Source organism: Acipenser ruthenus, chromosome 4 (genome assembly GCF_902713425.1).
Source record: "Acipenser ruthenus chromosome 4, fAciRut3.2 maternal haplotype, whole genome shotgun sequence".
NCBI classification, from domain to species: domain Eukaryota; kingdom Metazoa; phylum Chordata; class Actinopteri; order Acipenseriformes; family Acipenseridae; genus Acipenser; species Acipenser ruthenus.
Window position 1 is genome coordinate 12,566,500 of NC_081192.1, and position 288,358 is coordinate 12,854,857.

General features: G+C 37.7%; 2 protein-coding genes across 6 annotated transcripts; both read right to left on the reverse strand.

Annotated features, from left to right (window-relative positions):
- Nucleotides 1–46,269: 46,269 nt before the first annotated feature.
- LOC117400301 (syndetin) lies at nucleotides 46,270–217,739 on the reverse strand. 4 transcript variants are annotated; one of them, XM_034000043.3, is made up of 29 exons: nucleotides 217,554–217,734; nucleotides 211,099–211,167; nucleotides 196,263–196,385; nucleotides 195,560–195,631; nucleotides 189,259–189,312; nucleotides 178,256–178,326; nucleotides 177,879–177,996; nucleotides 177,723–177,758; nucleotides 177,089–177,171; nucleotides 167,495–167,537; nucleotides 166,727–166,825; nucleotides 161,534–161,674; nucleotides 142,216–142,348; nucleotides 125,615–125,706; nucleotides 125,041–125,135; nucleotides 124,572–124,670; nucleotides 120,084–120,174; nucleotides 116,787–116,963; nucleotides 106,869–106,987; nucleotides 104,905–105,011; nucleotides 95,844–95,965; nucleotides 93,308–93,379; nucleotides 92,493–92,573; nucleotides 65,507–65,655; nucleotides 60,774–60,870; nucleotides 60,361–60,519; nucleotides 54,905–55,026; nucleotides 49,018–49,207; nucleotides 46,270–46,993 (listed from the first exon to the last, which is right to left on the reverse strand). In XM_034000043.3, exons 1-29 carry the CDS (start codon nucleotides 217,584–217,586, stop codon nucleotides 46,874–46,876), a joined length of 2,967 nt encoding a protein of 988 aa, XP_033855934.2. In that variant the 5' UTR covers nucleotides 217,587–217,734; the 3' UTR covers nucleotides 46,270–46,873. The 4 variants fall into 4 exon arrangements, with proteins under 4 accessions (XP_033855934.2, XP_033855935.2, XP_058877998.1 ...); XM_034000044.3 differs by lacking the exon at nucleotides 93,308–93,379; XM_059022015.1 differs by lacking the exons at nucleotides 46,270–46,993; nucleotides 49,018–49,207; nucleotides 54,905–55,026; ... (3 more) ...; nucleotides 92,493–92,573; nucleotides 93,308–93,379 and adding an exon at nucleotides 93,400–95,691 and having other exon boundaries at nucleotides 217,554–217,737.
- An 8,549-nt stretch (nucleotides 217,740–226,288) lies between these two features.
- LOC117399670 (HEPACAM family member 2-like) lies at nucleotides 226,289–241,543 on the reverse strand. Of its 2 annotated transcripts, none has more exons than XM_034920596.2 (9): nucleotides 241,449–241,543; nucleotides 240,058–240,411; nucleotides 239,160–239,444; nucleotides 236,135–236,428; nucleotides 232,784–232,909; nucleotides 231,592–231,613; nucleotides 231,452–231,486; nucleotides 229,322–229,395; nucleotides 226,289–229,097 (listed from the first exon to the last, which is right to left on the reverse strand). In XM_034920596.2, the coding sequence occupies exons 1-9, from the start codon at nucleotides 241,525–241,527 to the stop codon at nucleotides 228,981–228,983; spliced, it is 1,386 nt and encodes a 461-aa protein (XP_034776487.1). In that variant the 5' UTR covers nucleotides 241,528–241,543; the 3' UTR covers nucleotides 226,289–228,980. The 2 variants fall into 2 exon arrangements, with proteins under 2 accessions (XP_034776487.1, XP_034776486.1); XM_034920595.2 differs by having other exon boundaries at nucleotides 236,129–236,428.
- Nucleotides 241,544–288,358: the final 46,815 nt, after the last annotated feature.

Below are 288,358 nucleotides of genomic sequence, written 5' to 3' on the forward strand. Positions count from 1 at the left end.
ACATTGGTATATCTGGTTAGTTTAGTTGGTTGATTAAAAGTCTTTGGACTTTAAATGTTACCAAAAAGGTTATAGAGTTTAAAAAAAACACACACATACTATTTCTGCCTGCTGTGTTGTAGTGTACGTATTCCTTCAATATTTTTTTAACAAAATGTGTGCATGAATTGTCACACAGAACACTGACTGTAGTTGCAGGAATATCTGCTGATTGGCTAAACGTTGCTGTGTACGAGTTTTCACTTTAGGACCCTGGGTGGTGTTGCAACCAAAGCTAGCTAAATAAAATTAAAAAAAATGTTGTTGCCTGAATTAGGATTTCATTATTATTATTATTATTTAAGATTGCACTTTTGAAATGGTATTGTATCTTAAATAAGAAATCTCAGTTTGTCATAGTGTGCACCCTGTAGTGTGAAGAATCATAGTTGCTTTGAAAGATGCCATATCTATGATAAGATGTGTTGTTTAATTTGCTAGTTGATTTCCCTGGTGGCACTGATTGAAACATAAACTGTTTGTAATTGGTGTAAGCAGGGAAACAAGTGTTAAATATAACCACACACCCATACAGGGCTTGTTGTGGACATTCATATACCAGTGTCCTCCCTTGAGGGAGCTGACAAAAATGAGAACCGATGAACCCATCCAAATGCTTGCTTTGCTCATTGCTAGACTGTGTGAGAGGGGTCAGGAACTGAAAATCACTGATCAAAACTGATTTATGACCAAGATTAGGTAAATAAAAATGTTGAAAAATATATTGTTGGAATATGTGTAAAACATTTGTCATGAGCAGTAAGTAAAGTGTTTCGCTGTAAACTCTGCAGCCTATTCAGAAACACTTTAAGTTGTAACTTTACAGTAATTGCTTTGATTTACTTTAATGTATTTTGCACAGCCGTCACATTGTAAATTATAATATAAGTTACTTAACGACCATACAAAAGTGTGTAGCTGTATCAGCTGGTACAGAGCACGAGGAGCGGCCAGAGTAAATTTGACTGTGGAGAATACAGTATGAGAGAATGTTTGGTAATTATTACGAAGAAAAGAAAGGGCAGCTTTAATAGAATTTGTTTTCATATATTTAAGAAAATTCATGACGTGTATCATCACTTTGCAGTATGACATTTTTAATATACATACCATGCTAAATTCATGTAAAGCATATGCACTTAATTTGTACAGACATGTTTATATACCCTATAATGGTTATTAAATAAAATGAATAAAAAGTAAATATTTTTGTAAGAAATTAAAAAAAGACTTTATGATGCTTATTGCATTATAATAAAGCTGTACATTTAGCTATACTTGTCATCTTAATATAAATTGGAAACTTGTCCTTCCGAAAGGAGACTCCACCCATCAATCTCATACGTTACCAGTTTAACCAGTTAAATAGGTCTCTCTGCCCACAAACCCCTGTCGTTTCTTTGTTTGGTCCTCCTCCCTGCCTCCACCATACAGCGTGCCTTGTCTAGGAGGAAGGTGGCCCCAAGTGCCACTTGTTGTGCCCGCTGGCCGAGTCATTCTCAATCACGGTATTGCATTCATCTTAGCTCGGCCAGCATAGGGGCGGCTATCGAGCTCCAATGGATAAGGCCATGGGCTAAATTATAAATGTGAATGTATTATGTATCTGTCGGCTATCATGTTCATGTCGGGCATAACTGTTTGCCAATTATTCATGTGCCCATCAGGCATATCTTTCACAATCAATAAATTGTTATTTTCTTACTATTAAGTAGATGTCTCCTTTCTGAATGTACTTTTCTTCACCTTACTATGTATGTTTACAAAACATGATTCCTTGTCCTCTAAGGGTTACTTGTTTCATACTTTCACAATAGATGTTTGTCATATTGAAATATGTACTTCTTGTTAATGAACAGTAATAGCTGCTAAAATAGTTGTGAATAATGTTGTCCCTGTAAAATACATGTTAAATGGCTTCTTTATTTTTTGTAGAAACACCACTTACAGTATACTTTGAACACATTTCTTATGAATTAGTGTGATAAAAATCTTCAGAGAAACCATCATTGTCATTTGCCTGTTCGTCAACTAACAGTGGGATTATCAGTCTGTAACCTAGTTTTATTTTTTTAGGGAAGCTAGATGGCTTCATATCCTCCTGAGCTTCTGAGGACACCTGTCATCTTTTCATTAAAAAAAAAAAAACTTGTATAAAATTATTATTATTTTTTTATTTAGCAGACGCCTTTATCCAAGGCGACTTACAGAGACTAGGGTGTGTGAACTATGCATCAGCTGCAGAGTCACTTACAATTACGTCTCACCCGAAAGACAGAGCACAAGGAGGTTAAGTGACTTGCTCAGGGTCACACAATGAGTCAGTGGCTGAGGTGGGATTTGAACCGGGGACCTCCTGGATACAAGCCCTTTTCTTTAACCACTGGACCACACAGCCTCCCATGTAATGTCTAAAACAACCTTGTTCAAAATGGGTGACAAAAAGCCAATTGCAATTGGATAGCTGTCTACAGTATGTGAAAGATGAACAAGGCAAACTTCACCACTCCCCTGACACTCCCACAAGGTGGCATTTATAAGTACTTTATAAACATGTTTATTGATGCTTAATAGCGCTAAAGAAAATGCCCCTGATTTGAACTTCAATGCCTGGAAAATAATCTCTATTGTGATATGTAACACTGGTGGTGTATTACGGGTAGATGGCTAAAAATATCCTTGGAACCAATTAAAAGGTTGATATCTTTCAGTAATATCTTGCAAAACAACTCAATTGCATTTAGTGTTAAAGCTTTAATATATTTTTTCGTGTGCATAAAACTGCCTTGCGGCAATTAATGGTCTCAAGCCAACATGGATTGTTTAGAAAATATCACATTGACATACATGTTCAAGGGTTGCGCATACAAGTAATTTACTGCGATTGTGACATCATATGTATTTCTATATAAAGTAATATTATCACGTTGTAGGACAGCTTGGATTTATTCAGTTATTAAATGTTTATACATATACACCCGAAGGTAAAAGTGAGAAAGTCATGTATGGAAGGATTCATCTCACAGTCTACAGTACATTGTCTGCACACACTCTCAGCCTCATTAGCAACTTGTTTTTGTTTACATGCAGTAGTGAGATTATTTCTTTTACAGAATACCACTGGTATTGTCTGTTTTATTTCACTCCATGGTTACCCCTATGATGCACATGGCCATTCTCCATTTTAAATATCCGTGTTGATCTTATATTGTCTGGATCTAGGTTTCATATATGCAGTATTTATTTATATAAAATAAACTATACAAACATTACATTGAAATGTTGTAAAATGACGGTACAAAAAGGTTTAGACTTGAGCTTTATTTTACTTGATATATAATTTGTGGGTTTTCCTACTGTTATTGTGTTTCTACCCTGGACAATAACAAGGGTGCCACTTCAATTCAAAATACATTACAACATTGTAAATGAAGAGTTTTGTCAGTTTAGTATATGTGCCATAGATGATACTATGTTGGGTATCATCATTGTACCAAGTCTTTCTCAGCTGACCACCTGACTATTTAATTAAATTGTTTCACAGGTTTTACATTCATATTTTAAACAGCTATCAGTTTCCTTTAAGCTGGAATTATTAATTTGCAGTAAAAAAATAAATAAATAAATAAAATAGATATGCCTGTTTTAGAAAAACATACTGAACTGCCTGTTGTCAGAAATATACATTTGTTCATTTATTACTTGTGTCCTTTATATTCTAAAAGACTTATAAATAATGACAATATAAGGAGTTATTGTATATTTCTGGATATTTTACATGTTGTTTGGTTGTATTGTGCACTGTATAGATAATGTTACAGAGAGCCTAGCATAAATATTACACCCTTTTTTTGTGTGTTTTTTTTAGCTTTTTCTGCCATTCTCATTTAAATGTTTGCTATCTGTGTATGTTCATTTATTTCCTATAGTATATGTATTTTGTTTAATTAATACATCACCGACTGGCTTTTGTGCAAAGCTTTTTTCAATACAAAATATATTTCCAGAAGATTATCTTTTGTGTGTTGCACTTTCTTTAGTAGGTGTTGTGTTGTCCCCAAATTTTATCAAGCATGTTTATTTGTGTAAAACCCCTTCAATAGATACCTCATAGAGTATGAAGAAAATTATATAGTTTTATAAAAATGCAATGTGATTAATTTCCTGTTGACAGTGTGCTTTAAAGAACCATACAGATAATTACATTTGGGGTATTTTCTTTGCATTGCTAACTGAACGACAAACACTTTCGAATTTCAATCATTATCAGCCTTATCCTACTTACATACAGTAATGTATTCAGATTTTAATTTAAATGTTAGATGTAATACTTCTGTCAACACACTTGAGAATATTAATTTGTACATGATTTCTAATAATGTAAAGTGAAACTAAATATATACTATAAGCTATGTGGACCTGGAAAAATCAGTTTAAGCTTGGCGAGGTAAATATGATCAAGATTTCCATTACACGAGAGTAGATGTTAAAACTTCATGCTGATTTGAACTCGGCTCTCGCCAAGATAAACACCAACTAAGACGTAGCTTCACAGTAAACTAATGTGATCCATATGTGTCTCCATCCATTTGCGCTTCCTTCCGTCTGCTAAGAAAATAAATATGATGATGTAGATATCCTTCTGTCTGGTGTTGATGGCTGACATGTAATGCTGGCTCCAGGGATCAGCTTATTGCCTCCCTAGCGCATCAGCACACACAACAGCTGCGATGCGGGCTCCGGGGATCAACCCCAGTGCGGTCTCCCCACCGCATCAGCATGACAACCGTCTGGATTGAGCTAAGTAGGGTACATCTCTGGGGTCTTCAAGTGGGCACCATCCTCTGTGTTTCGTCGACTAGCCCACAACACCTCAAGAGGGCTCGACGGTGATTCTGGCGTCCCAGCATCACCCCCCTCGGTCTCTGTATCAGAATAACTTTTCTTTCAGAGATAGACTACACCCCATAAAATTAACATAATGAACACAGCAACAACTGACACAGCACAGATAAAAACTGCACTTTTCCAAATACATCTAAACTTTACATAACTCTTTAATTCTTTCGATTCCTGCTTCAACATCCTTATTCTTGGTCACACTGTAACAACTGGTATTATTTTGGATATCACCAGTAGTCTAAGTCCATACTGTATGTCATATTTGCATCTCTAAATCTATCTAGAAAACCGCTTATCATATTGTATTGGAAATGTATTAGGTCATATTTTAGTACAAGTGGGGAAATGCAGAGCATATATATATATGTGGATTCAGTGGTTCTCAACCCTGGTCCTCAGCGACCCTTGTGTCTTCTCGTTTTCATTCCAACTGAGCTTTCAATTACTTAACTAAACCCTTAATTGAACTACAATTAGCTTAATTAGGCCTTAACTGTTTTCAGCTCTTAGATTTGGAGATTTCAAATTAACTATAAACTTGAAATCAGCAACTTGTTAGGAGCTGAGAACAATTAAAGGAGCCTGTGTGGTCCAATGGTTAAAGAAAAGGGCTTGTAACCAGAAGGTTCCCGGTTTTATTACTGTAGGCAATGAGATATATATCCTTGTGCACCTTGTCACGTTGTCTTACATATCAACTTATCAAATGAAAAGTGATGTATATCCTAACAAATAATTAACACAGAGTGGTTATTGTAAAATATTTTATATTTCCTACCTTGAAATCCAATCATGCCCATAAGTTATTTCCATACACCCCCATGGCACTTTTTTTTTTTTTATTTGTTTATTTAGCAGACGCCTTTATCCAAGGCGACTTACAGAGGCTAGGGTGTGTGAACTATGCATCAGCTGCAGAGTCACTTACAACTACATCTCACCCGAAAGACAGAACACAAGGAGGTTAAGTGACTTGCTCAGAGTCACACAATGAGTCAGTGGCTGAGGTGGGATTGAACCGGGGACCTCCTGGTTACAAGCCCTTTTCTTTAACCACTGGACCACACAGCCCCCTCATTTGGTAAGATACTTACAGTATTTGATGAATATGGAGTATGGTACACGATTAAACCTCAAACCTCGTTTGGCCTCAAACCTAGTAGGTTTAAGGGGCCATCGCCTGGCCCTTTGAACAACACGATAGCCTCCCAGTGGGGTAATTGAAAAAAGGTGCCGATTGGGGGAGATGGAGGGATGTGAATTGAAAAATAAGTTTATTATTAAATTATAATCCAATCCAATTTTATCACATTATCACAGCCCTACCTCATTTATTTCCAACCAAGCACTTGCAGTAGGTTTTAAAGTCAATGTTTGATGTTACAATGAAGCAACAAATAACATTAAAACTGTATCTGGTGTAAAAGTATATAAGACATGGAACCCTCTTGATGTAATTTCACATCCTTACATATTGGAAAGAGAAACTGCCATGTGCTCACACATGTTTTTCTGTCCAGCATTTGATGATATAGAATTACATGAAATAGAAGAGACAAAAAGTAGCAGGTAGGTTCTATTAATAAAAGTAAGTCATGTTTACTTCATATTAATAGAATGTAATTCAACAGATGTCTGAGATGAATAGCAGCATGCTTAAAACTTCAGTTAAGTTGGTTATCAATACCATTACAAATTAATTGAATCTTTCTTCACAAACTTTTACCTGTCACATTTACATCTAATGGTTCACAAAACCCAAACAAACCATTCATTAAACCTGTAGAATCATTTCAGTTGCGACATTGAATATTTTTGTAATTTTCACAGAAAAAAAACAATGATCTAAATACACATTTACATTGAAGTTACAAAATTGGCAACTGTAGATGTTTATGAGAACATGGAGGCAGTAGTGTTATCAGAAGCGACTAAAGCAAAAATAAAATTATGATAATGTAAAAATGTAACTTTAGCACATAATGTTGTATGGTTCATAAATCTAGCATACTTCAAACAGTGCTTTTGCTTGTAAGTAATAAAGTGATAGCTAAAGATGTGCCAGTAAATTGATAATATGTTCAGCCAGGCATAAATGCCATTGTCAAGTTGTCTGAAAACTGCTTTCCCAAGCAAGTCCTTGTTTGAGGCTAATTGTTTTAGGCAGCTTTACAAAAGGCTATTTGTGGCATCTGCGGTTCCTATAAAGAGGAATGTGTCCACTCTTGCACTGGCTCTCTGTCCTTCATACAGTTAATAGCACGCAAAGCAAGATCGGCACAAACACACTAAATTTGTGCAATATACAAAGGAATAAGCTGAAAAAAATAAATGAAAACCGAATTATAGCGACGTCATAAAAAATTATTATTAGCTAGTTTCAGAAGCTTGTGATTGGATTAACAGTAGAAACTTTCCAGGTTTTCAAACCTGACATTTAATAAAACCATTCTGATAGTCAGTTCATGATATCCCTCAGTTTTTATAAATGTCTGAATGGGTCACTGCTCTGAAACGGTTTTCATAAACTAGGAAAACGCACTGTGGTGACCTTTTTCAGTGTGAAACCCCAAGCTTTTTAAACTCATTTTAATAATAATATACAAACCAACTATACTGTGTATACAACTATAACATAAACTGTGTTTTAATAATTTACTGTATTAATTATTTAATTACCCCAGAATGCATACCAAACGGCTTGATAAGTGTTGTGTTGTTAGAACAATGCAACAATCACAAATGCAGCAGGGCACCCAATTTTACTAGTCTGTAAAACTAAAATAAAAAAAACGTGTCAGTCAGTAATACAAGGTGAATGAGCATTTCAATATATACTGTACTCAGAGCCTGTGGAGCGCCACTTAATGTGCAGCAGATCTGATTGAGATCAGTCGATTCAATGGGACGTTACCAAGCAAAAATCATCCCATAGGAATGGGCCAGTAGGTACCTACTAGCCTTCTTACCCCTAAATCTACCCCCTACCGCTAAACCTAATGTCTACAGCTAGCCTAATGTCTAACCCTAAACCTAATTTCAATCCATAAACATAACTGTGTTCCTATTAAAGTAATTTTTACTGTTATTTCAACACCGCCTTTTAGCGCCCTCTAGCGGCTACTACATCCCACGTCCATTAAAGCGCTTGATCCGGACCTACTCTACCTGTTGGGAGGCTAGTAGGTACCTACTGGCCCATTCCTATGCTTGAAAATGTCCCATTCCATCGTCTGATCTCAAACAGATTGGGTGCAATGTGAGGGCAGTAAAAAATAACTTAGTGAAACATTTAACCCATTGCTATTGGAAGTACCTGGTACATAAATATATATATTATGAGACAGCAGGGAGGGGGTTAAAGCCTCCCTGAAAAAAAAAATGTGAAAAGGCACCTTTGTTTGAGTTAATTGTGTTTTGGTTTATTGTTTAATTTAATTGTTTTAACTGTTTTATTGTTGAATTATCCCCTGCACCTGGGCGGTAATTGGGAATTGGGACCAGGTGCAGGGTATTTAAGAGAGGCAGCGAGTCTGCTCTTGGCTGCTGAGTAGAAGGAGGCAGAAGTGAGGTGTTCTGCTTCCGAGCAGTCCTGAGAAGAAAATAGTAAGTGCTGTGTTAAGCCTGTGTGTGTTTGTGTCGTGGTGCCAGGTAAACGGCTTAGCCGTCCTGCGAGTTAGTCAGGGAATAACCTGTTTAGTCAGCGCTCCTAAGGGAGCTAGGTGTTTATTTTGTGTTTTGTTGTGTTTCTTTATTTTTGTGTTTATTAAAATGTAGCGCGTCAGCGCGAGAAAAATCCATTTCTGGAGTCTTGGGTCGTATTTTTAAAGGGGCACGAACCAGTGAGAGGTGTGAGTGTTCACATTACCTTACAATATTTTCTGATACCAAACGGATTTGCAGGCTTCTCTGAGTAGGACAATCAGGCGGTGTTCCCACGACCACACATCGCCTCGATTGTTCTGCCCTGCTTCCTTATAAACCCAGTAACCCCTCCCTACCAATTGGTGCTCGGGCTTCTGGGTTGTGTAGTTTCACCAATGGCGCCGCCATTTCTTAAAGGCGACGCCGTCCTTTCCTCACAATATATATATATATATATATATATATATATATATATATATATATATATATATATATATATATATATATATATAAATTAGTGCTATTTAGTGTTTTCGCTTGGGATCGCTCATCGAGAAGCTCTTACTGATAACATGGGGTCGGTATTTCCAGTTTCATTATGTTACACATTCGATGTAATGTGACACCGTTTTTAACCAAATTTATAGCCTGCTTGAATGCTAGAGCTCTGATACACCCAATAAATTTAAAGCAATCTGTGTGAAGCATTCTTTTCTGTTCAATGAGGATCGATAATGAAAAAAGATATCTTTTGATTAGGAGCTTTATTACTGTCTGGAAATTGGATATTTGCAGGTGCGTACAGCCTTTCGTATTAATGAATTGACAAATGAATTAGTGAATCATTAGATGAATTAACAAATACGTTTATGAATTACTGTACGAATAGACAAATTTATGGACAAATTGCTGGACAAATTGACCAATTCACAAATTGACAAACAAATTCACGAATTGACAAACAAATTGACAAACTAACGGCCAGATAGTTTTGGCACAAATGGCGCTCCATAAGAAGGAGAGCAGGTCGGGAGAGGGGAAGAGGGAATGGGCTCGCCCCAGGTTCGGCTGCCAGCGCGGGGCTGAAGCGTCTCATCTCCAGGAGAAAGCCGCAGCTCCTCTCACAGAAAAAAGTAAATACATTAGGAAAGATGACCACGTAATAGGCCTAATATTTATTTAGTTATAAAATGAATGCTGAATAAGATGTCTGTGTTATAAAGTGCCAGCGCAGCTTTTCTTCAGTTCAGATACTGTATCAAAAGGGAGAGACAGAAACGGAAGTTAGACTGAGGTTGTTTACAGTTTGAACAACACCGGTACTGTATTAATGTAGAAATATTGCATGAATCTCTAGTATAGAGAATTGGGGGAGATGCTGTAGGAGAGTTATATCCGAGGCGCTTTATAACCAAGAGCCTTATAGCGAGGGAGCGCTCGATGCATTTAAAAAAAAAAAAAAAATAGAAACGTAATTAAATTATGTATACATGTAATACGGTCGTCTTTGCTTCACAATAAAAAAATACAAGAAAAATCTATGATGAAAAAATGATTTGTTAAATTAATGCTTAGTTCTATCTTTGCAGTCCGTGACATTTAATTTAATCGACTCAGCACGTTCATTACGCTTGACGTCTCTCAGCTCGACTCGCCTTTCTCTAGTGTAAAAACAACTCCAGCTACCCGAGCCGTAACAGACTGGCTCCACTCGACACCAGCTCGGCTTGGGTGTGCAGGTGGAAAAGGGGTATTATGTTGTCTAGTGTGAACCCACCTTAAGAGACTTCATTTATTATCTTACCATTATGCATCATAGGTTTCAAAAACGATGTAGATACAAACGATCAACATTGTTTTACTATTTTGCTAGAATTACTGAGTTTGCACTATTGTATGGAACACCTCCACAGAAGTGGTGTAGTTTATAATGAAAAGAAAAACAGTCTCCTCAAAACGCAAGGAAATTAATTGCAAAAAACTATGTTATGCAGCAGTTAGGGTTGAACTCATCGCCACAAAAGCAAGGAAATGTGGCGTTAGGGTTTTTAACCCTAACTCGCCATCCCAACCCCCACACTAGCAGCCAAAGGAACCAGACAACACAAGCAACTGCAGACTGCAGTCATCAGGTAAGACATATAACATGCAACTCTTTCCAGATAACACAAGAGACATCCATCATCGTGGTCCACCGGTGCTGTAGCCATGGATATACTTGTACACTTCAACACATACACACCCACTTCAGGCTGCAGAACCGTATTCAAAAAAATAGAACTATATTTGCTGCCCATGCCTGGTATGAAGAGTTGGTTGCCAAGTGCACTTTGAGGGTCGTTAACCGTAGGCCCGACTGGGAGGGACCAGAGGTAATCCAGATTGCTCGCCACTGGATAGGACAGAGGGTCTAGCTCCGTGCCCTGACAAATGGAAAATCTCTTCAATTTGACATTTTTTGCAATGAATATATACTGTATATAGTCATATGTATTTTTCCTTGAAACAAATGTAAGGTTAAGTGGCATAGTCCCCTATTTCCATGTATCCTAATACTAATAAAATATGACAGATAAGTATTTAGCATGCTTAATTGTGTATGTTATAGGAAGAAATAGCATTAATATCAGCATCTTTATTTTCAATTGGTCTTTAGGAAATACTTTTAATTATTTCATTATTGTAAAATATCAACTCTAATTCCACAAGAAGCACACTTGAATTAAATCATTGCTGATGGAAAACCACTTGACAAAATTACACTTCCCATGATTTGCTAATCAGAATGAACATCTTTTAGAAGCTTTTCAGAGTGCATGAACAGTGGTGATTAATTCAGGATAAACAATGTCCAGAGGGTATGCTTTGTGTATTGTGATATTTTTATGGGCGTTCTCTTCAATTAATTCATCGTTTCTACTGAATAATGCATGCAGTACTATTGTAATATGTGATAATCTAGAAAGAATGCATATCAAGGACTTTTCTCTTTCTTTATGATGTTATTTACGGCTGATTAAATTATAATTATTAATTATGGTTGAATAATGTAATGATAAAGTGCGTAGTTTCAATTTCAGATAACTTCAGATCCCAGGGTCTTTAAACCCTATTCTTGTTTCCCACCTATGCTCTCTTTATTTAGTACACTTCTGGGCAGTACCTCCAAGAATGAGATATTGTACAGGATTTTGAATAAAAGTTCAGCTTCTATTCGGGATTTTTGCATTTTGTATTACGTTATAATTCTTTACCGAAAGCAAAGGCAGAGTACTGCATACATGAGATGAACAGGTACACTTAATTCTACTTTTATTCACAATCTTATCTCATTAACTTAACAGTTTATTGTTCAGTTTGATTGTCCTTTCGCTATAACGAACCCCTCGATATAATGAATAAAAGGATTGGACCCCAACTGGTTTGTTATAGCGAAAGTGTACTGTAATGTTTAATTAGTAAAACAAAAATAAAGAAGCAGTTAGCTAATTATAAAAAGCAGTAAAACTGACATAAAAAGCAGTAAAACTGACATAGAATGGGAAACTTGACGTACGCAGGTACGGCATGGTACTGTAAGTGGGTTTTCATTTGACGTACGGGCATACGTCATGGTGTTGAAGTGGTCAATGGCTTCATTGTGGATACATATCTGTTGTGAACTACATAGTGAGGCATGAATTTCCAGACAATGAAAAACCAGATTATAATCTAAATTTGGTCCTCGACCAATTAACTTGTTAACTTTTTAGATGTTGTCAGAGAGAACTCTTCATATCTCGGCCTACTGTACGTCAAAGCATAGGGTACATAAAGTTTAAGTAGCAGCTTTTTTTATTTAACCAGAAACAATTTTGGATCCCTTTGTGGGCTGTTTCAGTTTCTCAGTCTAGCGTTTCAGGTTTCATTCTCTAAGGCAGTGCTAGTACTGTGGAATGTGCAATGAAAGTCGGGGGAGGGTCATGTGACATTTGCATTCAATTGCGTGTCATGTAGCGATTCCAATCTACCTGTGGGCGTTTAGTAGACTGAGATATATTGCGGGAAGCCATTCAGCTTATACAAGTATATATATATATATATATATATATATATATATATATATATATATATATATATATATATATATATATATATATATATATATAGTGTTTTAAATTATTATTTTTTGTTTTATTATTAGTTTTACTAGTTTAGTTGTAGTTTATATAGTTTTTAGCGAAAGCTAAACATGGCAACGTACGTGGTCTTTCTATAATGAGCAACGGGAGTGAAGTTGGTTCAGAGGATTTCGATACCAGCGACAGTGATGCTGACTTATCACTCAGCGATGATGAGAATGTGGAGCCAAGAACAGTACAAACTGTACCAACAAAAGAGCATGCAGCTACTTTACAGGTAAGCCAGCTGCAAACGGGAAGCTAGTTTGAAATGGCAGTGCTGTGACGAAATACTATCAAAACACAACACTGGGTCTAGGCAATGCGGCAGCCAGATCCATCACAAAGCCTGCGCAAAGTAGCTGTGTACACGCATTTGTGACTATCCCTCTGACACAAGGGAAGCAGAGACTGCAACAAAAGTGCAGGGTCTGCTACGAAAATGAAAACAAACGAAAAGACACAAGCAAAATGTTCAGTGGTTGCGAAGGCAACACCGGGTTCTGTTGTGTTGAACATTTCAATAAATGGCACAGAGCAAGTTGGTGTTTGATTTATATTTGATAATTACTGTTTACTGATTATTATTGTTATCACCAGCATTTTTGTTTTCATTGTTAAAAAAAAAGTGTTTTTATCTCTATATTGAATATGGTTATGTAGTACACAGCAGCATAAAGGGTTAATGAAAAACACAGTTTAGGTAATTTATTTGTGTTTTATTCATCATATGTTTTATAGCAATTACAGGTTTGAAAACATTATTATTATTTTCAAAATCTGGTACCTGGGAAGGGGTTTCATTTTTACATCTGGAGTTGAAGTGGTTAACCCTTTGCGGTCCTATGTCAGACCAGGTCCGACATTACAATTTTTCCTTTCCAGTCCGATGTCGGACCCTGTCACGCACAGCTGAGAAGCCGAAAAAAAGTGGCGGATCTGAGCAATACACATAGTCCCTTCACCACAGACATAACACGAACATAAACAAATCTGCTTCCGCATCCAGCACTCAAAGAATATCACAGACATTTGCCAAACTTTTTGAGATGTTATAATAATAAAATAATAATTTGGATCGCATTATTGAGGAGTTTGGTGATAAAACGAGTGATCAGGAGATGATTTATCAGTATGCACAACTATGAAGAGGTATGTGATAAATACAGCGAACAAGGGGTAGGACAGGGCTGGAGATGCAGTATTAAGTGTCCTGTTGATATACAGTGCCTTTAAACCTGTTTTACTTTGAATAAAATTACTTTTAAACAGCGTGTGTAAAATAAAGAGCACATGTGAAAATAAATTGGACCTGTCTCGCCTGACAGGTGCTGAATAAATGGACCGCAAAGGGTTAATATGAGTATGGGAAGTTGAAATGTCACGTTAGTGGACATTAGGGGTGTGCAGAGAACCCATTACTTGTACTTGTAATTGTACTAGCACTCGGAAACCAACACTCATACAAATACTCGTACTCAGATTTTACTCGGATGACATCATCGGAAGTGGGCCGGGCTAAAACAGGAAGCGCCTTTAAATATATCTTTGGCCATTATTTCATCCAGAAAATGATCACACAGTGGTTTAATGTTTAATTAACAAGAATGTTGATCATTTTGAAGTACTAATATTAATTATTTTTTTAAGACATTTTTAAGAAAAAAAAAGTTTTTGTGCAAGTGAATGAATTTGTTGTTTTTTTGTTTTAATGCTTATTCAGTTATTTTGGTTTAATTTAATTACTTACAACAGCAGCCCAACGGCACAGATAGATGCTTGGTCTCTAGACAAAGTAACAATGACTTCCTCAAACAGGGCCAGGACTGTCAGCAGGTCACATGCCAACTCCCACTCACTAGGTTAATTTACTGTTGCTGAGCCCACGCCAAGTGAATCATAGGTTGAACTCAGAAAAAAATTGCCCATACTCGTTACGAATGTCCGTTTGTACTCGTACTCATGCACACCCCTTGTGGGCATGTAAGGTGATTGTTGCATCACTTGTTCAGAAAGGCATAATGCAAGAATATTTGCTCATTATCTTGAATTACCTGAATTAGTCAAACATGAATCACAACGCCCACTCCATCTGATGAAGGAAATAACCAGATGGTTGCAAAACAATGCACACGGATTCAGAATTAAATGTTATTATAGTATTATTTATTAATCAATTAAATAAATCCACACATCCATTACTCATGGGTGGGATTTTCATATTTGCATGAAATTACTAAGAATTCATGACTTTGAATTAATAAGAAAGACTAAGAGATTTAAAACGTAAAAAAAGCTTGTGATAAAGCTTTAAAAAAGCATGTGTTAACATAAGCCTTAAATATATGCATAACACATCATTTTGATGATTTTTGTTTTGTTGTACTGTTGTGATGGGCCAGTTTTTGTTTGTTCTGCAGTTTCAGGTGACTTTGCTTTTCAGACTGGACAGTGATGTCTTACCTCCTTTCAAGCCCTCCCCTTTATTTCCTCATCTTGGGACCTAAAACTTCCCCTGTAATACTTTTGGATGGATTCCTAATAACACCTCTGCTTTATCATATGCAGTAGATATTCCTGGTGCAGTAAAGAATGCATCCAGAAATATTTGTTAATTGATCGATCAATGACAGGTCATCATGATCGCAATCGGCTATTTTCAGTAATATTCTTTGGTTGGATGCTATAGTTGAGAATGAGGGAAGACACACTGAACACATACTGTACAAATACATCCCCTGTGACAAAATGTATTCATTTCTCTCATGTGCGGATAACCACGTTTCCCAATTTTCAACTTCTTACATTGTACCATTTCCCAGCTATGACACTGCAAAGTGGTCAGAAAGACTTCATGGCTACCCTATAGATATAACTGTCTACTTTGAAACTGGCAGTAAAAAAGTTTGATATAAAACTACATCCTGTTGTATGTTTTGAACACTGCCAGTTGAAGGAGCCTATGATAGCAGGGTAATACTAATAGTACTTCACAGTCTAAAGCAGCAGAGTGATGTTTCAAAGAACACCACGGGCAGTCCTGATTCCCGCCCAGATGCCGATTGCAGCCAATTCATTGTTGGTACACAGGTACTGTATTGGAGTCCCCCAATACTGAATATCAGTTAGTTTCACAAGGTAACCTTGGGTACAGAAGTAAAACATTAGTGCTGCTCGAGGACTATCAAACCAGCCATACTGTCTTTTATCTGTCCCATAGTTTAAGTAAAGAATTATGGGGTAAGGTGGGGGTGCCATTTTATAAGCACTTTAACACACTTCAAGGTGTTCGAATATGGTCCTATATCCACAGGCCTCGAGGGAAACAAAATCCCTAAGCATGCAGGTATTGGACTGTATTTAAATACCCTGCCATGTGTTCTAGCTTTCTTATTCAGAATGTTCATAGTGTTAAACACTTACAATTAGAATGACATTCAAAGAGCTAATATGCTCTCTAAGGAAATGTGTAAGTTTAGTTGAAATTAATACGTTTGAACAGGGACATGATTAATAATTAGTCTTTCTCCTTTTTTTACATTTATTTTTTCAGGGGCTTACAAAATATCATAATAAATCACTTACCTTTTAGAGCAAGATATTTATTTTTGAGTCAAGTTCTTTTTTGAAACATCACGACATTTGTTAACTATGCTATGGGGTGCATGGGTTTGCTGCTTAATTAGATAATTTTCATTGTATTCCTTTCTTGCAGAGATTTCCAAGCTGAAATGTCTGTCTGTCATACCTGATGCTTTCCTATTGTTGAGTATCTCTTCCCCCCTGAATCCTGGTGTATTTTCAGCTCGGCTGGTAAAAAATAACTCTATACCCGTTTTTTAATTTAATTTTGAGATTTTTTTTTATGTTCATGTGAGCTCTATGGGGTTCGTGAAGTTGCCCTACCAAAACATAACATGGTGCAATTATGCATGCAGTGACTGAAGGGATACACTGTGTTACTGTCTTAGAGTAGATTGGCTGGTATGTGTCACACACCTGAGGGGGAGAATGTGTGGCAGAGCAGAGGCTCTGCATGTGTGTGTGTGTTTGGTGGCTGGCGGCCATCTTGGCTCAGAAGTGAAGGAACAGCCTGGAGTTAAGATGGCCACCGTTTGCACAGCTACACACTATAATTGGTTTGGGGTAATGTTTTAATTACTTAATTAGTAAAATGTGGAATGCTAATTGTTATTGGGAAAGTGTGGAATGTGGTCAGGTGTTAATTGAGCTATTGATTGCCAGTTAACCTTGGCCACATGCTATAAAAGGACCAAGAAATGTTTGTTCTAGACGCAGGGCTTCTCAAACTCGGTCCTGGGGACCCCCTGTGGTTGCTGGTTTTCATTCCAACCGAGCCACAGGGGGTCCCCAGGACTGAATTTGAGAAGCCCTGCTCTAGAGAGGATGGTTCAGTGAAGGTTTTTAGCTGTGCTTGGGTGCTGTTTTTGTTTATGGAGTGTTTTTGTTTAAACCTTTTGTTTTATTCCTGTGTTTTGCTTGTTTTTTATTTAATAAAAGTGCACAAAGAAGCGCTACACTGCAGTTCAGGGTCTGTGTCTGATATTTCAAATGCGCAGAGCAGCCTTGACCTAGGGGCTACACCACAGCATGGAATATGCAAGTGTACACAGGGAAACAGCCTGGAGAAGCACCTGAAAGACATCAGGGGGTGTGAGTAGTGTTGGAAATGACTCAAGGACTCCAAGGTCAGAATGTCTCGTGTGACAACTTCTCACATCCTACAGACAACTTGCTGAGGTACTCAAAAGAAAGATGACCATGCTTGGAATCGTGAAAAAAAACAAGCCTGAACTTCCAAATTAGATTGTAAAAATGCTGAAATTGATTGTGTACTTTTCAAACTGTGCCTTTACAGAAAGCACTGTAGTTTTTTTTTTCAAACTGTTAAAAAAAAAGCAAGACTGTTATTTTGATACGCATGATGCACAAGGATGCAACAGTGTGTACCATGGGGTGGCAAGGGTGAGTTGACAACCTGGATAACCTGACAGCAACCTACACCTGTCAAAATATGACTGCCCGCTGGCCATAGGTCATCTTCTACAATATAGTTAATGTGTTGGCATGCAATGCGTTTGTTTTTTGGATTGATATCAATGCAATGTGGAATGCTGGCAAGCTGTTTCAACGCAGAATTTTCAAGCAATGACAATAAGACAAACATCGCATTTATTCAACTTCGACAGAAATGTGCTTTATAGCATAATGTTAATGTTTTATCATAAGTATCTACAACACTGTCCTATTTTGTATATATCTCCATCTACATTTATAAAGAAATGTAATTGAAAATGAATGTACCACAGTTATAGTTGTTTTTTTTTTTATACACTTGAAATTCTGCACTATGCTCAAGCTTCATTTATTCTCCAAATATTAAGGATAAACAATGTTGGTTTCTGTGTAATAAAACGGTCATATAACATTATGATGCAACATTTGGTCACAGTGGAGCTATACCTTGTAAAGATAAAGATCTTACACAAATTTAAAACAATTATCTCAAATAAACCAAGCACATAAAAGTGTATTACACAGACTTTTATAGCATACATTTACGAGTAAAAATAATATGCACAGAACAAAACATTAGATAGTTGAACAGAACTAACTTACACTTATTATTCAGTCTGATCTCCCCCCTCTCCTGCTTCACCACAGCAGGACTCAGAGTCACTGGAAGGTAAGGCAGACAGGCATGCTTTGTCCTGCCGCGGAGACTTCAGCCATCGGTCAGGGTGGTTTCCTCTTGTGCCCCATTTTCTTTTTTTTTAATTTAGTCAATTTTTTAAATTATTTTCTCCAAATTTAGAATGTCCAATTATTTTTAGGATCACCGCTAACACCCCTGCGCTGACTCGGGAGGGGCGAAGACGAACACCCGCTGTCCCCCTAAGCGTGTGCCATTAGCCGCCCGCTTCTTTACACACTGCAGGCTCACCATGCAGCCACCTCAGAGCTACAGCGTTGGAGGACAACACAGCTCTGGGCAGCTTACAGGGGCCCGGCCAGACCACAGGGGTCGCTGGTGCGTGGTGAGCCGAGGTCACCCTGGCCGACCTACGCCGCTCCCCCCAATGCGGTGCTCGGCCATTTGTGCGCTGCCCCCTGGGAGCTCCCATCCATGGTCGACAATGGAATAGCCTGGACTCGAACCGGCGACATCCAGGCTATAGGGTGCGCCACTCAGGAGCCCCCTTGCATCCCATTTCCAAACCACACTAGTAACTGTCACCGTATACCTATAGCAAAAGCTTACCTGCACCTTAACCTGCTAATTTCAAAGTAGGCGCTTTGAATGACAGGCACTGTAGCTGGCAAATTAAAGTGCACTGTCGGTGCAGATCTTGATGATTGACAGTCATTTAAACAAATTAGAGAATTCTAGCGCTGCTTCAGTCAACGAGATCTGTCAGAACAAAATGAAATGACTGTGACAGTGAAACTACAATACTAACGGACCACTGAGATGACTGACAGCGACCCCTAGCCATTCAGAACAGAACAGAGACGGGACAAACAGTAAGCATAGAAACTACACAAACTAGAGATGATTTGTAAATTATTATTTTTGGCATGAAAATAAAAAATAGCCAGTGGTTTTACCAATGTTTATTCAGTCGAACTCATATTTTTTGAGAATTCAACGTTTAACAAGCTTTACAGATTAATATCGAAAAGTAGCAAGCCATATAATAAATCTCTTGAAACATAGTGATGATCTATTCAGTGATGTGCTTTTCCATACTGTATTTTCAAAGCCCATATGTCCTTTACCCACCAGTGCTTCTTTCAATGCAGTGGAAAATCAAACTCTCTACTCAACCTACACACTTAATTTGACCCAAACTAGGTCCTGAATTTAGAAACTTTTAGGTCAAAAAATAACATATTCTCAATGATCATATGCTCTTTGTTTGTTGTTAATAATTTAATAACTAATTTTTCATCATACAAAACATTTTTTACTCAGGATATGCTAAGTTCACCAATCAAAATGTAATTTAGGTGCCCAAAAGTTATTTAAAGTTAAAAGCAGTAAAAGTAATGCCCCCAACTCAGTCACATATTAAATCTGGCAGAGGCAGCTCAGATGGGATTTGAAACCCAATGTGTGCTATCTTCCAGTTCTCATCTGAAACCACTGGACTTGAACTGCAGCTAGGCCTCATCAGATCACTAATGGCACTAATTGGGGTCCTTTTTTGGCACTCGTTTAGTGAGATGGAGGGCTGCATGTGCATAGAGACTTCATTACCGGCTGGTTAGTGTGATGGAGCCCCCAGCACAGGCAACCATTTCTTACCAGTTCTGTGGTTATACTTGTTTTCTGTTTCCAGGTGGTGTTGCAATCCCTTGGCCATGTAATCTGGGAAGTGATAATGTCAGCAACATACTTTGAAACATAAGATGTGTGGCTTTCCTTAATCTGTTTTCATAAAGAAGTCAAAATGGTAAAATAGCATTTGCACTTCAATGAATTTACTATGCATGTGTGTTATACATAATTTTATATCTATATCATTTATAAAAAAAAATTCTTAGAGGGAGGCCAACTGTACAGCCCATTTGTTTATCATATGGAGTATATCGTCCATTATTTGACCTGCAGTAGGTCAAATTGCTGTTTACAGCAGCTTTTTTCTCCAAGGACTCTGGTCCAGATTTGGTGTGTAAAGCACATCATGCTGTCAGGAAAGGGCCCTGTGGGTGACTCTTTCAATTCATATTGGTATTGTTCTTAATGTCAGGATGGAATCCCATTGAAAGTCTTTTAATGACCCGAGGACTGAACTCGGCATAATTCCTTTTTAAATGCTATCTGTGTGTATCCAGAATAAGAGACTGGAATCACAAAGTCACAGCCAGTCAAACCTGGAGTGGACCCTTTCCAAATCTCTGAATGCAAATGTGTTTTTATTTTACTTTTCACTTGATTAAATAGTATATATTTACAAATAAATAAATAAATAAATAAATAAATAAATAAATAAATAAATAAAAAGAAACATATACCCTGTGTTTTTTAGCTGAAAATAAATATACAACATAACAAAAAGTCATACTGTTTTGAATATTTTGAATCGGAGATCATTAAGGAAATGTTGTTCAGAGATTTCTGACATGTTTATAAACAGTATCATAAATGTAATTAAGTATGAATGTCCGTGTACTCAGACCACTTTTGTAGAAGGAGAGCTTTTTTAATCATATCGGTCCATTGTGTTTTTTTGTTTGGCAATGTCAACAATAGATTTAACTGTACTGTATTTTTTAGTATTGTTTGTTTCTCTCTTGAACGTTTGTAATGCCTTTTAATTCCTTGCTTTCTTTTGTGGTCATTTTAGCTGCCAGTAGTTATACTATTGTATTTTACTGCAGCAATTACACATGTTCCTGACAACCTGTAGCTCATCTTTGGAATCCAAGATGTATTAATCTGTTCTCAAATCTATTTCCTTCATTATCCCTTCCAGTACATTTGGAATCTTGTTAAAACAGAGTACTGTGTAATCACAGTCAGAGCCGTACCCATCATTGATGGCGCCCTGTGCAAGATATAATTGCAGCGCCCCCCCTGCCACCTCCGGAACTTGCAGTCAGCGAATAAAAAAATAAGTAAATAAAGGGTTCAAAATCTTGTAAATGTCCAATGGAATACACCAATAGAAACGAAACCTAGAGCCTGCAAATGTACTTTTCTTGCCTTCAGTGATGCAAAGTCATTGATGCCATGATCATAGTTCAGAGTGTTGGCCAATGCAAATTCAATGGATATAATGGCTAGATTAGACAAGCGTTCAATTTCAGCTTTCTGAAACTATGTTGGATTGTTAGTGAACTTGAAAATAAATTACCCACCTGCTTGAAACTAACATACTGTTAGTTGGATGGGAAAATCTTTCTTTGCATGTAAAGAATTATATTATGTGAAGATTGGAACTAAGGTTTACATTACCAATAATCAGTATAATAATTACCATTAATAGTAGAAGATGCTGAACTGGAAAATGCTGCCAATCTCTCTGTTGGGTAGGTTCTCTCTGGAAGGTTCCCAGCCCAGAATAAAGAAAAGGAGACTCTCACTCTCTAAACTAGGAGGGCTATCCTTGCCTGTTCTTGAGAAATATTATTTGGCTGCAAGGCTATATTCGGTGCAATATTGGATTTTCAAAAATGTTAATGTCGGATGTGCCCACATGAAACCATTTGACCATCTGACTATTCACTCCTAACTGGTCCCAATTTAAAAAAAACAAAAAAAAACAGCTATTTTGCATACACTAAATGTCTGGTTTAGGATTAGACCATGGTTATTTAAAACTGGAGGATATTCCACCCACAAAATACAAAAAGCTTGGTATGAACACTGCAGGACATCTCTCAAAATGACACACTGTCCTTTGACACAGCACAGTCAGTTATATAGCAAAGGAACTCTTTCAGTTCTTTCAAATAAGACAAATCCTCAAAATAACCACACTATAGTCTACACACTAATAGCATACGTCCAATCGGATAAATATGATTGCTGCATCCTAAGCCGTAAAAAAAAGACCATGAAACTGCGGGGTGCAAATAAAAATGAAAGCATAAATATACTGACAATATTAGCCTTACACTTCTGCCCTTTTTACATACATGTGACAGAAAGACTATGATTCTTGGTGTAACTCTCCTGACCTGTGAGGGCGCTAAGTAACGGGAACAGAGTACCCTGGACTGCTTGGCCTGACACTTCGTTCCTAGGGTTAAAAGGAAGTCGGTCATTTAGAAAAGGGGCGGAGCTTCAGTACATTAACTCATCGACCCGGAAGGGAAATGATGTGGCAGCCGCGGATAGGAGGAGCGGCTGCACTCGTATACCAAGGGGTCATGAGTGACGGTATAAATAGGGGTTGAAGCGACGTAATCTGTTCCTTTGTTTTGGTTTATGGAAAATAACCTGGAAGGACTTGTGTTTTGTGTATCCGTATGTTGAGTGTTTGTTTGTTTTGTCTAATTGTTGCTTGTTTTCATTAGACGGCTGACACGTTCCGGAGCTGTCGCCAGAGGCCAGCACAAACCTGGAACAGCACTGCACTTGTATCACAGATAACTGTATTTGCACCAAGAGCACTAATTCATGCACTAACGGACTTGTGTATGTGTTTTGTGTTTTGTGTGGGTGTATAATAAAAATGGGACTATTATTTCAGGACAAACCCGGGGATTGCAAATTAAGTAATACACACCTCTGTATTACTTAACATCATTTATTGTTTATTGTTTATTTCACCATCAGGATCATAATTGTCTGTCTGTTCATTGATTACCTGCACCTGCACACTATTAACCACTTTGCCACCTTACAATATAGTATCCCAAAGCTCTTACAATAGAGAATCTAAAGACCATACAGACATCACAGATCACAGAAATAAGAAACAAGCAATAAAATGCATACAATTAAAAAAGAAAAAAGATATTAAAATCAGACAAACTAGCAGGTCACAAATAAAAAATGAGCCGAAAAAATGTATGTAATAAAATAAAGAATGGAAGGCTTTATATTATAGTCTAATAAAAACAGGTGTGTTGTGTATTTGTAAACACTGATATGATATTAAACAATTTTCACTTTGTATTATAAGCTTTCACAATTATTTTCAGCAAATCGAGAGATCTTGCTTGGAAAGCAGGAATCGATGAGGAAGGCAGTGCCTGTTGTGTGCTGTTGTTTAGTGTGTCAGTTTTTGAAGGAAAACAAAACAAGGTCAGCTATTGTACTCATTTTTACGTAGTTTATTTCAGAAATGTCATAACTGAATCAATACATGTCATGTGATAACATTCTTTAAAAAAATAAATAAAATGCAATCACCCTTTAAAAACCAGTCAAATTCAGTTCCTGATGCCGCTTGTCAATTTCAGTAGGCTACTGTCTAGCCAGAGAACACACACAGACACAGTACAAAGAAAACATGCGTCGGGAACATTAAACATTAAAAGTATAATTATGGTGAGAAATAAAATAGGCTACTATCAAGACAAATAACAATGAAGATGGAGTGTGAGAAATAACGTTTCACCCGAGTCTAACACGGGTTATAATTCTTTTTTATGGTATGTGGTGGCATTTTTCAAACAATAGTGCAAAACAACTACTTGGCGATACGCTGCAGTCGTGCTGCTCAGACCCACATTTCATATGAACAGAAGATCTTGTTTGCTACGCAGCTTCCGGAAAATCACATGAGCGAAAACGTGGCTGCGCATAGCAGTCAGTTATTCAGATTGACAGCGAAAAGTGTAGCCCGTTATCAGCAAAAAATATGTAGGGTCGGTCGGGTAACCTGAACCACACATATTTTTTTATTTGGCCTTATTGTTCGTCAGCCAATCGACGCTCACCTCAGGGCAACTGCTGACCTGAGGGGAGCGTCGATTGGCTGATGAATAATAAAGCGCTTTCGTCATGTTATTTTTGTTTTGAATCGTTATTGCACAAATTTGTTTTACTTATTATTCATCAGCCAATCGACGCCCCCCCCTTGGTACGGCCCTGATCACAGCTGTCTATGTGTTGAGGAGAATGTGTTCTTAGGCTTACTGGCTACACACGACTTTTTCTTTCCATGTTTTTCACTTTAAAATGTCAATCATTTTCTTTTCACTAAGGCATATGAGAATGCATGCTTTGTCTTTTCTGTACATATTGTAGCGTGCACGGGGGAAGGCAGCAGCAGGGCTGGTAGGTGAAGTAATCACACACAAAGACATAAGCCCGATATACGCTCCTTGCAAAGGAGCCGGCTCTTTTGTACAGCGGTATCGGCGCTATGCTTTAGTGCGAGAGGTCCCGGTTTCGTGTCCGCCCTCCGCCTGTGTGTGGATTGCCTCGCCCTGTGTGATGCGCCTGTCTGCGTTAACCGAGATCGCTACAATATGTTGCTTTTTATGCTACTATTTTTCTTACAAAGTGATCTCCTTTGGATGTGGTCGCATTCCTCAGGGCCATGGATGAGAATTGTTAGCCCTTTAAAGGGATTCTTTATATCATCTACATTTGCTTAATATTTAATTTTATCATTTATAACTATGTGTGTCCTGTATGATTATAGAACTTGAGTTCTTTATAGAATCTCTGCTGAAATAGTTAGTAAGCATGATAAGAAATGAACCAAGCAGAGAATCATACAGAACATACATAATAGGATATTAAACAGGTAGGAAATAAAATATCAGAGAAATCTAGATATAAAGTATCCCTTTAATATACATGTTTGACATAAATTCTGACACGGTTATCTATTGTCACAAACAGAGGATACAAATCTGCCCAGAATAGCTACATTAAGAACCAAACAACAGCATTACAATGCCCTCACTCTACTATGCCACTTCCATCTCCAGAAGCCAGAGGCGTGCCGTGACAAAATGGACTGGGGTAGCAGAATCGTTCCCCCCCTCCTTTTTTTTAAGTGGCAGCTACCTGTAAGCCACAGATACCTTTCATAATTAGAATTCTGAAAATAGAAATACACCCCCTCCCCCAACACAGATACAGAACCATTAAATATCTGTAAATGCATTCATGTAGTCCTTGCAAATGGGAAATGCACATACTAATATAATTAGCTTCTATCAGCAAACTTACAGGACATTCAATATACATGGAAAGAAAGCAAGAAGTGCAGAAAATCAATACAGAAAATAAGTGAATTAGCGTTAAATAAACACTCATTAAAAGTCAACCGTTGGTGAGTCACTATTCAGACTGCGAGCCGATATTAAAGAGGGTACTGCAAGGTAAGGTGCTAAAACAACTACTGCAGTTTTCTGAATATTATGTGCATCCTTTTACACATTTTAGAAGCAAACAGCATACTTGAGTGCAGTCACTTCCCTTTAATGAATATTAACCCATTTTCTTGTAGTTGTCAGCAAAAGCTAGTGTTACATTCAAGCCTTTTTATGTTTGAGAAAAACTCTTTGTCTGTACAGGTTATGCTTAAGGTTGAAGCTGACTTTGCTGAGGCGCTAGCAATCTCCGCCCTCTGAGAATATCTTGGGAGGATATAGCAGCAAGTGAGAGGGAAGTCGTTCTCTTTGGATTTACGATTATGATTACTAAAATACGCAGGCTCCCCGATTACCTGGCTGTCGGTGTTGTATGCAACGTGATTGTTTAAAATAAAAACAGTAACCGTAGCTGACCCTGAAGATCTTTTATGTTGAGCTAGCAAACCCATAACAAAAAGTGTGGCTACAACACTTTTATTGTTGCTTAACCATGAAAAAATAAATGTTGTTCTTCAGGCCTTTAAAGTGGGAAGACACAACTTTCCCTGGTACTGGTACAATCATATGCAGTACCAAGCAGTGCTCCAGATGGGTCTGGGAGTAACTTACCCTCTAATTTTAACACTGAGAGAGAAAAAAGTATTTTCAGGGGGGGAAATGCAACATTACCTGAAGTCAAGAGTAATCTCGATAAATACTGTACAATCTTTAATGATAATGGGGTAGGCCTTAAAAAAGAGCCTTCCATTTTAACCGTAATGTTTTTCGAGGTACCACGCTTACTCTGCAAACAGTGGTGCCGTTTGTCCCGCAGTGTCCCTATGCAAAGTTTGATTCCGTGGCCCCTAATCGAATACCAGTACTACGGTATACCATCACTTTCAAACAAGGCAACAACAACGCAAAAAAAAAAAAACACTCACAAAGACAGTTAGAAATTAACCTTCCACACTTCCACAGCGGCAAAGTCTGCATTTATAGCTGAATAATCCCGTTTTCGGTAAATCTGGTGCACATTGTAGAAACAAAATCATTTTTTATTCATTTCATGCTCAGGTATGAAAGCTTCCGTCCCCTGACATGACAGGCACAGTCAAAAGCAGACGCAAGGCAACACTGAGGTTAGGATACAGGTCCAACAAATTTCCCTTAGATATAGTCGAGCGTAGCAAGAGGTATGGACTATACATTGGCTGGAAACGCATTTATTTTATGGGCTACATGTACCTAAAACGCCATTGTCTGCAAATTAATTACATTACTTATTGTAGCACCCGGAAGGGGCACTCGTTCTTCCTGATCGGGGTGGGATCTGCCAGACAGAATACCAGAAGGAAAATAAACTAGACCACACTATTATGTTGGGCAATGAACATCGTTTTATTAAATACAGGTGGTAACTATACTTAACAAACAGGACATATCTAGAATACACAGTCACAGCACAGGGGTTGCACTGCCCGTTAATTAAAACAATAACGAAATACATAATTACAATTTAAAACTAAAGGGCAGTGCGGCTCAATACCTGCATGGAGGTGGGGCTCACAAAAACAATAATAAAACCAATACACCCCATCTCCAGCATTCCTTAAAACCCCAATGCCTTTTATAATACTAGTTTAAAAACACTTACACGACAGAATGGAGACCAAAAGCACAGGCAGGGAGATGCGCCTTTAAATTCTGCGGCTCTTTCTTTCATATTAGTTTTCCTACCACCCGCCGAATCAGGGTCCACATCACAATAGACAAATCAATCTGTCGAATGGATGAAATCAGGAACATTTATACCAGGTGCTCAACTTCTCCAAGTCATTATTGACATGTTAGTATAATCAGTGCAAATCTACAGAAAGTAATGTGCAAAAATAAACATGCTTTATACAAAGTGATAAAATCAAAAAGACAACATTAAATAAAAACTGAATATACTACAATAATTAATCAAACATGCCTATTGCTTATTTTAAAGTAACGTGAGCAACCCCGTTGCATTCACCCCAGGTGAAAATGGAACATGTCCTCAATTTAAAAAAAACAAACCTACAACCCACTACCTTTCACCAGTCTCCTATTCCCACCTCCCATATGCTGAACACCCCACCTTCCAATTTACTATAAAAAGTTCCCAATTCCTTCCTCATTTAACCCATAAATACAAACATTCAAACCCACTCATACCATTAAAACACACTGCCAGAGGAGCCCAATAAAATAACAATACAACTAAAACACAGGAGGGGTCCTCGGGTGCCTCCAGCTCTCGCAGCGTCTGTCCGGGTCTCTCCCAGTTTCCCCAGCACTCTCGTCTCGGCACCCATCTCTTCCTGCAACCACTCCTGCAATAAAAACACCTCTAAAAAAAATGCAACAAAACTGTGCTTTCTGTCCGCATAAACCAGCAGCCCATATAGCAGAATGCTCACAGCAATGGGGGCATGGTGTTCCCACTCCCTCCCTGGTCTTGCAGCCAGACCCCTCCACTGCTGTCTGGTGGCGAGCTCTCCTTGGGCGGTGTGTTCCTACTGGGAAGGCCACTACTGTGGGTGAGATCCTTAAGATTTCACCACCCCACTTTTACCTCTGCACCAGTGCCCTCCCAGACCCGCACGCCCTCCTTTCCCAACTGAGCTGGCCACTCGGCTGTCTCAGGCCGACTTTGGGTACCAGGGGAATGGCTACCCCTTGAGGTATCTTTGCCTACGGGAGACACGTGTGGTCTACTTTATTTTCCTGCTGGTATTCTGTCTGGCTGATACTAACCCCGATCAGAAAGAACCAGTGCCCCTCCTGGGTGCTACATTATAATTTTAACATTACATTCTTAAACTTGTTAAAACTTCAATATAAAGTCATACAGATAAATAAAATAAGGAAATGCATTAATAAGTTATAAAACAGTTTGTTTAATATTATAGGCACATTTTTTTTAGCAGTGTCTCTGATGATGGTACCAGTTGGATTTGTAGCTGGTAAGTGTATACGCTTAAACCTGTGTAGCGTTGAATTTTTCTTATTCTTACTGTGATTGGCTGCATAGACAATAGGGCTAGCCAGAGATTGGATAATGTTTGTTGGGCTGGTTTTTCTTGTGCACAATTTCCTAGTAACTGAACACATTGTATTCTGGGAGATGTAGTTGTTAATGGAGGTTTTAGGGGAGGTAGGAGTTGAGGCAGACAAGCTGTGCAGCAAAATTGCTATGCATATTTTTACGCTTTCTGTAGCTCTTTATACACACACCTGTATAGTTTACCAAATTAAATGATCGATTGGTTAGAAATTACAGCAAAAAAAAAACATATATAGATAAATAATATATAGTGCAAGGTCATTTTTTAAAGCTTTGCCCCAAAGTTAATTACTGTTCACCGTTCCAAGAATCTCCAGAACAAAGCTGCCTGAAACCCCTCTGCAGAACTTATTTGAAAATGATTGATGTCTTTGTAACAGAGTTCTAGCTGGGTTTAAAATAAATGGTGCTCTGTCTTCAAGTTAATACATGCCAACACGATTATACGTGTAATGTATTCTCAGTAGTCATCTTTGCATTTGTTATGATCTGCTAATTGGCTGAAAAATACCCAGACTATAATAATGAAGCACAAGTACAAGCCTATAAATAAACTAAGCTTGTCAAGTTATTTATTGTGATTAAGAAAAATGAATGTATCCCTCAACAGTTATGTCACATATATGTTCATTCCCCTCCAAATCAGTTTCTTGAATCTCAGCAGTGTTTGAAGCCCAAGTGCAGCATAGCAGGATGAGTACCTGATCAACATCTGTAATAACAACACTGAAAACCTGCCTTCGTTGCAAAATATACACTGTAATACTGCACTTTCCTTTACATTTTACAACCAGCTGCAACTTGTACATACATGCCATTCTTTAAATGTGTAAACGTGTAGTTGTGTCATATTTACCATCATTAACTTCAAAACACCCAAATCAAAATATAAGGCACAACTTAAAATACAAGTAGACAACCCTTTTGGCTATGATCCAATACGTACTGATAGTCCATTGAACTTTTGTGCTACCATAAAATACTATTGGGCTACTGTGGCAAGCTGGCTTGAGCGGTGACGTCAGACCCGGAAGAAACACACACACAGCACTGCTAGTGAATGTGAAATGCACTGCTTGCGTGTTTATTATAAATAAATGGACAAAAGGTTTGAACAAAACAAAACACTTATACACAAAACAAACAATGGACGAACCCCAAACAACGAGTATCGTGCTGGTCCTCCAACACGCGTAACAATTTCTCTCTCTGAGGATTGTGGGAGGGGCCTGCTACAAGCAGGGTTTGTGAGCTGTGCTAGAGCAGTGGTGAGCTGTATCACCATTTATTTATATATTTATTTATTTATTATATATTTATTAAATGTTTTTGCTATCTTAGTACTTTTTAGCCAGTGTGTGTGGGCTCCCACTCTGGTGGGTTGGGGGGACTTACTAGGCGCCATGGATTTAAATTTTTTTCAGAAAAGAATGATTCTGTTGAAGATGTGCTGCTTGCCATGGGCAGGTTGTTGGTTTTGATAAAATAAAATCTGCCTCGCGGATGAACAAGGCCATAGTTGTTTTCCTCAACAGTGAAAATCTGGTAAACAAGATAGTGTTAGAGGGGTTTGTGTTGAAAGATTCTTTGATTACCGTTGTCAACACCTCTAACAAAGGTGATATTATCTAACATTCCACCTTTTATTAGTAATACACTAATCGAAAGAGAACTTTCCCGATATGGGAAAATAATGTCCCCAATAAAGATGATTCAGTTCAGATGTAAAAATCCAGAAATTAAACATGTTATGTCGTTCAGGCGACATGTATTTGTGCTACTTGATGACCCAAACTAAAGTTTAAATGTAGCTTGGCGGTTTAATGTAGAGGGCAGGAACTACATTGTTTTTGCCAGCACAGCTGTTTTTAAATGTTTTTTATGCGGGGAACAGGTGCACCTCAAACATGCTTGCCCCAAGCTACAGGCTGGGACACGTAGTAGTAGTGGTAACAGGGATGCGGCCGGGGTTGCTGGGAGAATGGAGGTGGAGGAGCCGACGAGACTGGAGCTGCTGCCCCAGAGAAAGAGAGCGGAGGTGCCGGGTACCAGCGAGGCTGCAGCCGAACAGGGGGCTGCAGCGCCAGCCGACGTAGACAAAGGTGGGATGTACACCAAAGGCGTTAGGTAAAAATGACTTAAGAAAACTCCTGCTGCTGCCGACCCAGCGGCGGGCGAGAAGGAGTCTGTGTGGGGGCCCCTTACGGTCTCTCATGTGGAGGAGCTCTGCTGCAGTGGAGAGATTTTAAATATAGAAGAGATTGTTCAGGGTAGACTTTTAAAAGTCCAGATAAAACACATTGGTATTTTTATTGATTTTTTAAATATTTATGCACCTAATATTTAAAAAGCTCAGTCAGGTATTGGGGGGGTGTACTATTGAAAACTTCCTCGTGGTGGGGGGGAGATTTTAACTGCACTATTGACTCAAGTAGATAGAAACCACGGGGAACCCCATCCCCAGTCTGCCAGGGAGCTGGCCACTGTTTTAAACACTTTTGACCTGGTAGACATTTGGAGGAATTCTAATCCCACCAGCAAACAATCCACTTGGATTAAGCTGAACCAAAATCATCTGTCTGGGGCACGCCTAGACCGCTTTTTATACTACACAGCAGCACATTAATAAAGTTATTAAAAGCAGTATAGTGCCCAGCAGTATTTCAGATCACCATTTTATTTCTGTTACTGTTTTATTACCAATTAATTCATATTCAAAATCGTATTGCCATTTTAATACCAGTTTACTTAAAGACAAAAACTTTATTGATTATTTTGAAAACAATGGCAAAATGGAAAAAAAAAACAATTACAGTAGCTTAAAACAGTGGTGGGATATAGGAAAAATTCAAATTAAACTCTTCTGTCAACAATGCACGCAAAATGTCAGGTCAGTGGACGCAGTGGTCAGTGAGCTGGAGAGAGAGAGATTGTTGAGTTTGAGAGCCAAGAGAGATGAGGGGGCATATCAGGGCCTGCAGGAGAGGAGGCTGCTCCTGGACAGCCTGCTGGAGAGGAAGGTGAAGGGCTCTCTGCTCAGAGCCCGCTTCACTGAACTTAAAGATATGGACACCCCCACAGGCTTCTTCTTCGGCATGTATAAGAAGACAGCGGAGGGCAAGGCAGTGTGCTGTCTGAGGCTGCAAGGGGGGAGAGAGGTCTCCAGCCCTGCGGAGCTCAGGCAAGTTGCAGTGAACTTTTATACTGATCTCTACAAGAGACGGAGCGGCTTCTCCAGGTTCCCCAGCTTGGACAAGGAGGAGAGCACTGGACAGTCCAATGATCTTCCCAGAGCTCACTACGGCCGTGGCGCAGCTCTCCAAAGGGAAGGCTCCCATACTGGATGTATTGCCTGCAGTATTCTATAAAGGACTCTGGAGCTATGTTGGTGAGGACCTGTATCAGGTCCTGCAGGAATGTGTCCGGGACAGAAAGCTGCCGCTGAGGTGCCGCAAGGCAGTGATAACACTGGTACCCAAGAAAGGAGACCTCTGTAACATTAAGAACTGGTGCCCTGTCTCCTTACTGTGCAAACTGCTTTCTAAGGCTCTCGCTAATTGTTTAAAGACCAGCATTGGATCAGTGGTGCATACAGACCAGTCGTACTGTGTGCCTTAGAGATCAATTTTTGATCATTTGTTTTTATTATGAGACCTTTTTAATGTGTCCACAGTTTTTAAGGTTGATTTTGGCTTGGTTTCACTTGACCAGGAAAAAGCTTTTGACAGAGTTGACCATGAGTATCTGTTTCGTGTTTTAAAAGCTTTTGGTTTTGACCCTGTTTTTATTTATTTTATAAGACTCCTTTATCACAATGTTTTAGTGTTGTGAAGATCAAGAACAGCCTGACTGTCCCCTTCCCTATGCAGAGGGGGATACAGCAGAGCTGTGCTCTCTCAGGGATGCTTTATGCTCTCTCCATAGAACCCCTGTTGCACCAGCTAAGGGAGAATCTGCCTGGATTGGCAGTGCCAGCTGTGCCCAATGCAGTCCCCGTCAAGCTCTCTGCATATGCAGACGATCTCAGTGTATTTGCCACTAGTGACTGAGACATTGCAGTGCTGGAGTCCTGCATTACAATGTATGAGAAGGCTAGTTCAACATGAGTAAACTGGGCAAAAAGTGAAGCTTTTCTTGTTGTGGGTTGGGAAGATACCCCTCCTCCATTACTGGGGTCAAACTTTTAGAAATCTATTTTGGGAATGAGCAGTTCATGCAGCAGAACTGGGAGGGCTGCTGGACAAGGTGAAGGGGAGGCTGCAGAGCTGGCAGTGGCTCCTCTCATGGCTCTCCTTCAGGGGCAGGGTCCTTATCATTAACAATCTAGTCGCTGTCCTGTATCTCCCCCGTGAGGAGGGAGGGCAGAGGCTCATTGATATCCCCAGCAGGATGGCAGCATTTAGACTGCAGGCTGCTGAGCTGGAAAGACCTGGCCTTCTGTTTATTGCAGAGGGCAGGCACGCTGGGTTTCGATAGGTAGTTATTTTTAATATTGCCTGATCGTTTTAATGATGCATGGTTGGAGGGTTTTTATAAGAATATGATCAACGCATGGCCACTTTTAAAAATCATGAGATCGGAAGAATCACAGAGCACACAGTGGGCTTTTGAAGATCTCCTGTTTTTTAACCCCATTTTTAATTGTGAGTTGTTTAGCTCTGATTTCATATCTGCTGTGTTTTATAAAGCTTGTTTTACTAAATTGGGGCATTTAATTGATTTTAATCTTTTTAATTGGAAAGCCAGCAGGATTTTATCCCCTGCACTGAATATTAGGTCAGTGCATTTCCTGGAGAAGGTGCTGAGCGATCTTCAGGCCTCTCTCTGTCTAGTACTCTCCCAGTTCCTCAGCAGGTTTTGGAGGTGCGTGTGGCTCCAGAGCAGGAGCTCCCCGCAGTACTGGTCTCCCCTTCAGTGGCAGTGGCGGAGGAAGAGGAGCAGGCTGGCAAGCTGCTCTCTCTGAGGAAGGTCACTGAGGTAGCTTTCCACACAATAGAGAAGAAGAAACTCTATGAAATCTGTGTGAAAACCAGACAAATAAATTGAAAGTGCTGGTGGACACAAAGTGGAGGGCTCACCTCGGTGTCCCTGACAATGAAGCTCCTGTCTGGAGGGTGCTGTATAAGCTTCCCCTACCCAAGGTCTCCAGAGACCTGCAGTGGAGAGTGCTGCATGGAATTTTTGCCACAAACCGGTACCTGAGCCGAGTGGAGCCGGGGGTCAGTGTCCAGTGCCCCTTCTGTCCCGCGGCGGAGTCCATTTTCCACCTGTTTGTGGATTGGCCTCAGCTGCAGACCTTCTTTCTGTTTTTAGAGAATCTGCTGGCTTCCTTGGGAGTTACTTTTACTAAACATATTTTTGTTTTTTAGTATAAGGTACAGTTTTGCACAGAGGGACAGATGCTCATTGGTTCACTTTGTCCTTGGTCAGGAGAATTTAAAATCCCGAAAAAAATTAATTTTAGCCATTGGTTTGATAAATTCTATCAGTATTTTTAGGGTCCTGATGATCTCCAGGATCAAGGTGGAGTTTGCTTATTTTAAAATGGTGCACGACCTGGACAGCTTTTAGAAACGTGGGTGCATTGGGGAGGGGTTGTCTGCCGTGAGTGAGGAGGGGCAGCTTGCTCTGTTCATATGAGAAACACTCTCTGAAAGACTGAGATCCCATTGAACTGAAACTTTTGAAACTGGACTGATAGACGTTGGATCTGTTATGTTATTTTGCACCAGTGTATTTTTTTTTAAGTGGCTTTATAAGTTTTATATTATATTCTAATTTATAGAATAAAGGGATTTTAAAAGACAAAAAGTCTCTCTCAATTCAATTCAAATTGGTTTTATTGGCATGACAGTAAAAAAGAATTGTGTTGCCAAAGCACATACATGGCATAAACAACTAAAATATATAAAGACCAGTATGGCTGTGTGTTTGTCTTCCACCAGCAGGATTGACAGCTTCTGGTTATCATGGATTTTGTGGAATTCTGGGACTAAATCACCGAATTTGGGGAAGAAAATGTCCCTTATGTTTTTATATTTATCACAGTGTGTTAGGAAGTTAATCACTGTCTCGACCTCTCCTGTCTCACAATGACCACAGAGTCTGTTCTCCCTGGCCAGCCAGGTTTGCCTGTGTCAGCCTTTTTCAATGGACAGGTTGTGTTCACTGAGCCGTTATTTGGTCAGGATCTCCCTCTGCTTTGTGTTTCTGACAGTTACCAGGTATTCTGCCAGGATGTAATTTCTATTTAGGCTCCGACATTTATCTTACTTACTACGTGTTCTTACTAGACTTTACTCATATAAGCAAATATTTACTATAGGTTTTAACTGCTTTTAGTCAAACTCGCTCTTACTTATAATTTACTGTATTCTGATATTTTATAATGCAATATTTTGTACTGTGATATTTTGTAACAATTGTAAATTGCCCTAGTTAAGGGTGTCTGCTAAGAAATAAATAACAACAAATGGGAAAAACAAGTATTACAGTTTATTACAGATTTTGTACCCAACAAAGGCTACATTTGCCCATATTTGCAGCGAGGAGAAAGCACCCCTTTTTAACTTTAGTTTTTTTAAGCTAATTTTTTTAAACAATTCAAAACCTTGTTTGAACAGCTCTGTTTGGTTCTGGAAACCGCATTGCCTTTGGCTGCTACTCCTTGAAATATTTTATTATGAGCTTTAATTATAAGAGTAGTCTGGGTTTTACAATCAGTTTTTCAATACATTTTACTTCCAAATTAAATTATATCACAGACAATAACAATACATTTTTTAATTTAAAAAGGTCACCCCATAAATTAATGTAGTTACTACTCAAACCATTCCCTTTATCATGTGAAAAATAAATCAAAGACACAGCATCGTCATTACGCCTCTGCTACAATATTATTCTATACTGCTATTTTCACGTCGCACTACTAAAGCCTTCTCTCGTTGATCAACCAATGAGCATTGGCACAAAGCCCAATGGGTGGAGATCTGTGATGCATGACAAAATTTAATTTGATCAGAGTGAAAGCTCAGCTGATCGACATGCAATGATTATACTGACATTAATGCTGGCCAATAGCAGCTAACAGAAACAGAAGCATATTATTTCATCATCTATTTTAAAATTAAACATGTATTTTAACTTTTCTGATTTAAAATTACTTGGGAAGAACACAACAATAATAGTTATGGTCAACATACACTGTGATGTATTTCAAACATTTTCTAATGAACTGCTTGTGTGCTTTTATCAAGACAGCACAGTATTAACTACTACCATGTTGCATTGCACTCAGTGCTCTCAGACTGAACAGAAAAGAGCTTTCAAGTGGATATAGAATTGAAGTGGGTGAAACTAAAAACATTCAGTTCTCTTGCCATCAACATTGACACACATTTTGGAGTGCGGCAAAAGGGTAATCCTATCTAGAAAGAAATTGGTTTTCAACAGCAACCTGGAGGTCCACCTTGACCAGCTAAATTCACTCTCACAGCACACAGCCACACCAAGTCTCATTTCAGTGATTGATGAGTCTATTTTATTTGGAGGTGTGCAGTATTGCAGGATACCATGGAAACCACTATTACAACAAGATACCCGAATCATCGTACGTTGGAAATCCAATTGTTTCCACTACAGGCAGGCTTAAAAGTTTTGTCACATATTTTTATAGTGGACCTTATTTGTTTATTTTTTCATTACCCCCTCCTGTATGTTGTAATTGATTGCTATTAATCTGACTCCGATTCTTAATTAAACCATTGATATACCGGTAAATTGTGAAATGAATTTAGCTCATACAGTAACAGGGGGATTTTCAAATCTTTTTACTCCAGAGCAAAATATGCTACTGATTTTCTGAAAGTAATAGTAAAAGTTTAAAGGTGCAAATCTAGCAATAGACAACATAGGTATAGAAAAGAGAAATACATTTTCTTATTTTTCTTCACTTAAACAGTTTTGGAAAATTAGCTGGAGTTTATTTGCAGTTAAAAAAAGTGGAGCCAATTTTGCACTGGAGCAAAAATCTTTGAAAGTTGTCCTGTAAATGTTTCTCTACTTCACAGCATCATTCTGGGTGTGTTCACAGCAGAACAGCAACACGTGCAACTGATTTGCTGTACTACTAATCAGACATATGGAAACTCTCAACAGCAGAGAATTTCTATTTAAAGACAAGTCTAACTTGCTTTCTGTATTCAGCTTGCTTACATTTACAACATGAATAGCTATGAATGGCTATCAAATAGGCTGAATATACAAGTTAAGTTCCATATCCATTGTCCCACCAGTTACAGATATCTCAATCTTTCCATTTCAAATCAAAACAAAATGTATTTATAGACCTGTAATGAATTAGGTATACAATTTGTTTAAAAATAAATTAGCCTCTAGGCGCCCTGTTTAAGAACGTCCAAATGTTAATAACGGAGACATACCATAATAGTTTGGTGGGATCTTGTAGAACTCGGATTCCCTTAGATAATAACCAACATTCACACAACGTGTCAGAAATATAAAACAATAGTTTATTTAAGAATAAAAAGGGGTGCTCAACTAATCTAATATTACAGAAAGGAAAGGCTATTGGTTAGAGATATGCGTTAATATGTACAGTTCATTGATTCCATAGTCAAACAATTACAACAACAATAACATCATTAGCATACTTGGTTAATATACTAATATTAAACATGGCTCATCACACAAAGTGTCTACTTTGCAATAGTATTTCCAATAGCCGTTTCTCGTTGTAATCAATCATGTCAATATGCATGAGAATGAATCCAACTTCCCATTCAGAACGGAATCCAACATTCCAGTACCTAATTTAGCAAATTAGTTTTACTGTGTTAATTTAGTTTAGACGTGATCTACCAAACTAATAATATGTTATCAACCTCAGTTGATTATATATTTAAATTAACTCAGAAATGGGGCAATGATCAAATTCTCAGCATTTACAAGGCAACTCCTTTGAGTTGCACATTTCTTACACACTCTAAAACAGGAAGTTATATTCTATTCCTAGAATAGTTAACTACTAACTTGATAGCATTTACTACAGTTACTTTCTCGAGTCATAAAGTATTTAATATTAGATATGTTGAATACTTATTGATTTTCCATATAAAGAAGTCAATCTGTGTTGATGAACACTGCAGCTCTTTGGATCTGAAGTTCCAATGAAGACGGTACTTTGCTGTACGCATTGTATTGCGTAGGCTCACAATAAACAAATAGTTCTTTTCAAATGGAGATCAGCTTGTTGATCTTCAAGTCTTGCAGCATTATTGTTCTTGTTGGCAGTTTTCCAACTGGAAATAGTTCAGTTGATCAGATGTAACTCAGTTCAGATAATGCGTTGCAGTTGAAAAGTTATGTAGTTCATAGAAGTGTTCTCGTTGCAGTTCTTCTGTACGGCTAGTATATGACCTTAGGTCCAGCTGCTGGCTGTGTTTCTGTTTACTGTTTCAGTCTCTCGTAGGGCAAAGAGCTACGGCTCTCTTCAAAGCTGATTTTAGCCACTCTTCAGAACATTGGTTCTTCCTTGCCTTCTGTGAATTCGAGCACTTACGCACCCATGATTCAGAAACTTTCTTCAGAGCAGTTTAGCTGCCATTTCGTTCCTCCAAACTCCAAGCCACTTCTAGGAGGTGGAGCTCATTTCTTTCTCTTGCCTGAAGCACTGTTCCTTCTGTGGGGCACACTTCTAGTGTGGTGAGCTCATGGGAAGCTCTCTCATGGGGCAAACTCCAGCATGGGCAAACTCAAGCATGGGCAAACTCAAGCATGGGCAAACTCAAGCGTTTCTGAAAGTTGCGTGTCTGTTTTTGTTGTCCTGACTTCCACCCTGTGATTGGTTAGTTTGGTTATTTGGGGCTGTGCCCGAGTCCACTTGGGGAGTTTCTCATTGGTTGTTCCCGTTCACAGACAGTCCATTGTCAATTGGTCCGTGGCTTCGCCCTCTGTCGGCTGTATTTATGAGGGGTACTGCTCTTTGTCCGAGGTGTCAAAGCATACTCAAAACTGACTGGCGTGCCTTCTGCAAGATATTGCTGGTGCCGAAATTATTAATTCAATGAGAGGAAAAGATAACACTTGTCCAGCAGTTAGTTTACTCTTTCAAAAAGCATTCTTTGTCAGCGGGGGAGTTTGGGAGCAGAAATTGAGTGTAGACAGAAAATGGCTTAAGACCGTCAGAGTGGGTCTTGGCAAGCCATCTCAAGGTGCTTAACAAAGAAGAAAAACATTTAAGTACAATAAAACATTAAGTATAATAAAAACAGTAAAACAAATGAATAAAACAAAACAAAAGATCAGGTTGCAGCATTTTGTACAAGCTGCAATTGTGATAGAACATACTTTGGAATTCCGGAGAACAGGGCGTTACAGTGTGACGGCACAACAGTAATCAATCCTAAAAGATATAAAGGAATGCATCTTGCTGTGAAAGAAATGCCTCACCTTGGCAATATTTCTAAGGTGAAAGATACATTGGTTATTTTCTGAATATGTGGCTCGAAAGAGAGGTCAAGGTCAAAAATTACACCCAGATTCCTCATTTCATTTTTCTGAGAGTATGCTAAACTATCCTCTGTAAAAGCAGATAGATCTGTATTTTTTGTTGATTTTTTGATCCCAGACTCATTACCTTTGTTTTATGTAAATGTAACATTAGAAAGTTGTCTGATGTCCATAGCTTAATGTCAGCAGGACAGCTTGTCAGAATATTTATAATTGAGGCGCCACATACAACTTCAGAAAGAAAGGACGTATCTTCCCCAATTTTGTTGCCTATTCGAAAGATATGATTTAAACCAAGACAATACAGTGCCTGACAGTCCCATAAGATGCTCAAGACTACTGCCATGGCAGTTTAGTGTTAAACACGTTATACAATAATTAAAGTAAAATAATTTAAGCATTTATTAAAACACAATAAACATTTCAATTTTATTGGGAAAAAATACTTAAACAACTCGAACTTGCGTCCACAAGATTAGTTATTAAAATGATTCTAAAACCAATTTATCAGTGAAGTTTTACTTATTTGTTATGTTTCAATCTCCTAGTTTTAGTCAATCTAAAAAAACCTGAGATTGTTAAAAAAAGTTAATATTATACCCCCATAAAGGCTAGTTTTTCAATTAACTTTTAGAATAAGGAAATTCGTCATTTTTATTCACTTAAACATTCCATGTTTCATGGTAACAATTCATTTCATGGGAGGGTCATGGCACTTTGTATCCACCAGGTATTGCACTTCTTAACATTTTATAAGAAGAAAATGATATATTGGCTTTCACAGACATTCTTAATTAACAGATAAGAATCAGCTTAGTTTGTTTAGACCAGACTGTAAATCTAAACTAAAACCAATTTAAATCTTTACGACCCTGTTACTAATATCTAGTCCTTTGAAGTAGATCTAGAATGTTAGGAGGGAAGGAAGGAAGGCAAGACAAACTTAATTAATACACCCAGATGTTCGTGGTGCACTGACGCCAATACTCCAGATGGCTTACTGAAAAGTGGCACTGGGCCTGTGTCAGCAAACTCTTACGTCTGCTGCATGGCTTCTGCCTCTGGACCGGGCGGCAGAACCTATTGTAGCCTCCGCCGCGAGCCGGTTCCGAACACCACCTCTGGCAGCAGGCGCAGCCGGCTGTGCCTGTCTTTGAGGCTGCTGGGGCCTGGGGCGGTAGCTTGCTGCTGGTTTGCACACAGAGGGTGGTCACTTGGGAAGCAAGTGCACCAGCTCCTTTGTGGATTCCTGCACGCGATGAGAGTGCTGCAGCATCTCGTCCACCAAAGGTATGCCCTGCTGTAATACGGGCATCCAACAGCGGTGCTTTGCCCCATCAGGCACACACGTGCCTGGGAAAGAAAAAGCTGCCTGTGTGCGGCTACCAGTGCAACCAGGTTTCTACTGTAAACGATCCAGTAGACACGTGCTGCTGAACCGTTTCTTTCCCGTTCCACCAACTGGCACAGACTCAATACGTTTGCAGGCAAGTAATTTTTATTTACAATATTTACATAAAATAAACAGTTTTTGTCATGGTTCTCGCCCTGTACGGGCCACTGACTAATTCACTTCTTCAACCCTCTCTAGCTATATCAGGATAGGGAGATAGCAGAAGAAGTCCAAGGATCCTCCGACTGAAGTGAGTCAGCCCGCGGGTAAGAACAGGGCCAGCTCTCCTCCCTAGAGCTGGCCTGAGTCACCGGTAAGTGTAGGTTGAGCTCCCTCTGCTGGAGTATATCCGCCACACAGGTAACTATCCACCAGACTCCCTCTGCTGGAGTAGTCCTGCAACTCAGGTAAGAACAAGACAGGCTCCCTCTGCCAGAGTAGTCCTGCAACTCAGGTAAGAACAAGACAGGCTCCCTCTGCCGGAGTAGTCCTGCAACTCAGGTAAGAACAAGACAGGCTCCCTCTGCTGGAGTAGTCCTGTAACACAGGTAAGTATTAGACCGGCTCCCTCTGCTGGAGTAGTCCTGTAGCACAGGTAAGAACAAGACAGGCTCCCTCTGCTGGAGTAGTCCTGTAGCACAGGTAAGAACAAGACAGGCTCCCTCTGCTGGAGTAGTCCTGCAACTCAGGTAAGAACAAGACAGGCTCCCTCTGCCAGAGTAGTCCTGCAACTCAGGTAAGAACAAGACAGGCTCCCTCTGCCGGAGTAGTCCTGCAACTCAGGTAAGAACAAGACAGGCTCCCTCTGCTGGAGTAGTCCTGTAACACAGGTAAGTATTAGACCGGCTCCCTCTGCTGGAGTAGTCCTGTAGCACAGGTAAGAACAAGACAGGCTCCCTCTGCTGGAGTAGTCCTGTAGCACAGGTAAGAACAAGACAGGCTCCCTCTGCTGGAGTAGTCCTGCAACTCAGGTAAGAACAAGACAGGCTCCCTCTGCCAGAGTAGTCCTGCAACTCAGGTAAGAACAAGACAGGCTCCCTCTGCCGGAGTAGTCCTGCAACTCAGGTAAGAACAAGACAGGCTCCCTCTGCTGGAGTAGTCCTGTAACACAGGTAAGTATTAGACCGGCTCCCTCTGCTGGAGTAGTCCTGTAGCACAGGTAAGAACAAGACAGGCTCCCTCTGCTGGAGTAGTCCTGTAGCACAGGTAAGAACAAGACAGGCTCCCTCTGCTGGGGTAGTCCTGTAACATAAGTAAGTACAAGGCAAGCTCCCTCTGCTGGAGTAGTTCTAGAACACTGGTAATTACAAGACAAGCTCCCTCTGATGCAGTAATCCTGGGACACAGGTGAGTAGAAGAATGGATCCGTTTTTAATGAAGACTTCCAGGAACACAACAGCGATAACCCCAGACGTCCAGAGAAGTGTACAAGGATAAAACAAGTTATATCCGGGCTGTGGAGAAAGAACTCCTGCAGCCAACTCCCGGTCATCCACAAAAGCAAATTGTGTTTCTTCTAAAAGCCAGTGTCCATTTTTCCTGTATTCATTATATGCAAAGTATCTTGTGTCTGTGTTATGAATAAACAATGTCTTGCACTTCCAGTCTCACAAGCCCGTTCTTTCTGGTTATTATTTACTGTCTCAGCAACACGTAAATAACCCATACCTCTCCGGGTTATAAAGCATATAGCACAACACACTATGGTTGTGGCGGCGCACAACCGCATAGCACAGAATACTGCGGGTCTCTTTTAAATTGCTACGGAGTACACTATCTTCAAGTCGCACCCCGACAACAGAAAATAAAAATAAGCTTTAACAAACAAAAGGCTACCTCAACAAGAGGAAAAACCGCACTTTGAATAACTAAACGCCGACTATATTTTAACACAAACGATAGCTTTACCTTGTGATCTCTTTCTTTTTGGTTGTTTTCCCAACACACTGGAGCTTGCACGCTATTTCCTTTCAGGACAACCGGGCCGTATTCCCCACACTTCTCTCCCCTATGGCTCTGCCCTGTTCCTTTTTAAACCCAGAAACCCCACCCCATTAACTGACACTCGGATTTCTGGGTTGTGTAGTTTCTTCCTTAGCGCCGCCATTTCTTAAAGGCAACGCTATCCTTTCCTCACACTACCTAAAACCTGCCCATGAAGTTTCGACAGATGGAGTAGGCTTTTATTAACTAGGCGCAGCTCATCCAGCTGTGGTGGTGAGGGCCTGTGGCTGTCAGAGAGGGACCTCAGCAAATAGGACTGGTAGGCTAGCAGAATACTATCGAAGTTGCCCAGCCATGCGGCTAACGCACTTGCTGAATAGGCACGCTTGAGGCACACCTCCGAGACCCAGCATGGTTTGTTGGGGCAAACAGAGTCCGTGGACAGCAGCACTAAATAAGGCCACTGTACTAATTGAAGCCTCCACCAGCGGAAATTGGGCCAGGCCCAGCTTCTCCACATCGTGCACCCTATACAGGGTGTCCATAGACCAGGAAACAGCAGGAGCTATAGCCTGATGACACAAGCACGACTGGATCCCAAAAAGAAAATCCGGATGCACTGGGGGGTGGGGGGGCACGGGAGAGGTGGTAGGCTCGTCATCAAAGATGGACTGCCTTGTATCACCTTCTGTAGGCCAGGGCACTTGCAAGACTGCGGCGACCCTCTTGATCAGTGGTAGAAGCTCTGCAGCTAGTGGGCTCTGTGTGAGCAATGTGAACCCCAAGAATACTTTTATAAATATTTGTAAACTCAGAAGCCCTACACAACTACTTTATCCAAATAGTTGTGAATTCTCTCTATCTTTTTCCTAGATTTGCGTTTAACTTTGAAATCGCGGTCAAGGTTTTTTGATTTGATTTTAATACCATTGCAATGCTTTTGGTACAATCTGGGTCCTGGTACTCTCCCGCCTAGACTACTGAAACTCCCTCCTGGCTGGCCTCCCTGCGTCCGCCACCCGTCCGCTCCAGCTCATCCAGAACTCCGCTGCTTGCCTGGTGTTTTCTGCCTCGCTTCTCCCACGCAACTCCACTGGCTCCCGATCACCGCTCGCATCCAGTTCAAGACTCTTGTACTAGCCTACAGATGCCTTGACCAGACTGCACCCAGCTACCTCCAGACCCTCATCTCTCCCTACACCCCCACTCGACCTCTCCGCTCCTCCTGCACTAGAAGACTGGCTCTACCTCCTCTACGCTCCCCTGCCTCCAGAGCCCGCTCCTTCTCCACCCTCGCTCCGCAGTGGTGGAATGACCTTCCTACAGATGTCAGGACTGCCCAGTCCCTGACCACCTTCCGGCGCCTCCTCAAGACTCACCTCTTCAGACAGCACCTGTAAAACTCCTCTTTTCCCTCTGGACACTTATCACTCTTCCTTAAATGCGCTTTACTTGCTCATATTTGCCCCCTATTTTATTGCATTTAAGCCTGTACTTTAGAGTACTGTAATCTGTCAAGTGTTATTTAATCTGTAGTATTTTGTATTTAATTATATCCTGATGTAACTATCACTGACACTGTTATCTGCTTCGTTATTGAATCGTATTTTGTCATACTTGTACTTGCTAGAACCAAAGTCATTGTATTTATCTTGCTCTTAATTGTATTATTACTTGTACTGTGATTCTTGAAATGTATTTTTGTTTACGACTGTAAGTCGCCCTGGGCAAGGGCGTCTGCTAAGAAATAAATAATAATAATAATAACAATGATAGTTGTGGTATTTCATTATATGTTTGGCCTTTATGATTTTATTTCTATACTGATGCAAAACATGAACAAGCATGCCTATACATAGTTTACCATGGCTTGCAGCTACACATGAGCATATTTATACAACTGGCTTTTTTTTTTTTTTTTTTAACAAACTAAGCCGAACAACATTTTGTTGCTCTGTGATATTTTTCCCTGTTGACCAACTTTTTCAGCAGTTATACAATCTGTTATACAATCAGGTAATATTATGTGCTATCTAAAAATAACATTTTTCCACAGTTGCAACTATATGCTATGAAATGTGAACCCCCGACAGAAGATGAATGAATGGATTGTTGTTTCTCTTATTTTCTGAAAGCAGAACACAACCAGTTTCTCAGATACATTGAAGTCAATGTTGCCAATTACACTTGGGAAACAGATGTTTGTTGTATTACTTGCACAAACTCCTGTTACTGAAAACCAATGAAAAATAAAATCAGTAAAATATCATGCAGGTACTCAAGCTGTGTTTGTAACCTTACAGTCCAACAGGATCCAGAATTTCTGTCCGGACTTTTTTTTTCTGTTTTACAATTTCAAAGTAATACCATTCTTATTCTAGTTTTATAATTCTACTCCTGCTTCCGAATATAGAAAGGGATGCTATGTCAACAGGCAATGACATTTATTAAACAAAAGTGCTGATGACAATTCAAAGAGCGTTATCAATACATCTCTTTTGAAGACATTTTGAAAAGTAGATGATTTACGACTGGATTGAGTCATGAACAAGCAATACTAATCATAATTGTTTCATTATGTTTAATAATGAGCTAAACATGTAAAAGGATGGGGTGCGTACTAGTAATAATCTCACACTAATTGGATATGAAACAACGTGTTTCAATTAGATTTTGTATTAAAGCAAAAATAAAAACCATATGCAAAAACTGAAAAATAAATGGTTCAGGGAACAAAATGCTTGTTTACATGGCAGTGAAGTTTAAGACCGCAGAACAGTTAAGATTTATGCTCCATAACATATCATGCATGATTACCAGAGGCATATCAAATGCCATTTCTGGGCAACATTTGAAAGTCCAACATGTTTTATCCAGGAAAACTAAGGAAGTATGTTGCAGCAAAGTATCGATTTTATGAATGTACTAATTTGTTATCTTAAAATTATTAAAATTGCCATTATATTTAAACACATAACTATAGTTTGATACACTGAATGCTTAAGTGGTGCATATTAAACTGCATGCAAAAATATGTGTGGAAAGAGAAATGGTTTACATTGGAATTGTAAAGCAGACAGGCATCCAAGACAGATTCAAGTTTTACTCATAAAGATGTACTTATCATTTAGTAAAAACTAGGTAATTATTTACAAAGTACAATGTGCTTCTATAAAATCACCACTGCTAAATCATTTGAGTTCAAATGTACCAGTAAACCGTGCTTCACATTGTGGAGAATGTATTTCCAAATATTTGTTACAATACAAAAATATACTATGATACATTACAACATAATTTATATATTTTTCCTGTACCTTTACATATCATGTACAGCTATGGCCAAAAGTTTTGCATCACCTACAATTTTAGGATTGAGACATAATTAGGCAGATCCTTTTCCTCTAGCATTAAAACTGAGAAATCTTTAACTCACAGCTGTAAGACTCGACTCGTATTTAGAAATATAAAACATGGATCTACTAGGTCTTCACGGTACAGCATAGCATTTAGTTTTATTATGATGTTTCCTGTGCTCCAATTCTCCATGCAGTCTGCATTTCCTAGTTTTCTGACAGATCTATAAATTATTGGATATGTACAATTTGAAATAATTGTAAATTCTGTCCATTTGAAGATATACAGTATGTATGTATGTATGTATGGATGTATGTATATTCCCTTAAAAGGAATGTATTATTGCGTAGTCCCCTATAACAGATCCAATACCAGCTTATGCTGACAAATGGAAACAGATATGCCCCAAACACTTGATTTCAAGAGTATTTATTGTGTAATCATAATTTTGGTAATTGAATCACTTTTTACAGATTACATTTAACATACAGTATTACATTTGCTCAATTCACTCACTGACAATCTGTTATTCTTTAAGTTGTAATCATAAACAAGTCAAAATAATGATGAGCACCCTATGCATTAATTAGCAAGGACCAAATAATTAGTGGCATACGGTCAAAAAATATGAAGTGTTTGACTCAAGAGAAAATACAACTCCTCTAAACTTGGACTGAGAATACATGTTCCATTTAAGACAAAACTCACCTAATAACATGTTGACCATTTTCTTATCAATACAGGTTAAAAATGCATTGCAATTTTATAAATCTATATTCACCAGACATAGTTTGCGTTCTAGAACACACATAGAGAATAGATTGGACAAAAACAGGGCATGTAAAATGCAACAGGAAAAGCAATTCACCCTAATCAGCTTTTAATACAGTACTCCAAAAAGTTTAACATGCACAATATATTTTGATGTAATTTTTTAATTGACCATTATACATCTGCTTTGCTGTAACCATGCCATCCATGACAGATATGTTCCCACATTAAAGGATATTTAAAAAACTATCTTTTTGGTCTGTCGATGTCATCAATAGCTGCTAACAGTTTCTGTCTCGCCTTCTTGTTTATGTGGGATCCGAGACAAACACTCACCAGATTGGTCAGCTGCTTGGTGGAATATTCCTGGCCAAAAAAAACACATTTGTATTACCCAGACAGAAAGGAACAAACTATCTTCTATTCTATAATGTGTCATTTGAACTGACACATTATTTTTTCTTAACATAAAAAAGCAGTTCATCATCTTGCATCACGCAGATGTCATCGTCGTGTTTCTTTATTTTATTATTTCATGTCACCTGCAAGTTGTTTTTATAACCATCTGTATAAACAGTCTAATAGGCCCTAATTGGTTCTCAATAAAACCATCTGTGAATGTTAAACATTTTAGTAAAATCAATAAATGTTTGTTAAAATCAAATACAGTGCTCACCCGTTATAACACATTTCGTTATAGTGTGGAATCGGTTATAACACGGTAGGGTCGTGGCTCCCATTTGCTCCATAATGCCATTACAGTAGCCCTTTTATACTCGTTATAAGGTGGAACACAAATAGCACGATCTTGTAACTATGCCTCCCACTATGTACATGTAAATGTTTCTAATTTTGTTGCTAAGGAACTGTATACGTATACACAATTTAGTAGCAACAACAAGGCTTCTTTCTTTGGACACTAAAGAATGGATTCTTAAAAAAAAAAAAAAAGAAAAAAAAAGAGCTGTTTTATGATCTGTACAGATTTACCTTCAAAAGGGCAATTTAATCAAACCTACAGACTCATCCCTGGTCTTCCCCAGCTATTTTAATATGTCCCTTTTGAGCTTCTGTGTAACGCAAGGCACGTTACTCTAAGTACACATCTAAATCCATTTTCTGCTGCTCCTCAGTTATTTGCCACTGGGGTCCTGCAAAAAATCGTAAGCCGAAACCAAAGAAGTACCACTGTAGCGAGGTGTAGTGGGCTTCGAATGAGGTCTTTAAAAGTCATATCATTGTTAATTACTTCACCATACCAGGAAAAAGAAACAAACCTTTTTTTTTTTACAATTTGCCCGAGGTTCTCAACAAAACCAATTTATTTGCATGAAAACGGAAAAGGTCATGAATTGCAGTTAAAATTACTATTAAGTATTGAGTATTTAAATATACCTTCTTAAATGCAGATGAAAACAGAAAAAAACATTCCCCTTACAATGGCATATTATTATTTGTGGCTGACTCAATTAAATGACAAGCTGTTTATGGATTAAACTTTTCAAGGGGTACATGTATTTTCCACGAGTTCTGATGCAAGAGAAAAGAACGTTACTTGTTAGCTTCAGTCCCAGCTGGCAACATCAGGTAATGTGGTATAAAATACGAGAACAAATATAGTTTCCCCCAAAGGGGTCCAAAGGAATTTTTCCAGAGAGAAGCCTACCTCCTTCCTGCCTAGAACTACATCTGGAGATGGAATTCTTCCCTGTGGGGAGACTCAAGCTTGGTAGCTCAGCTAATCATAATCACCAACTACTATAACAATGCTACACAATGCAAGGTACAGCTCATTTTCGTTCTAAAAGGCTAAAATGAACATGATTCATCTACTGTTGGTACACGGTCTGTCAAGCACACAGAAAACAGACTGGCAGAATTACTGTACGGTGTCCATAATTATTCCCACAATTTTGAAAAGCATGCTGCACAATGTGTAATTCATATTAATGCAATTCATTACTCTTTACTCTTATTAGCACTGACAGCAGTCCCCTTTTTCTTGTAATGAAACTATTTTGGTTCACTGCTTGTTCTTTATTCTTCAGTCAGTGAGTTACACATGTGGCCTTAAGGTTACTCCTTACTTTTAGGGCCTATCCATTTATTGCAGACAAGGCTGAATTCTAGAGGCCCACAATATTCTAGCATTATATTGGTGTCCATATATTGTTGCAGTTTACTGGATACTAACGTCACTTAAATCCCAGAAAATATGCAAAATACGTTGAAGTGGTAAAACTTAACAAGAGACATATGGCAGGTTTAATTTTTCAAACTATTAGGACAGGGTTGGTACCATCTTTTAATCATTTTTATATTATGATTTGAGCAAGAAGATTTAGAACAAGCATGGACGACAATAGAGTTAGTAGCAAATAATGTGTTACCCTGTGGTTCTTGATGAACTGTTCCATATCGTTCTCAGTCAGATAGTAGGCTTTAATGTAGGTCTCCACAAACTCTTTATCTGGAATGGGCCTGATGTCGGTCAGCTTCTCCAGCTTCATTAAAAACTGCTGAAAGTCCAGTTGCATCAGGGCACGTCCTTCGTTGCTGCATTTCTTGACATTAGCATAGCTGAAGAGGGAAAGAGGACACAGTGAAATGACAGCTATGGAAAGTATAAATATATTCAAAGCACTCCTGAAGAGAAAGTGAATATGTCATTCAAAGCAGATATGTGTTGACTGCCCATCCTCACCATCTTGTAAAAGCAGGTCTGGAATTTTTTAATTAATTAATAATGTTCAACTTGTTCATGAGTGCCTTAGCTTCATTGAAACAGCAGGTTATTAGGATAGTAATGTAGCGTTTGAGTACCTTAGCCTCATTGAAACAGCAGGTTATTAGGAAGCTAATGTAGCGTTTGCACACATCTTAATCCTGCACTGCAGGTGGTTGTTTGAATACCTATATACCTGAAACTACGCTAAATATTTTCTTAATGTGTAAGACACCTTCAAACGCCACATGATCACTATAGGCACACTACTTGCGTCACATAGCCTTTTTGTAACTACTGGTTACAGACCACTTTCAGTTCCACTCACATATAATAATGTATAGGTACATATGTTTCTCACATATTCCATATTTTCTCTAGCTTCTTTTTTCTAAATAAAAAAAACATGTCCAGGAATCCCAGCTACTGACTCACTGTGTGTGACACTGAGCAAGTCACTTAACCCCGTTGTTCTCCGTCCTTCAATGAGACGTAAAACTGAGGTTCTATTGTAAGGGACTCTGTAGCAGCAGTTGTTGAATCTTAGTTCACCCCCTAGTCTCTGTAAGTCGCTTTGGATAAAAGCGCCTGCTAAAGGACTAAATAATAATAATAATAATAATAATAATAATAATAATAATAATTAGTGCAGAGGAAAAAACTCCTTCTCGATGAATTAAATGTATGACATTTACATTTTGAAACTGTGCAAGAACACAGATTTAGCATGTTCCGGTGTACAGAGGCTAATACATCTAGCCATCTTGTCCACATGGTATGATTTTGCTGGGGACAAACATTCAGACCAATGCCAAGATGCTGCTCAGTGTGATTAGGCCACTTTCTGTGTGTACCGTACAATCTGAAGACTGGTACACTAAATAGTCTTTCTGAATAATCACTCTCTGAAGAAAGTACATGCCTGTGGCTAAATATCAAGAGTGGACACATTAGCATTACTTCTAGTTTTCGTTTTCAGTTCAATGTATTTCTGTGTTTTCTTCCCCTGTATAACAAAGCCAGCAGAGCCAGAAATAATTTTGCTCACTGCATGCTTGTACTGTGCTGCCATGCCTCACACGCCGTCAACCTTAATGTGAGCTGATTCTTTCTGCATGGAATATTTTAAAAACAACAAGAACAATAATACATCCTGGGTCCGGCAAAAACGTGAAAGTTAAAGAACACCTGTCTTCATGAATCCCACTGCATAGGTAATTCATGTAAATCACTGCATTAAAAGACCACATTTAGATGGCCCCAATCTGTTTAATACCTGAGACCAAACACCAATGGGGCACATGTCCTGTGCTACTGTATAATAATTCTGAATTGATGAAAGACATGACAGATTCTAAAAACATGTTCCTGTGATTTTCTGCACATAAACCACAAACTGTGTGTATATATATATACACACACACACAAACACCAGATGCAAGAATGGCTCACAGAACCAGTCTGACAAAGCTGCTAATTAAACACTGCAGTAGTAGTAGCAGCAGTGAGATTTCTTTATATTTAAAGTAGAAGACTGGTGGTGTAATTATGAGCAGGAAGCAGCTTGCAGTGGCTCATTTCCATTTTGTACTTTATTTTTCAGTACTCGTTTCAACATTGTTGCATTTGTGGGCTGACAGAAGTCACTGAAAAACACCTAATTTTATTTTATAATCCACAATTATTTTGTTTTATTTTCATCTCTAAATAAGCTTTTCTGATAAGTTTTTAATTCCAAGTAAACTTACAAAGCCTTGGGATGGGGTGTCAGCAGTTTAGTCATGTATTATTGTGTACTAAGATGAAAGGACTGAAACGTCTGCTTTGAAAATTGGAGACAAGGGTGATGTTATTTACTGTTGCCTCCAGTCAAATATCAAAATACACATACTTAGCTGGGCCCTGATCTTTAAGGTGTGACAAAAAAATAAACAAATGAAATAGTATTTGAATTTGAATAGAATTTGACCCAGAGACAGAAAGCTGCAGTTTAAGCGTTGGTGTGCATATTTACTTAAAGAAACAGGGCACGAGGGCCAAAATAAAACAGTCAAACAAAAGACTAAACAGTTGTTGACTGGGCATTTGACTTCATGTCACCGTCACCTCCAAACTCCTCCACAAAACAAAGGATTTTGCTTCCTTTTTATACATGTGACCATTCCTCATTTAGCACCAATTACCTAATTGGGGAATGGTCACACCTGATTGCTGGCAGGGATAGATTTAACCCCATCCCTGCCAACCTTACATTCCCACAAACACACTATATACATTAAGGGCTCTCACCCTGCCATAGCAAGCAATTTGTTTAAAAGACAGAAATGTTTCAATGCGCTTGGTTACTGAAGCAATAAGAAGCATTAGTGCTGCTTTACTTTGCAAACAATAGTCAACTTCACAACATAAGTAACCCTATATATCATCTCAAATATTAAACCCAAAGGTGACCCCATTTTATCATTGGGGGCCACTTAGATTTGCTATGCAAACTGATGCAGATAAAATCATGACTCATTTTGACATCTTTGTTTCTGACAATTCCAAATACATGGTTCTTTTCATGTGATTAATGGCTGACCTGAGCAGGTGGGAATGCAGTCTGGTTAGCATTACTATCTCAGTATGGTTCCAATTTTTTTTTACAAGTTGCACAGCAGTAATACAAAAGCAAGCTGCATTTTTGGAAGCTCATTGCATACATTGCTGCATGTAGATGGTTCATATTGACATCCCTCAATAATTTTAATATGGTAACATAAATCAAAGGTTATGACAACACTTCCCTGATTGCCCTCAGTAGGGATAACCATGGCTTCATATTTCATCTAGGTCAGGGGTTTCCACCCCCCACCCCCCTTTCTTCACACATACCTACATGCTGCACAATACAGTAGTGCCAGACTGTACCTATTTTTTTTAAATGATTAAATACTTTTTGCCTAAAATTACGAGAACTAATACCTTCTCTCCTTATTAAATTGATGTGGATGACTTGCACTGCATGGCATCAGCAAGCTTCACAGTCTGGATTGTAGCTGCTGATTGCTAGCCTCGAGCAGATGTCCAGGTGATCATCTGTTAGAGCGGACCGGAACTTGATGATCTTCATGTTTGAGAACGCTGACTCGCAGAGTTAGGTGGACCCAAAAAATGCTGTTAAATACATGGCACTTTCATCTTCCAATTGCTTGCATTCAGCATCTCTTGAGGCCAGAAACTCCTTCAGTCAACAGATCCTTAAATCTCTGCAGAAATGTTCCTCTGCTCAGCCACCATGTGTAACAAGAAGTCTGTGTGTTCAGCTTCACTTTCTTCCAGTTGAGACCTGAAAAGGCACCTGTGCAGACTTCTGGTCCGAATTGAACACAAAATCTTGAGCGCAATATCCATGACATCTTTTATATTCAGCATTTTACCACACAAAGCCTGTTGATGAATTATGCAGTGATAACTAAGTCCTCATCATTTTTGCAAAGAGCAATGAACCCAATGGGCAGTCATGGCTGGTGCTCCATCCGTGGTTCTGGACACAAGTTTCTAAATGGGCAACTGTATGTTATTGATAAAGTCTTTGAATGCTTGACAAATTTCCTCTCCTCGAGTGTTTCCTTTCAACGGTATGATTTTGAGGACTTCCTCTTTAGTGGTCATGTCTTCAAACGCTATGAGATGTGTCGATCGCATCTGTTGATTCGTCAAATTGAAATGAAAAGATCACACACTCATTCATGTCTTTCTTTAGTTACTCCCTCAAATCCCCATCCATCACTTCTGAACACTGTGTAACAGTATTTCTGGAGAGCTGAATGTCCTTAATAGCTGAAATGATTTCTGGTTTATTTTTTAAATCATCAAACAATGAGTCTGCTGCCTCTAATGATGCTTTTTTTTTACAATCTCTCCATCCTCGAATGGTTTCTTGTGCTTAGCTAGTATGTGACTGACCCAGAATGATGCAATCGTGGCTGCCTTTGATTGGTAGTTCACTTTTAGCTGGAAAGCCATTCTCATACTTCTTATGAACACTTTTGAAATGCCTCTCGACATTTCCTTTCTTAGCAAGAGCTACGCTAGAATGGCAGACCAGACACATGCATTTTGAATTTACAGTAGTGAAAAAATCTTCCTCCCACTCACTGTGAAAGTGATACGCTTTTTGGTTTCTTGCTATTTGGTCCAGCTATTAAGGCCTTCACCGCAACGTTACAGAAAATAAAATCACTGTAAACGTAGGAAAAAATGAAATAAAAAAATTGTTACAGGTCTCCTGCTTAATCGCAACTCGCAAGTATCGTATCAACCAGTAAACTAAAGTTTGTGAAATCCTAGCAACGGCAATGGTGAGAGAAAGATATCAGAACGGTGGTTTGGTCAAATTGTATTTCAGTCAAGCTGTTTTTACCTTATGGCTGCAGACAAATACCTGGAAGCTGCTTAAAATTAGACACTTCTGTGAGCAGGTCAGTTTAAGGAAGCTTCATTTACTGTATTGAAATGAGTTTTGTTTTTCTGATTATTTAGTTGCTGCATTCTGTCTGCATTTTGACTGAATTTAAGTTTAAGGGCCTCACGTATAGAGTATACTAACGGGCTATAATAAACCTGCATACTAAATGACAACTCTGCTTGTTTTTTTTCGGGGGTTGCATCGGACCTGAGTTCTCACTTTAGTTTTTTGCTGACTTAAATCTAGGTGACATTTTAAGTTAGAAGTGTTTCCTCACCAGAATCTATTTTAAAATGCTGCCACACAAATCACTTTGAAGCCAACATGTTGGTTAAATAATTGCAATTTCAAAAACCATGAACTCAGACGTGATTTGCCACTTACAACCGATTACGGCTACAATGGGGGTACCAGGAAAATAATAAATAACAAAGTTTAATACCTTTTAATACATTATTTTATTCTTTCTACAGTGTGTCTAATTGTATAATACATTGGTATGAGTGATGCAGTAACACTGTATTTAACTTATTTATCACAGTTAAAAAACTAAAAACCCTGACGTGTATAATAATGGTATGTCCTGTACCAAAAAACAACTGGACTCGAAAAACAGATGAAAAAGTGGATAAAAAGAGATGATAAAAAACTGATCATAACCGATTTGCATCCCTAGGTTTAATGATTTGTTTTTCTGTTACAATGAGTTTTGGATAAGAAATAACATTTTTTAAATATCGTTTTAAGAAAAACAGTAATTTTAGTAGTTTAGTAATTAATTGATTTTAAATAAAAACCATCAATGTGAGTGACAAGGAACAACTTATGAAAGATCAAATAATTAAACATGTCAAGCTCTTAGCAATACTGTCTCATAATTTAAACAAGGACATATTTAATCAAAACTGCAAGAGGTGACAAATTAATCATGAGCATCACATGGATAATCAACATTTTGAATACACTTACATATACAATGGAATATTCCAAACCCGTTGCTGCTCAAGTACTGAAATACAATACGTTGCACTGTTCTGGTTATTCATTTGGAACAACACATGCAATGGCATTAGAATCACAAATAAAACATGTTGTAATTTACCCTTCCACAAGAGTTCTGTTAGCCAGTCGAATGCAGTGTTCCCAAAGTACATTAGACACAGGCAAAGGGATGCGCACCTGTCTGGAAACATCTCCAAGTCTCTTGTTAAACTGCTCAAACTCCTGAAAGAAGACAGACAACCTTGAATTATCATTCAACAACAAGGTGCTCAAAGCTGGTGGAAGAACATGGTTCGCGTATCAGACACCTGATCTTCTGTTGGTCAGTCAAATTAACAGACACCTGGCAAAACTTGTTATCACGAATGGCATAGGTACGATACAACTGGTTTAAGATGATTCCTTGAAAGTATAGTCCTTTTCTAATGTCACCAGTACAGAAGGGTTCTTCTTTCACTGATGACATTGAAAAAATGCTCAGGTGTGGACACTGGTTTAAAACTAGCATTGCCTCTAAGACTGGCTTTTAATGAACTTCAGATTAAAAACATTTTACTGTAAAAAAACATTGTAAAAGTTGATTTTCTAGGCATTTTTGTGGGGGCCTTTGGTGTGTGTAATATTAAACTACTATACCAATGCCACAATGGGATTACTACAGCCACGGTTATGGCTCACACAAACTTAACTGTCAACAACCAGATTTATTTTTTCAGGATCTCCGGCATTTAAGTCATGTTGCTAGGTAGAAACACAAAACCACTGTTCTAATTAAAAGTTTTAATTTGTTACTGTTAATACCCTTAGTCATTTTGAATGTTAAATGCAAGCTTTCAGACTCCTGACTGACCTCCTCTCAAAAATGTCACAGCTATACTGCTTCACTGTTAAGTGCTAATTAAAATGATAAGTGGGAATGTTAGCTTTTTTTTTTTTTTTTGCAAGAAATAGTGTTGATTACAGTTAAAAAAAAGTAGAGCAAGCTGTGAAAAAAGCAATAGCGTCATCATCTCCAGGGCCGAATGCAGTTCCGTACAGAGTATACAAGAGTGCTTATGGAGTTCTACGAATCCTGTGGAAATTGATGAAAGTGGCATGGGAAAAACAGGTTGTATCAAGAGCGTGGCGCCGAGCAGGTGGAGTCTTTATACCTAAAGAAAAAGATTCTACAAGCATCAGTCAGTTTCGCCCTATTTCCCTATTAAATGTAGAAGGCAAGATTTTCTTCAGCATTATTGCTCAGAGATTGTCAATTTACCTATTAAAGTACTGCTTCATTGACACTTCAGTACAAAAAGCGGGCATTCCAGGTTTCCCAGGATGCTTAGAACACATCAATGTGATCTGGCAACAAATTCAGTCAGCTAAAAAGGAGAGGAAGGAGCTCCATGTGACATTCCTGGATTTGGTTAATGCATATGGTTCAGTGCCACATGAACTTCTTTGGGCAGCATTTGATTTTTCCAGTGCACCAATAACAATAACAAATTTAGTGAAAGCCTACTTTGGAGATTTGCAATTTAGTTTTTCAACTTCAGAATTCAGCACTACATGGCAATGCCTAGAAGTTGGAATAATGGCAGGGTGCACCATTTCTCCACTGGCTTTTACCATGGCAATGGAAGTAATTATTAGGGCATCAAAATGGGTAGTGGGAGGAGAGCGCTAGGATTCTGGAATGCGACTACCACCAATTCCAGCATACATGGATGACATGACAACCATGACTACAACAGTAGCCTGCACTAATCGGTTATTGGGCAAATTAACCAATAACATTGAGTGGGCACGAATGCAATTCAAGCCCACTAAATCAATTAAAGGCGAAGTAGTAGTTAAAAGGTTCTACATTAATGGTGAGGCAATACCAACAGTGTCTGAGAAGCCAGTGAAGAGTCTTGGGAGATGGTACGACAGGGATCTAAAGGACACCGTTTGTGTGGGAGAAGTTAGACAACAAGCAGCGGAAGGGTTGAAGAGCATAAACACCAGTGCTTTACCGGGCAAACAAACTCTGGTGCTTTCAGTTTGGTCTACTGCCAAGGCTGCTGTGGCCACTGACTGTGTGCGAGGTTTCTTTGACAACAGTTGAGAATCAATTCATACGTCAGGAAATGGTTGGGAGATCCACGCTGCCTCAGCAGAGTGGGACTTTATGGTAAAGGAATACTGCAGCTACCAGTCTCTGCTCTAACCGAGGAGTTTAAGTGCGCCAAGGTGCGACTGGAAATGACATTAGTTGATTCATGCGACAAATCCGTAAGAGAGGCAGAACCTGTGTTGAAAACTGGAAGAAAGTGGGCGGCAAAGAAAGCCATGGAAGATGCAAAGGCTGCCCTTCGAATCGGTGATATCATGGGGCAAGTTCAGCATGGAAGAGGGAGTCTTGGTCTCAGTTCAGCTCCTCCTACATGGCACAAGGCAGCCCCAGCTCAACGGAGGAAGCTGGTAGTCAACGAGGTGCAAAAGCAGGAGGGTGAGGTGTGTAAAGGCAGTTTCCCAGGCCAGGGAGAATGGATGAGATAGGAGAGTGTGGAACAACACAAGATCGACTGGCAAGACCTATGGACAATGGAACAGAGCAGGATCAGTTTCCTCATCAGATCAACATATGTCTTGTGGTCTGGATCAGCACGTCTTGTTCATCTGGTAGAGTTAACAGTGCAATGGGAGGAGGATGCTGTGGATGAGGTGTATGAGAGGAAGAAACTTTGGTATGGTCAACTAGCTGCTGAAGCGGAACAGCGAGGATGAAGACTCCGGGTTTACCCAGTGGAGTTGGGTTGTCGAGGATTTGTGGCACACTCTACAACCTGGTTTCTCAGAGACGTTGGGTTCAGGGGCCAAGAGTTGCATAGCACAGTGAATAACTTATCTGAAGCAGCAGAAAGGAGAAGCAACTGGCTGTGGTTGAGATGGAAAGATTCTGGCTGGGGATCTCAAGCACAATAGAAAGAAAGTAACGCTGATGTGCAGGTAAGTAAGCTGGGCTGAGCTGAGCTGAGTGGGGGACTGAGGGGGGTGATGCTGGGACACCAGAATCACTGGTCGAGCCCTCTTGAGGTGTCATGGGCTAGTCGATGAAACACTAAGGATGGAAGGTGCCCACTTGAAGACCCCTGAGAAGTACCCTACTTAGCTCAATCCAGATGGTTGTCATGCTGATGCGCTGGGGAAATCGCACTGTGGTTGATCCCCAGAGCCAGCATCGCAGCCGGTGTGTGTGCTGATGCGCTGGGGAGGCAAAATAAACTGATCCCTGGAGCCAGCATTACACTTCAGCCATCACCACCAGGCAGAAGGATATCTATATCATCAGATGGAAAGAAATGCAAACGGATGGAGATGCAAATGGATCACATTAGTTTACTGTAAAGCTACGTTTTAGTCGGTGCTTATCTTGGCGAGAGCCGAGTTCAAATCAGCATGAAGTTTTAACATCTACTCTCATGTAATGGAAATCATGGTGCTTTATGCATGGTTAATTCACGGAAAGTTACATTTTTGCTTCACTATATGTGCATTATAGAGAGGGAGTTATTTTATTTTGTATTTTAGTCAGATGTGCGTTGTTATGTGTCCCACAGCGCCCCCCACCCCCTCCCCCATTTACAACACTCTTCGGTTATAACGCTCATATTGTGTGTCCCCCGAGACCCACGTTATAGCAAGGGAGCACTCTGTGTGTGTGTGTGTGTGTGTCTATATATATATATATATATATATATATATATATATATATATATATATATATAAGCTCAAAAAAATTGGAGGGACAAAATATATGGCTAAAGTAATTGAATCTATTCAGTCTTGAACAAAGAAGACTACGTGGTGATCTGATTCAAGCATTCAAAATTCTAAAAGGTATTGACAATGTCGACCCAGGGGACTTTTTTGACCTGAAAAAAGAAACAAGGACCAGGGGTCACAAATGGAGATTAGATAAAGGGGCATTCAGAACAGAAAACAGGAGGCACTTTTTTTACACAGAGAATTGTGAGGGTATGGAACCAACTCCCCAGTAATTTTGTTGAAGCTGACACCCTGGGATCCTTCAAGAAGCAGCTTGATGAGATTCTGGGATCAATAAGCTAATAACAACCAAACGAGCAAAATGGGCTGAATGGCCTCCTCTCGTTTGTAAAGTTTCTTATGTTCTTATATAGTTTGAACCCCCCATATTCAAAGGGGGCTTGTGTCCCTTCTGCCCCATGGGTTAGGGGCCTATGCATGCATTCTGTTCTAAGAGCATGGGGGGATGAATGAAACTCATGATAAAAAAAATCACAAGTTACAGAGACCTAATCACTGGTAATAGTTAAGGGAATCCAACTGCTCTGCACCAAGTCTTAAATGCCTTGCAAATCTGTTTTTATAATCCTTAGCCACTTGGTTTGGTTTGGTTATTTAAAATCATCTTAACACAGGCAATACTATCCTAATTTGATGAGCAGTGTTTTAATGTGACATTCCAGAGGCAAATTAAATTGAAGGGGACATGATTTGCATATTTTTTTGGGACCAAAACTAATTGCTATATTGTACAGGTAAATATTTTTCTAACATATTTAATCTCTTTTGACCGGACATGTGCTATTTCCTATAACATGTTTTCAGATCTTATACAATATCTCAGAACCAAATCAGCAGCTATAACCCTCTGCAAAGCTTTTAATAGACACCAACAACATAGTATGGTTGTTGACTTGTTACAACAAGACTGATCCATTAGGATTAATTATTTGAATGTTTATTAGCCCGACATATGTAAAATAAACATAATGAACCAGGAATATTATACTTGGCATTTACAGTGCTATATCTTCACAAACATACCCGATCATTTTCTTATACACAAGCAAGTTTTGAGAATAGGATCACCACTTCAGGTATATGCAGATCCGCCAACCCTCCGATGTCTGAGGCACCACTGAGAACGAGACATGGTGCTCAATCTTTGGGTCCTTGCCAGTCAACAATCGGAGAAACAATCGTCCAGGGGACTTGATGCATTCGAAGGAAAAGCCCACCACTTCCCAGGAACTTTAACAATGCACCTTTCAGTTTCTATATTTTTTCATCAGGAAATCTTATTTTCCATTTTTAGATCTAATTGTACATTATAGGACATAATAATTTGATATTCAGCGTGTGAGGAAATAGAATTATTCTAATCATATAAAAAATCATAGATGATGGCAGAGGAGGCACATGTAATGATCCATGATACATTTAAACTGAAACACTGTATTGAAAATGACTGTAAAATGTGCAGTGAATGCAAATGGAAGAAATGAGTTCCTAAGTTTACAGCAATTTAATACAGATTTGTGAAATGACTTCTCAAATAGCCATTCCACTCAATGAATCTTTATGACCTGCACAAGTTTCATGTAACAGCCCTTACAATTAATTACAAGCAGGCACTGCATTTATTCAAGTGCTAAACAGGCTATTCAAAATGATTATTTCACATTGGCGTATTTATTATCTGACTTATAATCCTATCTGAAAGTACTGTGCCAAAGCAACTGTTCCCCTGAGAAACATTACCTTTAAAAGGACATCCACGTATATATTGTGTTGAGACATAATTTCTTTTATGTCCCATTTAACTCCAGCCATAAGTAGCAGCATCTGTTCATAATCTATGGCTTTGGCAGCCACAATCCAGTAAATGGGTTTTCGCAGTTCACTGGTAGTTGATACAGTCTGTAATAAAAGTTGGAGAAGTATTTTGTGTACATATATATATATATATATAGATAGATAGATCGATAGACAGACAGACAGATAGATAGAGAGAAATACATTATATTACTCCACAACAACACTAGACAGTATACACCCTCATACCAAAGATCTTTTATTTTATATTGTAATCTCCTACAGTGTTTATGTAAAAAGTCAATAGGAAATCGAATTGTACAGCAGGTATGTGCGGTACTAAATGATAGAAGTCTGACCTGGGAATAGAACTGTTGAAGAAAGGGCTTCTTTGCTGCAGGAATCATAGTGTCAAGATGAGGCTGAAGACACTCAAACTGCTCAGCCAGAAACACCCTGCAAATTACATTTACATCAGAATTCTCCTTGAAACATGCTTAATTAAAACAACATATTAAACTGCTCCTCGCTACCGATGCTTTTGTAGCAAAAGTTTTGCTTTTGAGGGATGAGGAAAAAAAGTTACAATAAACACATGTGGCATGATTCTTTACTGATTTTTGACTATTTTTCAACACAAAATTGTTCCAGTTCATTCAAATTCCTAGGACTTATCTTGTGCACAGCTTTCTTCAACTCATACAAAAGATTCTCAATTCGATTTAGATCAGGACTTTGATAAGGTCATTCCAGAACCTTGATTTTATTCTTTAACCATTCTGAAGTAGATTGTGATGTGTGCTTTGGATCGTTGTCGTGTTGGAACGATCTTCACCAAGCAATATTCGACCTATGGTTGTAATGGAAACCCCAGTCCCACTTGCAGCCAATTCACTTTGAATATCTTTGGCAGTCAATCTCAGATTGTTATTAATCTTCCTCACAATTCTTATACTTGTTCTTGGTGAAAGAACCTTCTTTCTTCTAAACCGAGGGAGCGTTATGACAGTACCATGAGTCTTGTACTTCTTGATAATAGAAACAATATTTGAACTTGGAATACTCAAATTCTTGGAAATCTTCTTGTATCCTTCTCCAGCTTTATGACAATAAATCATTTTCTGCCTAAGGTCTTCAGATAGCTCTTTACTTTTTCCCATATTGACTTATTGGTAATGACAGAAACCATCCTATTTCTAACCCTTTTAAACTCTCAAAGAATGTTCACCTACAATCTAGCATTTTCTAGACTTTTCTAGAATTAGGTTCTATATTATCATACTCAAATTTCCAGCACCTTGTAGACATTACCATCATTGCATCAAAGGGTATGAATACTTCTGAATTAGCATTTTTGGAGTTTTGCAAAAAAAAAAAAAAGCTAAATAAATAATTGTAAGACATCTATTAACTTTTTTTTTTTCCTTATCCACAAAAGCAAAACTTTTGCTTCAAGAGATTTTTCCTACAATTCTTTTGTTTTTGAGAAACTTTGAGAAATTATACATTTCCGTTGGGGTATGTAAACTTTTGACTACAACTGTACATAGGCGCCTAACCCATGGGGCAGAAGGGGCAGGCTCATTATTTACGTATTATACCTTGCTGTAGAGGATGGGCCACATTTATAAACAATCACAATAAATGCTCCCTACACAAACATATTGGTTTGACCCAAGGTCTGCACCGTGGTTAACATTAGCTAACAGTAACAGTAGGAAGAAAACGTCATTAAGTGTGAATGTGAACTTGGCAGGCGGTGCGGAGAGACGACTGCACGAATACTAATACTTAAATATAGGCAGATATTTTGTAATTATTACTCGCAAAAATATCTGAAGGAAGAGAGAGTATAAGACCATTATTAAAAGAAAAAAGGTAAAGATGAGAGTATCAGACCATTATTAAAAATGTAATTTAAAAATGTAATAATGTTGGGTTTTAGAATAAAAAATTAGGGCAATGTTGCCATGTTTACAGAAATAAATGCTGATTGATAAAAAGGGCGACTCAGTACAGTAATAGTCGCATACCCATCCTAGCCGTTTACCTGCCTTGATCAATCTCTTCAGCAACGTTAGTTTATTATTGAACAGAGAAGATTAGTTCAGAGATTGTAGATCCTACCAAAGTTTTCGTACACTGTGTTGTATGTGATCCGTGCTCTGCCATTGCTGGTAGTGTCACGGAGCTGTTCAGTGTGTTGATATGTAAATAAATCCTGTTCGCCAGTAGGGCCTATCAACTTTAACCTCCATCTTAATCTTTTGCTTGTCAATCAGCAGCGAATGCACGCATCCACACGGCAGACAGCTACTCCGTCACAAGCATTAATACCCTGTATCTTTCTAAACAAGGGATTTAGGGGAGCTCCCTAATAAAGGCTGAATCTCAAAACAATCATGAGCTACATTGGTCTGCGGCAGGTAAATTTCACATACTTGGCACTTCAATTATACTGTAAGTACAGTACAGCACTGTGCAGATATGCCACTTGTACTGGTTCTGCCATTTGGTACTTAATGAATGCTAGGGATTTAATAGGTTAAACGGTTAACTGATAAATAAATTCATACAGTTTTTACATAAGTTAATGTATAATACAAATTGATAAAATGTGTCTGGCATTTTGTACTTTAAAAGTAAATATCCAACAAAACATGTGCTCTTTACGCACTGCCTCTGAACTCTGCAAATCCTCTGCCTGTAACTTTTTATTTGGCAACATATGATGTCGAGTTAGGCATGATTAGTCGACTGAAAACTCATCTATCAAACTAGTCTCAAGCTGTCGATTTCCAGTGTTTGTACCCCGAGCACAGCAGCTGGAGACAACATAGAAAAGGGAGGAGTGTAAAGATGGAGCGGTCAATACAAAGTTATGTGTCGAATACCTGCAAAAAAAAACATTTTAGTTTAAGAAACAGGTACGTTAATGTATTATTATTATTGCCACTTTTTACTTTGTGAAGCGAGTTAAAAAAGTTGTGCGCAATCTATAGTTTTGAGCCTTTTAGTTAATCGTATTTGTATTACCGAATGGAAATATATCCCTGAATAAGATTTCAGTTTGAAACTTACACAATTTACCGCTAGCCCCCTCCCCCCACAACAGAAACGTCAAAATACATAACCGTTTACCTTTACAAGAAAGGAGAGCTGCATCTCTGCCATAACCCTCTACTTTCTTTAATGACGATTCAACCTGTGTCACCTGATCTGAGAGTAGGGTTGTCAACAGACTCCAGAATCTCAGGACACTTTAACGCAGGTCAGATTTTGTAACTCACCTCTCTAAACTGCAATGTATTCAGTAAAGTGAGAGTGAATTGTGCAAACTGTCGCTAAATTAATTGAATTGTTTTACTTAATTGCTACCAAAAGCACACAGCTGCCTGCGAGGATCATTTCCATCAATCACACCTATACAGCAGCTGATTGGCTTTCTGAGACTCTGACTGGGTGGGGCTGTGTGAAGCAAGACATATTAAACAAATAGAAACTTTACCTGCTGTCACAAGGTTAAATGAAAGAGTGCAGGTGAGTGCAAAGTTATCTATAATAATGGTGTTGCACTGTTTTGATAGATATTATTTACTCTATAAAATAATTCAAGCAATACGATTAATCATTGTTGCGAGACTCTCCGGATAGAATCGTCACCACAATTAAACAATTAAATATATTTACTAAACTGCTCAAGCAAATCACACTCACTTTACATTTCAAATACACTGCAGTTTAGAGAGGCGAGTTTAAAAACCTGACCTGGCACTGTTCGTTGCATGACTTATATAACCCAACACAACCCAATAAGAGAAGGACAGTGCCTCAATGTAGGTATGTTTTCTTTTCACCCTTTAATTACTGTGTGTATTATAACAAGATCTGAACCTCAGCCTTCTGCAAACCATGTAAGCACTTCACAAAAAAATCCTAGAACCAATCTTCTGAGCAGTTTTGGTTGAGTATATTTTATGTATTAAATACAACAGTTCTGCAACAGTTTATAAAAGTTTGGTGATCACAAAGTCTCTTGAGGAGCCTAAAGAAGTTCCATGCTAGCTGACGCTTCCATAGTTGTTGACGTGAGTGGTCCAAATATATTAAAAGACTAAATCGTGCAGTGAGGACCATTAAGGATATGTTGGCCCTTGAGGCACTAAATAAACATAACCTATTTACTGTAGGAACAATGATACTTAAAATGAAAAACATCAATGGAGAAACAAGGTACCTAAATTGAACATAAACTGAACTTTATCTAGATTGGTACATGGAACTGATTATTATGTTGATAGCAAACCCATTTCCTTTTTACATTTAATCCTTCACCCTTTTAACTCTATTTAATCTTTCTTCACACACGTTTAGAGGTCCACTGATGATTCCATTATGGAAATAAATTCATTACTTGTTACACAAGGCATAACCTTTAAAATAGCTTTAATGGTCATTTTAGGAAATTAGGCATTCTGTAATACTGTTCTGAAGGTGAATAAACTTTTGAAACTGAACTTTTTATGTCTCACAAAGAAGGCAAAATCAGTCAGTTAAGTAATAGTAATAAAGCAATTATATTTGTTATTTTATAATTTGATTATTTTGGTTAATTAATGGTAAGGCTATGTTTATAGTATTCGATTGATTCACTGCCTTTGATATTTCACAATTATTTGATGTGTCAAACAGTGAAACACCACTATGCTGTACTATACATTGCTATAATTCTACCCCATGGTATACAGTACCACAGGAAACTGATCCAACACTGTCAGTTGTATAAATTGAATGCGTTTTCCACATAATGTTGATTTATAATCATTGTGCTAGTGCCAATGAGTAGGCAAACAGTAGATGCTCATACTTCACAAAATGCACCCCGCAGCAAGTGAATTATACTGCAGTCCAAACCCTGTAAAGTAAAATATGCTCTGCATGGCAGTGTCTAAACATACCACTTACACCTTAGGAGGACTTATACAGGCAGGTGTAACAGTATCACTGCTGAATTAGAGTGACAAATCGACATATGTTTTCATTTGCTAATGCAGCTAATACATTTTTGAGAGTAGAGTGAAAAAGATCTTACAAGGATTCTGTTGCAACCACTCTTTCTGCAAGTCCATACAGTGTTCCACTGGCAGTTAAAACCACCAACTGGCTGAGATGTGGGCTTGGCACCTTTTCCTTTCTCTCTTCACCAGCTACATGGCTGCCAGTAGTTTCTGGTGCGGCCTCCTGTAAAAGAGTGTGCCAGTTAGCAAATGTTGCGTGTAATGGAAAGAACAATATAACAATTATAACAATTAAATATCACTCATAAGAATATAAGAACGTTTACAAACGAGAGGCCATTCGGCCCATCTTGCTCGTTTGGTTGTTAGTAGCTTATTGATCCCAGAATCTCACCAAGCAGCTTCTTGAAGGATCCCAGGGTGTCAGCTTCAACAACATTACTGGGGAGTTGGTTCCAGACCCTCACAATTCTCTGTGTAAAAAAGTGCCTCCTATTTTCTGTTCTGAATGCCCCTTTATCTAATCTCCATTTGTGACCCCTGGTCCTTGTTTCTTTTTTCAGCTCGAAAAAGTCCCCTGGGTCGATATTGTCAATACATTTTAGAATTTTGAATGCTTGAATCAGATCACTGCGTAGTCTTCTTTGTTCAAGACTGAATAGATTCAATTCTTTTAGACTGTCTGCATACGACATGCCTTTTAAACCGGGGATAATTCTGGTTGTTCTTCTTTGCACTCTTTCTAGAGCAGCAATATCCTTTTTGTAACGAGGTTACCAGAACTGAACACAATATTCTAGATGAGGTCTTACTAATGCATTGTAAAGTTTTAACATTACTTCCCTTGATTTAAATTCAACACTTTTCACAATATATCCGAGCATCTTGTTGGCCTTTTTTATAGCTTCCCCACATTGTCTAGATGAAGACATTTCCGAGTCAACATAAACTCCTAGGTCTGTTTCATAGATTCCTTCTTCAATTTAAGTATCTCCCATATGATATTTATAATGAACATTTTTATTGCATTCTCTATTAAATTTCATTTGCCATGTGTCTGCCCAGTACTGAATGCTGCCTAGATCATTTTGAATGACCTTTGCTGCTGCAACAGTGTTTGCCACTCCTCCTATTTTTGTGTCGTCTGCAAATTTAACAAGTTTGCTTACTATACCAGAATCTAAATCATTAGTGTAGATTAGGAATAGCAGAGGACCTAATACTGATCCCTGTGGTACACCACTGGTTACCTCGCTCCATTTTGAGGTTTCTCCTCTAATCAGTACTTTCTGTTTTCTACATGTTAACCACTCCCTAATCCACGTGCATGCATTTCCTTGAATCCCTACTGCGTTCAGTTTGAGAATTAATCATTTATGCGGGACTTTGTCAAAAGCTTTCTGGAAATCTAAATAAACCATGTTGTATGCTTTGTAGTTATCCATTATCGACGTTACATCCTCAAAAAAACAAGCAGGTTACTTAGACATGATCTCCCTTTGCTAAAACCATGCTCCTAGTCCCTTTAATACTTCTGCCTGTTATGCTAAAGTTATTTAAAACTGGATAGGAACAGGTCAACATGTGGGGCATGTTGTCCGTATCCTCCATTGTAAAAACTCAGTGCCACACAGCTTTCTTATTCATATTGCTAGTACACTATGTTCTATCACTGCCTTAGACAAGTTAAATACTTCACAGTTCAGGTTTCCTCAAAGAAAATGGAAGCTCAGAAACCTTTTCTATGTGCTTCTGAAGCAACAACCTACAGAGAACTAATAATTATGCTGACGTACTAGTCAGAAAGAAAATGGTGTCCCCTGATTTTAATTAATGAATTAATATGACTCTTAAAAGACAGCAACGCTTTTTTGTAAAGACACAAGTGAACTGTGTCATGATGGATTAAAGTAACAAGGCAGAAAGGTATGATGAAGAGTTAATTGAATGATACGTTAGTAGAGAATGTGGCCCAGGATCTGCCCTTCTCTGACAGCAGTTAGAGATCATCCCAGGCCAGCTGATGGGCTCATGGGCCTACCTGAAGGGAGATATTGATGCAAAGGAGGCAGTAGGGAGATGGAAGATAAAGAACTCCAAGACATTGACTGACAGGCAAGTCTTGAACTTAAGCATCAGTAGAGTGGAACGTTAGCCTTTCCCTTAGAATCTCAGCAATAATAACCTGGTGCCCCTTTAACTCCTAATAAAAAGTATACAGTGTAATAACTGTAGATACTAATTTTAATACCAAACACGCACTGAACCTTTAACAAAAATGATGCATTCAATGTCCTACTGAGTTAGAGCATTGTTTATGCCTTAACACCAGAATAAATCAAAATCCCATTTCATTACACAGGGATATTTTACTATTACATTACTTGATGTTAATACGCAATCCAGTAAAAGTCATACATCATTTGTTAAATCATAGCCATTCATTTACTGCTCTGCCAGATATGCGTCTACCAACAACAAACTTCTGCAAGTATAATAAACTGAGATGTAGAAAACATAAAAAACAAAGCAGACATCCCTATGAGGTAAATACATGTCAAGCGATACTTTTAAGGGTTATATCAAAGAAGAAATTACCAAAGCTATTAACTGAAGTGATGGGTCTTACAGATGGCTGACTCTCTGTAGTGCAATAGCTCTTTCAAGTCATAAATCTTTTAAATGGAAAACAACAACTGAAGAGTGAAATTAATAACAGAGAGAGATAACTCACAAATAAACACATTCCATTCATTTGTTTAAGACACCCTCACAGGGAGCTGAAATGGTGTTAAGGTAGGAGACATAAACAATGCCCCATAGTGCATTCTAACTATAGAATGAACGTATACAAACCTATCTGGTCATTTCTGGTGGTACGTTCTTTAAATACAGACAAAATATTTTAATAAGCAAGAAAATGCATTCCTCACACCTTTGCAATTGTCTGTATAAAACATATGAGTTACTTTCTGTTTACATATTTATTTCCTTCCTCAAGCCACTGTTGAGGTCAAAACAACTAATTAGCTGACTTAAATGCTGGTAACCAGTAGACAGGATATGCCCATTTCTCATCCCCTTGAGCTCTGCTCTATTTTCCAAGAAAATCAAAGTACTTGCTATTAGACACATTTGCAATTTTTTTTTAAGAAAATGTAAACCTCAGACAATATTACAACCACAAAAAGGAAAGAATCCTCTACAAACTTTCATTGGCTTGGATAACTTTTCTAGTACTCTGCAGTGTGTGCATGTTCTACAGAGCCGGTGGAACAGGTTACCTCACATGGCATCACTTGTAGTATCATATAGTACTGTACCTCTGTCTGATGTATATTTGCATCAAAAATCAGATCAAAACATACATAGCAGTGTCCATTTCTGGTTCCCTGAAATAGACATTTTAACCATTACTGAATGGGTGTTTACCTTCTAAAGATCCCTGAAACTGAATACATTATGCCAAAGCTGCTCTTTGAGCCTGTGACGCAGTCATGTCCCCACTCCCGAGGGAACAAAAGGGCTGCAGTCTCAAATCTCAGCATAACTTTTCCTTCATGCTCTCAATTCATATCAGAAAGTCGCTGTGTGATTAAATATTCTGTGCTTTGCTTCTAATCTCCACTCGTTCCCAGCACACGCCATCACTGTTTGCAAGCAACGTCAATGAATTCACCTGGAAAATTCAGTGTAAAACTAGGCACTGAAGTCTCAAATCGAATTGCTTATATCAGACTGATATGACAGGACTGACTGATAGCAAAAAATAAATAAATAACGACAATAACTTAATACCACTTCATTTACAAAAATGAAAGTAATTTATTATGGATGTGTGAAAAACACATTAACAATATGCTGTGCTGCGTCAACCTAGAAATCTGTCTGTGTGAACTTCAATTTTTTTTATTCCATTATGAACCAACACAAAGGAGAAATACATAAATATAATGTTTTTGTGTAGAAGAGAAAAAATAAAAAAAAATACATTATCTTAAATCAAATGAACTGAATATATATATATATATACAGCTCCGGCAATGTCTAAATCAGATTGGCAGAATTAAAGATTGCCAGAATTGAAGTCAAAGTAGATGCTATAGTCAGAGGTGAAAGTAACTTTAATTTCTTACCTGTGTAGTGTTGTTTTCAGGTCTGTGTTAAAAAGTGGTACTCGGCACACTGCGCTTGTTCACGCTGCCTAAACAACTTCAGCTAAGAAAGCAGGGAAGTGCCCATTCAAATCTGGTACGTTACACTGTTTTCTGTCTTTTACATCTTTTTTAATTGAATGTATCATTTTCCAGTCTGTTAAGTCATTTTTAATGTAATTTATCATATTTTTCCACCATTATGAAAATAGTATGTGACTATTTATCATATGCAATACATTGGGTCTTGTACATTTTTTTTTTACTTGTGCAACTTCTTGTGAATTTTTTTTCTTTTTAGAGAAATTGTCTGTTTCCAGTTTCTTTGCAAAAAAAATGTATAATTAATGGCAAATGTACCTCTTTTTGACAATAGGAAAACACCTATCAGATCACAATTGATTGGACATGTACTGAAATCTGACATCGTGCCACTTTCTAACATTACACATGTCAAGTTTTGGTATGCATACCACATTCTGATGATGTACCACTTTCAACACTACACCGGCTCTATAGTCCAGATCACGGCTTCTATCAAAGTAAAAAACAACGTCCACAAAATTGAAATTGAAGCTTATCTATAAACTTCAGGTACATTCAAACAGTATTCCAACTCCATTTCCAAAAGAAAAGAAGAAAATAGTATTTGTGCATTTTTTCTGAGGGATATCAGACAATGTCCTTTAGTACTATTACAAGTAGTTTAATGAAAATGATTTGAGTTTGTTTCAAGGACTCGGACTTTAGAGTCGAATAATAGTGACTCGGACTCGGACCCTGATGAGTCGGACTCGAGGTTTGAGGACTCGACTACAAGTCTGCCATACGGTAATTGTTACATTTCATACTTGAAAGGGAACTGAACTTCAACCAAACCTCAAATCACATGAGAAGACTTGGCTGCTGTTATAATCTGATTACAATGTAATATTATGCAACACTGAAGGATTATATATATATATATATCATATTTATGATCATCTAGGCAGTGCATAACATTTTAGTGACCCTTAAACACTGTAAATCACCTGACATACATCAGCGCTGCCTGAATATTGCTTTACAGAACGGTTCAGCCTTCATTCACCAGGTGGTCCTGCAAGCAGTTAAACACAGCAAGACGAGCATGGCATTTTAAAATACTGGCTAACTACTTCAAGAAAGGGTCTAATTTGTAGATAACAGAGTACAGCTTTAAAAAAAACACATCTGTATGTGTATTTTTTAAAATTTATTAAACAAGACGTCTTTATTGTCTACAGAAAAAAAAATGGTTGCTATGCTAGATAATCACATCGCCACCAGCCTTAGTGACACTGTACAGAAAGAAATTAAAACATTTACAGGTTTAAAATAAAAAGACGACTGTCCAAAACCAGGATACATACCTATAGGAATAATATGAAATGTATTCGACTTTAAATTACACGTGAGCCAATTATATGTGAGCTAAGGTAGCGAGTGGAATTGCTAGTTTGACCATAACTACAGTCGCAGACAAAAGTATTGACACCCTATGCTTATTATACCAGAATTCAAGGTAAGATTAAGGACAAGCATCTAGTAAACTTTAACCACTTTTTAATAAAACAATAAGCAACATACCCAATTTCCAGTAATTTAACCAACAGTCTTCATCACTTTTCATTTAAAGTATTGACACACCGCTGTGTCCTCCTTTTGCGTTTATGATAATTCTTAATTTATCCAGTCCCTGAACTGCTAAAACACACCGTATCATGACCAAACCACCTTCATGTTTAACTGTAGATACAAGGTTTTCTTCATTGAAGGCTTTCCCTTTTTTCTCCAAAGAAACTGTGGTCCATTTTTGGGTATGTTATATTTTAGTCTCACTGGACCAGAAAATGTTGTTCAAGAACGCTTCCTATTCCTGTTGGCATTTCTTGGCAAATTTTAGACAGTATGTTGTATGAATTTTCTTTAAAAATGGTGTGCAATGAGGTCTACATGCATATAACTCTTCTGTGCTTAGGTGCCTTTGTACAGTTCTTGGCTGTTAATCTTTTTAGCTGATTGGATGATTCTTCTACCTGCTGTAATTGTCATATTCTTTGGACATCCAGTTCTTTCAAGTGTTTTAGTTGAATTTGTTCTGTGGTGTTTCTTGATTATTGCTCTGATTGTGGATTTTGGTATTCTGTATTTCTTTGATACTGGCAGCCATCTCCTTTGTTGTAGTTGGAAATAATTAACTATTTTTCTGGCTATTGATTTCATATTCTAGGTTTGTTATTGTGTAGTGGCTTTTAGTCAATGAATATGTATTTTAAATTAGTTATATTAAATGTATACAGACTTTTAATTTAAAGGTGCCTGTACTTTTGTGATGAACACATTTTTGAAATTGGTTAGTGCTTTTGTTGTTTTATAAATATGGTTTGTTAAACTACCAGAAATTGTGTATTTTGGCCTTTGTCATATTCATTTGTGGCTAATGTTTTATTGAATGATCTTATATTAAGTGTAAATATGTTTGTTGTATGTAAGAAACAAAAAACAATGCCCTTGTCATAGCATTTTAATATTCAACTTGAGCTCTCTTTCTTCCTGCTGTTCCATGATAAATGGCAATTAAAAAATCATCGGCCTGTCTTATTACTTGCTAGCACTATTATTTTAATTAAATTCAGTTTCAATTGTTTGCTGCAAGTGAGTATATGGATTTAGGCCTAATAACAGTGCCTATATACAACAGCACTGAAAGCATAATGACCGAAAGCCATAAGATAAAACTGAGATAAACTAAAATGTAATTGTTGCTCGGTTGTTTACTTTGCTATTCAAACATTACTGATCATTCGTCTCCCCTGACACCAGCAAAACAAATACAATGACAACCTTAATATCAGCAATTACAATTCTTTGACTAAAACTAGAATTTGAATACTTAAAAAAAAAAAAAAAAAACGTCTTCAAGTTGTACAATATATGTAGTGTTTTGCATTTTCAGTTTTTATCTTTAAAAAGTTTATTTTACATATATTAAAATAGGGATAAAATATGTAAAAAATGGTTTTTAATTGAAACATCGGTAAAAAATCAGGGGAAAAAAATCTCATATACACACTTTACATGTGGAATATGATGCGTAGCAGTTCTGGTTTCTGATTAAGTTTAATGTCCCTGGCATGTATGATGTAGCAGAATCTGTGCAAGCACTTTCTCAAGTTAGCTGGTGCTTTGTGAACGTTAGGGCAATCGCTGTGCTGCGTCTTACAGAAATAGTATCTGCAGAAGGTATGAACATGACATCAGCACAAAACAAGCCAGGTTTATTTGCCTTGAAATCATAAAAATAAAAGAAAATTGACAGTGCAAGCCATCAGGAGATGCGTCAAAAATCACACTGGACATTTCCATCAATGCGTTTCATAAGTTTACCAACTAAAGCATCAACATTTTCTGTCAAATATTTACAATTAAGATTGTCGGCGTTAGGCAGTGTTTTAGCTGATGGACAGTACTCTCGCAAAAAGTCACCAACACATACCTCGCTGCAATAAACAGTGGCTGTCCAGCAAAGCACAGCGCTGTGACAAACTCATTAACACAGTCATTCTGCTCTCTTTTATTAAAACTTGTGTAAAAGCCACGGGAATGGATTGCTCGTCTCTCAGTTCACTTTCTTGTTTTAGTTTAATGTGTTGCTTATTTTTTAGTATGTTCTCTTATTGTCAGTGCGAACATGTACCTCAATGCTGTTTTTACTTTTTGTATACTTCAAAATATTCATTTTCTTTTGAATATCCATAAACTGATTTACATTTTCTCCCCATTCCTCATCCACTAAAAATATTATATTTGTGTATTTCAATTTAGTTTTTGATCAAGCTAGTAGTTACCACCCCCAGCAACTGCCACAATAATCAGACTTTAATTGGCCAACATAATCAGGTGATAATGTTTGCGACAGAGAACGTTATTTGATCCTCTGACATCTAAACGTACCTACTGTGTCCTAGGTCCCAGGATACAATATAGGGCTGCTTATTACAATGTCAGAGTCAAAATAAAACAGCATTTTAATCAAAATATTGTGCATTTCCTAGAAAATAGTACCAGGAAACTGGTAACGTTCAGTTAAAAAATCCTGTAATTTTTCAGCAAAATTCAGAATAAACCAGAAACGCGGAACACTAAATATATGAATAGCAACACCAATAAAATGTATTTTCATGCTAAGACACGTTGTTAAGATTTTTATCTACAGTTCACGTGACATTGCACAAGTTGTTACAATGCTGCTACTAATGATCATTACTACAGCCCTGTGTTTTTTGCAAATATGAAATAAAACGAAATGTAACCTATAAAACAAAGTAAAACTAAATGCAAATATAAAACAAAATAAAACGAAAACTCATTATTAAGCAAACATGCATTTTTTTTAAATTGGGAGATTTATACAAAAATACTTTGAATAAATGCTTGCAATTGTAGTTGACAAGGCTCATCCATTACCATAGACAAGTTCTGAAGGGAAACGGATGCTCTGACTAGCTCTTCCGCAGATGTATAATTTGGAGCGAGCCCTGCTTCAGTGCAATGGGATTGAAATACAATTCCTATCGTTTTTTTAATGGGTAGATTGCTGTATGTGCAATTATTATGAGCCACAATAGTATAGCAGTGTAAATATATATATATTTTTATTTTAATCTTATTGTATTTTCTTTAGAGGACATGGGCAGTATTTACTGTAAATAAGCAGTTAATTAAAAAGAGTGGGGGACTGAGAAATGATGGTAACTAAATTATTGTTCTGTACAAGGTCTGTTTATGTCAAAAGGTAAAAAATAAAGCAGATGTTTAATAACAAATATGTATGCAGTTAAAATATGATGTATACTACACTATTATACATCTATTTGAGTTGTTGTATCAATTTGTATCTGTAATAAAACAAAATAAAATAACATTTGTGAAAAATAAACTGAACATTATAAAAAATAAAAATAATTTCACAGGGCCCTAATTATTACACATATGGAGTTTGTACAAACCATATTTCTTCACTCCATCTAAAAAAGCTTGAATGCTGTAGGCTGTCCTGCTAATTGAGACATTGAAACTTGTATTCTGTCTCATTGACAGTTTCCTGTATTAGTTCACAAAGAGATCTTCCTCAGACACTTTGCTAAGGCTGCAAGCATTATCGTTTGGTTTAGAAGCATGTTTGCAGTAGAAAGATGCAAAGGCAAGATGGTGGTGATGATGGTGATTGACAGTAAGGTAGAAGTGAATGAGACTATGTGAGAAAGTTCAGTAGCACTGACACTTGTTTTTTGCAGGATGTTCAATATAAAGGTGGTCGTGTGAAAATGACCTTTTCCTTCACTTGGTTCATAGGAACAAGAACATAGCATTAATCATTGTATACTGGAAACGACAAAAAAAACATTAAGGAAAACAATGGCTTCGGGGTGATTGTGACATCAGAAAATAAACAAATTGTACATACGAGCACAGAGTTATAAAAGAGGCATTTTCATAGCTAAAAGCTGTGCATAGCACCTCATCAATGTTAGAATCTTCGTGGACATGCAAATGTTTACTGGTTTGAGGGGGACAATGCTGAACCTCTCTATCCAATTGAGAATTTGGGTTAAACGTTGGAGCATCGTCTTAGTAATTTTTCCATACTTGTCTGGATCGAATGCTCAAAGCGCTGTTGGAAGAATGGTCTGCTACTCCAATGTAAGGGCACCTTTTGAAACCGTCTTTCAACTGGTGGGGAGCCCACATACTTCAGTGATATACCTGTCTCACTGTGTCTCATAACTGGTAGGATGGTGAGTTTAACCAGCCATCCGAGCACGATACAGATATTATTTGCTTTATTATGTGTTTGGTTGGCAGAGAGATCAGGTGACTGCTTGGGGTAATCATCAGCAGATTCAAATTAATAATCACAAAAGTCAACACTGTTTGCTGTTCCCCTGTAATTGGCTGTTGTTTGTCTGTGCCCATTGGTCCTGGTGTGCGGCTGAGGACCAGAAGGATGTGTTTAAAGCTACGGCATTCGATTAACATAAAGGGAGAGAGATATGTTATAAAAGGGTGCTGCGCCGCCAATTATGTGTTGTTGCTGTCCTGATGTGGTTGTGTTCCAGAAAGCAGTGAAGCAGTCAGAGCAGTGGTCTCTGAATGGGTGCTAGATTAGCGTCCCGAAATAAGATTTGGAACTGATTTCAGCGTGTTGTCTCCCTTCTTCCCTCCCTGCCTGCGCAGAACACTACAATATAAAAAGTAATTCTGGTTTCAATGCTTTTTATTATAGATAATTTCAATTAGACAAAAGTTAGTGGATATAGATTTAAATCACTTTATTGTTTATTGTTAATTTTCAATAATCTTTCCTGTGCAGGATACTCTAATATCAGATACAGATTTATCCTTGTACCAACATAGTAATTGAATGACTCACATGTTGTTGGAACCCCTGTGTATCACTTCCTGAACATTAGAAAATGAAATCTGCATTTATTCTAGTACAAGCTATAATTCTTCGAATAACCTCCTGCTGGTAGTAAACAGATATCAGAACAACACCAAGTTTAGGGGATGTGCTATATACACCTGTGCTATATCATGCTCTGTTCTTTTCTCTTAACATGTCTTGTTAGCTTAAATCACAGCGAACAGAGTGGACAAAGCCATGCCCATATGGTGCCTAGCCTTTTATCTATTGTGTTACTGCCTGTGAGAGCCTTCCATTAACAATCAATATCAGCAGTTACCTGCAACAGTTCTTATGTGGCAAATTACCTTAACCACTACAAATACATGTTTTTTGTGTTTGTTTTTTTACATCTATCAAAGTGTCTGGTTCCTTTCTTCCTTTTTGGCAGCCAAATAGTGTCTTCTGATGAGTTGGCGACTGACTAACTAGGGTGAGCAAAAGTCTATTCTGGCTAAACCTGGTGTATAAACAAATACAGAATGGACAGTTTTTTTGTTTTTTTTTATATGATGTCAATAGTACTTTTGTATATTGCATTTTCCCCAACAGGAGTTATTTTGAGCTGTACGGCGTTGACAAAAGTCAAGGTCTACTACCGAACAATAAATATTAGAAAATAATTAGTATTGCTCTTTTAAGAAAGGCAGCATTTAAATTCTGTATTCGTCATCTTGTTCTATGATTCGGTGGTTAACATATAGTCCTAACAAGTTTATAAAAAAAACAAGAACCTTCACTCCACCTCTTTTATACACATAAAAAGAAAAAAATGGCTGCTTTTATCAGGACATCCGTGAATTGAAATGAGCCAAGATGTTAATGCAGGGAGCAGCTAGTGGAGTCTGAGCTGCTTTTAGTTAAAATAAGAAATGCACCATAGGCTGCGTTGAGTATATTGTTAGCCTATAGTACTGCATATACTGGACATGCAGCAGTGAATAAGATGATATGCTGATCTGCACGACAAGAAAGAGTCAAGTTGACATTGACAGGCTTACAAGGGTGTACATGAAAACCTGGTACTCAAGCAGACTGATCTGAATCACAGCTGATGGGCTGACGTTAATTTAGGTTTCTACCGTCTGATAGAAGCCCCTTAGCAGATTGGCTTTTGGTACTGAATTGTTTTCTAATAAAGCACAACTTTAAAATTACATTTTCCAGTCCCTCCAAAGTTCTACCAAAAGCTGCAACTTGGCAAAATGGTTTGTATGCCTGTGTGTTGCTATCAGTATAATTATTAATATTCTGAAACAATTTTCAAAAAAATAAAATAAAAAAATCTGGCATATTGAAACACATAGAAATGAATGCAGTTACACTTAAATACATATTTACCAGTGGACATCTGTGAATTGATTAATATGATTTCACAAGAAAGAAATATAGGCCCAAAATATTACTCATCAGGCCTTTAGTTTTTAATTAAAACCAATTAACCAAAGAAAGCAATGCCAAAAATGCTTTCTTAAGTATATCGTGAAATGCTGTCAATCCACATCTCTACGCCTAACCTCATAAATCTGGGAGCTGGGAATACAGACCAGACACAAACAGACCAAAGAACAAACAGAAATCCAATTTGGAGCATCAGGGGGTTCTTTTTAATTATTTTTTTACTTATGAGAGAAACAGGTACTTGTCTATCTGAATATACACTTAACTTTTTAAAATGTATTTCATCAAGAAATAGAAATAAACTCCTTTCACTTCAGCTTAGGATGTTAAAATGGAGAGATGACAGTACAATATGTAATTAATATATCTGTAACACACATTCTCCACCATGGCTGTAAATTCAAAATCAATGGCAAAACAGTTGATGAGCAGAGAGTATAATAACAGTATGCACAGAAACGTATTGAATAGGAAATAGCAATGAACAGTTTAATGTAAATTGGATAAGTGGTAGCTAAGACCTCTATGTCATTAGGTAAGCAAAAGAGTAAAGAAGATTACCGGTATCTGGGGGGAAAAAAGTGGTAGATGTGAAATACAGATACGGATATAGACACCTCCTGTATCCCCACAATTGTAAATTCCCAACAACTATCACAATTTATTTAGGTTTAGCAAAAATGTAAATGCGACATACAGATGAACAAATGTACAGACAGGCAGACAGGCAGTGCTAAATAATGTGCTAAATTATTTAGCAACATGTGCTAAATAATGTTATGAAAATGCATCCCAATTGGATAAGCTGTTGTAAAGTGTGAAACATGTACGGACGTACGACCGCCTTCAACACACCCTCGTCGCTGGGGACTTTGTTCCCTGTGGGGAATAGCCCAATTAACCTGTGTACTTTGGAATAGTAGTGGTGCCTTACTATACATATAACAAACCGCATTAAAATGTACAGCACTTCATATAATGGATACATTTCTTCCATGCTTATATTTTGTGATAACATGTACATTTTTCATGACATATCCAGTATGCTGACAACAGACAACTTCAACCAAACAGAAGGTTAGGACTAAGTTATTTTGGACACAATGCATTAGATTTAAATAGATACTTTAACATGAATAATTACCAAGTAAAATCGACTCCATACTTTTGTAGCCAAATCTAATTATTTTCCACACATTTTCTTGCCTATTTCTATGTTAACATAATGACAGAATGTTCTTGGCACTTGCCACTCTATCCATAAAATTATACACACATAAAAGAAGAATGCCTCTCTATCCCCTTTTTAAGGCCTTATCAAAACGCCCACTGAATTTCATCTGAAAACCAAACACATTCTGCAGCCTTTTTTTTCCTTTTGATACAATTATCTGAACTAAACAGGATTGCTTTGTAACGTGGCTTCCGGTAGACTTTTGTGATATTATTTTGTAGTTTTTCTGATTACATGGTGCTAAATAGAAGATCAAAATTATGTTCATATATATATATATATATATATAAATAAATTGTCAACATCCGAGGCATCACTTGTTCACTTGCTCATTGTTGCGGTTCATGTTGTTTTACAAGCCTACTAAACTAAACTACTAGAAATTAACAGTGAAAGAAAGCACTACGCACATGACAGTTCATTTTCGAGCTTTCATACGTGTTTCATTATCAAAATAACTTTTCTCTGTGTGCATTATTAAGATAACCAGTGTTAGAATCTAAAAATGTTTTATTATGCCTAAGAAACCCAGTAGCTTCTGTGCTATACTTTTGAGCACTCCTTGAGAGCCCACACACAAGCTCAGCAACTTTGCACCAGAGAACTCCTACTGAGTAACATTTATTATTATTTTTTTCTCCATTATGTGTATTAACGATTAAAAGATAATTAGGTTACAAGCAATAAACGCTGAATGTTATACATAAGGCTTTGGAGGCACTGGAGTCAATGTGACATTTTTCAGATCCATTTGTGTGGTTCTTACGCTGCAATAAAATGTTATGCACATTTTTGACATATTTAACAGAAGATTGCACTGTGTTGGTGGTATTGTTTTACTGTAGCTAGCAGGTCGACTTTATTAGTATATGATTATGCCAAGGCAAAGAAGCAATATTAGTGTTGTCCTTATCATACAATATACAGTCAAATTATCTTTAAAATGTTGCAGTCGCTTATTGTAAATGACTTCTATAATAGGAATTAACTTAACCCAAATTGGCGTCCTCCCAGGGAAGAAAAATGTGAATAAAATGAAACACCCTAGTTCAAACCGCTGAGTGCAAAGGATATAGGGAAATGTATTAACTTACATCCACATTAGCACCTCTGTACTGTATTTTAGTGCTGTTTGGGGACTACAGAGCCTATAATGCATTTAGAATTGCCATAGTACTCACGCAAAAGCGTGCACTATCCTTGCAAACAAAAGTGGAGATGTTGAAAAAACAAAGATGTTGCAGCAGATTTCAACATTCCCACAAACACTTTGCAAAGCATTCTGAAAAAACAGGATAAAATAATACAGGCTTTGGAACAGCAAACTGTGGATGCAAGTCATCAATGTTTCTGATTTTCTCAATACCATGATGTTGAGGACGTCTTTTGTGTTTTAAAAATGCCTGTGATCAGAATGGGACATGCAGGTTTTAAGTGCAGGTCATTTGCAGTGTATACTTTTTAAAAGTTCACTTCCATATGTATTTTCAATCAAATGCACAGTACTTTTAAATACAGAATACTTTTCATTGTTCTGTAATTAAACTATGAATCCAGTGTTAGAACATAAGAAAGTTTACAAAACAAGAGGAGACCATTCGGCCCATCTTGCTAGTTTGGTTGTTAGTAGCTTATTGATCCCAGAATCTCATCAAGCAGCTTCTTGAAGGATCCAAGGGTGTCAGCTTCAACAACATTACTTGGGAGTTGGTTCCAGAACCTCACAATTCTCTGTGTCAAAAAGTGCCTCCTATTTTCTGTTCAGAATGCCCCTTTATCTAATCTCCATTTGTGACCCCTGGTCCTTGTTTCTTTTTTCAGGTCACAAAAGTCCCCTTGGTCAACATTGTCAATACCTTTTAGAATTTGAATGCTTGAATCAGATCACTGCGTAGTCTTCTTTGTTCAAGACTGAATAGATTCAATTCTTTTAGCCTGTCTGCATACGACATGCCTTTTAAATCCAGGATAATTCTGGTCGCTCTTCTTTGCACTCTTTCTAGAGCAGCAATATCCTTTTTGTAACGAGGTGACCAGAACTGAACGCAATATTCTAGATGAGGTCTTACTAATGCATTGTAAAGTTTTAACATTACTTCCCTTGATTTAAATTCAACACTTTTCATAATATATCCGAGCATCTTGCTGGCCTTTTTTTTTTATAGCTTCCCCACATTGTCTAGATGAAGACATTTAGTGTAACTTCAATAAAAACTGACAGTATGCACTTGGCTTTAGATTCATGATAATACACATTACAGATAAGATATTTTCTAGCTTACTCAAAACTTAGTATCCATTTGGTGCCACCAGCTGGTCAGTATTGGTTGATACATTACGAAATATTAATTTTTAACAAAAACCATGGTGTACAGTATAATAGCTACAAGTGACAACTACTACAATCTTCCAGACGGCATTGCAAAATTACTTCTGGATATTTATTACCTTATGAACTTCTGATGGCTGTTAGTTACAGCTTACATATTTTGCAAAATAACTTGAATTATGCTCTTATGTTGTTTAACAACCTCAAAGTAGAGTCCTGCGCGGGTCCGATTTTTACGACCCGCTTCCAACCCGAACCCGCAACCCGCTACACTGTCTTCTTACCCACGACCCGACCCAAACCCGCAAGTGTTTGTCCTTTACCTACTGCCTGCGTCAACTGACTCTCTCACATTCACACACAGATATCTCAACCATTCTCCATGGATTGAGTTTACACAAGGCTATACAGCGTGGTAGCTTTCTCTAGTGGTCTGCATATATTTGAACATTGTAACATATTAACTATCGCTACTTTACTATCAAATACTTGTATCTTCCTTTCGTGCCACCAGCTGAAAGGGAGCTACACCTGTGCTTTTGCAGAGATGATGTACCAGTTTTGTGGCTGTCTTTTACAAAAACATAATGACAAGCAACAAATCCAGTCACATGTTTATTATTTTCATTCGCTATGATTCCAAAAGAATTCCACACTTCTGATTTACCTCTTGAACTATTATCCACTACATGATATAAACCCCGATTGTGATAAAAAGATCTTGCGACGTATCAAACAAGCGAGAAGAACACTGCTTAGTCAGCTGACTCCTCCCTACTCGTCTCCTGCTTTAGTGCAGGAAATACTGGTACATTTACCTTCTAATAAGTTATCTGGGAAAGGGTTACAGACGAGTACACTGAAATGACAGAACACATTTTTGGTTATTCAAATTCAGACCCAACATTTTTTTTTTTTGGACCCGCAGCCGAACCGCAAACCGCGAAAATGTTCATATTCCGACCCGAACCCGACCCGCTTTTGCGGTTCACCTGCGGGCCCCGTGGGTACGCGATCCGATGCAGGAGTCTACCTCAAAGGCCTGTAAAGTCCTTAAATATCCATGATATGTTCGGATGTGTAGCAAGTCATTTCAGCCTCAGAATGAACACTCCCATTAAGCTTGTCACTAAGCTGAGAATGTGTATCTTGGAGCGGCATAAACCCTGTTATTGGGCTCTCAGGATTCGTTGTTTACACTGTTGCTGATAACTGATACTAAGTGACAGCATCTATATGTTACGACTAAGCTTCCACACAAAACTAGTGTTTTCCACTAAACCACAACTACTAACTGGCTTGTTTCACCAAGCTCTTCCAGGAATTCTTAGAATCTGACATTCTAAATTTACATTATGATAAGAATATTGTTCCATTGTTCTATTTTTGTTTTCATTTTCTTCTTTGATTTTCTATGCCTTCTAGCCGTTCTAGAAAAACACTTGAAAAAAACCCCCACTTAATTACATATTTTTTTGCAGTGCAGTAGTATACAATCAAAAGAAAAAGCTGCCTAATTGCACTCTGCAGCAAGCTAACAGTTCATGAAAACATTTTGCTTAAATGTCCCTGTGTCCTTCTCAGGTAAACTTGAGTCCTTAAGATTCAAGAAAAAAAATGTTTCAATAAAAATAAACAGTAACTCCAAAGGAAGTCCAAAGCTATTGCACATAAATGTTCTTCTATGCAACACCAGTAACAACAAGTTTTAATGCCAGTATCTTCAAACAAATACCCATGCTAATAGTAGAGAAATGCTTAAGTCATATTAAACTTCACTTAGGCTTGCATCTTTATACTTTCCCAACAACATACAGTAGCGTTGTGAATTGCATGGGATTACCAATATGCCTCCAGCAATCTGGCTAAGTTTTGGCAAACAGCTGTCCATGCAGTGCCAACTCATTGTTACTCTGACATTCCTTTACAATGTTCAAGTAAACTGCCCACTCACCTTCAAGTGATGAACTCAGTAATGGGATGCTCTGTTCGTAGTCACCACATTTGTGGGAGAGTACTTGCTTGGAATCAAGGATGCTGGCTGTTTGTCTGTATTTAAAACCCTACAGTTTAGCTGTGCAGTTGTGAAAAACTTGACACTTTCAATTATATGATGCATTCCATTCTTTATGATGAAGTTCAGCAAGTAATTCTGATGCAACATTATATACTTATGTTGCTAAAGTAGACCGTAATTCAAAAGTAAAGTAAGGTCTCAACAATTGCCTTTGCTTCTGATTGTATAAATATTAAATCAGTCTGCAGCAAAACACTGAGCTCTGCTAAAACGGCAGTCTCATCCTCCATTTCAATTTCCTGAGCAACAAATCATTTCTAGTAAACGACATGACTGCTGTGATACTCAACAAATTTGAACCACCGTGTTAAAACAGGTTCTGGAGGTAATGTTGGGTATTTAACATCATGGTCGATTAGGTAGTCTCTGAAATCAGCACGTTTGAATGAGGCTTTGCAGAACAACTTTTTTAATAGAGCACATACACGGTTCACTTCAGTAAACAGGGTGCCAGCACTCACCTGGTAATGTCATTATGTGTGCCCAGCAAGTCACGTGAACAGTTGAAATACAACCCAAACTGTTTTTGAATGACTTTCACCTGTACTTTGCATTATCTGACACATAAACCACTACCTTTGAAAATTAAATTTGGTTGCACAAGGATTTTTCAATAGCTTGTGAAACAGTAGCCTAATTAACACGTTCAGACCACTGTTTCTACAAGTTTGCCTGGCATTTGTCTGACAGCTGCAATAGAATATTTGCCAACTATCTATACAAGCTGTCTGTATATTCATCCACAATGATAGCCATGTACTGACCCTTCAGTTCAGCCATGTTGTTGCTTATGACCCAGGGAAGATGGATCCGTCACAGTTGAGTTGCTTTAGGTATATAGTGCCCCGACTGTCCATATCGAAGCCATCTATGCTTGCTTTAGCTTAGTCAATATTGACCTCACCATACTTACAGATGGGATCAAGGTTTATTTTGTTTGACATTAACAATATCTATTGACACTGAACACAAGCAAACTTGCTAGATAATGAATGCACTGGTTAACAATTAATTAAGAATATAGTACTGAACCAGTACTTTACAAATGTTTTTTTTTTTTATCTGAGCCTGGAAAAAAATAAATAAATAAGTGTACAAAATCAAGTCTTGATATTAACTGTTTCCAAATAACTTTCAATAGAAAGAAGCTTTAATGTTAAAATAAACATGTTAAGACTGCAGCCAAAGAGTGAGAAGCATAATTGCATAATGTGTCATTCAAATAAGAAAATCAGATGAACTGTCAACAATATTTGTCATTAGACAGACAGAAGGCATTTACAGGCATCAGCTAACTCCAAAGTATGGCAGCCAGGTATGCTGCCAGAAGGAAACAGGAAATCTTAAGTCCTGAGGGGCATATTAACAAGACAGCTAGACAGAAGTTAAAATCCCACCCCAAAACAAAACAAAAAAGAAAAAATATGACACATTCTCCAGTCTAAAGCAGTCATTAGTATCATTATGTAGAAAAGTTAAACAGTTGCTTTATTACCTTGGACTCAATAACAATAAGCATTAAACCAAGATAGCCCTTGACTTCTGTTCATTCATAAGACTAGACAGCCATTGCACTGCATTAGTTCTTTCACACAAATTATATTTTCAGATAAATAAATGTTAATAAAAACGAAGATTTCTTTGGCTTGCACTTTCTTTCTGATTTAATCTGAAATTGCATCTCACTGTTCTGTTTCCACGCTATTCACCAAAAGTAAAAACAGATACATTCATGGAAAATGTATTAGAACAAAATGAAAAAGATAATGTGCAGTATATTATTAAAGATAAGAATTAGGAGGTATTTGTATTAAGTTCCATCCTTGCCCATGTGAGGTATTACCAATAAATACAATTCTCAGAAAAATCAGTTTATGCATGAAGTGATTAACTAGCAAACAGATGAGATTTTAAAGTTGAATTAACAGAGAGAATTACAATTATACAATAAATGTGACCTCGTAGTGTTTAATTTTATGGAGCTTAAAGTCCATTGATTTTAAACAGATGTAAGAAGTAATTACCTGTAACACAAGTTATAATTGTGTTAAGTAATAATCGTGTTCCATTTCAACAGAGGAATGATTAATGATGTTCTTTAAAAACAGCTCCTTATTTAGGTCAACACATTCTTCTAATCGGAGTCATTCACAACAGCATGTTTAAGAGTAAAACAAACTTAAATTAATTAAGTACATGATTGTGAGAAAATGGCAGTCAAAATAAAAATGATCTCTTTTCAAACAGGCTGGAAAAGCTTTAACTTGTTCCTCTCTGCCATATGCTGTTCTGGCTTCTTAACTGAAGCTCTCATTAGGAAAAGAAAGACAGGTCATTGTGATTCCAGTGAACCTTTGACAGGAAACTTCTTACCGATAACCCATTGGATACACTATTACTACCTGCCAATCTCCCTGATGTAACCAAGATTTGAACCTTCTAATTAACAGGATCATAAATGGGTCAAAGCGGTTATCAAACAGCAAATACAAAATGATGCTGCAGCTGCTGCCATTACTGGACCTCACAGAAACAGCAGTTACAGATTAATACCTGGAGCAATAGCTGGTGAGTTGTCCTCCACTATAACTACTGTACAGACCTCAGACATTCTCGGGAGAGGAACGTGGTCTGCTGTCTGGCCAAAATTGTATCTATGACCGTTACATCTGGATGCGACTTGTATACAAGCATGCTACATGAGGACCTTGGTTTCAAGCTAACATCACACTGCCATTCTTTTACAAGGTCAGCTAATCTGGAACAATCACTGCAAATTTTTACTTTCAAGGTAACATACATAAAGGTAAACCAAAGATAACCAAGTAGTTTTAGTGTCTTATACTGCTGAGGGGAGTTATTATTCATAGACTATGACAGCAGTATGTCATCTAAGTGGAGAAAGAGCGGTTCAGGAAGTAACACAACCATGTATTATAACGAGAATGTGTAGGGGGTCTATTACTGATCGGTGCAATTTACTGCTACAGATCTCCAGGACCAAATAACCCTACTTTATGGAGCATGAAGGATCCAGGATTGTATATTTGTGATATTCTTGGCAAGAATTAAAATAGTGAGAAGCAAACTGAACACTAACCGCAGGGAATTGAAACACTGACAATGCCGCTAGTTGTCAGTGAGGCAGAGGTGATGGATGACAGAACAACATCTCTGTTAGAAAGGCATGCTGTCTTACTGGAGCTGAACAAGCATCTGGAGTGTGAAGAGACTCGTCATTCAAATGGAGAAGATCAAGTAAGCTGAACTGCCTATTGCTTATACATCAGAAATAGTAATTTATAATAGAATACATACAAAAAAACAACATTTGAAGTAAAAATAAAACATCAAAAGGGCCCAACTTTATTTTGTAGTATGTTTCAGACACAATATAATGAATATTGATCATAATCAATTATAAAAACTAGCTCTGAAGTTGAAGTTCTTGCTGTAAACAAAACAGCCAATTTACTTAAAAACAGCTGTTGTGTTATCTTCAGAAAAATGTTTAGAACAGAAGAGGAATTAATGAAGACATCTCTTATTTTTTAACTCTGTTTCTCAAAACCATAAACAACACAACATCCACCACCCTGCTCTATAATAATTGTCTGATAGCAAAGAGGGCTTAACATTTTACAGGAACAATAATATAGGTATCTTTGTTAATCAGAGGCTGAATTTAACTGCGCCTTTACTTGTCAACCAACAGAATGAATAAACTATTCATCAGTAGGAATGTTTCATTGAGTAAGAAAATAAAACAGCAGTCAAAGAAAATGTTAAGTGATTACTGCATTCAATTTGTTTTAGGAAAATATGTGCATTTGCCTACAAGTTTCTACACAGAGCTGCGATAAAGGGAACAATGGAGACAAAAACTGGGTACAAATTTAAAAACTAAATCTATTTAAAAACAAAATAATCATGTCTGGGCTTTTGAGAAAAATAAAAGGCATGATAACAGCTTTACCTTTGTCTTAAACTGACATGGGACCAACCAGCCAGAAACAGCACAAAATATGTATCAGATTGATGTATGTATATGCGTCAGGTTCATGAACTTGTTTTAGGATTAGCTCCTGAGAAGATTAAATAATAATCTCTAACATTTGACTTTATTTTTCTTCCCTTTTTAAAAATAACAGTTGCAGATCACAGTGAAAAACACTGGCTCAGCACAGCAACAACCAGGACAAATACACTACAATTATAATGTTCTCATATCAACTGGTGGTTTGTACCATGTGGAAAGCTTACTTTATATTTGTATTCACAAAGATGAAAGTCAGCATTGCGTTGTGTTTTCTCCTAATGCAACAGCACAGCAGACAATAGAAACAGTATTGTTTCAGCATTTGGATATCAACTACTTACGTAAAGACACAAAAGTATAGAAGAGAGTCGAGACTCTCACTGGCACTCTGTTGGTTGTTGTATAAAATGGTTAAACCAACATTTTTCTTCCACTTAAATGTACTGGGCACACAAATTCAGTTACTATTTCTTACTATTATCTTTTTCTTGTGTTAACATTAATAAAACACTTACCAGTATTCTACAAACCAGTATTAAGAAAGACAATATGGGAGTTAAAATAATATAAAATAATACAAATATACACTTGATTAATTCCCAACCTCAAGTTTTATGGAGCTGTTTTATACTTCTAATCTCTCGCGTTGCCATTGTCTACATGTACTGCTGAAATGCCATGTACCGGAAATGCAGTTGAGAGTCACATTTAACTAATCAGAACTCCACAGCAGATCAGTAAAAATGTTGAATACATGTTGTCAAAGAAAATCTCCTAACAGTTACATATTTGGGAGGCCAAAGCGTTAAATATGTAAGACGTTCTTAAATTTATTTTATTTTTTATTTCCAGGAGAACGAAATAATAAAAAAACCCCTATAAATCGTGTATGCATAAATCATTGTAAAGAAGTAAAAATAAGGGCGCAGTTATATTGTATTCATTAATGTCAGAAAAGGGCAAATTGGTATTTTAATATTTATAAAACGAGACCAGACTTGAATATAGCTATTGTGATATCTATGAACTGATGAACTGAATGATTAAATATAGATCTTCAAACACGTACTGTTTAAAACAAATTCCCCCTGGTCATTTTTAAAACAGGTTTGATGTGAACGACAGGAAATTCTTTCATGGATGTCTTTCCAGGGATTCACAAAAACGGTGGCCATAGGATCACAGGTGCCACTGATCCAGACACATTCTCTTCATTGTGTTCACTGAGATGCAATTTTAATAATAGGTATTCAAAGTGAAATACTATGAACTTAAATGCAGCCATACATGTACTGTATAGCTGATATAGCTGAATACGGCTTAGGTACAAAGATAGGGCCAATTATTGGCTTCAATTACCTGAACATTACAGTTCCAGTGCAGGATTATGCCCAATAAAAAAAAACAAAAACACAATTTCTAAAATCATACATAGAAAATGGGTTGCCATAATCACATTAATTCAACTTCTATTTATTTTACCATTGCATTAGAGATACTAATAACTTCAAAAATAGCATTGACAAATCACCCAAGCAGTCATAATAATTCAATGTCGGGATCATGACTGCTTGTATGGGCATGGTGAGAGGTGATTGTGGGCTGTTTGGTCGCTGGTCCCCTGTTAAGGGGAGAAGAAGCCACCGCCCGATCAGCAGGGTGGAACGTGACAAAGCCACATCCTCCCCCCCCCGTCCCGTCCCGTCAAGAGGACTGTATGCATTAAGGTGTATCTAAAAAAATTGTTTCCGTGCAAACAAATTTAAAAAATGACATATACTGTACAAAATCACTAGCAAGGAATATGTTTCATAGCTCGACAGCAAAATGTACATCCACAGTGAATAATTACTCCGTGATTTTGACAATTGGTAATATAAGAAAGCAGCAAAGCAGTCATGTTTTAGAGCACTTTTAAATGACTGTTAATGTAATGACAATGGTTCTACATCAATACCTGAAATTTTCTACACCCAGACCAAAGATGCAACAATTCATAGATTAATCAATTAGAGATGGCAATGGCTTTTAGCTTGCATGCCTCAATTAAATATTGATTGACTGATTTATCGTTCTTTTTTAGGCTACACATTTGCTTCATAAACAGTTCACTCATTATAAGCTGTACAACATGTGATTTGGAAATTAAAGTTACAGCTTGCAATTATGTTTTGTTATGTTGTACTGTACCCTTTTAGCTACTTTGTAGACCACAGTGTCTGTAGAAACAAGAACAAAGCATATGCTTTAGGGTAAATGGATATGCCATGATTTCTTTCTTTTACAAACTGTGGAGAGAAAACCCAAAGGAACCCCCACACATCTAAAGTTCACAGATTTGTCTTTTCTCTCACATAACATAATTTTTTAAGGGATTTAACAATTTGATTGAAAGCAATTATCATCGCCAACAGTGAAAGTACAAGCCTTTCCCCCGTACTCCTTTGGAACTGATGACATTTAATTACAAAAAAGCTTTTAGATGGCTTTTATTGTAAGCCTATTTTTGTCGACCTGAGATAAATCATTCATACCACATCTCTCCTAGCTATTTGTTTACTACACATTTTTTATGACCACTTTATTTTTATTTCGAAACAGAGGACCAAAAAGCACAACTTTTAACCCTGTATTGACAAAAGCTGTTTATAGTTATATGCCCCAAATATTGATTTCTAACTCCTTAGCGGCAATAATGACTATTAACCAACAGCTTGCGCCACATCTTAATGCTTGAACCCCAAAAACCTTTAACCGGGATTTAGACATGACTGTCTTCAAAATAAAACACACCCAAACTAGCAACCGGACACTCAGAAACTAACTACACTGTCAATGATCTATCTTCATTTCCTTACCAAAACTGCTGCTTTGGATGTATATACAGTAATATATAGATGTATAGTGTGTACCTCAAAGCATTGCAGTGGCCTCAGTTGTTTTCTACTTCTTTCCATTAAACACAATAAGCACAAACCATGAACATGGAAACAATTCATTAAGCACAATAACAAGTATGACAGAACAATGGAAACTAAAACAAGCAATGTCATTGGTTACCTACTGCATGGGTTGTTAATTCTCAAGTAATGCCTGGATGAGAACAAAAGGCTGAGTCTATTTTTTACAGCACCTTACCTTCAGACATCTTTTAACTGCAGTAACAATCACAGCTCAGGGAGAATTAATAACCAGCAAGAGCTACAGTCTCCCAGTAGGAAATAATCCCCAAGAAAGACTTGGCCTTAATTGTAATGCTAAGTCCCTTTTTAATAAAATAATACACATTTTAAAGCTCAAAATACTGTATTTCAGTAGCAAGTCTTCTTAAATCTACAATAAATGTAAACATTCTATAGTTGTGTTAATTAGACAAGCAACTTCTCATTTACACAAATCAGCTCTACAATAACGCTCTTCTAACTTTGTGATTCGTGTTTAAATTACCTTTTGACCTTTACACTGTCAAACAGCACATAGTAATACTGAAAATTAAGCACAAGACAGAAAAACAAAACAATAGTATTAACAGTAACAATTAGTCCACATTAAGTGTGAAATACATAGCCCCCTCCTCCTAGTCTCAGAGTGAAAGGTTGTTGTTATTTTCAGGGTGAATATCCCTTATATTTTCTGCTGTAATTCTTACAGATGTCCAAAAATAAGAAGTGGAATTTAAGTGATCAATTTATTACTTATGCAAAATCAATCTATACCTGGAAGAGCTTGTCATAAATCACACTTTTTTTTTTACATAATTGTCAAGAAACAATGTTACTTTCATTCGAAAATAACTTAAAAGCTTTAAAACAAACCTTTAAACATAACCGGCCTGATCGTTCTCTCTTCCCAAGATGCTGGTGAAAACCCACATTTTGTTCCCTTAGTTATTGTAACATGTAATAAAAAGTATTCTCAATTAAACATTATAAGCTGCCGAGTAATTAAGAAAAGGCAACCAGTTATCAAGGTTAACAAGTACCACCTTCTTGTACAATTTCTACAGATTCTAGGAAAACTGCCAAAACTTCACAATGTATATCTCTATGCTAACAGTTTGTTTTTCATTATTGTTATTGTTGATATTCTCCAAGTTCTCTCTTGCTATCTTTAATGCTTATTCACTCAATCGATCAACTTTATTTATTTTGATCTCCAACACACATGTTAGCGTTTACCAATTTAAGCTTTTACTTTTAACCTATTGTTTTACTTATTTTCAGCACGTTGACTCCAGGCCTGTGTAACAAGACTCCTCCACTACTCCAAGAAAACAGAAAAAGGAGCACCAATAAACAGCTGGTAGCCCATTTGAAAAATAAATAAATAAATAATAGAAGAAATGAACAGAGTAATACATCCCTTTTACAAGTTTAGCACAGTTAAATCTCATATTTATTAACTTTACAAAATCTTACATTTACCACCCGGCATACATGAGGAACAATGCTTAGTGATAATTGACCTTTTCACTCCAGCACACAAGATTAATGTGTGCTATGTGCATAACCAGCACACACTACTTTCTCTTAATTGGGACCATAAACAAATTTTCACACTTGGGGTGGAAAAATTCAAAAACTAATTTAAAAAATTGAACGCACTGAGAACGACAAAACGCTTGTTATTTCAATTAGCATTACTACATATTCTATCTGGTTGGGTAAACCCATTTCACCCTTGGTAAGTTCTAATATACTTTGCTGGATGAAGGGGTTTTTGCTATTGTTTGATTGTATAAAGAAGATCTTTAATTCAGTCTCATAACTTAAGAATTAGAAACTAGTTAGGAGCCACTCTAATTTGTTTTTCGGAAGAGGAAAACATAATTAGTGTTCTCTAATTGCTTCTTGATTAAAATAACATGCCATACAGCCATAGCAACTTCGTCATCGTTCACAATACTTAAAATAATGTCTTCATCTATAACACCGTTGTATTATTCTATATCATGTGGCTAGAAGAAACACAAACAAAAATATTAATAATAAATACAAATAAACACTCCTAGATTGACAAATAGTGCCAATGATTTCTCAAAATGTGTACAGACTCACAGGGACCCTGGAGAAAAAAATAGCCCCTGGAAATATATATTTATTTTTTGCACATGAAGATCAAGAGGCTGCCAGCCAATTGTTCTGAATTGAGATTAATGTTAAGAAGTCAGAGCTGTCTGTCACCTTGACTTAAACTGATCTGCAACCTTAGAGAATTCAACACTCCCATCATAATCTTCAAAAAGACTGCCACAGAAAGGAACACTGGATAATCTACACACACATGAATTGTTCTTTGGACGGTAAAAAATAGTAACACATTAAAGTTCAAATCCTTACCAGGTCAATAAGACCCTCTTGTATTCTGTTCAGAGTTGTTCGGAGTCTACTGCTGATTAGACCAAGTCCGGATGATTCATACTGCAAAATAAACAAAAAAAAAAACAAATCCATAAACATCAGAAGGCAGCGTTTTGTTTGCTGATCTATCAAATCCATACACTTGTTTTATTTAGTATTTATTTTAGTCACCTCCCCCACCCAGACCAGTACTGAAACTTTGTTTTTAACATCTGAAGTATTCAATACAAGGTGATTTAAATATAGATAAATGAGTTTTGTTTTTTTTTTGACAGGTTTACACAGTGCTGAAAAATACTGAGCAGTCACCATACTGATTCATAACCCTGGCAGGGGACTTCCATCCAAATTGTTGAAATGATAGCTCAGTGAATTCTTTGTGATTCCAATGTCAAATTTAGAAAACATAAAAGCCAAGTTAAATGTAACAAACATGTTGGCATTTATATAATGTTCATTTTGTTTTTCTCTTTTTCCTGTCACAAACAATCCAAAAATCACCAGTCTATTGTCATGTTTACTGTTATGTTACATTATCAAAAGGTTTCTTGTCTATGGAACTTTGGTAAACATCCAGAAACTATAAAGCTCCTACAACTGACAGTTGGAAATGCATTTCACACACCACTACTTCTAAATGAGTTGAAAAAGCTACAGGAGGGCTAAGACAGTTAAGAAAGCACATACACGAGGATCATTAAAATGACGGGACAATGAAATGAAAGCACAGCAACCAGTTTCTGACAAGTGACAAATCCTAGTTATAGCTAAGGGTACAAACCCCAGAATCTTACCGAGCAGACTGTCGTCTGCCTAGAAGTGCTTTGTTCTTTGCCAGGCACAGAAACTGACGGATTAGGCACTTGCTTTGAAATACAGAGAAAAAAATCAAAACAATAATTAAGACTGTATATCAATTTGTTATAAATAAGCAAGACAGACTGCTCAAATCCATTCATAACATGTCATTTTGACAACTGGGTGGGATCAAGGAGGTAAAGTAATCTTCTCAAGGTCACACATGGTGTGGAATTGTGGATCTCCAATCGTCTGTTCAAGGTTTTACGGTTTTTTTAATTCAGCACAACTACAAAGACATGTAATTAATATTTTCAATCACAATGGTTGGCACGTTAAATCTGTGTATTTGGCTAAGGATCAGATCTTCTCATCTACACTGAACATATTTTGAATAACATTCAGTACAGTAATTAAGTGTGTATCAGTGATCTTTTGAGGAACAGTAAAATTGGAATTTGCTACTAATTCTTTGCAGTTAATATCAAGATTAGTGGCTGATCGATTTCATGTTGCAGCATCCATTATCCACATAAGGGACAGTGGAGGAATGTCTTGCCTAGGTAGGGGATCTATAGTGGGTTCAATGGGACCTTAGGGGAAAAGCATGTTTAGAAGCATGCAATTCTGGTGAACTTTGGGATTTCCAGAGTTTCTCCCACATTCTTTAATATACTTGCATGTGTACCCCACTGTATGCTTTCATGTCTCGCCTCCCTGGATATCACCTCGGCTGAGGCAAGCTTACCGCTTCCCTGCTAACAAACACACACAAACACAGGGTCTGTAGACCAGTACTGCAACAGTATAAATCCTGGGTTGTTCCAATATATACAGTATAATAGAAACTGCTATTCCACCAGTTTAAAGTTTACACCACTCATTTAAATTGTATATTTTTTATAATAAATGCTGTAAACTATAAATAAATAGCACAGAATCCAAGTTGTTTATACACACTTGATTCGTACTTGTTTTGTAACATTAACGGACAGTTTGTTTTTACTTTGAAAAAAAACAAAAATACAGTGCAAGCGCGGGAGCTTTATAAGTACTACGGGGGACATGTATCAAGCGTTTGCGATGGCATTAAGGCCATAGCGCCGAGCTTACACCGGCCTTAAAATTGCCCCGTGTGTATCATGACACTTTTGGCAAGTTAAGGCCGTGTTAGCACCGCCAAAATGCACTCCGTCGTGCAATGCGCTTCGTCGCTCATTAGCCATGGATTTTAAGGTGTGTCAAGCCTTAATTATATGCATGGGCAAATTGTAGGTGGGGCTCATTTGTGAATAAAGTCTGTGATATTAAAATGAGATTTATGAAGCGGCAGAACAGCTGCGCCGGCCCTAAAAGTGTCCACAAATAAGTCAGATTTCAAATTGGTCTTATTTGGGCGCAAAGAAAATGTCAGAAAGCAGCTGATATGAAAGAGCATTATGGCAGCAGTCACAACGTATTTCTTACGACATAGAGTGCAGGCTCCTAACCTTCCTGAAAAACCCAGAACAACTGAGAAGGGAGAGAATATTTAGGGTCCGCATTACCTTTTTGATCTCCCTGAGGATGACATTATAGCATTATTTTGGATTTGTTGGAGGAAATCAGGGATACAATAGAACCAGGCACTGCTCGCTCACAGTGTTGTAGGTTTTCTTTTCTTGGAGTTTCTATTACAATTGATCCTAGCATAATTCATGATAACATCACCAGGATCACTTAAAGTATCTGGAACGTTCACCCAATGTTTGCAAGTCAAATTGCATTATGGGGGAAATGGGAACCACGACCTCACCGTGTTGTAACCGATTCCACACTGTAACAGGTCACGTTATAACGGGCTAGCACTGTATCTTGCTTCTTTCTTAAATTACATTTCAGACAAATGAACCAATGCAGGCTTGTGTGCAGCTATACATTTTATGTTGTTTGGCAAAAGGGTGAAACTATTTAAATCATGGCTTTCAACCTGTGCTCCAAATCATTAAGATGGATAACCAGGAGAGCTCATGCTTTATATCTGGGTGAGAAAGCCTTCAGCCTGGGTATATATTTCATTAACTCAAACCTCTAAATGATGCAACTAAAGGGCTGGGTCATTAGCAAAGCTAAAATAAGAATTACAGGATGTGTGATAAATTATACATCTCAACCTCACCATCTCAATTTTAAATCTACTACATGTACAGCTATGTCATCAAAAAGACTAAAGAAAACAGGTCTCTAGTTGTTTTTTCTCCGGAAAAAGCCGAGAAAACCATTCAATGGCTGAGTGAGACCGATAGGGGCTGAGAGGAGGGGCGTATCTCATGAATACAGATAGTCCCGACACCACATAGAAAACACAGACATAAACAAACAAGATAGCTGCTTCTGCATACTTGAAATGGAAAACAAAATAAAATTAAAATAAATATCACACACATTAAAACTGAAACTCAAGTGTTAGAAATAAGTAGCAAAATCACTTTAAAAGCAATCAGGTATGTTGTTAGTTACATAAATAACATGCTCCTCTGTAACGTTTCTCACCATATCATTTCGGCCAAAGAATGTGTAGACTGCATACAAGTAGTAATCAAATAATTGGGACATGCAGTGGATCACATCAAACGCTATTGGTTTCAGGATATTCATCATCTGCATGTACTTCCCTGAAACAAAGGAAACATTAAAAGAAAAGGTTACATTTTGTTCTTGTGTTACAGCAATTTCGAAAACCCTGAAACACATATTGTTTTAGCAGTTCCATTAGTGTACTCCCCAAGCTGCAGGAAAGGAAACACTCTCAGTACCATAGGAGACTGTTTTCACTGTGTTTTCTGTACCCAAGCAGACAAGTCAGGGAAAAACACTCACTTTGCTTCACAAGCTGTTGGAGGTCTGGATTACACAGCAGATCGCATGTCATTCAGCTATGACAGAACAGATCAACCTGGTAGAAAAGTCACCTGATTCATCACAGCAGTATTTTTTACCAATTCAGTGTTCTGCACAGTGGTGATTGAAAGGGCAAGAAAAAAAAAAGTAACAGTGTGCCAGTACATTTTTTACAGCCAAAAACCTGTACAGCAATAAAATGCAGTTTTGGGAGCTATTATTAGTAACTGTTGGATTGTGTTGTATAAACCAAATGCTAGCATTTTATATCTGTTAAATACTTTAGAGTGCAATGGGCCAGGTTTTAAAAACAAATGGGCTAGGCTAACACAAATTATTTTTAATAGTACTCAAACTATTAAAAATGAGATCTCATCCAATGGATTACTTCAAGTAACTCAATTTATTCTTAATAAATGTCACGGAATGCCTACCTCTGCTCTAATAACCCCTACTTGTATGGTGATAATAAGAAGAAACAAATTTAAAAAGACCACCAAATACTTTAATAAAGACATCTGCAAATGAGCAGAAAACACCATCTGCAGTCTAAACTGATGGTGAAATTTAACCAGGATGTACTATGCAAGATAACAGAGTAAACCAAAGTATATCTCATTAATATTGATGAATGCAAACCAAACCTGGGTATCCTGCACCGAGCTAACCCATTTGTTTGCACTAGCCTGCAAGCCATTCCACAACTTAATCAGGCCTGTCATCTGTATTTTCTGAAGAGACAGTAAGTGCAGTATAAAGAAGAAAAAAAAAAGGCTATGGATTACAAAAACACAGAAAATAAGTTATTTGATTTGTGTTTGGATGCATACTGCTGAGAGGAATTACAAAATCATTCAGAGCATTGACATACAGCAGTTGGTGTCCTGAATTAACATCTCACAAAAGAAAAGCTTTTAAAAATGTGATACCCTTAACCTTTACTTGAAAAGCATCATAACATACTGGCAAACAAAGTGTATGTCCTTTACAATCGATTTATCTACGTCACTTATGATTTATGACTTTGTGTTCGAAATTTTGATCAACAGATATTTTGTACATGCTGCGTCATAGGAAGGAAAATCATAGTATCATTTGTATTGGGTCTAGACACTGCAATCTGCTGGTATTATAGTTGAGGTCCATGAGAAACTCAATAAACATAAGGGTTGGGAGACAAACATCCTCAGGGCCTGCCTATATCTCCTGAATGCTGAGAAAGAGTTGTTTTTTGTTTTTCTCCATTTTAGCATAAGTCCTAAATTCTTTGAAAAAAATCATGACCTTCTTGTGCCTTTCATAGTGAGCTTTGTAACACAACCAAATGCATTGGAGCCTATTAAGCTGGGTCCACAACTGAGCAACTAGTTACGCAACAAGTTTCCCACGTTTAGAAGTGTGTGTATTTTATTTTAATTTCTCTTATTTTTAGTGAACTGTGTCTTAACTAATTACAGATGAAGAACTGGTTGTTATAGTCATCTCAGCTGTAGTTATTTTAAATGCGTTAAAAGCAGAAGCGAAGCCACGTAAATGCTGGACAAGACCTTGGCTGAGGTGTCGTCAGAAACACAGGGCATATAGTTGACATCTTTTTAAATTGACCTCCTCTTTACTACAGGAAAGTAAACAGTCAGGAGATAGTAACAATCTATCATATTTCATAACCGTGCATGTGATAAATAATGTACTATAAATCACTCAGCAGACCACATGAAAGTAGAGCTTGTCTCTACTGTAAGCAACCAGTCGCGCAAATACCATGTTGCGTAACTGATCGCTCAGGTGTGGACCCGGCTGAAGTGTCATGTGATCAAATAACAAATTCACCAGATTTACCTGTTGCACCTGTTACCATGAACGCAACGAACAATTTTGATCCCACATTTCTAGGTGGACTTCATGTGAGACATCATGTCAATGCCTGTGGAGCTAGATTCATTTGTTATGCCTCCCTCCAGCGCTACCGTCCTGTCTCCCTCCTACCCTTCCTCTCCAAAACCCTCGAGCGGACTGTACACCGCCAGCTCTCTGCTTTCCTGTCCAACCACTCTCTGCTCGACCCTCTCCAATCTGGCTTCCACTCTGCTCACTCCACTGAAACCGCCCTCCTGTCTGTCACCAACTCACTAAAGTCTGCCCGAACTGCCTCTCTGTCCTCTGTCCTAATTCTCCTCGACCTCTCTGCTGCCTTTGACACTGTTGATCACTCTATTCTACTATCATCTCTCGCTGACCTGGGAATCTCTGGCACTGCTCTGGCCTGGTTCTCCTCCTACCTCTCCAACCGCACTTACCAGATAACCTGGCGTGGATCAACCTCCACACCTCGCCCTCTCTTAACAGGAGTCCCCCAAGGGTCAGTCTTGGGTCCTCTCCTGTTCTCTCTCTACACCCGCTCCCTGGGCCCCCTCATCGCATCCTATGGTTTCTCATACCATTTCTATGCTGATGATGCTCAGATTTTCCTCTCCTTCCCCACCTCTGACTCCATCATCCCCTCCTGTATCTCTACCTGTCTGTCTGCTATTTTCTCCTGGATGCACTCGCATCACCTCAAACTCAACCTCTCTAAATCTGACCTCGTTTTCTTTCCCTCCTCCTCCTCCCCCTCCTCTGATCTCTCTATCTCTGTTCCTCTGGAATCTAGCACACTCTTTCCCTCTTCCTCCGCTAAGAACCTCGGAGTCACCCTGGACCCCTGCCTCTCTTATTCTCAGCACATCTCCACTCTGGCACGCACTTGCCGATTCTTCCTGAGCAACATCCGAAGAATCCGACCCTTCCTCACCAACTACGCCACCCAGCTCCTGGTCCAGGCCTTGGTACTCTCCCGCCTAGACTACTGCAACTCCCTCCTGGCTGGCCTCCCTGTGTCCACCACCCGTCTGCTCCAGCTCATCCAGAACTCCGCTGCCCGCCTGGTGTTCTCTGCCTCGCTTCTCTCATGCAACTCCACTGCTCTGCTCACTCCACTGGCTCCCGATCACTGCTCGCATCCAGTTCAAGACTCTTGTACTAGCCTACAGATGCCTTGACCAGACTGCACTCAGCTACCTCCAGACCCTCATCTCTCCCTACACCCCCACTCGACCTCTCCGCTCCGCCTGCACTAGAAGACTGGCTCTACCTCCTCTACGCTCCCCTGCCTCCAGAGCCTGCTCCTTCTCCACCCTCGCTCCGCAGTGGTGGAATGACCTTCCTACAGATGTCAGGACTGCTTAGTCCCTGACCACATTCCACATTTAATCCTGTACTTCAGAGTACTGTAATCTGCCAAGTGTTTAATCTGTAGTATTTTGTATTTAATCATATCCTGATGTAACTATCACTGACACTCTTATCTGCTGTATTATTGAATTGTATTTTGTCACACTTGTACTTGCTTGAACCAAAGTCATTGTATTTATCGTGCTCTTAATTGTATTATTACTTGTACTGTGATACTTGAAATGTATTTGCTTACGATTGTAAGTCGCCCTGGATAAGGGCGTCTGCTAAGAAATAAATAATAACAATAATAATTATATTACAGCAATGACTGATTCAATTGAAACTGCTTCTGGGTGAGGGTGTCTTACTGGCAGTCTCTGGCATAAAATCATCACCTATAATATACTGCAAAGCAGACATCATTCCTCATCCATATGGATCTTTAAGGGATTTATTCAAGCCATTACTACCAAACAGTTTCACTACTCCAATAACCTTTTTGCTGGCCTTATGAATTTTAACCTCAAGAAAGTATGGGCCATATTTCTAAAGCATTTTCTTCAGTCTTTATGAAAAGTAGAAAATCCAACTTTAATTTTCCAAAACTGATCATTCTGTATCATTTTGTACGGAAAAGTGCAAATCGGTTACGCTGTGAAGGTACAGAATTATTTGTACAGAAGTAAAAGCAGGTATGCAGAAGGTATCGACCCCAGTGCCAGCCGACACATGCAATGGTATAGCTGTGCCCAAATCGTGTGGAGAAAAAGAAAGTGCACTGTATGCAGGTATGTGATTTAGGAGAAAACTTCCTTATTTGATATTATGTGCTGTTGTGACTGTAAACCCAATTTCCTTTATTTATTTATATTACCGTGTTTCAATTATGTCTATCAACGCAGTTATGTCTTTTTTTTCTCATTTGCATATTAAGTTATGACCATTTTTTTTCGTTTGCATAGTAAACTTTTGCATGCTTTTTGTGTCTATAGGCTACATAAACATATTTATTTTCAATGTCATGTTACTTATTTTGTTTGTACAGTTTTATTTAATCATAATATACGTGTATATAGACGCATTTCTGTTCAAAAGTTATTTTTCTTTATTTATTTATTTTATGCAGTCGGCTGGTATATGTGCGTTTTAGTATATAAACACATTTATTTTAAAATGAGTCTTACTTATTTACAGAGTTTCGGATGTGTGGTATCGTACATACATACACCTTTCCATCAGTGCTGTCTAGCACACGATTTAAGGTGTGCTTCATGGTTATCACAGTTTAGTAAATATCGTCTGAATATCATTAGCCTCATTAGCGCTCTCATTCACTTCATCTGAATATATCACCATGCATGTTGCATATTCAGCAGATGCTAATGTACCCATCGTGTTATTTTTGAGGCGTGCATGCTAACTCACGTCTTGCTTCAAGTCACGCTTTTTCGTGGTTGATAAATACGGGATTATCTAGCACACGCCTTATCCTTGGATAACACGCTTGTTATCGCATAAGAACCTTTAATAAATGAAGCCCTTTGAGCCTTAGCTTTCTGTGCTCCAGGGCAGTGGAACATGCTACCATGCAATTATATATATATATATATATATATATATATATATATATATATATATATATATATATATATATATATATATATACACACAGTCACCTCCAAAATTATTAGCACCCTTGATAAAGATGAGTAAAAAAAGACTGTATAAAATAAATACCAGTACTGAGCTATATTGTAATTTCCCAACATGTGGAATATATTTGACTTTATTAATGATTCAATGGAATCAACCAAAATTACACATTTCTCAAATTATAAATTTATTTCCAAAAAAAATGAAGTGTCACAATTATTGGCACCCTTGTTTTCAGTACTTTGTGCACCCTCCCATTGCAAGGATAATGGCACTGAGTCTTTTTCTATAATGTTTAATGAGATTGGAGAACACATTGGGAGGGATCTTAGACCATTCCTCCATACAGAATCTTTCCAGATCCTTGATATCCTTCGGTCTGCGCTTATGGACTGCCCTCTTCAATTGAAACCACAGGTTTCCAATGGGGTTCAAGTCCGGAGACTGAAATGGCCATTGCAAAATGTTGACTTTGTGGTCAATTAACCATTTCTTTGTGGATTCTGATGTGTGCTTGGGGTCATTGTCTTGCTGGAAGATCCACTTGCGGCCAAGTTTCAGCCTCCTGGCAGAGGCAACCAGGTTTAAAATGTCCTGGTACTGGGTAGAGTTCATGATGCCGTTGACCTTAACAAGGGCCCAGGACCAGTGGAAGCAAAACAGCCCCATAACATCAAAGATCCACCACCATATTTTACAATAGGTTTGAGGTTCTTTTCTGCACACGCATCCTTCTTTCGACGCCAAACCCACCGCTGGTGTGCGTGGCCAAAGAGCTCTATTTTCGTCTCATCTGCCCATAGCACCCGGTTCCAATCGAACTGCCAATGCCGTTTAGCAAACTCCAGGCGCTTACGTTTGTTGGTTGCTCTCAATAAATGGGTAATTGTATGTAAAAATGGGTAATTGTATGTAAAAATAATGTGTAAAAAATAATGTAATTGTATGTAAAAATAATGTGATATCTTGTAACAATTGTAAGTCGCCTTGGATAAGGGCGTCTGCTAAGAAATAAATATTATAAAGGCGTTTTTCTGGCAACCCTTCCACATAGCCTATTGGCACGGAGGTGGCGTCTAATTGTAGATTTGGAGACTTGGTGACCCCAAGATGCAACCAAGTTCTGTAATTCTCCAACTGTGGCTCTTGGATTTCCCTTTGCCTACCGAACCATCTGCCTCACTGTGCGTGGGGGTAAGATACACTTGCGTCCTCTACCAGGCAAGTTTTCCACTGTTGCAGTGGTTTTGAACTTCTTAATTATTGCCCTAATAGTGGTAAGTGGTATATTTAGTTTTTAGCTATTGTTTTGTACCCATTGCCTGATTTATGAAGGTCAACAACCATTTGTCTCTTTTCATTTGTGAGTTCTTTGCCTTTCCCCATGGTGATGGATGACAAATGGATTTCATATGAGTGTTACCTCATTTTTATACCCCAGTGAAACAGGAAGCCATGGAAGGCCACAAATACAGTTCCTTAAGACTGAGATGAACTTAAAGAAGTAGAATGTTAATGCAGATTTAATTTTGTTTGATTTTATCTATAAGAATCTTTAGGGGTGCCAATAATTCTGTCACCTATCTTTTTGAAAAGAAAATTAAATTACTTGTTAAAAACTTTCTCTGAGCAATTGTATTAGAATAAAAGAATATTGTTTCCCCATATATTTGAGCATAAAATATAGCTCATTACCTGTGTTGTTTATTTTATACAGCCTTTTTTGCTCATTTTCATCAAGGGTGCCAATAATTTTGGAGGTTTGCAATCTTACATGACAATGTGCTTGTTTTCAACTGCATATACTGACAGCCTTAATCCACTCCATTTAAAGTTTACACACAAAACTGGATAAGATTTTAATAATATGAGTATTTTATATATTATTCTTATATAGTATTAACTTCTTAATACCTCAAACTATTAGGTAAAATTATAAATATGCATGCATGTTAATGGAATAACTTAAATGCAATATTCCTTTAATACATACAGTGCCTATAGAAAGTCTACACCCCCTTGAACTTTTTTTCACATTTTGTTGTGTCAGTGCCTCAGAGTTTCATGCATTTAAATGAGGATTTTTTCCATTTATCTACACACCATACTCCACACTGTTAAGGGGAAAGTTGAGAAAAAAAATTATATATTAAAAATACAAAACTGAAAATATCATAATTGAATAAGTCTCCACTTACAGCTGTGAGTCTGTTGGGATAGGTCTCTACCAACTTTGCACACCTAGATTTGGCAATATTTGACCATTCTTCTTTACAAAACTGTTCAAGCTCTGCCAAGTTCCTTGGGGAGCGTTGATGGACAGCAATCTTCAAGTCATGCCACAAATTTTCGATTGGATTTAAGTCGGGGCTCTGACTGGGCCACTCAAGGACATTTACCTTTTTGTTCCTTAACCACTCCAGTGTAGCTTTGGCTGTGTGCTTTGGGTCATTGTCATACTGATAGGTGAACTTCCGTCCCAGTTTCAGCTTTCTTGCAGAGGGCAGCAGGTTTTCCTCAAGGACTTCTCTGTACTTTGCTCCATTCATTTTCCCTTCTACCCTGACAAGTGCCCCAGTCCCTGCCAATGAGAAACATCCCCATACCATGATGCTGCCACCACCATGCTTCACAGTAGGGATGGTGTCCTTTGGGTGATGCGTTGTGTTGGGTTTGCGCCAAACATAACGCTTTGCATTTAGGCCCTAAAGTTCCATTTTTGTTTCGTCAGACCACAAAACTTTTTGCCACATGGCTACAGAATCTCCTGAGTGTTTTTTGCATACTTCAAACGGGATTCAAGGTGGGCTTTCTTGAGTAATGGCTTCCTTCTTGCCACCCTACCATACAGGCCAGATTTGTGGAGTGCTTGGGATATTGTTCTAACATGCATACTTTGACCAGTCTTGGCCATAAAAGCCTGTAGCTCTTGCAAAGTTGCCATTGGCCTCTTGGTAGCCTCTCTGATCAGTCTCCTTCTTGCTCGGTCATCCAGTTTGGAGGGACGGCCTGATCTAGGCAGGGTCTTGGTGGTGCCATACACCTTCTGCTTGTTAATAATCGTCTTGACCCCTGATCGGTGCCTTTCAACAACTTTGTCCTGGAGTTCTTTTGAAAGCGCCTTGGTGCTCATGGTTGAGTCTTTGCTTTGAAATGCACTACCCAGCAGAGGGAACCTACAGGAACTGCTGAATTTATCTTGAAATCATGTGAATCACTACAATTTGACACAGGTGGAGGCCACTTAACTTGGTGTGTGATTTTGAAGGCGAATGGTTACACCTGAGCTAAGTTAGGATTGCCATTACAAGGTGGGTGGACACTTATCCAACCAAGCTATTTCAGTTTTTATTTTTAATTAATTTTCTACAAATTTCTAGAATATTTTTTTTCACTTGGAAGTTGTGGGGTAGAATGTGTAGATAAATGAAAAAAAAAAAAAACTATTTTAATTCCAGGCTATAAGGCAACAAAAGGTGAAAAATTTGAAAGGGGCTGTAGACTTTCTATAGGCACTGTCTGTGTGTGTGTGTGTGTGTGTGTGTGTGTGTGTGTGTATGTGTATATATATATATATATATATATATATATATATATATATATATATATATATATATATATATATATAGTTATAGTTATAGTTCTGCTACAAATTAGCAATTTAAAAAAAAAAAAAACACCTTAAAGCAGATGAATATTTAAATCCCAAATGGTACTGCATTGCTGAGTATGTCCTGCCTAACAGTAATAAACCAGAATAATTGGTGTTTTATAAAGTGTAAGTTAGGAAAAGTTAGGCTGGTCATTTCGATCACCTTTCGGTTAATGATGGGACTGTCTTACTCACCAACAAGCCTGATTACATTCAAGGTAGTGTTCGTCAAGATGGGTGCATTCACCTTATTAAGGCTGTAGTCTGACTTCTTCCTGCTCCTGAGGGTATCTCGAGACACACTAATTGCAAAAGCAGAAACATAATTACAGCAGGCCAAGTGGTAAGGCTAAAGGAGACGTGGGGTGGTGGGGAATTCATGAGCTGGTTCAGCAGTCAAAGGCATAAGGCTACAGCTCTGTTAATCTTTCAAATTAATTTCAACTCGCATGCTAGCCATGTGGTGGTTAATTTTTTTAGTTATGTCAGTTAATTTCACAGGCTATTAATGGAAAGAAAAACTGTTAGAAAAAGAAAGCACCGAACTGTGACACAACAGTCAACATATTATAACTGTTGTATAAGCATTTTCGAAAAAAGAAACCAAAGTCATCATAAGGCCTATTATAGAACGATTACCAGGAGATTTGAAAGTGTTTAACTTGTACACCTTCTATTTACTGTAAGTCAGTGCATTGCATGCGTATGTATGAGAAATGAGAAAGCTATTCAAACTAAATGTGTTTCACATAAAGCTTAATTTAAAATCACACTCTGAAATGATTGTATGCTAAAGCAGGAATACTAGATAACTCTGTCTTCCGGTATGTTAAGTACCGTCTGCCAGGAAAGACTTTTTGGGGTCACTCTACATCAGAGTTTTTCAAACTCGGTCCTGGGGACCCCCTGTGTTTGCTGGTTTTCATTCCACCAAGCTCCCAATTACTTAACTAGATCCTTAATTGAACGGATAATTTGCTTAATTAGACCTTTTTACTTGTTTTCAGCTCTTAAACAGTTGCAATTCAAGTTACTTATACAATGTTACAGCTAACTTGAAATATGCACCTGTTTAAGATGGATTTATTTTCATAAGTTTTCTTTTGGTTTGGTGGTGCAGCTAAGCTCCGAATTTTTCTGCATGACAGTTCAGCGTGAGAGGTAACGGCTGGACGTTTTAGCTACACAGTGTTCAGAAATTAGAATTCGAGAGTTATGATTTTGTGCACGTTGTACTGGGTTTACTTAAAAGTGATTCCTTTTAAGGTATTTATGAATGGGAATAATAATGTGCTTTCCCATTTTCAATTTCAAATAACACACATGGACTTACAACAATTTATTGGGAAAAATGCAAGCTGCCAAACATTTTGTTACTTAAATATTTTAGTTAGCTGTACTGATGGAAGATCCTACTTGACCAAATAATCTCACTTGGCAGTGCAGCGTGTCTCTTTTATTATTAATACTATATGTTTGCTAGACAAAAACGTTCATCATATCCTGTGTGTAAATTAATTTCAATCTAGTGATAAACCACACAGATGTCAATAGACACATGATTTAACAGTGTAATCTACAGTGCATGTAGAAATGACAATGGCATTTCAGATGGCATCGTTTGTAAGCATGAAGTAAATGAAAGAATCAAAGAAAACTGCAGTATAGTGACTAAGACAGTATATTGAAGTTGTGGTCTGTATCCTGAATATGGCCAGTGGTTAAAACAATGTGGCAGTGAAACAAATAATGCTTAATGGAATACAGTGATAATGGAAGAATAAAAAATTATAGCTGTAAACCAAACATTAAAGACAGTAACTCAAAGTGTTCGGTTAATCTTACAGAAACGTAAAAATCACCTGGCTTCAATTATAGCATTAAGACTTCAGTCATTTTAGGTCAGTGGTCACTGGAACATTTAGCATACAGTGCTGATATAACCCTGAAACTATAAAGACTTTGAACCAGACAGTCTCGGAGATAAAGCAGCGGCAACTTAATAAAACTTCGGACACTAAAGTGGTAGCTGTGGATACTTATGAATGCTGGGAAACAGTTCGCATTTCTACTGCAAACATTACATCAAGCTGAAAGTTTTGGATACGCAGCTGTCAATAAACTAAATAAAGTATGTAATAGGTTTAGGGGATTTCTACCTTTTTACAGGAGCGTCTCCAGTTTGCTCATCCACATAGTCTCTCTTGAGTTCTTCAGGAACATCACTGTCACTGTCATAATCCTGGTAGGCACACTTCTCCAATTCATCAGACTCATACTGTGGACAGAAACATTACATTCACCCATGCTCAATTACTGCAGTGGCTGAACAGAGTGACCACAATGCTTAGAAGAATACTTTATTTCAGTAACAGGACATATACATAACTTAGGAGTTGTAATCTTGACATTGTCTATTGACTGATTTATCATCTAATCTACTAATTGGTTAATCGATTAATCACACCTGTTTGCTAGTGATATGAAATTGTATTGAACGACAATTACAAGGAATACAAAGTATTAACATAATACTATTGTAGCTGGCTGATCGGTGAAAGAACACAACTTCCAGACTGATGCTTGTGAAACCTATCCAGGTAACGTTTATTCTTAGGCGCAAAACAATTACATCCCAAAAGTAGACAAATCTAAATCTAAAACAAAATGGCCAAAATGGTTTAATAGATCAATTCAAAAAAATATTCAGCGAAAAAAGGCACTTTACAGAGAATTTAAAATGGACCAAAAACAAAGTACACAGAAAGTCTACTTAGAACTGCAAACATAAGTCAAAAAGGAAGTTAGAAAGGCCAAGAGATAGATAGAAATGAACATTGCTAAGGGGGCTAAAACAAATTCCAAAATGTTTTTCCAATATTAGAACTGCAAGAGAACATTCAAAGAGGAGGTTACATTTCTAAGAGATACAAATGGCAAAATCATAGACGAAGAAAAAAAAAAATCGCAAATATATTAAATCATTACTTTTCACAAGTTTTTACAAAGAAGGATACAGACAACATGCCCCACATGTCGACCTGTTTCTATCCATTTTTAAATAACTTTAGCATAACAGAAGCAGAAGTGTTAAAGGGACCAGGAGCTCTTAAAATCTACAAATCCCCTGGGCTGGATGAGATCCTCCCAATAGTACTCAAAGAAATGAAAGAAATTATTTACAAACCGCTAACCAAGATCATGCAACAGTCTCTTGACACAGGGGTTGTACCGACAGACTGGAGAATTGCAAACGTAATACCAATCCACAAAAAGAGACAAAACCGAACCAGGTAACTACAGACCAATAAGCCTGACTTCTATTATATGTAAATAGAAATAGTAAATGGTTTTAGGAAAAGGAGATCGTGTCTAACTAACCTGCTTGATTTTTTGAGGATGCAACATCGACAATGGATAATTGTAAAGCATACAACATGGTTTATTTAGATTTCCAGAAAGCTTTTGACAAAGTCCCGCATAAATGATTAATTCTCAAACTGAACGCAGTAGGGATTCAAGGAAATGCATGCACGTGGATTAGGGAGTGGTTAACATGTAGAAAACAGAAAGTACTGATTAGAGGAGAAACCTCAAAATGGAGCGAGGTAACCAGTGGTGTACCACAGGGATCAGTATTAGGTCCTCTGCTATTCCTAATCTACATTAATGATTTAGATTCTGGTATAGTAAGCAAACTTGTTAAATTTGCAGACGACACAAAAATAGGAGGAGTGGCAAACACTGTTGCAGCAGCAAAGGTCATTCAAAACTGGGCAGACACAATGACAAATGACATTTAATAGAGAAAAGAGTAAGGTACTGCACGCAGACAATAAAAATGTGCATTATAAATATCACATGGGAGATACTGAAATTGAAGAAGGAATCTATGAAAAGGACCTAGGAGTTTATGTTGACTCGGAAATGTCTTCATCTAGACAATGTGGGGAAGCTATAAAAAAAGGCCAACAAGATGCTCGGATATATTGTGAAAAGTGTTGAATTTAAATCAAGGGAAGTAATGTTAAAACTTTACAATGCATTAGTAAGACCTCATCTAGAATATTGTGTTCAGTTCTGGTCACCTCGTTACAAAAAGGATATTGTTTCAAAGAAGAGCAACCAGAATTATCCAGGGTTTAAAAGGCATGTTGTATGCAAACAGGCTAAAATAATTGAATCTATTCAGTCTTGAACAAAGAAGACTACACTGATTCAAACATTCAAAATTCAAAAAGGTATTGACAATGTCGACCCAGGGGACTTTTTAAACCTGAAAAAAGAAACAAGGACCAGGGGTCACAAATGGAGATCAGACAAAGGGGCATTCAGAACAGAAAATAGAAACTCCTGAGTAATGTTGTTGAAGCTGACACCCTGGGTTCCTTCAAGAAGCTGCTTGATGAGATTCTGGGATCAATAAGCTACTAACAACCAAACGAGCAAGATGGGCCGAATGGCCTCCTCTCGTTTGTAAACTTTCTTATGTTCTTATGTCTCCAAGATATACAGTAACTTGATTATGCCTTTTTGCAAATATACAAAAAGGAATATGAACTGATATTTTTTTAAGTTTGAAGCTGCCAAAGTAACGCACTGACTACACGCTAGTACTGCAACCAAAACTTTTCCATAACTCTTCTACCATCCCGGCAAGCATTGTAGCACATAACATCACTCTCTTAAAGCAACAGCAGCTCAATTATAAATCAGTAATACAACTATAACACAAACTGTGTTTTACTGATTTCATTCTGAATTTAGCTTTTAGATTATATTAATGTACACTATTTACTGCAAATGTTTCACAATACCAGGTAAAGTTTAATATACATATATTTACTTACATGTAATTTGACAGTTTGAAAATAGTTGCTCACATTGGAAGTTTGCCAAAGTGAGTTATTTAAAATAAGAACTTATTTTTTTGGTGTTTTATTGGCTGGGAGGGCTCACACCTGTCTCTCTTTAATTTGAATATTTAATTTGAAAGGGAGGGAGAGAACTAAAAAATTATTTTTATTCAATGGTGCTCAGGGTGGATTAAAAAGTGTATAGTGCTTTAAAAGCAAACAAAGGGGGAATATGTGTGTCTGATTGTTTGGAATGTCAAAATGTGTTTGTTTAGTTGATTCACATTTGTTTGCACATTTAACGATTGATTAATTGCATGAGTATTGGACATTTCTTTAGCTTACTTTTTAATGCTCCTACAGCAAACACTAACAATATACACTGTAGTAAATCACTAAGCCAGCCATTTTTTTCAGACAAACAGGTCTTTCAATATTACTTTTCTGATAGTGTTTGAAAGAAATACATTGAATAAAAAGAAAAATCAATTTACTTACAATTAAGAGGATACAATAAACTTGTATTACTGCCGTGAAAGGAAAACACCGATGAGCAAATGTTTCAAAGCAGGGATTTTAACCAGATTTCTTTCAGTTCCGGTTCGACTCCGAACCGAACCGGAATTTTCGGCTCTGGTTCCGAAAGGCTGATTGCGTTCCGTTTCAAACTAAATTAAATACCAGTTCATTTTTTTTCTAGCCAAGTAGGCTATTGTATTGGTGTTCACAGGTCTTCATTTTCTCTAATTAAACAAAAAATCATGAAATACAGTAAACTCCAGATAGCTCGGCCCTCAAAGGGAAAACGGTGTGACAAGTTATCCGTCTGTATCATAAATGCACTTGCTTCCTGTCTGCAAAAACAACAATGCCTATGTTCAGCCTTAAAAGAAAATGACAGCAGTCTGCTTCTTTTAGCTTCTTTTAGCTTCTTTTCTCCGTTGCAACTTTCTTTTGCCTCAGTTTGAGTTTACAAAACAGTCCTTACATTCAACATAATAACTTAATGCAATGTTTGTCTGAAATAAACAATGCAGCTAATCGAGATCATGGCTCCATCATATATTTGAAAGGTAATACCAAAAAAACATTTTTGTAACAGACATCTCTTCAAAGCATTATATATTTACAATAACCTACACATTTCTTATTGCATAGCTACTGTGTTTTGAACAGAAGATATGCAGAAAAAAAAATCCTAGTAATCAATTACACATGAACACTCTTTATTATTAAGCACTAAGGGGAACATTGTCATCGGAATGCACATTTCACAGCAAGACATACAACAAATGTAACATGTACACACGTGCAACTTTCCTACATACTTCTTTTGGATATAACAGTGAAAACAAAACACTGAACAATTAAATCATGAATCGTTAACTGATTGAGAATACAACAAAATAAATTTGTTATACAATAAACATGCTGTTTTCTCAAGTCGACTGTAAAATGTCTTAACTCTTAATATCCAGGAATATAACTAGGAAACCTCTGATTATTGACAAAGCGCTTCACTTGCCACACATACTTTTACAGCTTGTTTTTTGTGTAAATAACTTAGTAAAGTTAATAACAGTAACTGTTTATTTTGAGCGAACACAAGACTGATCACGTAAAGTGGATCCAACATGTAGCTGACCGCAAGGTGGAAGTCTGAACTGAAGGCAAATACAGTGCTATTTGATTCACTGGCTGCTCCGAAAAAGCAAGCTAAATGTAATGTTGAATTTCATTAGCTGGCTGTGATGTAATGCTTTGTGGCAGAAAACTCGTCCTGTGGCTTGGCCTGCGGCTTCTGTCTCTGTGCAGGGCTGCGGAACCTATTAAAGCCTCCGCGGCGAGTGCAGGCGCAGCCGGCTGTGCCAGTCTTTGAGGCTGCTGGGGCCTAGGGCGCCAGTTTGCCGCTGGTTTACGTGCTGGAGGTACAGCTCCTTAGTGGATCATGCTTCCAGCAGCTATCAGCTGAGCAAATGTAGCAAATACACCAAATGTAAATACTAAAACTGTCACTAGTTCAAATACTAGTTCAAATACCATCTAACAATTATTTATTAAAACTGACAAACAGAAAGCAATTATATATTTATGAAATTTTAAATGACAGTAAGAGCTGTCAAAGCTGAAAAAGACAGGAAATTAAAAAAAAATAAAATAAACAGCACCACTGCCCTCTCACTTGACCCATGTTCTGACAAGGCTGTCCAGCACACAGCTTAGCTAACGTTGTTTTCCAGTAGAATGCTGTCTTTCACCAACATTCCACATAGTTTATTAGTGTTTTTATATATCCCTGAATATCTAAAAAACTACAAATGATACAACAAAAGTACAAAAGGATAATATGTTCCTTTTTTTGCAAGCGATGAAATGGTTGGTTGTAAATGGACGTGTTTTACTATCCGATTTAAAAAATGGGTAAACAATCGGACAATATAGGTAAACGTGAAATAAAATAAATAAGAAACATCATTTCCTAATAACGAAATACTATCAATACATGTTTATGTTTGAAACAAACTCAAAACCAAAAATCTTTACCATGTATTCAACCCTACAATCCGATACAAATACATTTTTCAGGGATGGGAGGACGTAACTGAGTGACATTGTGTGAGAAACAAATATACAGGGAGACCTTATTTTCTTCAGCAAAAATAATTCAGCATTTTCACCAAACTTTTTCTGAACTGTTGTTTTGTTCTATGGCAATTTTATCTGTAAAAAGTTATCACAGAAAAAGGCAGTACAGCCCAGGTCTCTCTGAGTCTGAGGAGGGAGTTTGGTTATGTCCCTGTAAAGTTTCCCCGTGCACTCTTCTGACAAGCTGCTTTCACACACAGTCATTGAAAACGTACTTAATGTTATTTTCTTGATCTGTTATCCAACAATACTATCTTATTGACAGAAGTTGTTTATAAAAAATCATTTTATATTTAATTAAATATCAGAAACTAACTTCAATTCTTAACGAGAAAGAAATACTAACGGACAGCACGGAAAACCAGTCATATCACTTCACAGCGCAAGCACCGCCTCCTTCTCTGTTTTGTTTGGCTGTCAGCAACTTCACTTTCAAAAGTGATTTGCTAAAATAAACTTGAATGACAGCATATATTCAATAATAGACCAATGGAAAACAACAGTTGTGCTGCTTATTGTGGTGACATTTTTTCTAGTTTCTTGTTGTTTTAGTCAACATTGTCTATTTATTAAAAGGTACAGCTGCCTGTCGCCGATTCGCACCACTGTTACAGACCCGCTGGGTGCCGAACGGTAGCCAGGTTTCTACCTACAGACTGTGCGTTGAGCTTGGGCACATGGAGCAGGTTCTTGTTAACCAGGGGCAGCTTATCCAGCTGTTGTGGTGACAGCCTGTGGTTCTCAGAAAGGGACCGCAGAAAATGCGACTGGTAGGCTACCAGGATGCTGTTGTAGTTCCCTAGCCGTGCGGCGAATGCACTGGCTGAATAGGCTCTCTTGACGATCACCTCAGTGACCCGACACTGCTTGTTAGGGCAGGTAGAGTCCTTGGATAGGAGCGCTAAATTAGGCGCCTGGACTAAAGCGGCAATAGAAGCCTCAACCAGCTTCTCCACATCATGCACACTATATAGGGTGTCCATCGACCGGGAAACAGTAGGAGCTGTTCCTGCAGTAATTCAGCGAGAACAGTTCCTTGGTGGGAAACAGCTGCCCAGAGCTTTTCCATCTGCTCCGAGTCTGCCGACCGCCTGGAATGGTGACTCTTCTTCCTCTTCCACAAGGAGGACAGTTTCCCTACATTCCCGGGTGCGTCGCCACTCTCCCTTGGCACAGAGCCATGGGGTGAGGACGCAGCCACCTTTCTAAGAGAGGGTGATGATGGGGAAGAGTGCTGAGCAGGAGTAAGGGACTCAGAGCGCTCCTTAGAGCTGTAGAATAACCGCTTCTTAAGCATGCGCTTGGAGAACGGGGCACAAAACTCGCAGAAGCTGCGATTAGCCAGTGCCTTCTTGGCGTGCTCTGGCCCCAGGCAGGACGAACACCTGCCGTGCTTGTCCGCAATAGGCAGACTAACCTTGCATGTCTCACAGGGATAGAACCTGGGCATAATGCAAGGAGCAAGCAATGCAGTGTACAGCATACAGTTGCTGCCTCACTCTGCTTAGAGATATAGACTGGGCAGTTCAAGACCCGATCAGAAATGGGATGGTACCGGGTCGGTATGGGTACGGTAATGGGTCGGTGGCTTTAGCACGGGGTCAGTACTGGTACCAGCGCGGTAACCTTGGTCCTGGTTCGGGACGGTATGGGTCCACCGGTTCGCAGTCACTGCAGGTGGCAACATTCAGGGATGCCCACCTGTAAAAGCCACTGGCAAAACCACTGAGTCAGTACCACACATACCACTCATATTAATACATGAACGTGTATTAGAAATGTAACTGGATTAATTAATGAAACTGTGTATCTTGAGAAACAGGGCAAACTGATGTGTCTTGATAAGAGGGCCTCTCTCTTGCAGACATAGTGAACTATGTGACCCACTGAATGAGGTGACCGGGGCTAGGTGACGCCTGGACTGGATTAGGCTGAACGGACACTTGAATTATATACAGATAATTCACAATTGTAACAGCAATCGTTTTGACACGAGGAAGACATAAACTAGTGATGTCCCGTGGAAAAGGACATTAAAACATCAAAGGACTGGTTGTTTTAAAAAAAAGGCAAGATACACAAATGATCTCATGAAAATAGTTACTCGGCAGAGTGAAGACATTATATATATCCAAGCAAAACTAAACATGTTGAGCTGCACATCGAATGCTAAACAAGGCGCTGTCACTCTGCTAAGCGAAACTGCAACTCTGGGACTAAAAACGGACCCAAGACGAGGAAGCAAGCGAGTCACTACCACAAGCAATGAGACTGAGGCCCGGCTAGAGGACTGCCGTAAAACTTACAGCGACTGTTAACAGACAAACCAGTCTGGGTCTGCTTTACACCTAAAACCACAGTATCCAAAAGAAACTGTGATCTGATACCTGCATAGCTAGAAGATTCAGCGAAGTTACCGCAGACTAAAGACTTTGTTGCAGCTGTTTGTTGATTCTTTCGAGAATTGAAAGCTTTGTTGCCGAGTTTGATCCAATGTGGGATTGAAGACTTTGTTGCTGAGAGGACAGCCTTTTTCTCCTACTTCAAGAGATTGAGTTTCCAAACCAGCGGACCAAAAGTCTAAGCTTCAAGGAACCGTTGAGTATGATTCCAGTTGCATTTTCCAGTTGAATTAATTTTAACACACTCACATAGAAATGAACTGTTAATTATTTAGTTTGCACACTTTGCGTGTGAAATAACTTTTAGTGAAACTTGATGAAGTAACTATAAGTAATCTACCTCATACTGTTGTATGAAGAATTTTAAAAGTAAACTTGCCATATCCTTAATCTGTATACCATTAATAAGCTTAATGTGATATATTCAAGATTGTCTGCATCATTTCAGTTTAGGCTGTGTGTGTGTGTGTGAGCAAGTTACTAGCTACGTCACAGCCTGCTTGGCTGTTGAAGTTGATGCTTTTTGTGTGAGGAGATAGGCGATGTCATATTTCAATTGCCGCATGAATGCAGTGAAAGCTTTTGACTTGTTTTTTGTGCTTAGAAACTAAGAGATTTACTTCTGACTTTTCTGATTATTGTTTAATATTTGTGTACTTAATAAAATACTACTACTGATTAAACATTCCTTTTGTCTAGCGTGTGTATGTGTGTTCATAGTAAATCCTCGATCTTTGTAACATGTCAATTAAATATTATTAATAAGAGAACTAATCAACCCAGATAAACTCTAAATTATCAATTATTGAATTGTTCCTACAGCAAGGACTAACAGCCTTCGCAGTGGTGACGCTAAAAAGCTGTCACCAAAACCGCATCAAGATACTGTAGTTGAGATTGCAAGCAACCACAACCGAAGCGAGTATCTTGGTCCTGCGCAGTGCTGCTGAGCCGAGCAGCTGTCCTTGCTGCGCATGTGCTGAGCACCACGTTGCAGACAGGCCTGTGCATAGTAGCTGTAAAAAGCAGAAAACCACACACGAGAAAATACACTCTCAAAAAACATTAATTAAACAATTACAGAAATAATATAAAACTTCTCGAATTGTGCTAATTAGCAAAAACGGGAAATAAGATAAGCTCCACCAGGTGCTATGCAGCCTAGGGGGGAGAGCACAAAGTCAGCCGACTGATGTTGCTGGATCCCTGGGAACGAGCAACTCGAGCCGATGGCTTCACACAGGGCACAAGTCCGCAGCGGGGCGTAACACGCAACAGGTTGCAGTGCACAAATTACACACAATTAGTGAAAACTATTACAGCGATTATTTTAAGATCACATATAATTTGTGTAAAAACACAAACAAATGTGAATATATACAGACAGAAGCAACAAGTACTTATCTTAACAAGGCTCTCCAATCAGGTCAGTCTTGAAAGGAAAAATGGAGCAGAGATCTGTGAGCGCAGTCCTTTTGTGCCCTCGGGGGCGGGGCCACCTCTGCGTCACAGGCTCAAAGAGCAGCTTTGGTATACAATTTTCAGAATTTGGGTCTTTAGGAGGTAAATACCCATTCGGTAATGGTTACGTTTTGTACTTGAAAGGGAACTACTCCATATAACAGTTTAATGACATTTCCCATCTTAAAATGATTACATTCGACATAATTGTGGTATATTTATTTATCTTTGCACATACTCAATACTAATTAATCGTTGCTTGGCTAATGATGTGTGGCGAGTGGACAGAAGGAATTAATGTTCATTTAACTACTATAACTAGAAACTGAAAAAGCAAAACAACATCTAGGTTAATGAGTACCTAACCTTTTCATCACATGTGTACTGTATGTAAAATCCCATGGAAAATTAGATCATGTATAGACAGAACTGCTAAATGAAGATGAATCATGATGGCTTATTTAATACCTGGTCATGCTGCTGACTTTTACTTGAATCTGTTACGAATCTACATTATAATCAAACACATTTTATACACCAGCTTTACAGGGGAAGCATTAAGACTCCCACAGCATTAACATGGTAACAAAGAAAATAAAGTGAGGGGTGCAAATGCATGCATTTCCTGAAGCTTTTCATTAACGTACCAAATTTCTCTCTGAACAGGAAAAAAAAAAAAAACATTCTGTGGTCAGCAACATTTATTTCATACCCCATTAGAAGCCAAGACATCTTCTGTTTCGTCATCTTTGCTGTCTGTCTGCATCTCAAATGGATTTCCTCCATTATGGTACTGTTCAAACAGGGACATCGTCGCTGTGGATGCAGTGGAGGCGTGCTTGCTAGGGGATACTGAAGGAGAGCGTGACTGGCCCATGAATTTGAATTCCTGAAAGGAATAAATTAGCAGTAAGATAAAGGTCCTTCAGATGAGACTGATAACAAAGCACTTTTGGATTCTATAGAACAACAGTAATACAGTACAAACCAAAACACGAAACATCAGACAGAAAGTAATGTTGTTTGATCAAGAAACCTGTAAACTTGTTTGCATTACAAAAAAAAGTGATAACATAGAAATGATTTGGTCCAATGAGACTTGATAACCCCCCCAATGATACAGCTAGTCAGTAACTGGCATTTGATTGACAACATCCCACCTAAATGCCCTGATGTAGAAATAGTGGTTTACAAAGTAGCAGTATCAGAAGTTGTCAGACAACCTCAAGAACTTTAAAATCTGCGGGGAAATACAGGACACAACAAGTGAGAAAAGCTGTGGAGATCCATGCCTCGGTTATAATTCATCAAGAAGAAACAAAAAGTACCCTCATACCTGGCAAAACATACAGATGACCTACATTAGTATATACAAATGAATAGAAACCCACTGCATTAGGCAACTGAAGGCCTCTGAATTAAAAATAGACATGGTGAAGTTGGGACTGCTTGTGTTTATGAAGAATGAAGGCCAAAAAGCTAAACTAAATATCACAATAAATCACTGCAAAGCCAGTTTGATGTTATTATTATTATTATTTATTTATTAGCAGACGCCCTTATCCAGGGCGACATACAGTTGTAAACAAAAATACATGTTGCTAGTTTAATTTTGTTAAACCAAAATAAAATGCATTCTTCAAACTAATTTTTTACTCACCTTACTGCATTTCCAAATATCAGTTTCCTTTACTCATAAACTGATGTTTTATAATAATAATAATAATAATAATAATAATAATAATAATAATAATAATAATAATAATAATAATTTTAAAATTCTCTTATTAATAACTTGAAATTTCCTAAATAAAACAAAACAAACATTCACAGAGGAACGGTTATATCCTCCATAATTGTAAAAAATATCATTTAAAAAGAAATGTGGTTACTGAAATAAAACAAAGCTACAATGTTACCGGGTCTGCAGTAATATCGTACTTCGCTTGATTCATGGGTTTGCAGCGATCCTGAATTTCTAAAGAGTACAATTTGTTGTTGTATTGCTGTTGTGTAGCAGAGGAACTACTAGACTGTATTTTGACAAGTGAAAGCATGTTTAGCATGCAGGCGGTACAGCAGACTAGATGCACTTCTGTGATACTAGAACTTACTTTGACAGTAAATACAACTAAGCCTTTGCAAGCACATCAAACGTCTAATCCCCTCTAACTTCAATTCCCACCATCTCATATAGCAAACTTAGAACAGATCGGAAATAGTACAGTTATCTTAACTAATGTATTCTTCTTGTTGCTTAGAATCACTTTGTATATCATTTTCTGTTGTTTGAAAAACAGACGTCTCAGAAAGGCTTTCACTCCAAGAACAGAAGGTACCCGAGGGTCCTCTTGCAACACTCCCGTTGATTACAGAAAATATATCAGTAAGAAATAGATTGGTACTTCTTCCATCCACTGGGGATAGCATGTTGCAGGTGGGCAGGTTAATGAATGGTAAGAAGACATGTTGGAGAGCCCTTTTGAGGCCACCGGGGAGGTTTTAAGCTAAGATAGCTATAATATTGAATTTATTTAATGCCAAGTATAAAGACTCTTTGAGTAATCCCTTCTCCCTGAAATAAAGACATGGAAATTCCACCATGGAATGATGGCAACTCCAAAACAACAAAGTTCATATCAATAACAGAAGAATTCAGGAGGAACTTTTATAAAAGAGCAGAAGTGAAAACACATGTTACAAAATGTGTTCAGTGGGAAGTTTGGGGGGGACGATAGACAGACATTTGAAACATAGAATACGTAAAATAACACAACTATTAGTTATGTTACTAGTTTTTTGTTATTTTCTCCCCAATTTAGTAGTGTCCAATTATTTTTTTTTTAGCTCAGCTCACCACTACCACCCCTGCGCTGACTCAGGAGGGGAGAAGACGAAGCGTCCTCCGTAGCGTGTGCCGTTAGCTGCCCGCTTTTTTTTACACACTGCAGACTCACCATGCAGCCACCCAGAGCTACCGCGTCGGAGGACAACGCAGCCCTGGGCAGCTTACAGGCAAGCCTGCAGGCGCCTGGCCAGACCACAGGGGTCGCTGATGCGCAGTGAGCCGAGGACACCCTGGCCGAACCTGACCCTCTCTCCCCACGGGCAACGCTCGGCCAATTGCACGCCATACCCTGGGAGCTCCCGTCCTCGGTCGGCAAAGGAATAGCCTGGACTCGAACCGGCGACATCCGGACTATAGGGCACATCCCGCACTCTACGCGAGTGCTTTTACTGGATACACCACTCGGGAGCCCCCAATACAAATATTTTTTATCACAATCATTTTTTTCTTCAAATTTTCAAATGTATTTATTTCACCAGGCTAGAAACCTTGAGCTATACAGTGCATCTAATTTCCAAGAGTGTGTCTGTTGTGTAATGCAACCTATTGCACCCATCCAAATATTCAGAGTGCTACCAGTAAAAAAAATAAAATAAAAAAGGCAGGTTATTGTATTCATTGAGTTACAGGGATGGAATCATCAGCAATATGCATGGTTAATATATTACTTTCCAGCCCACACAGAACACAAATTATTCTTTGAATTCCCAAGGCTGTACTGGAAATTATTTGCATGCTTAGGATAATAAGTGGTAAAACCTTTGGTACAAATGTAAAACATCAGTCCTTTTATGTGGGGGAAAAAAACAACATTCTAAAAATTACAAAATTAAAGAGTTTTTCGAATTAAAAAAAGAAAACACTTGGAAGTGGCTTGTAATTCAGGCTTTATTGTAATACTATAGTTACTTACTATACAGTATACTGCCCTCAGTTATACGCTCAGAGGTCGAAACTAAATCAAGTAGAACAACATTTTGGCTTATGCCTAGACTTCTTATATGTTTTACATATCAAAATATAAGTTTAACCTTTTCAACTATTAGATTAAAGGCATACCAGAGAAGACGTTTGTTTCAAATGTTATTCATGTGTTCACAGAATCCTGGTGTTCTTCATTACAGATTGTGTATTATAAAATGATTCATATTTTCTACTTACATGCAGCTGCACAATGCTGAAGTTCGACTTAACAGGGCAAAGTTCCCAGGTTTCATTTTCTAAGAACATTCTTAGCTCCTCGAGGCGTGTTCTAAAGGGACGACAATAAATATAGCAGATTGAAGTCAGCAGTGTCTATAACTAACAGTAATTACTGACCCAATAACATTATTGCTGGAGGCTCTCCCTTGACAGGTAATTGCTATAAGAGTTTATTTTTATTTTATTGCACTAGACAACATCCATGCATAGAAAAAGTAATTTCATATACCCGACAATATACTTAATACTTCATTTAAATTATAATTATTAATAATTATATTTCTTCCCAAGCAAGTTTCTTTTTTTTTCTTTCTAAATACCACCAGGGAACTCATAGTTCCCTACAGGAAAGCTACAGGGCTCAGTATTTTGACGACAAAGCAATTGTGTGAGTGATAATCACCCATTTTTGCTTGAGTTGTTGACAGGCATTTGGTTTTGGGGCTGTCAACCAAATAATTGAAATGCATAACTGAACCTAAAATTATGCGAGAAAGGAAACTCCAATACTGCTTACGAGAAATGGCAAAGCAATCGTAAAATAACTCTCCACTATTGTGATCCTACAACGAACACTTTGCTGACCAGCAGCATTTACAGTCTTTGCGAAATACATTATACCACTGAATAAAGTATGGAAGTGGAAATTAGTAACAAGCGCCTAGGGCTGTGTTCAAAGGATCGTTCGCTGGCCAGAATTCAAAGGTAGTTCTGAACCTTCGAAGGTTCATCAGGCGGCATTCACGCACTGTCAGATGTTTTTTCCCTCTGTTAACAGAAACAGTTTGACAATGTGTGAATACTATAAATCACACATTAGTTGTTGTATTAAAATCCACTACCAGATTGTATACGTAGCACCTCTTTATCAATGACGTCGCCAACATGCATTGGAGCAAGGTATAACTAAAGCACTGGAGGAGTAAGTCAATTCAAGATATCTCAAATTAACCCTGTTATCTTAAATTCTATTTGAGATATCTCAAATTCAAGTCCATTCAAAACAGAGCATTTTCACAGGAAGTCAATTTGAGATATCTCAAACTAGACAAGAAGTCAATTTGCGATATCTCAAACTAGACAAGAAGTCAATTTGAGATATCTCAAAATCAATTTGAGATATCTCAAACAGAACAGTAAGTCAATTTGAGATATTTCAAAGTCAATCTGAGATATCTCAAATTCAATTTGAGATATCTCAACAGGACAGGAAGTCAATTTGAGATATCTCGAATTGAATTTGAAATATCTAATTGAATTTGAGATATCTCTAATTGAATTTGAGATATCTCAAAATGAGTTTGAGATATCTTTAAATTGAGTTAGTTTGAAATATCTGCAATTCAATTTAAGATATCTTGAAATGCATTTTGAGATATCTGTAAATGATAATTTGGCTTGCCATAGACGGTGTCCAAGAAACGGGTTTCAGAAAGATGACAGAAAAAGTACAAAAAACACGATTACTCTTCTAAAAAACATATTTTAAAGTACATGGTAATGTTTTATTCCATTTATATGGATTACCTGTACGATAATAGGATTTTTAATCAAATATAAAATAGTAGCTATGGTGACGAAACTAATGCTGAGCCACATTTTCACTTCATCATTTTCTGGCAGACACAATATCAGTGACTCCAAAACCTCTTTAGACAGACAGTGTGTTCCACCCTCAGTGGAACGGAGATCCTGCCAGAATCTCTTTACTTTGTTTGAAAGTACTTCCCAGAGGGTGCTCAGCTTACAAAAGGTCTTATAACAGTGGTGTTCACATCAAACATGTCACAACTCGTCTGGATCACCATTTATCTTGTGGGATAATTTTCCTGACCAACAAATCGCTGCCCAAAAGGAAAGCCATGTCACAACTGCCAACATTCAAAATGTGCAGCAGATGAAATGATCCTGCATTTTATTTATGTATTTATTATAGTTATTCTACAATTAACGCAAACCTATTTTGATACGTTTATAGAATTGTATATAAATAAAATGCTGTTACCATAGCTGTACAAATGCTAAGAAATGCCAGATTATAGGAAGAAGAAAGTGTGACAGCTTCGAGACATGCTACAGGCTCTAAACAGTTGATTCTGTATCCTACTGAGCACAAGCTGCAAAGTGTCAATGCTAAAAAACGTTTCAATGATTTGTGACATTTCCTTATGAAAATACTGTAGATACTTATTGGTAATAATTGAGAAAGCAATTATATTTACCTGAAATATTATTAATCTTCCTGGTTTAATACATACACTAAATTAAATTAATGGTGAGTGGCTAATAAGTGGATTATTTTAGCATTATCTGAGGGATAGGTATCAGAGGTGACGTGACCCCCACAACAAATGAGTCACTTTCTAGACATGAACGTAAAGGCTTTCTTCATCCTTTAGGCTGTATTTAAGATTCTCCACATTTAAAACATTCGAATTTTGCTAAGGAAATAATTGAGGTACAACATGATTATTTGCAGTATTTGTTATGCATGTTCCTGCATGCGCCACTCGGGAGCCCTGCTGCCCAGTTTTTATCCAAAATTTTAGCAAAGATTAGAAAAGCAGTAGTAAAAATAACTTTTAACTCAGCCCTCCAAGACCTCACCATTTCACCATCCACAGCATTCCTTTCACCTGCGTTCCTGGCTTTTGATTTTGAAGGAGACTTTTCGACCATATGAAAATCATTTTAAACTTTCCATAAATTTGTTCAGACAGCTTGTTTAAAAGAGATGGCAGAATGAACAAATAAATCTGCAGTTCCTAAATCAATCTTTCAGATTGGAGGATGCAGCACAAGGTGTTACAAAATAAACTTTATTATCTTCTGTTCCTTCACTGCTCAAAAACAATGCATGGGTGAAGGTTTAGAAAGGGACCCCGTTCACACTAAGATACTTCATTGTCTATAGATGCTGTATTAAGGATGATTTCTCTGACGTGCAGCATTCATTAAGCAACCTCTAGTGACCACCTATCTGTATCTATAGTACCAATCTACAGGCTGAAATGTGCGGTTTGTGTGAAATGTGAGTTTTGTTGTTTCCTTCCATAACTGCATGAGCTGTGATTTGTTAGTTGCTATATTTTACATAATTGTATTGCTCTTTCTGCCAAAAGTTGCCATTTTAAAATGAGCATTTTGAAAGTATGCATTTTGGAAAGGTCACATCACCTTAGTTCATCAAGACAATTACAGTATACAAATACAGAAATACAGTATATAGACTGTCACCCTTCAATAAATAGTTAACAATCACAAGTAACTGTTCAAAATGGGGCGAAAATTAATCACTAAACAAATGATGTATTGATTGACAATGTCTGTACATCCTATTGATATGACATAATATTTTGGATTGTTAGTGTAACAGCCTTCCTGACTGTATAGTGACAACAGGTCCACAACCACAGATTGAGTTGTGTGTTGTTGGCTCATGCTGAATGGAGAGATTTACAAATCTTAGCCTTGTAGTGAGCAGCCTATGTTATTCCTTACATTGAAGGACTTTTTCAACACACCTTGTGCAACAGTAAACACATGCAAACTATGAGATATTTGGTTTGCGACCGTGTAGGACATAGCCAAGCATCCTCTTCCCCTGAAGTGGCCCTAGGGTGCCATCTACCTAACCAATAACGATTCTCTTGTGCAGCTTTAAAAGAGGAACAGTCATAACTATTGTAAGCAAACCTGGTATATTGATACAAACACTTATACACAATAATCTATTATATGGTGCATACTTTACCATAGGTATGTTCATTCCATTTGTTTATTGTTAAAGATTGTCTAAGTATATTTTGAACATGCATAAAAAAAATAATAATAAAATCTTCAGAAAAGGCAATGGCACAAGACAACAATGAGAATATCCAGCAGGTTTATATTTTTTAGAATCAGGATAAATGTGAACAGCAGAGCTAGAGATCCTATAAATGCACACTAAACTGTTGTGTTGTTCCATGTGCAAATACGGTCTTAGGCATATCCTTTTTGTAGGAGTAACCCAATCCAAAAACAATTACCGGTATAAGGACTGACTCCCTAGGTAGGTGTGTATTCTTTCAGCCCCATAAACTACATCCCAAATTAGTCACATGTTAAATATACAGTCCTGACACAGTATAGGTATAATGCAATTCACAGCCAGGATATCATGTATCCACATCATTTGAAACAGTTTAAGTAAAGGAATCAGTATTCCTCATGCATACAGTTCTTGCATTGCATATCTTTAATATTAAAATCTTCTGAAAGCTCAACTATGACTAAAACCCCTATGCAATGCAAGTCCCATTGTTCTGTAGCTCATTAAAAGAAACAACGTGGATATATTGTCACATTTCTATTCAATTTTAATCTAGAAAATGAACTGTATAAATCATTCCATGCCCTCTGAGATATGGTCAGACACGCAATGCTGGAGGTTAGAGGTCTCACCTGTGATAGTTTTTGAAATAGTTCACACTTTGCTTTTTAATAGACTCTTGCAAAACCTCCGACTTGCTGCCACAAAACTCCTCTCCGACTTGCATCAGCCTGTTGTAGGAAAACAAAAGTAACTTTAGAACAGTTCAAATTTCTAATTAATCCCCACAGAGTTTTCTCACACCACATGTGTTCTTAATGTGCCCATATTTGAACTTTAATTCAGTTTCCTTAATTAGAGAACCCTTCATGGAAATACTCCAGCAAATGTTGACCTGAAAAAAAAAATAATTGGTTGCAAAAGAGCTATTGGTCATAGTTCAGTTTTGAGTGACCGGTAATTAATGGGCACACAATAGTGATTAATACACCTTTGTGTGACAGGAATGAATGGAACCACTGATGCCTGTCCAAAGGCATTTAGGAAATTCTTTCTGTAAAGCTTAGCACCAATTAGTGTTAATGAGCAACAAGTTAATACCTGCTGATAATATCCAGTACAAAAATGAAGTCATCATACTTAAAGTTGGACATATCCGTTCCAAGCAAATAGGCTTTGGCTTTTAATTGAACGTCCTGTGAACATGAAAAAAGAGTGTTACTGTAGCAATAAAAGCATGCTTTTAATTACAGAGCAGTATAGATCTTGCTTACACTTCACATTGCTGCAAAGAAAGCACAACAAGTGCACATGACACATGCCTGTTTGGGGAGACATTGATGCTGATTTAGAATCTAAAAATATTATCCTTACTATCTTACCAACTTCTTTAGCTGAAATAAGTAAAAAATAATACATAAATAAATAATAAAAACAGCTTTGTATTGTTTTATTGCAGCTAAACAGCAGCCATATTCTTTAAAACTTAAGTTATCACTAAAAGTTGTCATGGCAAGATGGCACAATCACCTGTAAGGGCAAAAAATGTATTAAAAAAAAAAGGTTTTATTCTTTAAATAGCTTTTACAGCATTGGCAGCTGAAGGGTAGGTTCAGTTTTTTTTTTAACCGAAACCCTGAAATAATATTACTTAAACTCATAAAGATATCCAGACCTGCCAGATGCGGGTCAGCCCATGCTCTAATTTCTTTTTCACATAACTGCGATCAAAGTTGGACTCCTCCGTGCCATCCGTGCTGCTGCCATCTAAAAAAAAAAAAAACACATGAAAAACAAGCCCTTCCACAAAGTCAATCTCTGCTTTCACTTGCCATAGGTTAATTATGTTGTTGTCGAAAAGCTCATTTCCTGGGACTGTTTATCGCTTCAGTTATTTTTGCATCTTTGCGTTAATATCATCTAAATACGAAGAGACAACCATTATTGAAAAAAAAAAAAAAAAAGAACATGAGTAATTATCATGCAGGTATCCATGAAGGAGACGGATTACCTGCTCTGTCAAGCCTGGCAGAACTTTAGGTCATGTTAGCAAGTGCTAAATCCTGTTTGGAAAAATCAAGACATTGGACATTCAATCTACTTTGTCACATAATTAAGTGACCCTGTAACATGAAGTTGTAAAATGAGGTTGAAGACCTAGTATTGGACAGATTCAAGTACTGTACCTATACCTTTCTACAAGGGAGGATCCACAATATTACCGAAGGCTTTAGGCTACTACACTCCAGTGTATAATGATGGTGATACATACTTCAGCAAGCAACGGTTTAATGCCGCTTTGAAAAATAATGTACACAATATGCTAAGAATGATGTGACAAAAACAAAGGTGTTATTATCTCGACTTACATCAATTCACATTTTTACAATGAAATAATTGAGGAGAAAACCAACAATATCTTAACGCTTAAGTGATATCAATTCAGCTGGAGATCTTTGTTGTTAAAAGAGAACTAGAGCAGTTTGGGAGGTACTGGCTGCAAACAATGGTGCATTCCAGAAGCAATAATCAACTTGATTTAGCATTAAATCTAGCTACAGCATACTCCATTACTGTCAAGAGCAAGGATCTTCAAATATCATTTTAATTTCTTTGAGCTTGTTCTGGTTTCAAGTTCAAAGCTAGGTAAGCTTGTACTGTGATTCTTGAAATGTATTTTTGTTTACGACTGTAAGTCGTTCTGGATAAGGGCGTCTGCTAAGAAATAAATAATAATAATAAAAGGCACAGTGACAAGAATGTCAATACTAGAGAAACAGAACTAAGAATCACTCAGAATGATAGTGAACATCACAGGACAGTAAGAGCAATGTAAAAAAAAATCAAATGACATTAGAAGCAACTTGCTGTAAAAGAAAAAAAAAACATGATCTGCTAAATGATTTTGAACAGAGTTTTTCCATTTACTAACTGACAGTAGCAGCAGTTAAACCACCTGATAAATAATGAACAGTCACATTATATTTATTTTTAGTAATAAAACTGGTTCACTGTACAGCACAGAATACTGGGATTGCACAATCTTGTACACTGCAGGGAATTATGCACAGAAAAAAATCTAAATTATGCAAAATGATGCAGTATCTCTGTACAAGTATGTGCAAAGTAACGCAATTATTGTGCAGTTGTATTAGCAGAGTAAGTTTAAAAAAAAAAAAATCCAAGATTGAAATAAAGGAACACCAACTCTTTAAGTTTGCCTTCTGAAAGAGAACTCCTCCGATCAGGACAGGGCAAGATTATACAGAGAGTTGCTGCACTCAGCATCAGCTGTATTTGTTACTGCATTTATGTATCTGAAAGCTATGCTTTCAAATTAGGAAGACGGTAAGCTGTCAATGACCAAACAAGTCGATGTCAAATACCTGTCCAGGAAAATCTTTTACTCTCTCTTTTGCTGATATATCAGCAAAGTGGGACCTTTGTCGTGGCATTTTCTGGCAATATCGATCAATGCTACTTGACCCTCAGTGTGATCTGACATTTTTCCCTGTCCTTCTCTGTTAAAGGCGATATGATGTAATATTACGCGCCTATGTGTGGTGATACGTTTTATGCGTAAAATTACGCGGGCGCGTAATTCCCCTGGGTGTAATCTTGGACTACCTAACATTACCATTGGCAGGGTAATCCAAGATTAGTGCTAATCAAGACTTAAAACCAACTGATAACGGTTATAAAAACAGCTTCAACAACAACAACATTACCGCATTTTCTACAGGAAGAACTGTCTAGAAGAGATAAGATCTATTATATTATAACTGACTTTTGGTCCCTACTTTTACAAGGAAAAAATTAATTTTCCATTTTTAACTAACTATAGTGTAACATAATGAGGGCTTCTGATTTTTGGTTTTAACTGATAAAACCCGATAAAACACCCCTGATACAAAAATAATGAAATCGGTGGCTAGCCAATAAACACCGGAAAAACTGTGGAAATGGTTAATCAATTCACATTGACATTACCCTTTTCCCATTAAAAAATAAAACCTACTACAAAAATAATAATAAATACATTTCCCAGAGCTGCTGGGCAATGTCCCGCCTTCCTGACTTGCATCTATCACTGATTCATTCTCAATACTTTAAACCCACCCCAACTACTGAATGACAGCACATTCCTACATTTCTATTGGAGACTCCGCTTGCGAGATTTAAAATGAGATTACAATCAGGATGGAGGCTTGTTAGCGGGATTTCAACCTGTGTTACAGTTAAGATACAGAGGATTTAAAACAGAATTGTGGTGAAATGTACAAAAATGCCTACACACAAAAACCCCAGAAGAATGTGCCCGTGATCATAGGGATTTCGTTGTGGAAGACAGCAAAGGAAAGAAGGTACAACTTAAGTGTGCAAGTACTGTCGAATTAATACTATACATATTTTGACACACAAAAAAAACGCTCAAGCATTTTGGAAAGTAACCGAAAACACTAATTTCATACAGTATATCAAAAAGGAAAGCCCCCCAAAAAAAAAGATTTATATAAAACTTGAAAATTGCTAAAAATAAGCACCAAAAAATACAATTAATAAAACTCGAAAAACAGAAGCCCTAAACATAATACATTTTTGGCTAATCACCCTTTGCATGAATCTCAAAAAGCAAATCAAGTTCAAGCTGCCAATTGGGGAATTTAAAAGACTTAAATAAATCCTTGGTTTAAAGAGGCTTCTTAATTTGACAGTCAGCTTGAAATTGAATAAATAGGCCTACCCTGGTTTGGTAAATTTTTTGTTCTCCAATATGAGGTACATAAAAAAATGGAGATAACAGTAACAGTATAAAAAGAGTTAACATGTGTTTGTGGAGGTTGGAAGGAACCAGTGGAACATTATTACAAAATGTTCCTCATACAGCTGTATTTTTAGAAATACTATACAGGTTACCATCTCATTCTATCAAAACATGCTTGTCATCACTTCTCCCTGGGCCTGTTTATGCAGTTGGTTTTAATCTTGAACCTCAAAAGAAGGAAAAAAATATGGCATTTTACACATTTGCTGTAATCTCACAGGAATAATAAAAAAAAAAACACACACATCTAGACTTCTCTCTAAAATAGCTTTTTTTCCCCCTTAAAATCTGAAGTACATAATTACATTTAAATAAAAAAATATAATTGATATTTTCTTTCTTTTTATTTAAAATATCACTTCTCTAATTTAAACTGAATTGTAAGTATAACTGATGGATCACTGAAGGTTACAATCTTGTAGGTTTACCTGTTGTTATTTCTAACGACCACAGAACATTTAAGTTGCTTCTCCCTGCCATGATCTTACTGTCACTGAAAGATGTTTAGATCTAACGCCTCTTAAACTAAAACACACATATGCAGCTAATAAGTATGTATTGGGGATGTTTCAGTAATAATTGGTCTGAAAACGTACAGAAGCAGTATTGGTTGAATGAAACATTTTAACAATGTGTTTAAATTATCCCAGGATACATGACCATTGCTGTAATTCCTTCATGGAATTTGGGGGGGGGGGGGGGGGGTTGTAAATCTACAGCAAAGTCTGTTCTCCTTCTTACGATTAACAGTGAACTCTTACAACCCTGAAAAATATGTTGATGGGAAGATAAACTACTGTTTTAGTTTGCAGTTGAAATAAAAAATAAATAAATAAACTGTATGAACTGCTAAGCTTGTATGAGCTTCAAATGCACATAAGTTATTGTGAGATCAATACTGCAGAACATCTGACATTTCTCATCTGCCCATGACACCTTCTGAGATGTTGCAAGAAGTAGACCTGCAGCCAAAGTCCTTCAACAATGATGGACATCTCAGCCAAATGATCTGCCAGGTCAGTCTAACCATACACTTCGGGGCAGCAGTGTGGAGTAGTGGTTAGGGCTCTGGACTCTTGACCGGAGGATCGTGGGTTCAATCCCAGGTGGGGGACAATGCTGCTGTACCCTTGAGCAAGGTACTTTACCTAGATTGCTCCAATAAAAACCCAACTGTATAAATGGGTAATTGTATGTAAAAAATGTGATATCTGTATAATGTGAAATAATGTATAATGTGATATCTTGTAACAATTGTAAGTCGCCCTGGATAAGGGCGTCTGCTAAGAAATAAATAATAATAATAATAATGTACTAAGATGGGCCAGTCGCAGTGCAAACATACCACTGTTTGAAGAGAGCCGCGAATTACATTCCTCATTATATACATCGATATAAATACTGGATAATTGATTCAATAATTACATTTTTGTAATGCGCATAGTTAATAACATTATTTAAGTTTATCAACAAAACTGTACCAAACCCTTGCTATTTACAGTATTTCTGCCACAGACAAGCAGTGGGCGTGCTCTTCTTCTCCTGCTCGTGTTAACTAGCATCTGATTTGCTGGTCCCATCCCGTCTTGAAAATGCTTTGTAATTACGCCCCTCTGTGTATTGACTGTATAAACAAACAAACAAACAAAAAAAAAAAAGAAAGCGTGCCACCTTTGTCCAGAGCAGGATGCCAGGCTTGTATTACTGGCAAATAGCCTGTAAATAAATTGTGCACATTGAAGAACACTGACTGTATACAGGTTTGCGCTTCTTTGGAGTTTCAAAATGAGCTGTTATATAATGAATATTTAACAATACTGTAGCGGCAGCGGAACTGGAGAACCAATCCTGTCCAGGGACAGCAGCAACACCCTCCCAAATAGGGGGTCACGGAGTAAGGGAGCAGCAGGGATTGGAGGGGTGCTAGAAAAGAGGAGGAGTCAGCTTTTCTTAATGAAAAGCAGGGGATGTATCCACTCTCTTTTTTTTCTATAAATTTTAAACCAGACAACTGAAAGTTCCCCTGTATGCAGACGATAAATTAGTTTCTCAAAGGGTAAAACATTAATGGAGGTGCGGGCAGATTGAAAAGAGGCCTGTTTACTATCGTCAAGGTTTTGAGCGAGACGGTGGATCTGGCATTGAAACACTGCACAAAAGCTTTTAGTTTAGTCAGCCATGTGGATATGTTTTTATTTTTCCAATTCTCTCATAAACCTCTAGACAACTGATTCTATATAAAGCAGAAAATTAATGACACTAGGAAGAGAGAGCTGCTTGATTCAGGATAAAAAAGGAACCTAATAAAGATGTTTTTTCGCAATATTTAACCTTTGAAGTTAACACACTATGATGTTCGACTGTTCTGTATCTTTGCACAAAGAAGCCAGATTTCTTGCCCCAACAAAAAACTTTCTCTTACAGAAAACTAGAAAGGAGGAAAAAAAGAAGTGTAAAGACTGTTATGAACAAAGAAAATAAGCATTGAAGAAATATAAAGATTGGGAAAAATATTCAATCAAAGTAACAACTTATTGTTTATGGATATGCAATGTCATGGAGTGACCCTAAAACCTGTCTTCCCTTGTACAAGGTGCAAGCACCTTTTTTGAGTGAAAGGTATATGTGGCAGAGATGGATGGCTCTTTGATAGAAACAGTTTAAATGTATTTGAAGTTTGCCCACTGATGATGGAAATGGGAATGTAGAGATGGGAGCCCAGCTAACAAGATTTAAGTTTTTGCAGGTATCAAGTAAAGACCCTGGTCGCCCACACCTGTGATGTAAAACGCTGGATGCACAGGCCTGTCACGGTGTTCACAGAGCCACTTCGATCTGAGCAGGAGGAGAATTTGAATCTTGCTGGAAACAAGCTGACTTATTAGATATGGATTGGATGCTATAGAATGAAATACATTGCTAATAGTAATGTTGTAGGATTCTGTATTTTGTATCCTTTTGAATAAGTCTGTGTGAGGTCTGAAAAAGAGAGCTCCTGGTATCAAAAGATCAGGCCGGCCTGCTAAAAGTTCCAAACCTCCCTTATCAGGCAAAAGCGTCTCTTGCAATTAGACTCAGAGCCTTAAAAAATTCAGATCCAGTGAGAGCAGAATGGCAAACTCTATGGAACAGAGTTAATATGCCAGAAGCAATCGAACTAGGATAGGTATGTGGTTTGACTATAGTAAGAAAAAACAAAAGTATTTAAATAAATAAGAAACCTAATATACTGAGCATCAAAAGAAATGTATCATTTATATTTGAGCATCAAAAGTAAGACCCCATTCGATACCATTGAACTTGATCTTGCAAACTGGCATGGTCCATGCTCTGAGGGTCTCTGAAAAACTGACTGCTATTTGGTCGTATTCAGAAGTCCCTGCCTTTTGAAGACAGTTCTTATTTTTCAATATAACATAACCTCCTGCAAAGAATAATGAAGTTAGTCACTGGAACTGCTGCTGTTCTGACCTGTATTTCATTGTAACACACACGTGGAGAAGATGCCATCTTGCCTTTCTTCAAACTCCATGTCTACGGAGCCCAGCTCGGATCTCAAATTTCAAAATGGAAATGCTATTAACCACGCGGAGAAAGACATATTTTCACTATCTTGTAAAGTGCTTTGTGATGGTGCTCCACCATGAAAGGCGCTACATAAAATAAAGATTGATTGATTGACTGACATGATCCTTCATTCGAGACTGTTCTTACTTTCTTCACAAATAAGGCTGAGTAACTAAACAACTTATGAATTTCCATGGTGCACACATATAGTGTAGGATTAATTCTGTTTAAACTGTGTATGATGTAATGATATTAATCCATACCCTATGTTGAATTCTAGGTCTGATCAAATGTATGACTGCATTCCAACTGAATATATGGTTAATATTTTTCTTACAAACATACCTAGTATATTACTTTATTATACAATCTACTTCATATTTTCAGGGCTGTGTTCAAAGGTTCGAAGGTTTATTCGCTAGCCAGGAATTCGATGGTAGTTCTAAACCTTTGACGCTTCATCAGGCGACATTCACACACTGTTTTTTTCTCTGTTATAGTTGTTGTATTACATTCCACTACCATATTGTTATATGTAGTAACTCTATATGGATTGGAGCAGGGTATATTATGCCAAAGCACTGGGGGGTACCGATAGCAGTTGTATTGCTTCAGTAAAATATGTAGTGAATACCTAGTGTACAAGACAGTTAAGAGAAGTGCTACAGTATAATATGTTTGAAACATACAATATATATGCTAACATTGATCATTTTAATTTCGAAAACCGAGAACCATCCGCCCCTCCCTTCTCCAGCTCGTACTATCCAGAGGCTGAACTTTCGTCATTTGCCATCTTGACAGCAAAGCACTGTATTGCGTAAACTGTATTGAAATAAATGTCTCAAAAACCCTCTGCTATTTGGGATTTGTTTTGTTAAATGTCCAGACGACCAAAAAAAAAAAAAAAGTTGAATGCAAACTGTGGAGGCACAACCAATCTTCGGGGTCGCTTAACAAGTGTAAGTTCATATTATTATTATTTTTAGTAGTAGTAAAATGGGACTGATAACCTGCTTGAAATGGTGACTGTTAAATAAAGCTTTGTTTTGCCTGCTGTTCTTTTATTGGCTGCAAAAAGGTGCTGCTGCAATGCAAGCTTACTGTATATATCACAAGCAGCATCAATTATGTGTACATAAACAACGTGTATTTTTACTTAAATTACAACTCCATGATTACTGTTCTACATGTGAATGTTTTATTCCATTTATATGGATTACTTGCAAGATAATAGAATTTTCAATCCAATATCAACTAGTAGCTATGGTGACGTCACCAGTAAATTATGCAAATTAGTACCATTGAACTTTTAAACCTTCCTTCGGTAATGTGTTACGAAGCTTCAAAGGTCAAAATGTACCCTTTGTTACAGCCCTAAATATTTTTATAACTTAAAATAAAAGAAATTATTTTTACTTTTAATTTTTATTTTTTAATGTTAAACAAGTACGGATATATGATAACACTGAATTGAACCAAAGTCGAATATTGTCTAAAAAAATTCATATTTTACATGAATCCAATTTATAGCCAGAATTCTCTTATTATTGTAGAATAAATATTCATATATACAGTGCAACCTTTGATTCCACTTAAAAATGAATATGTTTTATGGTAATATAGTAGGAAATAATTGTGGTAAAACCCTAGATAAATTTATATAAAATATTCGTCAGGCACAACTGAAGCAGCATCTCTAGATGGTGTCCACATCAATGGATGCTTATCTCAAGATAGCTTAATGATTTGTGCCTACAATAACTTTATCACGAATAGACACCACAAGACACAATCAGAACACACTTAAGTGGCAGGTAATTCTTTGGGGAGATGTGATTTAACATAAATCATGAGAGTGTCAATCAGACTCCCTTGCTGCAGCAGAGGGAATCCATAAACCTTACTCTGTGAGCCATTGCACTGGCATTAGAGGACTCTAGTGCTTCGAATGTGTAGTGCTTGAGTACTCAAATATGCTGGTACTTAAAATTCACACCCCGATACAGAATCATACTGTTACTCTGTCATTTTACATCAGTGGTAAATAACGCTGGCCACTTGAGATCCATTCAATTCTGGGTTTTTGTTCCAATCAGGTTCTAAATTAGTTTTGATCCTGTAAATATTTGTTTGGATATTTGTTTGTTTTTCAAAAAGTAATAAAAGCCATTATTGTTGCTCTGAACGCAGGCAGACAGCACAGCAGCAGGGGCAGGAGGCGTGGCCATGGCTTCTGTGTGTGTGCCTTTATTTTACAGCAAGACCTTACAATGTGTAGCACGTTAAAATAGAAAAATATCCCAGGAGTAAAGAATGAGTTGTGTAGGACTTACTTTACCCCAGTGAATTAACTACAAAACAAAGGATGCCAAATAGCAGTTCAAGTTAAACGTTGTTTTGTTTATTCCCGAAATAAATAGTACATAAAGTTAACAACGTATTTTCTTTTTTTTTTCATTCCTTGCCATCGCCGTTTGTTCACAGCCAAACTCAGCTAACAAGGTGAGGTTGCTGAAGACAGTTTACTGTCAAAAGTCATACGCCATGGCAAGACTGAGCACAGCAACAAGACACAAGGTATTTATACTGCATCAGCAAGGTCTCTCCCAGGCAGAAATTTCAAGGCGGACAGGGGTTTCCAGATGTGCTGTCCAAGCTCTTTTGAAGAAGCACAAAGAAACGGGCAATGTTGAGGACCGTAGACGCAGTGGTCGGCCAAGGAAACTTACTGCAGCAGATGAAAGACACATCATGCTTACTTCCCTTCACAATCGGAAGATGTCCAGCAGTGCCATCAGCTCAGAATTGGCAGAAAACAGTGGGACCCTGGTACACCCATCTACTGTCCGGAGAAGTCTGGTCAGAAGTGGCCTTCATGGAAGACTTGCGGCCAAAAAGCCATACCTCCGACGTGGAAACAAGGCCAAGCGACTCAACTATGCACGAAAACACAGGAACTGGGGTGCAGAAAAATGGCAGCAGGTGCTCTGGACTGATGAGTCAAAATTTGAAATATTTGGCTGTAGCAGAAGGCAGTTTGTTCGCCGAAGGGCTGGAGAGCGGTACACGAATGAGTGTCTGCAGGCAACAGTGAAGCATGGCGGAGGTTCCTTGCAAGTTTGGGGCTGCATTTCTGCAAATGGAGTTGGGGATTTGGTCAGAATTAATGGTCTCCTCAATGCTGAGAAGTACAGGCAGATACTTCATCATGCAATACCATCAGGGAGGCATCTGATTGGCCCCGAATTTATTCTGCAGCATGACAACGACCCCAAACATACAGCGAAAGTCATTAAGAACTATCTTCACCGTAAAGAAGAACAAGGAGTCCTGGAAGTGATGGTATGGCCCCCACAGAGCCCTGATCTCAACATCATCGAGTCTGTCTGGGATTACATGAAGAGAGAGAAGCAACTGAGGCTGCCTAAATCCACAGATGAACTGTGGTTAGTTCTCCAATGTTTGGGCCAACCTACCTGCCGAGTTCCTTCAAAAACTGTGTGCAAGTGTACCTAGAAGAATTGATGCTGTTTTGAAGGCAAAGGGTGGTCACACCAAATATTGATTTGATGTAGATTTTTCTTCTGTTCACTCACTTTGCATTTTGTTAATTGATAAATATAAACTATTAACATGCCTATTTTTGAAAGCATTCTTACTTTACAGCATTTTTTCACACCTGCCTAAAACTTTTGCACAGTACTGTCTACATATACACAATCTATATAAAAATCACTAAAAAACTTTTTCAGGAAGTTGGGTACTGTTTAAGTGAGGCATTTCAAAATGATGTGCTTGCCTTTTTTCTGTCCCATGAGATTCTGACTCACTCTAAAGCAGCACAACGCTTTTTTGACCCAGATGGCTTTCCATGGCTTTCACTATGCGTAACATAATGGATTCAACAGCCAGCTGCCCAGAGAACTGAGGCAGGAAAAGAGTTGAATTGAGCTATGTGACTAATGTGGATTAAAGGAGACAGGCATACTGTTAAAATATTGCAATTATAGTGCATCAACAGTGAAATGATAGGTACATTTAAAGCTCCCTAACATGAACCCAACATGGCAACATATATGCCCTGTCATGTGTGTAAATTCAAAATTAGAGCAATCAGTATGTTGAAAAATTTGCCAACCATGACATATATCATCAGTAACATATGTAAAGAATAGTACAGAATGAGAATTAGTACCAACATGTTTAATCACAATTTGTTAAGCAATTCTCCAAATATGTCATTAACTGTGACAGAGAGATGGATGAATGGACAGACAGACATCTCGCTTTACCCCCAGAATCCGAAAACATATCCTAAATAATGTTGATACCAAGTTTCAAGACAATTGGATAAGCGGTTCTCAAGATGTATGAAAACATGTAAGTGTGACGAAACAGACGGACCGATATAAAGACAGACAGACACCCGCTATATCGACAGAAACTACTATTCTCAATAATTTAAGAAATAATGTTAATGTCAAGTTTCATGACAATTGAAAAAGTGGTTCTCCAGATACAATTATATTATACTTCTACTATATCCCCAACAGGGAATAACAAGGAAAATGTGCATGCTTGTCTGCAGCATATAACTTTACTGAATAATTAATTTTGTTTATTAACATTTTAATATACAGGATGGGAGACAATTTTATAAGAGCAGTAACACACTTCCTGGTGTTCAGATATGGTCCAATATCTATACATAAGCTGTCTAACACCATGATTGATAGATTACACCATTTTTTCCATCAGCAAAATCAGTTGGATTACAATTTCTGTTCAGTGGCACACGTTAGTAAGAATAATATTAAACATAAAACCCCAACTGACAATGCTAAAAATACATTTTCCACATTGGCAAAAGGTACTAAAGCTACGCTCTGACTCACATCCACTGAGCATGTTCCTCTTGACCTTTTAAACCACAAAGCAAGTAGAGCTCAAATTGAAACTTTAAAAAGTGCTTGGTTTCCAGCCATCTCACACAACAATCATATCTAAGTAAAGCAATAAAAAAGGATGGCGCAGGCTGATTTCACAGAAGAAATCTCACAATAAATCTATGTCATGGATAGCCTATTCTATTACATTCCCCTTAGCCAGTGCTATCCATCTGGAGGGTGCAGTACAGTATACCTCAGTTCTGTCCAGACCAGAGTGACATGCAGAGCTCAGCATTATTAATGATTCCACTGAATCATTAATAAAGTGTGTTAACCAAAAATGTCAAAGACCAGGCATGGTTATTTGTTCAAAATTATGTGAAGCTAGGGGGCTCCTGAGTGGCGCATCTGGTAAAGGCACTCCGCGTGGAGCACAGGATGTGCCCTATAGCCTGGAGGTCGCCGGTTCGAGTCCAGACTATTCCACTGCCAGCCATGGACGAGAGCTCCCAAAGGGCGGCGCACAACTGGCCAAGCTTTGCCCGGGTGGGGAGGGCTTAGGCCGGCCAGGGTGTCTTCCACTGACCGCGCACCAGCAACCCCTGTAGACTGGCCGGGCGCCTGCGGGCTTGCCTGTAACTCTGAGGTGGCTGCATGTCGGGCCTGCAGAGTGAAAAAAAAGCGGTCGGCTGACAGCACACGTTTTGGAGGACTGCGCCCCTAAAGATTCTTATAAATAAAATCAAACAAAATTAAATCTGCATTAACATTCTACTTCTTTAAGTTCATCTCTGTCTTAAGGAACTGTATTGTAGCCTTCCATGGCTTCCTGTTTCACTGGGGTATAAAAATGAGGTAACATGCATATGAAATCCATTTGTCATCCATCACCATGGGGAAAGGCAAAGAACTCACAAATGAAAAGAGACAAATGGTTGTTGACATTCATAAATCAGGCAATGGGTACAAAACAATAGCTAAATATACTAAATATACCACTTACCACTATTAGGGCAATAATTAAGATGTTCAAAACCACTGGAACAGTGGTAAACTTGCCTGGTAGAGGACGCAAGTGTATCTTGCCCCCACGCACAGTGAGGAAGTTGGTTCAGGAGGCAAAGGGAAATCCAAGGGCCACAGTTGGAGAATTACAGAACTTGCATCTTGGGGTCACCAAGTCTCCAAATCTACAATTAGATGCCACCTCCATGCCAATAGGCTATTTGGAAGGGTTGCCAGAAAAAAGCCTTTATTGACAGCAACCAACAAACGTAAGTGCCTGGAGTTTGCTAAACGGCATTGGCACTTCGATTGGAACCGGGTGCTATGGTCAGATGAGACGAAAATAGAGCTCTTTGGCCACGCACACCAGCGGTGGGTTTGGCGTCGAAAGAAGGATGCGTGTGCAGAAAAGAACCTCAAACCTACTGTAAAATATGGTGGTGGATCTTTGATGTTATGGGGCTGTTTTGCTTCCACTGGTCCTGAGGCCCTTGTTAAGGTCAACAGCATCATGACCTCTACCCAGTACCAGGACATTTTAGCCAAAAACCTGGTTGCCTCTGTCAGGAGGCTGAAACTTGGCCGCAAGTGGATCTTCCAGCAAGACAATGACCCCAAGCACACGTCAAAATCCACAAAGAAATGGTTAATTGACCACAAAATCAACATTTTGCAATGGCCATCTCAGTCTCCGGACTTAAACCCCATTGGAAACCTGTGGTTTCAATTGAAGAGGGCAGTCCATAAGCGCAGACCGAAGGATATCAACGCTCTGGAAAGATTCTGTATGGAGGAATGGTCCAAGATCCCTCCCAATGTGTTCTCCAATCTCATTAAACATTATAGAAAAATATTCAGTGCCATTATCCTTGCAAGGGGAAAGTACATCTTTATCAAGGGTGCCAATAATTTTGCAGGTGACTCTATATATTATTATTATTATTTGTTTATTTAGCAGACGCCTTTATCCAAGGCGACTTACAGAGACTAGGGTGTGTGAACTATGCATCAGCTGCAGAGTCACTTACAATTACGTCTCACCCGAAAGACAGAGCACAAGTGACTTGCTCTGGGTCACACAATGAGTCAGTGGCTGAGGTGGGATTTGAACCGGGGACCTCCTGGTTACAAGCCCTTTTCTTTAACCACTGGACCACACAGCCTCCTAACCACTGGACCACAGCCTATTTAAAGGGCTGCTCTGATTAACGGATTTTTTTTTTACAATTTAAATCATGCAGAATTTTTTTTTAATTTATTTTTTTATACAAAATAAAATCCACCAAAGAGCTGCAGTCCAATCTTAAGTGAGCAGAGGTGGGACAAACAGTTGAAAGTATTATCTGCCTCAGCTGAAGGTCTTGAGTAAGTTTAAACAATGGGAGAGTCAAAGATCTGCCCCTTGTTATGCAGGTGTCCAATCATGAGAGAGCAGAAGTGGGACACAAATATGCTAGGGTAAGCTGTGTAAGAACAGCTGAATTTCACAAGAAATTGCTTATTATAAAGACTGTTATTGAGAATTATATTGAGGACTTTGAAGTAATATTTCAAATTACTTTTTTACAAATTAAAAAATGTCATCAGACAGCGGAGACATTGTAGTCGATTTGGTTACGAATTAATTTTCAAGAAGAACTCTCTCAGAAACAAATTGAAGAATGTTAAAAAAGGGAAGTATCCACATCACAAATACCCGAACCAACACAGGAAGGGAAGGGATATGCTCGCCACTTCCAAAATTAAAATTACTAAAGGTATCCGTGGCTTACCGGTAGCTGTCAATTAAACAAATTGTACTGCTGGAACTGTATTTTGTTCAGCACAGAAACGGCAATATGGAACAGCACTGGCTACAGCAATCTAGGATGTCTACCGAAGTCAACACAAAAACATGAGCGTTCCCAAGTCACTTGCGAGCCACTGCAACACTCAAAACTTTTGGACAAACCCGGACTGATGTTTAACTGGCCGAGCAGAAGCATAGGGATACAATACATCCCAATGTGCAAGTAAGAAAAAATCGTGAAGTTCTTAAACGCTTGATTGATTCTGTTGTTTACCTTGTTTAATTGGCATTCTGAGGGCACGATGAAGGCACCAATTCCTCAAACAGAGGTAATTATGTGGAATTACTTTCCCTGATTTCTGACTACGACAGCATGTTAAGCAATTAGTATTACTATGCAGCACAGCCATTGTAAGATTGTTACCCTTATTAAAAATGTGGACCGATTAATGGACCGATCAAAAATTAATTGAGTGACAGCCCAAATTATATATATATATATATATATATATATATATACACACACACACACACACACACAGTAGAGGGTCAATTATCTGAACTAATTGGGACCGAGTTCGCATAATCGATTTGATTTACCTACTGATGATATATAGCTAGTAACCTATCACATTAAGCAAATTAAACACATTAAGCATACAAAATTACAAAGCTTTACAAATCATTAAATTAATGCAATTCAGTAAAACTTTAACACCTACAGTTAAGGTAATGAAATACTGTCATTAAATGTACCAAACAGAACGAGATGACTGTTTTAATTTGCTTAACTGCAACAATTTAGAACACACAATGCTCCATCTAAGGTTTTGCTGGTCTTAATTCTGGTGCTGACAGGCCAATTGAGGTCAAAGGTTAAATATAAAATATGGCATATTTAAAAATAAAAAAGTTATTGGTACTTTTGTGTCATTGGTCTGATCTGGGAACCATTTCGGGTCAAATATTTGGTGACCTCTCACAGAAAAAACATTTGACCTAGAGACGTGAAACTTGGAAAATCTTATATCTCTATAGCACCAACATTCCTGCCAAACAAAATCCATGAACCTTCAGTTTCAAGGGCGATTGACTGACCAATAGGAGGCTGTGTGGTCCAGTGGTTAAAGAAATGGGCTTGTAGCCAGGAGGTCCTCGGTTCAAATCCCACCTCAGCCACTGACTCATTGAGTGACCCTGAGCAAGTCAATTAACCTCCTTGTACTCCGTCTTTCGGGTGAGACGTAGTTGTAAGTGACTCTGCAGCTGATGCATAGTTCACACCCCCTATTCTCTGTAAGTCGCCTTGGATAAAGGCGTCTGCTAAATAAACTAATAATAATAATAATAATAATAATAATAATAATAATTTCCATAAATGTTCTCTTAAAGCTTGACCAAATGGAGCTGGAAAGTCCAGTGATTAATTGCCCCACATAGGACTAAAGTTACTGGGCTGTGTGCTTATTTTCATTGCTGATATCACAGGAGTGTTGACTGTTTTGACCTTCTTTCAAGATGTTGGTCCCCATTGGAAATGGCTGAAAAGCTCTTGAACAACAGTGTTCCACTGATATTCTTTCATTGGATCAGTGAATATAATTGAATGATTTCAACCAAAACATATAGATTAGGATGTATTGAGCATTTTAGATTTGACCCAATTTGAGAGGGCATCTATGCTTTACACGCAGTACTCCTTAGAAGAATCACAAAATCGAAAGACTGGAAGGCAAGCACATCAAATCTAAACGACAAATCAGTCCATCTCTCTTGGTCTTATGAAATACAAGCCTAACCTAAATAAACACCTGGTTTTGCTTATTGTTTTTTTGTTTTTCTCTTTTACCCCTAGTGTACTCTGGGTGATGAAGTCCACTCAAACTTCAACTCTCTTCTCTCCCTTTTGCCTTATTAGCGTCGGCATTGTACACTGTTAATCTGAGAGAAAAATAAATGGCAGGGCGTGTATTATAATGCAGACCTCAGATGGAATTACAGTGTAAAACACTGTTTGTTATTTTTTAAACTTTTAATTGTGCATTTTAAAAACGTTTGTTACCTATATAAATAAAATACAATCTTTTTTGTGTCGTTTCATAAATGTATGCATATGCTGTACACGTTTTGCGTTTTAAACCCTATATTCTATGAAAAAATGTCATAATGCAGTGTCTTCAGTTGACTTCATTGCTTACCTGAGGCTGGAACTGTCTCTTCATTGTCATGCTCCTCATGCCACTCCATAGTTCGATGGTAGCTAAGCATGACTTCCCAGAGGGCTTTGCAGAGATCAGAAAGGCAGGGAATGTAGCTGTCTAGAGTAATATGCTGTGAAAAAAAGACACAGTCTAGTGAGACACTCTATAGCCAAACTCAATTTGCAACTTCCATATATATAATAAACCTCTGAATTTGTCTGATTCACATATAACAAATAAATACATTGGTTATCATAGAGGGTCTCAGCAAAGCTTCTTCCAATTAACCAGCATCTGAAACAATCCCAGCAGGGTCCATGTCAGATGACTCCACTGTTCTTTATTTAAGAATCTAATTTAAATAATGGAATAAAGCTCCCTTTACAATAGAACACAGTGACACATTGAAACAAGAATGGTCAATTAATTGTGACTAAACATTATGTTTTAAGATTTCCCAAGTCAAGCTAGTTGATTTAAAAATAAATTGAAATACTTTGTTAAAACGTTTCATTTAAAGTGTGCAATGTTTTCATTTCACCTTTAAAACCCTGCTTTAAAGAGTAAGTAGCGGGGTTCCAAAAAAATATAGCATTACACATCCCCAGGTTTTGCTAGAACGGTTTAAATAAGGTACCTGTGATATTTTCATTGTTAATATCCTGAGAACTTTTTACACTTATTGTTTCAAAGCTATTTTCAAAATGGCCACTCTAGTGCACTGATAGTGAAGGATTATTGCTCACATTGTCAAACAGGTAACACAGCAATAACGATCCATGATGTGGTATGGAACAGAAAAGCCAGAGCACTTCTTGTTATGTTTGTTTTTTTTTAAATCGTTCTTTCTGCACTGATTTAGAGGACAGATCTCAAACAACAGTGCACTAGAGAGGCCATTTTAAAAAGAGCTTTGAAACAGACTAAGTGTAAAATGTTGTCAGGATGTTAACAATGAAAAGAGAAATTACTGGTACATTATTTAAACATTTGTAACACATGGAGACATATAACGGTATATTTTTTCGGAACTCCGCTACTTACTCTTTAAATGAGAGTATAATTAAGTTCTATAACTCAACTATAAGCCCCCTTTTTAAGTATACATGTCAATGTGTATTCTTCAAAGGATTTAAGCATCTTTTCACAGGATGCAATAAAGCCACATTAATTGGATAGTGACATCTTCTCCATACTCCACAATCAACTATAAAAGACATACAAATGCAAAGTTTAAGTTGCATAAAGCTGTGCAACGTAATTACGATTAAAGTAAACATTTATAAATGACTGAGTAGTTTAATTTAACATCCCTTGTATAACAAACTGTACTCATATACCATATACCTCATATACAACACGCTCCACTGGTTCTAAAATGTGTAAAAGGTTACGTTATATTCTGAAAATAACTCCACTTCGTTACCAAAAATTACACATTTGATTTACAATTTTGCACACAGACCTTCAACCAATGTAGGGATGCAAATCAGTTACGATCGGTTCATTTTTTTTTTTTTTTAATCAACTCTTTTAGCTGTTTTTGACATCGTCGATTTTCGGTAAAACCAAAAAAACGAACTGCATTTGTGGAGATGAGGAAAAGGGACATACCATTAATACAAAAGTTCAGGAATGGCCTTCGCAATCACCAGATCTCAATCCAATGCTTTTGACTTATCTGAAAAAAGCTGTAGCCAAGCATTGTGTTTTCTGTCTGAGCTGAAGGAAATGTGCAAGACAGAATGGGCCAACATTTCACCAACAAGATGTGAAATACTGGTTAAGAATTATCATAAATGTCTGAAAGCCATAATAAAACCAAAAGGAGGACACACAATACAAAAGCAGGGGTGCCAATACTTTTGTCATGAACAAGTACTTTAAATGAAATAAGTTAGTTTGCATTTTGATAGATTATTTAAATTACTAGAAATTGTGAATTTTGCTTTCTGATTTATTAAAACGTGGTTAAAGTTTGCTAAATGCCTGTCCTAATCTGCTATGTTGCATTATGTTATAATAAGTGTAGGGTGCCAATACTTTTGTCTGTGACTGTATAAAACACACTTATTATTCAAGCTTTTGGCCTTGCATCACGATACTAACAAATATATACCTCAACTGCCATACGATATATAATGTCAAGAAAATCACTATTCATCGACACATGATGAACCGTTATACCCCTAATAACTTATTGTTTGCTTCTAGTTTTGTGAATTGTCATTAAAGATTGGAGCAAACACTTGTCAAGTCTATTACTGTATATGACCTTGTCTACTGAAATCTGTTGAAATTCATATGGATTAGCAACCAAGTGTCACAGCTGTGGCGGATCAATACAATGCAAGCAGTAAAATAGTAATCTGGACATCAGTACAGTACATTGATGAAGGCACTAGACAAAACATTTCTATACTTGGACTTAGTTTCGTACAAGTTTTACTATTATTTTGATTAAGCGTTTTTGAAGTTCTGGATAAAATAGACCTATATATATATTTTTTTTTTTACTCTAGACGCACTGTTATAAGTTTGATTGTATTTTCAGAAGCAATTCAAACTTGACCTGTCTGAAATCTTTGCCAGACTGAAAAACACTAGGGAGTAGCCTATCTGGCTAATTATCCGACATAGAAGAAAGATTAACAGTTTTAATTTCCGTTGATACTGCTTTCAAACAATTGACTCAATTATTCCTTTGTAACAGCTGTGGAAGCATCTGTCACATATTGAAGCAGGAAGATCTATTATAATATATTTTCAGTGAAAAATAGATCACCAGCATTCATGAGTAGTGTGAATTATGGCATCTGTTTTATGAAATCGGAATACCATTCTTGAAAGTTTGGTCAAGGAAGACACAAGAAAAATGTTTTTTGGAGAAAAACGTTAAGGATATAATTCTTCCTTTTTTTTAAAAAAGGAGAAAAATATATGTATTAATACAGACTTAAGTGTTATCATGGAATGTTTCCTTAATTTGGTATTATTGTTTAAATCATGTTTTCCCTTAACAACTCCAATTTTCAACAATTTAAACAAGTTAAACATATAATAATGTTTAAATTGCAAAGCTGCAAGAAAGATAAAGTAAAAATATCAATTAAAGTCACCTAACACCTAATCTAATGGTTTTACTCATACAGCCTTAGGACACTTTCACTCCTAGTTCACTTGGAAGTGATGTGAATCATGGTTTACTTGCAAATGAACACATTTTTTTCAAGTTTGCTTCGGTTCGTTTCACACCAGAAAAATGCAAGCGAACTTGAGCGTCTTTTAAAGTGCATTCAGATCGGTTTGTTTGGTTCACTTGCAGCTTCATCCAGACCACAGTTCTATTTGTTTCACATTGCACTTTTTCAAACGTACTCAGCTCTCTTGCTGATTACTAGAGAGGAAGTTCTCTCTGGAAAAACGTTTTCAAATCATGCTCAACATGGAGAGTATTTTACATGACGTGTTTGTGCTGTTGTCTGTGTTATTTTGGTATATTTGGTGCTTACAACATCAAATCATTGCAGAAGAAACGTAACATGCCAAAAGAGCGTCAAGTAACTGTCGGAAAAACACTGTTCTTTTGGAGGAAATGCCAGAGACAATCATTATGAAAAAGATATACCTGTACATTCAACCAACTGCAATTTAGCTGTTATTGAATAATAATAATAACTTATTGTGAATGTTGTACGTGTGACAGTGTGGTGAGCTACAGATGCAACAGGAGCTGGTTTACTAAACTCAGGTGGAGCAGCATAAATGCAATAGTGACTAATGTCTGTACAGACAGTACCGCTTTGTCTTGGCACAATGTTTTCCCTGTCAGTGTATATGGTAATTATAATAAAGCCAGACGTAATAAATCATGCTAAATCATTATTCAATTGTCATTTTATACTTTCATTGTTCGTGACAGTTTTGCTATTATACTTAAAAACAGGCTTGCTGCAATAGTAATTCAATCTCAAAACACTATTAACGTCATTTCATTGAATAGCCCCAGATTGCGCCAGTTAGTAAATTAGCCCCATAGTATTTTTTGTGCGATGTGCTGTTGTGTACATGTGACATTATGTTATTCTCGTCTGATGTGTAGGTGTGTGTTTTTTGACAATCCCTGCATTGCGTATGTGCGACAAGGGAAGACATTTTACTTGGTGCTTGCTGAAATTGCAGAAAGTTGAAACGGAGCAAAGTGGCAAACGTACCAAGTCCCCTTCCAAGCGAACCGAGACCACCATTTCAAGTGATCTCGGTTCACTTGGTTTGATGCACATGATTACGTGGTTCTCAGAGGTTTCACATATCACTCCAAGCGAACGGAACCGCACTTAAATCTGCATCAAAGGGTCAAACAAACTAATTGTGAAAGTGCACTCAGTGTTTGATATGTATTGTAAGGCATTCCTGGTGCAGCATTTAATTGTTTTATTAATGGCACTGCAAGGTTATTCTACATGGTTCAATGCTTATAAAATACAAAAAACCTCAAGCCATGTCAGTTTAAAGCACTGGAAAGTTCATCAGACTGTCAACAGTATGCAGAAAAGACTTTTCCTCTTTTGACAGAACCTTTGTGATTTTGTAAACATGCAGAATATAAACAAATATAAATATTATTCTACCTTGAATTTAAATACCTTTATTAAAAATGTGTTTTGCATTATGGGCTGTTGCAAAACCTTTGAAATCCCTTCTGGTTGTATGCTGGCAACCACCTGCTCACCCACCTGCGATTGCGGCACTGAGCCTCAGACTACGAAACATCTGCTGCAGTGTCCGCTGCTCGAAGGCATATGCACAATCAATGACCTTGCAAAGAACAACAGACAGGCAAAAGCATGTGTAGAAAAATGGTCAAACGTGTAAGAAGATTACAATTTAGGCTTGAGTAAGCAGAATGTAGGAATAAATCAATCCAATAGCCTCCCAGCTATTACTGGTAAATAAAAGGGAGAGTGAGACAAGGTTATGTAGCGGAATTTAAACATCTGTTCAAATATGAGGACAAAATACATAATTATAATATTAATTGACATTGTCGCAAGAGACTGGCACAAAACAAGAACATTCTTTGTGGTGTGTGGAAAGAAAGAAGCAAATAATGTCATCAAAATTAACATGAAAAGCCAGGCAAAAGAGGACTACCTTCTGCTTGGCCTTAGAACAAAGGGAGATTACTGAGTTGGATTAAGCACAAAAAGGGCAGAAACTTTGTCAGAATCCCAGATAGAAACATTCCATTAAAATGTAACTTAAGGCAAACATGCATATGGGGTATTCCTTATACTACAGTTACACTAAGACAAGTTGTGGTCTGAGCTATTTTCGCCTATTTTTTACTGTTAGAGTTGTGCCTATAACTCTTTAACTATAAAGGTTACAGGCACATGTCATAGATAACAAAAAACATAGAACAAGAGAGACGCTTTTTAGGAAAAAAAAACCCAACAACATTACTTATTGTTTATACAATTTTAGAGTGGTGTGACAGAGAGAGAAGGTATCTGAGCTAGAAATTTCCCTCCCAACCAGAAAGGACGATGTGTAAGGCTGGTGGTATGCTTTCCCATAGACAGGACGGCTTGATGGTAGGTGGTAACCGGAAGTCGGACATTTTGGAGTAAGCGTGTAAATTTATCAAAAGATGTCAAGTCTACACACTGCAGGAAAAGAAATGAAACTCACCGAAACAAAAATGCAAAAGGGAGCACACTGAATGCTGAGTGACTCTCATCAAAAATTAAGGACAAGTAGACTTACAGCTGAAATGTATCAGCAGACAAGACAAAACATTTCTTATAACCCTGGCTCCCTGTAATAGAAATGTAACCGTTACCTAATGGGTGTTTACCTGGTAAAGACCCCGAACCCCGAATAAGCTGCACGAGTGCATAAGAGGACAGCACACACAGATCTCAGCGTCATTTCTCCTTCAACCCTGCTGTAATCATCGATGCAGCGACTTTGAAAGTTAATGGTTAAGTTTCAATTTCAGGGAACCATGGTTATGATAATAACCTAACGTTCCCTTTCAAGTACGAAATGTAACCATTACCTCATGGGTATGAATACCAAAGCTGTCACAAGGGCAAGATTGCAGAACAACTGCAATGCTACAAGGCTAAGCCGAGAGGCTGCCTTGTGCATTACCATTAGAAACCCCAGTAGCAAGTAGCCAGGGCTAAAACATTGAGGGAGAAACTCCCCTCTATGCCTGTGTTGTAACGGTAGACCCTGCAGCCGTCCTTAATACTCTAGGTTCTAAAGCCCACAAAGTTGCCCTGCCCCTGAAGGAATGGGCAGTGAGCTTTCTGGAGGGAGCAAGTTGGCCAGCTCATAGGCAGTCCTGCCTAAGGAATGTGGTACTACATTTTAAAATAATGGAAAAAATGCATAACTAGCTCTGAGGACAAGAATAAGGGATGATATATATTGGTGGAGGGAAGAAAAATCCTAAGGAGGCACACAGACCAAGGTCCCAGACCAAACCAAGGTTTACCAAAAATAATGAATCTCCTAGGAGTGACTTGCCTGTGTATTCCGCAAACAGGCATCACATATGACCTGATGAGTGAGACTGTGATAAACTAAACAAAATAGGTTAACAGAAAGTGTATCGACCAATGCAGTAGGAAAAGTATGAGACATTGGAGAATATCTTATTTGAGACAGGAGAAGGATTGTAGCACTGGGATTAGGTGGAGCAAACATTATGGCTTGACAAAATTATTAACATATTGCCTCAATAAAGGCCCCAAGTTTCCAGTGTAAAGCTCAGTTTCAACACATTAATCCATTAAAGTATAAACTTCATAATATTTCAGCTTTTGCTTTCTTTCCGTGTTAAGTGATTACTTGCTGAAACTGTTAATGTTGCTGAACCAAGCATCTGGAATATAAAGCTTTACGCTTAGTCATGCAGATAGCAGAGTCCAGCTTCACAAGATCTTAAGCTATATACGTCTCTTGAAACTCTGTGGACTCGTTGGCTACTGGAAAATTTAAATTTCCACACAGTGTTGGGTGCATTGGGATGACAACCCCATGTCGACACTACCAGGTTTCTGAATATGACAATAAACCTCAAGATTGGTTTATGCAAGGCAAAGTGTATTCTATAAATTATTGAGCAATCCAGTCTTGAAACAAATTGATTTTCCAAATGTTAAACTTCTGCCAATCAGCTGTGTCTATTATCCGTACAAGCTGTTTTTCAACAGGTACCATCCCATCATGCATTGTGTTGGTGTTAGAGAAGATATTTTTAAGAAAACAGATTACATGTTTACAATGACGTTTAGTAATTCCCCATCAACCCTATGGTCCTTACTAAGTTCCTTTTCCTTTTTTGTAACTGAATTGCTCCTCTCCAATCATGTGTCGCTGAATAAATGTGAGAACGGAAATTATGGAAAATACCGAAAATTACATACCCATCTGTAAGCAGTCCTGAGAAGAACATTGAATTTTTATGTTCGGATATTCGTTCAAGATTTACATATTTGTTCGGATATTCGTTTATTTGTAAAAGCTACTAAAAGCCATTATATGTAAAACATTATTTAAGGAAGAAAAATATCCAAGGAAAAAAAAAAAAAAACTTGCCACGGAAACCTGACCACAAATAAACAACAAAACTATCAAAGCACAGAAGAACAGTGCAGTTCCACAGCACCTGATTCCCTGAAAACTGAAGAAACTCGCTGTTTAATAGCTGCAAGTTTAAACTGTTCACTTTGGTTGCAGTCGCATTACAACTCCTAAAAAAATAAATCACTGTCTATGTAGTGGCAAGTCACAGTCCTATATGACTCGTTTGCTACATGTCCAGATATCTGTTGCCAGCCAGATAGTTGAGTACTCTGACTTGAGTCATAAAGGAGCCAAAATAGCTTCTATCACCGACTTCGAGAAGTTAGAGAGAGGCTGAATGGCAAGACATGGAACTCGTACATGGTTCCCTGAATGGCGAACAGCAGGTACTTCCTGTGTGCTGGTTTTATGGGGATGTGGAAATAGGCATCCTTGAGGTCCACCGTGGTCACCTGGCCTGATTGACTGCAACCACCGTTGCATTGTCAACATCTTGAACAGCTTTTGACTCGGATACAAGTTGAACTGTCTGAGGTAACCATCCCGCTTCGGCACTAGGAAGTACCTTTTGCACAGGGCGACGGAACCTATTATGGTCGCCGGTTCCGAACATCACTTCTGGCAGCGAGTGCAGCCAGCTGTGTCGGTCTTTGAGGCTGCTGGGGCCTAGGGCACCAGTTTGCCACTGGTTTACGTACTGGAGGTGGTTGCTTGGGAAGCAGACGAACCAGTTCCTTAGTGGATTCCCGCATACGGTGAGAGTGCTGCAGAATGGTGCCCCAAGAGGACAGACAGGGCAGGTGTCGACGAACGTGGGAAACAGCTGCCCAGAGCCTTTACATCTGCTCCGGGTTTGCCGATTGCCTGGAACGGCAACCCTTCTTCCTCTTCCGCATGGGAGGGGAAAGAGAGGCAGAGCTTGAGGAGGATGAGGAAGACTGTGACGACGGTTCCCTGCCTGGGCTACTTTCCCGGGTACGTTGTCCGCTCTCTCTTGGGCACAGAGCCATGGAGTGAGGACACAGTCACCTGTCTAAGAGAGGCTGATGGGGAAGAGAGCTGAGCAGGAGTAAGGGATGCAGAGCACTGCTTAGAGCTGCAGGAAGCCATTTCTCAAGCATGCACTTGGAGAAAGGGGCACAAAACTTGCAGCAGCTGCGACTGGCCTGCCTCCTTGGTGTGCTCTGGCCCTAGGCAGTAAGAGCACCTGCCGTGCTTGTCCTCAATAGGCAGACCGGCCTTGCATGTCTAACAGGGATAGAACCCTGGCATGGTGTAAGGAGCAAGCAATGCAGTGTACAGATACAGTTGTACAGGTGCTGATATCGATCGGGCGGGTGAAGACCCGAGTGGGACCGGTTTCTTACCGGACTGGCGACCTGAGCACCGGTCAATAGGGGGCTGGAACCAGGCCGCTTCAGTGACTTTAGCACTGGGTCGGTACAGGTACGGTACTGTACCGTGTTGGAACCAGGTCAGTGACTTCAGCACAAGGCTGCAGCAGGACGTAACACAGCAGGATGTAAGTCGCCTTGGATAAAGGCATCTGCTAAAATAAAACAAATAACAGCCTGTAGTGCACACAATATGCGTAATTAGTAAAAACTATTACAGTGATGAGTTTAAATATCACAAATAATTTGTGTAAGAACACAACAAATGGAAATATATACAGATAGAAGCAGCAATGTACCTATCTGAAGAAGGCTTTCCGATCAGGTCAGTCTTGAAATGAAAAATGGCGCTGAGATCTGTGAGCGCAGTCCTTTTGTGCCCTCAGGGGCGGGGCCACGACTGTGTCACCGGCTCGCTGAACAGCTTTGGTATACAATTTTCAGGTTTCGGGTCTTTAGGAGGTAAATACCCATTCAGTAATGGTTACATTTCATACTTGAAAGGGAACTGAGAGTTTATAAAAGACAAAAGTTCAGAAGATTAAGTGGGTCAAAATGTAATTAGTATAAACACAACCACAGGTATACGTTGATGGTAAAATGCACTTGATTTTCAACATAGATTTGGTCATATTAAAATAAATGAGTATTTTACAAAAATGACAGTAACGGCACCATGTAAAAACTAACCTTGAGTAATATGATAATTACTTCATGTGCTGTCAGTCTGTCTCTCGGACAAACTCAAAGCAACACTTATAAAACATTTTTTTAGAACAGCTTTTCTATACCCCAGAGTTGCATTTTTCACAAAATCAGACCATCAGTGCCAGATTTCACTGCATGCAACATTCCACATACAAATCCATTTCTGGTCTCAGGGGGTGTAGAAGTTTTTGTGAACAAAAAAACAAAACCACCCCTGGAGCAAAATGTTATAATGTAGCGGTCTGTAAACATGAAGTAAAACAAGTGTGAGATCTGGTTAAAACAATGCGACAGTGCAATGTTTCATCCTTACTGGAGAACACCTGAAATAGAAGAATCACAGTAAACAGCAATGTACCAAATTAATAAAAAAAAATATTGTGTGTTCTGTATCATTGATATGACTAGAGTACAGTCATAGTTTTTAAATTGATAACATACTAGGGTCTATAATCTAGCTCCTACAATCAATTGTTCTTTTTAATTCTCTAGCAATATCAATAGACTTGATGTATCTGGCACTTGTAAAGTACAAAATAAATGGTAGTAACTGTCTTTAACCTCAATAAACTAGCAATCAAAAACAGTGAGCAGATTATTCTGCTGCAACACAGTTAAGCTATGTGACTTCAATTTGCTTATGCAATTAGAATTCTCACCGCTAACCAATATTGATTTTTACTGTGTAAAGACCGGACATAAAACACCATTTATCCATGGATGCATCATTTGTTCATGTATCTGATCTGCAGTCTGTCACTGGCTCCCATGTGAGCATCCTCAAAATCCCTCCAACCTTTCATTTTACAAAATAAAATAAACTCAACGTCCAATGCAATAATTGAGATTAACCCGCAGTAGAGATATACAAACCATTTTCCTGGTCATGCTGTGAAAAACATCTATTGTGTATGAATGACGCACTACTAATTTATGAAGTTCAGTAAAAGTACAGGAAAAAATATCAGCAATACATTATTGGAAAAGCTATCATATTTCAAGTAACTGTCAAATCTCGCTCATTTTTTCCACGTATCCATTTCATGACTTGACATTTATATAATTTCACTGTTCTGATGCTTTATTAAAAAAATTGCGACAAGTCTGAGATTGAGGCATTTTATTTCACATGCAGCCATTCTGTATAGGAGATCCATAGCAAGATCAACCAACAAATCCTCAAGGGTGTATGTTATACCTGACATATTTGAAGTTAGTGAAATTAAACTGCAACAGTCAAACCTTAATTTAAGACCACCTCAGCATCAATACAATTACGTCTGTCCTGATTTCCTGCTACTGTCAGGAATGTAAAGTCACCTTCAGTATCATGGTCACCCCTCTATTCATCCTCAACTCTTAAATTACCACTAAAACAAGACCAACATGCACAGGACTACCTCCTATCATTTTAAGAGTACTGTCTCTACCGTCATTCTACAGTGCACAAGACAGCACTCTTAAAACAATGACAGGTAGCCCTGTACAGAGATAAAAAAAAGGTATAACAACAATATGGAGAAGACCACAACAGACATGAAACACCGGACATTTATCCTCTAATTAACAGTTAATTTCCTTACACACTATACAAAACTGTAAAACTGCAGAGATGAGAAATAAGCCCTCATATTGTGAATTGTTCTAAAGCACTAACTAAATCCAAGATTTTGGAAGTAATTAATCATAGAGAATTATGGTTTAATGCCAGGGTAGACAATGTGTCATCTGAATGTAAAATTCAACTATTGTACTGCATCTAATAAAGCAGTGTGCACTCTGTGTAATCTTAATTTCGTTTTTGCATATCATTACCGATATCTCCAGACTTTTTATAATGGGCAACTGTATTGAGAATCAGATCGTATTCAGGAGAGTCACAGCAGCCAAAGCTAAGAAAGTAGTTTATATAAAAGTATTACATATTTTAATTTCTGACCTTTGGCTCAATTGCACATAATCAAATAGTAAAAATTCCATCCATCAAGTATCAAATATATTGGTTAATACCTTCCTCAGGGTAATAACATTGAAGGCATTTGCCAGAAATGTTTGTCTACTTGATAATTAAACCAGCATAAATTGCTAGCAGATGCTGATGAATTCTGATTGTAAATCAATCAATGACAATCATCTAAATGATACTTTAGAGACTAATTCCTCCAGCAAGAACACTTACTGAATCAAATCTCTCCCACCTTATTATTATTAAATAACTCATGACTTTTCTTGTAAGGATAGTTGTTTATGAGTACCACTGTTCTTATATACTTTCTAATTTGAATTTGTTTTTAAATCGGGTGCCTGTTTTTTTTTTATAACTGATTTGTCTGTGCTATACCCGTGGGTTGAAAAGGTTATGTAAAAATGTTTGGATTATACCACAAACAATGTGAATAACACACAAAACAGAAGATCTCTGTTTTATATCCTTCTGAATAAGCTCTCCTCTATAACAGTACCCAACTAAAACTAAACTGCAGTATACAGAATAGCATAACCCGGGTATACTGCAAACCTTGAATAAACATGCAAAGTGAATATAATTGTAATGAAACCCTAACCCTCTACATTTGCGTTGGACAAGCGAAATCAGAAACAGGCCTATTGTATTCACGTTTTCTTGATTTAAAAATGAAGGCAATACAGGGTTTTTTTTTTTTTAAATCTATTAAATCTACCGATTACCTTCTTTTGTTTCAAAGCATGTTGTGTTTGGGTTATTTGGCAATATTATATAAAAAGAAGCTGAATTTAGTACAATAGTTAAATTAGTCAAAATTTGTGAGATTAATTCAAATGTTTTGCTTTTTTTATTATTATTTATTTCTTAGCAGACACCCTTATCCAGGGCGACTTACAATTCTTACAAGATATCACATTATTTCACAATATACACATAATTTCACATTATACAGATATCACATTATTATTTTACATACAATTACCAATTTATACAGTTGGGTTTTTACTGAAGCAATCTTGGTAAAGTACCTTGCTCAAGGGTACAGCAGCAGTGTCCCCCACCTGGGATTGAACCCACGACCCTCCGGTCAAGAGTCAAGAGCCCTAACCACTACTCCACGCTGCTGCTTTTGGACACTAAATGTTAACAGTAATGAACAACCATAGTTCAGCCATAGTTCAGATAGAAGTTACTTAGAATATAGTATTTTTTATTGTTATTACAATGTTAGAGACATCTGATGGGAACATACGCATATTCGTTTCAGTTGTTAAAAACTCCTTTGTATTCGGAAGTGTTCCAATTTGAATGCAAGTTGTGCCTTTTGTTTAACTATTATGCACAACAGTGTTTTTAGTTATTGGATCTTCTGTTAAAAAAATGATGTTTGTTATTTATTTTGAAAAATAAAACGTCAGTACATCGATTATCGTTGATAAATGCTTATACGATAATCAAATACGAAATCATGGTGCCGATTGCACCACTAGGGAGAATACATAAACCACACATTATGACAGTATCAACAAAAAACTAAAAATACATTGGGAAACATGTATTAATCAATAATGTAGGTCACAGCGAATAGCCAGGACCAGAAGTAGTGGACGAATGAATGTTAACAGATATTAACATAGCAATCTCCTGTGTTGTGAAGTGTGGTTAGTGTATTCTCTCGGCGAGTGACCTGCCACTTGCTGTTCTGACTTGCGCTGGTTGTTCTTGCTCTGTGCTACTGCCGCTCGACATGATCGCCACTTCAACATTCAAAACAGAGCCTTGCGGTGACGCAAGCGCATTCTGTCTCTTAAAGGGACTGTTGACTGGCCCTGATTGCATAGCAGATTCCCCAGCCTACTCAGCATTGATTGGCTGGGTGCTGTCACTGCGCCACTAAACACGCCTGCACTGGGTTTTTAATTTCGTCAGACTCACACTTTTGGAGAAGCCACTCCCTGCGGGGCAGACGCGACTGACTTTAACCACATAGGGCACCTGGACTCTTTGTTTAAACCCAATTTGATTCTGAATTGTTGTGAGCACACGTTTTCCATTTCATTATAGGCAAACATTGTTTGTAAATAAATAGCTCTCTTATCAAAAATTAAAACATATGAAAGCATTTAAGTTGTCAGATGCTACACCCTGCTGAAAATATCTATTTATTTGTTAAGTTGTATTATCTGTCAACACATTGTGGCAAATTTTGATTATTTTAGTATTTCTCTGACCTTCTGTTGCATGCATAAAGCTTGTCTTATTTGCTGACAGAACCCTGAGTTTCAAAATGTTAATATGCAGGACACTGCTCTTTGTCAGTCGTTGCACCTGATAGAATGTATGCATCCATTTCTAATGCATGTATTATTTTCTTTATTTTAGTTGTTTCTATTTAGTCTCTATCAATTTTTGCGGTCAGGGCCAATTATGTTTTAATGCCTATTTCATTGCAATATTTTTTTTGTTTGTTTGTTTTTTTTTTTGTTTTTTTTTAGAACTGCACTACCCAAAGTGCCATGTGTCAAAGTCTCCGAAGGATGTATGTCTTAATTACAGGAGGCATGATTTAATAGGAGTACTAATTTAATTCTGTTTTCAAAGTAATTATATTGCCTTCAAAAGGTCCTTCAAAACTCATTCCTCACTTGACGTACATTGCAAATGAAAATGCGCAATTTTGATTTACATACACCTTTGCGAATGTTAATTCAGTCTCTTTGAACTATCATGAAGCAATGTAATTTCTGTAAAAGACGATGAATCATAAATCTCCAGATGTTTAAAGTGCTATGATCAAAACTAGAACTGATGGGTTGCCTCTGGTGTCTGAATTAATGCAAGCAGCTTGATAGCAGCATTAGTGAGGGAGTGCTACTTAAGTAAGATTTGCTGTAGAAAGTCATGCTAAGAGGTTAGTTTCCAGTCAGTGAAAAAAGTTGTTAAACAAAAGTGAAAAGATAAACCATCTTCTTTTTACTTTCTGTGCTCAGAAACAAAGCACTGAGCTACTGACTCATATTTGTTCAATGAAACCGTCTTAAAAGATAAATAACAGTTAATATAGGCACAGTTTTCCTTTCATAGCTCTGAGGTTTGAGAGCACTAAATTGCAACTAAAACCCTTAGCTTTAACAGGATTCTATATTATGGCAAGCCAAATTTTAGAGATATGTCAAATTAACTGATAGATATCTCTATTAATTTAATCATTTCCAGATATCTTCAAATATTTCCAGACATCTAAAATACATTTAGCAATATCTCAAAATGATTTCCAGATATTGTTACATGACACTTTAAATGCAATATCTAAAATGCATTTTCAGATATCTTTACATCCTGTTCAGATACAGTATCTCTAAATCATTTAGAGATATCTCTAAATAACTTCCTGTTAATTTACAGATACAGTAGTCCATTGCATATCTGTGCAGTGGGACCAGAGTAAGGGCGGACATGTAAAAAGTCGGATTCATTAATCCTGTTTTAAAAACCATTATTTATACACAGCTGTAACAATGACTATATTCACACAATTATTGTTTTGAGATTCAACTTTTATAAGAGAGCTTCCCTAAATCCCTTGTTTAGAAAGATACAGGGTATTAGTGCTGTATAGACTTACATCAGTGTCCGGTAATTAATAGCAAAATGTATAGGTTTACAGAGAAAAACAAAACTGCAAGTAGTATCCATTTGCTCAAACAATATAAAAAAAAAAAAAAGAAAAGTAGAAAACGGTTACAATAGAAATTAATTGTGCAGTACTTGCATTACTGTGTTGAAGTAAAAAAGATCGGTTGTGGGTTGCTGTTCCAGCCAGTCCAATTAAAGTCTCTGAGGCAGACTTTAACATCAGTCACAGTGCTTTCGAATTCCAAAATCATGTGCTATTTTATCCCTGGTAACTCCCTTTTCCCAAAGTGAAAGTATTTCCAATTTTTTTCAATTGTAAGCACAGCTTGCTTTCGCTTTGCTGTAGCCATTTTGCATTAGTGCTGTACACGTGGGTGACTTTGCTGAAGAGCTTGATCATGGCGGGTAAACAGTTAGGGCGGATATGTGACGGGCGCATACACACGACGGATTACTGTATCTCTAAATCACTTAGAGATCTCTCTAATTAACTTCCTGTTCATTTCGAGATATCTCTGAATGACTTTGAGATATCATTATTTAACCTTTTCAGGACTAAGTATTTCAGTGGGATGATACCCCAGGAACCAGGTGTTTTTTGGCTGTAGTTGACTCCGTTACTATAAAAATTCACTAAAAATCTATTTTTTACATCTTGGAAATGGTGTCCTTTTTTCACTCTGGGGAACATTATAAAGTACTTTAGAAACTTTTTGCTTCCCCCCAAGTACAATCAAGCCAAGTACAAGGTTGTCCTGGAAGAAAACTTGCTTCCTTCTGCTCTGACAATGTTCCCCAACTCTGAGGATTGGTTTTTCCAGCAGGACAATGCTCCATGCCACACAGCCAGGTCAATCAAGGTGTGGATGGAGGACCAACAGATCAAGACCCTGTCATGGCCAGCGCAATCTCCAGACCTGAACCCCATTGAAAACATCTGGAATGTGATCAAGAGGAAGATGGATGGTCACAAGCAATCAAACAAAACTGAGCTGCTTGAATTTTTGCGCCAGGAGTGGCATAAAGTCACCCAACATCAATGTGAAAGACTGGTGGAGAGCATGCCAAGACGCATGAAAGCTGTGCTTGAAAATCAGGGTTATTCCACCAAATATTGATTTCTGAACTCTTCCTAAGTTAAAACATTAGTATTGTGTTGTTTAAAAATGAATATGAACTTATTTTCTTTGCATTATTCGAGGTCTGACAACACTGCATCTTTTTTGTTATTTTGACCAGTTGTCATTTTCTGCAAATAAATGCTCTAAATGACAATATTTTTATTTGGAATTTGGGATAAATGTTGTCAGTAGTTTATAGAATAAAACAAAAATGTTCATTTTACCCAAACACATACCTATAAATAGTAAAAACAGAGAAACTGATAATTTTGCAGTGGTCTCTTAATTTTTTCCAGAGCTGTATATGAATAAAATAATAGTTAATTAATTCCAGTAATAAGGAAGAAAGACCTACCTGATACATTTAGTTCATGAAATATTATCTGCTTATATCCACTCGTTTGTTGATATTTATAAATGTTGTAAAAACTTTTTTTTTTTTTTTTTTTTTAGAAATGTTTGAGATATCTCTAAATGATAATTTGGCTTACCATACTATATAGTTTAGTCTGTACAAAGAACACAAAAAAATGCTAAAGTAAGCAAGAAGTTGTCACAACTTCATCCAAAACTATCATGACACTGGATGAGCAAGGTAGTACTGTAGGGCAATTCTCATATAACAGTGCTCAGCTGAGGAAACCATTATGGAATTAGATTTATGATTTAAACTGATAAATAGCTGATAAATAAAGTATGCAACAAAATGTATATCATACTGTTGCTATATTATGTTGTTAAGCCTCCCATCAACACCCGTGCAGGCTAAGAGAAAAAATAGATAGCTCACAGATGTATTGGCAGAAGGATCCACTAATCCAAAACTAAAAAGGCACATTGCTCACAACAGATAGGTACCTTCAAAACATGGCTGTGGCAGGCTGGCTGGGCGGTGACGTCAGACAGAAGCAAGAACTAAAAACACTGACACCAGGCACTGCAGTTTCAAAATAATATTAAGACGCGGTGGCGCCGTTTATTTAAATACAAAAATAAATCAAATATTTTTAACACAAAAACACTTGCTCACAGAGCAAAATAAAAGTTCAAACAAAACAAATCTCGAACACAAAATACTACGAAAACAACACAACACAATACAGGTCAGACTGGGCAGTAGCCTTCACTGTTTCTGTATTATGAACATTTTTAAGTTTAGCTTCGTTTTCGCTCGCTCTCTCCGCTCTCGTTCCTCCTCTTGAACACCCACCGAGTGCAGCGAGCTGCAGGCTTTTATGCAGGTGACCATCTCCCGATTTAGCAACAAATTAATCACTTAATTCGGGAGATGGCCACCTTCTGCACGAGTTTATTACTTATTCCTGGCAGAGGATGAGCACTAATCTCGCCTCTGCCAGAAAACGTTTTAAAATAAACAAAACAAAACCGCACGGTGCCTCGCCGTCATAAATAATAAATACATAAACAAATACAAAATAACACAGGGGCGGAGGGGGAAACCCTGTTCTAAAATAAAGAAATATATTTAAACAGCAGGGCTTACTACCGCCCTGCAACAATGGCAAATTAATACATTTGCACAATTTTCAAAAGCATAAATCTGCTTTACTTTTGCATTTTAACAACCAGTTCTGTTCTGTGTTTCACAGTTAAGTGATGAAGTTTAAGTGACTAACAGCAAAATTAGATTTTTGTTTTGCTTTGGGTTTTCTTTTAAGTTAATTTTTTGTACTTTGTAGCCTTCAGTATCATTTTGATCATGTTATGTTTTCATATACTGTACTGTATCTATGAGCACGTACCTCCCAGGAGTAAAAAAAGTAATGTGTTTTTAAGACAGGACCAGAATTCAGACCGCCCTAGAATTTCAAACACATGTGTTTGTAAGACAGGACCAGAATTCAGACCGCCCTAGAATTTCAAACACATAGACTAAGCCTGAACCTTTATTTTTCTTACTGACAGATTGTGAAAGGAATTTTAAACTGAAAAAAGCTTACCTAAAAAATGATTACCTCATTTTTTGTTCTGCCTTGCTTTTTCTTTGCTGGCACTGCACCCTTTTTGGAATTAATATATACAAATTACTGTGCAAATTACTCTCCAAAATAGGCATTCTTTTACCAAAATCAATACTAAAGGCAGTGAGTGCAGCAAAGACAGCTCCATGAAGCGTGCTGAAGTATAAAATGACAGGGTTTTCAGTTTTTCCTATATCCTGTGCAGGGGGAATAAATTTGATTGAACCATGTTGACTAAAATTTAGCTTGCTTCCCTAACCACTACAAAAACATATTGTTCAATGCAGTTCAGTTCATATGCATCACGTTGAAAGGGTTATTATCTTTTGTCAGCTTATGGCTATTTAATATATCTATTAATATTTAGATATCCACAGATACACAATAGCTTTAAAGCAGACAATGCAGTCTAAGAAAAAAACTTTGAAATGCAAAATGATTGTCCTTAGAACTCACTGCTAATTGAATTTTTATGAGATTTTAGTTTAAGAGGCATAATTATCTTACATACTGTATATTAACCCTATACTATATATAAATACTGCTCATGATATGGTAAGCTTAATAATAACTTGAAGTGAGTATTATCAATTCTTCCAGCCTCATCAAAGTGTTTAGAAATTAAAACACATACATAAATGAAAATTATATTTGTAAATACATAAATAATAAAAAAGAGAGAAGAAAAAAATACTAGCTTCTCCAAAGGAAATGCAACCCTGGTTGATGGTTTTGAAAATAACTTTTCAGTTTAGAGTTTAAAACACCCGAGTTGCATTTGAAAAGTCATGTGTATAAAAAGTTACACAGCTCAACTGAGAATTATCAATAGTGGAAATGGTTGTTCCTGAACAAGTTGGTCTAGTTTTGTTATGAATATGAAAATGCAGTCATGTAAGTACGTACTGTACAGAGGTCCTTGTACTGCATCTTCTGAAACTTGGTGTCAGCATTCCCAGCACACAGCTCCACATACCCGAGAACCACCTGGAACACCGTGTTATGAATTGCTTGGGTGAAGTGCATATGCAGTTGGTCCATTGCAGTCTGCATTTAAAAAAAATAATAAAAAAAAGAAGATTATTTCTGAAAATTTCCAAATACATCAAAGTCATTACTAAAATATGAACAAGAGGGATATTTAGGAGGCATACAGTATAGAGTAGGAACTGTAGATCTGGAGAACATGTTGGCTTACTACTTAACATTGTACAATGTTGCATCCTACTCTGCTATCTGTTGGAGCCAATAAAGTGCTCATTTTCTGCAACCATTAATCTAAGATCTGTTCTGGAACAATAGCCGTTAGAATTAGCCATAGAAAATACTCTTGGGATTTTGGCAATCTAAATGAAATTGAACAAATAATGCAGTGCAATTAAAAAAGAATTTCTCATGTGACATTATGGAACTCGTTTACAAAATATTAGAATAAAGTTGCTGTTTTCTGAACAGCTTTATGTATACCCTTTTCATTAATGTGCTCCTGCTCTATTGACCTTAAAAAACAATTACATTCAAAAATAACACCAGGCAAAGTAAACAATAAACAGGATCTGACATGTGAGACTGGAAAATATAACAAACATCAACTTTCCGAATGAAGAAGAGTAGGCCATAAATTGGTTATCATACAGCTATGGCCACGCATTTTGCATCACCTTACATGATGAACTAATTTTGACTCGTAAAGTCAAATGACCCCTGCTGAAAAATCTTACGTTAACATATTGAATTACATACCGCTTTGTAGTTTTCCATATACAACGAAAAACTGACAAATTAAAAAGGACCATATGGACAGCTGGAAATACAAAATCAAAATGCATGGCTGAAATCGTGGTGCACACAGGAAGGCTTCACCTTTCTTGAACATTGGAGCACATTCTACAACAAGGACTATCTATATAGGTGGAACGGACTGCACTTAAACAGAAAGGGAACCAATCTACTCGTAGAAAGGATCCTTGAGGAGGTCCAGAAGCATTTAAACTAGAAAGGAAGGGGGGAGAAAACAAAAAAACAGAAGGGAGACCACATCAAAAAAAGGGCAACAACTCAGGTAAGACAACTATTAAATGTATTTATCTTAATGCTAGAAGTCTCAGAAACAAAATGTTAGAACTTGAAGCTACTGCACTAACAAGTAACTACGATGTGATAGGTGTTACAGAAACTTGGTTGTCTGGGAGTGATGGAGCCGAATATAATATTAGTGGGTACACACTGTATAGGAAAGACAGGCAGGATAGAAGAGGCAGAGGGGTAGCGCTATATATAAGAAAGCCCAGGTGTTAACCCTTTGCGGTCCATTGTCGGACCCAATTATTCCTCACAGGTCCTTTGTCGGACTGGGTCCGACATCATTATAGCAACGCAATAAACGGGTGTTTAGTCATTTTTTCTCCGGAAAAAGCCGAGAAAACCATTCAATTGGCGAGTGGTAGCGACAGGAGCCGAGACAAGTCGGGGAAAAAAAAAAAAAAAAAAAAAAAAGGCATATTTCATGAATAGTCATACATGGTATCAGGTATCAGATAATGGGCGTCCATAATAAACAAGCTGGCTAAGTGCGTCAGCGCACTGAGACTATCATGGACATTTGCAGAGCTTTTTTCAGATGTTATAGTAATAAAATAATGACTTGGATCGCATTATTGAGGAGTTTGGTGATAAAACGAGTGATCTGGAGATGATCGATCGGTATGTACGACTATTATTATTATTATTTATTTCTTACACAGCTGAACGCTATAGCAAACAAAATGCTGGGGAGGGGCTGGAGATGCCTAGTGTGTGCTTTGTTGATATGCAGGGCCATTTAAACCCGTTTGACTGTGAAAAAAAATACTTTTAAACAGCGCGTATAAAATTAACTGCGGGTGTGAAAATTAATTAGACCTGGCGTGCCTGACGCGCGATTAATAAATGGACCGCAAAGGGTTAAATCAGGACAAAGAAAACAATGCAGAATCAATATGGGTCCGAATAATGGACAAAAAATCAAAGGGCATAATAATAGGAGCATGCTATAGACCGCCAAATTGAGACGCTGAGCAAAATAATCTGTTATACAATGACATTCGAAATGCGTGTAGAAAAGGAGAAGCCATACTAATGGGGGATTTCAACTTCCCCTGTATAAAATGGGAGAACCCGGTGGGGAGCACGACGGACGAAATTGAAATAGTGGAAATGATTTAGTCTTTTCAAATAATGAAGACAGAATAACTAAAACAGAGGTCAGAGAGCCATTGGCAAACTCAGACCACAACATGGTCTCATTTGAAGTATTTTTTAAAACCCCAAAAGTAATGACTAAAAGCAAAGGTTTACAATTTTAGAAAAGCAAACTATGAAGGTATGAAACAGAGACTAACAGAAATAGATTGGAGTAAAATAGAGAAAACATCCACAGAAAAAGGATGGCTGTTTTTTAAAAATGTAGTACTAGAGGCGCAAAACAATTACATCCCAAAAGTAGACAAATCTAAAACAAAATGGCCAAAATGGTGTAATAGATCAATTTAAAAAAATATTCAGCGAAAAAAGGCACTTTACAGAGCATTTAAAAGGGACCAAAAACAAAGTACACAGAAAGAGTACTTGGAACTGCAAACACAAGTCAAAAAGGAAGTTAGAAAGGCCAAGAGAGAGATAGAAATCAATATTGCTAAGGGGGCTAAAACCAATTCCAAAATGTTTTTCCAATATTATAACAGCAAGAGAACATTCAAAGAGGAGGTTAAATGTCTAAGAGACACAAATGGCAAAATCATAGATGAAGAAAAAAAAATAGCAAATATATTAAATGATTACTTTGCACAGGTTTTTACAAAGGAGGACACTGACAACATGCCCCACATGTCGACCTGTTCCTATCCAATTTTAAATAACTTTAGCATAACAGAGGCAGAAGTGTTAAAGGGACTAGGAGCTCTTAAAATAAACAAATCCCCTGGGCCGGATGAGATCCTCCCAATAGTACTCAAAGAAATGAAAGTAGTTATTTACAAACCGCTAACCAAGATCATGCAACAGTCTCTTGACACAGGGGCTGTACCGATAGACTGGAAAATAGCAAACGTAATACCAATCCACAAAAAGGGAGACAAAACAGAACCAGGTAACTACAGACCAATAAGCCTGACTTCTATTATATGTAAACTTATGGAAACTATAATAAGATCTAAAATGGAAAATTACCTATATGGTAACAATATCCTGGGAGACAGTCAGCATGGTTTTAGGAAAGAGAGATTGTGTCTAACTAATCTGCTTGAGTTTTTTGAGGATGCAACATCGACAATGGATAATTGCAAAGCATAAGACATAGTTTATTTAGATTTCCAGAAAGCTTTTGATAAAGTCCTGCATAAAAGATTAATTCTCAAACTGAACGCAGTAGGGATTCAAGGAAATGCATGCACATGGATTAGGGAGTGGTTAACATGTAGAAAACAGAAAGTACTGATTAGAGGAGAAACCTCAAAATGGAGCGAGGTAACCAGTGGTGTACCACAGGGATCAGTATTAGGTCCTCTGCTATTCCTAATCTACACTAATGATTTAGATTCTGGTATAGTAAGCAAACTTGTTAAATTTGCAGACAACACAAAAATAGGAGGCGTGGTAAACACTGTTGCAGCAGCAAAGGTCATTCAAAATGATCTAGACAGCATTCAGAACTGGGCAGACACATGGCAAAAGTGTAAAGTATTGCATGCAGGCAATAAAAATGTGCATTATAAATATCATATGGGAGATACTGAAATTGAAGGAGGGAACTATGAAAAAGACCTAGGAGTTTATGTTGACTCAGAAATGTCTTCATCTAGACAATGTGGGGAAGCTATAAAAAAGGCCAACAAGATGCTCGGATATATTGTGAGAAGTGTTGAATTTAAATCAAGGGAAGTAATGTTAAAACTTTACAATGCATTAGTAAGACCTCACCTAGAATACTGTGTTCAGTACTGGTCACCTCGTTACAAAAAGGATATTGCTGCTCTAAAAAGAGTGCAAAGAAGAGCAACCAGAATTATCCCGGGTTTAAAAGGAATGTCGTATGCAGACAGGCTAAAACAATTGAATCTATTCAGTCTTGAACAAAGAAGACTACGTGGCGATCTGATTCAAACATTCAAAATCCTAAAAGGTATAGACAATGTCGACCCAGGGGTCTTTTTTGACCTGAAAAAAGAAACAAGGACCAGGGGTCACAAATGGAGATTAGATAAAGGGGCATTCAGAACAGAAAATAGGAGGCACTTTTTTACACAGAGAATTGTGAGGGTCTGGAACCAACTCCCCAGTAATGTTGCTGAAGCTGACACCCTGGGATCCTTCAAGAAGCTGCTTGATGAGATTCTGGGATCAATAAGCTACTAACAACCAAACGAGCAAGATGGGCTGAATGGCCTCCTCTCGTTTGTAAACTTTCTTATGATCTTATGTTCTTATGTATATCCTGGTAGCTCTTCCATTCTGACTGCAGGCTATTGTTCCATAAAAGTATAAATATAATTTAGTGTCACATTATTTCCGTATATGCATTTTATCTGACAAATTGTAATAAATAAGCCAAATCAAAGTAGTAACAAGCATTCAATGACCTCTGGCTTTTATATTTGGGGTATTACTTAATTATATATATCCTTCCCAACAAGCAATTTGCCACATTTTAGGCCTGCTTTTCAGTCACATATGTGAACGCACAAAGGCACCTTAAACCACAAATGTGAACAGGGTTGCAGACCTAAATATGTGACGGCCCTGTGGCAGCCGTTGGCCAGCCCAGTAGTGTGAACAGGGTCTATGTTAACAGTATTCTTCTTAACTAATTATTAAGAAAAGGGAAATCAGGAATATACAGTATGCCAGGGGAACTGATGATAATCATCCAGCTATGGTTAGTGAATGTAGCAAATGGGAAATTAAATGTGTTTTTCTGCCTGATTTTCTATTCTCTTCAGCCCCCCAGACTAATGGTAGATATGAATAAAAAACTTCCGACAATAATATCAAAATGAATCATCCTTCTTCAAGCAAATAATAGATGCACAAACACTTGCCATTCAGCAGTCATGAGTCACTTACTTGAGTTTTTCCCAGAAGCGTGTATGCCTGCTGAACTTTGGTGTAATGATTGATATCAAAGCTCTTGCAGGTTTTTGACAAGGCTACATCCAATTGTTCCTGTACAGAAGAGGACACAGTGATTAGTGCTTAATGTCGAGATTTAAAAATGAGATTGTTTAGAGAACAGTGAAACCTGAATAAACTGGTCACCTAAGGGATTTAACATATGTGACCGTGTCAAGCTGTACTGAAATACATTATCTGAGACACTGGCTTGTAACAGTAGGTGAACGCAGTGAATACAGGCATTAGTGCATACCACTATTATTATTTATTATTATTATTATTATTATTATTATTATTATTATTATTATTATTATTATTATTGCTGCTATCTGACAAACATCAATGCTTGCAAAAGATAGAAAACAGGACAGAGAACAGGACAGCTGTGTAAAATCTATTTCACTGTTCCATTCTGGAGGATGTACAGTACGGAGCAGAAAAACATCTTTACTTCGCTTGAAGCAATTTACTGGCAGATACGAGAAGCCAAAAAGGGATCTTATAGTATCTGATTGTGACAGGAAGAAATGTCAAAAGAGAAGTAATTCAAAAAGACCACAGAAAACCTCAACAATGCATATGGCACTACTTTTTATTATTTAGGGAGAATATTATTAAATTAAATAAGTGCAGTTATTAAATTTGTTTGTACTTACATGTATACTTTAAGGTATTGTAGAGTGCATGCAAACATATGTCTTCAATGAAACTAGAACTTACCTCTATTTGTTCAAGAGTGTCTTGCAGTTTTGAATTTAATTCACTGAAAATAAGAGGAGATATAATTATTACAAAGAATCTTGCTGTGCTGGATGCACCAAAAACAAACAAAGACATGATCTAGGTATGTGGGGGAGTATGAGTGTGAGAGGGAAACAGTGTGACCAAGTGGGTGTGTTAATCTTGTAACTCTGACAGATGTAAAAAAATAATAATTATACCATCCTTCAAGATCATAGGAATTTAACTTATTTCACATTGCTAATGTTGTTTGCTCAAATTACATTTTTAGTAATATGAAAGTGACTCAAGAGGGTATACATTTTCTCCATTTGCAGTTTTAAATCATTACTACTATGTTTCTTGGCAAAATGCTGTATACTTCACAGCAATCAACAGTTCACAACAGACTGCTGTGGAGCGAGTGCCTGAGCATTCTTAATCTGATTGCTTCCCCTCGCACTGCTGTACAAGCACTACTGAGGTGTGACAACTGTTAAGAAAGAGAATGTATGCATAATCATGTGCATATTAAGTATTTAACCTTAAAAAAAAAAAAACATTTATTAAACAAGCTGATTTCTCAGAGGGATGCTGACTTAAACCTGTATGGCAAGCCAAATTATCATTTAGCGAAATCTCAAATTGCATTTTAAGATAGCTTGAAATATTTAGAGATATCTGTAAACCACCTGCAGATATCTTTAAATGAATATGAGATATCGGTAAATAAACCCCTTTGATGATATCTTAATTTTATTTTGATATATCTAAAAATGAACTAGATATCTCAAATTGATTTACAGATAGCATTAAATAATGTTTTGCTAGCATGGTACACCCAATTGTCACTTAGAGATATCTCAAAATAACTCCCTGTTCATTTAGAGATATCTCTAAATTAACAGTAAGTTATTTTGAGATAACTTAATTATTAGAGATATCTGAAAATTATTTAAAGCCATCTCAAAAACATTTTGAGATATCTTAAAATGATTTAAAGATATCTGAAAAAGCATTTTAGATATATCATTTAAAGTTCCATTTAAACTTATCTGGAAATCATTTTGAGATATCTTTAAATGTATTTTAGATATTTTAAAATTATTTAGCGATATCTTAAAATATTTAGAGATCTCTGGAAATGATTTAAAGATATCCTAAAATATTTAGAGATATATATATAAATTGATTTGAGATATCTCTAAATGATTATTTGGCTTGCCATAAACCTGGAGTTAAAGACATATGTTCAATTACTTTTTAAATTGAAAGTTTCATTTACAAGTAATTGTTCATTTTATGGTATTAAGGTTTAAAATGCTTCTTTTTAAACAGGATCTTGACTGCTGAAACCTTGTGAGCCACAAGCACGACTCCTGCTCTGGTTTACATGGGTTTCTACAGCTATTTTTATTGTGAGAAAGCAATTGACCCGGACCTTAAATTCGCGTGGACCAAAGGACGTCCTTTTGGTGTTTTGCGATGTATTCGCATGACAACATCACACAGTCATGACTGTAGATTCGATTTTCACGTGTATGTAAACCCAACCATTGATTTACATTGCTCCTCATTTGAGACCACTCTGAACTAAGTGTAAAATAATGGAGCTAAATTGACTCTTTTACTCTTTTGTTCTGATTGAAACAATTGAAAAACCGACACCAAACTCCAGAGTCCCCAAATGCATAACTGACCAGTACCTGTCAGCACTTACACTGTATATAAACAACAACCATTATCACAGGTGTGCTATCTTGGTTGAACCCTTGTTGAGCTAGTTGATAATGTATGTTAGTTAAATATTTATTTCAATATTTATTTCTTACTAAACGTAATTCAATTGGTCTGTTTTTTTTTCTTCGCAATTGCTGAGCACAGAGTGCATGATCCCTACACTAGCAAATTAAAAACCAGGGAGCTCTTACAATACCTCTGAAACCTCAAAACAGAAATGATTGCAGGTAATTAACTACTAGAAAACGATACTGGCCCCAGCAGCTGTGTATCACAAACCAAAAATCCTGATTATCCAATAGTAGGAGGATTATGGAAGTAATATAAAGTAGGCACCTGGCAAATAACCAAAGTGACTGAATCATGCATGACAGCTGAGGTCTAATAGTATTTGAATGTGCATTGGGCTTCATTCATCAAGGTCTTTACACCAAAAGCAATTTGCACCATTTCTTGAATTTAAAAAAATAAATAAATTGTGTTAGAAACCTTGAAAACAAGCAAACCGGAGCGTGAATTTAAGGAGTCAAAGCAATGGCTTTACACAAGTTCAGTAACATTAACCGGTGTAACAATTTTCTTTTAACAAAAAAATGGCACAGATTGTATTTTGGTTTAAGTATGACTTTTTGTCCTTGCTTTTACAAGAATTTGGTTTAAAAAATAGTTCTATAGGCTTGCTATATCAAATAAATCCAAATAAAAGTGATTCTATAGAACCGGATAATAGGTTTTATGCAACACAAATAATCACAGTGCAGTAGAAACCAGGGGACATGAACTGACCCTTGAACTGTAATCAAATCGACTACTTTGATGTAGTCCTTTTCTCAATAAATCTGCCAGTGTCGGCACCCAAATCTGTTTTTTTTTAAAAAAATTGTATAATTAATCAGAGGAACAGATTTCAGGTAGGATACATCTCCCTGAGTCGTCCCCTTAAAAAAATTATAAAACTAAATCAAATACAGGAACGCCTGTCCAAGCATGAAGAAGATACTGCACACTGCCCAATCAAGTGCAAGTAAATGTCACCTTGAGTTACCAAATATTTGCATAGAAATACAATTTTCACATATGAACTTATCAGACCTCTCTGAGCAGTACAGTATTTATGGTACATAGTCAGAACAGGGCAGCAGTGTGGAGTAGTGGTTAGGGCTTTGGACTCTTGCCTGGAGGGTCGTGGGTTCAATCCCAGGTGGGGGACACTGCTGCTCTACCCTTGAGCAAGGTATTTTACCTAGATTGCTCCAATAAAAATCCAACTGTATAAATGGATAATTGTATGTGAAAAATAATGTGGTATCTTGTAACAATTGTAAGTCGCCCTGGATAAGGGTGTCTGCTAATAAATAAATAATAATAATAACAATAACAAGCACCTGTTAACTTGTATAATAATCAAATTGTTACATAAAACTGCTACCACCATATTATTGAGGTGAACCCAAAATATTTTGTATCCTAAGGTAGTTAAAATTCCATGATGTGGAATTTAAGAATGATGAAATCAGACTTAAAGAGACAGAATTGTGATATAACACGTTATTTGTAAAACGTTTACAGCAGGGCAAATTAGAGTCCATCCCCAAAAGCTTTACTGTGATCATAATAAAACAGTTACATTTATCATTGTATTTCAAATAAATGTTGCATACAGTACCAGTCAAAAGTTTGAGTACACTTGCTGGAAACTAGTTTACGTTTCTGTAAATACTTGAAAATGAAAACACATGTTACAATATACAAAATAAAACATAAGGTGTATCAAAGCAATGTTCAAGAAAATTGAACATTGTCTCTAAATCTTGGATTCCTCAAAATAGCCACCCTTTGCCTTAATAACAGCCTCACAAACACAAGGCAAGCATTCGGTTAACAAGTTTCAGCAGGAAATCACCCGACATGTCTTCCCAGCTCTTCTGCAGCAATTCCCACAGATGAAGGGCACTTGTGGATAGCTTTGCTTTGACTCTTCTGTCCAGTTCGTCCCATACAAGTTCTATGGGATTGAGGTCTGGAGACTGGGCAGGCCAGGTCATTAGATTGAGTTGTCCTTCACTTTCCTTCGCCAGATAGTTCTTGCACAACTTTGAGGTGTGTTTTGGGTCATTATCTTGCTGAAGAATGAAGGACTGCCCAACTAGCCGTAATCCTGATGGAATGGCATGCCTCTGCTATGATAGCCATGCTGGTTGAGCGTGCCATGGACTTGGTAAAGATCATCAACTCTGTCACCAGCAAAGCAACCCCAGACTACGACACTGCCTCCTCCATGCTTGACAGTGGGAACCACACATGCAGAACTCATGCGCTCACCCTCTCTGCGTCTTACAAATGCTCGGCGGTTGGACCCAAATATTTCAATTTTTGACTCAACGGTCCATAAGACCGACTTCCACTCCTCAAACATCCAGTTTCTGTGTTTTTTGGCCCAGGCAAGTCTCTTCCTCTTATTCTGCACTCTTAACAATGGTTTCTTTGCAGCAATTCTTCCAGTTAGGCCAGCTTCACGCAATCTCCTCTGAACAGTTGATGTTGAAACATCTGTACTTCTAGTAGCATTTAGCTGAATGCATTTAGCTTGTATTTCAGGGGCAGTTAACCCTTTGCAGTCCATTCATTAAGTGCATGTCAGGCGCGTCAGGTCAAATTTATTTTCACACGCACAGTTAATTTTAGACGCGCTGTTTAAAAGTTTTTTTTTTCCACAGCCAAACAGGTTTAAAAGGCCCTGCATATCAACAAAGCACTCACTAAGGCATCTCCAGCCCCGCCCCACCCTTTCGTTCGCTATAGCTTTCACATATGCCAAGAAATAAATAATAATAATAACAATAACAATAATAATAATAATAATAATAATAATAATAATAATAATAATAATAATAATAATAACAACAACAACAGTCGTACATACCGATCAATCATCTCCTGATCGTTTTATCACCAAACTCCTCAATAATGCGATCCAAGTCATTATTTTATTAATATAACATCTGAAAAAAGCTCTGCAAATGTCTGTGATATTCTCTGAGTGCTGATGCAATAGCAGCCAGCTTGTTTCCTTATGGCCGCCGTTATCTGATGCCAGGGGCAAGTATGACTATTCATGAGATACGCCCTTTTTTTTCGGCTTGTCTCGGCTCCTCTCGCTCCCACTCGGCCATTGAATGGTTTTCTCAGCTTTTTCCGGAGAAAAAACAACTAGAAACCCATTTTTTGCGTCTTTTTAATGATGTCGGACATGGTCCGACATTGGATTGCAAAGGCTTAATCGCCGGTTTCGCAGACTTGACTCGAATGAACTTGTTCTCTTTTTCTGAGGTCACCCTTGGCCTGCCTGACCTTGTTCGGTCCTCATGAGTGCCAGTTTCTTCAAATCGTTTGATGGTCTTGGCCACAGCAGTTACAGACACTTGCAAAGTTCTTGCGATTTGTCTTAAAGATTGACCTTCATTTCTTAAATTACAGACTGTCTCTTTTCTTTCCTCAACTGAACGTATTTTGCCATTTTCTGCTCCCTTACATTCAGGAATGACAAACTTGTGCCTATGCTACCTATATTTATAGTAATCATGGACCCTCACCTGTTAAAAGGTTAATTAGTTAGAACATCTGACAAAGACACTTTTATACTTAGGCCAGTTTTCTAACACATTTCAGACTTTTAACTGACTTGGGCTTCAGACTGAAATCCCCTTGCTTTGGGTGACCATTGCATTGAAATTGACAAGATTTACATTTTCATTTAAAAATAAAATTTTTGAATGCAATTCACTTATGATTAGCTTTATAAGTACACGTATCATATAATGAAATATTAAGTGTTTATAGACAAGTTTATACAGTAGATAATCATGAAACATAGATAATCATGAAAAAACCTGGTTTCAAGCAGATGTACTCAAACTTTTGACTGGTACTGTATATATATATATATATATATATATATATATATATATATATATATATATATATATATATATATATATATATATATATATAATATATATCAAAATCTAGCTGCGTCATTCATAGACAGCAGAAATGATTTTGCTTTTTCGGTACTGTTTTGACAAGTCTCCATTTATTTTTATATTTTTATTGCACTGTCAGAAACAAACATGATGCTTTGGATTGCCAGAGGGAAAAACAAAACACTATAAAAGACCACTTAAGAAAAGCTCAAAAGTAACCTCATAAAAAGGTTTGCTTCCATAACATAGCTTGGTGCTGCAAGAAAACAACTGGCCATTAGAATGGGTTTTTATTAAACAATTAAAAACAAAAAAATATATAATTTATCACATTGATCAACTGCAACTTCATTCTGTTTTCTACGTGTGTTGTTTGATTAAATCTTAACAACCCCCCTCCCCCCACACCTAAATAAAAAATGTAGTGGGGTTCAGAAAAACCTTTTAAAAAGAAACACAGCAGTACACACAAAATAATCTTACCAAGCAGCATTGACAGTAACAAATACACAATATTCACTGGTTTCCAAAGCTCTTTGCCTTTAAACATAAGATTTTCAAATTCTGGTCGATTCCAGTGACTAGAAAGTTGTATTTGGTACGAAGCAAACAGCAGTATCAGAGTTTCAATCAGATTTCCAAAGACAGACACTAAATGGCTATGGCAAGTTAGTTTTCAGAGCTCTGTGCTCATCTACAATGCCCAGGGCACATACAGTGGATACATTTAAGGAATTTGAATGGATTCATAGGTCAAACAACAATCAAAAGTCCAGTTCTGTATATGCAAAACAGAATTACATGTATACTGATGTGCTGAATATGCAAACCTAAATCCAAACCAGTCAATTGCATATAGAACCTGTCATTTCCGATTTAATTAGTTCTCGGGGTCCCTTGGATATGTAAAAATGTCAGAGGAAGTCATTATACTACATCGCAGTTGCTTTATTAACATCAGTGCATGGGTGGGATTTGGGATCAAAATGTGGAAGGGGGCAAAGAATACAATAAATGATATAACCAATGTTCGACTTCTTAATCTTGGATGTTTCAAGTGTTACTTCTGAATGTATAAATATAAACCATACCACACAGGGTTACTGACAGTTTTAGAAACAGCATCACGATTGCAACAGTTTTAAATTATCACAGGCCAAAGCTAAAAAGTGAAAGAGTACTATATACACCCTTCTGTCTGCAGTATAGGCTACATCATGAAGTACTATAGAGCAAGTACCTGTTGGACAAAACATTCCATGTTGGTGATGTTTGTGTATCCATCTAACTAAGGCCAAATAGAGAAACTCAAAATATATTAACATTAGCAGCCTTCTTACTTTAATGAAGAGGAAGATTCTGTCTGCTCGCACTGCACAACACATGAAAGCTGTAGATCACTCTGTCCAAATTGATGGGAATGGCCCGCTTTATGTCTAGCACAGCTAATCCAGAAAGGTGTTCCTGTCCGGTAGTGTTTCACAAAACTGTTGAACCACTTCAGTTGCATTTACAGGACTTCCACCAAACTTTGCTTGGATAAATTTTTGCCTTGGTAGTTATTCTGAGCACAGATGTCACTTGCATACCTCCATAACTGCAAGAAAAAATCTTCAGTTCTCACTGACACTTGTTTCCAGAGTAGCGCAAGCTACGTCCTTAACAGAAGCATAGTTGACGACAGAGGCCTGCAAAGCTTTAAAAAGCATGTTGCACTGTGTTAGAACTCGCCACATCAGAAGGCACGGGAACAGAAATTGAAAGTTGGTAATCAATGCCATTATACCATTCGCTTGGCCCCCATCCATCCATCCGTCCGTCGAGCATCAGTTTCAGTAATGTCAGCCAAAGCAGCAACAACTTGTTCAAAATTATCGAAAAGGCTTTTCAGCACTTCAGAACAGCAACTTTATCTTGTGTCAGTAAGCAATTTTAAAGTTGTAGTCTGGCCATAAAAATCACCTTTCAGCAAAGCTTCAAAAAATGGCATGGCATTTAGATGATCCCTCAAAAAAGGTGTGTAGCGAAGACATATTGCTCATCATATGCCGAATTGTTGTTACGCTGTTACATACATCCACAACACACAGATACAGGATATGCGTGAAACAGTGCACATACATTGCCAATGGGTTTTATTTTAAAATACGAGAGGCAACTCCACTGTAGGTCTGCCTCATATTTGTTGCCCCATCATAACACTGGGCTCTTAGCTTCCCTATATTTAGGTCGAGAGACGATATTATGCTTTTCAGGAGCAGCATTAATGACTCCCTGACTGTTTTTGTTGTTCGGTGGAAACCTACAAACAATTCCTGCACTGTAAAATTGCTGCCAACGTATATGAGTACAACTGCAACCTGTTCATATCTACTTATACCTGTGTTTCATCAGCCATCGAAGCAAACATACCTGCATTTCGTACTCGCTGTGCTATTTCACTTATTGTGTGGTTATTCATTATTGAAATCAGCTCATTCTGATGCTTGCCTTGAACGTAACTAAACGATTTCTCACGCCTTTTAAAGAAATGCTCAATTAAAGGGTTGTCATTTGCTCTCATTTCCATTAACTCCATTAAATTATAAGTTTCCCTGATTAGAAGACTCTGCAGTTTCATCATGGCAACACATCCACAGAATATTAAACTTTGGCACACAGCTTTCAAGTATTGTCTGTTTTCCTCAACTTGTCTGTCATGTTCTGTATTTATTTTAGTAGCAACACTACCAGTCTTTTGGGAATCTCTGTAAGCAGAAAGCTTCACAGCTGCAGAAACAAAAGAAGTGCTTTTTTGGTGATGGTTCCTTTTTTCAGTTGTCTTTTTCCAATTAGAAAATCCTTTTGTACGAAACGTTTCCTCTGTGCACCCACCTCCACCAAATGCATGGCCAGGGAAACAAAATTTTGATACAGTGCTGGACTATATTCAAGCCAAGTGTAAGTTACATGCCACTCTTTTCTAAACTTCGTCCCTCCACTCACTGGGAATGAAGTATCTGGATGGTAGGGTACGTTTTCAATAAATTAACAGTATTTGCATGAATTGGATCCCTTTCCATAGGCTCCAGTGCTGTGCCTGCATGTGTTGTGTTCATGTCCAGTTCTGACACAGGGGCTTTACTTTCTTCTGTGACTGGCACAGCAGAGGTTTCTGGTTCTTCCTTGTCACTGTAATTGGTTATTTTACTATGGTTTTGTGAAATACGAATCCAGTGTAGAAGTGTGTTTAGCAATGCTTAAATAACCAGTACTTGTATGCAACAGAAAAAATGCCATTACTCGAAAATTTTCATACCTCTTCCCATTGGACAGGAGATCTATTTTGCTATTAAGCCATCTAGTGGTAAATCAAATTAACTACATGCGAAATTGATATTCTACCGTCCTTTTTTTCCGTCTAGACTGCATCTTCCTATTCCTGACCCTCTGTAATCCTGCCAGCGCATCTGTGCACACAAACACTAATTGGCTTTGGAGGTCGGCGAATAAATCTCCTTTCAGTTTTTAACAGTACAGTAATTATATTAATCCCTTGCTTTCTTGTATGATTTTACTTAACATGGTTAAGTGACAAATAGTGAAACTGAATTCCCAAACACACCCTGTTCTTTTTTAAATCTGTAACTGAATCCATTCTGTCCTGCTAAGAGTTGAATTTACTGTTTTAGACTAATAGAATGTGTATGACCAGTTTTTATCTGTACTGTTCGGTTAATACAGGGTATTGTATCTTATAGGATCGGATATGACTGTTCTACTGCATACAGCTATATGGTAAAAGGCAAAGGTAGCAGGTTCAATCCTAGGTTACTCACCCATTTATTAAAACCAGTGATTTAACATAAATATGCCAACATGTTAACTATACCTTATACAGCTGTAGTGTTTGAATGTGCTGGCTGCCTTTTGGCATTCCAAACACAGCTGGATAGCTCCAGGATAATCTTCCTCCTAAAAAGATAGAAGATGCCATTTATTTGTTTCTGAGGTTTAAAAACAGTAACAGTATAGTATTCTGTCATGTGATCAAAGTGTTCCAGCTTACTACGCTTGAAATTAAAAGAAATACAACACCCAATTATTACTATTTTCACATTTGTAGATTCATAATTTCACTGTCCAATGTTCATGCAAGATAAACTAGTTTCGCTCTTCCAAATTAAACAAAATCCAAGTGAGCATACTGTTCTGTGGTCTGCATATCAATCTTAAGACCATGTACAGAACAGAAAAGACAGCTGGTCCTAAGGTGGAATCCCCATCACAACCTTTGCCTCAACATATCTTGAAAAGATGACTATCAATGAGGGTAAAAAGTGTAATGTAGGCTTTAAGCAATCTCTCAATTAAAACCCACCAATTCCGCAACACTGCAAAGCAGTAGGTTGTGATTTACAGTATTCTATTTGTTTTATCATTTAAATTACACTCAAGTCAATCTTTTGGACAAAGAATCAGTACCCGCCAAACTCTTATATTTAATACTTTATTTGAACACTTACCTCTAACATTTCGCTTAATCTTACATCAGTCCTTTGCTGTAAAGAAACAAAACCGGTATTTCAATTTGAATCAAAGGTACAGAGGAAATATATTCTGGTGTTTTGACACGTATCCTAGAATAGTGGTCTTTTATTGAGATTGTTATCATTTGTTACCAGTGTTTTTATTGTTCTCAGAGATTTCAGCAGTCCAGTCAGCAACTGCCTCTTCCTTTGATTGGCAAGAAGGCCAAGGCTTGCTTGTGTAAAATCTTCTTTTGCAAAACCGAGTTGCCTGAAACAGTTAAAATATCGATTTTCAATCATTGCATTTAAAAAGAAAGTTCTCATTGCATACCCTTGTTCTTTTGCAATACAGATGATGTGATCATCGTCATATTTTTTTGTCTGACATAGATAATGTATATTTAATTAGATGGCCGGAACACACTTTGCTTTGAGTCTAGAACCTGTGGAGACACTTACTTTAAATCATCAAAGCTGTCACATAGCCAATATATTTAAATCCTAACATCTTATTATAAAACGGTTACCTTCTTGCATTTGTGCAGATGACTGCTCCCAACTGAAGGTTTGCTTGCAGTGAAGTAACACGGTCCAATTCCTACAAAATAATCGTGTGATTATTATTTGCCGATATAAAACACAAAGGTGAATTTTATATTAAAACACAAATGTCAAAAAAAACTTTAACACTACGATATATGTTATGATTTTATAAGTTAAATTTCAGTGTGTAGACGGTTTTAAAAATCGAATCACATTATCTATCTAGACATAATTATGATAATAGAATGATAAGGAAACTTGGTATCCTTTGCCAAAGTGAACAAAAATAAACCACAATTTCATTCGTTTTTGCTTGCAATCATTACTTCATACTAAATGCTTCCACTGTGAGCCAGATTCTTCTTGCATTATAAACTGAATAAGATCTTACAAGGGACTGTCCTAATAGAGAGATTTCTCCAAACTGAAAGGGACATATACTTTCACATACAGTACAAACATTCATAAAGCCAGGGTGATGAACAGCAAACACAAAAAGTTCAAAATGAGTTCATGTCTGAATATAATGGGTGTGTATTAAGGGTCATGAACAGGGTACCAAAGGTTTGCATGACAACCTCCTGGGCTTCCTGAGACTGACAAGGTGTCTGAGACTACAAGATGACAAAGTCATTTTCATTCATTTATATGTATCAAGATTCATTTTGGATGTTACTGTGACATTTAGCGAGCCCCATGGCAAAATACTAACAATAAAACATTTGTGTGCATACTGGAATAAGAGTTTGCAACTATAGAAACCATACATGATTAGTATAAATCAATAAGTTACTAGCCTGAAAGGGAAAGGGACATATTATTTGAATGTGTTTTTTCCTGTCTTTACTTTTATATAGGAATAAATGGCGTATAAATGAGAAACAACCTTGATAGTGTTTCAAAGACCTTGAATGCATTACCTAGTTGTTTGGTTCTAGATTTGTAATACTGGAGGTAAAGCTTTGAAAATATGCCCCAACATTTCTAAATAAATAACATCCATAAACTGCTCCGCACAAATAACAGCTTTAAGTAACCTGATTACTCTAGCATCTGCCTAATCTGCCTACAGTTGTTCATGTCATTGGTAGACTTTCATTTTTTACTTGCTTTAAAAAGGCCAGATTTATGACTCCAGATTCAATGGTGTACAAACTGCTGTCCAATACTCCTCAGTTTTGTTTTTCTTATTCTTTGTTAATGCAACATCTAGGGTGAATGTTTGTAAAAAAATAAATAAATAAATAAATAAATAAATAAATAAAAGTTTGGAGCAGAATGCTTTTTTAAATTCTAAGTCAAGAGCACAAAGTACAGTGAAATTGTGCGCATCTATATTAACTGGCTTTCTAGATATAGTAAAACACTCATGGGAAGGCCTATGCACAGACTAAGCCTTGGGCAGGTACTTTGGACACAATTAGGAGAAAGCCCCATTTGCACATCAGCGACGTGCAGGAGTACCATTGCTTGCCTAAGAGGCAAGACAGCTGTATTTTGGTTTGGTAAATGATGCTCCCATATACAACACTTTATAAAGCGGTTTACTCTGAAAGGATTTCACTCTAGGTTTGACAAAAGAGCAACACTCAATTTATAAAGGGGAAAAAACGACCGCAGAAAGCCACGTAATGTGCGTGTTCAGTAAAGGCGCACTCTGCGTCAAAATAACGACCTATTTTATAAGACTAATTAGGTAAAGCAGCCGATTCCGGAATCAAACAATTTAAATACCCCTCACCGCAATTAGCGGTGGAGAATTACACACCTCTCACAATAAATAGCGGGTTTGGGTCAATGTGTGTAGGCTACACATTCCAAAAGAAAATGAATGGCACACAAAGACCTCAGCCTGGTACTAGCCATGGTGATGAAGATGCTCGGAAGCGAAAACTGAAACTTACCAAACTTCAGAAACGGGTGGAAAATCCTTCCATTGTACAGCAATATGTTCAACAACAATAACTCCATACAGCTTCATACAAGCAGTCTTCAGTTTAACTACGACTTATATCTTCTTTAATTCTTATGCAGATACAACTTTCCTATTTCTTATGTATGTCTGTATTTCTGACTCTGTATGATTTTAAAGCATATCTGTATGGTCTATAATATAGCTACATTATTCAGATGTGCCTACAACCAGCTGTACTGTATTTGCTCTAGCTACAAACTAACTGTGTCATCTGTTCCTCTGTCCTTTTTTTTTTTCTTACCGCTTTCTTTCAAACTCGAATTTAACACCACTGCCTGAACCAGTATTGTTAAATACCAGAATGCCATATTACAAAACATAAATTATGTTGGCATTACTAAAATAACGGTGGAGATTGTATGAGAGACTTTTTCTTTCGTGCACCTCAGAATATCGTTCCATCTTTTCTTAATCTCCACCGTTCTTTTAATAATGCCTACACTCTAGAAGTAAAGGCTCTCGTTAGCTTTGCCACTGTGGGGAGAACTTTGTAAGTGCTTCTAAGAACCCTTTTTACATGGATTCTATATTCTCTATTTGCAGACTTTTTTGTCATGTAAGCTATGAAACATGTATTGAAAATTGGAGTTTGCAAAACAATACAGTATTATAAAACCGCAATTTACAAACTGACTTGATCAGAAGGGTTAAAAAATGAGCTCTTTGCAAAATGTTATTAAATATTTATTTGTCCTTGAAAACAATGTCACCTTCTTGCTGCAGACAAGTCTCCCACATCACCTTGCCTTTTATATAGCCTTCTGTCTGACTGCAGCAAATTAATGCCTGCTTTTCAGAGTTCTTAAAATAATCACGCAAATACGAGGCCCACAATTACCGGCAGCTTTACTAAATTTAACAGAATATTTAACAGATCTTATTTACAAAATCCCCTCCCAATTTTAGCAGTTTCGTTCAGAAATGCCCCAGAATTACATATACAGAATTACATATGCATCAAGAGCTAAAGCGTACAGAGACATTGCCCCCGCAAATCACGTCTTAATTGCGTGTTTATGCCATTGTGTGTGTTTTACAAATCCAATCCAAGAATTCAGAACCCTCAGTGTCCGTTTTACAGTCATAAAACATGCGCAGTCCTTTTATAAATCTGGGCCTCAGTTTCCTAAATAGGGTCCTAATACACATACAGTACCCTAAGTAAAAGTGAAATAAAAAGATATGTTTTATTTCAAATTTAAAGGCTTTTCAATTGATTCCATACAGTACCATTTTTTATTTAAATTAATGGATTCTTCAGAGCTCATTGGTTTGTTTTCTATTAGCAGTCACTTTCATTCCATTTATATTTCTATTGTACTGTTTATACTGTGTTTTAGAAATACAAAAAAAATTGTCTCTTGACAGTGGTTTTTCCTCTTTGAAGATTTTCTCCGACATAGAATTCATGACATCAAATTCAAATTCTCTCAAAAAGCCAAGGCAACCATGATCCAAACTATTAAAACAAGTATGTGACAAAAAAAGACTCCTCCAGCTATATCTTGGCTAGTCACCAGATTTTAATTCAGTGAAATAATAACTCTTGGGCAACATATGTTAACCTCTACAGAGGAATTTACATACCTTGGGAGCATCATTTGCAAAGATGGTGTAGCCGGCAAGGACATTAGAAATAGACTAGGGAAAGCACAGACATTGTTCATCCAATTGAAACAGATCTGGAATTCACAATTGTACAGTAGGAAAACTAAACTCAAAATATACCAAAGCTGCGTGTTATCTACACTTCTATATGGTTCAGAATGCTGGTGGATGACCATGCAAGATCTTAGGAAATTGTCCAGCTTTCACACCACCCATCTCAGAAAAATGATGCGGATCTTCTGGGCTCAAATTATTTCAAACAAGGACCTTCTTCAAAAACTCAAACATGAAGACATGAAAACCATCATCACTAGAAGGAGGTGGAACTGGGTTGGCCATGTACTTCGGAAGGAAAGCAGGAGCTTCACCAGAATTGTATTACGATGGACACCAGATGTCCAAAGGAAACATGGGCGCCCAAAAACAACCTAGTGCAGAACTGTGGCGGTAGAGCTGAAACAGATGGGTCAATCCTGGGGCTCTGTGGAGAGAATTACCAACCGAGAATCTTTGTCGCTGCCCTATGAGTGAGTGAGTGAAAATATTAATGGGTTGAACTTCAGTATAGGTTAAAAAAAACACAACCGTTTTACTGCTTTCTAATGAAATGTGTGTTTAGAATGTAAAAAGGAAACTACCGATTACATTGTCAGAAAGAAGCTGCACAATGCAAAAGCTCCTCTTTTCTATCACTCACTCTCATGTGATGAGCAATGTCGGCTTTCTATTAATCACGCTTTATGTATTGCTCATTTACATTTCTGCAAGATGTTAAATAGCACTTTTGCAAACATTTGGGGTCCAGTGATTTACAGCAGCTATCATGTTGCAAATTACACATAACCATTATCCAAAGGAACTCAGGGGAAATTACAGCAATAAAAAGGGGTTAAGTAAAGCCCCTTCTGTACAAAAGGTAGATTAACAGTGATGCAGAGATACTATAAAATAAAACAAAGCTACATTTTTCACATTGAAATTAATCTCTCAAATTGACACCAACATCAATAGTGACAGCGTTATTTTATTTTAGTATTTCTGCTGGATTTATAATGGAATAGGATTAGATTTTTTAATCCCCAGTCTGATGCAGGAAAACGTTAGGTTATTATTATAACCCTGGTTCCCTGAAATAGAAATGTAAACATTACCATATGGGTATTAACCTCTTTAAGGCCTGTGACTTAGTCATGTCCCTCCCCAGAGCACATTAATGAACTGCACACACTGATTGCATCGTCATTTTTCATTCAAGCCTGCTGCAATCATGGATGCAGTGACCATGAAGGTTAATGGTTGCATTTCTATTTCAGGGAACCAGGATTATGATAATAACCAAACTTTCCCTTTCAAGTATGAAATGTAACCATTACGTATGAGAGAGATAGAAATCAATATTGCTAAGGGGGCTAAAACCAATTCCAAAATGTTTTTCCAATATTATAACAGCAAGAGAACATTCAAAGAGGAGGTTAAATGTCTAAGAGACACAAATGGCAAAATCATAGATGAAGAAAAAAAAATAGCAAATATATTAAATGATTACTTTTCACAGGTTTTTACAAAGGAGGCCACGGACAACATGCCCCACATGTCGACCTGTTCCTATCCAATTTTAAATAACTTTAGCATAACAGAGGCAGAAGTGTTAAAGGGACTAGGAGCTCTTAAAATAAACAAATCCCCTGGGCCAGATGAGATCCTCCCAATAGTACTCAAAGAAATGAAAGAAGTTATTTACAAGCCGCTAACCAAGATCATGCAACAGTCTCTTGACACAGGGGTTGTACCGACAGACTGGAAAATAGCAAACGTAATACCAATCCACAAAAAGGGAGACAAAACCGAACCAGGTAACTACAGACCAATAAGCCTGACTTCTATTATATGTAAACTTATGGAAACTATAATAAGATCCAAAATGGAAAATTACCTATATGGTAACAATATCCTGGGAGACAGCCAGCATGGTTTTAGGAAAGGGAGATCATGTCTAACTAACCTACTTGACTTTTTTGAGGATGCAACATTGAAAATGGATAACTGCAAAGCATACGACATGGTTTATTTAGATTTCCAGAAAGCTTTTGACAAAGTCCCGCATAAAAGATTAATTCTGAAAATGAACGCAGTAGGGATTCAAGGAAATGCATGCACATGGATTAGGGAGTGGTTAACAGGTAGAAAACAGAAAGTACTGATTAGAGGAGAAACCTCGAAATGGAGCGAGGTAACCAGTGGTGTACCACAGGGATCAGTATTAGGTCCTCTGCTATTCCTAATCTACATTAATGATTTAGACTCTGATATAGTAAGCAAAAATAGGAGGAGTGGCAAACACTGTTGAAGCAGCAAAGGTCATTCAAAATGATCTAGACAGCATTCAGAACTGGGCAGACACATGGCAAAAGTGTAAAGTATTGCATGCAGGCAATAAAAATGTGCATTATAAATATCATATGGGAGATAGTGAAATTGAAGAAGGGAACTATGAAAAAGACCTAGGAGTTTATGTTGACTCAGAAATGTCTTCATCTAGACAATGTGGGGAAGCTATAAAAAAGGCCAACAAGATGCTTGGATATATTGTAAGAAGTGTTGAATTTAAATCAAGGGAAGTAATGTTAAAACTCTACAATGCATTAGTAAGACCTCACCTAGAATATTGTGTTCAGTTCTGGTCACCTCGTTACAAAAAGGATATTGCTGCTCTAGAAAGAGTGCAAAGAAGAGCGACCATAATTATCCCGGGTTTAAAAGGCATGTCGTATGCAGACAGGCTAAAAGAATTGAATCTATTCAGTCTTGAACAAAGAAGACTACGCGGCGATCTGATTCAAACATTCAAAATCCTAAAAGGTATAGACAATGTCAACCCGGGGGACTTCTTTGACTTGAAAAAAGAAAAAAGGACCAGGGGTCATAAATGGAGATTAGATAAAGGGGCATTCAGAACAGAAAATAGGAGGCACTTTTTTACACAGAGAATTGTGAGGGTCTGGAACCAGCTCCCCAGTAATGTTGTTGAAGCTGACACCCAGGGATCCTTCAAGAAGCTGCTTGATGAGATTCTGGGATCAATAAGCTACTAACAACCAAACGAGCAAGATGGGCTGAATGGCCTCCTCTCGTTTGTAAACTTTCTTATGTTCTTATGTATGGGTAAGTATACCCAAGCCATCACAAGGGCAAGATTGCTGCACAACCGGAATGCTACAAGGCTAAGCCGAGGCTGCCTTGTGTGTTACCATACGGAACCCCAGTAACAAGTAGCTAGGGCTAAAAAATTGAGGAAGAAACTCGCCTCTATGCCTGTGTTGTAAGAGTCAACTCAGAAGCCGCCCTTAACACTCTAGTTCCAAAACCAGGGTTTTGAAGATCCACGACCTGTCTGTAGAACCTAATAAAGGTATGGGAAGTAGCCCACACCGCTGCATTGCAAATGTCCTTGACAAATGCACCCTGGAATAAAGCCCACAAAATGTAATGCCACTGAAGGAATGAGCAGTGAGCTTTCTGGAGGGGGGCAAGTTGGTCAGTTCATAGGTAGTCCTGCCTGTGTCTGCTTTTCATTTGGACAGCCTCTGCTTCAACAGGCTTTGACCATGGGACTTCGTCCCAGAGCAGACAAAACATTGGACCGCCTCCAACTTTTTGGCTCAAACGGAAGCTTCAAGAGAGCATTGAGCACCACGTTTCACCTCCAGCGAGGAACAATGTTCTTCATAGGTGGCCGAAGCCGTCGAGCCCCTTTCAAAAAATTGCCCCTCCAGGAAGTGAGCTCCTGGAGAGACAAAGTCAATTTTGACATGGCAAGCCGAATGGCTGCCAGATAGACCTTTAATGTAGAGGGGGAATTTCCCTCATCAAACAGGTCCTGCAAAAATTGCAGTATTACTGCCATGGGACAAGTCGTGGGGTTGAACCCACGAGGCAGACACGGGAGAGGTGGCAGGCTCGTCATCGAAGATTGACTGCCTTGCCTCACCTTCTGTAGACCAGGGTACCTGCAAGACTGCAGTGGCCCTCTTGATCAAAGGCATAAGCTCTGCTGACAGAGAGAGATTAAAACGCAGGGGGCGTGCTGTCTGACACCACGTCCTAAGATGGGAACACCAGCTCCTGTTCGCCCACCTCCTCAGAGGCGATGGAGAGACCGCGTCATCCTGCTGCCAATCTACACTTGGCGATGCCGAACGTTCACGCAGCAACTCTGAAAGGACAGTTCCTTGGTGGGAAACCACTGCCCAGAGCTTCTCCATTCGCTCTGATCCGCCGATCGCTTGGACCGGTGACTCTTCTTCCTCTTCCTCGGAGGAGAAGAAGAGGTGGCAGAGGAGGAGGATGAGGAAGACCGTGAAGATGGCTTCCCACGTTGGCTACTTTCCCGGGTGCGTCGTCCAGACTCACTTGGCACAGACCATGGGGTGAGGATGCAGCCACCTTTGTAACAGAGGGCCAAAATTACGATACAGTTTGTGTAATTTAAGTAATTGTTAGGGCTGTCAGTTAATCACAATTAACTTCTGCTACTGGTACGGTTTATTCTGCACCATAATGCTGCAGTAACCTCATTCTTGGTTCAGTACGGACGGTACCGGGTTGGGAACGGAGTGGGTCGCTGACCTCGGTACCGTCCGTACTGAACCGGGAATGAGGTTACTGCAGCATTATGGTGCCAAATAAACCATACCAGTAGCAGAAGTTAATTGTGATTAACTGACAGCCCTAATAATTACTTAAATTACACAAACTGTATCGTAATTTTGGCCAAAGCCAAAACGAGAATAAAATAACTCCAGCCGGAGCTATTGCAGCCTGCGGGAAGAGCACAAAGTCAGCCGACTGCACAATATACGCATAATTAATTTGAAAATAATTATTACAGCGTAATTAAATGATCACATAAATTCTGTAAAACACAATAATTAGCAAAAATGATACAGCCATAAGTAACTCGTACTTAACTGATAGGCTCCTCCTGCCAGGTCAGTCTTGAAAGGAATAATGGCAATGAGATCTGTGCGTGCAGTTACTCAGGGGCGGGACATGACTGCGTCACAGGCTCTGCGAGCAGCTTTATATCTTATTCAGGTTTTGGGTCTTGGAGGTTAATACCCATACGGTAATGGTTACATTTCGTACTTGAAAGGGAAGTAGTTCGAACAGTAGTTTTGGCAATCCAGAGCAAACATATTAACAGCTTTGGCTTAAAGGAAGGTTTTTAAAAGGCTGCCAAAGCAAAAAAAAGTTGCCAGAATAACAGTATTAACAGGGATGCATTCACGAAAAGATCAGTCAAAAGACATACTTAGTATTACCTCAAGGAAGAATGCACTGTAACTAAAGCACCAGCAAGTAAATATGATTCAGTCATTTCAATGTACTGCATGACACAAAGGCATATATGCTGAAAACAGTTACACTGAAGAAAATTTAAACATATTTATTTTTGTTGTATAATAATCAACATGTTACAAAACAAAAGCAACACATACTGCATCTAATTAAAATAGAAAACACTTGAGCCAGTGATAGATTATGCAAAGGACTAAAAAAACACATTGAATAGCTTCTGTCTAAATACTGTGCAGACATAATTATCAGTCATTAATAACTACAGTCGTGGGCAAAAGTATTGGCACCCTATGCTTATACCAAAATTCAAGGTAACAGATTAAAGGACAAGCATTTAGTAAACTGTAACCACTTTTTAATAAAACAAAAAGCAAAATACAGTAATTTAATAAATAATCTTAACAAAATAAGCAAACTTATATATTTTAAAGTATTCGTTCGTGACAAAAGTACTGGTACTCCTGCTTTAGTATTTTGTGTATGATTGTTAACCAGTATGTTATGTCATACTGGTGAAATCTGGGCCCATTCTGTCTTGCATGTTTTCTTTTGCTTGGGTGCACAATGCTTGACCACAGCTTTTTTCAGATGTCCACAGCATTTCTATTGGATTGAGATCTGGTCATTGCGAAGGCCATTCTAGAACTTTTATCTTCGTTTTCTTCAAGAATTCCACAGTTCAGTTAGTCGTATGTTTCGGGTCACCGTCGTGTTGGAAGATAAACTGTCTGCCAATCAGCCTACGAGCAGACGGTATCCAACACAACTTAAAAGAAAGGAGAGAATCTCTGACAGCACAAACCTCCTCAGTTCGCTCCTGTCAAATTGAAACTGGCGACTGAGGTAAACTTCACAGTTGCCAAGTCCGCTTATAATAAGCAGAATTGGGCTTGTTTTTGAGAGTTGCTGGTTGGAACTTGCATAAACACCCATACTCCAACACGGGTCGCTTATTTTGGGCTTGTTTTGAAAGGCAGTGTCGTTTTTTTTTTCCTCGTGAGACTTGGCAACACTGGTAACCTTCCCTGTCTGTCACAGCAGGCAGTGCCAATTTTGGGAACAAACTAATGCTGCACTTCAGTCCGTTTCATCAGTATCCGCCACCTCCCTTTCAAGTGCTCACTACCCGTATTTGCCCAAGCGTGGTGTTGAATGCTTCCTCAGCAGCTGTCAGTCATCTGGACAGGTAGGGATTCTAAGCCAGGGTAGTATACGCAGCATCACCTGATCTCCTATATGCTGTCTCCGCCGGCTTTCAGCCATGGTGATCTGCAATACCTGCTGGTCAGTTTTATTTTATACCTCTGAGTTTATTTTTAATTAATGAGTCGTAAGATACATTAGTTGAAACAGTATTCACTACTAATGGCATTTGAAAAACAATTTGGGCAATTTTGCTTTATTACAGCAGCTTAGATTCACTCGTGTAGCAGGTCTCTGCGCATGGAAACCACATTTTCACAAAATTTCACTAGTAGTCTTCAAAAACAGCACAAGTACTTTACGCAAAGCTAATGTACATATCAACCTCCACCTTTCCCATTCATTTGCATGACGTCGGGTGAAAAGCCCAGTTTACTTGAGTAAAATAAACAGAGAATGGAAACCCAGAAAAGCATTTTACACGAGACATTTTTCTCGAGCAAATGTCTCGAGGTAAAGAAAAACACGCATGGAAACTCCATGACTGTGACTGCTCCTGGGGCTTTTAGGTAAAATAGAATATATCTCCTTTATTTCTGCACTCCCGTGTTTCATGCTTTGTGAAAATATTTAATACATACAGACAGAAAGGTACACAAACGCACAGCCCCATATGTGTTACACAACTGAAGAAAATTACATTTTAAAACCAAAAACCGCCAAAATGACTGCTACGGGGCTTCTAGTGTTAAATGGCATAATTTAAATCACCACTGTTGAGATCATTTCATTAGACCCTACAGTCTGTGTGAGTAAAAAAGGCAGCATGGCATGTGAAATATAATCATTTAACAAATGGCAGTGGTCAGAACTGTGAAAAAGCTGTATTTAAAAGCTTCTTACCTTAACATATGAAGGCTGTTTTTCCAGGATTAGATCTGCTACCTTCTTTGACACCTACAGTAAAACATAAAATGGTGTACTGTGTAAATAGCTTGAAATTAGCCCCATCCCCCACCAAAGGTATTTGTATGGTATGCATAATACATTATTTTGTCTGTACAAGGATTGTGATAATAAACTCATCATAACTACTGACCACAGCTGAATATTAATGTTGGTGATACATGTTCACTCTTTACCAGGCTTGTATACAGCAGTATATATTTCTATGAATGACTAAAAACATCTACTAACTAATGCTCTCAAATGTGAAAATAATTAATGCAAATCAGCCAGAAGTACTGGCAGTGTTGTAGCTAGTTCAATCCAAAATCAATATAATTATGAAAGCACCATATTCCATGTTTAATCAGTATCACAATAAAGAAGTGATTCATTGCAATCTGTTATTGTAAAAATATATATAGATTTATATAGATAATCTATATCTGCTACAACATCTGAATGATATAAAACAAAAGGGCTGTAGTAAGGACAATAGTTTTAACTATTTATTTTTGCAGCTCACCCTAGAATGAAAGTAATTTTGATGCCACTATCTTTACAGCAAATAACAAAACAAACAACAACTGTGTTTAAGACAAAGTGGTGTTCGCATTAAATACATGCATGCAGTTGTCATAGCTTTTGTTATCTGGATCTTTTTATAAGCTGCTACAAGTGGATAGCGGTCCTATCATTAAAATATAAATCCCTGGGTAAGTTACAAAACAGAGCAGTCACACCATTGTCCAGAGTAGTTTTGTATAATTATTTGATTCCTCTCTGAAAAAGTGTCTCTGCATTTGCACTTTCCTGAAAACAGGGCTCTTGAAGTGTCTGATAACGAAATAACACGCCTCTGCATTTTCACTTTCCTGAAAACAGGGCTCATGAAGTGTTTGATAGTTAAATACCTGTTTAACGACAATAGTGTTTGTAACACTGGGCCCCCATTTTTCACCATGTTGTTAAAATTAGACATGCTTTTAGTACATAATGCTACAATCACACTTCCTGTAATTACATCTGTTTCATACAATCAACCCTCTTTCTACCACTTGGTAAGGGCCATGGGCAAAAACGGGCAATAAGCGAGGGGGGTGGTATAGTGAGGGTAAAAAAAACACACGCGCAACCTTCTATGTTTACAATAAATTAAAATGCTTTTTTTTTTTTTTTTTTGGTTATAGAATTACAGTATCTCCAGGCCATTTTAATAAAACATTAATCTTTTTTCAAACTACAGTATTATTATTATTATTATTTATTTCTTAGCAGACGCCCTTATCCAGGGCGACTTACAATCGTAAGCAAAAACATTTCAAGCGTTACAATACAAGTAATACAATAAGAGCAAGTACTAGTTCTTAACACAACAGTAGGTCTACTGGTGACTATTTTATCATCTGTATGAAACATACAAGGTTACTTTTGGAGGAACAGTTTATACTTAAAAAAAATAAATAAAAAATAAACACTCATCTAGTGCCAAATCACCCAAACAACAATTCCATAAAAACAAAGCGTACAAAATTATTATTTTATTTTGTCCTGGTCATTTGAACTTTAGACGTGTTTGTGGCATTATACATTGAATGATGCCATCTATTTATTTCACAAAGCAATTTAAGCTCAACAGCATTCTTTTTTAAGCAGTTAAAAAAACACTGAATATGTACAGGCAAACAATGTTTTTAAACAAAAAAGTAAAAAAAACAAAAAACATTCTGTTGTTTACAAAACTGATGCTTTAGTTAAAAGTCAGCCATCATTTGTGCAAAACTTGCACGTAAACAAACAAACCTCTTGCCGTACTTTTTTTTTTTTTTTAAATGTGGTTTATAAAAGTCACTTATTTTAGACTGCGTCAAGCCTTTTTCAGGTTAAACAAATCGACCCATTCCATCAAGTTACGCCATTTGTTTTTATCCATTACAATGTCTCCAATTGTCCTTCGATTAACAGTATGCCTCACTTAGGCAAGAAAACATTTGCGATGCATACATACAGATTTTTTTTATTTTGCTCTGGTGTTAAATGTAGGGTCGACTCACCATCTTGCACTTTGTTTTGCTTTGGGAGCGGGAGTGTTGATGACATTGGTATGAACGTTCAGTTAACAACGAATTAGGAAAGCAAGTCAAAGGTTAACTGCATAACTTTGTTGTTTTAATTGGCCATGATTATTTCGCTGGCGCTACAATGAGGGAAACTACAATGCTTACATTTATTTACGCTTGCTTGGCTTGGGAAGTTAGAGTATGGCAGACAGCAAGGTGGCGATATAACGGGTAAAAATAGCACTGTTTTAATTAGGGATGCACGGAATCCAGGATTCGGATTCAGCCGAACACTTAGGATTCGGTGAACCGAATCCGAATCCTATATATCCGCCCAGATGCACATCCATTTTAATACATCCCTCCAATGTGTGCGGTTCTTTAAATAAAAGACACAAATCAGGTATTGAACATAACTTTTGTATTTGATAACAAGAACGAGTTTGATGTCGCGGCTCTCAACTCCCTATTACTGGTGAAGCACGCACTAATCACGTCATGCAGCTGCTGAATGCAAACATACTCCCGTATGCAACACAGCAGAGTCACATCACACTTTTCATGGAGTAAAGTTATGCAGTAAACCTGTAATATGTAGTAATGGCAAACTGTCGTAGACTTTTGTGCTTTGTTGCTTTGACTGAGATGTGTTACAGAAACTAGGTGTTACAGAAACTTGGTTGTCTGGGAGTGATGGAGACAAATATAATATTAGTGGGTACACAATGTATAGGAAAGACAGGCAGGACAGAAGAGGTGGAGGGGTAGCGCTATACATAAGAAATAGTCTTGAAGCCCAGGTGTTAAATCTGGACGAAGAAAACAACTCCGAATCAATATGGGTCAGAATAATGGACAAAAATTCAAAGGGCATAATAATAGGAGCATGCTATAGACCGCCAAATTTAGACACCAAGCAAAATAATCTGTTATACAATGACTTTAGAAATGCGTGTAGCAAAGGATAAGCCATACTAATGGAGGATTTCAACTTATAAATTAGAAAACCCAGTGGGGAGCACGACGGTAAATTGAAATGGTGGAAATGACAATTGACTGCTTCCTAACGCAATTTGTCTTTTCAAATAACGAAGACAGAATAACTAAAACAGAGGTCAGAGAACTCAGACCACAACATGGTCTCATTTTAAGTGATTTGACTAAAGCTAAGGTTTACAATTTTAGAAAAGCAAACTATGAAGGTATGAAAAAGAAACTAACAGAAGTAGATTGTAGTAAAATAGAGAAAACATCCACAGAAAAAGGATGGCTGTTTTTTTAAAAATGTAGTACTAGAGGCGCAAAACAATTAAATCCCAAAAGTAGACAAGTCTAAATCTAAAACAAAATGGCCAAAATGGTATAATAGATCAATTTAAAAAAATATTCAGCGAAAAAAGGCACTTTACAGAGCGTTTAAAAGGGACCAAAAACAAAGTACACAGAAAGAGTATTTGGAACTGCAAACGCAAGTCAAAAAGGAAGTTATAAAGGCCAAGAAAGAGATAGAAATGAACATTGCTAAGGGGGCTAAAACCAATTCCAAAATGTTTTTCCAGTATTATAACAGCAAGAGAACATTCAAAGAGGAGGTTAAATGTCTAAGAGACACAAATGGCAAAATCATAGATGAAGAAAAAAAAATAGCAAATATATGGAATGATTACTTTTCACAGGTTTTTACAAAGGAGGACACGGACAACATGCCCCACATGTCGACCTGTTCCTATCCAATTTTAAATAACTTTAGCATAACAGAGGCAGAAGTGTTAAAGGGACTAGGAGCTCTTAAAATAAACAAATCCCCTGGGCCAGATGAGATCCTCCCAATAGTACTCAAAGAAATGAAAGAAGTTATTTACAAACCGCTAACCAAGATCATGCAATTGTCTCTTGACACAGGGGTTGTACCGACAGACTGGAAAATTGCAAACGTAATACCGATCCACAAAAAGGGAGACAAAACCGAACCAGGTAACTACAGACCAATAAGCCTGACTTCTACTATATGTAAACTTGCGGAAACTATAATAAGATCCAAAATGGAAAATTATCTATATGGTAACAGTATCCTGGAAGACAGCGAGCATGGTTTTAGGAAAGGGAGATCGTGTCTAACCTGCTTGATTTTTTTGAGGATGGTTTATTAAGATTTCCAGAAAGCGTTTGACAAACTGAACGCAATCGTGATTCATGGAAATGACCAGGATTGGACACCCCATGATTAGCCTAAGCAAAATGTGCAGGGAAGTTTTCTGATTGTCAGGAGACGCTTTCTCATTATCATTGATTGTTACTGAAAAACGTGTCATTCATTGGCACTTAAAAACGGCATCAACAAGGCAGGAAATGTCATCATACAATTAACACGTTTTTAACAGGTTTCTTTCTGTTTAAGTGATACCTGTCAGCTTAAAACATGTTCAAAATAAAATTTTGAAATACAACTATTTGGAGAAACTTAAAGGACTTGACCCCACTCCCAGCCCACCAGTAATTCAAGCCCTGACATTTGCCTCTTTTGCTGAAGGAAAAACATGTTTTTATCAATGTGTTGTTTTTCTTTTAATAAACTAATAGCTGTGATAAAGTAAAATACATAAAAAAAAACCCTTGTATAACTTCAGTGAGCTGCGTTGTACACATGGCACAGCAATGTGACATGACACCATTGATTTCTGCAACTGTAGCCTATATAGCTACACATGAAGCAACAGTCGCGCAATTCTCAGTGATTGGTTGCAAATATTAACATTGACTGTTCACTAATTCTCCAGATTTGCACGGCGCTGTACAATACTTTTTAATGCTGCTGGTCATTCAATCTTTCCTTTAGTCCCATCAAGTGTGATTGTACTGTAATAAGTTAGATATGGTAGTAACATAGCAGCCTGCATGAAAATACAATATTCTGTTACGAGCGACGATGCTCTGGGGAAAACAACGGGATTAAATGAGCATCCCAAGAAAGGTTCTGGGGACACTGGGATCAGTGTTCCAAAGGTGGGACTGTCCCATCTTAAACGGGATATCAGGTCAACTTAAAAATTCTGCATAAAAGAGTTGAAGACAAAACTTGTGCTGATTGAAAGACATTGTAAACACTTTCTGAAGCTTTCTTATTTACAGTATTTCTGTGTTAAAATAACCCAGATTCATGCTTTAAATAACTAATATATGCGCTCGTGTAAACGCATATACGATAAGCTAACTCAGTTAAACTTAGCTAGCTATAGTATTACTTGCAGACGGCACAAAAGCATAAAGGTTAAAATAGGTTATTAAAATAATGCATTTCAGTGAAAAAACAATCTATTAAAATACTAAACTGTATAAATACAGATAATTAAAATAGTGTATTAAAGTACGCTTAAAAAATAAAAAGTAAATCACTGAAAGATTTCATTTTACAAAAGGAAGTCGCTTACCACCATATACAGCAGGTTAAGTGCTGTATATTTATTAATCCAACACAAGAGAAAGCATTTAATAAATAAATAAATAAATAAATAAATAAATAAATAAATATACTACCATACTTCCAGCAAAAAAAAAAAAAAAAGATTTCACTGAATCCAAGGAGAGACACTGCATGCATGCACGTCTCTGTCTAGATTACATATACAACAAGAATACTTTTCATAGCAAGACGCAACTAAAACACTGTGGAACAATGGTGCCACAATTTAAGGCTTTTCCAGGCCAATCCAAAAAATTTAGGGTTTTTCTAAGTCTTGAATATTACCAAAGTGAAAATCAAGGCTTTTCAAGGTTTTCCAAGCTCCGTACGAACCCTGGTTAATGTACTGTGTGTCATTTAATATGTAAATACCCATGAAAAGGCAGCACATATGACTAGGCATGTATTGTCCCCTGTCAAAATAAACACTGTCAAATATTTTAGAACAGCAGTATGTATATCAACTGCATTTAAAAATCTATATATATTACCATGTGTGTATATTCAAAGGATGCTTTCAGCCCAAGACAGAGAAAGTGTGACAGCTCCATGCTTTGATATGCATGTGGTATTCGAAATGAAGAACACCAGTCAAATATGTACGCTAAAAGGTGAGTGATTTATAACAGGTTTTTGTGAGCCACTGAAAAAAAAAAAAACAATGCTGGAAAGGAGCAAGACTGTCTGCTAATATGCCATCAGAAAATTGTTCCTTCAACTTGAAAGATATTTAACTTACAGCTGCTTGTTGCTTCTTCAGTTTATCTCTGTATTCTTCTATTTCTTGAAGATTAAGAACAGGAGGAAGTTTCTATGAATGGAAAAAAGAAAAAAGAAAGATTAGAAGAAGAGAGAGATTATTCATTTAAAATATAAATATAGTTTGCTCAGAAGGATGCAGATTTCCTTCAGGAAATTCAAGTAACTGTATCCAATGAAATGACATGGCCTGTAATCGATGGCCTTCCCTGACATCTAAAAAAAAAAAAAAAAAAACTACAAATGAAAATATTAAGCACTTAAGAAATATTAAGTTGAGTATTATTTCAGTGTGCAATTTAGAGAGAGCTTTATCAAGTGAAATGAACAGCATCCACCAGAAGCCTAAAACAGGTAATTGCTTTTTTCTCTTGGCTGGATTCAATGTGCTGTTAAATCTAATGAGATTTCACACTGACTGTAACCAGCTAATCCATCAATACGGCTCTGATGCAGATAATGCAAGACCTAAACTTAAACTGGCATGAACAGTTTACTCAAGCTGTGGTGGCTAGCAGATTTATCGCTCAAAAACTACGGGACACAATTTTTTTTTTTAAATCTTAAAGTGGAATCTGCTCTGGAATAATTCCTTTAAAATATTTATATCCTCCCCAGGGCAACTGCAGGCCTATTCGTGCATTGTCATATGGGTTCAACATTTTTTGTATTATTTTACTTACCTCTAGCTCATGCTGCACAATGTCAAAAGAATCATTGGAGAAGTAAACATCCTCAATACTATTAATTATCTCTTGTTCTGCTTGTGGATCGATAGGTTGCTCTCTCATTTCCCGTAGTTCTTCCTAATGGAAAGAATAGCATGAGACAATAAGGTTACCAGACTGGCCCCATCTCAGTGCCAGTGAAAATGCAAGACCTCTGCTGTAAACCATTAGGACTCATTGTACCATAAACACAGTACAAGCTATAACTCAAACAGATTTCAAGCCATTCTAGCTTAGGCAGCAAAAATAAAGCACAATATGGTCTCCTGCAAGAAGGTTGTTTCAGGAATCAATATGATAAAATGAGACCCTTGAAATAATGTTAGAAATCTGCTCCAGTAGACACCTCAAAAGTAAGGTTGTTCAGATTACTCATTTTCTTGAAAACCCATAGAAGATCAATGGGTTAACTGATGGAATTAAAAGCCAACATGAATTTAAGGTTACTGTATTATGTTATAGAGTGTCTGCTGGGAAAATGAGTTATTGATTTTCTCTACTCGGAGCACACCTCAACTGAGAGAAAAACTACCCAAATGGCTGAACCCCATTAATGATTACACACTCCATACAATCTTTACCTGTTACCATCCATTAAATGATACCTGTTGGAGATGCATATACCCAGCCACAGGGATATAGTGATGTTGGCCAAGCACACGTGTACATGGTGGACGTATGTCATGTGATCAACTTTGAATGATACAGATAGGTCTAATTTTGTATTTGTAGCCGCAGCATTTGGTGTACATTACAAACATACATGCCTATTATTGGATTGGTGTTTCAGTTTTTCAGACAACTGAACCCCTCGGACCTACAGTGCACTCTGCTAAATGTGGTTGACATGGAAATTACCTTTTTATGGATTCAAGTAAAATGACAACCTTTCTGTTACTTTCCATAAACATTCATTTACTGTGGAGAAAGTTTTGTGCTGTATTTTTACTGTAGGTAGGCACAACAACCAAAGGCATGCTGGTGTTCTGACTGACAGCATTAACAATTATGTGCTGGGAGAGACTTTCTAAAAAATAATGCAAAGAAGGGAAGAACAACAGGCAAACAGAAAGTGACAAAACATATCCTTAAATACCCGTCTACAAACTTGGAGCAGTAAAAGTCAAGTTAAAACTAGAATAGAACACTTCAAGAACTTTACCAAGTCCACACATGTAAAGGCTTTTAACACCTCTCGCACAGAACAAACAGTTATCACCCTAATAATGTCCTAGCTTAATTTTTTTTTTACTTGTTTGTGTACAGCTTTGTTTCCTTTGGTGTTATTTTGGGTTAGTTCCCCTGGCCTCCTCTTATTTATAACCTTTCTTATGTTCCTAATATTGGCTTACCGTCAGGTGTAGTTTATTTTATGTGTCATTGTATTTTTTTACATAAACATCCCTTGCTGCAATCTGAAGACACCCCAGGGTTACTCCACTTGTTCTATACAAATTGCATTTACATCTGCTCTGACTAATATCTGCAAGCAACTTGATTACCTTTGCGATAGATATGTTTTGGGGTTTTTTTATCCCTAAACAGCAAGAAAAATAATAAAATAAATACCTTTTGGCATGTAATCTATAAACATTAAAACAGGACCATCTGCCATTTTCTAATTTTAAAACAACAACAATAAAACATCGATTTGTTAACAATTAAAACAAAGAACAACAAAAACGGTAAAACGCAGAATCATTTTCTGGAAAATCACAGGCTGACCAATAACTCAAATAAAAACACCACTAAAATCAAATTAGGTCCAGCACTTAACAATTCATTACAGTGTAACCCAAGAATAGAATTTAGTTGAAATGTAATAAACACTGGTCATTTGAATATCTTTTCATTATATACTCTCCATCCGTCGCTTTTTTTGCAACATCTGGTATTAAACCTTAATGAAAAACTGCTGGGGGTGTCGTCATCTACAGATTAAATCTCTTTCCCCGAGTTCAGCAACACAGTTCATTCAAAAAAAAACTTAACCTATACTGAAATACTTGTAACTTCAGTAAACATGATTTCATTGTAAATCCAGCATACTTATCATACCCAGTTGTGAATATCTCAGTTGTCCCAGGAGTGGTCACAATTTTTTCTGCTTGCGTGATCCAGAGCAGCGTTGCTCAAACTGGGGGTCCCGACCCAAAAGGGGGCCACAAGGCTATTGTAAGGGGGGGGGGGGGGGGGGGGTCATATGATCACAAAAAATACTGGCATAACTTTAAGATTAGGGCTTCTGATTTTAACCAATAAAACAGCCAATACAAAAATGGAAAGACTGGAAATGGTTACTCAATTCACGTGGACTTCACCCCTTTCCCATTAAAAAAAAAAAAAACTTTGCAGGTGGGCCTCCTTCCCGGCTTATAACCATGGATCCTAGTTTTCCAGAATAAAAAAAATGAAATTCTCCGATAAAAAAAAGAAAAATCTGTGTTATTCCGTGAATAAATAAAAGGGCTAAAATGAGTTTTCCCTGCCACATTATAAGACACACAAACAATACTACTGTGTAATAGTTAACACAGGAAGTATTTATTGTTGTTCTTGTTACACTTGTTGTGTCTCTATGTTGTATTCTAGTTTATAACTTTAATTATTCTTGACCTGTAACCTTGTATTACAGTGTGATGTGTAAATCACTTTGGATAAATGGGTCTGCTAAATAAATAAATAAAATAAAAATATACACTTTCAAATTCTAAACAAGGAACAAGCTTACCAGTGCCATTAATCAATAAACAAACAACTTACTTTTTTTTTTTTTTTATTCAACCATACAAATAGTTCCCTGTTGTTAAAAATAAATAAATAAAATAAATAAATAAATAAATAAATAAATGTTAGTTCAACTCCGAGTTAGCCTTCGTCATCCGGACGGCTATTGTTGAAATACAGCTGCAACATTCCATCGTCTGACTTTGGAATGGCACCACCTCCCTAATGTGCTTGCTGAAAAAATCTCAAACTTACGGTTGATCCACTTTGTACAGAGGAATGTCGGCTTTTACAAACATTTTGACAAAATCTTAAACAACAGTTTCACGCGTTCTTTGGCAGTTGTAAGATGCTGAAATGATCCAAACACAGTGGTCTGTTTCAGTGTTTTCGATGGCCCTGATGTTTCGGCCTCATCTTGTTTAAGTTGCCTTGCTTAGCGCTTCCCATGTGTTCTACAATGGCGTGCCTACGAGTGTAACAGCACATTACCATCGACATGAAATTCGTCCTTGCCAAACTCGTTGACCCACTCTTTAGGGGTGATTTTTTTTGTTTTCGGCATCTTTGAACAGCTTGAATACTGAAGTAAACTGAACTTGAATACCAGAAGCAGTTTTATTAGTCAGGTATGTTTTATGTAAATTTAAAGCAAAGTTGCATGTGTTAATGTTTATATATTATGTGTGTATTTATTTGGTTATTATCAAAAACCAAAAAAAGCCTTGCATGCTTTTTGCCCCTCCCCAAGTGTAAAACATAAAATTATCCAAAAACACAGAAAATCTGCTTTTTTCAGTGTTATTCCACAGCAAACGGATCCCTAAGATCCCTGCTTATGTCACTGATTCTTTATGAATACTTTAAACCCACTCAACTACTGAGTGGCAGCAAATTCTACATTTCTATTGGAGACTCTGCTTGCGAGATTTAAAACGAGATTACAATTACAGAAGAAGGCTAGTTCTTGGGATTTAAAGCTATATTACAGTAAGTGAGAATTTAAAACAGAATTGCAAATTGTGGTGAAATGTAAAAAAATGCCTAGACACACAAAAACCCCAGAAGAATGTGCCCGTGACCATAAGGATTTTCTTGTGGAAGACAGCAAAGAAAGTACAACTAAATGTGCAAGTACTGTCTGTTGAGTTACTACTATTGTGACAGAAAAAAAAAAACACACAAGCATTTTGGAAAGTAACCAAAAACAATAATTTCATACAGTATATACAAAGCAAAATCCGAAAGAAATGATTCACATAAAACTCAAAATTAGATTAAAATAAGCACTGAAAAATGAAAAAAGCACAGAAGCCTTAGCATTGCATTACAGTGCATATACACTTAATCCTTAGTAAATGGTGTAACATGAAGCCAGACCTCCTGCCGTGTTTACAAATGTTTGTTTGTGTATAGTTGTGTATAAAGTGCTAATGTCGGTCAAAAAAACTTTTTTACACGTTCAGGTTTTTTTGTGTGTTCACACGGTTTCTCAGTTTGCCACAATCCTTGGACAATGTTATGATTATTGCTTCGAACTCCATTTGTTTTCAAGTACTGTACTTCCAGCTCCCAGAATTGCCTGTTGGCTGAGAAAGGTAAGACGCAATTTTTTCAGACAGTAACACGTGTTTCTTAAATGTCTACATACCCCCGAAGAAGAGACTTTGAAAGTAGAACTTAAAGAAGCAGGCGTTATTTACAAATCAGAGGAGTCTACAAGTAGACGGGACCGATACTATATGCAAGTTTCGATGCTCCGTTCCAGCCTGAAATATTTCCAAAAGGGGGCCCAGCAAAAAAAGGAACCCCTGATCTACAGTATTGGGGAAAAATCAAGATACTGAATTAAACTCACATCATAAACAAGTTTTAACCCTATAAAATGTAACATATGTATATACAGTCAATTGTCGTTTCTACGAATTTCAGGGGACTAGCAACATTTTATATTATCAGGAGTCTAAGCCAAATGCATACTGTCAGTTTTTATTGAAGTTACAGTTAACTGAAATCAAATTTCAATTACAGAACAAAGAAATGTACTTGAAACCTGCTGGTCACACCACTTTTAAATCACAAAAGCAAGGCGTCCTCAACATTAGCGTATTTCGCAAATCAAAAACGCTGATGACCTGCATCCACAATTTGCTGTTCATAAGCCTGTATTATTATATCCCGATTATTCAGAATGGTTGACATAGTGCTTGCGGGAATCGTGACATCTTTCTTTTTCTTGTACGGTGGTGCATTATCCACTGCTTTCACCATCTCCAATTTTGTCTGCAAGGATAGTGCAAGTTTTTGCGCTGCTTCGTGGAAATGGCATTGATGCGTGAGCTAGCCAAGGTTTTGTAGATCCATGACATTCAGTATATAGAACCTTGTAAAAGTATGGGGAGTAGCACACCACTGCATTGCAAATGTCCTTGACAGATGCACCCTGGAATAAACCCATGAAGTTGCCATGCCCCTAATGTAGTGGGGGATTTCCCCTCGTTAAACAGGTCCTGCAAAAATTCATGGGACAGGTCGTGGGGTCAAAACCCCCAAGGCAGGCACCACGTCTGAAAGACGCCCCACTTGTGCCCGTACAGGGAACACGTGGACACTGTGGCATTTTGCAGGGTGTCAATGACCCTATTAGACCCAAATGCAGCCGTTCAGGGGCCAGACCCAGAGCCCTCGGCTTGATGGATCAGGATGCCACAATGTCCCCCGCACCTGACTGAGCAGGTCAAAGTCTCCTGGACCAGTAAGGCTCTACTAATAGCACCCTGGTCCAGTCCTGCATGATTTTTTCCTCAGTGGGAGCATGGCGAGTGGCGGGAAGACATATAACAGTTGCCTCGGCCACTGGTGTGCCAAGGCATCTATCGCCAGCGGGTCCCCCGGCTCCTGTTATGGAGAACCAAAGGTGCCAGTGGGTCGATTCCTGGGAGACAAAGAGATCTCTCTCTGCTCTCCCGGACCTCTCCTAAATGAGGCTCACCAACTCGGTGTGAAGCCTCCACTCTGAGGCGCTGGGAGCTCCCCTTGAGAGGAGGTGCGCCGCCCAGTTTATCACCCCGGGCAGATGTACTGCTCACAGTGACAGGAGGTGATTGTGCACCCAGAGGAAAAGCTTGCAGGCTACACGATGGAAACTGGGAGACCTGAGGCCGTCCTGGTGGTTTATATAAGACACCGCGGTAGTGCTGTCTGTCCGGACAAGCACATGTCTCCCTTGAACTTCCTGCAAAAAATTCTGCAAGGCCAGACAAACTGCCAAACTGTGGGGACCCTGCCAAGGGGGGGTTCCACACTCCCCTTGCCCCCCTGCCATGCCACACAGCATCCCAGCAGTGGTGAACCAGTTGCCTGGCCTGATTGACTGCAACAGTTCAACATTTTGAACCTCCAACAACTCAGATATAGGTTGACCTGTCTGGGGTCATGGTTTGGTCTGAGGCCACCATCCCACTTGGGCACCAGGAAGTACCTGGAGTAGAACCCTTCCATCAAGTGGAGAGGGTGTACCATGCAAATAGCCCATTTTTGCAGCAGAACTGTCACCTCCTGAGACAATACCACAGTGCCTCACGGGTCCATGACTAACGTTGTAGTCACACCCCAAAAGGGAAGGGGACCGTGCCTAAATTGCAGAGAATAGCCAGTCTGTACAGAAGTCTGTGGTGCACTGACGCCAATACTCCAGGTGGCTCCCTGAAAAGTGGCCCTGGGCCTGTTGCAACACGCTCTTAGGACTGCTGATTGGCTTGTGGCTTGAGCCTGAGGTTTTTGCATATGCACCAGGTGGCGGAACTTGTTAAAGCTCCCCAGTGTGCAGTACTGGGGGTGGCTGCTTGGGAAGCAGACACACTAGCTGCTTTGTGGACTCCCATACGTTGTGAGAGCGCTGCAGAATCTCATCCGCCGCAGGACTAAAGGTATGCCCTGGTGTAATGGGGGCATCTAACAGCTGTGCTTTATCAGTTTCTCCACGCCATGCAGGTTGTACAATACCCCCATCGACCGGGAAACAGCTGGAGCTGTAGCCAGATGACCCCAGGACACGGGAGAGGGGTCATTTGAGGGAGAGCAGGCTCATCCTCAAAGATGGGCGGTTTACTTGTCTCATCTGTAGCCAAGGGCACTTGCAATTTTGCAGTGGCCCTCATAATCAAAAGGCAGAAGCTCTGCCGACAGGGAGAGATTAACTACAGGCAATGCGCGGTCTGAATCCACCTCCTCAGAGGGCTCCGTTTTGCCCACCTGCTCAGAGGCACAGCATATTGTCCTGCTGCCACTCTGTGCTTATAGTCCCTTGTTGCTCCAAAGGAAAAGGGGGGGGCAAGCAGAGTGGCGTGCTCACGCAACAGCTCAGTAAGCACTGTGCACTGATGGGAAACAGCTGCCCAGAGTTTCACCAGCTGCTCGGAGTCTGCCTTTCTCTTGAACCGGTGACTCTTTCTCTTCCTCTTCCTTGGAGAAGGAGAAGGAGGAGGAGAAGGAGAGGCAGAGGATGAAGACTGTAAAGAAGACTTCCTACGTGGGTTCTTTCCCCAGGCAATTCTCCTGCTTTCCCTTGGCACAGAGCCATGTGGAGAGGACGCAGCCAAGTCTTTAACAGATGGGAGAGCCCTGTGCAAGTGGAATGGATATGGAGCACTCTGCAGAGCTGCGAGACACGTTTCTCCAGCGTGCGCTTAGAGAAACTCACACAAAACTTGCAGAAGCTGCGGTCAGTGTGTGCCTGTTTGGCCTCAGGCAGGAAGAGCACCTGCCGTGCTTATCCTCAACTTGGAGACTAGCCTAAATCGCAGGGATAAAAACTAGGCATGCTGCAAGCAGCAACGCAGTGTACAGGACTGTAAAAACTGCTGCCTCAGTCTGCTTAAGCAGCAACGCCGCTGTACAGTAATGTAACAGGGCAGGTGCACTGTACCATACTGTAAAAACTGCTGCCTCAGTCTAAGCAGCAGGTCGGTGAGCGGAACGGGTCGGTGACTTGCAGGTCTACTCGGTTTGCTTACCACAGTTAAGTAGTATACAGGGATGCCCACCTATATAGCTTCTGACAAACCCAAACAGTCTGAATGCATACAAGACTGAGGGAAGCCAGCTGTTAGAGACCAAACAGCCTTCGTAATGGTGCTGCAATCAGAAATTGTTAAATTCAAAACGTCGTATTTATGTTTTTTTTTTTTCTGCCACTGTTATCCCACTTGACCCTACTTCAAAGGGTAATATTTTTTGTAAACCAAAATCCATCCAACTATTAAACACTCAACAGTGCAAAATGTATTCCTCGACCTTGTCCACTATTCTGGAAAAGAATATTCCTTGTTCCTCTTTGGTGCTTTTACTAAATGACGATTCATCCCTTGACCTTTCACTGCAGCAGAAACGTATCTGGTTGGCTGGCCTCACAGCAGCTAAAAAGATGATAGCTCTGCGTTGGCAACCCCCGCATTCCCTTCCTTGGCAGCGTTGGATCCTTTCTTTTCTAGACATTATACTTTTAGAACTTTCTACATCTCGGATCCATCGCGCTAGGGAGGGGACTGTAGAGGCCCGGAGAGCTGCTGCAGAATCTATTAGATTTGTTCTGAAACGGACTCCAGCTATCACTGACTGATTTATGCTCTGAGGTCCTTTGAGGGGAGGGGTGGGAGGGGGTTGTAGCCACTGATGGGTGGGAGGGAGGGAGAGAAGAACGAAGACAAAAAAAGGGAAAAATTCTCTGTCATGTTTTATTGTCAATGAAAAACATTTGATCAAAAACAGTACAAAATATGTAAATAATAAAATAAACATTTTTCAATGTCTTTTTTAACATGTCAATTGTTAGTCAGTTTTCTGTGACTTTTGGGGTAAGATCACACTGCTGTTTTTTCTCCTCTTCTCTGTGCCAAGCTGTTGCTTTTTTAGTTGACTGCATTGGATCGAGCTGTGCTACTAGATGTGTTGGATTTTACAGGTTGCTTTGTATTCATGTTCCTTCAAGAATGGGTCCAAGGTACTTGATGACCTTGTACATCTTGTCCCATAGAAAATACACTGAAAAAGACTTCTAGTCAACACTGTGTTGTTGAATTTCAGTTTCTTTTAGTGTTTCTAATCTAAAATTCATCAATCAAGTTCAAATAACACATTTAAAGAGATTTTCTTTTAAACAAAACCAGGTGTTCTAGTAGAAAGTAAATAATTATTTCTACATCACAGACTTGCAGGTAGAATAAACCCAAAAAAACAATACCCGAGTAACTAAGATTCAGCTCATTTGTGTAAGCAAATACTTATTTAATTGTCTGTTAATTACAGTATATTATTGATATTCACATCAGCTGGTCCCAAAGGGTACTGTGAATCTGATACAAGTTACTAAAAACAAGATGTGTAAAATGTGAAAATTTTCTATGACAGACATTAACAAGCACAGTGAGTGTCGATCAGTTTTCAAAGAATTTTAATTACGATTTATTCATCAACTCTACTTTTAAAAAATCTCTTGCTGTTAGCCAAGGTTAATGGTCCAAAAGACTGCTGCACTAGTTTACAATGTTAAACATACAGGATTCCTTCATTGTTCTTGTACCTACATACTGTACAGTGAGGACATTAAAACTTATTTTTGCTGATACTGTACACTGCAGGCAATCTTTATTATTTTTTTTTTAAAAAGGAGAACACTATTTTTCTGAAAAAAAATCCCCAAAACAGGTAATGCATGGTACAGTGCGCCATCTAGTGGGTCACAATTTTATTTTCAAAAGAACTGGAGAAAGTTATGTGATGTATGCCAACAGAATGAAACATAAAATCAGTATTTTTGTGAGTGTGCTGTTTACCCAGGAGGGAATAATAGCACAATCACTTAACTAACAAAAAATTACTTGATGTTCATATGTATTCATCTGCAGATCTACCGCAGTTTGCATTTTCATTGCGACAATTCGCAAAGTATACATTTTGTTGTATGTACTAAGAGAAAATATGTTAATGAAAAGAGCTGCAATATACAAAGTTAAATATTTGTTGCGTCTTCTTAGCAAGATCTCTAGCATACATTGCGAGAGCCGTGCAACATTGTTCAAATAAATAGCAGGAGCTGAGCTGTGGTTTGCTGCAGCCGAGGGTGCCCGAAGGATAACGTCTACACATGCAAGCAGGGTGTGGTGGGGGGGGATAAAAGACAAAAAACATCATGGCAAGCCTTGATACATTTGTAGTACACAATTTAAACAGCTAAGAAATCTGCCATCATGCAGGATAAATGCAGTTATTCTTATTTTTATGGATATGGTATCAAAAGGCAAGAACAAAAACTACCTGCATTACAGCAACTAAAATAATGTTAAAAAGCACTCATGACAAGTACTTGCATTGTTGCACATAACCTCATTGATAACTACACAGAGTGTAACAACAATAATTGGAACATAATACAACATACATATTTTAACAGCTTAATATGCTATGAATATTTTATTCCTATACTGAACTGCTGGAATTAGCGTCCATGCCTTAGCCAGTGGGATGACAACTGAAAGTGCAGTCCCAAATTGATACAATTTTAAGTATCGCAATTGCCGGCAGTTTTACATCTCATTATAATATTTGAGAACCTTGATTTGCATTATCTCCACCCCATATTTGTGAACCGTAAAGAACTGCAGTCACAAAGCATTCCCTAAGAAGTCGCTAATAACACTGCGCTTGTTTAGTACATTTCACCATAGACTCCCGACTCATTTGCAACAGGCGCAACACTTTAGCACATCTACCCGATCTTTACTTTTGTTTGCAAGGCCCACAAACTTATTCAAACTGCATACTTCTGTGACACTGTGTTTCTTATTCCAATACCAAGCACTGCCAGATATGTTTAGAATTATTTCTAGTCTCATTTCTCATACCTAGCTACACACTGTTTTTACTAAAGCTACCAAGCACTGCACTTTCTCATGAATTCGCATCAGATGTTCAGATAAATTTAATTGTATTTTGTCATACTTATACTTGCTAGAACCAAAGTCATCGTATTTATCTAGCTCTCAATTGTATTATTACTTGTACTGTGATTCTTGAAATGTATTTTTGTTTACGACTGTAAGTCGCCCTGGATAAGGGCGTCTGCTAAGAAATAAATAATAATAATAATAATAATAATAATAATAATAATAATAATAATAATAATAATAATAATAATAAAACTGTATGAAATAAATTACTGTTGCATGCATTTGTCTGGTCTTTTTCATATTCTGATCTACCAAAAGCCCAGAGAAGAAAGAAGTACCAGTGTGAATGTTTCCATGCAACCTCCTGCCAGAGACAGCCCAATATCTAATTCAACCAAATCTAATTTATGAAGGTTCTTATTCAGTAAACAGAAGCTATTATTAACACACATGCATGCAACTAAGCTAGCTCGTACTGCATTACAGAAAAATAACAACGATTAGCTGGGAACAGTAATTCAACCAAGTTCAGTAAACTTGAAAAAAGGGGGCGTATCTCATGAATACAGATAGCCCCGGCACCGCATAGATAACACGGACATAAACAAACAAGATAGCTGCTTCTGCATCCAGCGCTCAAAGAATATCACAGACATTTGCAGAGCTTTTTTTAGGTGTTATACTAATAAAATAATGACTTGGATCGCATTATTGAGTGGTTTGGTGATAAAACGAGTGATCAGGATTTGATTTATCGGTATGCACTACTATGAAGAGGTATGTGTAAAATACAGCGAACAAGGCGTGGGGCGGGGCTGGAGATGCAGTACTGGACCTGACCTGCCTGATACACGCTGATTAAATGGACCGCTAAGGGTTAATTGTTTAATTGTGGTGGCGATTCTATCCAGAGAGCCTCACAACGATTAATCGGATTACTTGAATTTTTTTATACAGTAAACAATATCTATCAAAATAGTGCAACACCATTATTATATATAATTTTGCACTCACCTGCACTCTTTCATTTAACCTTGTAACAGCAGGTAAAGTTTCTATTTGTTTAATATTTCTTGCTTCTACAGTCCCGCCCAGAGACTCAAAAAGAGACTCAAAAAGCCAATCAGCTGCTGTATAGTTCTGATTGATGGACACGATCCTCACAGGCAGCTGTGTGCTTTTGGTAACAATTAAGTAAAACAATTCATTTAGTGACAGTTCGCACAATTCACACTCGCTTTACTGAATGCATTGCAGTTTAGAAAGGCGAGTTACAAAACCTGACCTGCCTTAAAGTGTCCCGAGATTCTGGAGTCTGTTAACAAACCTCAGATCAGATGACACACGTTGAAACGTCATTAAAGAAAATAGAGGGTTATGGCAAAGATGCAGCTCTCCTTTCTTGTAAAGTTAAAGTAAATGGTTCCGTATTTTGACGTTTCTGTTGTGGGGGGAGGGGGCTAGTGGTAAATTGTGTACGTTTCAAACTGAAATCTTGTTCAGGGATACATTTCCATTCAGTAATAAAAACACTATTAACTAAAAGGCTCAAAACTATAGATTGTGCGCGTCCCTTGTAAGTAGCTGCCAGTCTGCTTTTCATTCAACAGTTTCCTTCAGTTTTCTTGACAGTTTTTGTAGGATTCAGCATTCGGTTTGGTATTTGGCCGAATCTTTTGAGAAGGATTCGGTTATCGGCCGAATCCCAAAAACTTGGATTCAGTGCATCCCTAAAAAATACTACAAGGAATTTGTTGAGGGGAAATTGAATTTTTTGGGGGGAGGTGGGCGGATTAAAAAAAAAAAAAGTTACAAATCCAAATTAAAATAAAAACTGGACACCAAATTAATTTCCAACACTTTTTATTTAGTTTTTCTCATCACAGTAAGTCGTCTTGTATAAAGGCGTCTGCTAAATAAATAAATAATAATAAAAGAAGCAAAAAAGAAATAAATAGCTAATTAACACCCACATATTAGCATGCAAAGAAGGATGGTTAGAGCAAAGCTCCCACAGTAAACTATCTACAGCTGCATATCTGCAGGAAACAGATAAATGGGAGGCATGTGTAACGTGATTTTACACACGCCCGAAGAGAGATGCCATATAACCCTGTTATTTACAATATGAAATGGAAGGTTTTTTTACTGCAATCAATAGGCTGCAATACATTGCATTTTTAATTCCCTACACTTTTTTGTTCTCAGTAGTACACTTCAAGTATTTCTGTGTTTTGTTGTCACTGTTCTTAAAATGGTCAGTTTGAGAAATAAACTCAGTTTTCCCTGCAGCAGCTGACCCTGCATTAGTACAAAACTCACGCTACATTCACTGTGTGGTATCGTCTTAAAATACCGTGCCTGCTTTTTTGGCTGAAGAGATATAATCAGCTCATCATCTAACTAGGGAAGCTGCTGCGCAATTAAATCATCCTCAAACTCCCGACGGTAAACAATATCCTAATCTATTATATCTGGGATAGATGCGGCTGCTAAAGAACAGTAGTCACACGTTTAGTCACCATCATAACTGTTGCATGCAACTGGGGTTACCATATTCTGCTGCTGTTTATGTTTCCTTTGTTAAAAAAAATGTTTTTAGTCACATTGGCGACCATTTTAGTCACAGTCTGGAGCTCAAATATGACCTCGAAAGGTCATGAAGACATGGGGCTCTGACACTGCGGTGGTAGCAGCTTTATAAAAGTATGACACCCACAACGTAACCTATAGAATCATATAATGCAGCTCTGTAACAAGTATCAATAATAAAATAGCATTTTAGAACATTTAATGCAACAATATAAGTTAAATAAAAATTGTTGTTAATAAATCAATTTATTTATTTTTTTTAAATGACAGTTGTGAGCAATCAGAAAATCTGAAAAGCGCATCACTGCTGCTGTGTGTTCTCATGCAGCTAGTGGAGGCAGCTCGGAAGAGATGAGAAAACGGATCTTCTGACAATGGGAAGGTCATTGCCAGGCCGGTTAAGCTTGGGAAAGATGAGCAGCTTTAATTCGGCAAAAGGTAAAGACACTTTTTACCATTTTGTTAAGCCCTCCCACTGCAGTCAGTGTAGAGCTCCTGGTGCAGAACTCCATAAATGGTGGATAGTGCACAGACATTGCACACCAAACTGTGTAAAACAGCAGCATACTTCGTTTACCATTGGTGATATAGCAGACGCTTTCTTGTGTGTTCCTGCTACTATCACTTGCACCCTGGTGGTGGTTTATTGTATTACAACTGCTGTAATTTTTGGGTATCACCAGCGCTTGATTATTATTATTATTTATTTCTTAGCAGACACCCTTATCCAGGGCGACTTACAATTGTTACAAGATATCACATTATTTTTTACATACAATTAGATTATTTTTACATACAATTACCCATTTATACAGTTGGGTTTTTAAAGTACCTTGCTCAACGGTACAGCAGCAGGGTCCCCCACCTGGGATTGAACCCACGATCCTCCGGTCAAGAGTCCAGAGCCCTAACCACTACTCCACACTGTTGCCCAGTCTCTCTGTGTTCTATCATCGAATCGACCCTTTATCCATTTGACATAAGGTCATAAAGAATTGTGACTTTTTCTGCTCAATTCATCTAACTATAGTCTACATTATTTGTTTCTATATTCATAGACGCTGTGTGAAATATCTTCAACAGGCTGCTTCATCTTAACTGTAAAGTCTACAAACCAGCGGGAAAGTGAATACTCTCCAGGGTAAACCCTACTGTGGGCTAGACAGTTAAAGAACCAAATCAAAACATTAGTGTACAAGTATTTCCTATAGAAATGTTGGAATGGTTTATCATTCTGTGGCTACAGCATTAAAGTAGCTGTACATAGTACTATAAGGGAACTATCAAAAGCATTTTAGATTACATAAAACCTGCAGCTGAAAGGTTTAATTTTAGCTTGATTATTTCATTTCAGTTCACCAAGCAGCCAACCAAGTGAAGCAGATTTATCCTCAAGCTATCTTGGTTCTAGTTTGCTTTCATTTCTTGGCTAATGCTGTACTGTGCTACAGTAGTTTGAAATAACAAGGGGGAAATATCCAACAATTACATTACAAAAATAAAAGAAGAGGAAAAGAAAACATTACCTTACTGGGAATCCTAATGTTTTCCACAGGACTGAGGTCACTCAAACTTTCCTGGGGACTTTTGGGACCCTAAAAAAAATAAATCATTACTTCTATTACCAAGACAAAAAAAAATTGTAAAAAAGTTACATTTCCCTACATTTGCTTTCATTTTGTATTCAAAATGATGGATAACATTGGTAAAAATAATATTAATCTTACTGAGCACATGCCAGTACAAATAGAATATACTTCCAAGCACCCTTTATGAAAAGGTGATAAGAATTTCTAATATGTGGGTGTATTAGTATTTTATACAGGAAGTAAACTTTTCATCACAGAATGCTAATCTCTCTCTAGTCATTGGAACTTTCAGGAAAATAGGCAAATTCAAACTGAAGTTCTATGGCTGTTTCATGTAACTGCTCTATGACAAACTATTTCAAATTTTCAACTGCTAAACTTTGTATGCTTTTAGCTGATCTGGCTACATAAAGCTGAAACTTTTGTATACAATACTCAGTTTAATTTTATGACTGGGTGTTTGAACTTATGGATGAATATAAATACACTATTTAAATTGGAAAAGATAATGTGTCAAAGAATTATACCTTTCTATACAGGAAAACCATCAGATGCTTGTTGAAATTCTACATGTTTCATTTTTAGTTATTACTTCTATTTGTATTTAATGGCTAATATGGAGTCAAATATATCTTAAAAATTGAATTCTGCATACCTATAAAAAGAGATTACTGGTGTCCAGTTTAAACTAAAATAAATAAAACTATTGGACAATTATCAAAAAGGATTTGCACAAGTCTCTCTAAAATGTTCATCTTTTCATCAATGTTCCTCATCTTCACTGTAAACATCAATATGGCTGGTAGGACCAGTATCTGAACTGAGACATTCACATCCCATGCATGACCAAGATTCAATACATACAAGCCAAACACTGGCATTGTCTGCTCACACTGCATCAGAATTAGTGCAGTACAAATGAGCGTACACCGTTCTTCCAGCTAATCACAGTGTTACAGGCTCGGATACAACTTCCTTTCCATTCAATGTGGGCAAAGTGAAACCCTTCAAGAAAAAGATGAAACATGACAAAGCTGATCCCCAGCAGTGCTGAACAACATTCGAGAAGGGCTGACCTCCAATCTTACATAGAGAATCAATGCATGGGACACATGACTGATGACCCCTCTTCAAAGAGAAGAGGATGGAAAGATACAGATGATGGTTTAAATCCTGTGTGGTTCATATGCTCACAGCTTCCACCAAGCTTATGAAAATACTGATTCAAAAGCTGATAAAGATATTCTGATGAGACTCCTGCTTCTGATGTTTCCTCTTTCGTTTCCTCGGATTCTGAGATTCTGAGAGTCATTCTGATGGTGAAATGGAAGTATAAAACTCTTGTACCTTGCATGTGTTATAAAGAATCATCTCAAACCCTATCTTGATAGTTCAGCCACGATCACACCAAAACACTGCATTACTGGTTGATTACACATCCTGTAAATACCATAAAGCAGTGGTGCTCAACTCTGGCCCTCGAGATCCATTCCAGTCCTGGTCTTTATTCCAGCAGGTCCTAAATTAGTTAATTGCCTCTTAACAGCTTCAATTAACTACATTAGAACCTGCCTGGAGTAAAAACCTGGATCTTGAGGGCCAGAGTTGAGTACCACTGCCATAGAGTATCCCACCCATCTTATATGTGCTGCTGTAAATACTGTCTGTATCAACATGACCAAAACTTGTGTACATGTGGGTCATTCCATACCAACTCAACCAGAGCCGTTGCCCGACCATCTCAGATTTTGCTAGAAATTCACCTGGGGGTTTTCGGGCCCCATGAGTTCAGAAATGTTAATTTTAATTTCTCCTTTGAGCTGTGACCTGGCAAAGGTCAACCTTAAGTGAAAAGTTACTCTGACCAGAAAAATTACCCTGGGCTCAACTTAGACACTACCGTCATGTGTAGAGTCTCGTTCGACTCGTAAAGAATAGGGCTTTCAAGAAAAAAAAAAACCAAAAATACCTTTGTCATCCACAAAGCCCAACAGTTTTTAATACACACAGCAGTCATGAAAAAAGGGGGGCCTGTGGTTTGAAATTACACCGCTTTCTTTTTAACTACGGTTAAAGATATGGAAAACGAAACAATGTAACTTGAAAATACTTGCTATTTGTGTCATGAAAGGGTCAGTTAGCCTGTACCATAACGGCAGGGGAGAACTACAGACATGTGGCAAACAAAAAACAAATAAAATAAATGTACACAAAGTTTTTTTATTTTTTTGTTATTGTGTTATTATTATTATTTCAAGTATTATTTTAATTATCGTTTATTATTTAAATATTTAAAACGGTGCGCATGTGCAAACACCTTACTGTACTATTCAGTACAGTATTCATTTTCCGGACGCAGAACCCACATTTACTAAAAGCACAACGATGCTGAAGTTGGCTTCTTATTCTCCGGCTTCTTATTCACATACCCCAAACGTAACACAAATTGAATAAGTAACTGGGGTATTTCAGGGGTTAAGTCGCTGTATTAGAGGCCCTCGGTGCACCCAGGGACTGTGGCTTTTTTGTCTGCATTTGCTCATCTGCAGAATGACAGTAGTTACTGTCTTGGTATGATGGTGATTGATTGGGAGGAATATGACTGCAAATCAATTTCCAGTCAGTCAGTCATCCAACCTACTGTTTAAAAGAGAGGTGATCCTCAATAACGAAGGGCATCAGGGAGGAACCAGGGACCATATTACAAAAGTGACATTCTTATCTTATCGTCACAGATAGAATGTCTTAACTACAAGTTTAGGAGAGTTGATATTACAGAAAATGCTCTCCTAACTTATTTTCCTATCTTAATTTAAGACATAGCATATTACAGATCGTTCCTAACTTGTTCATTTCCTAAGTTTCTTTCCTAACATTTAGGACTCGGGAGTTTGCAAGATCTGAACAAACCATGCAAAAAACAAAAGAAAAAATGATGCACATTTATTATTGTTGTTGTGCTTTAGATTTTAAGTTTTGTATTGCACAAATATTTCTGGACATTTAGGTCTTATTATATACAGCATATTCTATAGTGAACCATAATGATCCATTTGTATATTTGGGCTACGTGTAACGTCTAAATCTAGGTTCATGTTATGTACGGGATAGCATGGAGTTGGAGTTTGACGCACTCACAAGTTACTGTCGGTGATTATGATTACTGATATTTGAAACTTTACTGAGTAATAAGATATGAAGTATTCTTTGTTGATTCTGTCGTGTTACTGTATTACACAGTGAGACGCTCCATCGAACTATAACCAGCGGCTCATATATGTAATGCAACTCAAAATACAAGTTTGGACTCTAATGTACAAAATGATATTACTGTACACACTTTCACACCGGAGGCACAAACATATCACAATACTGTTATTATTTTTAGCTTTACTTTAGCCTGTGAGATATTGCTGAGTGTTAGCATTCCTAATTAAAATAAAATGGTGTTTATGACTGAAATTGAATAAGTATTGCTTAATTTATTATTTTTTTTTAAATAGCGGTATTTATTTATTGTTGTTAACTAGATTTTATTGTAGATTTTTCTGCAATCAAAATCTTATTCTCTTTGCTACAACTTAATCGAGTTTAGACGCCATAATTTAAAAGCATGTATATTCTGGTGACAGTTATCTGAAGCTCGAGCTGTAACCTGCTCTATTCAGACTCAGTCATTTATGGATAAAATTGTCACTAGACAGGATGAGACACTTAGGAAATTGTAGACACTGCTGCCTTAGGAAATGTTTCTGTAATACCAAGTTAGAAAAAATCCTATCTTAGTCATGAAAGGTAAGATAGGAAAGCAAGTTAGGAAATGGTTCTGTAATACGGCCCCAGATACACACAGAAATGGCTCAGTGTGTTTTGACAGACTTGCAGAAAATAACTTGATTATGGGAGTTTGCAAACTCAAACTTAGAAAATACTGTCGTGATCAAGAGAATAATTCTTAATTACAGCTCAGCTCTAATACTGATTGTGGCTTTAGAAAGAGCTGTTTAAAGCAGTGAAAGCTTACTGAGACTGACCGACAAATCCTCAGTTTTATGCAAGAGAACCCACATCATAGTAGTACTTTATAACACAGCAGTAACGTGCAGAGGACATTAAAGGGCAGGTGCTCATTGAGAAAAAGGTCACTTTTCAAGCATTGCAATATTTTTATGACTGAGAAAAAGAGCACTTTTGGGAAAGCTCTCTGCCTTCCTGTCCAACCACTCTCTGCTCGACCCTCTCCAATCTGGCTTCCGCTCTGCTCACTCCCCTGAAACCACCCTCCTGTCTGTCACTAACTCACTAAACTCTGCCTGAGCTGCCTCTCTCTCCTCTGTCCTAATTCTCCTCGACCTCTGCTGCCTTTGACACTGTCGATCACGCTATTCTACTATCCTCTCTCAGTGACCTGGGAATCTCTGGCACTGCTCTGGCCTGGTTCTCCTCCTACCTCTCCAACCGCACTTACCAGGTAACCTGACGTGGAGCAACCTCCACACCTCGCCCTCTCTCAACAGGAGTCCCCCAAGGGTCAGTCTTGGGTCTTCTCCTGTTCTCTCTCTACACCCGCTCCCTGGGCCCCCTCATCGCATCCTATGGTTTCTCATACCATTTCTATGCTGATGATGCTCAGATTTTCCTCTCCTTCCCCCCTCTGACCCCACCATCCCCTCCCGTATCTCTACCTGTCTGTCTGCTATCTCCTCCTGGATGCACTCGCATCACCTCAAACCTCTCTAAATCTGACCTCCTTTTCTTTCCCTCCTCCTCCTCCCACTCTTCTGATCTCTCTATCTCCATTCCTCTGGAATCTACCATACTCTCTCCCTCCTCCTCAGCTAAGAACCTCGGAGTCACCCTGGACCCCTGCCTCTCGTATTCCCAGCACATCTCCACTCTGGCACGCACTTGCTGATTCTTCCTGAGCAACATACGAAGAATCCGACCGTTCCTCACCAACTACGCCACCCAGCTAACTGGAGTTAAAAAAAGAAAGCGGTGTAATTTCCAACCACAGACTCAATTTTTTTTTTTTAAGGAACCAAAAAACAAAGTTATGGTAACTTTCACCAAAATTCCAATTACTCAATTTTCTAATTGTGGACGAAAAAACGGAAAAATATAAACACGAGATAAAAATATAAACACTACTGTACTGCACAACAACGCCAGTATGTTAAAATGTCTTGCTCTCACAAACATTTCACCTCGTAGGGTCAGGAAGTTTGGCCACCCCTGTATTAGTCTTATTAAGATTGTATTAATTACTATTTAAAGGTATAGATATGGTCTATATAATGACAATTCAGGTCATTCCTGATTGGTTATATGCTTCCCAGACTGGCTTAAATTATGCAAAAAAAGATTGTATAATTTGTGACACAAATTCATACACATATTAATCCTAATCCTAACCCTAACCTTTGACAGACGTTAGCTTTATCTGTCATTAGATACAGTATTTCCCTGTTCATTGGTATCATCTTGAATAAATATGTTGTGTTAACGGGCAATAAATCCACTGTCTTGTGCGTGGATATCTCTAGCTGTGATATAAAGCGTTCTTTTTTTTACACTATTTTACCTTCAAATCGGCACTTTAAGACAAAGGGTATATATTCAGAAATGCAACTTATTACAATTAAAGGCAAATATGTATTAACAGGATTTAATATATTTAATCTACACATTAAATGTTATATTATAACCAGTTAAACACATGTTCTGTTGTATTTGCACCTCACGTATTTGTGTACGGTTTTTATTCGAGCACAGGTGAATGTATTTATTTTTTTGCAGAGTACTTGGATGTAAATAGCTGTACCAAGAGTCTAATACACTGTCACATCCTGTCAGCCACTCAGCCATTTGCTTATATTAGTAAAATGCCGACTTTCCCATAAACACCCATTTTCTTTTAACGTACAGTCTTGAATGTCAATGTATACTTAGGTATTCAACTAACCTTACTGACCTGTAGGCCTAGTTGGAATTTATGATTTATACAATTGTACAGCACATAAAAAAGACAACAAAAACATCTTTAAGTACAGTATTTATAACATGGACAAAATCAACTTGAGAGCCAGACATAATGTTACTCCACAAGACAAATATGCTGTGTTTTAATATCTATGCAATCGCATTTACTAGTGTGAGATTACTATGTGCTTTTCCCCATCCATAATTACTAGTTGACCTACAAATCATAAGCAAGACTTGTACATAAGATGTAAACCGTAATAATCACTCAGTAATCTCCTAACACTAATTTGGAAGCTACACTGATGAAAAAATGGGCGCAGTAGTACACAGTAACCGGCCATGAACACACCTGTGCAAGACCAGTTTGTCTATGTTTATCTAACACGTATTCAATAGTGGCCCCCTACCTGTCGGGTCATGAGTGACTTTATCTTCTGCATTGTGTCTTCGTAGTTGTTAAATATATCGTATTGAATTCAATTGAAATTCATGTTCATTGCTGTGTTCGGACAATTTCAGGTTCTGCAGCACAAGAGATGATACAAAGAAGCCATGTTGATTTCCGTGTCATGTGGACATGTCTTTTCGCACTGTTTTCTGGGAGTTGTAGTTTTAATGTGATATGTTTCCTGTTTGTTTCAATCATTACAAGAAAGGAGTAACTACATCTCCCATTTTCCTCGCTGCCTGGAAGTGAGATGTAGTTACTCATTGCTAATGCACTGTCTGTACTTGTTTTTCTTTTTCATACGCTAAACTAGGTTGCATTAATATACTTGCCAACATTGAAACTGTTCAACGGGACGCTGATCATACATAATAGACGTATCCCCCAACTCTACACCGCACGACCATCATGACAGTAAAAATAGACATAATGAAGCGTTATTACCTTTGTATAAGTTATTAATTAGCAGATGTTTGCTTTTCTAACGTGCAGAATAAATGCATTTTTTCTATGGTTAAATATCGAGACTTTCTTCATATGCATCTGGACGCGGGACATTTGCTAGGAAATCGGGACTGTCCCGACCATATAGGGACTGGCATGTATGTATTAAGCTAGATTTAGTTTAATGCTCTCACATTTGGTATGCATCGTTTACTTAAGTTAATGACAATAAGAACATAAATAAATATAGCAAATTATGCAGCCGATTTGCATGCATTTGGTATAATGATGTACGATATTCGTATTGCCAATGCCAATGACGTGTACTCTTAACCCTAATTAAAGTATCTTATAGTATCAACTGCAGTGAATTCCTATGGTGTACAATATTGCATAACTAGAGTATTTTATATACCTGCATAATATATAACCAAGGTGAAATGTAGTATTGGCTTGTTTGATTCACTGACCGCATCAATGGTCAAAACCTCTACATGGCTCACTCACTGGCCTGGCAGCTGGCTCAGTTCTCACATGGCTCACTCACTGGCCTGGCAGCTGGCTCAGTTCTCACATGGCTCACTCACTGGCCTGGCAGCTGGCTCAGAGTTCTCACATGGCTCACTCACTGGCCTGGCAGCTGGCTCAGTTCTCACATGGCTCACTCACTGGCCTGGGGGCTGGCTCAGTTCTCACATGGCTCACTCACTGGCCTGGCGGCTGGCTCAGAGTTCTCACATGGCTCACTCACTGGCCTGGCAGCTAGCTCAGTTCTCACATGGCTCAGAGTTCTCACATGGCTCACTCACTGGCCTGGCGGCTGGCTCAGAGTTCTCACATGGCTCACTCACTGGCCTGGCAGCTGGCTCAGAGTTCTCACATGGCTCACTCACTGGCCTGGTGGCTGGCTCACAGTTCTCACATGGCTCACTCACTGGCCTGGCGGCTGTTCACACATGGCCTACCAGCTGGCTCAGAGTTGTCACATGGCTCAGAGTTCTCACATGGCTCACTCACTGGCCTGGCGGCTGGCTCAGAGTTGTCACATGGCTCAGAGTTCTCACATGGCTCACTCACTGGCCTGTTGGCTGGCTCAGTGTTCTCACATGGCTCACTCACTGGCCTGGCGGCTGGCTCAGAGTTCTCACATGGCTCACTCACTGGCCTGGCGGCTGGTTCAGAGTTCTGGCAGAAGATCGGGAATGGCAAGCATTGGAAATAGAAGGGCTATCTTTTGTCATCTTTTTGTCATAATGCTAGCAAGTGTGTACTGTATATAAACAATGTTTAGTTTAGCAGTTACGTTTACACAACTTGGCATGTTCGGTAAACATTGATGACAAGAACTCTTTTACCTTACCCTCCATGTATTGAGAAATGCATTCAAAAACATTAAATTAAAGCAAAATATTTACTGAGATATCAGTCTCAAAAGTACAGCGTGGAATCCAAATAGTATTCATTTAAAAGCTGTCAATGCAGAATGACTAAGGGGGACATCTTAGGTGAGACATCTACATTTTACCCCCCAGAAGTTACCTCTCTGGGTTTTACAATGCTTTACCATGCTTTCACTGTGCTTTATTACACTTTGTTATGCTTTTCATATGGTAAACTTTAATAAGGGTATCCAGCACACCAGGCCTGTCCCTGTTTTATTTGGTATATATGGAGGTCTAGTGAAAATTTGACCTAAAAAGATGAGCACCAGCCATCCCGGCTCCAGCTGAGGTGTATTTAGATGTGAAAGTAAACTAAAGCTGTTCATACATGTATCCTTGCATTCATTGTGGGATTAATTTGCACAGTTTAGCCCAAAATCCTGCTCTACGTTGACTGTCAAATATAAATTATAACCCTGGTAATTAATAATTTTGATAAAATACTTTTGTGATACAGTTGTATTCATAAAGCATTGTAAGCCACTAAATGCTTAGGACTTTAATGTATTTATTGGCACAATAGCATTGTAGGCTATTTGTCCACTAGGGGGAGTAGTTCCCCCACTTTTTTGCTTTATTGTTCTCTGGATAAACTACAGGCACTGTGGTTAAACTGTGTCTTTAGCTTGATTCTTCTGGGTAAATAGTAAATAACTGAATTAGATTGTGTGCCACTTATTCCTTTTTAACTGTATTATAGTAAGATTCTTTATCTGCTGTTTAGTGAAACGTACAGGTACATTATTGAAGTGAGTGGGTAGGCTGAAAGTGCATTCAAAGATATATTAGCCTGAATCTGGTCAACTCTTCCTATTTAATTTTATCATTGTTCTAGATCCTGCTAGACCTGCCTCATACACATCAGGGTTATAGTGTGACTTAGACAATCACACTGTTGCTACATCATAGAGAAATTAAACCATTAATCACCACATGAGAGGCAACACAGTTACCACAATGGGTCATAGTGGGCAGTGTAGAGCTTGTGTTTTTGCTTTTATACCGAGAGGGTTGACTAGCTAGCAACAGACCCAGATATCACCATGTAGCTTATTGTTAAACAATTTTGCATATACATTATGCAAATTGATTGGAAAGCATTGAGCAAAATTAATGGTATCAGAAAAGGAGTCCTGGAGCTAAGTTTATTCTGATCCTAATGAATATTACTCCACATTTACGCTATTATTTGTATGAACTTATTTCCCTGTAAGTTTGCCCTCTAGCTTGAAATAAAATGGACACTACAGAAAGTTGCGGGCTCCCGAGCGGCGCATCCAGTAAAGGCACTCCAATCGCAGTATGCACCCTATAGCTTGGATATCGCCCGTTCGAATCCAGGCTATGCCACTGCTAAACGTGGCCAGGAGTTCCCAAGGGGCAGCGCACAATTGGCCAAGTGCTGCCCGGGTAGGGAGGGTTTAGGTCGGCTGGGGAGTACGGGGCTCACCACGCACCAGCAACCCCCTGCCTGTGTGCAATTCAGAACTGCGTGGTCCTCCTACGCTGTAGTTCTGTAATGGTTTCACGGGAGGTTTGCAGTGTGAAAAAAAGCGGATGGCTAACGCCACACATTTTGGAGGACGCAAGTGCCTGTCTTCGTCTCTTCGGAGTTAAGGGGCGTTCACACCGGACGCGGCGCGGCACTGCCGCGCGGCAAAAGCAATGGTTTTCAATGAAGGCGGTTACGCGCAGCTGCAGAGGGACTCTGCACTGCAGAGCGGCGCGCAAGAGATAAAATATTTTCAACTTTTGCCGCGCCGCGTCGTGACGTAACCTACCAACAGCCAATCAGGGAAGAGTAGGAGGTTCCTTTGCGAGGAAGAAATAAAAAAATAATAAAATGGAGGAAACGGCGTTGTATAATACAACAATTAATAGTTACCGAGATATTAATAAAAAAAAAGCTGCAGCATGGAGGTCTGTGGGTGTACAAATGGGATTTAAGAGTGAATATTAAATATACATAATTACGTAAATGAGGTAATATATATTTTTTGTGCTAAACTCCACATTGAAAATAATTATGGACCTGCTACAATAATGTAAGCATTTTTTTTTGGATAAATTAACTGCAGACAAACTTTTAAAAGGTCAAGCAAAACGGTTTGTTTGGTGTACATAAGTTATATTTTAACAGTTTTTAACAAAATTAATAAAAATGTACATTGTATTTTTAACTTGGGGAAACTATGGGATTATTATAATTCTAAATTAATTAATTTGGAAGAAATTCATTTTATTGTACCTCATGTTTTTGGCGACAAGAGATTTCGACAGTAGCTGGCACAGTTTTAATAAAGTACAGTATGCAAGGCCATATTGGGGGATTGGGAAGCAACTGCAAGGGAATATGGAGTACACTGCCGGCAAACTCACTTCAGAACAGGAAGCTAAACATCTCTGGAAAAATCTAATGAAACCTACCCAATGATTTACATTTTCAAACATACCAAAGAAATGCAAATACTGCAGGCAAACAAAACAGACAGTACAGTATACAGCAGGGCGTTTTAAGTTTACATACCAGGTTTTTTTTTTTTTACTTATCTGTCATTCCGTGTCAATTCAACCAGTCGTAAACAGTCATCAAAGAAAGTCGAGTGTTCAGATTTTGTAAAAACTTTTTTACTAACTTTGTACAGGTTTTCATCCAAATCTGAGACGTATGGGTGACAATGATGTATTGACACGGAATGACCCATAAGTTAAAATGTAAAGAAATTGGATAGTAAACTTAAAAAGACCCGCTGTACTTATTTATTTATAATAAAAAAAAAAAGGGAGGGGGTGATTGTGGTGGTGTAGGGGTTACAATTAGGTTTTATAAAAAAAATATTTATAATGTTTCGCTCCTCAGTTTTGTCTTTTGTCAGTGTCTTCAATTCTGTCAAAATAGTTTTATTTTCCCGCTGGCATTTACTGTTTGTTGCTCGGCAACCAAAAGCCCCTGTACCTGCAGCCGTGACGTAACAACGGACCGCCCACTGACTTTACCCTGCCGCGTTTGGTGTGAACAGTACTGCGGCGCGGCGTGGCGCGCAAGCAGGCGGCATGCGCGCCGCGTCCGGTGTGAACACCCCTTTAGTTTTGGGGTTGCAGCGGTGAGCTGGGTTGAATAATTGGGCATTCAAAATGCTCTAGAATGTTCTAGAAAAGCAGGACACGTGAGATACTACCATTAGGATTAGGTACAGTCACCTTTGTAAGCCTTTCCAGCTAGAGCACAAATAAATTACGTTAGAGAGAATGACCTCAGTATTATTGTCTGATGTTTTCTAGTAAGGGCAATAAAGTGTTTCTGTCAGGACTGCGTGAGCAATTTATTGGAAATACCTCCCAAAAACTTCAGGGTGCTTTCCTATTATAAGTGTTTTTGTAATTAAAAAACAAAAAAATCATAATTTCTTCTTGCACATGTTTATTTAGAAAATACACATATACATAAATATATTATACAAGTATTGAGAAAAAAAGTACAACTCTAAATTGCATCTCCTGCATCATTCTTACTCATTTGTGCTTCCCAGTTTCCTATAACTCTCATACTAGTTTTGAAATGAACAATCTGATAATGAATACTGTGGTAAAGTATGGGGTAGAATAGCAGAGGAGAGATATATTGGTCCCCATATCGCTAGGAGCGTATACCCCATGTAACACTGCAGGTGTAGTGGAGACGGAGAAATATAGTTGTTAGTAGTTAAGAGAGACAGAAAACTACATCTCCCAGAAGGCAGTGGTCTAACAAATTAGTTAAGTAGAAAAGTAAAAAAAAAAAAAAAAACTAGAAAAGGCTGGTATAAAAGACCAGTTCAATCAGTCCTTGGTTGTTGGTGTTAGCATGGGATGTGGTTGCAGACACTGCTAAAGGAAAGTCAGTGAGTACAGGGACCTACATTGGCTATACAAAGGTAAAACTAAAAATAGCCTCTTGTTGCAAGAAAAAGGGAAGCAGGAATTAGCCCTCTTCTTTTATAGTCAGGGACTAAACAAAATCACCCAAGTTAAGGTAGAGCTCAGAAAGAGTTAGATTTTTGAATTTTGTAGTGTTTTAATTGCATTTAAAGGACCAGTCGTCTGATATTCTGTGTCAGTAGTCTGTTTACAATCCGGAAACCCCGGAAATTATGTGACTGTGTGACTGGATAGTAGCCTAGCCACACTACCAAAAGGGGCCGTTATCTCACAATATATATAGTTTCTGAGAAAAACGTATTTGATGTCAGAAAGACCAGAGTTTGGTAATTGCAATTAAACGCATTCACAATTATTTAAAAAAAGACACCCAGTGGTTCAATGGTTAAAGATCCTGCAGTACAGAATTGTAGAAGAGGAAATTTGGTTAAACATTTAAATATCTCTTGACAACGTGCATAATGAGATGGCTTTATCAAGCTCAAGGACATCATTTACCAGTCAAATGAATACTTATTTTGGCTGTCTGACATTTGCCATGTTTGCTGTGTTCATGCAATCCAATGTAACAACCCATTAAATACAGACATGTCAGCAAAGAACAGATGTTAGGCCTGTGAGGAATTCATAAAGAGTGATCAGAGACCAACAGAGACCAACAGGACTGTTTTCATAAACGCATGTATTCCAGAAACAGCCACCTCTTCAGCAAGCTTCTAGTTGTTCTTTAAGTAATTTTGGTTGACTTGTTAACTTGTGCTTGTATCCTAGCAGCTTATTAAAATATGTATTTTTAGTCCTATTCTAATAATAACACAAAAATAAACCAAAGTTCTGTTAGTACATTGCTAATTGTGTTAAAATGAAGTGTTTATAGCAGTTTGAATTTTAAAAAAGTAATTTTTTTAATAAGTACAATATTATTATTGAACAGGCTTGATTCATGTATAGTAGATTATGACTTTAAAAGATTTATGGGAAATGCAAATAGTTAGGCATGACAAAAATGTACATTTTTCACAAAGCAATAAATACAGTAACATGAAAAAAAGGTCTTATTGGGCAAGATGCATATTTTGAAAATGCATGACCAAAATGTATATAATTTATACCTTTTTTTTAAATAGAGGGAACAAAACTGCTTTTTTTTTCTTTCTTTTTTTTTTAAATTTAGTCGTTGCCAATTAGTTTTTTTTTATTATTTTCTCCCCAATTTGAAATGCCCAATTATTTTTTAGGCTCAGCTCACCGCTACCACCCCTGCACTGACTCGGGAGGGGCGAAGATGAACACACGCTGTCCTCCGAAGCGTGTGCCGTCAGCCGCCCGCTTCTTTACACACTGCGAACTCACCGTGCAGCCGCCTCAGAGCTACAGTGTCGGAGGACAACGCAGCTCTGGGCAGCTTACAGGCAAGCCCGCAGGCGCCCGGCCAGACTACAGGGGTCGCTGGTGAGCGGTGAGCCGAGGACACCTTGACCGACCTAATCCTCCCTCCCCCCCCGGGCGATGCTCGGCCAATTGAGCGCCGCCCCCTGGAAGCTCCCGTCCACGGTTGGCTGTGGAATAGCCTGGACTCGAACTCGCGACGTCCAGGCTATAGAGCGCATCCTACACTCTAGCGAGTGCTTTTACTGGATGCGCCACTCGGGAGCCCTTCAAAACTGCTTTTTTAATGTATTTATTTTTAACAGTTTCCAGGTTTTTTTATTTATTGGACCACAAACTTAACCTTTTGGGACTACTATGTGAAATGGCCTATGCAGCTGCTGATTTCACAGTGGTCACCCCCCTTCATAATACCCTATGCTGCCCAGCTCTAGTTTATAGAATGTTGGTAGAGATCAGTAAGCTTTGTTTTTGTTTTTAATGTAAGCAGAATGCCCTGCCAATACTTTTGGCAACTAACCATATTACACTGGCCACCATGGACAGTGTTGCTATGCCAGTACTTACAAATTCAAATTCTAATGCCAAAATCGGTTTCCTCTCACCTACGGCAAGCCAGTTACCATATGTCAAAGTTATTCATGAGCATCAGGTCCTCATTCTCCATGCTGTGTAGTACTCAGAGTGGGAAAAATATATATTTTGATTTTTTTTTTTTTTTGTCAAATATTATCAATTTCTAATTGTGACATCACCATAAATATGTTAAAACCACGTGCCATATTCTCTCATTAGCTAAATTCTAGTCAATACATTTGACAGTTTTTTTTTTGTACAACTACACATTCCACCATTTAGTGTTTGAATAGTAATGAATGATTAGCTTTTAAACAGCCTATAGTTCAATGGCACAATAAATTCTTTATGAACAGGGTGATACATAATGAATCATGTTTTTACTGTATTGGGGTTTCTTATGCATCTTGCCCTTTCTGTCATAGGAAAAATAAAACCATTTACAACAATCAGTGATAATAGACAGTATACATTATGATCAACCACACACATAGCAGCCTGTAAGCATAGGGGTTAATGAAAAAGACAAGGACAAAAAGGTTTGCATGCATATGTTCTGATGTTTTGATTAATATCAGACGACATTTTTTGGTTCACGAAGGACACACATGCACACCTGTAGTCGATTGCATATTAAGTACGGACAGGCAGGGCCAGTAGGGAGTCCATTGCCTCATGCAGTCCCATCCTTCTGTCCCAAAAACATAAACAGGAGGAACTGAATAGACAAGAGTCATTTTACTATTCAAAAAGGGAATTTCCATTTAGATGTTGCATTAATCGATGACGCCTAAAACTCTTTTCATTGTCCAGTAGCACCCATATCTACTTTACAATTGTTGGTATCCTTTAAAATCAAATATAAATTTAAAGAAAAAAAAAATATATATATATATATATATATATATATATATATATATATTGTGGTTTACATTTTCTATGCTTTACACCACACTCTTTAGAACCTCTTGTCTTTCTAGAACTATGCCTTCAACACCTGCTACTGGTATGGTAATATGTTTTGTACAGTTTAAAGTGAACAGAGTATTGAGATTTGAATTATCAAGGTCTTATTACTGTAAGCTGCTACTGCTTATAACTGCTAGTTGTCCTCACTACTATGTTCTAGCTGGACTAATAAAGGGTTAACTCCTGACTGTCTGACAGTAATTTGACACCACCAGTGTGTGCAAATTGTCAGATGAAATATTTATAGTAAACAAAGCTCTGTAGAAATGTGGAAGTGAAATCTGTCACGGTTCAGGACTAAAAACTAAAGTCAAGCTCGAGAAAATATCTATAGAGCAGACTTCATACAAAAGAGAACAGTGTCATGCTACACCATGTTTCATTTAAGGAACAGTGGTTTACACCTATCACATGCTGGGCTTTTTTTTTTTTTTTTTATCAATTGTTAACCTCAAAACCCATAGTGCATATCTATGTCCCAGCCCATTTTGGACAAGAAGTACGGTTTTACAATTGTAAATAAAAGGTTCTGTATTATTATTTTTACAAAATCACACTGGTATCACTGGTAGCAGTTCCTACATTAAAGTGTTATTGAACAGGCTGTAGGGTTTAAAACACAATGCATTACTTTCCCTAGTTTCCTGATTTGTTGTACGTATTCCTGCACTATATTTTTCAAAATAATTGTGATTGTTTTTATATTTTTATTAACATATGGTCATAAATCAGTTTTGGCCAGTTATTTTTGTTTCACATCGGTTATGCTTCGGGTCTTCTCAAGCCCCTTTCACACTGGCATACTCTACCCGGGTGTCACGTGGGTGGGCTACGTCATTTCACACTGCTTTTGATAAAGCAAGGATGACCTGGGTGACAGACACAAGTACACAATGCACGCATCAATGCCCCAGAAGCAGCTTGTTACTGACGCTTCCATCCAGGCTTCTCTGTATTGAACCGTCGGCGCAAATGTTGATTAGAGCAAATGTTTCTTCATCCCTGCTCTGGCTCATGTTGTGTATTAAGCAACAAAAATATGGCTAAACAGAATAAACAGAAACCTTCACGCAGACGTGGCTGTTTAAAATTTCGTCGGCTTATGAACGGCCGTCATCGCTCAACCCGGGTCAAAGATTGTCGACCCACATCCTGAGGTAGCTCGTGTTTTCACACTATGCAGGATTGTGACCCCGGGTAGCCAGAATTCGGGTGAGGACCTGGGTAGGAGTGCCAGTGTTAAAGGGGCTTATGTTTTCTGAATTCACAACATCAGCGGCTTCAATCCAACCTGTTCAATCACAAACATTTAACTGGTTCCTGACTTCTCTGTGAAGTTAAGCATTTTGATTGGTTCATCTGTCCTACCTGCTCGCTCCAGCACAGGTTCAGAGGGACGGGAACAGGTTTGATGGGGAACAATCATTAACCATTTTTTACATACTTGTTCACATATCAATAAAACTTACTTAGATTTATTTCTCAAGTCATTAAATACAAGTTAGTTAATATGTATAAACATATATTTTGCATTTTTATCCAAATAGAAAATTTACAAAATGACTTACAGTTGTTTACATAAACTATCAATTGAAATAACAATACAAAAGTTAAACAACTGAAATAAACATTTAAATAGTTTTTTTTGTTTGTTTTTGGTTGTTTTTTTTGGGGGGGGGGGGGGTTATGTCTTAGCCAATGGCAATTTTAACAATTATAGACAGAATATATAAATAACAGACCAAGAATAAATTCTGATCATACACCCCAATCCTAAACAAAAGGCATAGCTCGCCCTGGCACAGTTGTAGACACAATGTTTCCTTAAAAACATTACCATATATCAAACCAAAACAAATACATTAGGAAAAAAGTCTGTGGAAAAATAGGTACTAGCTGTGTCTTTTACGACAATATTCAGCCAACAAAAACTACATTCATATTCATTTTTAATTGTCATCCACATGGCAAATCACCAGATAGCTTCATTCATTGTTAATGCCTTATTTAACTTGACAATTATGCTTCTGATGGTAATTCCTGTCTCAGAACCATACTGGCTTTTACACCGACAATAGAAATTCCACAGATGCAAAAAAACTCCAAAACACTTTTTTTGGCTAAAAGCATTGAAAAATGTTTTAAAAATAGTATTAAAATAATATTAAATATGAATTAGCCACTGCAGGTTAGAATATAATTATCCATGGTTTGCATAATTTACACTTGCACTGCTTTTGCAGTTTAACAGAATAACAATACATGTAAGTACTGAAGAACTTTACAGTCTTAAACCTTTGTATAACCTGGGTTCTTGTATTAAAAAAACATGTGCTATAACAGGAAAAGCATTGTCATTGACTTCTGGCCCTTAAACATTTAACAGAAAAGATTAACGTCAAGGTAATGGAGATTGGGTTGTAGATCCAACTTTGTCCTTAAAAAAAAAACAAAAAAAACAGCAAACCAACCATTCTGCTTTTGGAAACTGCTGAAGAATTGGAAATAACGTACTGGCCAGTCTCTCAAGCAATACTCAGAATACCTACGAGAAAACAATCTTTACAAATAACGGCTGAGCTGAAAATAGGCCTTGCTCACTAAAACCCTTGGATTTTAGCAGCTCAAGTTAAATAAGGTAACAGGTGTTACTTCACAGGCGCTGTTGATGATGCTTCTGGAACGTGTCTTATAACTTCATAAATAGTGGTATGTGAATTTGGGCCATGAACTGAATCTAGGTCTGATAGAGATCTGTTTGACACCTAAAAACAAAACAAAAAACAACTTTTAGCACAAGGATTCATCTAGAACTGTCGAAAGAGCTCATATTTTGTGAAATGTACTGTACTGTATGTAGAAAAAAACTGAAAGTTTTGAGAGGCCAAAAAAGTATTGTCTTCTTGAGGTTAAAATAACTTCACAAGAATGCTATTCATTTGTATCTTGTTAATTTTTTTTTTTTTTTAAATAAATAGAAGTTAAATACCCGAGTAGGCTCGGAGGTTCCAGGTATAGCAATAAACTCATAAATCCCAAAGTCATCTGTTGCATCTTCATGTCCTGTAACAAGAGAAAATGCCTCAGTGTAAGACGTCTATATTGTTCTTCTGGGAAGTTTTATAACTAAAATGTTATTCTCTTTTTACATAAAAAAAAAAACATTAGTATTTTACTGATCTCATTTTATGTTTTATTCAAGAACAACCTTAATGACCTTAACCCCTTAACCCCCCCCCCCCCCTTCAAAAAAAAAAAGATTTCTTGATGAACATTTGTTAAAGTAAATAAATGCAGTTTAGCCCTGTTCTGTAGTTATGTTGCAGGATGACTTATGAAATACTTAGGACAAAGTAACTGGCCAATTTCAATAGATGTACATACTTCTGCTTTGTCCTCTGTTAACTATGGCTAACAAATGAGATGTTATTGCTAGTGTGAGGTTGTGGTGTAATACTACTGTCTTTAAATGACATACTGAATCATATACTGTATATATTGTGACACCCCTAGAGTGAGGTCACAGACAGACATTTCTTTTTTTAGTAATTATAGCAGTTATAACCTCTCTTTGATTTGGAGTTAGGAATCGTATATGATTTACCAGACATAATTTGTTTTAACTTCAAGCTGTGAAAATTGGATCAAGGTTTTTCATATTACAATGAAGCTATTGATTCTGATGATCAGATTGCTGATGAGGGATAACCGCGTGAAATATATGTACAGAAGATAGTTACAAAACTAAACGTATTAGTACCGTAAAGATTTAACAAATAAATCAGAAACATCCCTGGAGACAATGTTTCTGTAATATCATTCTAACATCTTACAAAGTTGTTGTAAACATGCTTTTTATACAATACACGTTTAATTCTAAGCATGGTTCTTTTTATGAATGACACCCAAAATCAAAAAAATCAGATATTTGTTGTAAACCCATGTATGACAGACAGAGAGCAAATGAATCCGAATCAACCTGAGAGCACTGTACAACAGGAACTGCGTGCCTTGTACTGAATGGTTGGGCAGTTCATTCCAGGGGCAGTCAGAAACCGGCCATTCAGGAAGGGGATGGCGTTACGGTACCAGCAGTCATCGCCCTAGTACGGTGAGTGAAGTTTCAGTCATGAATTAGAGGAGATTTGGTTGAACTAGCTATAGGAGGGGGCGAGGCTGAGGGTACTTTAGGGTGACGTGACATCGTAATCAGTTCCTTTGTTGTGGTTAATAGAAGGAAACAAGGACGGAGAAAATAGTGAGTGAATTGTTTGTTGCAAATAACTGTGTATCATTGTTTTTGCCAGATGGCTATTATACATATCCGGGAGCTGCCGCTTCAAGCCAGCCATAAGCCCGGACTTCACTGCACCTGTACACCAGCAAGCAGCCCTGGATCAAGCACTGCACCTGCACCTGGAGCACGCACTGTCCGGAGACGTGTCTGTAACTATGTTGTGTGTCTTGTGTTTTGTGTATTATTATTTCGGGACTGCAACCCCTTGGTTTATACACTGGCAATACCCATAGTTGGGTAGAGCCAGCATTTATTATTTATATGGTCAAGGAGAGTGGAAACAGAAAATAAAAAGAACTTGAACCGTGAACTTTGTGTTTTGTCGTTGTCTGAAGCACCTGCATCACCCTTTCACTGCGCACTGCAACCCACACGTTCACACCATGTCATCATAAAAAAAGGACAGGGTCAGGTGAATAATTTTCAGGACTAGTAGCACTACAATCATAGTGTGTAACTACTATTTTTGTTGTAAACACAGCCAATGTTAGATGATTATCCCCAAAACATAAACTGGTAATAACCAGAAAATGAAAGTGGTGTGTATGTCACTGAAAAAGTGACATGGCTGTAACAAAGGTAACAGCAGTGATGCATAAACAATTATATTATGGGAAATATACCAGCAGACGAGTTGCTGATAACGTATCACGCTCTGTCAAACAAATAGACATGTGCTGAATGAGATCCTGCAATTAACTGTATGGGTAGAGCAGCAACTGGTGCCATTAACTTGCTTTATGTACATAGTGTTGCTAAAGTAGCAGGCAGTGATGATTACCAAGAACAGTTGTTAGGTAAAACACACTGTGAAAAAATTACCTGAGAGGTGTGGCCTTTTTTGTTCCATTAAAGGCCTGTAAGATACAAAATATATATTTATTAATAATGTTATCACGATATTAAGACAGAAATATTTGATTTTAAATCGACATACAATAATAATATCATGGTTGACTTACCTGGTGTACATTTGCTTTATCACTGGAAAAGAAAAAAATGAGATTACATTTTATAATATATATTTTTTTTCTGTTCTATCTTACACATCAGAAGCAGCAAGTAACCGAATCATCAGCATACAGATGCACATTTGTTTGGGTCAATTAATAGAAATGCTACATTAAAAGATACCTCATTATAAACTTCTTAGGGTGCTCCCACTAGCAACAGGCCATATCCCACCTGTCCTGCTTGTCCTATTATTGTTATAATTCCTAAATCAATACTAATTTAATACTAAGACAAGCCAACCCAGACTAAGAGGTGGATTTAGTCTAAAACTAAGAAGCTATGAAAATTCTCTTATGCAGCATCTAATCAATCAATTCCTGAAATGTAAGGTGCCACAAAATGGGAGGAGAGATATACCACAGGGATGTTTTCACCTTTTGGGAAGGAACTGAAGTTAACGACTATAAAGCTGTTTCATTATTCATTTTTCCTTATCCCCCATTCAATAAGGAAAAAGTAAATAACACGGATATGTTCTTATTCATTATTCGAGCTTGGAAGATATTAGTCAATAATACAGGGCTATGAATAGCAAATCTGTGGGAATAAGTCATGAGTGTTTCCAATTTGCTTAATACCCTGATGTTGAGGACACTTGCTTTTGTGGTTTTAAAACAGTAGGCCTACTTTTAAATGTATAGTACTTTTCATTGTACTGTAATTGAAATTTGATTTCAGTGTTACTGTAACTTTGTGTTACTTGTATCGTCTACTGTGTTTGATGTACTTCGGTATGATATAATGCCTATTTTATATTTAATTGATGTGTTGTTTTTTTTTACGTGAATTCTCAAGTCACTGTATAAGAGTGCCTTTGAGGCGTTACCTGATGCAGGTTCTACAACGCTTGAATGAATATGTTCTTTATAACACATTAAAATGACACGCCCTTTACAAGGCTCTGCATTAGAGAAGCCCCCAAATCCCTTTTCTCCGGCTCCTTGAATTGTTGTTTTAATACCAAGCAATTGGGTGACATTGTGAATTTTTGTTTTAATACCAACATTTAGCCCAACTTAGCTAAGGCAGCACAGATTTAGATGTATTCTACCCCCAAGAGACCTTTGCAAACCTCTGAAAACAGACTGGTTTTCAAAGTATACCATTTTACCATTATAGCTGTGTTCCTTGCTTTCCTACCTTTTTTTGGATGGCACCTCAGCCATAGAAAGACAAAAAGCATGAACACAATTGTTATTACTGAAATCGTCGTTATGACTGCTAAAGGTGACACTGAGCTTGCTTTCTGGGCCAGTTTTTCTTTTCCTGTAAATAAAAAGATAACATTCTTTAGTTATTTTTGTATGCACTTCCTGCACTACGTTGTCATGCATTCCATTTAGTTTCAATAATAAAAGATAACAGCTTGTCAGTATGGTAAAATCTGCAATGAGCAATATTGTTAACGTTCAATAAAACAATGATGTTCTCTGTAGAAGACAAAGGGAAATTCCATTGCTCACAGAGTACAGAGAAAGTTCTCATGAGCTACTTGTGAGTCTTAGATCTGACTCTTTAACTATTAGTGTGTCTGTCCATTGTAATTTGGTTCTGGTTATATACTCTCAGAATTAATCTGAAATGATGTTTGTTTGCTGTTTTGGAACAGATAATAACTTACAATACCTGAGCAGGACTCATATTGTGGGACCATTTACATAGCCAAAAATAACCTACTGTATAGTAAATACTATTGACATTGATCCGTTAATCCAATGTACAACATAGAGGTTATGGCTGTTTCATTCTTTTTACTTTTTTTTTCTTTTAATAAGAAAATATAAAGAATAATGTTCTCAAGAAGTAAAATAATAAGCATTACAACATCACTTAACTGTCACCAAACTAAATGTTTTAATATTAAGGATATTTTCATATACATAATTTGAAAGGCTGATACTTTGGGCAGTATATTTTTTTTAAAGTAATCATCGCATAGGAATTCATTTGTGATGACTGATTCTTTAGTCAAACCTGAGCGTTTTTCTTCCCTACTGTACATTTTACTAATCTGTCCAATTCAATACAATGCGGCAACTACAATTGTGTCTGTCACTGCTATTGGCTTTGGGAATAGGACCTTTATTTATTTATTTTTTATATGCTTAGGCACACATTTGACTTGCCAAATCCAATCTTGTAAAACAGGATCTTCTCAATCCTTGAACAATTTGAAGTGGTTGCTTGCAGATCTATGCGACTGCATTAAAGTTAGAGGTTATTGGTTTTAAGTACCTGTCTTCCTTGTTTTATTTATGTCTGATATAACTGCAGTTTCATGGCCAAACAGTTAAAGTACATAATACATGCAATAACTAAAGAGTATATCTAAAGAAAACTGAAAGAGATGGGACACTATCATCTAAGATAGAAGTCCCTAACCTACTACTTCTAGAACTTCTACTACGACTACTACGACTAATAATAATAATAATAATAATAATAATAATAATAATAATAATAATAATAATAATAATAGTAAGAAAAAGAACCCATAGTGTGTAATAAAATCTATGCAAAGCTGACCTTTATATCCCCAAAATAATTAGTTAATTGGTATATGAGAAAATTGGCTATATATTACATCCGAATGTTTACCCTTTCCTAATCTTTATAATAGTAGCGACCATTGAAACTGTATCGTTTTTTTAAGGCTTTCATATTCTTCCACTGTGAAAGGCCCAATTAAAGGGTATTTGTCACGACAGCTGTTACCATGGTGATTTCATCTGGTCTCATTACAATAAAACACTGTCAATAAAAGGCACCTGCTGTCTCCTGTTTACTTAACAATAGATATTTAAACACATCATGCTGGCGACTGTGACAAATACTCAGCTGCAGAAAATGTAAATTCGGTACAAAAGCCTTTTTTAATTACAGACTAATTAAACCAAAAAAGGCTACACTAAATTTCTTACATAAAAAATATTCCTTATCATATCTGCTTACCAGTAAATGTACCAGAACATGGGAAAATAAAACAAACAATATAATTGGTTACTGCACAGGTTGTTAATTCTGTAATTCTCTACAGAATAGAATGATGTATGGGTCAGAATTATCACAGTTGGTTTTGGGCAGTAATACACGAGTAGCACAGCCAAAAACGAAACGAGAGACATGTATCACTGTGTGACAATAATGTTGACCCATAAGTTATTTTATATATTCTGCCACTGCCATGATCGCTCTCGCTACACAGCTAGTACAGTAAAACAGAGAAGAAATATTAAAATAAAGACATTGTTCAAAGCTATGTTTCTTTATTACTGACAAGATGTAATTCCAAACGTGTTTGTACAAGTCTTTTTTAGGAATCTCTTGAGGCAGAATTGCTAGGTGCATCTTTGAGCCACTCTACTCTTGGTTCTCCCTCTGAACGTAAACAATACCTTGAGACTTTTATAAGTGTTTTTTCCTTGTATTTTCATTTTCTTACTCTTTTTAAAAACGTCTCCTTAAATGATTCTGTTATTGGTCTTAACGTCATCGTTTCCAAGTTCTCGTCATTGTTTGGTTAAATGTACGGTACTTTTAAAAAATGTGAGTAAAACCCGGAATTTTACAATTTTAATGTTTCTGACTAGGACAAAAAATCAGCGCTGAAAACTGGGACAATCAGTTTTCCTGAGACATCTGGTAACCATCAATCAGCAGCACTCAGCAAATCCATATTTGCACAGTAGAAGAAAATCGCTGAATAGATGTCTGAATAGATGTTATCCCCAAGGTGATTGGCTACTCTTGTAATTACACTGTGAATAGAAATTCATTAAAAGCGACTACGTTGGCATGATTAGGTGTTGTGATTGGTCCAAATGAAATCGTGTCGTCATTCAAATTAGAACGTGTACTAAATATTTGAAACGTGCACTGAATGACAATTTGTTTTTTTGGGTGGCCTTCCACATTCATTACAAGAATAGATTGGCACGTAACCTACATGTGTACATGACTATAACAAGGTTATCTTTTTTTCAATGTAGCATTTTGATCCATGGCAACCTAGAATAGAACAGCAATAATGACCTCAGGCTCATGTTTAAAAACACTAGTGCACTGTGCAATAGGTGTAAAGCAAGCTAGTTTAATTACAGGCTTAATACAATTATACAGGTGCAGTATACTTTTATAAGGAAAAGCTGTTCTTAAGGGATATATATATATATATATATATATATATATATATATATATATATATATATATATATATATATATATATATATATATATAATCAATAAGAAAAAAGAAAAGGATATTTCAGGTACTTAAAAAGGTAGAATAATTGATTACAAATCAATTATCAGGACGTTTCGGACTACAAGTCTGATCATTTTGGTACACAGCAGTTTTCCTTTTTTCTCAAACTTTTATATATATATATATATATATATATATATATATATATATATATATATATATATAGTATTTTTTTTTTACTGTATTAATAATGCATTATAAAGCTCTTAAAGCAGACTTACCATTACCTAAGTTGGCTACTATGACTGTGAACTGAGTTTCATCCTGTTTCTTTGTGACGTTGTTGTAGGCACAGCACATGTACTCATTTGTCAGAGTAATTTCACCTGAATTTACTACAAAATGTGGCCCGGTCATGATTTCCTTTGTCATATTGTTCACTTTATGAATCCAGGCATAGGTGTTCGGTGGATTTGAATCTGCTGAGCAGTGGAACAAGACGGTCTCTCCTGCATTAACTGTAAAAACCTGACGAGTTTGCAGTCCTGTATCCGAATTCACCTTCAGGTGGTAAGGTCCATCTAAAACAGGTGACATTAAAAAATAATTGTCACTATAATTCAGTAATTTGAAATAGTCAGTAAACAGAATTGGTTACAACATAAAATCATGCTATGTAATATTAAATCCAGTACCTAATCAGACCTATTCGCAAAACTGTTTTAAGTAAAAGTTATCTGTAAACCGAATATAAACTTTTAATCTTGTCTAATACCATTGAAAAGATAGTGTGAACTTATGTAATCAATCAAAAGAGTCTTTAACACACTTTCTTTTATTCATGACAACAGACTTCAAGCTTTTTGATTGGGATCCTATAATCACTATTATTAAGTCGATCTCAGTGATCTACAAATAGTAACAGACATCAAGGGCTAGATTCTCAATGCTGAGCGCAATAGTATTCTGAAAAGAAAAATATACATTCTCTAACCCTACGCTGTGTGTTTCAAATGTTGGATAAACTGATCATCACTAATTCTTTGCTTTCAATATTTTCTTTATAGAATATGGGCTACAATGATGTACTGAGATAAGAATAATATCCCATGAATGGACAGTATCGGTCACATGATCTGAATAACTCAATATTGGACCAACAGCACCCTGAACCAGCATGAATGTCAACATCATAAAGCAAACAGAAGTGTAAAAAACAAACAAAAAACAGTAGTTATTTTTATCTACTCTTGCTTCATATATACAGACAGAAAGCAAGTGCAACAATAGTCTTATATTTATAAAACATAAGCTGAATTGAATGTTAAAAGTAGTTTTGCTATTTTGTGTTAAAATACAATTTTTCCAAGATACCCTTTCATTTCAGCTTCTTAATTCATTTATTATGTAACTGCCCCATCATTATTATTTTTTTTTTAGGATAGACCAACCTCTAAGACAAATATTGAAAAAGCACTGAAGTAAAACTTCATCGACAGGACATGTTTTGTTTTTTTAACAGTACACCCGGAACTAAGAAGCTATTTTTTTTTTTGTCTGAAAAATAAATTTAAAAAAAGATGCTGCTCATTTTATCCAGTCAGACCTATACCACATATGCATTTGCCAGATAACATTTAAAGTGGCAGACCCCTGTGCATTTTATTCTGTTGTCATGCAACAGTGGCAAATGAACAGTACTTCAATAGTCACTTTTCCAAGCAGATGGTGATTACTCATAGGGGGTGACCAGTTATCAAAGCTGGTTCCCTAATAGCAGCAGCAGCAGCATATGGTGCACAGGGAACATATTCCAATTGAAATTGCTACAAAAGACTCATTAATATTTTACTAAGAATGAGGAGTAGCACTACCTGTTCACATAACTAATTTGTCTTGGTGGTTTGCCTCTGGCAGAACTACATTACAAACCTAAATGTAAAAATAAATGTAGTTTTGTTGTTGTTAGTTTGCTTTATGAAAACACTTTTAAAATATACTTAGAGCTCAGTACAACAACACGTGAGACAGTTTAATTTATTTGGAATAACATTTTAAGAAAATTAGTGCTAAACATGTGTGGAGGGTACCCATGCTATTTAATGGAGTTGCTGCTTTTGTTTTTCAAATTCAAAAACGTTTTGGATACAGCCATTAAAAGGCACACCCACTTTTTTTTACCCCTAATTCAAACCTTTTCTTAGTCCAACAGACACACTTTTTATTAGTGTGATTATGATTTATGATCCAGTGTTTAAAGTTCTAAAATTAAATTATTTATTAATATCCATTCACTAAAAAGCCAGTTAAATTTATGTATGTTTTGAAGCAAGTGCAAAGGTACATTTTGAGAGTAGAAAACTATAATTATTACTATAAAACCTTCAATGTAGGAATGGGTCTTCAAATTACTGTTCAAGTCGTTTCTTGCTATTTTCATCTTGTTAAAATTGTTTCATTCCTTTCTGAAAATGTGGCTTTTCCAAAAACACTTTGCGCAGGAAGCTTTCCATAAAAATGATATATACAGTGTGCCATTCCATGCTGCTTTTTAAAAATCGACCAGGGTGAGCTAGTTCTGCTGTTTACCTCACTTTAAAACACAATTTAATGTTGGTTTCAAAAGGATCTGTTATATAAAAATTTTGCGGAGTGACATACTGATGCTGTTGTTCTAGAGTGTATATTTATTACCAGTGATATCACTGGATTTCGGCACAAAAAAGAGCTTTCATTTAAGGAAATGCTATATGCAAATAACTTGGTTTGCTTTCAAACCACAGCTGAAAGGTCCATTGTCAAAGATGTTGCTCTGTGGATAGTTTTGTTTGATACAAAAGCAGAATTACTGATACTGTGTGCAGTATGAGTAATAATTTAATATATGTCTGCCTATTATATTCATTCCTTTTTATGTTTCTATTGTGTTTATTTAATTAAAAAAAAATATATATATATATATATATATATATATATATATATATATATATATATATATATATATACTGTTATAATTCTGCAGGTACCAACTGAATTCATTACAAGTTAGATACAATGCTATTGTATGTGTATATTTCAGTCTTGAGCTGCCATTGAAAAACTTGCCTTTACTTGTTAAAGCTCTCTGTGTGTTCTGACTGCTGTGCTGCAGGTACCCAGCATGCTGTGCTGCAGGTACCCGGCATGCTGTGCCATTGAGCTCTCACGCTGCATGCAAAATGATGTTTTCATCTACAGAGTACCACAGTACATGCAGTTAATGGAGCATAAAACTGAATAATGTTAGAATCAATGTTCTTGCAGAATACTTACAGAAAACATTTAGCTGAGTAGGTTCACTCCACATTTTGCTGACTAGATTGCTCGCCACACAGATGTATTTGCCAATGTCTCCTTTCTTCGCCAGGGAAATAACAAGTTTTCTGTGGTCTACAGAAAAGGTATAGCGAGGGTTTGCTGGAACAAGGCTTCCTCCGAGTAGCCACTGGTACACTACCCTTGTGCCATATTCAACAGAGCAGGTCATTGTCACATTATCTACATCTTCCACTGCTGCAGAGGCTGGCTCCATGTGGACAGCTGGTTTTGAAACAGGAACTGTAGAACAAACAGAAGTTTATAATGTACTTGAATGATTTAGTCTCTCTTTCAAACCAACCTGCATTAAAATTGTGCCAATATTGTTTCCATCCAGCGGAAGAAGGACTTGTAGTCCAAAGTGTACTGATTTTTTAAATCAATTATTCACATTTTTATGTGCCTACATTACCTTTTCCTTTTGGACTTTGCTCATTTTGGTACACACATGTTTTCCTTTTTCAAATGATTATATAATATAATATAATACTGGCAACATTTTAATGCAGGTTGGGTGGAAAGGACGACCAGGTCATTACTTTCTGAACTGTAAATGGTCTTAATCTTTAGTTTCCTACTAGGTTGTAATTTACACATTTGTGCACTACAATATATAGTTTAGGACTAGAAATTAAGCTACAGATAAAGTTTTATATTTGTATGACATATACAGATGTAGTAAACATATTGCCATAACAAGGCAAAAACAAGGAATTATTTGACATGAATAGTTTGTAATGCTTTTACCCCATTCCTTGCTTCAATAATTATATTTTTTTTATAATGCCTATATTATCAGATTTGGATAACAAAGAATTTCCACCCAGTATAATAGTCCTTTTCAGCTACTCACCGTTAACAGTAACCCGGATTGTTTTGTTCTGTGTCTTGATTGAGCCTTTATATTTTACATTGACTTGTATTGTGTATTCACCATCATCACTGTCTTCCAGTTTATTGATCAACAGAGATGCATTAGGAGGGTGAAGGGAAAATTTGTTTATAGATTCCATGGCCATGTCATGAATGGGCAAGCTGTCTCTGAATGTTACCAGATGCATGGTATTGTTCGCTCTCCTCATCTGCCAGTTACCCTGGATATTTTGACCTTCAGTGGGGAAGGTATATTCCACCAGTAGGACAAGAGGCTCCCCTTTAATTCCATGGATGACAGACAAAGGCACTTTTATAAATGCAGAGCTTGTGCCTAGGTAAAGAGGAAAGGGAATTAATAATAATCTAACAAGTAATGTTCATGCAACTGCAAAAAAAAAAAAAATACACTATTTATTTCTATTGATAAATCCCAATGTTGCTGGCTGGTTTTCAGAGCTCTCTGATGTTGTGGTCTGGGTTGAAAACAACCCACCGGAATAAAGAAATGGATTAGAAATACAAGTCTGCACTTTAATATCAATATCAGTACAATTCCAACACTTAAACACTCGTACGCGACATACATGTGGAATATGAGTCCAAAATATCAATAGTCTGAAGACACTGAGAAACACTTCTAGTCTAAACGTTTGTCAATTCATTTTACTACCACAGGTCCTAAAACACACAGTAGCACAGACAGTCTTGTTGAAATGTTTTATAACCTACTGTAGTAAGATTCTATGATCAAGTGTTTGAAGGCTGACAAAGTAAGTAAACTTTTATATAACACTGTAATGCTAAGAAAACATGAATGTCTTTGGAACATTAATCCCATCAGCAGCAGACTACACAAAACTAGGGATACTCAAGCACTTCACTTGCCTCGAGTAAAACCTGACTACGCTACAGTGTTTACACTCAAAACAGACAGACTGGTTGTTGGCAAAATAAAACAATACACCTGTGTTTTGTTATTCATCCTTTTTAACAGCATGTATAATCAACTTGTTGCAGCTAACAACACGAGCTACGGTATTAAGAGTGTTACAAATGTGGGTTGTTTCATAAAAGTAAGAATATATTATTTTTTCAAGAAAGATGGAGAAAGTTGTGGTTTTTTTTAACTGCATAAACTGATAATACTGTGTGTCATTTATAAAGAAGTAGTTACACTATATGTGCTCACATACATTTTCCGAAAGACTCATTGCCTTGTGATTCTTTATGGTAAATGGATAGTGAATCAACCTTGTCCAATATTAATTAAGTAAATTACTTAATGTACTTTAGGTATAATAATAATAATAATAATAATAATAATAATAATAATAATAATAATAATAATAATAATAATAATATTCTTACCTATAAAGACAACTAGTGTTTCACATAGGAGAAAGTATACTGTGCTGTGAAAGAGATCCATGAATACATCCCATCCCATCTCAACACTCTCTTGTTTTGACTGTAAAGGTACTGAAAACTACATTTGCAAGGGAAATAGAGTAGAGCTAGCCCTGCCCTCCCATGTGACACAGAGAGAAGAGGAGCACACATAGTAATTAAAGCAGCTACCCCCCACAGCCCAACACACAACACTCTGCACACAATAACAGCAATAGTCAATAACATTTCTTTTCATATATTGTTCATATATTTTATCACCAGACTCTGGTATGAATGAAACTGTTTATTTTATTTTGTCAGTAAAAATAGTGTCATACATACAGTATTACATACAATACAGTTGACTATTTTATCCTTATTAAACACATAAACGAAATGTAACATAAACCATAGATTGTTAAAAAAAAATTACCAGAAATTATGCGAAACATTTTATTTGGTGTTATATAAAGTAGTTTCAATATACTTAACTCAAGCCAATTTTGTTTGGACTAGCAATATAGTAGAGATTGCAGTTTGGTTTGCTTGAAAAATGATCAAAAACATTGTTTCTTTCAGGGGGTTCCTGAGTGGCTCACCTGGCAGAAGCGCAGCCACGTGGTGCGCAGGGTGACTCACACAGCATAGGCTTATGTCCTGGTTGTGTGAAGTAGGCCGGTCTTTGCTGGGGTCTCTGAAGGGAGGGTCACATTGGCTCTGGTGCTTCTGTGGGTTAGGGGAAAAAAACCGTCAGGGACTGTTTCTCCTCACCATGCTGCAGCAAACCCTGCTGGCCAGGCGCCCAGTGAGCTCAAAGGCGGACCACCAGCAGGACTGGTGTTTGTCTTCCAGAGGTCAGTAGCTCGCTGACATCCTCTCTCGAGTTCCTGGGTGGAAAAGGAGACTGGCTTGTTTCTTACATTGAAATGCATAATATGAACAATTTATTAACCATTTAATCTGCAAGGCTTTTTTTTTTTTTTTTTTTTTTTTAACAAAATGATGACATTATTCCAGAAGGAAGGTCAAGCAAGGTCATCCACTGATACCCATGGTCAACCTGCTCTGTAATTATATAATCAAATACAGCAGGTTAAATGCATTTTTCAAGTTTTTAATGCATCAATTGTCTATAGTATATATATTCACCACCAGAAAATGGATTTTCCATGGCTGACCATTGATGTAGCTTGGGATTGTCCATGGACTAATTATGTACTTTACTGTTTGATCATAGTTCGTCAAAAGTCCAAAAAAGTTCAGACAAATTAACTTAAATTCAAATTAAAATAGAAATGCTTAAGGACATTTGAACTAATTTTACTATAATACGAGTCAGAAGACAAATAGATTATTCTTATGGTTTTAATACTGACTCTTTATTTACATGGGTGTCATGTTGGCATTCTGCAGTCACCCTCCACCCCCATCCCCCATTTCCTCCACCTTGCAGCACATGTCGCTCTGGCTTCATCTAATGCATTCATTATCATAATTCATTCATTAGAGTTTAAACACTTAAGAACCTAAACATTTACCAGTGGCTTGTATCTGCAGTCTGCTATAAAGAGCTGATACAGAGATGATGGGGAGGGGACAGGATAATCAAAGAAAGGGTTCTTGATGCACAAAAGAACGAGGATGCATATATTAGACGTTATGGCAGTAATAATTAATAAAAATATACATTTATTCTGTGGTTGTATTTTTTCTGAAATGGTGAATTATTAAGTGCCATTACAGAACTTGGTACAGGTATAAAATATACAATTATCCCTTTATACAGTCATCACAATGTGGTGACTTTTTGAAGGTCAGAATGTAAAAGAACCTCTGTGGCTTCTCTCAAAGCTCTCAAACATGTATTTTCTCTAAGGACGGGAAACCATTAACCTGTTGCCCTGCAAAACCCTGCCCCTCGCTTACCTAAGAAATACCACAATTGTTTTGGCCTCTGGGGTGATTTAAACTATGATGATGACTGAAACAGGAAAGAATATACAAAGTGAATGTGATATTGCAGGCCTTTATTCATTTTTTTCCATGTCCTGTACTTTCTCAATTATACTACACTCTAATCTAATAGCGGATTTGGGGTTCAGTTGAAGGACTGAGTGAATTAAAAACAGAGGAGCAACCATGCCAACTGTATATCAAATAAACTTGAACCATCTCAAACATATGCAATCCCCTTCAAAGATCTGCTAATTCCCAGTGCCTGCATGCAAACCTGCCCTCCCCTGACTGTACCTCACCCTGCACACCACAAGGGTATGCTTTTTCTAGATGACCCTCAATCAAATATATTTTACACTGCAATTTACTTCTATTTTGAATGGAGAAAAAATCTTGTTAATTTGGTTTAGCAAAGAATGTTTATGTATATGTATTTATAAATCATTATTAACCAGACTGGAGCACTGACTTTGTTAGCGCCTGACTGAGACCCAGGTTTGGCCCAGGAGCTCCCATTCTTGTTGGGAGTGCTTTGAAGAGGGGAGATCTGGCACATGCATGGAAGTGAAAGAAATGCCTGCATACGAGAAAAACTTGAACAAGGGTAAGTACGTGTTCCAATTCATTTAGACGGTGAGAGCCCTGAATCTGCCCTGAATGTTTGCCACTAGAAGTGCTAAATCAGACCTATTTAGTGAGTCTCATATGGTATGTTAAAGCCTGCAGCACTGATACAGTATAGACACTGAGACACTGAACAGGTACCCTAGACTGACAAAACTATATGTTACATTCTGCAAAGCAACATGACAACAGCAGGTGACACAGTGATGTCTTCATGTTCAGTGTCTGTTGATGAGCACATCAGCTCTGCAGATTTGGAACAGCTTGGACAATGTAATTAGGTAGTTGCAGTGGCAAGGATTTTGTTGGGGGGTAGGGGGGTTGCAGATGGGTAATAATTTATAAAAATGTTTCTCAAAGTAAAAATTAACTGCACTCCAGCTTATTACTTACTACCCACTACTATGCAGTTATCAAACATACCAATTAAATAACAGAAAGAATAACCTACCTTACCTGATGTTTAGCTCCCCAAGTCCATCCACTTGTTTTTCATTGCAAACTTGTCGAGTTATTATGTTATACTAGGTCTCGGTTTTACAACAGCCATTTAAAGCATGATTCGCACGGGACTAAAAATCAGATGTCCTCACAATTGGTCAAAAGCAGAGGACGTCTAGTAACGTCAAACCTCTAAAACCACCCCCAGCTAAGCCACTGGGTACTTGTACTTTTTTTGGACAACAGGGCCCTGAATATCAAAGCTTTTCCCAATATCGGGGAGGGCTTTTGTGGCAGGATTTTAAGTTTCTGACTGTTTTTTGTGTTCCGAGCAAAAATAAGAAATGTCCAAGAAACCAAACTCCAATTCTGACAGTTTGAGGAATGTTATGCATATGAAGTGGGTACCTAATTAACATACCCCGTGTAAAAATCAAAAGGGTTGATGTGGTCGGAGTAAGTATTTTCCGTCTAAAGTGGTTCTGCCTGTTTGAAAAAGTCCTAATCGAGATGAGAATCTATTTCAAACAGGCTCTGTCTAAAAAAGGGTTTGATGTGGGTGACTCTGACTATGGTAATGGAGCCCAATGTGCTGCTAGAGATTGCTGCGATTTTAGATTTCCATATCTCCTGAAACACGCCTGTTGATTTTTCTCCGCCACTACCTTTCAATCCCACCTGTCCATTGATTGAGATCCTGCAATGATGTAAACACTGTCATCTGAGTGGTCCCCGAATGGCTCACCTCGTAAATGCACTGCCACTCGGTGCCGTGTGAGTCATACAACAAGAGATCGCAAGTTCGAATCATGGTTGTGCGATACAGCTGGTTAGGGTTAAGGTTAGGTTTAGGGGTCTTTGCTGGGGATTCCATGGGGGCGCCACATTGGCCTTGGCGCTCCCGCGGAGGTGGGATCCGGCTTAGAATGTTTTTCTTCACTGCTCTGTGGCGACCCCTGCAGGCCAGGAGCTGAGTGAGCTTGGGGTCGGAGATTTGCTGGGCTGGTCTTTGTCCTCCAGAGGCCATGTAAAAAGACACTGATTGGCACGTGGGATCGGAAGACACCCACTGAGTTTTGGGTCCCTGAGCTGTGTGGGGAATCGCTGTGGTGAGGGAGAAATAATAGTAATAATAACAATTGGGCATTCCAAATCGGGGGTAAAATAATTGGAAATGACATATACATTTAAATACTGGATAGTTTTTCCGCCACTTTTATGTAAATTGCATCCATTCCATCAGTCATAAAACAGCAGAAAAGGGTTTCATTTTATGATGGAAACAATGTTCAGGATAAGAGTCGGGTTAAAACAGACGAGACGAGTTTCAGACTGTCGGAAGGCACTTTTGATATTCAAGGCCCATGATAGCTTGTCACAGGGGGGCCTGACAGCTGTTAGGTGTGTCAAGCAGTAAGGGCACAGTTGAATGGGGCAGTACAGAGGGCCACAAATATGGTCATGCCACTCATAAGTTATCATTTATAGGTCTTCTCTGTATACAGGAGGAAAAAAACAGGACTAAGTGGTTTGACCCTGTTTTCGAACAACATTCTAATGGGATGGTCCATTGGATGTAATGGGTAATGGTTCCATCTGTTGGTTGAAGAGGTACTGCAGGAAAGCCTGGTTTTGCATAGCTTTTTGCTGAGGAGTTGTCTAATTGGCTGAGGAAATGCTGTGTGATTTGGGTGACCTTGAAAGACATACTGATGGATTTCATAGTTTAATCCTTATTTACTATTTACTTAAAAGAAAGCTTACCTGGTTAGTTTGAGACGCAGTCTCCCCTGTCTGCGCTGTCATCGAAACTGCTCAAAGCTAACAACATACAAATGAGGCCACAACCCGAAAATGATGCTGACCACTGGCACTAACAGACAGAAAAAGGATGGGGCAAATCATATCACTGAAATCACACTCATTGGGTAAAGGCAGTTTGCTCCCGTTTCCCGTTTTTTTTCCCATCAAAATTAGTTTGCTCTGTCATCAGAATTGGGCCCTCTAATATGAAACCGTTAAAACAGACACATTCGCTAAAAGCAGCCAATCAAGAGAATAGAAGGGTGATGAGGGATGGACTCTAAATGAAAGAAAGAGCAGGTAGGTTGTACGAGGAGAAAAAAGGAGTACAAAATCAGCTTGATTTCTTAATCAGCTTATTTATTTGCATTTAACTTATAAATTAAAGGAACAATCTACACAAAATGTGTTTTTATCAATACTTGAACAGCTTTTTTTTTTTTAATTTACCAAACACAGTTTTGAAAAATAAATTTATTATTTTTAAATTAACCGCATATTTTGCAGTAAGGGCCACCCGCTCATTGCATTAAAAAAAATAATAATAATAATAATAATAATAATAAACAAAACCCTACACAATTAAATATTAGCGTTGCACGTGGTAACTTGACAAACATATAAACAATAAATACATATAAATAACGGAACAAAGAACGATAACGAAGTGTTGTCAGCAGAGGTGTGGTGCTCCACCGACCCCCACTTCTCTTGGGCAGGGAGAGCACCGCTTCTGTACTTCAATAATATTTAAGAATATTTAACAGTTTTGCTCCTGTTGTTAATATATAGGAGAGATACTTGTGTATAACCCATACAGATAAGCAAAGAATACAATAACCGTAAGAAACCCTTGAGAGATAAATAATGAAAGCAGTTTGAATATAGCGTGCCTGGTCTGGAACAAGAGGTGTGAATGTAGAGAGGCGAAGGGAACCTGTATCAACGCTGTGCTGAGGTGTCAGCGTTTTACAATTAAGATGTAATAATTGGAACCGTTCTTATTTTTAGACCCGTATATCAGAAATCAAGTAGATAACATATGCCAAACATTTATTTAAAAGATAAAACTCAATCGCAACAAACAAGGATACATGTGGCCTTACACATCTTTTTTTTTTTGCAAACGGATGCACTTCTGTTTCAAAACCTCAGTCTCCTTCGCTCTTAAGCGGCTGCAATAGGGCAGTGAGACGAGCTGAATCTGAACCAAACCATTCAATATACGACAAGGGGGGAGTGAGGGAGTGTTATGCATAGCATTATTAATAATAATAATAATAATAATAATAATAATAATAATAATAATAATAATAATAATAATAATAATAATAATGACGGCGTTTTAATCATGTGTGTATATTAGTGTATGCAACTGGTTGTGAAAATATGTACAGTATTTATTTATGTATGTATCTTTAATATAAATAGCTGTAAGTCTAGTTGCTTTACAATAATACCTCAATGCCCGATTTTCTGAATTTGTAATCAATTGGTACACTTGTTAGAGCTTTCAAATACCGTAACTAGGAGTGATAAACTGTGGTTTGCAGCGGGTAAAAAAACAACGTGTCTAAAAATGTGGTCCACAAAAAAGACAGTCTTCCTATCTTACCATGTCGCCACAAAAAAAAAATTAATCAAAATTCAAAAGTGTTGTTCTCCATTTTACCATGAGATGGTAGCATTGCTTCACTCAGGAATTAAGGAATACTTTATACCCTGTGAATCAGCGCAGTGTTTTTAATTTTCATTTTATTTTATTTAAATGTGGCATGTGTAATATTTTTTACCAGCATTTGTTTTGTTTTTGTTTGTTTTTTTTTTACATCATGGGCAGTCTTGAAACTCACTGTTTTGGAGAAGCAGGGAGGGATATTAAGTGCACCCCAGTGCACGTTTTTATACTGGCCTCAATACAGAAATTCTACCTTGGTTTGTTCAGAGACTGCCCTAAAGGTAAAATATGCCAATGTCCATGAGTTCTGAAACAGTACAAATATCAAGACTGTATACCAAGACTAGTTCAAAATCCAAAAACTAGCTGCTTTATAATTATTATTATTATTTATTTCTTAGCAGACGCCCTTATCCAGGGCGACTTACAATCGTAAGCAAATACATTTCAAGTGTTACAATACAAGTAATACAATAAGAGCAAGAAATACAATAACTTTTGTTCAAGCAAAGTACAAGTGTGACAAACCAAAATTCAATAATACAGCAGATAATAGTGATAGTTACATCAGGATATGATTAAATAGTGATAGTTACATCAGGATGTGATTAAATACAAAGTACTACAGGTTAAACACTTGGCAGATTACAGTATTCTGAAGTACAGGATTAAATTCAGTAAAATAGGGGGCAGATAAGAGCAGAATAAAGCACATTTACATGAAGGGTGATAGTGTCCCAGGATACAAACAGAGGAGTTCCACAGGTGCTGTTTGAAGAGGTGAGTCTTAAGGAGGCGCCGGAATGTGGTCAGGGACTGGGCAGTCCTGACATCTGTAGGAAGGTATATGATAACTATACATGTGGCCTATACATGATAACTACACATGTGGCCTTTAATGAAGATTTAACTGCAAAGTCCAAAGTAGGAAAAAAAGGCTTGTCTAAGAGATACAAAAAAAAAAAAAACAGTTTACAGTCCAGGTCACACTCCTCTAAAGTAATCTACAGTGAACTTCCATAAGTGTAGATGAGCCACTGCTATGCATAGAGGCACTTGTTTGGCAGCCGCAACATTGAGAGGCATCGGGTCTGAGAATGTGCACAGTGGAAATATCAGTTTGGTGCCAGCAGAGGTTGGAACTGAGCTGACAAGCTGGTATTTAGGGTCCTCTTTCTAACCTTTTTAGGGTCATTCAAAATGTATCTCCTATAGACCTTCGGGAATGCATTTACAGTAAGTATAAGGCACAGAAGCAGTGAATTTAAACAGCTGCAGAGATGTGATGCTTATCTAGCATATACCCCCAACATACAGTGTGGGGGTGCTGTGGTGTTAGAATTGAAATATGTGTTTTGTGCACATTTTCACCAACTGGTGGGGAGGGTGGGGGGTGGGGGGAAGCATGGCAGTTGATTTTGATACCTATAGCCAAATTCTCCTAATGAGATCCACTTCCTTGTCCTAAAACATGCAGATCATCTGTAAATATGTAAGCTAAAGTGGTCTCCCATAGTTTCTGTTTTGAAAAACTGCTGACAACAAGATCTTCTGGGTATTTTTGTTTTTACCGCACATTCTGTGTTGTTAAATTCTGTTTATTTTTCAATACTACTAGGATATTTCAATTATCATTTTGTGTACAGGGAAGGTTGAAGCTTGCAGTAAGAATAATGGTAATTTGAACAAAGTTGGAAAAATGGCTATTGCTTTGTGGAGAGCAACAGGAAACAATGTGCCTTATTCCAATATTTTTTTGTCTGCAAGAATTACAATGTGAAACGACATGATGAAATTACTCAGAGCGACTTTTCAATAACATTTTCGGTTGACTGCAGTTGAAAAGCTGAAATTCTGTGGCTGGAACAAATTTGCACAAAAGCGCTCTTTGAAACATTTTATGACTGAGGGCTGCTACCTACCAGACGTGATGTGACAAGCGAAACTGTGCAGCGATGCAACAAAATGAATAGAACCTATACTTTTGATAAGTATGTTTCACACCACAGATGACACGGCAGGCTAAATAAATATAATTGAATCAAATTTTTTTTGCGATTTGTCGTGTGACAACTAGGGAATTGACCAATCAGAGAACAGCTTCAATGCACGTGATTCAGCAGGGAAGCAGTATCCAAAATGACGGAGAAAAAATAATACTTGCCTTGGAAAAATACCCAGAGTTTTAAGATCATCGCAATTATAAAGATTCAGATTTGAGAGGTAATATATGGGAGTAAGCCTGGACATAGGATAAGCCTGGTATGTATGATGTATTGCCATATATGTTGAAATACTGTCAGAGAAGACACTCATAATTACTACATCATGTTGACGAATATGTACCAGTCTTGATCATATTTTTGTGAATAGCAATTCTTTATTGATCAGCAGTTTTCCAATCTGTCTCATTGCCTCGGTATCACTTCTTGTGTGTATGGTCATGTCGCTGCGAAAGTATCTTGTTGCCCAATTAAAAATTGCATCGCATCTAGTGTTTTCCAATCTTAACTCTGAATTGGTGACGCTGGATAGTTATAAAGTGAGTTGGATTCTTGTGAGAGGGAAAAAGGCATTCCGCGTCAGACATTGTGAAAGAATGCTTGGTTACGTATCTCGAAATTCTCTGAGAGAATCTTCCTAAGAAAAAAAGGTGCGCAATTCGGCAGTTAGTAAGGAACGTTTCAATCAGTCCAGGAACAACCGTGTCCCAAATCAAGAAAATGGCAGAAAATTAGGAAAATCTGCTGAAATTAGAACTCAGTGAGTGCCTGTCTTTCAGCAGTGCCTTGCATGAGTCAACCAACATAATGGACATTGCGCAGCTTTGCATCTGTGTAAGATACGTGACAAAGAGAAATAAAAGAACTGCTTGTCTTATATCCACCGAAAGGCATTATGGACGCCTTTCTTGCAGTTGCATTGAGATTCTATCTGGATTTGGGAAAACCTGCGTCTTGCACAACTGATGATGCTGCAGCAATGACAGGCTCTGCTGTCGGATTCACAGCTTTGCTGTGGTAACACCTGTTGGAATTGTTGCAACCAGACAGTCGGCTGTATGCTTTCCACTGCATTATCCACCAGAAACGTTTGTGTGCGCAAATGGGGCGATCTGATAAAATGAAAGACTGCATGGTTAAGGTATTTGAAAATTGTGAATTTCGCGCAAAAACATTCAATCACCGTCAGTTTCGAGTTTCTGCTGGAAGTTGATGCTGAATACAAGGAGATCGTATTTCACCCTGAGGTACGGTGGCTAAGCCGGGGAAATATTCAGAAGAGATTTGTCTCTCTGCTGCCATAAGTGATCGTCTTTCTGAAACAAAAGCAGAAATTCAAATTTTCTGTACTGGAAATTGATGCATGGCTGAGAGACCTTTACTTTCTGACGGGAATCACAGGACACTAGATTGAACTGAATTTGCCATTGCAAGGACGTGACAAAACAGTTGTCGATTTGGCCAAAAGTGTCCGCCAGTTTCGACAGAAACTGGATTTGTTCATCAACCAAATTACAGTCTGATTTCACTCATTTCCAGTTGTTGAGGAGCGGTGGTGATTTCAAAAACGAGCACGATGTTACCTGGCTGAAAGAACTGAAGATGACATTATCTGATCGATTCCAAGATTTCGCTAATGGATTTCTGAAAGAAAACAAAAAAGTATGTTTGGATTTGCAACTTAAATAAAACAATATGGGACAATTTGTATCCCCAAAAGCCACAGTGCGACCGCAACTCGTTTTTCCACCAATACCGAACGTCTCTTCTGTGTGTTTTGGCACTTCAGGAAATGACTCAGTAAATGACAAAGATGCATATAAGACTCCTTAGACATGCGTACATTTTTAATCCAGTCATTTGGAAACCACTCAAGTCGTTCCCACCAGCCTTCGTGGTCAGAAGATCGCCCAGATGTTTCGATCTACCATCATGGTACTGCAGATCGTCGCCACTGTATTTAGTAGTGCAGAAAAAGCAAAACGGCATCTCCACTGGTTTTGCAGAAAAGAGCAGAGCTGTGCTTGATGAGCTCTCGATCGATTACGTACAGTACTTTCTTCCAAAAGCATAAACAAAAACACAGCCTCCATGTTGTCACACAAAACCTCACGATCGGCATGTAATGATGTCCCAAGTTCAGTGGTTTGTTTAAACAGGGAGTGCACTCACTTCAGTAATGAAAGGTGTGTGTGTACAACAAACAACTGCAGCGAGTGCCATTTGTAAATACGGTTGTCGAGCAAGCTGCAGTGTGTGTACGTAGTGAGGTCGATTTGGAAGCACAGTTGTGTTGCACAGTGAGCAACTCACTGACTTCCAATTTTCAGCTACTGGTACAGAATAAAAATTCTCAGATTCCTCGTTCATAATTTACAGAAAGTATAAGCTGAATCTTAAATTCCTCATGCACGGTTTTCTAATTGAAGCCCTCTAAATAAGTAGGTCTACCTGTTTTGCAACTAGAGAAATACAATGGAATCTTTTTGTTTTCCAATTCATGTACAAACTTGTTCAAATAAATTACTGTTACAGTTGAATGTATTATTCCCAAGAGATATAAAGCGACCAAGAAGAAGACCTCCAGGAAGATGGCAAGATGAAAATTAGGAAACACGTTGGAGCAACGTGGATGAGGGACGCAGCAGACAGGCTTTTGTGGAAGAATCCACTCCAAAGGTTTCAAAATGTTTATTTAAAATGAAAGAAATATGTAAATAAAAGTAAAGGGTAACTAGTTTTTGCTTAAGAGGTTTTTCAAGTCCCCATCTCATTCGCACTGTAGCGTCATGCACAGGAGGAGAGGGCAATAAGGGGGCTGCAGTGGATGGGTGTTAGGACCTCATGCAGTCATCCCCATAAAATAAAATAGATATTTGGCAAAGGTAATATATATATATATATATATATATATATATATATATATATATATATATATATATATATATGAGAAAGAAGTCTATGTGGACTCACGATTGCTTCTTCCAGTTTTCAAGTGAAGTCCACCCACCAAGACAGGTCGCACTCTCAAAAGAATTAGGACAGGACCACTGTGATTTTATATTTTAAAAAATTCTTAAAAGTTTATTCCATTAAAAGCACACAAAAGAAAAAACACAGCAAACAACGTGTTTCGCCAGCATGTCTTCGGCAGGTTCGCAAACGCGTTGTTTGCTGTGTTTTTTCTTTTGTGTGTTTTTAATGGAATAAACTTTTAAGAATTTTTTAAAATATAAAATCACAGTGGTCATGTCCTAATCTTTTTGAGAGTGCGACCTGTCTTGATGGACTTAACTTGAAAACTAGAAGAAGTAATCATGAGTCCACATAGACTTCTTTCTCTTTTTTTATATACCATAGCTAAGGCCCTGTGCAAATCGCAATTTCACGGGCTGCGCAGAAATCGTGAAATTAGCCCAATACCGTGTTTTTTACAGAAGAATTAAGAATTAAAAATATATCATTTCATAATTATTATTTGTATTTCATACAAAAAAAATCACATTAACGAAACTGTACAGCTCTGATGTGTGCCTGCGTGTACTATTTGCCATGCACATAGTGCTGTGCAATGGTTATGTCATGTGACTATCTGCTATCTATATGAAATTAAAATACTACACACTATAAACAAGAAAATGGATGTCTCTAAAAAGGCTAAACATGTGTCTAGGGCATATCACGTAAAGCAGTATCCAGCAGGAGTTTTACACAGCGATGGAGGTAAGCTCTTCTGTATGTCCTGCAACGTTATTGTAGATCTCTACTGAGAATCAGCTTTTGACAGGCATTTAGATTTAAGTATTCACTGAAACAGAATGGCAGATATCCAGAGCAGTACTGCGACTGCTTTACTTGCAAAGAAACAAACCACGGTGACTTCCATGTTCCAAAGGTCCACTGAAAACCACGAAACAGATTAAATTTTGACCTAACAGAGGAGTTTGTTTGCACAAATATCCCTCTTGAAAAACTGGATAACAAAAAGTTGTATACATTTTCAGACCGAGTGTAGCAAATGATGGAGTGATTCCTTCATTAGCCCGGATGAGATGTGAATACTTATCTAAAGTTGCTGAGTATCACAAGCAGGAGATTATGGCATTGGTAAAACAGTCTGGTTGCTTGTCAGTCGACTGATGCCCAAGATCAGTATGGGTTACACATTGTATTTGTTTTGCAAGACCTAGAACTGAAAGCTGTCCTTTTAGATACACTTTACCTACAGGCTGTTAATTACAACACCATTTCACAAGCTATTGTAAAGTGCTTGAATAACTTTGACATTGATTTTGATGATGTCAGTGCATTTATCTCTTTATTTGATGTTTAAAAAAAAAAAAATCTGTACACATCATTTATAAAATAGTTCTGTGCTCATTCCGTGAAATGCAATACTTTACCCATGACACTGTTGTGAATTTTAAAGAAAATTTGCCAATATTTCCACAGGGCCTTAACCATAGCCTTATGGTCTGCACCTCGTGGAGGATAAACATTGTAGTGCACAATTGTAGTGTAGTGTTCCCAAATTAGATAATTGGTGCTAATTGTGAGCAGACACGTGAGATGAAAAGGGAGCTTGAAGCTCCATTAGGGAGAAGACTGCCAGGGAGTTGGGAACAAAGAGTACTGTGTGTACAAGCAAGAAGAACATGAGAGAACTGGGTGTACAAGAAAGAAGAACAGGAGAGAACTGGGTGTACAAGAAAGAAGAACAGGAGAGAACTGGGTGTACAAGAAAGAAGAACAGGAGAGAACTGGGTGTACAAGAAAGAAGAACAGGAGAGAACTGTGTACAAGAAAGAAGAACAGGAGAGAACTGTGTACAAGAAAGAAGAACAGGAGAGAACTGTGTACAAGAAAGAAGAACAGGAGAGAACTGGGTGTACAAGAAAGAAGAACAGGAGAGAACTGGGTGTACAAGAAAGAAGAACAGGAGAGAACTGTGTACAAGAAAGAAGAACAGGAGAGAACTGTGTGTACAAGAAAGAACAGGAGAGAACTGTGTGTACAAGAAAGAACAGGAGAGAACTGGGTGTACAAGAAAGAAGAACAGGAGAGAACTGTGTGTACAAGAAAGAACAGGAGAGAACTGGGTGTACAAGAAAGAAGAACAGGAGAGAACTGGGTGTACAAGAAAGAAGAACAGGAGAGAACTGGGTGTACAAGAAAGAAGAACAGGAGAGAACTGGGTGTACAAGAAAGAACAGGCGAGAACTGGGTGTACAAGAAAGAAGAACAGGAGAGAACTGTGTACAAGAAAGAAGAACAGGAGAGAACTGGGTGTACAAGAAAGAACAGGAGAGAACTGGGTGTACAAGAAAGAAGAACAGGAGAGAACTGTGTGTACAAGAAAGAAGAACAGGAGAGAACTGTGTACAAGAAAGAAGAACAGGAGAGAACTGTGTGTACAAGAAAGAAGAACAGGAGAGAACTGTGTGTACAAGAAAGAAGAACAGGAGAGAACTGTGTACAAGAAAGAAGAACAGGAGAGAACTGTGTGTACAAGAAAGAAGAATAGGAGAGAACTGTGTACAAGAAAGAAGAACAGGAGAGAACTGGGTGTACAAGAAAGAAGAACAGGAGAGAACTGGGTGTACAAGAAAGAACAACAGGAGAGAACTGTGTGTACAAGAAAGAAGAACAGGAGAGAACTGGGTGTACAAGAAAGAAGAACAGGAGAGAACTGGGTGTACAAGAAAGAGGAACATGAGAGAACTGGGTGTACAAGAAAGAAGAACAGGAGAGTACTGGGTGTACAAGAAAGAACAGGAGAGAACTGGGTGTACAAGAAAGAAGAACAGGAGAGAACTGGTTGTACAAGAAAGAAGAACAGGAGAGAACTGGGTGTACAAGAAAGAACAGGCGAGAACTGGGTGTACAAGAAAGAAGAACAGGAGAGAACTGTGTACAAGAAAGAAGAACAGGAGAGAACTGTGTGTACAAGAAAGAACAGGAGAGAACTGTGTGTACAAGAAAGAACAGGAGAGAACTGGGTGTACAAGAAAGAAGAACAGGAGAGAACTGTGTGTACAAGAAAGAACAGGAGAGAACTGGGTGTACAAGAAAGAAGAACAGGAGAGAACTGGGTGTACAAGAAAGAAGAACAGGAGAGAACTGGGTGTACAAGAAAGAAGAACAGGAGAGAACTGGGTGTACAAGAAAGAACAGGCGAGAACTGGGTGTACAAGAAAGAAGAACAGGAGAGAACTGTGTACAAGAAAGAAGAACAGGAGAGAACTGGGTGTACAAGAAAGAACAGGAGAGAACTGGGTGTACAAGAAAGAAGAACAGGAGAGAACTGTGTGTACAAGAAAGAAGAACAGGAGAGAACTGTGTACAAGAAAGAAGAACAGGAGAGAACTGTGTGTACAAGAAAGAAGAACAGGAGAGAACTGTGTGTACAAGAAAGAAGAACAGGAGAGAACTGTGTACAAGAAAGAAGAACAGGAGAGAACTGTGTGTACAAGAAAGAAGAATAGGAGAGAACTGTGTACAAGAAAGAAGAACAGGAGAGAACTGGGTGTACAAGAAAGAAGAACAGGAGAGAACTGGGTGTACAAGAAAGAACAACAGGAGAGAACTGTGTGTACAAGAAAGAAGAACAGGAGAGAACTGGGTGTACAAGAAAGAAGAACAGGAGAGAACTGGGTGTACAAGAAAGAGGAACATGAGAGAACTGGGTGTACAAGAAAGAAGAACAGGAGAGTACTGGGTGTACAAGAAAGAACAGGAGAGAACTGGGTGTACAAGAAAGAAGAACAGGAGAGAACTGGTTGTACAAGAAAGAAGAACAGGAGAGAACTGGGTGTACAAGAAAGAACAGGCGAGAACTGGGTGTACAAGAAAGAAGAACAGGAGAGAACTGTGTACAAGAAAGAAGAACAGGAGAGAACTGGGTGTACAAGAAAGAACAACAGGAGAGAACTGTGTGTACAAGAAAGAAGAACAGGAGAGAACTGGGTGTACAAGAAAGAAGAACATGAGAGTACTGGGTGTACAAGAAAGAAGGTATTATGTGTTGATATCTGAAAAGTATATGTTTGGGACTGGTAAACAGCTTTGCTGTCCAGTGAGTTAAAAGAAAACCAATGAAGGCTTTGCCTAACCTGGTTAATTGAAAGAGTGGTTTTGTTGAGAAAACCCGTTAGTTAAGAAAACCTGTGTTTAGTCTAGTTTGTTTTGTTTGTTTATTTTTGTGTGAATAATAAGTGTGCAGGAAGACGCTAAAATACAGTTTGTGTGCCTGGACCACGTACTTTAAAGGGCGCCAACCCAGCCTTGGCTGGGGGCTATATCACTTGTTTTAGAAAATTAACTTGAGGTAATAATGTATTACAATTGGCAATCTAAATTATCGGGTGGTCTCAATGGGAGGTCAAGCTCCTACATCGGTAGTCTCCCGGTAAAATCAGCAAGTCTGATCACATGTCAAACTAAAAACTATTTATCTCAGTCAAATCTAGAATATCTTGCTTTCTCGATCACCAGTTGTGCATTTAAATCATTAGGCCTAAGTTTCTTTTTTTTCTCAGTTCCAAATGATCCTTTGTTACCTATGATATGAAAAATGCAGAAGCAGAACTTGTAATTTTTCTCAAAGCCCTTACACACGTTTAACCTCAGAGCATGTTTAATAGAGCAGACAAAAGGGTGTGCTTGTTTCCAGGCAAGAGAGATGTGGGTGGGTAGATTTTAATGGCTTCTAAGTCATCTCATTGGAGAGCTGCAGTTCATTCATTCAGTCATTCACCAAATGAGAAGTCATTGACACTGCAGTGTTTATTGTGGTTGTTTTGACATGTTGATTGTGATTGTTATCTATTACGGCCTACTCGTGGGTGAGGATTTTAGACAGTTTAGATCACACACTGTTTTATCTTTTGTTAAGGAGAGATGCTATCAAAACATAGACACATTGCATAATACTACAACCTGAATGGGCCATAAACACACAGATTCACAACGTTTACAGCTCAGTAAGGCAGATGTCAAGCTTTTATTAGCAATGCTTTTTACAGCATTAGAGATCTCCGGGAGCTGGCGGGAGATTCTTGATGCCCTGGACTCCCTGATATTGGTGCACCTGCAGCCCTACTAACATTAACAGGGCATGCTCAATATCTCCAGTTCCTGTACCTCTTGCAAAAGACCTTAAACACATGCAAAAACATTTCTGTTCATCAATTAGTCTTCATAATTTCCAGTTGCCAATGTGCTGTATAATATTGCAGCATTCTGAGGGACGAGGGGGAGAGGTGGTTCAGAGTCCACACAAGACCACCTGTTGGGATAAGGAGGTAATGCACTTATGGCACTAGATTAGTCACTGCAACTGCCTGTGGGCCTGGTCCTTCTGTGCAGTGAAAGAGTGCTAGGTGTCCCATTTTACACCTACTTGCTGTCAGTGCATAGGATAAGCTCTGCAGATGGACCCTCAGCACCCATTGGATCAAGACCATGTTGTAATCTGATTTATGTATGCTGCCTGTCATCAACTATATACAAATACATGAATAACAGTAATTATAAGTCACAGATCAAGAGAACTAGTGTAATTATAGTTCTATGTCCAAACACTAAATTCTCTTGACAAGTCAAATTTATGATCCAACCTGATCCATTGCAGGAGGTGGCCTCCAGCTGGGGGGAGAATAGAGAAGCAATGTTGCATGTGATCGTGGCAGCTCAGGGTGGGTGGTAATCATCTGAATACCACAGGACAGGCTTGGTTGTGTTAAAGACACTCTTTAAAATACACCAAAAAGTTAAGATCATCCACAAAAAAATGTGCCTACTTATATTTCATAGAATTGCTTTGTGCTGATTTAGTAGTTACAGAAAGAAGTAAGGCTTGTATGTCATCTATTTGAAGATGAAAAAAAAAAGTATTTGAAACAGATGTTGTAACCCAAGCAATTATAACATGAGTAACCGTAACTGTTGGGTGCTTTGCACAGTGCATTTACAAAACATGATCCATCTATTGTGGCTAGGAGACAGCAATCAGATGCAAAGGGCAGTCTGTGCATGGAGTCCTCAGTATTTAGTGCAAAAGTGGGCCAGGATAATCTATACATCTCTTTACATATATGTATATGACAAGAACACAGAGATGGAGGGAAGATAAGTATAAATGGTTTTTTTTTGGTTATTTTTTTTACTTTTTTTAGGTTACAAAAAGTAGTGTTTCTTTTTATGTAGATAGAACATACTGTATGATCTGCATCTTCTCACACTGATGAAAACTAAGTTGCATAACCACCTTTTTGTCAACTGCTTCACTTAGCCTTTTCAGCACTTAGTAACTTTGATATAAGACAACCCTATCATAACTAGTTCCGATGTCTTATATGGAAATAAGCCATACAAAAATACCCAAGTTATTTTGTTTGTCCACACAACAGTCTGCCATTTTAGTTGGTTGCATTGTTCATAGACTTTCTTAGTGTTAATGTTAATTATACTAAAAACATGTTTCAAGCTTTTCTTATTTATAAAACCTGAAATATATTACATGTGTTTCAGGTGAAGAAAATAATCCATAGTGGTAACATGGTTTTTGGAGTCTATATAAAGTACTAGACAGATTTGCCTCTGTAGTTTAATTAACTGATTTGGAAATCTGGCCCCATCAGTGGTTCACCTCAGTCAGTTAATACTGTACATTCAGCCATGCTACGTGTTCTTTTGGTCAGGGTATTTATCTTGCCATTATAGTTTCTGCTGATGTAGTTGAAGATACTTTAATACACTGGACTTGTTTTATCTTGAAGCATGGATAAATGCTTGTGGCAATGTGCCCCGCCCCTGTGTACATGTGTGTGTTATATGTTGCGTGCGTGTGTTAATGTTGGTGTATAGAGATTGGTACACGGGATATAAACGGGTCTGTGTTTCACGTGTATTTAAAAATGTAGATTTGTATTTAGGCACGAGGAGGGCACAAATCACTTCACGTGCTGGTAAAATGTAATGTGTGGTCACGGGAGTACACTTAACTAATTCACGTGCTGGGATTCAAGTGAGTAATTAATTAGTAATTGAATCCCAGCACAACAGTATATATAGATGCACGTTTCTGTCACTCGGGGTTAGGTGTTCGGTGAGTGGAGAACGGGTGAGGAGCGGAGGTAAATGTTAGGAAAAATAATAATAATAATAAGTAGTAGTAAAATCTGCTCACCGTGTTGTGTTCGTCTGTCTGTGCACTGTTTAGTTCGTTTTGTTTGTCTATTTATTTTGGCCTCAAGTGCCGTGTCCTGTGTTTTTGTGTTTCAAACCGTTTATTTTCTGTGCTGTTTATTAAATGCTGAGCGAAAACATTCGCTCAGCTTCACCAAACCACACATCTCTGTCTGTTTATTTCCTGCTTCTGGTCTGACGCCACCCACTCCGGCCGTCTTTGTGACAATGCTCCTGTATAGAACACATATACCAAACATAGTTCATTTCCAGGGATAAAGCAGAAAGATAGTTGTCAGAGATAAAGTGGAATGTGCATCTACCCATTCAATAGCTTCAGCCTTCTCCCTGGGCAGGTTTCATCAGGTCAAATTCACTTTTGGAAAAGGTTTGTGTTTTTTTTCTGAAGGTGGGAGTACAGTATCAAGCTTGAACTTGCAGATCATAGTTTTCATTGTTGAAGCTCAAAAATACATCCAGAGTTTTAAACATCTGATTATAAGATATTTGGAAGTACTACAACAAAACAAAAATGTAGGTAACAAACCTTGCAAACTACTTTCTCATCAGTTAAAAATCTGGATAAAAGTGGTCTGAATTTTGTAATCCTATATTTTATGATTGAAATTGCTTTTATATGGAGCATTTGATGTGTTTTTAGTAGTTTATAGCCTATTTAAATAGGCCAATATTTATCATATAGCCTAACTTAAATAAGACTGGTCATAATTATGTACTTGGTAAAATGACATTTCAATTCTTAATTCATGAGGCTGAAGATGCTGTGATGCGAATTAAGTTTGTCTTCCCCCAGCCTCCCCCCCCCCCCCCCCCCCACTAAAAAACATTCTTGACTGATCTACTTCAAAGGACTAGATATTGGTAGCAGGGTTGTAAAGATATAAATTGGGGAATGGTTTAGATTAGCTGCTGTGCTGATCTTTACAGTCTGGTCTAAACAAACAAAGCTGATTCTTATCTTTTAATTAAGAATGTCTGTCTGAAAACCAATATACACCACCCACTCGATATATCGTCTAAGCCTTGTCTATTGGGGAAACTTCAATAGGGCAGCAGTGTGGAGTAGTGGTTAGGGCTCTGGACTCTTGACCGGAGGGTTGTGGGTTCAATCCCCAGTGGGGGACACTGCTGTTGTACCCTTGAGCAAGGTACTTTACCTAGATTGCTCCAGTAAAAAAAAAACAACTGTAAAAATGGGTAATTGTATGTAAAATAATGTGATATCTGTATAATGTGAAATAATGTATAATGTGATATCTTGTAACAATTGTAAGTCGCCCTGGATAAGGGCGTCTGCTAAGAAATAAATAATAATAATAATAATATCGTGGGTGTCGGGATCCAGTATAAATCTGCTATATATTAAGGGCCACGATATAGCGAAAGACCCACAGAAAAACAAATAGGCTAACAAATACTGTACAACCACTCCCTCGTTTTAAGGGGGTGTCAGGATCCAGTATAAATCCTCTACGCAACCCGCTTTTTCTCATTTTTCGTATAAAAAGCAGCACACCATTTGAATTCATACTGCAGAGGGTAATTGCTTCTCATCAACTTAAGTCTCCAATTAATTTCCTCTCCTTTCTCAAATGCACAAACCTGCTGCATTGAAAGAACATTGCCAACAAATGGTTTGTATAACAAATATCTACATGCAGACTCTGCTTAACACCGATACTGTGCGTAATGTGCACGAATCCTGCATGCTCACGTTCGTAACCATACTGAAGCCTGCTTGCTTATGAAAATGTTTGTTTAAATGCTTTATTCCTGCTTGTGTCTATACTTATAATTCCGGTACCATGATTTCTAACTTCTATATTATACTTACTTTTGTTAGCCGTAATAACTTCATCATTTTTATGTGTTGAGTTTCTTTTTGCCTGTTATGAGTATTAAAGTAAGCATTAATGATTAGTTTGAGATCCTTAGAACTATCTATATATGAAATTTTAATGTTGGTTTATTGACTTAGTTATTTGACTGGTTGACCTCTTGTGATATTGAAACTGAAAAGCATATTTTTATAACTTGGCCTCATATTTCTTTTCTATTTTGTTTATAGTTCTTTTGATATATTTGAGTAATCGAACATAGAATTGTAAATATCATTTTATAAGAAATATGACATTTGTTAAGGACTAAACCCCTATATTTATATTTAAATATTAATCACGTAATGGAGGTGTCGTCCTGTATATTAAAAAGTGAATATTAGCTATTGTTTGTATATTACCAACATAGTGGGGGTGTTGCCTAGGATATTGAGATAGTAATGTTAAATATTATATCTTCAAATATGTGCTACACCTTGTGCCAATCCCACTACAGAAGCGCAGGGGTATTTCAACATTACCCATGCTAAAATGAGATGCGCAGTAAAACGCATCAATGGGGTGCTAATTGCCTGCATATGGAACCGCTACGAGCGCGCACCATTATTCTAGCCTACATTGTTTTGCACGGTATCGCTATCAATCCAGTGAAGGTGAGGATTTGAGCGAGGTCCTGGCGGAGCCTCAGGCAGGACACCAAGATGCACATTTAGCAGAACCACAACAGGATCGACTTGCTGGAGGGGCAATGAGGGGTGCCACTGTAAAGAACTACTTCCAGAAGGATCCTCCATTGACGTTTCACATTAAAAGTATGTCATTCTCCCCACATCTTTATTTCTACACAGCACACACACACACCTTTTTAAAAAAAAAAAAAAAAAAAACTAATTGATAAAATCTTTACCACTAAAGTGTGTGTTTTCTATTGAAATTCAAACAAAATGTCTATGTTCTTTGATTATTTAAAAGTGAGATCTGCCTTCGCAGTAGGATCAAAATTATCTTGATATTTTGAATAAAAGTAATCCCAATCTCCTTTTTAAATTCTGAAAAACCCAATTAAATCGTGGTTAAACGTGCGATCAGATTACCAAAGCGAAATCTGGATCACAGTAATCCTGATCGCATGTTGACGTTTTGAAAACCCCAATATTACAAGATAATCCTGATCAAATGTGGAAATCCGATTACCAAAGTTTTGAAAACCCGGTCCCAGGTAACACTATTACATACGGCACGACTTTAATCAATAACACCTTTCACAATATCTATAAAGACCTTTACCAGTCTCAATGTAGCTACTCAGATAAAGATATACAATCCTATTTAGATCGTATTTCTTTTTCAAAAATGTCTGATTCAAACTTAATATCCCTTTTACACCTGAAGAAGTTTTGGCAGCCATTAAAGCATGCCTTCTAACAAATCTCAATTGAATTTTAGAAATGCTTTTGGCCAGTATTTATGCCACTGTTTATGCCCATGCTGAATGAAAAGAGGTCCCTACCTGACTCTTTCAGGTCTGCTGCCATCAGTCTTTTTAAAAAGAAAGACAAAGATCCCTTTGTGCTCCGCTGTTAGACCTATTTTTTGTTGATTATAAAATGATTGCTAAATGAATGGCCCGGAGCCTGGAAAGCCTTTTACCAAAGTTGATTAAGCCAGAACAAACCGATTTTATCAAGGGGAGGTATGCCTCTGACAATATCCGTTGCCTATTGAATATTATACCGAGCATAAAAAGAAACTTATCACTATTGTAACACATTTATTTTTGAAAAAAATAAGGTTTCTAAATAATGGACATTGACGAAATGTTTTTGGTTTCTTTTTAATCACTTGATCATTCATCCTTGACCATGACACGCTTGAGTGACTCTGACTGAAGCATATGCACTTAATCACCTAATTAGTGAGACAGTTGATTGGACACTAGATATGGAGTGATTTCATCTGTTGAATTGCAAGCTTGAATAAAAGCAATAAAGAAAATCACAGAAAAAAAAAAACAATATGCCACATCTGTCGAGAGCAGTGCCTTTGTGCAATCTGCATGTTGGAGGCTGGACTAGGGCAGCATACTGTGGCTCGCCGTCTTGGGTGCTCACAGCCAGCAATTTCAAACCTGGCGAGACGGTATAACCAAACACACTGTCAATGACAGGGCACAAACTGGGAGACCAAGTGTCACAACACTTGCCCAAGATTGACAGATCATTTTGCAGCATCTTCGTGATGTCAGTTGTTAATCAGCACAATAAAAAGTCACTGCACCTGCTCTAAAACAGAGTTTGTCATTTTTCGATCACATCTAGTGAATGTTATCCAAATATAAGTGATAAGTTTCTTTTGATGCTCAAATATAAGTGATATGTTTCTTTTGATGCTCAGTATATAAATCACACACATAGACAGAAAACGGCTGCAATGGTGGTATCACTTGATGCTGAGAAGGCCTTCGACACAGTGACATAGGGATTTCGTTATGCAGTGCTTGAAAAATGTAATCTAGGTTTGAATTTTATAAACAGGATTAAGTCCATGTAGGTATTTACAGTATCTTATCAAAATAAATCTCCATTTATTAGAGGAACCAGGCAGGGTTGCTCCCTATCCCAACTTCTCTTTGCCCTAGCAATCGAACCCCTTGCAGAATCAATTACATCTAATGATGCTATTGATGGCATTCTTGTCAGAGGCTGTGAACATAAGATTTCACTTTATCTGACAAGTTGTGAGAAATCTACCTCTGATTCTGTTGAAACGATTGAACAATATAGTAGATTTTCTGGTTACAAAATAAACCTTAGCAAATCCAATGCCTGCTACCTTTGATTCAGATTATATTAACTGTTGGAATAATGTTTCAATTCCAAAGGGAGATCACGCTAACTACAGCCAGCTTCATTAAACTAGGACTATTTATTTTGGCTCTGCTGCCAGTTTGTTGCCATCTCAGGTGCCTTTTGTCTGGAGCATCATCATATAACCAAAATCTTACACCTCAATTTTACCTCAAACCTTTAATTTAACCCTAACTTTAAAGTCAGTATCATAATCCAAGAAGATTGAAATAGTGTTTTTCATACAACACATGCTGCCCCTCTAGAATGTAGTATCAGAGTAATCAGCAACTTGCTGCTAATTAATGAATGTCAAACTGGGTAGCATGGCAGATTAAGAGAAGATGAGTGAATTTGTGATATTTTTAACTCTTATAGCAATTACATTTTAAATTGTGGTATGAGGTGGTTGAGTTTATCCCCACAGATTTCTGTTGTTAATAAGGCTCAATTTTCTCACAAACAACTTCAGTAAAAGGTCACAGATGGAGTTCAAACTCAATCGCTTCTGTCTCTCCTGCCTAACAACCTAGACTGCTTAAGTTAGTTTTCACAGGTGTGAATTAAGACTGCAGACTCAGGTCTACTTTGGTCCGATTGTATTCTTTTTTTTTTTTGCTTTGTAAGAAATCACAAGTTTTGTAAGAATAATTCCAGACATTTTCTTAACCCAACTTACCCTCAGCAGTTAGCCTAGCAGGGGGGATTCCTTTCTAGTGAGACAGACAGCATATTGAGCTTTAAAGAGCTGAACTGAAAGAAAAGTTTGTTGCTGAAAACTATACTCAAAAGAAGCCAATGCTTTACTTAGATGATGTAATGTAAAGTAACATTTTTCCAGATATGTGGTGAGTTATATAGACGTTTGCATTAGCTGCCAGACTAATAAAGCTAAAACTATTTTGGCTGCTTTTCCCTCAGTCCCCAAACTATTCAGCCAGCCAGCTGGGGTAGTTTTGTTTCCAGACTAAAAAAATACATCTTTGGAGGTTGGATAGGCCAAAGCAAACTATATTTAGGAAAAAGTCACAAGAACCCCACGGTTTTTTGCTTACCTTCAACTGGCAAAGTGTCTGCTCACATAGGAGTGGATTTTTTGATCACTTCTTCCAGGGAAAGTTATTTACACTGGTTATAAAAAAGCTCCAGTCACCCAATGGAATGCATGGAACAGTTGTTGTTATTGTTATGAACTGCCGACCACTAGGCATGCTTTCTATTTATTTGCTGTTTCAGTGTGCTGCTGAGAATATACAACATCAGCTAGCATTCTGAGGTTTACAGTTTTATCAGTGTTATAAAACCTTTCAATGCTGGCATCACAGTTATTTTTTTTTAATTGATATAGAACATGGTGTAGGTTGGCAAGCGAGCATCTTAACCACCATGCAAAGGGGCATTCGTGGTTATAAAGCTTTCAACCGCATTTCACCCATGGGACATAATCTGTAACGGCAATGCATCAAACAACAGTGCTTGTTACATATACAATTCCGCTGAAATTATAGAATGTTCCGCTAAGTCAGTTTTTGGTTTTTTTTGAGAAGCATAGGTAACACAGAGGGCATGTTTTCAAAGTGTTTAATCGAGTATTTCATTAACTCCTGTTTTACAAAACTAGAACCAAACAACAAAGCAATATAAATGAAGGTGTTATTGAAAATATGTTCCCGTCAAAACCTTGTGATATCAATGTGATACAGTCCTCAAGGTTTATAACCTTCCATTCAATGTTTATAAGAGGACTTTCCTAAGATAGCACTTCAACGTATCCCGATATATGATGTGTTCATAAAAAGGATATTAGTGCAAAAAGACAGAACATTGTATAATTTGAATTAAAGTTATACTAGCATCATTGTTATAGCGTACTTACTGTACATATTGTTCTGTACAGTATACAACATGGAAGATAATCTCAAAGATGAAGCTGTCATTTTGAATTGGTTATGAGTGGTTCATACTCTCCAGCTGTACCGATTTGTCCTGTACAATACCGCCTGTCTTACTTTGGTACAGGATCCTCACAACTTGATAGTTTAGACCGAATTTTGAAATCCACCTGCTTTGAAACCGAGTAGGCTGACAGTGACTATGCTGATCATGTCAGCGCTAAATCTCAGCTGAAGCCTCTTATTTATAGTGCATTTGTTTTTCTGCACGGCCACCACTGGGCCGCTAGGTGTGAGCATCATGTCCCCATGGCAACCAGACAGTAGGCAGTCCATTCCAGAACAGTACCACTCAGCACCATGCACTCTGCTTCCAGTACTGCTCGGAAGAATACAGACAAATTTGTCTCAGGTGAAAATGACTTAACATTTTATTCCAGGTAGAGTGGGGTACTGGGGATTAAAAACCGAGAGAGTTTAAACAAAAAATAAATATTGTATTAATGATTTTTTGTTTTGTGCACTTATCTAGTAGATAAAAGTTCTTAAAATTAAAAAAAAGGTGCTTTCGGTTTACACCACCTGCAACAAAAGCAAGTGTGGGCCAAGACAGGGCAACTGATCACAGTGGGTAAGGAAACAGGGAAGGCTCTCGGCATGATAGTATTTAGGAGTGACATTTTGTGTGACACAATGAAACATATCCAGATGTTTTGTGGTATCTAAATGTAAAAATATGCATTCTAGATGGCAGGAAACTGCATATTTTGACGTTAACATTTCAAATATTCACAGGGGGGAAATGCCACAAGACCCCTCTGTAAGCCACTCTCTCACTTCGCTCAGCCACTACCGCATAATAAGCCGCACTGCTTGCTTCACACCCTGCCATGAGCCACCCATTTGGGTTCCTAACAGTCCAATAAAACAAGTAAGTGTTCAGCATGTGTGTCCAGCTCCTCCAGAACTCTGCTGCCCGCCTTGTGTTCTCTCTGCCTCGCTTCGCCCACGCTACTCCACTACTCCGCTCGCTCCACTGGCTCCCGATCACCGCTCGCATCCAGTTCAAGACTCTTGTACTAGCCTACAGATGCCTTGACCAGACTGCACCCAGCTACCTCCAGACCCTCATCTCTCCCTACACCCCCACTCGACCTCTCCGCTCCGCCTGCACTAGAAGACTAGCTCTACCTCCGCTATGCTCCCCTGCCTCCAGAGCCCGCTCCTTCTCCACCCTTGCTCCGCAGTGGTGGAATGACCTTCCTACAGATGTCAGGACTGCCCAGTCCCTGACCACATTCGGGGCGCCTCCTTAAGACTCACCTCTTCAAACAGCACCTGTAGAACTCCTCTGTTTGTATCCTGGGACACTATCACCCTTCATGTAAATGTGCTTTATTTTGCTCTTATCTGCCCCCTATTTTACTGCATTTAATCCTGTACTTCAGAATACTGTAATCTGCCAAGTGTTTAACCTGTAGTACTTTTGTATTTAATCATATCCTGATGTAACTATCACTATTTAATCATATCCTGATGTAACTATCACTATTATCTGCTGTATTATTGACTTTTGGTTTGTCACACTTGTACTTTGCTTGAACAAAAGTTATTGTATTTCTTGCTCTTATTGTATTACTTGTATTGTAACACTTGAAATGTATTTGCTTACGATTGTAAGTCGCCCTGGATAAGGGCGTCTGCTAAGAAATAAATAATAATAATGTGTGGGGAGTTTATTGGTGTCTGGCACGTGGCCTGGAGAGACTGTATAATAATAAAATTCTAAAGAATCAAGGTTATCAATTCTTTGAAAATCTACTCTACATTCTAATGTTCTTTTAGTAAAGACAATCTTCAGGAACAGCAAATAAGTGTTTTATTGCTGAAATAAAACAATAAAGTAACATCTGCCATGTTTATTGCTTGGCTATTTTAAAAACGTTTATTGTATTATTTGATTTACCCCCATAAAATGCTTCTGTCAAGACTAGTGCCACAATGAATGAGATTTTATTCAAAACAAAAATCTCAGTAGTTCATATATCATTATTTGAATTACTACAATAAGCTTCTTTAAATATACATGTTTGAATTACAGACACATAAAGTGTTCCCAGACAATGTCTGTTTGATTTCTGGACAAAAAACGTTTGGTATGGTGTGAACTTAGGGACATCCTAAACAACAGGTTATGTTGAGAAAACATTGCATGGAATCATTTTCAAGTGAAGTCATGTGGACCAATTACAGTTCATGTTCTATAGAGAGCTGCCAGTGTTGTGCAACACTTGATGGTTCTAGTTAAAGGTCGAGTGGGGGTGTAGGGAGAGATGAGGGTCTGGAAGTAGCTGGGTGCAGTCTGGTCAGGGCATCTGTAGGCTAGTACAAGAGTCTTGAACTGGATGTGAGCTGTGATCGGGAGCCAGTGGAGTGAGCGGAGCAGTGGAGTTGCGTGGGAGAAGCGAGGCAGAGAACACCAGGCGAGCAGCTGAGTTCTGGATGAGCTGGAGCGGACAGGTGGCGGACGCAGGGAGGCCAGCCAGGAGGGAGTTGCAGTAGTCTAGGCGGGAGAGTACCAGGGCCTGGACCAGGAGCTGGGTGGCATAGTTGGTGAGGAAGGGTCGGATTCTTCGTATGTTGCTCAGGAAGAATCGGCAAGTGCGTGCCAGAGTGGAGATGTGCTGGGAATAAGAGAGGCAGTGGTCCAGGGTGACTCCGAGGTTCTTAGCTGAGGAGGAGGGAGAGAGTGTGGTAGATTCCAGAGGAACGGAGATAGAGAGATCAGAGGAGGAGGAGGAGGAGGGAAAGAAAAGGAGATCAGATTTAGAGAGGTTGGGTTTGAGGTGATGCGAGTGCATCCAGGAGGAGATAGCAGACAGACAGATAGAGATAGAGGAGGGGATTTATCTTTCTCTTTAGCAGACAATCTAACCTCTTAATGCATGATCTCCAAGTCAAAGTCCTAAGACCCTGACAACATATTCTGTAACAAAACGAGTGCATTATAGTGGGGCGGTTATAGTGCTGCTTGGTATTAAAAAGTGTATCTTATGAGGGGAGATTAGGCTCTTCAAAAACAGGTAGAATTGATTGCAGTGTGAGTCCCATGGCAGCCTCCATCTGCATCAAGTGTGCCTGTGTTATTTGCATGCAATGTATAGAATCGCAAATAGAACTGTCCATACTGTGATTGAATGCACATGACGCATCCTGCCTAATGGCTGAAAACAATATGTATGTTGACAGGCAATGATTGATAAACAAATATTTAAATTCTGTATAGAGTGTGAGTAGAGGTAATTTAGCTCGCCATTACCTCTAATTCCAGGGTATTGACAACAAAAAGAAATAAGATGAAAACAAGACATAGAATTTTAACGACAAATGGCTCAAAAGTAGAACCCTGCTTGTCTCACAGGCAGCTGGACAACACAATTATGTTTCTCATTTGTTTCCCAGTGAAAATGTTATCATGTCACTCTATATCGGACCCCCCACTGTGCTCATATGTGTGTAAATAGCACCCTTATGAACATGTAGGTCCCATTGAATCAAGAGGATTTGTAGCAGTAGTTGTGAGTGGCGGCCTTAAGATTAAATAGTTGTGGCTTGCTAATTTGTTTTTCATTCTAAGAAGGGTTTTGAGAATTGTGAGCAATTTAATGTGATTAAAAATGTAGATATCTGGTAATAGCAAACTTTTTTTTATCAATTTAATAAAAGATAGATAGTAGATAAAAAAAAAATACCATGCAATTGAAAATAACTTTGTGTGGGTGAAATGTATGTCATTTCTTATTTCATTGACATCAGACAGCTTTAGCATGTGGACCAGACCGTGTGATACCAGTAGGAGAGATTTCATCTTGAAGTTAGCCACATAGCGCTTTGGCAGAAATATTTCAATCAAAAAACTGCAAAGCAGCAGGCTGCTGCAGCTCAACCTGGAGTCATTGCTGCACCGAGTGACACACACAAGAGGAAACATATGTTACTTACTGTTTTAAAGTAAAAAATAATTTAGTTTTTACAGTTTTATATGTACATATACCTGTTTACACACTAGTTTATTTTGAAATGTTTCTTTTATTATAATTTTTCATTTTTTTTAGTAGTGCTTTATATGTGGCAAGTTAGAAAATAAACCCTTTTATGTTTAATTGTTTATTTAAATACGGCGTTTCGACTGTGCAGTTGTTTGATATGATGTACTTGAATAAAACTTTTGAGTTGTATCTGATAGTTTGTCTTTCATTTTAATATTGATGTTGTTTAAAATGTAACCGTCATAATGACTGCCGGCGGTGGTTTTAGGTATGAGTATAACTGCGGCAGATCTATGTGACTCATTATAAGCTTTAAGCCACCAGCAGGAGGTACTTTAGATCTAGCCTAAAGCATGGATCAAGGAACCAAATGACATGTCAAGGCTTTTCATCTACAACAAAAAGCTGTTTATGATAGTTTACCTGCGTATATGTACTGTAACAATTGACCAGCTAAAGAAAATATGCATGTGATAAATATATACAATATAAATAAACATTGTGATCTAAATTACATTTCCAGAAATATTACAGATAAGATGAACTTAATGATCCAAAGAGAAGTTTCACATGGCAATCTTATTGCTTTGAAGAGCCTGCATTACCAGTGATACTGCTGTAAAAGCTTCAGAGCATATCATCAACACTTTACTGAAGTACAATGAACCTTTTGAGGAATATAGTGTTGGAAAGAGTGATTCAGAATATCTGTAAGACTATCGTACAGAGCACACCATTTTGTAAAACTTTCAGTTGTTGCTGATGGGGAGACGACCCTTCGAGGTGAAGGTGGGGTGAAGTACAGTTTGTCACAAAGTGACTGTGGCTGGACTGTATGCTCGGCCTGAATATACTCGGTTGGATGGCCACTTGGATCTGCACACAAGGGGAGGCATTCTCTTCAGTTCAGCTTCCAGACGGCACTCTGGGGGACCCAGCAAACTCAACGTGGTGCAGCTGTGTTGGCCCAGAGGATTGACTGCAGTTCTGGGAGCCTTTAGGGGAGTTCATCGAGACTGGGAACGTGGTTCCTAGTCAGAACTCCTGTCGAAACCCATAGGCATAAAGGTTGAAGCCCCGCTATAGCTGTCTACTACTGACTCAGCATCATCTTTTCCCCTCCTGACTCTCTCCTTCCATGATAGATATTCAATACACCTAAAACTGAGAGCAGTCCCATCTAATCATTGATATGCATCATATGGTATATTCATTTTAGAATCTAATCCTGCAGGTCTTGTCCTTGAACAGGTTTTTCTTGGATTTAATTAGTCAAAATGGGTAAATTGACAAGAAACCTGTAATCACAACCTTTTACAGCACACAAATAAAGGTGTAATTACATCTGATTGGCTCATCAGAAGGCTTTGCAAAAAGACAAGTTGTTGCTGTGGAGTCAATCTGTTAAACTGTACTATAGCTAGCTACTGTTAGTACTATGATAGTAATAATATTTTTTACAGGGTTTACTTATTAAAATGATGTTATAATTTAAAACCACTGAGAAGATCAACACAATTTTAAAGATGCTGATGACATACACCAAAATATTTGTGTGCAGTAGTAGTGGTTAATGGTGACATACAGTATACCGCTCACTGGGTGAATAACCAAGTCCTATACCCCTAGGGCAAGGTCTTAAGCAGGCCTACTTATCATAGGGCATTGCAGAAATGGAGCTTCAAAGTAACCTCACAGGCCTCCGTGGAACTCAGTGTTTGTAATTGGAAGCAATTTGTGTAATTGAAGGTTCTGGACAATTTTCCCATTTTGATTCCACTTTGTGATCCTTTACAGTCAATTGTGATAAGAGTGTGGGAAACAGGAAGAAACAAAGATTAGAGTCGTTGATAATACGAAAGTAAAAAAAACATAACCACCCACAACCTTTCCCAGGTTTTTTTTTTTTTTTATTTCGCCACAATGTGCAGTATGTCTGATGGAAACTGTGCATTGACTGTTTCATTTTTTTGTTTTTTTCCGATTATCTGTGAGTTATAAATGTATAGTGTAACCCCTACATCTGCAGGGGAAGCAGGTGCTCCATCCTCCAAAGAGTGCAAGTTTTATGTATTTCTTCTTGTTCATTCTTGGTTTCCAAGGTTTCCATGGCAATACACAACAGATAGAGTTTTGTCTAGGGGCCTGAACAGGGGAATACTTTACTATCCTTATGCACTGGACCCTTAACACTGTAGCTAAGATTGAGAAACCCAAAGTCGTCGGGGAGAGTAAAGTTAAAGGTCAATGGCAATATGCTCAGCTCTTTGTCTAAACAACACTGGGAACTCCTATTGAAATTACCACAAGGAATTATGTATGCCGTCTTCTGTGTTTTTTTGGACATGGGATTAACCATGTTGTTCTAAAAATTATATTTTATATATAAATGCACTAGATTTTTAGATCAAAGTTAATTTATCGGTTGAAATGTAGAACTGATACTTAACAAAGTACCTTCCTGATATGCTAGGTAGCTGAGTCAATTCTGCCTGTTGTATTAAGTTTCGCCAAATCGTCATCCCCCTCCCTACTACAATATGTATATCTGTAAAAATGTGGGTGTGTACCTTTAATTTTTGGTTTGGCTGAAATAGGGGAGTGTCTTCAGTGCCCTGCTGTGCCCGCACTACCCCGATATGCTTCAGTAGCTCTGTGGTAATCACTGAGGGAGAGATAATGCTGGGGACAGGCCAGCAGCAGCTAATGTTTCTTTTTCTGTGCATACAGGGAATAAACGTCTCCATTGTTAAACTCGAGTGTCCTGGTGATGTGTATCCAAAGCATTCTTTCAGCACAGCACGCTCGCAGTTTCAGCACCTTGCAACACGACGGTAGCCATACCAGACCTGCTACATTTGTTGCTGTGACCCGGATTCAACAGATCAGCTGCAGCAGATCGCCAAGGGAGTGTGGAGCTGTGGGCGCAGTGAAAGATAACTGAGGCAGCAGGTTGCAGCAGTGTGCGCAACCTGAGTTATAAAGAGACTGTTGTATGTTTATAATTATGATTGTTGGTGTTTTCATCATTAGAACTGTTATTATTTTCAAGTTTCCTTTCAGTAGTGATAGAACAGTGTATAGTGTAACAAAGTGCTCTGCCACCCAGGCTCGCACTGGGTTCTTTAATAAACAAAAACAAAACAAACACCTAGCTCCTTTCAGGAGCACTGACTAAACACTGGAGTCCAGCTTGTAACACGGGGGTCTCATTTGACATTCTGAAACAGTATTTTAGTGAGATCCCATCATCATGTTTACCCTTGGCAGATTTGTATGCCACTTTGCCCCATAGCAAGAGGCTCCCGGTAGACTGTTGGGTCCGTTTAAATCTTGCAGCAGATGTAGCAGACAAGTACTTGCAGAGCCAGGGAAGGAGAATGGAAACATCAGTGGGGCAGTTACAATGATGTTTATTCAAAACTGTCCAGATCCCGAGTATTTAGGTGAAACCAATCAGTAAGTGGGCTGCAGTAGAAATACAGGAGGCGCTAGATGCATATCTGTGTGACTGGTAAGTCCAAGGGTCAGGCCGTGAAAGCTGCCGAAAATGTAAAGACCCATCAAACAATGTAGAGAAAGAGTAGCTCAGTATAGGTTATGTAGGAGACGAGAAGCGGGTATACAGGTACAACCCGCCACTATAGCTTAGCCCAAGGTTCATAGTACACCAGCCACTGAAGGGGCGACGATAGAGTGGATGTGTGAGCTACTAGAGAGGGTCCTAGGGAGAACAGATCAGAATGGGGTGCCGAGGGCATCATTTCAGCCATGGGTCCCAGACGTAGCCAGACCATGTAGAGTTTGTGGTGAGAAGGGTAACTCCACACGTATGCATTGCATGACGGAAGCCAGATGTTTTGGGTTTTTCAGTACAGGTCACCAGAAGAGGGATTGTCGTAACAGCATGTCACTGGTAGCTTAGTTCAGTGCCAGTGGGAATGGAAATGGTTGTGGGCACAATCAGGGAAACTAGAGCACTCACATTAGGGGTGGGGGGGAGCAGCATGGGTGCGTACAGTCAATCCCTCAACAACAGTGAAGATGGGAAGTCCACATATGAAATGGTATGTCAGCAGTCAACTAGTTGGAGTCAAGTGGTCTTCCAAAATGTACATAGGGTGGAAGAATCTGACAGTGTTCTATACCACTGTCACTGTGAACAGCCGGGTAACATTAGATGCCATGTTAGATAGTGGATCGATGGCCTGCACCAGTAATGAAGCAGCTGAACAGGTGCTTAGTGAGGCTGCTGTGTTATCCACAAACAGACATCATCCTGATAGGATGTGGCGGGGGTACAAGTTCAGCCAAAAGGAGTGCTGCAGCTAGAGCTAGAAGTGTATGGGCAGAAGGTCAGCATTCCAAGGCTAGTAGTGCCAGGGCAAAAAGACACGCTTATATTAGGCACAAATGTTATAAAGTACATTATCCATCAACTTAAGAAGGTTGAAAGTTTAAATCTGAGACAGAAAAGACTCAAGGCAGCAAGGGGTTTTTGAATATGTTGGCTAGATTAGAAAGGTAGAAGGGTGACCACATCCCAGATCATGTAGGGACAGTGAAGTTAGCCTGGTCTGTAACTTTAATGCCTGGGAAGGAACACCTGGTGTGGGGCAAGTTACCAGCTAAGGTCCCCATCTGTACAGGCAGCACCATCTCAGTAGAGCCTCTGTAATCGAGGCCCTATAAAAAAGATATTATGGTGGGTAGGCTAGTCGCATCCATGTGGGCGGATAGGTGGGTCCCAGTCAAAGTCATCAACCCATATAACAAGGGAGTAACCCTATGGCGCAATGCAGACATTGCAGAAGTATATCTCTGCATAGCACTGGAGGATTTGGAAACTGGAATCAATCCCCTAACTTAATAGACCGTGAAACAGCCAGAAAGCTAATGCCAGGAATAATGGGTCAATGTAAGCGACACACTCAAAGCTCTAGGATTGGCAGACATTGATGTTGACTCGTGTGAAGTCTACCATTATTGGAAAGAACAGTATGTCGAATTGATTGAGAAGTACGAAGGAGTCTTTTCCAGGGACAAACTGGACTGTGGAGAGGTAAAAGAGTTTGTCCACCATATACACCTGACGGACGATAAACCGTTCCGGCTGCCCTATCGCCGAGTTCCACCAGGTCACTATCATAAGCTAAGGCAACTACTAAAGTGAAATGGAAGCAAAGGAAATAAACCACAAGTCTTGTAGCGAGTGGGCTTCGCCATTAGTGCTGGTTTGGAAAAAGAGTGTCGAATTACGGATTTGTGTAGACTACTGTTGGCTCAGCGCACACACTGGCTTGCCACGGTAGGTGGCAATGCTCTGTTCAGTGCGATTGATTTGATGAGCGGTTTTAACAACGTCCCAATGTGTGAAGCAGACAAGAAGTATACCTTGTTCACGAAACCCAGTGGGTCTGTATGTAATTGTTTGCCACAGGGTTTATGTAACAGCCCTGCCAGTTTCATGTGGCTCATGATGAAAATATTTGTTGATCAGAACTTCTTGACATTGCTGTGTTACTCAATGATGTTTTGGTCTTTGCGCCCACTAAAGAAGAGGCATTGAAGAGGCTAGAAATGGTTTTCAGTCGGTAGAGTGCCAACAGCTTGAAATTGTCAAAGAAAAAATGCCATTTCCATGGGATAGACTGTAACATTTCTCAGGTATATAGTGAGTGAGAAGGGAGTGGTGACAGACACAGAAGATAGAGGACATTACTTCCATCACTGAGACTGATTTGATGGAACCGGTTGGGATCACACCCTCCCAAAAGAAAGTGAGATTGTTCCTGGGCATGTTCATTTATTATCAGAATTTTATTGAGAATTGTTCAAAGCTAGCAAAGCCCTTGTTTGCTTTGACAAACCATGTTAAGTGGGAAATAGGAGCAAAGTTAAGAGCCATGCAGATGGTGCAGGATCTCCAGGCAATGTCACCCCCTGGAGTAGAGGCAATCCCAGCTTTCACCCATCATGAGCTTCAGGAGAAACAGGAAGGAGAGTGTATTGTCCTAGGTCCTGTGTTACGTGAGAAGGAAATGGAGGCCTTCCAAAAGGGAGAGAACTCACAAACCATCAAAAGTCATAATGATGTTAAAACAATGGGACAAGTTAGAACTGTCTGACGGAGTCTTGTACTGCGTATCCAAGGATCAAGTTTCAGGAAAAAGAAGACACCAGTATGTTGTGCCAGATTCATTAATGCAGGGCATGCATGATGATGCGGGACATCAGGGACAACATCGTACATTATATCCAGCAAGGCAATGGTTATTCTGGTCTGATATGGGATGGGACGTACAGGATTATGTGAAACATTGCAAGCGCTGTGTAGTGAGCAAGATTGCACAGCCAGAAGGAAGAGCACCATTGGAAAGTGTCAGAACCACCAGACTGATTGGCTGAAGATGCTAACAAGACTGTGGATGCCCTCATTGTGACAGACCACTTCACAAAGATCACCCACGTATTCCAGTGCAGAGACCAATCCGCGAGGCAAGTAGCAACGTGTGAATTTTAAGAGTGAGCTATGAGAGAGCTCTTGCTTATCACGGGCATCAAGAGGTCCAGAACAACTGCGTATTACCCCATGGGGAATGGGATCCGTGTGTTGCCACCGAGGGCGAAGATCTTATGTGATTTCCCTAACAAAAGATTTTCAGGAGGCCCTTAAGCACGCCCAAGAACACACAGTTAAAGGTCAGCAGAGGTAGGCTGATTTGTATAATAGGCGGACTAAAGGAGCTGACATTGAAGAGGGTGACCGAGTGCTTCTATAGCGTCATCAGCATAAATCCCAGATGTCACACTTATAGAATTCACAACACCAGTACGGATCAGGAGAAAGTGGTACACCGGAACCTTTTGATGTGTGCCAACTTCTTACCTGTGGAAAAAGAAACAGATGTAGAAGATCCAACCCTGAGTGATCTGACGACATCAGCAACACCTGCAGACGAAGGGGGGCCTGAGGTGAAGTTGAGTTACCAGAAATGGATGGTTTAAATAGAACAGTGACATGGGTGGAACGGTAAATTATGTATGGCCTGGTAGTACAAAGGATGAAAAGAATCTATAATGGGTTTGGGGGTGAAAATGAATAATCCCTGTAATAGTTCTTAATTTCCAATCCTCTTAGACCAAGAAAACAGATTTGATGGTGACATCACCTTGAAGCTTTGTCCTTGATTCTGCTACAGTCCTTGTCATTGGTTGGTTTTGTGATGTTTCTCATAGGAAACCAATTACAGTGCTAGCCCATCATAACAGTGCTACCCCAGTTGTCAGGGACTATAATTAGAAGACTACGTTATTTGTGTTTCGCCTTATAACGAATATTGACATTTTTGTTCCCGAAATAATTTACAATGGCCAAATTAATAATGTAGCGTACCATGGAAAATGAAGGAAGGAGACACACACAATTTGCAGGTACTCGAATCCACCTGGGCCACACCAAAAACAACAAACAGTCTTGCACATTCACACAGCAGCTTGTCTGACTCAGCTGTCAGCTCTGTTCGCATTGATGTGGGCTTTCATGTCCCCGCCTACCCAAACGTCAGTCAATCCTGGCTGAAACAAGTTTACCGCTTCCCTGCTTACACACACACACAGGGTCCGTAGACCACTCATGTAACAGTATAAATCCTGGGTCGTTACAATATATACAGTATAATAGAAGCTGCTATTCCACCAATTTAAAGTTTACACCATTCATTTAAATTGTGTATCTTTTATAATAAATGTTGTAAACTGTAAATAAATAACACAGAATCCAAGGACGTTTATTCATACTTGTATTGTTTCGTACTTGTTTTGTAACATTAACAGGCAGTTAGTTTTTACTTTTAGTACGATATGTCCCAGTTTCAACTTAAATGGGTTTAAATACGGTAATGTAACACAACAATAAGACCAAACGTTGGTGAGTCAAATTACATTATGGGGGAAATGGGACCACGACCTTACAGTGTTATAACCGATATAACGGGGTAGCACTGTATAACACTTTTTATATAAATATATAAAGAGCAATAATAAATTATGAATTTGTCAAGCAAGTCTTTATCAATTGCTTTATTGTGAAGCGCTCTTTTATTTACCACACTTCATCATCAAAGAACTGTATGGCTACATATCTTATCTGTAAAGTAATATACTCTAGTCCACAAAATGTATCTAATCTGGGCTTCACAAAGAAAGTGAACACCTGCTTTTGTCTTTTAGGATGTTCAGTGCTATCTTTTATAATATAAAAAAAAAACAGCTGACAAATTTTTTTCAATACTCAATTTCTGGGAAAAAGCCACCTCTAGGTGTAGAAGATGCCCAGGGTATGTTGCAACACCTGCCACTAAGCACTTTACTGCAGTCATTTCATATCAGGCAGGTGCTGTCCCACTTAGCCTTGTTTATACTCACTCTGACTTTCCCTAACTGCCATCTGTCAGAGCCTACACTTTAAAAGGTGCCTTTGTCATCTGTTAGCGTTGCTTATGGTCCATTTAACAGTAATCAGTCAATTGCAACAAACTAACAGTAGCATACTAACTGGGGATTATCCTGTGGTTAATACAGAGGCCGGGATTAACGATAGACTGTAGGATAGTTTCAATTACATCACATCGAACACCTCCACATAGACTGCAGGTAGGTTTAATGTCTGCCCCTTAGAGGATTATACAAGTTATTATTATTATTTATTTATTAGCAAACTCCCCTATACAGGGCAATGTATAATTGTTACGAAATATCACATTGCAAAATATCACATTATAAAATATCACATTACAGATAAGAGCAGTTATAAAGTACAATAAAATCAGTAGCAAATAAGAGCAAAATAAAGAAAACAGTAAATAATTACATTTAAGAGCGAGTTCGACAGAGCATATAACTTATAGGAAAAACAGTTGCTTATACGAGTAAAGTCCAGTATGAGCACGTAGCAAGTATGATAAATGGATGAGAATGATTTCTAATAAGAGCAATTAGAAAAAAACGTGAATCCTATAAGAGTAAAATCAAATTTACAGTTAATCTAGTGATTCTTTAGACTGAGTGCTGTAGTAATTTGTTAATGTGTATGTATAACATATTTAACAAAGTGGTAATTTCTTATATAATGATTTCCATTACATGAGAATAGATGTTAAAACTTCATGCTGATTTTAGAATCGGTTCTCGCCAAGATAAGCACCAACTAAGACGTAGCTTTACAGTAAACTAATGTGAGCCATCTGTGTTTCCATCCATTTGCGTTTCCTTCCATCTGATGATGTAGATATCCTTCTGTCTGGTGTTGATGGCTAAAGTGTAATGTTGGCTCCAGGGATCTGCTTATTTTGCCTCCCTGGGGCACCAGCACACACAACGGCTGCGATGCTGGCTCCAGGGATTAACCACGGGGGTCTTCAAGTGGGCACCTTCCATTCTTGGTGTTGCGTCGACTAGCCCACGACACCTCAAGAGGGCTCGACGATGACTCTGGCGTCCAAGAATCACCCCCCTCCCTCCCCCACTCAGCTCAGCCCAGCTGACTTACCTGTGCATCAACGTTGCTTTCTTTCTATTGTGCTTGAAATCCCCAGCCAGAATCTTTCCGTCTCAACCACAGCCAGTTGCTGCTCCTCTCTGCTGCGTCAGATAAGTTCTTCACTGTGCGATGCAACTCCTGGCCACTGAACCCAACGTCTCTGAGAAACCGGGTTGTAGAGTGTGCCACAAATCCTCGACAACCCACCTCCACTGTGTAAACCCAGACTCTCCATCCTCGCTGTTCCGCTTCGCAGCTAGTTGAGCATACCGAAGCTGGTAGAAGGTTAGTGGTGGCAATCTCAGGTTGAAAAATAAAGCATTGAGTTAAACACAATTCTGAACTTGTAAATTTAAAAAAGTACAATTTAAATTGTAACTGTTTTAAAAACATGTTACGGTTACACTAACAAGGTTACACTTCATCAAAATAGATTTAATTGATTTTGTACTAAAAAGAAACATAGTTATAAAATTAGACAAATGTATGTCTGGTGGAACAGTTTCTCTAATTTCTGATAACTTCTTTAATTTTCTTTTCAACTGCTGATTATTGAGTGTTATAGATACTCTTCAATGTTGAAAGTGTAATTTAATACCATCTTATGAAGTATATTTTATTTTAAAATGTAATAATTCACAAATATGATTTTGGAATTTATTCTCTTGTCCCCTCCCCCACTCACTGGCATTTTCAGATACAAAGTAGAAGCGATCAGTTAAACCCTGAGGTCTATACTAAAGTTGAGGATCAGCGGATCCCAAAATTTGTTCCCTGTATTTGTGCATTGATAGTACAGAACTGGAGATGATCTGCAGATTGTACCATACTACTCAACGTGGTACTGTACACAACTCCGGACTAAATTCACAAGTTCATTGCAGTTCACCAAATGATTTAGTAAAGTCACTTCTGCTCCTGAAATGAAAGTCATTTAAATAAGTTTTTAATTATTATATCCATTTCAGAATAAAACAATATTATACAATACAATCAATCTTTTTTTTTTTTTGCATACCCAGTCAAAGACATGTGCCTAGATTTAAAAACACCTAATCTGTTTTTAGCAATTGACAGTTGGAATTAATGTTACATGACCACCTTTGTGCCTACATGAAGAAGAAGCTGGTCCACTTATGAGAGTAGTAGGCTATGTTGGCATTGTTAAGAACTGTTCAATGTGCTGCTGAAAGTTACTAGTGCTAAAGGTGACAGGTAAGTCCTGTAACTAAAACCCTGCCTGTGAGTGCTGTGTCTCCACAGTGAAGCCTGTCATAGAGACTTTTTTTTTTTTTTCTGATGAAACATTTAAGTGAGCAATACACCAAAATGTGATTCCTGCCAATCTGGTGTTAATAACCTATTACAGACATACAGCACAGTGCCTGGTGAATTTAAAATCAACCAGCAACCTGTGCAAAGTTAGAGACCAAGCAATGGCTAATACAAATGATTGCTCTTTTTCTTGTTTTTTTTTCCGATAATGTTTTATGAAAATGTACGAATAACACTTCCCTTATCTTTAGGTTTGACTTCTGTTAAATGATTATTGACAGTTTGTTGTATCTATTAAGTGTCAGTTGAACAGATTTCAGGCTGATGCAGCTAACGGTCATGATATTCACAGTCTTCATAAGGTTGTGGGGTTGTGAATATTCTGACTCAGAAGCAGCCACAGTGATGTCACACAGCTCCAGTAGTCATCACATCTCCATGCAGCTGGTGTGCAAAATGGAATTCCACTGTGTGCTGGATTTGCATATTAACCGTTAATGTGGGAGGGAAGAAATCATAAATCCTTGTGTGAATGATATACAAAATGTACAAATTTCAAATAGTAAGTTGAGACCTACAAGGAAATTCAGTTGCATATTATTTAACCAGGAAACTGACTACAGAAACGTAGGGGCAACAACTGACTGTTTTTGTGGTTGTTCAAGAAAGGAGTGCTATTTGGAACTCTAACTCGTTGAGTCCTATCTGACATGAATGGCAAACAACACATTATACTGTATGTCAGCAACTGCACAAACCTGCAAGTTCACTGTTAAAAAATGGTCTATTATAACCTGCCAGGAAACATTCTCACTGCAACCACAAAGAGAACAAAGAAAAAAAAAGAACTTTTCCTCAGAGAAGGAATCAAATATTGAAAATACATTCCATATCTTTGACAAATAATGATTTAAACTGCATGCACTTCCATTTGCTACATTTCAAATTTGCAGTTTTGTTAACCTAGTGTAGCAACGGATAGCGGGGTCTTATCAGTTGATCTAAACATGGACAGATTTAAGTACATCCACCTTTTAAATATTAAAATATTACCAATCCTAGCATTTGACTTACTTATCAAGGCAAAATACACCTGAGAGATTCACACACACTGGAGATATTTGTTTTCGCAAGCAAACTCACCTTCTATGAATGATTTAATAATAGCAGCATTTCAATCCACGTTTATGTAGACATACACATTTGCTATATCAAGTGTTTCTTTCAGAACTTCTATTGAGAATGAAACAAGATTATTTTGTTAGCTATAACCACTGTAAACCAGTAAACATCAACTGAGAATCCAGCCTAGTCAGCTATTCCAAAAGCTATGTCACTTACAGAGAGAGACTTATTTATGAACAGTCTTTGTTATGATCAAATACTGGTAATATTAGTACAGGAGTCCCATACATACATTGGTCCCTACATCCTTTCTTCACCAAGGAATAAACTTAGTGATATTCGTGCATAGCAATGCATGCATCCACCTTCAATATGACCTGCTACTTTTTAGATTTGGTCAACATTGCTTCCCTGACAGATACCAACTGCAGAGGAAAAAAAATACATATCACCTGAAATTTGGTTGATTGCACATTTCAGGACTCTGGACAGAGAATTTGGGGGATTAACATCAGTGGGGTGTCAACCAAGGAGCAGGTACTCAAAGATTCTTACCAATATCAGATGAAATAAAGAACCCATGCTATACATGACAGACATATAATGCAGTGCCCTGTTTTAAATAGTTATTCTGGTTTCAGAAAATACTGTTGCTTTTGCAAAATCACATATTTCCAAAAATGGTTTCATAATCTGTCAAATCAAACCCTATGGTAACTAATACAATAGTTTCAGTGTCTCACCCTGAAGATTAATACAGAATGGGTTTTCTGGTCTGCTGTTGTAAGTGGAGTTATCTTTCATATACTGTATGTTCTGCAGTTTTAAGTGAAGTAACTTTTCCTAAACCTGTATGCAGGTCTGCAGCTTTGAAAGTGTTAAATAATCAATTAAATAGGATCAGCGTAAAAAACTAAATAAACTTCTTAGTCTACTAGACAAATGTTTTAACATACAGGAAGTGTATTACATTGAAAACATGGCTTCATTGTGACATAATGTGTATACGTTTTTTCTTTTATAATTGTCTTCCTGCTTTTAGGTTAGCAAATAGATTTAGATGTTAGACCAGGGGTTCCTCTCTGTCCCATCCGATGGAAAAGACCCAAAAATCGGATGACATAAGTCTGACATATAAACTGAACATAAATTAAATATTATGAAATGTCTGAAACTTAAGATTTTTGAAAATAGAACATTTATATTTTTTATGGATTTCACAGAAAGGTACATCCTTTAAAAAATATTTAAACATGATAGTTAAATGTACCTACCTTTAGCTGTATTTCTAACTTGCTTTGATTGTAGTTGGAGAATTCTAAGTGCCTGGACTGAACAGACTTTTTCATTCCATACAAAGCGTGTCACAAAATACTCTCCCGGCCATACGCAGAGTTGAAAGGTCACATTGTCACGTGATTTGAATAGGATGAGAAAAACTGTTCAGTCCCAGCACTAAGGATTCACCAGACAAGCTTAAAGAACATTTACCAGGTAAAGGCAGAACAATGATACCTCAGGATTGGATAAACAGAACCCACAACCACTCAAACGATTGCAAACACTATAAAACATTACGGAAATGTAAAAAGCTGAATAAAATGACATTTGAAGCTACTTTACAAGGACAGAGATCTGAGTATTTCCAGAACTGGTGTTGATACTGGAGTTCATGTAAATTGACATATACAGTACATTTGAAGGCACTGGCATTTGACAAATGTTTTATTTTTATGGTTTATTCTTATAGAATGTATCTGTATAATAATGGTGTGATACTATTTATGTAAATCGCTGAATATGATGCCAAAAAGCGATTAATTATCTTTATCACATTTGTCGTTTCTTTTGTTATTTTGTACTTCTCAAAATCAGCTATAAGGACAGAGGCAGCAATATTACAATTGAATCCAATGGTTAATGTTTGTAGCTGAGAAGAAAAATCTGAAGTTTCATTTTTACTGTATAAACTCAAAACAAAAACACAAATATTAGACATGATTGTGCTGCAGACATAAGCAAAAAGTCCCACAGCTGAAGAGTTACAGTAAAACATCCTTCATAAATCACACCCACAGAACATGGCTCAAACATATTTTTATTGAAGGATTTTTTTTACACTCAGGAGTAAGTAGCAGGGTTCTGGAAAATATATATTGTTTTATGTCCCCACGTGTTACTACAACTGTTTAAAAAATACACCTATACTTTCTCTTTCCATTGTTAACATCCTGACAACTTTTTACACTTATAACTTTAAAGTCTGTTTCAAAGCTATTTTCAAAATGGCTGCTCTAGTGCACTAGAGTTTAAGATCTGTCCTCTAAATCAATGCAGCGATTTAAAAAAACAAAAACAACAAGTGCTCAGGCTTTTCTGTTCCGTTTCATGGATCGTTATTGCTGTTTGACAATGTGGGCAATAATCCGTACACTATCAGCGCACTAGAGCAGCCATTTTGGAAAGAGCTTTGAAACAGATTTAAAAGTTATAAGTGTAAAAAGTTGTCAGGATGTTAACAATGAAAATAAAAACTACAGGTACGTTATTTAAACAGTTGTAGCAACACCTGGGGAACGTTATATTTTTCAGAACCCTGATACTTACTCTTTAAAACACCTTAATTCATTTTATTTAAAATGTTATATGATTAATTGTTAAAATAATGAGGACAGCAATGCCTGAATAACAGTAACATTGTACAGGTAGGTTTTTGTTAATTATCTGAGGCAAATGCATAGTTACAAACAGGGATAAAGAAACTTGAATACAGAAAGTTATTCTACCTAGCAACAAATAGTGTTCCGTTTATAGTGCTTCTGATATAAGGTCTGAAACTGACTGTCACTCTCCCATCTTCTATTTTAACATCCACAGTATCTGTCTTCATTTACTTTGCTACAGTATATTAAGCTAATATTAAGAATTTAATTGTCTGGCTTTAGAAATACATATTGCTTAATCAGATCATATAAATGTTGTTTGTCAGTTTTTCTTTTATTTTTTAAACCTACTTGCATCGGATGAATGGACCTATGCTCTCTTGAAAACCATACATATTTGACCATATAAAATACATCAAAATCAACATATTTACATGACCCCAAACCCTTTTTTTCATAATTAACTTTTTTAACTCCTAGCCTATCAATGCTTTTCTTGTTACTTGAATATCAACCAATAGTTTTTTTTTTTTCAAAGGGGAAAAGATACCTTAAAATAAACCACTATGTGTAGTCTGAATTAGAATGTCAACTATATCTGATTACAATATAATACAAATAAAAAAATAAAAAAAACTACAGTATGTATGATAAATACGTTTGTTTTGAACATAATAATTAATCAAATGCGGGATTAAACAATAACCTTAGGGAGCTACAATTACATTTATGTAGGTTTTATCAACATTTAATATTTTAAAAAAACAGAATTCCTTACATGTAGACAACACAAGATCAATACATCTATAGACAAGATATATTTTTGTTTCTACATTTTTATAGGGTTTTAATAACCTATGCAACAGAGTTGGATTTTAACATTCATCTTATAAAGAACACATCCCCCCCATACATATAAACAGCTGTATTTGTAATAAATGAATACACAGATTCCATGATTACATAATTAAGAGTGCATATATATTTTTATTTATAGGGAGTGGATCCAAATCTGATTTTTTTTTTAAAAATTGAGACAAAACAGACAGATAACGGGCTATTGAACACAAAGAAAATACATATAAAATGCCCCCAACATTTCTACAACAAATAAATGTATTAAAAGGTACTCTCTGTTACAAAAGCACTGTTCGGATTAATGGAATGTATCTTAAAGCATCTGAAATAAGAGTAACCAAAAATCAATCACACTGTTTACAATGTAACTCCAAGCAGTGCAAAGTAGCATGATACAGTACCAGAAATGTCTAAAATCTCCCATGAAAGAGGGTAAATCATTTATAGATTTAGAGTCCTGTTCCTGCAACACACTTCTTAAGCTAGCGTGCATTATTTACTGTTCTTTGAGCTTGGTGTTCATCAGTTGTTTTTTTGTAATTTCCTGTTAATGTCTAAAGTGCCTCTGTGCCTGTGACTACAGCAGTAAGTGCCTCTGTGCCTGTGACTACAGCAGTAAGATTGTTACAATGGGTGGAAATCCCAGTACTGTTTTGAAGATCCATTCCTGGAACTCTTATAAAGTAATTTAGCATTTCTTTTTTTGTACTTTTACTGTTTACTCGATTTCAGGGTTACCTTCTGTGTAATGTACTGGTGTACACACAGATAACTAACTTTCAAATGTCAAGGAAACCCCAACAGCTATTTACTGGCAGATATTCCAATTAGAAGTTGTGTCACTGCTGCCCTAATATTACATAGACCTCCCCATAGACCTGTTTGTTCTCAGAACTGTCTTGCTAACATTGCAAGATCTGTAACAGTTAAAACAAGAATCTTTAGCATGCACACAAAATCCTTCATGTTTAATACTTTTTTTTAATTTATGTTAAATACTGCTGTTTACCATAAACAATTTACATTTGAAACATTATTTTCTGAAGTTATGCAATACAATTATTTTTTTCTGATTTTAAGTATTAAGTATTAACAAAGTCTGGACAGTAGAACATGCTATTACAAAATGTGTTCAATGTATTATTTTTCTATATACCAGTCCTAATGTGCAGCATGCATACAATACAAACACTATATACATCTTGCATTCAATGACATGTACAAACAAGAATTCAGTAAATCAAACACACAAACATTAACAAATAATGAATAATTTAAAAATAAAACTTCAATAATAATAATAAAGGCTCCCAGATTTGTAAAAGCCACAAACCAGACTGATTTAGTAAAACAGTGTTTCAGTTGTTTTGCACCCTAGTGTTGTTGGCATTATGTTAGATGTGCAATGAATAATTTGATAACATAATAACGTATTTGAACTATATTTGTATGGCAGTTACCACATAACACACATACACAGGAATTCGTTTTTATGTACTATTTCAAATATATAAACATGTCATTTTACACATCAAAACATGTGTATATCCCCTAGAAAACAGTCAGAGATAATACATTTAAAACAGCGAGTATATATATATATATATATATATATATATATATATATATATATATATATATATATATATATATATATATATATATATTCTTCTAACCTGTACCTGTATAAAACTGCAGTTATATTAGGAAAGAACACAACTCTTTAGTCAGAGACTTGAAAAAACAGACCTTGACCAAATTGCTTGTAATCCTGCCATTTAAAACTATAAAAGCAAAAAACCCATATTTCACATTTGATTCCAAGGAGTCTAGTCTAGAACCTACATGTTAAAACATGGTTCTTGTTTGTAAAGTCAGTTTGTCTTCATAGCAGCTGTAAACTATTTAAGCTTTAAAGTAACACAGAAAAAGTTCAGTTCACCTCATTCCCAGAAGTTAGATGCATAATTTTAACTTTGCTATCTTATTTTCTTATAAAAGTTTAATAATGTGAGCCAGAGTCCTACTTAATGTGCTAATGTGTACTTAAATTCGAAAACGAAATTCAAAGAAAGCAAAGCTATCAGA

Bases quoted from the DNA above. Each gene is read 5' to 3' on its own strand.
- LOC117399670 (XM_034920595.2), bottom strand. From the start codon at position 241,527: ATGGGATGGGATGTATTCATGGATCTCTTTCACAGCACAGTATACTTT. The intron at 231,487-231,591 runs GTAAGTCAACCA...TGTATCTTACAG, and splicing joins ATAAAGCAAATGTACACCAG to GCCTTTAATGGAACAAAAAA. The intron at 229,098-229,321 runs GTATTTAACTTC...TTTTGTTTTTAG, and splicing joins GAACCTCCGAGCCTACTCGG to GTGTCAAACAGATCTCTATC.
- LOC117400301 (XM_034000043.3), bottom strand. From the start codon at position 217,586: ATGCAGAAGATAAAGTCACTCATGACCCGACAG. The intron at 177,997-178,255 runs GTAACCGTTTTA...TAACTGTTTCAG, and splicing joins ATCTGCACAAATGCAAGAAG to GCAACTCGGTTTTGCAAAAG. The intron at 93,380-95,843 runs GTGAGAAACGTT...TGTATTTCAAAG, and splicing joins TCTTTGGCCGAAATGATATG to CAAGTGCCTAATCCGTCAGT.